Below are 280461 nucleotides of genomic sequence, written 5' to 3' on the forward strand. Positions count from 1 at the left end.
TTTAGCATCAAATCTATGTCAGTAGGGGTGCTAAGGATGCTTTACTTCCCTCTAATGAACTATGTAAAATTGGCTGCCTGCTTTGTGTATGACTCCAAAAGTAGCAGAATGTGACCATAATGTTATCTCAAATCGGAGCCTGGATTTTCTGCTAGAGCTGGGGCTATATTCAGTTCCTTTAGGCACAGTGATTCTTACCATGGAGGCATGGATTCCTGGATTTGGAGATGAGAATTAGAATCTCTTGAGTTATGAGCAGTGTGTGTAGTAAGAAAAGGCATATTTAGCAAAACAATGCAATTTCATATTTTGAAAAGCAATTGTTTTTATGACTTGAAATCCCAAAACTAAAATTGAACCATCTTCCTGGATGTTGGAAATAACCAGATGTTTTAAGAGGATATATATCCAAATCAGCAGGGAATTGGATTTTTACATTTATTAAAAGGCATCTTAGGTTTGAAACATGAAGTCTTTCATGATGGAAAACTGAAAATAGATTTTCCACTGTGCAGGAAAAAAGAAAACCATGGCATGATTAGAAGATTTGAGGGCAAGAGGGTCAAAAGGTAAGAATTCAGAGCAGTTGGTAAGGGAATAGCAGGAGACTGACATTACCTCTAGGAAATTCTTAGCAATAAAAGGCGTGGAGGCACAGAGAATGCCTGAGCTGCGTGGGATGAGAGCTCACTTTATTTCATTTGGATGTTAAAAGAAGGCTGATAAAGTTGTGATCACTAGAGTGCATTTATGCTTGAGGCATAACCTGTAACCCCCTGCATGGATAAAATCACAAGTCCATCTGGGCCTTGGTTTCATCTATTAAGTTAGAGGGTAGATGGCAGCCAAAGTCTCTTCCGTTAAAAGATTCTCTCATTTTCTGAGACTATATCACCCACCCCCAACACACAGAATCAATTAGGCAACAGTCAGGAACAAACATTCATCAAGCCCATATAAAGATCTAAACATTGTTGCTCAGAGTCTAGAGATGTTGCAAAACAGGATATAGATTCTGCTGTCTATAGGGAACTTCTTATCTGTTTGAGAAGACAAGGTTTAAAAATAAATAATGCAAAAAAGTACATCATTTTCTATTAGAATTGGGTAAGCAAAATACAACTTGCAGGACAACTCTGGCCCAACAGTTATAGCTGCTCTCACATTGCATAGCGGAGAGTTGAGTTGTTGTTACAATGTATGGTCCACAAGCCTAAGATATTTACTGTCTAGCACTTTACAGAAAAAGTTTGCCAACACATATATTCAGTTCAGTTCAGTTCAGTCACTCAGTGGTATCTGACTCTTTGAGACCCCATGGACTGCAGCATGGCAGGCTTCCCTGTCCATCACCAATTCCCAGAGCTTATTCAAACACATGTCCATCGCATCAGTGATGCCATCCAACCATCCCATCCTCTGTCATCCCCTTCTCCTGCCATCAATCTTTCCCAGCATCAGGTCTTTTCCAGAGTCAGTTCTTTGCATCAGGTGCCCAAAGTATTGGAGCTTCAGCATCGGTCCTTCCCAGTGAATATTCAGGACTGATTTCCTTAAGGATTGACTGGTTTGAACTCCTTGCAGTCCAAGGGACTCTCAAGAATCTTCTCCAACACCAAAGTTCAAAAGCATCAATTCTTTGGTGCTCAGCTTTCTTTATAGTCTAACTCTCATATTCATACATGACTACTGGAAAAAGCAAGGCTTTGATGGACCTTTGTTGGCAAATATCTCTGCTTTTTAATATGCTGCCTAGGTTGGTCATAGCTTTTCTTCTAAGGAGCAAATGTCTTTTTATTTCATGGCTGCAGTCACCATCTGCAGTGATTTTGGAGCCCCCCAAAATAAAGCCTTTCACTGTTTGCATTGTTTTCCCATCTATTTGCCATGAAGTAATGGGACCAGGTGACATGATCTTCATTTTTTGAATGTTGAGTTTTCAGCCAACTTTTCACTCTCCTCTTTCACTTTCATCAAGAGGCTCTTTAATTTTTCCTTGCTCTCTTCCATAAGGGTGGTGTCATTTGCATATCTGAGGTTATTGATATTTCTCCCAGCAATCTTGATTCCAGCATGTGCTTCATTTAGTCCAGCATTTCACATGATGTACTCTGCATATAAGTTAAATAAGCAGGGTGACAATATACAGCCTTGATGTACTGCTTTCCTGATTTGGAACCAGTCTATTATCCATATCCAGTTCTAACTGTTGCTCCTTGACCTGCGTACATATTTTTCATGAGTCAGGTAAAGTGGTCTGGTATTTCCATTTCTTTAAGAATTTTCCAGTCTGTTGTGATCCACACAGTCAAAGAATTTGGCATAGTCAATAAAGCAGAAACAGATGTTTTTCTGAAACTCTCTTGCTTTTTCAATGATCCAACAGACGTGGGCAATTTTATCTCTGCCTCTCTGTTCCTCTGCCTTTTCTAAATCCAGCTTAAACATCTGGAAGTTCATGGTTCACATACTGTTGAAGCCTGGCTTGGAGAATTTTGAGCATTACTTTGCTAGCATGTGAGATGAGTGCAGTTGTGCGGTGGTTTGAGCATTCTTTGGCATTGCCTTTCTTTGGGATAGGAATGAAAACTGACCTTTTCCAGTCCTATGGCCACTGTTCAGTTTTCCAAATTTGCTGGCATATTGATTGCAGCACTTTCACAGCATCATCTTTCAGGATTTGAAATAGCTCAACTGGAATTCCATCACCTCCACTAGCTTTGTTTGTAGTGATGCTTTCTAAGTCCCATTTGACTTTGCATTCCAGGATGTCTGGCTCTAGGTGAGTGATCACACCATCATGGTTATCTGGGTGATAAAGATCTTTTTTGTATAGTTCTTCTCTGTATTCTTGCCACCTTTTGTTAATCTCTTCTGATTCTGTTAGGTCCATACCATTTCTGTCCTTTATTGTGCCCGTCTGCTGAAATTTCCACTTGGTATCACTAATTTTCTTGAAGAGGTCTCTAGTCTTTCCCATACTATTATTTTCCTCTATTTCTTTACATTGGTCACTGAGGAAGGCTTTCTTATCTTTCCTTGCTATTCTTTGAAACTCTGCATTCAAATGGGTATATCTTTCCTTTTCTCCTTTGCCTTTCACTTATCTTCTTTTCTCAGCTATTTGTAAGGCCTCCTCAGACAGCCATTTTGCCTTTTTGGATTCTTTTTCTTGGGTATGGTCTTGATCACTGCCTCCTATACAATATCACAAACCTCCATCCTTAGTTCTTCAGGCACTTTGTCTTTCATATCTAATCCCTTGAATCTATTTGTCACTTCTATTATGTAATCGTAAGGGATTTGATTTAGGTCATACCTGAATGGTCTAGTAGTTTTCCTACTTTCTTCAATTTAGGTCTGAATTTGGCAATAATGAGTTCATGATCTGAGCCACAGTCAGCTCCCAGTCTTCTTTTTGCTGACAGTATAGAGCTTCTCCATCTTTGGCTGCAAAGAATATAATCAATCTGCTTTCGGTATTGACCAACTGGTGATGTCTATACATACATTAGAATAATCAAATAGTGTCACATGGTGAGACAGAATAGATTCCAAGTGGTAACAGAGGACAGAGCTATTGGAGTTGTGATAAGGCCCAGCCTGCAGAAGATTCATTCAGTCCGAGCAATCAGAGAGGAGAGAGTAAAGAGTTTCTAGTTTCTGGAGGAAAAAACGGAGGTCATGAACAGAGACACTTATAAGTAGTATAAAAATGTTGAATGTAACTGTGTATTGTTCTTTTTTTATGCTTATGGTTTTGACTGTGCTGGCCCTCAAAATCATTAATTTAGAAAGGGAAAATCCCATGGGCAGAGGAGCCTGGTAAGCTGCAGTCCATGGGGTCATTAAGAGTCATACACAACTGAGTGACTTCACTTTCACTTTTCAGTTTCATGCACTGGAGAAGGAAATGGCAACCCACTCCAGTATTCTTGCCTGGAGAATCCCAGGGACAGGGGAGCCTGTGGGCTGCCGTCTATGGGGTCGCAGAGTCGAACACGACTGAAGCAACATAGCAGAAGCAGCAGCAAGCCTCTTAAACAGTCTTCACAATGTTGTTCCAGAATCAACATTGATTAAAAATTCACCACTCCTCTCCTGAGAAGCAGGAAATATTGCTGTGTGGATACTTCTAATAAGTGAAAATTTGTGATTCACTCTAAAGATAATTAGGGGACTACACAAATGAATTTCAAGGGATATTAAGACTGGAAAATCTGGACTTTGAAATAAAATATCAATATTTATTGTATTTTTATTGCTATCTGTCCTTAATTCATAGGTGTACTTTATTAACCAGCATACTTCTGACAAATGAAAATACCTGAAGCTAAATAGTAAATACAGTGGATTTTGGATTAGTTCTTTCCCACTGTGTCAAGCTTTGCTATCATGGTACCCAGTTTATTTTGTGCCTTTAAATATTTCTCAGTGCTTCTGAGACTTTTAGATGCTATGGGGACCCACACTAAAGCCCACTCCACTCAGCCAGAACTGCCTGACTCAGAAAATGTTCCATGTTCCAGAATTCTCCTTGCTCTTCTTTCCTCCCCAATCCAAATTTATTTTCCTGCATTTGCTTAGTATCGTGTGTGTTAGGGGCCTTGATAGCTACTTGAAAAGCATTATATTATATTGGTTAATAGAGCCTTTACTAAAAATTATTATTATGAGTGTTATGAATCAGCACTTGGACATGGAAAAATTAATTCAGCCCTAAAACTCCACCCCCCCCACCGCCCTTGGTAATGTGCTGGGCCCAGGGGACACAACGATGCATGTTAGCTTGTGAGTAGCTTCCTGTCTTCACCAGCGTGCCCCCAAAGGTGGTCCCTGAGTGATCTCCACGTGCACCTCTGATCTGCTGATTAAAATATGCAGCTGTTTAGCCTCCAGAAGAGGTTTACTCTGTGAGGATACTTGGGGAGGCCACATGATGTACACATTGTTAGCACGCTTCCATTTTTCCATACTTTAAGGTCAAAGGGAGATGATTCATGGATTCAGGGCACTCATCATTCAGGACACTGACAGCCATGGCTAGATCTGACTTGCAGATACATTTTTTTAAGATTGGGAAATTTCATATAAACATTCAATTTATTCCTTGTCTTGAAAAATTAGAAGCTCTGATATCACTAGGTTTGTGTTTCTTGACTCAATTCAAGGAATCTTTTCCGTTACAATTGGACTAGTTCAAATCCCTGTCCTTCTCTACTGGGTTGCACACCTGGGAATCCTTATTCAGATACCTCACAGAGCCCTTAGCCCTTGTAATCATTTGATTTAATGATCTGCAATCTAGAGTCAAGTGTGTAGTTCAATTTTTTTTTTTAATTTTAAGTTCTGTTAACGTTATCCCAATTTATCTGTGTCCCAGATAAGGCTGTGACCTACTTCTATGCTCAAACCTTGAAACACCTCGGGAAGTGGGAATTGTATGTGCTAGAGCAGAGAATGGTCAAGATATTTGGGGCAAGTGGTTACTTCTAGGCATCTAGCCAGCATGGGTTTGGCTTAGGATGTTGAGCCTGGGTCACAGGCAACAGAACTGAGATCACCTTATTTCTTTCTAAATCCAGCATTCCTACAGCAATTGTCACTGTGGTATCTCTATGTGTTCTGACAGGGGAAAGTTTCACTTATTAAAAAAAAGGTGGGAATGAGGGATAGGAAAACTCCTTCCATGCCTTAGCCTTGGGGGTATTTCCTCTATAAGAGCTCAGAAATATGTGTACACATAGGACAGAAGTTGCACTATGATCTGACTCAACCAAGGGCTGGTGTTATTTCTTAGTGGTGAGGCTGCAGATGCCCAGCTGAAGGAATACTTGAACCTGAGGACTGGAAGGTAACTCAAGGTCATAATACTCATTGCCTGGCTCTTTTCAGTATTTGAGGCACTTGTGCATGTTAATCTCATTTAATCCTCATAACCAACTCTGTGAAGTAAGTGTTGAAATGTTCATTCCCACTTTATAGTGTCAAAAAGAGATTCACTGAAGATTAATCACTTGCTTCAGGTCAAACATGTCTTCTAATAACAACTCTCCTGCATTTTAAATTACAACCAGTGTTTAGGAATCTTACTCAGCCTTCACAGTTTCTGTAGAGTATAGGGCTTCCATTTACATGTGTGTGTGTGTGTGTGTGTATGTGTGTATGTATGTGTATGAGTGTGTGAGCACGTGTACGCAAGCTTAGTCACTGACTCTTTGCGATCACACAGACTGTCACCTGCCAGGCTTCTCGGTCCATAGAATTTCCTAGGCAAGAATACTGGAGCCAGTTGCCATTTCCTTCTGGGGATCTTCCTGCCCAGGGATCAAACCCATGTCTCTTGAGTCTTCTGCATTGCCTTCTTTCCCAGCCAAGCCACTGGGAACACCAGATAGAGTTCCCTGGAGTTGTGTAGTGTGGGCAGTGCTGAGTCCTCGCACATCAGTGGGAAAGGTTTGTATCTGGGTTTCCCTGCAGGCATAAATAAGACAAGCTTTGTGGAATTCGTAGTGGGCTAGACAGACTTATTTAAGCATATTCAAAATCCTGTGAGTGCAATGATATAGAAATGACCTTGAATCTGATCTCATTTTCAGTACTGAAAAAAAGGAGGGGGGGAAGCAAACTTCAGTACTGTGCCTATTATTAGGGACAAGTTACTTGTGAAACACTTCAGGACTTGCAGCAAGAAGCACCGAGGCTCCCTACAGTTCCTCAAATACATCCATAAATCCTCCTTATCCTAGAGAGGTCAGCTTACCCTAGAGATGAGTGAGTTGGTTGATATAAAAGTAACTTGAGGGAAAGAAGAGGAAGAATGAGTTTATTCAGAACAGATGCTATATTAATTTGTCTAATCTGCCATAACAAAGTATTAGAGACTGGGTGGTTTAAACAGGAATTGATTTCCTTATAATATTGGAGGTTAGAAATCCAAGATCAAGGTGTGAGCAGGGTTGGTTTCTCTGAAGCCTTTCTCCTTAGTTTGTAGATGGCTCTTTCTTTGGTTTGTAGATTGTTTTCTTCAGAGGCCTGTTCTCTTATTCCCTCTTCCCTCTGTGTGTGTCTGTATCTTGCTGCTGCTGCTACTAAGTCACTTCAGTCGTGTCCGACTGTGTGTGACCCCATAGACGGCAGCCCACCAGGCTCCCTGTCCCTGGGACTCTCCAGGCAAGAACTCTGGAGTGGGTTGCCATTTCCTTCTCCAATGCATGAAAGTGAAAAGTGAAAGTGAAGTCGCTCAGTCGTATCTGACTCCCAGCAACCCCATGGACTGCAGCCTACCAGGCTCCTCCGTCCATGGGATTTTCCAGGCAAGAGTACTAGAGTGGGGTGCCATTGCCTTCTCCGGTGTCTGTATCCTAATCTCTTCTTAAAAGGGTGCCTGTTGTGTCGGATTGACTTGATTTTTCCTTAATTACTTCTATAAAGACTATTTCCAAATACAGCCACATCCTGAGGTACTGTTGTTGCTGCTGCTGCTGCTAAGTCTCTTCAGTCGTTAGGATTTGAACAATGAATTTGAGGAAGACATAATTCAGCCTGTAACAGATGCTTACATTGACGCTTCTTAGAGTTTGTAAATTGTCAGCATGTATTTTGATGGTGGATGGCAAGCTATGTCAGCAGATCTTTGTTGTTGTTGTTTGGTCGTGTCCAACTCTTTTCAACCCCATGGTCGGCAGCACGCCAGGCTTCCCTATCCTTCACCATCTACTGAAGCTTGCTCAAACTCATGTCCATCAAGTTGGTGATGCCATCCAACCATCTCATCCTCTGTTATCCCCTTCTCCTGCCTTCAATCTTTCCCAGCATCAGGGTCTTTTCTAATGGGTCAGCTCTTTGCATCAGGTAACCAAAGTATTGGAGTTTCAGCTCTAGCATCAGTCCTTCCAATGAATATTCAGGACTGATTTCATTTAGGATGGACTGGTTGGATCTCCTTGCAGTCCAAGGGAATCTTAAGAGTCTTCTCCAAGGTCACAGTTCAAAAGCATCAATTCTTCGGCCCTCAGCCTTCTTTATGGTCCAGTTCTCAGATGTTTTTAAGTCCAAGTTTCCTCCACCTTTTTACTGAAATGAATAAAATGCATAAAGTCTTGTTGGAGCCACACAAACTAAAATGTTTTGCCTTAGGGATCATGAAGTTAAAATTCTATGGAAGATAGGCATGTAAAGGAAGTAAAGTAAAATAAAACAGTGTAGGTGGAGATTCTAGAGACAGACTGGTGAGCACACTCCTAAGGCTCACTGGGACTTGCTGTGAACCCTGTGAGTTCAGACGCTCTGAATTGGAGAGGTTGGAAGGCTGAATATTGATATAAAATGGCTCAAATTTTAAATGTTGGCCATTCATTCCTTTTTCAAAAACCAAAATCCTGTATGAGTCAAACAAAATATGTCTGCATACTGAATCTAACCCACTGGAATGGGTTAGGCTGGTCTGGATCTGATGACCTGTATTAGATCAGAGTTTTCAACCCCAAGTGTATATGAGCCCTAGGGAAGTTTCTGAATCATTACCACGTAGTATTTAGTTAAAACATTTCTTCACTGGAGAAGAGACTCATGCTTTAAATATAGCAATCATTCGTTTGGCCAGAACTGACTTATAGGACCGACCCCACATTTCGGTATTATGATTTTTGCAAGCACTTACGGAGAGTTTTTACCGTTTAATATAAAACTTAGACTATTTGCTTTAAAAATTAAAAAAAATTATACTAATAGCCTTGTTAGGACTATTATATAGTTACAGGATCATTTTATTTAATTCAATAAATTCTTTCTTTCCTGAATTTCACATACATTAGGGTGACTATTCATTTTGTAATAGGTGTATGCAGAACATGAAAATAGTAATGACTTTGTAAGAGTTTTCGGGGGGATCAGACATTGTTAAAAGAGCTTTACATTAATGAATTGATTTAACTTCTTCAGCAACCCTGCGGGGGGATCTCCATTATGACTGCCACTTGAAGATGGATACCTGAGGGAAGCACTTGCTCAGGGTCATAGGAAGAGTCTCTTAATCATGTAAACTTGCACTTAATCACTATTCTAGGATATGTGACCTGAGTTACTGTTTTGTTTTCAGGGAGTCGGGGCATTTGGGGCTCCAAATTTCTCTCCTCCTCAGAATTCCCTATTTGGTCTATCATACTTAAATTTCAATCTTCCCCACCTCTCCCCATAAAAGATCTCCTTAAATGTCTCAAATTGGGCAGAAACCTCATTGTAAGAAATCTGAACTCTGCTTAATAGCTATAGAGTGAGCTTCTTAAACTATTGTGTTTGTGGATAGAATTCATAGGAAGTCTATAAAAATAAAAATTTAAATATTGTATTTTCATGTTCACTGGCTCTTACCAACAGTCAGTTCAGTTCAGTGGCTCAGTTGTGTCCGACTCTTTGTGACCCCATGAACTGCAGAACACCAAGCCTCCCTGTCCATCACCAACTGCCAGAGTCCACGCAAACCCATGTCCATTGAGTCGGTGATGCCATCCAACCATCTCATCCTCTGTCGTCCCCTTCTCCTCCTGCATCAGGGTCTTTTCAAATGAGTGAGCTCTTCGCATCAGGTGGCCAAAGTATTGAAGTTTCAGCTTCAGCATCAGTCCTTCCAATGAACACCATCCTTTAGGATGAATTGGTTGAATCTCCTTGTAGTCCAAGGGACTCTCAAGAGTCTTCTCCAATACCACAGTTCAAAAGCATCAATTCTTCTGCACTCAGCTTTCTTTATAGTCCAACTCTCACATCCATATATGACCACTGGAAAAATCATAGCCTTGACTAAATGGACCTTTGTTGACAAAATAATGTCTTTGCTTTTCAATATGCTGTTTAGGTTGGTCATAACGTTCCTTCCAAGAAGTAAGCGTCTTTTAATTTCATGACTGCAATCACCATCTGCAGTGATTTTGGAGCCCCCCAAAATAAAGTCAGCCACTGTTTCCACTGTTTCCCCATCTATTTTCCATGAAGTGATGGGACTGGATGCCATGATCTTCATTTTCTGAATGTTGAGCTTTAAGCCAACTTTTTCACCCTCCTTTTTCACTTTCATCAAGAGGCTCTTTAGTTCTTCTTCACTTTCTGCCATAAGGGTGGTGTCATCTGCATATCTGAGGTTATTAATATTTCTCCCAGCAATCTTGATTCAAGCTTGTGCTTCTTCCAGCCCAGCGTTTCTCATGATGTAAGTTAAATAAGCAGGGTGACAATATACAGCCTTGACGTACTCCTTTTCCTATTTGGAACCAGTCTGTTTTTCCATGTCCAGTTCTAACTGTTGCTTCCTGACCGGCATAGAAGTTTCTCAAGAGGCAGGTCAGGTAGTCTGGTATTCCCGTCTCTTTCAGAATTTTCTATAGTTTATTGTGATCCACACAGTCAAAGGCTTTGGCATAGTCAAGAAAGCAGAAATAGATGTTTTGCTGGAACTCTCTTGCTTTTTCCATGATCCAGCGGATGTTGGCAATTTGATCTCTGGTTCCTTTGCCTTTTCTAAAACCAGCTTGAACATCAGGGAGTTCATGGTTCACGTATTGCTGAAGCCTGGCTTGGAGAATTTTGAGCATTACTTTACTAGCGTGTGAGATGAGTGCAATTGTGCGGTAGTCTGAGCATTCTTTGGCATTGCCTTTCTTTGGGATTGGAATGAAAACTGACCTTTTCCAGTCCTGTGGCCACTGCTGAGTTTTCCAAATTTGCTGGCATACTGACTGCAGCACTTTCACAGCATCATCTTTCAGGATTTGAAATAGCTCAACTGGAATTCCATCACCTCCACTAGCTTTGTTCATAGTGATGTTTCCAAAGGCCCACTTGACTTCACATTCCAGGATGTCTGGCTCTAGGTGAATGATCACACCATCGTGATTATCTGGGTCGTGAAGATCTTTCCTGTACAGTTCTTCTGTGTATTCTTGCCACCTCTTCTTAATATCTTCTGCTGTTAGGTCCTTACCATTTCTGTCCTTTATCGAGCCCATCTTTGCATGAAATGTTCACTTGGTATCTCTAATTTTCTTGAAGAGATCTCTAATCTTTCCCATTCTAGTGTTTTCCTCTATTTCTTTGCGTTGATTGCTGAGGAAGGCTTTCTTATCTCTCCTTGCTATTCTTTGGAACTCTGCATTCAGATGAGTACATCTTTCCTTTTCTCCTTTGCTTTTCCCTTCTCTTCTTTTCATAGCTATTCATAAGGCCTCCTCAGATAGCCATTTTGCTTTTTTGCATTTCTTTTTCTTGGAGATGGTCTTGATCCCTGTCTCCTGTACAATGTCACGAACCTCTGTCCATAGTTCATCAGGCACTCTGTCTATCAGATCTAGTCCCTTAAATCTATTTCTTATTTCCACTATATAATCATAAAGGATTTGATTTAGGTAATACCTGAATGGTCTAGTGGTTTTCTGCCCTTTCTTCAATTTAAGTCTGAATTTGGTAATAAGGAGTTCATGATCTGAGCCACAGTCTGCTCCCAGTCTTGTTTTTACTGACTGTATAGAGCTTCTCCATCTTTGGCTGCAAAGAATATAATTACCAACAGTATTTACTTCAATTATGACTTTAAGCAGTACACCTGGTTGTACCTGTGATTTTGTCACAGTAGAAATCATAGATTATTTAAAATCTTAATACATAAAATTGTTGTAGAATTTTCAAAGTATTATTTATATTCATGGAAACTTCAAAATTATGTTAATTGTGGACCTGCCACTGTATCTTCTTATTTACTGTGAAAGAATGAAGCACATCTGTTTCTGCATTACAAATTTGTATATGCAGAATTGTTGAATATAACTAGTTTTCTTCGTTGTTGTTTGGCCTACATTTTGTTTTATATATTACATTTTCTTTTTTTCTGAGAAGAAATCAGTAAGTTGTACTGCAGTGCCAAAGGGACCAATCACATGAAAAAGAAAATAATATTTTATCTGTTTATTCATCTGTCTTTCCATCTATCCGGCCATTGGTTCTGTTGAATTCATTTGATTAAATATGACTGACTGTACATCATGTGTTCGACCCTGTGTTAGGCATCGCAGGCTTGGAGTAATGTTCTTACAAACCCACCAATCTTCTATTGACCCTGAAGTCTGAAGAATCTGCTAAAGGTTCCCAGAAGGTATTGGAATCTTCACATTTGAAATGCCTTTGTTCTTTGAAAGACATTCAATTTCTATCAGTCTCTTAGCTGAGGGAAACCCAAGGCCACCCCTCACTCTGTTCTTCCTCTTCCCTTTAAATCTTTTAACTTTTTTCTTATTTTCTGAAACCTATGTAGGCATGCTACTCCCTAGAAATAAGAGGAATGTTGCTACCCTTTAAAGACTAGGATTAGAACTTGTATGTCGTCGGACATGACTGAGTGACTGAACTGAAGTGATTACTTCTGCTTCTGCAATGTCATCCTTTGTTGCCAACACAGGTTTTCATGTCTGATGACAGATGCGGTGGCAGATCAGTGCCTGGATTCTGTTTGTCAATGGCAGCTGGAGAGTCTAGACTGGCTTCAGCCTAGTCTGTAGACTGAGAAAACAAGTAATATGGTCCTGGAGCAATCCACTTAGGAAAGGGAACACTAGGAAGTTCCCTTAATTATACACACTCTCTGAACCTAAGGACATGTGTTTTTCAGTTCCAGTCATGACAGAGTCCCTAATATTGGACCAGTCCTCTTACTGAAAATTAAACAAGTGAAACAACATATTGTTATATGAAACGACTATTAGAAGGCATTGACGTGTAGTGAATACAGGCAGGATTTCCAGAACAATGATTCTTGAGTGAAGTGCTCAGGATGGCATAGAGGTCAGTTGGGGAATAAAGATGAGTTTTACTGGGCTAAAGAGACAGAGGTCAAGATTTGGGGGTCGCCACAGTGTCTGAGAGATGAAGAACAAAACCCCAGAGAATAAGAAACTTAAGAAAGAGTCCAAATATTCTGTATACAATTTCTTCTTAAACATTAGGCTGATTTCTAAGCTGGGCATGTGCATGATGAGACTTTAAAAAAGCAACAGAAAACAGCATCTGAGAGGGGCAGGAATTGAACAAAGATTTAATAAACAGGACACAAAACACTAATCATAGAGGTAAAAAATTGGTAAATGGATTGTATTAAAAGAAAGGACTTATGTTTTGATTTACAAGTTCATGAAAATATTTCCCTTTCAGAAGCTTTATTGCTTTACTTCTCCCATTTGAATCTATGATTACATTCTTTTGTTTGGTTCTATGGCTCTAAAAATGATTCTGTAGAGGAAATAGAACCGTACAATGTGGTATTTGTAAATGGAGTGCCCTTACCCACTGCTCACACTCAGGGGTTTTGAGAAGATTCTGTTCAAATTTAAAATTTTAAATTCCCCATCACTATCCCCATGGGTATCTGTGGCCACATGGGGTGAGGGTGGAGAGCTGATCAAAGCAGAAAATGTCAAACAAAGGTGTCTTGTGACCCAGAGAGCATCGTGCCTTTTGGATAGTCTGTGATCAGGAATTGGAGGCTGAACACTGACAAAGTGAGGTCCTTAGCAGACAGTAGGACTTCCCTGGTGACTCAGATGGTAAAGCCTCTGCTTACAATGTGGGAGACCCGGCTTCGATCCCTGGGTTGGGAAGAGATGGAAATGGCACCCCACTCCAGTACTCTTGCCTGGAAAATCCCATGGATGGAGGAGTGTGGTAGGCTACAGTCCATGGGGTCACAAAGAATTGGACACAACTGAGCAACTTCACTTTCACTTTAGCAGATACTACTGAAGAGAAGACATATATCTCAACTGAATTGATTTTTAACAAAGATGTTAATGCTCAAAGTAATAACTCATGAAAATCAAGTGATGATGTAATAAAGGGATTTTGACTGATAGTAATGGCTGCTGCTGCTGCTAAGTCACTTCAGTCATGTCCAACTCTGTGCGACCCCATAGACTGCAGCCCGCCAGGCTCCCCAATCCCTGGGATTCTCCAGGCAAGAACACTGGAGTGGGTTGCCATTTCCTTCTCCAGTGCGTGAAAGTGAAGTCGCTCAGTTGTGTCCAACTCTTCACGACCCCATGGACTGCAGCCCACCAGGCTCTTCCATCCATGGGGTTTTCCAGGCAAGAGTACTGGAGTGGGGTGCCATTGCCTTCTCCAGATAGTAATGGCTAGTAGGTGGCTATTTCTGTTTTCCATTTAAAAAAAAAAATCTTACTGCTAACAAAACAACTTCAGTGGTTAAATGTTTCTTTAATTGTTATAGTAAAATTCCAGACTACTTAAACCTTAATGTTGATTTTTCAGAAGCTTTTTTCTTGATTATTCTACAGGTGACTTCACTTTCCCTAAAATGAAAATAGCAACACCAATGGTTTTTTCCTTTAAATTCTTGAATCATAAATAAGACCAAGCCTTCAAGTCTAGCTATGACATTGCTTTATTCATGTTTTGACTTAAATTTTATTTTGTGTTTGGTTAATTGAATAATGTCTGCTATGTATATTTATAGTATGCCTTTTCAAATAATGACATCATATTTTCAGGCACTTTTAAATACAGCCAACAGATTTGAATCAGTTAAAAAAATGTAGACCAAAAACTATTGTCAGAAAGTGAGATTTAGGGCAGTATCAGGTGGAATTTATGTCTCAAAAATTCCCAAAATATTTCAAACTCCATTAACTTGGTATATGGCTAATGATGACAATTGTCTGGGAAACATTGGTGTTTTGTTTCACAACTTTCCATTAGCGAGCTATATACTTATGGCTTTTCTCTTGCACTTTTTTGTTTTACACATCTTTCCCACCCACCATCCACTCTGCCCCCCATGCACACACACACTGCGCAGTATGTGGGATCTTATTTCCGAGAGCAGGGATTGAACCTGTGGTCTGTGCTCCTTGCAGTAGAAGCACAGAGTCTTAATCACTGAACTGCCGAAGAAGACCCTTGTTTTGCATTTTGTCTCAGAAGTAAATCATCACTAAGTCAATCATATATTCCATCTACATATTTATCAAAATTTAAGGCCATCATCTTTAGTTTCCTAATCAGTTCTTCAAGTACTACATTTACCTTTGAATTGAACAATACATACCCCATAGTGAAAAGAAAATCTCAGTTTTGATTTTAGAGCTAGCTCTGCAATTCCTCATCAGAGGAGAAAAGGGTCTGATCTCATAATCTATTTAAATAGTTTTTAAACTTTCTAAGAAAAATAAAGCTCTCTATAATTAACACCTAATGGTATAAACACCCCTGCTTTGGTGGTTGCCTAGTAACTACATAAGGCAGGCTTCTGAGGTTGCTAAAGAGGCTGAATAAACGGAAATAATCAGATTCATTTCCAATTCAGGTGGATGAGGGACAGCAATGGGCTAGATTTCTTTGTTAAAATTATTTTTCCATAATAGCTTTGCACTAAAACTAACTCTTGGAAATGACTTCTGCAGATAAGAGTCCAACCAGCAAATAATAGTTTAAGATTTTAAAAACATTAAATGGAAGTGCTTCCCTGGTGGCTCAGACAGTAAAGAATCCACCCACAATGCAGGAGACCTGGGTTTGATCCCTGGGTTGGAAAGATCCCGTGGAGGAAGGAATGGGAACCCATTCCAGTATTCTTGCCTGCAGAATCCCCATGGATGGATGAGCCTGACAGGCTACACAGCCCGTGGGGTCACAAAGAGTCGGACACAACTGAGCGACTAAGCACACAAATAGAAGTGAAGCAACACTACTGTATTGTTCTATATTAGCCTGAGTTTCTGCTCTTAGAGTGACCAAACTGGGGAATAATGTTCTTATTGAAACCTTAACTCTTCAAAAAAATCTTGTATTTGGACATTGCTTTAGCATTGAATGACCAAATGCAGTTCCCAGCTAGAGGCGGTATTAAAAGGGCCTGGGAGTGATTATAATAATATATTTATGTTTAGTTTTGGCTTGCATCTACCTGGCATGTTTAATTTCCTAATTATATTTTGCTTTTAGTTTAGGTAAAATTAGCTTGCATTCCCTTGGCACACACCAACTGCAGTTGGTGGAGGCGGCCTTCCAAAACCATAGGTTGTTGACAAGAGTGGCTAACTAGATTAGGATTAAATTTACTGAGAAATCCACAAAGAGCCTGAGCACATGTAGATAATGACAAGTTGACTAAGAGGGAATGTAGTTAGGTCATATGAAAACTCATTTCTGGCAATGTCTTGGTTTCAAAAACATGTGATAGATACAGGGCAGTCAAAGCTCATTTGTGCTCTTCTGTTAGAAATTCTTGTGTCAAGATCTGGGGCTTCCCAGGTTGGCCACCGCAGCATAGACAGGGATAAGCATGGTCTGGAATATTTAAATTTTATAACTATAGCCCTGTGGATAGAGTCAGAAATGATATGCTACTCGGTAATTCTGTCATTTGGCAACAGTAATGCATGGTAACATATGGTTTGCTCTTTGGAGTTAGCATAAATGTTGCCATTGACTGAAATTAAGAATTTTCTTATTCTAACAGGGAACCAGTTTTGATACATGTGTAAATTCTTTCATCTTTTCACATGGAAGGAAGCACAGGTTGCATCATTATATGTAACACTCTGGGGTTTTGGTTTAGTGGGTTGGAGGATGTGGCCAGTGAGGTCAAGGCCATGGTTTAATCAGAAAACCACTTGGTTCCCCAAGCAAAGTCTGCATTTCTAGCTGCAGAAACCCATTTCCTTGGTTTTAAAAGAGAATCTTAAAGAGTGTGCTATGGCTCGGCACAAATACCTTTATTCCAGAATTCAGAAAATAATTTTTCTGAATTCATTTGTCAGTGGATCATCCCTTTTGCTCAAAGGAGAAGACAATGTAACCGATAGTTTTCTCTGTTTGTAAAATATTCAATATCTCTCCTTTCATTTTAATGCTGAAAGAAATTTACTAATTAGAAATCATTATTCATTGTTACATATATTCACTGCTTTTCTTCTTGCTTATACTTTCACCCCTTCTTTTTCCCATTTTCCAGAAATGTTCATTCAAACCCTAGGATGTCTTTTTTTTTTTTTTTTTTTTTAGTTGGGGGAAAAATTGTTTTGCAATGTTGTGTTGGTTTCTGCAGTACATTTTTTAGCTGTTTAATGAAGCTTCAAAAGATTTAATTTCTAAAGCCATCAAGTCAATACCCTTTCAGATCTGTTTTGGCTTGACTCTAATTGAGCTTGTCTTTGTGCAAAGAAAGTATTTCTGAAAGAGTTAATTTGCAGTCTCAACAGAGGCTAACTCAGGAGAGAATTTAATCCATCAAGTGTCTTCCTGGTGGAGAAGCAACCCCAGCCAGGTGACTAGTGAACTCCTGGTGTGCTACTTCTGTGCAGTAGGTTGGGACATTCCTTCAACCCTCAGCAGTGGGCAGTGGCAGGTTTAAGGTAGAGACAAAAATGCTGTTTTTCTTCCCAGGTCTTGAATTTTGGCAGTTAGAAAATGCCCTGTGACTTCTTTTTCTTTCTTTCTTCCTTTCCTAACTGTTTATTTTTCATTTTTTAAAGAAATGAGAGAGGAAAGAAACCACTCAGGGATTGATTTCTTCGTAATGTGATAGTTTTAATTTTATTTAGACTAATAGAAGCTATTTATTCCCAATGATGATTTTTTTAAGTTGAGCTTCATGTATAAAATAAATGAGGTTTGCTTCCCAGAAATATTGTCATGTCATATTTTTAGTTCTTAACTCCCAAGTGAAGTTTATTCTTATTTTTTCAGAAGTGAGTTGGTTAATTTCTTCGGTAGAATTCAATTTCAGTATCAAGTATCAGTATCAAGAAAATATATTACCTTATGGTGTGAAATGGAGAAGGAAATGGCAACCACTCCAGTGTTCTTGCCTGGAGAATCCCAGGGATGGGGGAGCCTGGTGGGCTGCTGTCTATGGGGTCGCACAGAGTCGGACACGATTGAGGCAACTTAGCAGCAGCATGGTATGAAAATTCATTTTGGAAAGAACAAGGAATGCTTTTGGTTCTAGCTTAAAATTTTTACTATCAGCTCAGCGTCTAAGTTTTACCATCAAGTGTTTTTCTTTTATCTAATAAGGAGTCTAGTTATTCTAATACTGAGCAATTTCAAAGAAAATATTTGATAAAAGAAAGTGGTATAATGAACAAGGATGAAAACCATGCAGATAAGAGAGGGAGGAACTACCAGAGAGAAAAGAAAATAAATGAACACTTCTGCTTATGGGACATGCTGGAGGTGATTTCTAAACCTGTGACCCTTAACCCAGGATTCCAGGTGAAAGTTCTTTCTGGATGTAGCACTCTTCTGGAAGGGAACTTTTTACAGTTTATCGATCATCCCCTTTAAGGACCTTTGCAGAAAAGATTTTCTCTGCCCTGTTTTGCCTTATATTTAGATCCAATTTGGAAAGTGAAGCAATTAAAGTGCTTTCATTTAGGAGGCCACCATTTTAAAAAAATGAACTCTGATCTGTAACCCTCAAACTAGATATTCATCTTCCAGAATTTTGAGTCCAGGATTTGGTTGTGATTGCTTTTACTTCTTTGAAACGTAGCTTGAATGCCTCCATTTGATTTTGTGCTTTCAACACATTTTTGGGATCTGGAGATTTGGGAAAGCCTACACCATATGGTCTTGATAAGGTGATAGATTTTCACATCGGAGGAATTGGCAGGAAAGGGTAGCAATTGAAACCGATATGGGGAGGGAAAATGACGAGTTTGGGCCTAACTCACTCATGAAATACCTCCTGAGACTTCATGATTCCCATAAAATCGCTTTTAGGCGAGCTTTTGCTTTGTCTTGTTCTTGTCTGGTGTGTATGTCCTCACTCCGTTGTTGTCAGTCCCTAGGTCGTGTCTGACACTTTTGTGGTCTCATAGACTGTAACCTGCCAGGCTCCTGGGTCCATCGGATTTTCCAGGCAAGAATACTGGAGCAGGTGGCCATTTCATTCTCCAGGGGATCCTCCCAGTGCAGGGATCAAACCCGCCTCTCCTGTGGCTCCATTGACAGGCAGATTCTCTACCACTGAGCCACTTGGGAAGCCCTATGTGTTCCCACTACATGCGGATAATTCTTTAAAATTCTCTTAAGAGTAGAGAGCTGTCTTTTATTAGCAATGACACAACATTTCTTGGTTAGCCTGCTTTCACCTTTTTGGAAAGAGATTGTATAGCTAGGCACAGTTAAGGGGCCCGCTAACGCAATAAACGGTAGTAGCAGACATTCTGATCGGGAATTTGATGGTTTTGGAGAATGAGAATCAAACAAAGGCAGGCATATAAACCAAATGGGTAAAAACGTCCTGGCGGCAGTGTTGGGGGAAAAAATTTTTTTTTAAAGAAAAAATGAAAAGGGTGCCTTATGTGATTTCTAGACGTGGGCTTGGGGGAACTGAAGAGAAGGACCTTCCTTGCTCTAATAGAGAATTCGGATTTGGGAGGCCGGACATTTAATCCGTGTGTCTTTGCACCGCCACCTTCGTGGGGCGGTGTCAGGAGAATCTGCTCCTGGGCTCTTTCTTTTCCTTCACCTCGCCCTGTGGCTTTGATTCTCCTATTTGCGCTCGGGGCCTTAACCCGGCCTGGGCATGTGCCCAGTTCTCGTACCTCGACGAGCGGGCGGATGGCTGCCGGCCCGGCGCTGTGCGCACGGCGGGGCGGGGACCGGGCGGCGCGCCGGCGCGCAGCGGGTTAAGGCGGCGGGGGTGGCGGCTAGGGGCGGAGGGAGCGCGGCGGCGGCGGCTGCGGCCCGGCTGCGAGCGCCCGCGTCCCCGGACCGCCGCGGGTTAAGCGCCGCCCGCGCCGGGAGGGCTGAACCTGGAGCCGCCGCTCCGAGCTCGCCTTCGGATCCGCTAGAGCAGGAAGATGGCGACGGACGGCGCGAGCTGCGAGCCCGACTTCTCCCGCGCCCCCGAGGACGCGGCCGGGGCCCCGGCGGAGGCGGCGGTAATCGAGGTCCCAGGGTGGGCATGCGATGCCGGGCTGGGCGCCCCCCGGGGCGCTCCGCACGCCCGGGCGCTTCCCGGTGCCCTCTCCTCGGAGTGCCCCCTCCACGGGGTCGCCTCATCCCCGGAGGCCGGGGCGAGGCGGTCGCCTGGTCTGGGGATCTCGTTTGTCCTCTGCGCGCCTCGCGGGTAGCAACCCCGGTCCGCCGGGTTCTCCGGGCTCCGTGCATGCGTCCTGTGCGGCCCCTGCACGCGGCCCCTCTGCCGCGGTCGGGTTTGGCGAGGGGCGCGGGCAGGGGTGTGTTTCCTGGCGAACTTGACCCCCTATTGTTCGCCTCTGGCTGCTCGCGTGGTTGTGGACGCGTGTCTCGGGGGTGCCTGGCACCTCTCCGCGGACCCGGAAAGCTGCGTGGGGGAGGTGGGTCGGCGCCGATCCGGTGTCGGGATGCCCATTGTGTGTGTGTATGTGTGTTTTGTGTGTTGTGTGTGTTGTGTGTGATGTGTGTGTGTGTGGTGTGTATTTCCGTGCCTGAGGCCCTTGGGAGCGGCCCCATGCCCGGCTGCTGTGGGCGCTGCTGCTGCTGAGCGCGGGCGCTTGGGTCCTAGCTGCCTGCTGCCCCATCACTTGCTGATGGTTGGGGTTGAGGCGGCCGAGATGTCCTCGTTCTTCCCAAGACCCCGGCGGGTTTGAGGCGCAGCACCTGGTATCAACACATTGTTCTTCGCTCGGATCTAGAAGCCAAATGAGCTTCCATCTATTGCTGGTCCCTCCTTTCACCCCCAGAATACCCAGTGCACAGAGGCTCAACGGTTAGTTTCCAGCCCCTACCTTGGGGGAAGGCCAGTCGCACAATACCTGCGTGAAAATGTTTTGGGGGTTTGGGAAACAGCTCGGGAGGAGCTGCAAGGATCTGCAAAGAAACGCAGCTCTGGGAGCGTCTTCCAACCTTGGCGGGATCCCATGAGCCAAGCGTGGACGCCCTGGCGTTTTTCCCACCCGTGACCTGACCAGTGTCGGTGAAGGAGTAGCCCCTGGAGGGCATGGCCAGGTGTGAACATCCAGGGCTGCTTTAACTTCCTACCCCTCTGTTTGGAGGTATGGCTTTCTGGAGAGGTGAAGGGGAGATGTGGAGGAAAGCTGCTTGGCCGTGTGAAGAGCTGAGCCTGGGAAGGAAAAAAGAAACAGGGAGAGAAGGAAACACTGAGGCGGAGGGCTGCTGTTTTCCACTTGTGAAACTGGCAAGTTTTGATTTGAAACTTTTAGGGAAATTGATGGCTCATTCTTTACGTAGAAAATGTCTTAAGATTTCATATGAAACCTACCTACTTGCGATGCAGGAGATCAGTTCCCCTGTGTAAGGTACTATAAAGAAGCTAGCTAGTAAGACAACAAACCTCTCTGAGAAGTTGAAATGATTGGGTACCTTCATCCCCAAGAGATGGGGAGGGGAGTGAAGGAAAAGAAAGAGGTGTGTTTCTTGTTTCCCAGAAAGGTTGAATTTGTTTGCTTAATTGACTTAAAATGGGTTTCTTTCTATACACTCAGTATTTTAATCATCAAATAATTAAACCAAACAAAAACAGCTGAGTTATGGTCAGTAGCTTCCTACTACCAAATAATAGCTACCAAATCATTTTATTTGGTAAGATTACAAACAGAGCTTTAGACACAAGCAGATTTTTGTGTTAGGAAGGTTAGTGTTCCCTTTCTGCTGTTGAAATTTTCAGGAGTCTGATATTTTAACTGCTTAGAGGTGGAGGTTTGATCATTTCATCCTGGTGGATTAGAATAGCCACGAAAAACCTGTGAAAGTGAAACTCCTTTGTTATTTCCATAGACTCCTATAGAGTTCTGAGGAGATGCAGTAAGAATTCTTAATCTAATATTTTAAAAAATGTTTGGTATTTAGTGAAATTTCAATGATGGCTTCATATGTGGTAAACTGGACATTTATCTTTGAAGTAACGTACAATCTGCCTATAGCTGCCTCTTGATCTGTAGACTGATTTTTTAATTAAAGAAAAGTTAGATTAAAGAATATTTGTCATTATAATTGCCTCTAGTCTAATGATTAAAATTTAAAGGTATGATTATGCATTTTAGGTTTATGGCAACTGAGGACTTAATTATTTTAGTGGATAATTCTTTTTTGAATTTTTGAAAGTTATTTCAAGTCGGTTTATATATTATGCATTTTACATGTATATTTGGCAGTAATGAGCCAACAGAGACCCAAAGCGGTAGGCTATTTTTGAAAGTGAATGTTTTCATTAAGTTTTGACTATTTAGATTGTTGCTTAGAGACAAGTTTAATTTATAGTTTTCAGCTTAATATGATTTTCAGTGGAGTGTTTTAAATTTAGTTGTGGTCCTTGATCTTAGCTGTTTAAATCCAAACAGCTGAATGCATCCAAAGTATAAGGCTAAGGTAACAACTACATTTTTCAGTAGATCATATTAATAGTGTTTGCTGTGAACCATGCTGGAGACCTGGATTATTTTCAGCATCTTAGCCAAATGTGATGTCTCTTCGACTATGTTACTATTTCTACTTTGAAACTAACTCCTAATGGATAAGGCAGCATGGAAAGCAGAAATCTTCCTGCCTTTAATTGTCACCGAAGAATTTAAAAGGAAAACACAGATCTTTTTAGAGCTATGTTTGGGAACTGGACCAATATTCTTGTTCTTCTAGGCTTTTCTGGAGCAGTTAATATACCAAGTTTTGTTGTCATGGTGATAGTGACAAGAAAAAACTTGGACAATTATTTTGTTAAGAATGCACAATAGTGATGTTAAACAAATTAACAGCTAGCACCTTGAAAGTTGTGTTCCCAGGTGACAATATTGAATGCAAACCCAATAGAACTTTTTAAAGCCAATTTTGCTAAGCTTTCTTTAAAAATTATTGTTATGTGGCAGCTACAGAGTTTTGAGAATCTCAAGATAATTTAGGTAACAGATTTTCTGGATTTAACACACATTACCAAACACATACAGAGATGGAGATATTGTAACATCTTTCCTGTTCTAAAGTAAAGCATTGCAGTGGTAGAAACTTACAGGCACCAGGGAATCAAATCCAAGACCATGGGGTCATGAGAGGCACACAAAAAAAACAAAACTGCAGCAAGAACCTGGGGAGAGTCACAGGGAGGATTCCTGGTGGAAAGATCTGGAAGCATTCCACAGGATGGAGGACTTGGACAGGAAGACTGCAGGTAGCAGTGTGCGAGTATGACTGGTTTCCGGGATTCCTTGAGAGGAGGCCTGGGACAAAGATGAGCATAGAGGTTTCAGTCTCAACTATGTGCTTTAGAAAAACTGCTTAGAAGTTGGAAAAAATGTACGAAAATATTGCCCAAGTAAGAATATACGTGATTTTATCAGGATGCTGCTTTGTTTCTTCTTGAAAAGTTTGTATATTTCTATTTGCATCTGTTTTATGGACTTCATTATTGTTGTTGTCATCATTGTTATATTTCTCACAGGAGTAACTTAGTTAAGAGAAAAATATTTGTCCTCTTCTATGATTGAATCCATGCCTAGATTCCCACTTGGTCTTATCCTCCTGTGCTTCACATAACTTTATGAAGTGAGAAATGTTTCACAGGCTTAGTACTTAGCCATATACAGATATCTGCTGTTGATCATACGGACAGCAAGGCGCTCACTGGGAGAGAGCAGCCTCCTTCCTCAGGAAGAGCAGTGTGGATTTTGTTTGTGAAAGCAGAGGTTTCTTAGTACGGTTCCAGGCACATGGTAGATTGTTGCTGTTGTTCAGTCGCTCATTTTTGTCTCTGTGACCCTATGGACTGAAGCACACCAGGCTTCTCTGTCCTTCACTGCCTCCTGGAGCTTGCTCAGACGCATGTCCATTGAGTCGGTGATGCCATCCAACCATCTCATCCTGTCATCCCCTTCTCATCCTGCCTTCAATCTTTCCCAGCATCAGTGTCTTTTCCAATGAGTTGGCTCTTAGCATCAGGTGGCCAAAGTATTAGAACTTCAGCATCAGTCCTTCCGATGAATGAATATTCAGGGTTGAGAATCTCAAGGTAATTAAGGTGACAGATTTTCTGGATTTAACTTTAGGATTGACTGGTTTGATCTCCCTGCTCCCCACGGGATCCTCAAGAGTCTTCTCCAGCACCACAGTTTGAAAGCATCAGTTCTTCAGCACTCAGCATTCTTTATGGTCCAACTCTCACATCCGTACATGACTACATGGTACATGATAGATATTCCACCAATATTTGTTGAATAAAGAAAGTGAACATTCATCAAGAGCCTGGGTCATAATCCTTAATGTTGATAGGCTAACTAGAAATCTTACTTCATGTGTTACCAGATTGTAATGAAGCCGTTGGCCTGTGATTTGTGTAATTATAGATGTTATAGATCTCTTCTTTCTTCTTCCTCTGATTCTTGTGGTTGTTGGTTTTCATTTTATATTTTTCCCTTCTAAACTGCTTTTCTCAATGATATTTCAGCTGCTTTACAGATTTTTTTTAAATTAAATTTCCAACATGGTTAGTTTTCCCTTTAGATTTTCCCTCATCAGAACAATGATTGAGGCTGGGGATGTGGTGGTGGAGGGATGGAAACTGCACCCCTCCGTTGCTGAATTCTTCTAATAATAGAGTCAAGGCCAAATCACCCACTAGGGTGTGTGGAGGGGGAGGATGGTTGAGAAGGGGTCAAGAGAGATGCTGGAAAGCTTGGAAACAGGAAGAGGGAGCAGAAGGAAAGACTGAGCAGGAAGGACATTTGGAATTGTCTGCAGATGTCCACAAGTGTGGGACTAGAATTCAGATTTGAATGTGCCCAGGAAGGATGATGCCAGTTTCTCTCCCTTCTTCTCCTGCATACTTGACCACCTAAGCACATCTGAGCATTGCTTTAGAAGGCAGCTTTTCTTTGAATACACTTGGTTGTATTCTCTGTTGGAGCTCCTTTGCAGGACTTATATTATGTGGAAAAGTAAACTTGTCTTTGATGATTAGGTAAAGAAATGGAGAACAGTTACAAGAGAGATGATGATGATGGCATTGATAGCAGAGGATTTTTAAAATTTTACTTTGTTAAAATAACTTACACAAAAATAACAGCATCATAGTATTAATGCTGTGCACAGTGTGGTCCCATCCATGTATAAATCTCAATTTTAGAAAATTGGGGCTTCCTTGGTGACACTAGTGGTAAAGAACCCACCTGCCAATGCAGGAGGAAAAAAATTGTTCTCTTGAAATAAATTATTAATGAATAACCAAATATGTTGAACATGAATTTAAAATGTTATTATAGTAAGTGCAGTGGAGCCAAGTTAACATTGCTACCTGGAATGGATACTTGTTTGCAAATGATTTGATTCTGGCATTTTTATGAATCATTGAAAAGGCAACAAGGTGATGCCAAAGGCCCGAGTTTTTCTACAGAAGGGCTTTGTAACTGCAAGACAGTTCATTTAGTTGTCCGTGTCTTAGCTCTTCACTTGAAAATCAGCGTGCTGACATTTGCCACCTACAGATAATCAAAGTGATAGTCTTCCATGCATTCTAAGCTTCTTAAAGAACAGGTACTGGATCTGCATGCCAGCTCCCATGTGAAAATGATCCATGTCCCATGTGAGGTGTTGTTAATATTGAAAAGAAATGAGTTACGATGGAAATAGATGTTTGTTTTATCTGAGATGTGGCCCTTCTTTTCCAGAGTTAAAATGGAGGTTAGAGGAATTGTGAAAGGGGAAGAAGGGAAGGGAGGTAACTGTCCTTAATTATGAAATGCTGCCGCCCCTGGCTGAGCCGTATTTGTGCTTTTCATTCCCCTTTTCTCCTACTTGAAATTAATTACATCCATTACCAGGTTTCCTTCCTGACAGTCTGTTTACTTGTTCTTTTTACTTCCTTCTAATACATGGAGTTGCTTGTCTTGCGTGGCAGACCGACCCCCGGCGGCATGGTTGATTTGAGGTGCATGGCCATGGAGAGCTGAGGCCAAGTTCTCAGCATGTGGCTTTAAAGGCGCATGCCAAGTTGCCCTACTTTAGGTTACTGTAAATGATTTTTGAAAAATGATTGAAAATGACCTGTTACTTAGTTGCCCTTAGAGTGGGCCATCACGTTGTGTCTTAGCAAGATTGGTGTATCTGTTAACATGTCATTTTACATGATTTGTGTTTTTATACTGAGCAAAAGAGGCATTTTCATACCCAAAGTGGGAGGCATGTGTGTTAGGTAAAATCATTCAAAGATGTAATTGCTCTTGCTGTCCTGACACATTTAGTAGAGGTGAGAAAATGGAGAGTTAATATGGATAAGTAAGTATAAAACAGTGAAGACACACAGGAAGCAGAGCATGATTACTTGTCAATAAACTAACAGAACAGACTCTTAAGACTGAATTGAGAGTGAGAGACTTCTGAGTCTGAAAAGACCTAAGGAAGGGAGCTTTGAGCTATGTCCTGAAGAAAATGGGATTCAGGTCAATTAGAGGAGAGAGGAGAACCAGGAAGAACAAGATCAGAAGTGTGCAGCTCTGGTCAGGAATACTCTTACCTCCCTATAGAAAGAAATCAGAAGAAAAAATCTCAAAGCAAGACATGACTGCAGAGGTACAGGTTTAGACCATGAACATATGTACTTCTCATCATGAAAATCCTTATAATTGGCTACACATTTTAAAAAGAGTGTAAATATTCTTTGTACCTGGATTTAATTTTTCCATGTTAATGATAGTTTTCAAATTTTGCTTTTTCTCCTTGAAGTCTCAATATGAGTTTCATTGCTTTCCTCTTCTTTACAGCCTTTTACATTCATTCCCAAAGCATGAATCTTGCTTACACAAAAAGTTCTAAATGCATTATTAATTATTAGTGAAAGTGAAGGTCACTCAGTCGTGCCTGACTCTTTGCAAGCCCATGGACTATACAGTCCATGGAATTCTCCAGGCCAGAATACTGGAGTAGGTAGTCTTTCCCTTCTCCAGGGGATCTCCCCAACTCAGGGATCAAACCCAGGTCTCCCGCATTGCAGGCAGATTCTTTACCAGCTGAGCCACAAGGGAAGCCCACTATTAAACTGGGAGGAAAACATATTTCTGTACTTTCTAAGCAAAGAGGTAAAAATCAATTTTTCTTCAAATATTTCCCAAAGGCTTCAGGGAATGACCTAAATTTCCTCAGCCCAATAATCCAGTTACTCTGATGGTATGTGAAATGAGGACATTTGGGGGCTGGAAGAGATTTCGGAGATCACTTAGTACAGCTTTCTCATTTTACTGCTGAGAAACCTGAGATCCAAAGAGATGAGGTAACGTTCTTTCAATCCATCTGCTTTCTCTGACACCCCTCCTCCCTCCCTTGTAAATTCATTGATCAAATGTAGGCACAACCCACTAGATTTGAATTGGAGATGCTCTTGGTGTCTGAGAAGAGCCAGAGTGCATGTCTTGCTTTGTATCTGGTCACCAGATTATCACCATGAAGTGAAAATCCCTCAGTTGTGTCTGACTTTTTGTGACCCCGAGGACTTTACAGTCCATGGAATTTTCCAGGCCAGAATACTGGAGTGGGTCGCCTTTCCCTTCTCCAGGGGGTCTTCAAGCTGATGCATATGGGCAAAGATCTGAGGGGTACTTCTGCCACTGCAGCTCATAATCATAGCTTCTAAAGGTTCTTTTGGTACCTATCAGTGTGCTGACCCCATTAATTCCTAAGGAGACTTCTGGCCCCTTTGTGGCTCAGTGGGTTGAGAATCTGCCTGCAGTGCAAGAGACGCAGGAGCTGCAGATTCCACCCCCATCCCTGGGTTGGGAAGAGCCCCTGGAGAAGGGAGTGGCAACCCACTCCAGTCTCCAAAAGCCTGGAGACTCCCCATGGACAGAGGAGCCTGGCGAGTTACAGTCCAATGGGTCGTAAAGAGTAGGACACGACTGAAGGACCAAGTTTGAATTTCCTGTGTAAACAAAGTATGTAAGATTTTTTCTTTCAGGAAGAGTGTGGGAAGAGTGGTAGTGGAGGAAACTTGGTATTGGCCAGTGTTCAGTTCTGGCAGTTTAAGATGACAGCTCGGCCAGCTTCTATTTTGTCACGTTTCTCCTTTTTCCTCGGAAGCTTGTAGGAGAATATTCAGGAGAACGCTGTCCTACACCCGCCCCAGATAAAGTGCTGCAGACTTTTGTGTTGAGCAGTGACAGTCTGAGGTTGTGTCTCCTTTTCCATGTACACATGTCCCAAAGAAAGCTTTCAATCTGATGACCAGGCTCAGGTTTGGTTTAGGCCGCCTGTGCCGGATTTTCTAAACTAGGTGTTAAGAAGAGCTTTTCCTAGAGTCCTTTTTTCTGGCAAACATCAAACATGGTAGGCAGGAGAGTGCCCTGTGGAGCTGAAATTTACCAGATTTTTTTCTTCCTTTTCTGTCTGAGTGCCTTGCTGTCATGAAAAAGAAAATGAGATTTGAATTTTCCCTGTTAATTAGGAAAAGCTATTGCAGTGGTAATAAAGTTTAGTCTCTGAACATGTCTGCTCTGGTTTTTGGGTGGCAGGGGTATGGGTATCATATTTGCTTAGGGACCTTTATGTAGATCCTAATTTTTTTGTGTGAGTGTGGCATTTATATCTATCCTGTCTTGTATCTTCTTTTGAAAATTAGGTTTTCAAGTTAGTCTTTTCAAATATTACATGATTTATCACAAAAAAATAGTAAAGAGGATGAAAGGAAACTTTTGTAGGTGATAGATCTGTTTGTGGCATAGATTCTGAGGAAGGTTTCATGGGTGTTTACTTACCTTCAAACTCATCAAATTGTATATGTTAAATATGTACAGCAGTTTTTATGTCAGTCACCCCTCAAAGTAGTTTAAAGTACAATTTTAAATGATCATTTTACTCTTAAACCAAGAGACTTCAATAATTGCTTTTTCTGTATCTAAGTACTTTTGTACTATAAACGTGTCAGATCAGATAAATGACACTTCGTATGAGACAGTAATAGAGTTTTTAATGAGTTTTTTTTTTTGGTTCTGGGCTTTATTTTTCTAAAAATACCAAAATTCTTTGAATTTATTTGTGAAATACCCAGTCTAAGACCTATGACATAATTGCATATACTTTCTTTTACTCTTAGTTTGCCAGTTTAGAAGGTGAAAACATCAAGTATTGGAGAGTGACCATTTGGAAATATGCTCATATATCTTTATTGTTGAAGGCCACAAATTAGAAGTACCTTCACTCAAGGGCTTTCCTGGTGGTGCAGAGGCTAAAAGCATCTGCCTGCAATGTGGGAGACCTGGGTTCAATCCCTGGGTCGGAAAGATCCCCTGGAGAAGGAAATGGCAACCCACTCCAGTATTCTTGCCTGGAGAATCCCATGGATGGAGGAGCTTGGTGGGCTATAGTCCACAGGTCGCAAAGGGTCGGACACGACTGAGTGACTTCACTTTCAGTTTGGAAGCAAGGGTGAGAGGTAGAGGACAGAGAAGCAGGCAAATAGATGCACTATGCTTAAAATAATGCATCACTTAATAAATTAAGACAGATTATTTTTTAACATTCTCTGTAACATTTATTGTTGAGCAAGAATCCTTGTAACATTGTTTTTTAAATGATTTTTCCTTTTTATCGATGGTAATACATTAAAAAGAATAGACGTGTTGGTTGCAGGTCACATGTTGCAGTGTTGATGATGATGGAACCAGGGCAAGCTCTTCTGACTCTAATGTGAATCAAATCATGGCAAAGTCTTTCATAATTTATTAGTTTTTAAAGTAGAGTGCTTTGCTTATGAAGCTTTGGGGAAACAACGACAATAAAATATACAATTAATTAAAATCTTTAGAACCACCAGGAGCATTAATAAAACATTACCCTCTAAAGCACATAAGAATTGCAGCTTACTTTCCCATCTCAGTGGGAAAAACCGGGATAAACGAGTCTGTCTCTCATATAGTCAATAAACTGAGTTTATTGGACTTGGGCTGGTAGATTTTCAAAGAAATAGGCTCCTAGCCAATATCCCACTCCTCCCTTTTAAAACATTTGGGAGCTCTCAACTTTAGTAATAATAACAGTCACCTGCCTTTATTTAGCACTTTACTGATGCATTCTTTTTTTAAATTGAAGTTTAATTTCTACTGTATAGCGAAGTGATTCTGTTACACACCCACCCACACACACACACACCCACCCACACACACCCACACCCCCCCCACACACACCCACACACCCCCACACACCCCCACACACCCCCACCTCCTTGCAACCCCATGGACTGTAACTTGCCAGGCTCCTCTGTCCATGGGGATTCTCCAGGTTGCTATTCCCTCCTCCAGGGGATCTTCCTGCCTGACCCAGGGATTGAACCCAGGTCTTCTGCATTGCAGGCAAATTCTTTACCATCTGAGTCACCAGGGAAGCCCCTGTGTGTGTGTGTGTGTGTGTGTGTGTGTGCGCACAATATGTAGGCATATTGTATGCATATGTATACAATCTTTTTTATATTCTTTTCTATTGTACTTTTCATAGGATATTGAATAGAGTTCTCTCTGCTATACGGTAGGACCTTGTAGTTTATCTATTCTGTATGTAATAGTTTACATCTGCTAATCCCAAACTCCCACTGCATCTTTCCCCGACCCATTCTCTCTTGGCAACCTCAAAGTCTGTTTTGTAAGCCCTGGATCTCTTTCTGTCTTGTAGATAGGTTCATTTGTGTCACATTTCAGATTCCACGTATAGGTGATCTCATATGGTGTTTGTCTTTCTCTCAGTATGACTGACCTCACTTAGTATGATGATCTGGTTGCATCCATGTTGCTGCAGATGGTACTATTTCATTCTGTTCCATGGCTGAGTAGCATTCCATTGTATACGTATGCACCATGTCGTCTTTATCTGTTCAGCTGTCGATGGACATTTAGGTTGCTTCCGTGTCTCAGCTATTGTGCTGCTGTGAATGTGGGGGTGCGTGTCACTGATACATTGCTGTTTAATCCTCATAAGAACTTTGTGGGATAGATGCTGGGATTTCTGTTACACCCACAAGAAAACAGACTCAGATAAGTTACAGAATGCTTCTCCAAATGTAGCCCATGGACCAAAACACCAGCAGTAGCAGGAGCACATAGAAAGGCAAATTCACAGCCCCACCTCAGACTTTGTGAATCACACGTCAAGGATAAAGCCCAGCAGCCTGTGTTAACAAAGTCTCCAGGTGATTCTTTTGCTTGAATTTTGAGAATAACTGGGTTATAAAGCTTAAGTGACTCCACTAAGTAATGGGAGCAGAATTTGAGCTCTAATATATTGGATTTTATTTTTCTCAGTGAACATCTCTAAGTTAATCTTCCAAGCAGAGGTCACCCAGAACTACCCATCCTGTAGGCTTGCTACAGGTTTTCTCTTTTTCCCACCTTAGCCCCTACCTTTCCAAATAACTGCTTTGTTGAATGTATGTGCAAAAAGAAACAATTTTAAGAGTACGATCCTTTAAAAATCTTATTCAGAGAACCAGTTAGCTCTGGTCTCTGTTTCCCTTTATACCACCATTATCTCCTTCCAGAAGGTTCTTTTGCAACTGGGAAGTTACCAGTTCTGGTCATACCTGTTTGTAAGTCCCTGGAGTCATTTATAGGCTTTGCTGTGTTTACTTGTTTGTCATCACAATGATAGTATGGTGCCAGATACACAGTTGCTAAACTGGTTCTCATTGGCTTATTAATAGAACAGCACTGTTTCCGTCTCTAGAATGTTGGCACCATGCTGGCAAAGGGTGCAGGCAAGACGCAGTGCTTGGTTGCTGTTTTGCCGTTTTCCTGGTTGTGTGATCTGGGTGCATCATCTGACTCCTGAGTTGCGGTGTTCTAATTTGAAAAATAGAGGGGATGATAGAGATCTGACAGGTTAGATCTGTTCCTTCACGAGTTCTTTGGATGGTGACTGGGTTTGTCAAATGAGTCATGACGGGAAGGAGCAGTAGGCTGCATGTTTGGAGGGCGCTGGGGCTGTGGACTTACCCAGGCCCAGCGGTCAGCATGCTAACCCGTCCTCTTTCAGCTTCGTCTGTGAGATAGCTGTCAGGAGACCTGCTTGGAAAAGCTGTTGTGAGGAAAGAGGGCAGAATTGGCAACAAAAGAATGAGAAGCCGTGGTGTGTCAGTGGGATGCAGTCATCAAGGAAGGATGGTAGAGAAGGGCACGGGGCTGCATGGGCAGTGGGTGAGGGTCATGACCCCCCACGACCATGGTGCCATCGCTTTCTGGGATAACTAGTCTCTGGAAGAAGACTCACTCACTTCAGCCTCAGCTCCCTATAAAGCTGGCCTTACAGAATGGCAGGAAGTCAAAAGCATTGTGGAAGAAAGCATTTGATAACCATATAGCGGGGCCTTCAGAAACACCTAACCAGCAGCCCAGATGACTCCATGAGGTGGCAGGCCTGGCCTCTTAAAATCATATTGCCTGCATGCATGAGTGTGTGTGTGTGTGTGTGTGTGTGTGTGTGAGAACATGTGTGGTTGTGGAGGTAGCAAAGAGCATGTTCCTTCTAAAGGGGCAGCTGCTACTTGACTCGGTGACTTATTCCCCTGTGGGAATGTGAATCTGGGGTTACCCGGTCATCTGAGTTTGGAGAAGCCAGTGATCTGGATTTTTTGGTGACATCTTGAGATTTTCTTAGCGCTGACTGGAGAAAATAAAGTGCTTTGTGGCCCAAATAACACACATCTGTGGGCCAGATTTGGCTGTAGGCTGCTAGCTGGTGGCCTCTGCAGCAGAGTGTTCTATAAACATGACCTGTTATTATTGGATGTCCTGGAATTTATAATAACCTCCCAGGAGCCTTTATGTTGGGGCCCTTCTAGGAATACAGTCATGCTTTCTTTGTTACCCTCGTAACTTCTCCCCAACACAGACTGGGCCTGTTTTGATATAGACTCCAGGGACTTTAAATTTGTGTGGTATAATTTGAAGAGATCCTGAAGCCAGGTGGGCAGTCAGGCTGGGAACATAGATCTCATTAGTGGAGAGACGTGGAATATTGTCTGTGTGGTTTTTACCTCTCCTCATAAAAAGTGAAAGTGTTAGTCACTCAGTTATAGCCCACCAGGCTCCTCCGTCCATGGAATTCTCCAGGCAAGAGTATTGGAGTGGGTAACCATTCATTTTGCCTGGAAAATCCCATGGACAGAAGAGCCTGGTGGGCCGCAGTCCATGGGTTCGCTAAGAGTCGGACACGACTGAGCGACTTCACTTTCACTTTTCACTTTCATGCATTGGAGAAGGAAATGGCAACCCACTCCAGTGTTCTTGCCTGGAGAATCCCAGGGACAGGGGAGCTTGGTGGGCTTCCATCTATGGGGTCACACACAGTCGGACACGACTGAAGCGACTTAGCAACAGCAGCAGCAGCAGCCATTCATTTTTCCAGGGGATCTTCCTGACTCAGGGCTTAAACCCAGCTCTTCCTACATTGCAGGCAAATTCTTTACTGTCTGAGCTGCCAGGGAAACTCCTTCTTGTAGAAGGTCAGAACCTACATTGTCTGCTGCTGAATGGGTCCCCAGTGTCCCCTGGGTTTGTTGAGCCATTGGGATAAATGTGACCCATTGCATATCTTTATGAATCTTTTTCACTTTTTAAAATTTGTGTTACAGAAAAAAGAGTTTGATGTGGATACCCTCAGTAAATCAGAGCTTCGGATGCTCCTCAGTGTGATGGAAGGGGAGCTGGAGGCCAGAGACCTCGTCATCGAGGCCCTGCGGGTAAGAACCTTCTAGGGCTGAGTCCCATTTCTGTGTCACTTTCTTTTCTCAGATGGCCAATAGCAAAGCTGCTGCTTCTTAATTTTTGAGTCATGTGGCTTTAAAATGTTACATCAGGTTAAAACGTGCCCCTCCTTCCGAATACCAACCCATAACCTTGATAAGCCCTAACAAACCCTCAGGTCAGATGGACATTGAAAGAGAGAGTGATTCCAAACTGTCTGATTTGAGGAACTTGAGAATCAAAACTCTGTAGCTTCTGAAATTGTTTTATATTTCACATATTTCTTTGATTAAAAACATAAGTTCTCAGGAAATTGGTAGCTTGGTACCCTACATGTATATGAGGCCAGTGAGAAAAAATTAAGCGAATCATTTATAAAAGAAATTGCTGGTAGTAGAGGGTTTTTTCTTCCTATATAAGCTATAAATGATTTCTTATTTTCAGAAACTCTTGAGTTAAAAACTAAATCGTGGCAGATTCATGTTGATGTATGGCAAAACCAATACAGTATTGTAAAGTAAAATTAAAAAAAATCTTTATATATATATATATATATATGTATCTTTAAATAGTTTTATTACTTTTTTCATCTGATCTTATAGTAATTTTTAACTTTTCATAATTTGCAAAGAATTATCTTCCAATATGTTGGAATACCTCAACAAAGTATTGTTTTCTTAAGAAATATGTTTTTAAACTTTCTTGATGTAGAATTTTCTAATTGGTTACTCCCCAGATTAGGTTTGTAAGCCAAACTTGAGGGGTTTTTTTTTTTCTGCTTTATATTTAATACTTTGTATGTAAGCAGGTGTTTCCTGATTCTTGGTCATTTAATCAAGAGGGATATATTTATTATACAGGAAGTATGGATGTATTTTTTTTCACCAGGAGATAGTTCCTTAAACTTTGTCTTAGGGAGTTTAACATGTGAAACTTTGTGGAATATATAAGCAGTGTTCCCCCATGTGGGTGCTAATATGGTGGGAAAAGAGGTAAGAGAGGTGAATGGTTAGACGTAGTGGAGGTGGTGCATGTGCTGAGAATCCAGTTGTGTGGGGAAAGGGGCAGTAGTTCCTGAAGTAATAACTTAAGTCATTTTCACAGCCTGGGAACTGCTTTTCTGGGGATAATAATGATTCTTCAATCTGATGACAGAGAATGATGGTCTCAGAAGAAAATGGATTGTGGTTATAGCAACTTCATGCCAGTGATGAGTTGAGGGTGTTGATTTTTGAATGATAAGATTTGCTAAGTAAACCTGTGCACAGTTCGGTAGTGAGAGGTTTCCGTCTTGTTCCACATTTGGAACATTTGCATTGTTTTGTTGTTTGTTGTTCACTCACTGAGTCACATCCAACTCTTTGCAACCCTGTGGACTGCAGCACGTCAGGCTTCCCTGTCCTTCACCATCTCCCAGAGTTTGCTCAAACTCATGTTGGTTGAGTCAGTGATGCAATGCAACCATCTCGTCCTATGTCGTCCCCTTCTCCTCCTGCCTTCAGTCTTTCCCAGCATCAGGGTCTTTTCCAGTGAGTCAGCTCTTCGCATCAGGTGGCCAAAGGATTGGAGCTTCAGCATCAGTCCTTCCAGTGACTATTCAGGGTTGATTTCATTTAGGATCGACTGGGTTGATCTCCTTGCAGTCCAAGGGACTCTCAGGAGTCTTACATTGTTTGCCAGTGTGTATTTTCTTGAATGAACTTTGTGGGAGAAATGCTAAGGCAGTTCACCACTCAAGACTGTGACTTTCAACCCAAGGAGAGAAGAAGGTAGCAGTCACCTGTAAGACCAGTTGTGCAGCTTCTTGAGACCAAAGGGATGTGAAGGCTTCAGTTCTCCCTTAGATACTTCTCTCTCCCTCTCTTGTGCTCTTTCAATCATGTCTGACTCTTCTATGACCCCACGGATGGTAGCCCACTAGGCTCCTCTGCCCATGGGATTTCCCAGGCAAGAATACTGGAGTGGGTTGCTGTTTCCTCCTCCATGGGATATTCTTGACCCAGGGATTTGAATATGTGTCCCCTGCATTGCAGGCAGGTTCTTTACTACTGAGCCAACAGGGAAGCCCCCTGTCCCTCTCTGTTTACCTGTAAAAGTCATCAGCACCGAGGCATTTCCCTCTGCTTACACCCATGTTGGAGTGTTTAGTGGAGTTTGTGTTTTTATGTGTCACCTTAGCAACCACATGTTTTTTATCTCTTTAACTTAATTGCAATGCTTTCAAACTCGTGCAGAGGTAGAGGCTTGTTAATGATCAGGGTTTGCCGAACTGTAAGTTTTTCATAGAATCAGCTTGCTGGAGCTGCAAGGAGCCTTAGATGGTATTCTAGGTCAGGGTTTGCATATCTAGGAGACCCAGTTTTTCATTTTTCATGAAATACTTTGTATTCCCCTTTCACTATGTCGCAATGAAATGTATTCTAAATTGCATATATAAGTAGGCTATGTTAAAAATAGCCAATCAGTTCAGTTCAGTTCACTTGCTCAGTCGTGTCTGACTCTTCGCGACCCCATGAATCGCAGCACGCCAGGCCTGCCTGTCCGTCACCAACTCCCAGAGTTCACTCAAACTCACGTCCGTCGAGTCAGTGATGCCCTCCAGCCATCTCATCCTCTGTCATCCCCTTCTCCTCCTGCCCCCAATCCCTCCTAGGATCAGAGTCTTTTCCAATGAGTCAACTTTTCGCATGAGGTGGCCAAAGTACTGGAGTTTCAGCTTTAGCATCATTCCCTCCAAAGAAATCCCAGGGCTGATCTCCTTCAGGATGGACTGGTTGGATCTCCTTGCAGTCCAAGGGACTCTTGAGAGTCTTCTCCAACACCACTGTTCAAAAGCATCAATTCTTCAGCGCTCAGCTTTCTTCATAATCCAACTCTCACATCCATACATGACTACTGGAAAAACCATAGCCTTGACTAGATGGACCTTTGTTGGCAATGCATTGCCCTAATTGTGATATAAAGTGACAGAGAAGTAATTTATTATAAAATATAATTCATTTCCATATATAACTGCTGCATGACTATATTGGAAGACAAGATAAATTAGATGGGTGTTCCCACCTATTCTCATGACATTGCCATGAGCACAGTCATTGCAAAAGAATCCTGATCCAGGCTTGCCATGTCACTGACTGGGATACAGGGAACAGATTTGCCATGGGTAAAGTGATTTCACTGAAATAGTGAATGACTCTTAGTAAAGTTCCAAATTAAAACACACATTTACATGGGAGTTGACCATGAATAATTTAGTGTTTATTAAAGCTGAATTAAAACAGCTTGTTTATGTGTGGAAAGAAGATCCTCTGTTGGCTCAGAGAGTCATCCTGAAGGTTCTAGTGAAAGGAGTGAACAGAGGGAAAGTTGTGGGGGACTTGGGACAGCTCCTGGATATGTGGCAGGCCCCTAGCCCTGCTTCCTAAGTGCCACTCACTGTGACGCTGTTTTCACCTATTTCAAGAATGCTTCTTGGGTACTAGTCTGTAGAGCGCCACCAGTCTCTCTCATATATAGACTCACAAAAAGGAAGTCCAAGGAAATTGTGACTTACTTCAGGTTGAAAACGTGGCATGCTTAAACTTGGTGTGTTTGGAAATTCTTAAGGTTTTTTGTCACTTTTTAAAATTGAAAATCATGATTGATTTGTGTAGATGATTGCATTTCTAGGAGTAGGTAATAATGTCATTTTCACATACCTGTTGTAGACTCACTCTGGTGATTTACTGATTGGCTATTCCCTTGGGGATTTTTGTTAGAGCTGGTGAAACTAGTGAAATATTTACTTGGGTCCAGGTGTGTCCTTTAGTTACCTTTTCTTTTAATAGCAGAGTATAAGTTAGTGACTGGCTAATGCCCCAGAAAGAAACTGGGAAGGAGAAAGAAAGTGAAACTTTCATTTTGTAAGAAATTTATTCCTAAATAAAAAGTCAGAATCTACTCAGTAAGTATTCAGTTGGGAGAAATACATTTTGTTTAAAGATAAAGTCAAAAGTAATTTCTTTGAGAATAGTGAAGATCTTTGAATTTAATATATAAATTGTGATTTTTTTTTAAGGTAGAAGTTGCCTAATTTGTACTCTGAACTTTAAGATTTAGAAATGATTCTGTTGTGAGGCATTAAAATTCTTTAGAATTTAACAAATGTTAAAAAGGTATTTCAGACCAAACTGTTTTATTTTACCTTTTTAATCATGTTATCCTGATGGCTCTGGATAAGTTATGGTCAAGTTAGATATGGTCAGGATATGGTCAAGTTATAAGATATGGTCAAGTTACCATAAAAGTTGCATAAATCATTGAATTAATAGCCTTAGACTTGTTAGGGAAATCCATAAATACAATTTGGGGAAAAAGATGTTAGGAAATCGCAGTATATATTTTGATACTTTTACTGTTTTCATATGTTTAAGGTAAAAATATTTTTCAATAAGCTTATGGCTTTATAACATGTAATATTCAACACATTAATTTTTATTGGGGGAAATTATGTTTTAAAAAGCAGTATCAATGGAAAATCTGAATTGCATAAAGCTGCTTAACTGAAATGTTATAATTTCATCACATAAGAAATACTTTGTTTCTCAATGATTTCCCTCTCATTCACATAAAGTAGAAATAAATCATTGAATAAATATATTCAGTATCAAATCAAGTCTAAAGGAAAATACTTTGAATTTTAATAAAGAAGGGTGCTCAGCAAGAAGCGTTTGTATTTTCTGAAAACTAAGATAGACACAGAGCCTTTTGAATAAAGTTTAATTGAATATTCAACATTTGAATCTACAGCTTAGTCCATAAATCATTGTTTCAATGCTCAGTGTTTAGTTTTTGAAATCCTCTAGCCCTCACTTCATTTTCCCTGTTGCTGCTGGTATTTTTACCAGCGTCTTAGTCAAAGGGGAGACAAACGCAGGGAGAAGAAAATGCTGCAGTTACAAAATTTGAAGAGTGAAAATTGTCTTGTGTGTGTGTTAGCCTGCTATCATCAGCATGTGTGTGTCAGTCTCTTAGTGGTGTCCAGCTCTTTGCAGTCCCATGGACTGTATCTAGCCAGGCTCCTCTGTCCATAGAATTCTCCAGGCAAGAAGACTGGAGTGGGTTGCCATTCCCTTCTCCAGGGAATCTTCCCAACCCAGGGATCAAACCTGGGTCTCCTGCCATTGCAGGCAGATTGTTTACCATCTGAGCCACCAGGGAAGTATGTTTATGTAAATATCATATCATTGAAACAATGAATTCCTTGGGCAGGAACCTCCAGATTTGCCTTCTTTTTCCACTTAGTTTGGATACATGAGAATTAACAATATTAACAGACAGAGCAGATCTTCCTCTTAATCTATAGTCGCTATAGAGTAACCACATCATCCAGATTTTCAGGTATTACTTGCACTGAAACTTTAAAAATTAGCCAGTTTAACATTTCCTTGGATAGAAAGCATTTGTAGCCCTTAGATCATAGTGGATATTAAATTATAGAATTGACTTGTGCAGGCTGCTGCCACAAAGGGACCTAAAGTATAATCGATGAAGTAAGTGGTTCATTTCTCAACTACAATTCTGCAGATGAATGATCTCTACTGGAGAGACAGCTTTATGCCAGGGAGTCATTCAACCACCCAGGTGATTTCTAGCCTACTGCTCTCCTTAGGGAATTAGCTTCCTCTGTATAGTTGAAATTTGGGCAGTGCCATCTCCACATCCCAACCTATAGCAAGGGGTGGGGTCAAGAGAGGAGATGAACAAGCAGCTTCCTCTAAGCAGTGCACACACGTGCATTAGCGAGAACTTTTGTGGACACAGGTAGCTGCATAGGACACCGGAAAATGGCGCTGGCTGGCTACTTGCTAGTGCTAGGGAGGAAGGGAGAAGGTTAGATGGCCTCTAACTACCAAATACAGGCTTCCCATGTGGTTCAGTGGCAAAGAATCCACCTGCCAATACAGTAGGCATGGGTTCGATCCCTGGGTCTGTAAGAACCCCTGGAAGAGGGCATGGCAACCCACTCCAGTATTATTGCTGGGAAAATCCCAAGGACAGAGGAGCCTGGTGGGCTATAGTCCATAGGGTTGCAAAGAGTCAGGCACACTGACACAGTGCAACAACCCAACACAGAGCGTTATCTTGATTTAATGTTACATATTCAGTGTCCTGGGGTACAGTACAAGAAGATCCTTCTCTTTCTACTTCCCTCTGTAAATATTTGTTGAGTGCCTACTTTGTATAATTGTGAACCGAGTATCAGTGGAGCTTTATTACAATACCAAGATTGTGTTCATTCAGAGAATTCTTATATCTTGAGTTTATATAGTTCTGAGTAGTGTCATTTCGGCCGGAGTTATACTTTTCTTGGATTGTGACTCAGTATATATTTTGTCTAGAATATATCCCTTTTTGAAAAGCTGGTCTTTCCATTGAGTTAAAAACTCAGTTAAAAAGCAGTTGTAATGGTTTTGCTCTGAAGCAGATTTTTTCCACCTCAGCATAACTGACATTTGGGATCAGGTGATGGGGATGGGGGTTGCAGGAAGGAAGCTGTCTTCTGCACTCTAGGATGCTTCGTAGCCTCCCTGGCCTCTAGATGCCAGCAACACCTCCCTAGTTATGACAGACAAGAAGGTCTCCAAGTCACCCCTCCTTGGGAAACACTGCTGTAAACTAAAACTGGTTAAGGAAATGCCACTTTCAAAACTATATTTGCTAAAATAAATGTAAGAACTTTAATGATTCAAATATATTTTGTTATGATACAGGGATTTTCCTGGGAGAGATTTTTTTTTCTCAAAGCTAAATATTAATCTGAAAACGTCCATTTTAACAAATCTCATGACTCTCAAAACATACCAGATACTTTAAATTGCATTATAGTTTCTTAGGCAGAACTTCAATGTTTTATTTTTAAAATTCAAAAAACCTTAATGGCCATCTGGTTCAGTGCTGGGATCTTTACATAGAACAAAGTCAGTCTTTTTAAATAAAATGAAAGCGTTAAATGGAATAATGTTGCCACTCCTTTTGAAAGCAGCTACGCATATACTACAGAGTATTGTGAGGGTTGTCCTCAAATGACATGTCTGCGAAATAATGATAAAAGAACAACATTCTGGTTTCAGCTAAGTAAAACATACAGCCTTTTGTATTTCAGAATTCTCCTGTGATTGCAGGCAATTGATTGACCAAAACGTACTCTTTTTTGTGCTGTTTATTTTAATTAACAAGTGAATTTGCTGAGCAGAGCTGAATTCATGAGACATGAATTGTTTCCTTCCCTGTGTGTGGAGATAACGCCTTTTCTTCTATGTTTAGAAAAAGGAAGCAAGTTGACCAGATGTGCTTTTTTCTGCAAGCAAATGAATTTTCATAATATGTAATAGCTGATGATTTTTAAGTAGCATTGTATTTGGTTTAGTAGGGCAAACAAGAAATACCAATTTTGATTCTTCTGAGAGACTTTATTTTCCCTGATGAACAGTTACTATTAGTGAAAGAAAAAAAAAAATAGAAGACTATGAGGCAAAATACTGCTTTTTTTATACTAGGGGTAGGAGATGAGATACAAACTATTAGGTATAAAATAAGCTATAAGGATAGCTTGTACAACACGACAGGGAATATATCATTATTTTATAATGACTATAAATGGAGTATAACCTTAAGAAATTGTGAATCACTATATTGTATACTTGCAACTTACAGTATATTTTAAAGCAACTGTACATCAAAAAAATTATATGAGTGGAATCATATGGTAAAAAAAAGAAGGTAAAGATGCCATGAAAGCAAAGTGTTTTATCACTACCATTTATTAAGCAACTGAAGTCACTTGAGTAACATTTTCTTGCTGATTATTAATAAATTAGCAGGATATTGTGAGAACAAGCTAAAGAGGAAGTTTCCTAGGTCAATAATGTACCATCTGATCCACACTGTGTACAGGATAGACTCAAGGTTACAAATGGTATGAAACCAAGAGTGTGTTTTTGTACACTTCAAAGGTTATCATAATGTGTGGAACTGTCAGTTGAATTAACAGTTCGTTTTTAGAACTAGCTCCTTGAAATCTGAAAATAAAGGGTCTTCCCTGGAGGCAGTCTGATAACATTTCGGCCATCTCATCTTAACCCTCAGTGGCTAAACTACAAGTCGTGGATTCTTGTGGGAATTTGCTTTGCCTCCTACATGACTAATTCTGTCTTGATTGTAAGAAGGAAGAACAAGGGTCTAAAACAGTACTCAAAACTTTGCTCTCCTTCTCTTTGATTCTGGTTATTTGGGGAAGAAAAATGAAGAGGTTTCAGGTTCTGTCATTCAGTTTTCTGAGTCAAAAAATAAACTGTTGTTGAACAAATAAGGAAAGGCTGTGTCCCATATTTCTATGTACTTGGACAGGGTGCGGGAAGATGAGATCCAGCATCCGATCCTTAAATGGATGCTTATTGTCTTCAGGCTTGTCCTGGGCTTCCAGGGTGGCGGACAAGGGGATATGATTTCTTTTTCATGAGTCTCATATTTTTTTATTAATTTTTTATTGGAGTACAGCTGCTTTCTTCCTCAAGGATCTTAGGGTCTAGTGAGAGAGATTGACATTAAACCAATGAACACAGTGTCTAAGTACAAATGATGATTATGAAAGAAAGGACAGACTGTTAGGAGAGAGGTGAAGGGTTGCTTATATTGGGTCGGGAGAGGCTTCTCTGAAGAAGTGACACTCCCTGAGACTTGCAGAGGTAGTGGGAGTCCAGTTGCAAGGACAGTGTTCAGGCAAAGGGAGCAGCGCGTGTAAAGGCCTTTGGAGAGGACGGAGACTGACAGGTGATGGGACCTGCGGGAGCTCAGAGAGCAGGAGAAAATGGCACAAGGTCAGATGCAGATCCAGGCTGAGGCCCGACCACGCTGGAGGGCGAGGGTTGTAGAAAGCCTGGATGTCATCCTGGGTCAGGTAGTCAGCTGTTGGTTTGTTTAAGCTTGAGAATGCCGGTGAATTGATGTGCTGTGAAAGGCATCTTTTTGGCAAATGCAACATTATCATGCATTCTATTTTTGCATAAATTTTAATTTATTAAATGTAAATATTTAATGTAACTATTTTCAGCTTGTCACCATTTTCAAGGGAAAAAATGACAAAAAACACCCTAACTGCTAGGCAGACAAAAGTCTGCAGGAGAGCCGTAGTAAAGGCAGGCTGTCAGAGCGGTTGTCTAAGAAATGTGGACACCTCAGATGCTGACAATTATTGCCCTTTAAGAGGGCGTGGAAAATGTGCTTCCTCATTAACTTTTGTCACTTAGGAATGAACAGTGTTTTTCTTCAAACCGTTGAGATGAGCTGATTACGGTTTTTAGTTAAGGGCTTGTGCACCTAAAATAAGATTGATAAGGTAAATTCCCCACTTGAAATTTTTTGAAAGGCAAAATTCTATCTTCACTTGCATTTTTTCCAATCCAGTTCCCCTCCATTCATGAATTTTGCTAAAAGACCTCTTTCATGGCATAAGAGTCCTATAAATTTCTAAAGACCTATCTGTTATAAAATCAAATTCCTTTTCAACTTTTTCACGTAGGGTTGGGTGAAATAGCAAAAGATTGCTTCACACATACTAAAGGTGACCTGGCAAGAATGTGAAATACATTTCAACGTGGTCAGAATTTGTTCTGCTCTAGGACATCTATGTTGGCCTGTTTTAAGTGGACCATTAACAGGGCTTATGCTCACATGATTATCCCTTACAAAAATAAAATGCTAGAGCTGAAAAGCCCTCCAGCAGCCCAGAACCCTTTTCATGACATTCTTCCATGGAAAACAGACCATGAACAGTCTTCTCTCAGTGTAGGCACTGCACTAGGCACCTTACCTGTAGTAAAGTGGAGTTGCATCTCCTATGGGCATTAGGCTTGAATGGCTGAAATATTGCCAATAGTAAACCCATGGGAAGTCTTACCTTACCAGTAAAGTACATCGGACATGGCTGTGTATACACACAGCATAGGCTGCTTCTCTCCAAGTTAGAAGGAAAGGGCCACCTGTGTGCTGCTCTCTGGGTACTGCAGCTCTCCTGCTTTTATGAAAGACTTTAATTCCCGGGTAAATGGGGTTGGACGGATGATTTCATAGCACGTCTCTTTAGCCTTAATACACAGTTGTAGGTTTGTTCGAATTGTAAGGATTAAACAAGATAATATGCTGGCGAAGGATCTGGCACAGAGTAGGTGCTTGAAAAAATTATTTGCATTTGAATCTCAGTCTGTGTTGGTAGAAAGATTTTTCCCTACCCTTTCTCCTTCTCCTCACACTTTGGAAGTTATAGGACAGATCTTGGTCACCTGCTTCCTGTCTCATAAAGTAGGCATTGCTTTTTATTTCTTAGGATAGAATTCTGACTCCTGAAGTCAGACTTTGCTAGATGAAAACTAAAGCTAATCTAGGCTACTAATTTATCCTCACAGCAAGCCTAAGGCAGGCAGAAAAATAAGCAGTAGTAGGAAATCAGGTGGGTATTTTGAACGATCATACCACAGGCTGAAAGGAGCTGGAGTCAGCATCGTTTCTGGGGGCTCTGTGGGGGCCACATGGGTCCTGAGTGGAGAGGGGTGACTTGGCAAGTGTTGTCCAGACAATGTTTGCTAAAGTGGAATTACCCCCCACCGCCCCCCCACCAGCACCCCTCCACCACCACCCCCACCCCTCCACCACCACCTCCCCGCCACCACCCCCACCCCCACCTCCCCACCCCCACCCCTCCACCACTACCACCCCACCACCACCACCACTCCTCCACCACCACCACCAAAAGAGGGCTTAGGAATTTTGAAAACTTCTGAACTCTTTTGGGAATAGGATAATACATGTTGTTAATTATTTTAAAAAGTCACTTTCTAAGTGTGTAGGAATGGTGTGATAACAGTTAGATCTATGAACTGTTATAAATACTTACCCTGCAGCTTGTCAGTCTGTTCTCCACATCTCCATATTTAGGCAGCATACTCTTTATGTTAAATCTTTGATTTTCAGTGACGTTGTTTTAAACTTGGCATGAATAATTGTTTACAACCGCCTCTGTTCCCAGCCATCTAAAAGTGAAGAGGAGGGAGGTGGTTCAGTCCTTTCAAACTAAACAATTTCTTTTCTACAACCTCCTTCCTTCACCCCATGATTGTGGTCTAGGCAGTAGGCAAACCAAAATCAAGAAAAGGGTTGATTCCATTTGACTCATTCTTCCAAGGAATCCTGAGGTTTGCTGCAGTTTCCAGCAGGCAAATTTGGAGCAGGATATGGAGATGGAATGGGACTTAACGTTATCGAATTTTTATTACATACCAGCATTTCACATATATTATCTCCTGTCATCTCTGTGAAATTGCTTGACCACTTTAGGAATGGTGAAACAGCCTCCAAGGAAAATAAGCCATCTTCTGTTTGACTCCTAACGTTGGCTCTCACCATATGCCTCTGCTTCAAAGACAGCATTAATGACACTATTCATTTTGCTAGAGCTGGATGTTGTCATTCATGGAACCGTTATTTTACTTTAAATGGTGTGAATTCCCAGAACATTCCCCACACACCTGTAGTTGATTGTAAATATCAAAAGCTGCACAGAAATTGAAACTACACAGAAATTATTGTTAGAAAGCCTCCTTTTAAATCACAGGCTGTTCCCTCCCAATTGACTGCAGGTAATTATAAACAGAAATAAATCTAGCAAGACTTCTAAGATCTTATTGACTGGCATTTATGATAAGTAGAAGAGCATCATTTTTTTTTTGAAATGTTTTCTTCTTCTCACTAATTATCACACCAAATACAGAAAAGTTCTGTAGTAAGGGTATTCTCATCTTCTGCCTGAGAACATTATGAAGCGTGTGTGAATGCCACGTGACCCAAGTTTAAGAAAATGATGGAGATTTCTGAAACAGAGGAGGAGGCAGTAGCTAAGGAACTGCTGTTTCTGCCCTGATCATCTTCCCACATTTCAGTCATTGTTAAATCTGTCTCTGGTGGTTACATTTCACTTTTTGATATTTTTTTTCTGTATTTGATCAACTTGTTTTTCTTTTTTCATCTGCATTTGAGAAAATGGCAGGTGGTAATTGAGCCTTTAGATAGGAATTTAGTTTGGTTTCCATGAAAGGCTGTTATATTGATTTATTTGACTTATATAATCCTTTGATTTTTTTTCCAATTAATAGCAGTTGCAAGGAATTCATAAAGATGAAATTATATAGCCAGGTAATGATAGATTCACTCCCAGAGAGGAGTGTAATATTCTTAGTAACAAATATATTAAAATGCAGATATATCATTGGCCTTGTTAAAAAGTTCAGATTTCCTTTCACAAAGGCTAAGTCAATAGAATAGTAATTTTAGATTAGATTATTTTAAATAATCCCTAAAAATTAGAGATTGACAATGATTTTCTATTGCTTTGTCTTTCTCCATGAGTGACTGGGGCATAAACCTTTCATAGACACTCTGAAAAGTGTGTTGAGCTTCCTTCTATAGTGTCTTGACAAAATAATGAGACCTCACTGGTGAAATTCAGAAGAAACCTTCCATCATCTCTGCTTGGTTAGATCTACAGATTTTGTGCCTGTTTAGGGAATGGTAATACAATACGAATTTGGTTTAGAGGGATGGTAAGTTGGACAATCAATGGAAGAACTTCAGAAACCCTTAATAGGAATTGTTAATACATTCACTTCTTAATAAGTTTAAATGTCAAATAGTTGCCTATTGAGATTAACTGTAGGCTTTGAAATAGGAAAGGATATGATAAAAACAGTGTTTAAGGGACATTAAATGCTTTTAACCACTTTTGGAAGTAGATTGACAGAAAAAGGGAAAGAAGTTGATCTGAGGAAGCAATTACAATTGACATTTTTAAAAGTGTGGGTTCTGTAAAACTCTGATTTCTAGGTGATGGCTCTAAATGTAGGTGAAATGCCTCGTGAATTAAAGGGACTTGAATAGATGGAGAAGTGATAGTGAATATAAATAACTCTTCCAGCATAATAAAGCATCATTTTCTGACTTATGACAGCAACCAGTTATTGCTAAAGCAATTTCAGTGTCAGGGTATAAACCTTTTTTGTAAAAAGGATAGTGTGTTTGTGCCCCATGTGAATTCATACTTACGTAAGTAGGCATCAACTCTAGTTCTCCGACCAGCTTTTTTACTGCTAGTCATTCAGCCTTCACCCAGCAAATACTTACTGAGTATTTTCCATCATGCCTTGTTCTGGACAGTGGGAAGAGTGGAAACTAGCCAGTCCCTTCCTCAAGGGATTTATTGTTAGGAGAGGAAGTTAACCATAATTAACAAGTCACATTTGTGGTACATGAAGCAAAGGATAAATACTGGCCATTCAAATTAGGTACCATAACTGTTAGGTTTGAAGATCCATTTTAGAAGGTTATATGAAAATAGGGTCAAAATAAGAGTACTAACAACAGCAAAATAATAACATTTATAATATATTTAATGAAAAGGTAAATAACCATATTTCTCTCGTTTGGTCCATATTACCGTGTGTCACTAGATTTTGTGCACCTCCCTCCAAAAGTTGTTTCACTTTGTGTATCAGCTGCTAAGCTGTCTCCTGCTCTTTGCTCTCATGCAGATGGTGGCCTCATGAATTTCCTGCTGTTCACAGTGGATATCAGACTCCCTTATTTAGCACTCATTGGGTTACTTCAGATTACAAAGCAGTATTGCTATTTGTGCCACTGACTTTATAGAGTTATTATTATTTTTTAAGTTCCCTTTATAATTATTGAAGCCTCAGTTCCTTAGGGTTCTGCTGCAACTTTAGAGGGGGTTAGTGGAGATGAGGACTGAGGTGGTGTTTTTCTTCGGTTAATTTGAATTCTTTCTCAGGGAGTCCTGTGTTTACTCACAAAGAGAGATCCCCTGGGAGAATTTTCCCTCTAGAAATGTCTGAATCTTGTGATCAGCACTCTCAAAGGTCCTAACCTATGATCCTGTCAGTGGGAGAGGAGAAAGGATGCAAAGATAATACTATGTTCCTGGCTTTGTCATCTGTGGCTATGTTACAAATCACTTGGAGGCTTAATGGTTTTAAAGAACAACAGTCCTTTATTTTGCTCCCATGTCTGCAGTCGAGACTGGGCTGTGTAGGAACATTGCCATCTGCTCCTCACGTGGCAGTGGGAGGAGAACAGAGGCCGGGGCTGGAGAACCTGCTTCAGGATGGCTCCTTCGTGTGCTGGCTGCCTGCTGGGAGGGCAGCGGGACTCTCAGCTCGGGGCTTGGGTTCCTCTCCATGGGTTGCTTCGGCTTCCTTGTCACAGGGTAGCTGGGATCCATCAGTAAACATCCTAGCAGACAGGAATTAGCATCTTCTAGTGCCTTAAACTCTGGGTCACAAAGTCACTTTCCACTATATTCTGTCAGGCAGTCACAGGAATCGGATTCAAGGGGAAGAGATGTAGACCTGACCACCTGGCCAGAGTGGCAGAGAATTTGGGGATAATATTTGACCAACTCCAAAAAAGTGATCTTTGCTGAGCCCTGTCTGCCAAGAGTGCTACCTAGGGCTGTATGTAGATTATCTCATTTAATTCTCAGCATTGTCGCTGGAAGCCCTCACTCTAAGGCTCATGGTTAAGAAATACGTTCTGTGTCATGCAGCTGACAAGTGTGGAGCCCAAACTTGAACTCTGGCCTTCCTGACTCTTAAGTGCATCTTGCTAACCACTCGCCTATATAATCTGGTGGAAGACAACTCTGCCAAGGCTACTGATTATAATGCACGGCGGGTTTGTAAAGCATAGATGAAAGAGTTTTAATGAAGGTGGTTGGTTTCTGGGAAGAGGTGGCATTCTAGGAGTCTTCTGAAGAATGATTAATTTCTAGAACAAGTAATAATTAGAGCAACAAGAAGTGGATGTGAGTCAGACATCATGAGCACAGGATTTGTGTACTCTGGGCAGAGAGGGAATAAGGAGGCCTGGAGCACAGGCTAGGCACTTCAGTGGGGGCTAGGACAGGCTGCTGCTGGGAAAGACTGAGGGCAAGAGAAGGGGACGACAGAGGATGAGATGGTTCGATGGCATCACTGATTCAATGGACATGAGTTTGAGCAAACTCGGGGAGATAGTGAAGGACAAGGGAAGCTTGGAATGCTGCAACAAGAGTTGGACACAATTTAGCGACTGAAGACAAGGACAGGCTCAGTCAATGAGGATTTGAAGGCCAAGCTGAAACATCTATGTGACTAATAGAGTACATAGGACAGAGTCCCTAAAGATGTCTAAGCAGGGAGATGGACTGACGCCAAAGCACTGGTTTTCAAAGTGTGGTTTCCAGGCCAGCAGCATCTGTATCACCTAGAACTTGTTTAAAAAGTTAGTGTGTTAATTGAAAAAATCAGAGAAAGGCAAACACCAAACGATTTTACTCATATGTCAACTCTAAAACAGATGAGCAAACAAAAATAAAAATCTCATAGATTTGGAGACCAGGTGGGTGGGAACCAGAGGAGAAGAAGAAAGACGCTGAGGGGCGAGCAAGATGGGTGCAGGGAGTCAACTAGACGGTGGTGGGTAACCACACTGTTGTGTATACAGATGTTGAATTAGGATGCTGTGTTCAGTTCAGTTGCTCAGTCATGTAGACTCACTCGGCCAGGACTCTTTGCGATCCCATAGACTGCAGCATGCCAGGCTTTGCTGTCCATTACCAACTCTGGGGGCTTGCTCAGACTCATAGCCATTGAGTTGGTGATGCCATCCAACTATCTCATCCTCTCTTGTCCCCTTCTCCTGCCTTCAATCTTCCCAGCATCAGGGTCTTTTTAATAAGTCAGATTTTCTCATCAGGTGGCCAAAGTATTGGAGCTTCAACTTCAGCATCAGTCCTTCCAATGAATATTCAGGGTTGATTTTCTTTAGGATTGGTTGGTTTGATCTCCTTACTGTCCAAGAGACTCTCAAGAGTCTTCTCTAAGTTCAAAAATACCGATTCTTCAGCACTCAGCCTTCTTTAGGGTCCAACTCTCACATCCACACGTGACTACTGAAAAAACATAGCTTTGACTATACAGACCTTTGTCAGCGAAGTAATGTCTCTGCTTTTTAATATGCTGTCTAGGTTGGCCATAGATTTTCTTCCAAGGAGGAAGCATCTTTTAGTTTCACAACTGCAGTTACCATCTACAGTGATTTGCTGTATACCTGAAGTTTATATTAAAAAGGAATGCAGGTATTCCTTTGCATATACTTTGGGGGTGGAACACAGTCTGCTCTGTGGCCTCACAAGCCCTTCAGGTGATTGATCGGCACTCAAGTTTTAGAGCCGCTGATCTGACAAGTGGCCACTCACTGTAAGGCCAGATGTGCTTTATGTAACATAAAATCAGGGTGCTCTTAAATCCTTGGTACTGATTGAAATCCCTGAAGGCTGAAGAGGCTTTTTGTGCAGTAAGCAGAACGGCCAGCAAATTAGGGTCTGATGCCGTTTCTCGTTGTGGAGAGATTTTGATGAGAAAAAGACAGCCAATGACTGGTCTCAGGACAGCTTCTCCAAAAACCATCATTAAGTGACTCAACCCAGACATGGTCTCAAAGAAGTTGTGGGAATTGTGCTAAAGAAGCTTTCTAGAATTGTTGGACTGAAATAAAACATGTTATCGAGACATGAAGAACTATGTATAAAAATGGATATTCTGTCATAGTCCATGTGATCATTTTTCTTGAAAACTTTTACACCCCGGATTGTTCCACAGAGCATTTAAGGTGGCTTACAAGAATAAAAACAGCAAGATGGAAGATACAAGTATGTGAAAATCAAGATTAGGAGCTAACACAGGGGCTTACAAACCTTGTAGTCATAAGACCTTTTCTTCTCATCAAATCTTACGTGGGGACCCAGTACGTATAACAGAAGCTGAGCCACTGAGTTGAAGCAAAAGTTGGGGCTCTATGCTTCCTGATGGGGAAAATAAAATAGTAACAGGCGAGTTACATGATTTGTGTTGTTCAGAAGAAAAAGTGCCATGCTGATTACTTCCTCAGGGAAGACAGACTGCCGGTTGCTAGGGGTCGAAAATGTCTTTCTTTTCTCTTTTATTAATTAATTATGTATTTTGTTTTCTGTTCGATTGCCCTGGGTCTTCGCTGCTCCACGCGGACTTTCTCTAGTTGCGGCAAGCAGGGCCTACTCTTTGTTGCAGTGGCCTCTTTTGTTGCAGAGCATGTGCTCTGGGACACACCGGCTTCAGTAATTGCAACGCATGGGCTTAGTAGTTGTGGTGCATGGGCTTAGTTGCTCTGTGACATGTGGGACCTTCCCCGACCAGGCATTGAACCCATGACCTGCAATGGTGGGCACATTCTTACCCACTGCCCCACCAGGAAAGTCTTGAAATTTTCTGTAGTGCATCTTCAAACGGGAGGTGTGTTTATCAATGTCCATGTAAAATGTGATAGCTGAGAGCAAGTGACTGCTTATGCCTAGCATCCAAGGGCAAAAGTGAGAGGCAAGATGCTTAGGGGAGGTAGCCAGGGTGGAAGTGAAGAGGGTCAGGTGGTGGGAGGTGGGCAGGCAGCAGGGGGTTAATGCATAGCTTCCTGAGAGTTCCCTGTGAAGGAGGCAGTCAGAAGATCCTCTAAATAAACAGATGGGCTGTGTAACCTTCAAACCATTTGCTAGTATGATCTATCATTTGCTAGTGTTCCTTGTTTAATCAGTTTATGTACACATTTTTCAGACAGAACAAGTCATTTATATTCAAACATGGTTAGACAAAGCAGTAGCTATAAAAATGAATGTGGAACAGAAAAGCATGAACATGGTTTATATCAATGTTTCCAAAAGAAAATGAGAATTGATGTTAAAAACTTTGGCTTATAACATTTTCTAAGAATGTCCAACTACTGCCTGGAACAAACATTCGTATGTCACAAATTTATGAATATACTTTGTAGTTCAGGTACTGTTGGTTGACATTAAACACTGTATGTACCACATTCTAGCACTGTAATAATTTCACTAAATATTTCCTCTAATCAACTGACTTCATTTGGAAGTTCATCAGTTTGCAAGCTTATCAGTTTTCCACATGCTTGGTTTTGGACTTTCCAATTCCCTTTATTGTAACCGTTCATGCTTTGAAAACCAGTTTGTGCCACATTTTTTCCGGCACACCTCAAATGGTTTAAAATGTTACAAGCACTTGGTAACTCTGCTATCTAGAATTTCGTTACTCATGTGTTTCTTCCCTCCAGTGGATTGTGTATGGATTTTTTTCAAGACCTTGTTGCTCAGACCAGATAGCATGTTTTCAAATTGTAACTAACCAAGTGTAACTGTTGGTAAATATTCACTGTCATATCAAGTTAGGCTACCTTACCTAAATGAAACCAACTATAGTACCCTAACTAAAAATGAGAGTATTTTAAGTGAGACAAAGTAGCTAGCTTTTAAATCTTGACATTTTTAACAACAAAGTGAAGATTCCCCAATAGGAATAATAACAGAACAACTTTTAAATGGTTTTACTAGTAAAAATATTTGTTAGAATTTAAAGTTTATATCAGCTTTGTAAAATATGACCATTTATAGGCTATTCAAATGTGTCTCATCATTAATCATTGTCTTAACTGTATCAGTAATATTGTATGATGTTTTAAAGTCACAGTTTTGTTTTATTTTTGTTTTGTACATATTTGATAGGACCCATATGGAATCAGTCTTTCTCTCTGACAGTTTTCCTCACTAATAATTGTTTTAATTCTTCATGTACTAGAAGTTATACTAACTTTTCTTAATAGAAACATATATCATTTGATAAATTCTGACATTAAAATTCATTGATAATCTTACCTCCATAATGTAACTATAACCCTGTTATTCAACATTGTTTTATATTCTTCATTTTTATCAAGCATTTTCAATAATTTTAGTGCTCATCAATTATAGTCGCAACCCACTCCAGTGTTCTTGCCTGGAGAATCCCAGGGTCGGGGGGAGCCTGGTGGGCTGCCATCTGTGGGGTCGCAGAGAGTCGGACACGATTGAAGCGACTTAGCAGCAGTAGCAGCAGCAGACTATACTGTATTTTATAGGACTGAAGAAATAAAACTTAATTACTCCTCTGTATTCTCTAATCTGCTATTTTTCTTTTAGTGGTAGGCAGAAATGATTTTCAAAATGTTAATAGCATTACATAGGCCCCAGTGAATCAAGGATTCCTAACCAGCCAAGACATATGACATCCATTACACCATCTTCTGCATACTAGCTGAACAAGAGCCTTTGTGATGGGTATCTTCTAGAAATGTTTTAGCTTGGAAAGCCTTCCAAGGAGATGCGCATTTGCTGTGTCATCTTAATGCATCTTGATAACACCTGTTAATGATTTTAGAATGACCTATTCATATAAACTAAAACCTGTAATTTAAGTGGGTGCAGATTTAAATGACATAATTTACAAAGAATTTTAAGTTATGCTATTTAAAATAGCGTGCCTATTTCCTAATTATTGAAGCAATATATGTTCTTTGTAGAATGTCTTTAAAAGGCACCGAAAATGACATTCAACCTTCATTCAGAAGTAACCATTTTTATCTGCATTAATGAGAGTACATAGTATATATCTCTCAAAATGCAGTCATGCGCTACCTAATAATTTGTATAGCCTGTTTTTCTCAGTATATTATGTATATGTCACTAGACATTTATGAACATGATTATTTTTAGTCACTGCATGTCACTTATTTAATGAAACCTCAACGACTGGAAGTCTCCTTCCACATGTTAGATTACATGAGGTCTAGCTGCAGTTCTTCTTTGCAGATCCCCCCAATTCCCTTGGTCTTCTCAGTTTGCCCCATTCACTTAGCAAATCCCCATGTTTGTTGAATTCAACTCTCTGCCGACCTCATGTCCACACCCATAGGGTAGCACAGGCTGGAGCAAAACCACCCCGCCTTGCTGACTGGACTCACGTTAAATTCCTGACCATCTGTGCCTCACGTCGGCCCTCGGCGCTGGTTGGCAGTGATAGCGCGTTTCTTAGTGCTTTCCCCACCTGTTCCTCTAGATGCTTTTGCGCTGTCTTCCCCTGTGGAGACCTTCCTTCAGCACCTCCTCCCTTTGCTTCACTCTGGGCTGCGTTCCGTTTCACTGAGAGTGTGGAGGCAATCAGAAAGAACTGCCATCCTCTCTCAGCAGCGCAGGGACCAGCGCAGGCAGCTGTCCCCACACTCATTTTTCCTCCTCTCACTGTGGGCAGACTGCCCTTGTTTCTGGCTCAGGCTCTGCGGCCCATGTGCACCCACTTCTGTGCCTTCTCAAATATTCAGGGACACCTCTTCAGCAATTATTCCCAACCCTTCTGTGTCATCAGATTTTTCCTCAAATTGGCCTTGCCTCCCACGGGTGCTTCATTTCTTTCTGCCACATTGCAGCAAAACTCCCTGAGATGGTTGTCTGCTAGCTGACGCCATTCCTTTTCTTCCACTCTCCCTCCCTTGGCCCTCCTCTAATCAGACTTTTCCCAGCATTCTCTCTACCAAGAGTCAACCCCACTTTGTAGTTGCCAGGAAAAAAAAATAAAGCGAATGAAGAAACAAGCTCAGAGTAAGACTTGGATCCTCTGTTTTCTCCACACTCTGTATCCAGTCTCTCTCTAAATGTTGTTGACTCTTAACCGTAAGATACACAACCTAACTGCTTCTGCCATCTCCACTGGTAGCTCTCTGTATTAATTTCCAGTCAGAGTGCTCCTGTTAAAACAGGAGTCAGGTCATGTTATCCTACAGCTAACATCCCTTTAGTTGCCCCTTTCTGAGTAAAAGGCAGAGGCCTATCAGGGACCTCAAGACTGAATGATCCCCACCCCCACCCTATCTCGTAGTACCTTTTCCTTACTCTTCTGCGGCTCTAAACTGGCCCCGTTGCCTGTTCCAGCCTTGGGGCTTCTGCGTTTGCTGTTCTCTCTGCCCAGAAAGCTCTTATGAATAGACCTGTGGCCTCCTTCGCTTGCCCTTTGAAGGTCTTTGTTGAAATGTCATCCGTCCTGTTTACGTTGCCGTCCTCTCCACATCAGATGCGGTCCTCCTCCTCCTTTCTTGTTTCATTTAGGTCTATTACATATAGTGGCATTTGATATGGTGTATATTTTTACGTGTTTAACGTATCTACATGTTTGTTTTCATTTTCCCACTGGAACATAAGCTCCTTGAGAGTAAGGATTTTGTTTTGTTCACTGCTTCATGGCTCCTGGCTTGAATGAATGGATTTAGATGGACTCCAAATTTCCCCCGTGAAATAAATGTGTACTTTTATATCAAGGGGCTTCCCTGAGGGCTCAGTGGTAAAGAATCTGCCTGCAATGCAGAAGACACAGTAGGACGTGGGTTTGATTCCTGGGTTAGGAAGATCCTCTGGAGGAGGAAATGGCAACCCAACCCACTTACAGTATGCTTTTCAGGAAAATCCCATGGACAGAGGAGCTTCATAGGCTACAGTCCATGAGGTCACGAGGAGGCTAGATTAATACATGTTGTATAGACATAGCCATATTGTATCCTGTTTTTCCTTTTTCCATGTCATACAAAAATGCTCATTTATTTTTGATTTTAGGTTAGTGCATTTTTTGCTATCTCTCTTCCTTTTCCATAGGTGTTAGAGCCAGTGGGGAGGATAGCTTTTATGTATTACTTGGTTCTGGGGTGTTAAGTCTGCATTTCTAGGGAGCCTGGAGTTCTTTCCTACACTTTATGGTGCCTTCTTCCTGCTTCTGTCATCATTCTGTGGTAGAGATGAGTTAGTGGTTAGTGTGATTCCTTAAAGCCTATAAGAAAGAAACTGTACTCTGATCAGGTGTCCCTTTCTCCTTGTTCTCCACCAAGCCAGAGGGGCTGTTGGGTCTTGTGTTTATTCTCTGCTTATAGCATCCCTGCCATTTGCTGTCCTGGTTGTGGGGTAAACTCTGGAGTTGGTGATGGACTGGGAGGCCTGGCGTGCTGTGGTTCATGCGGCTGCGGAGAGTTGGATGCGACTGAGCGACTGAACTGGGCTGTGATTCTAATGGCAACTACTTCTAAATTGTTACCGTTCTGTTTTTCCTCTTTTATGCCTTGATATTCTATTCTTTTGTACCCCATCATTTTTCAACCATGATGGAGGGAAAAAGTGATCTTTCATCTGACCACATCAGTTAGTGTCTCTAACTTTCTGCATGTGGCATATAATCATGTATTCATCAAGCTTCCTTTTCCCCATTCTTATACATGTCATTTCTGGTGGAAAGAAGGGGTTCCATGAAAAGTCTGTCTTTTTGTATTTGAGACTTAATTTTTCCTTGGAGAGGTATGGAACAGACTATTTTAGGGTCCTGAGGCTACCACCCGGAGAGGGCAATGGCACCCCACTCCAGTACTCTTGACCTGAAAAGTCCCATGGACAGAGGAGCCTGGTAGGCTGCAGTCCATGCTAAGGGTCAGGCACGACTGAGCTACTTCACTTTCACCTTTCACTTTCATGCATTGAAGAAGGAAATGGCAACTCACTCCAGTGCTCTTGCCTGGAGAATCCCAGGGACGGGGGAGCCTGGTGGGCTGCCATCAATGGGGCCGCACAGAGTCAGACACTAAGTCAGAAGTGACTTAGCAGCAGCAGAGACTACCACCACGTTGCCATTTGATGTTTGGAAGTTGCTGCTATCTTATTAGTGTTCTAGAACAAGTGTGTCTGTAGGGGGCTCTTTATTCTCTGTAGTGAAACATACAAGTCTGAAATGTTCCAAAGACTTAATGAAAGGGTAAAGATGAAAGGGAAATAAAGACAGAGAGTAGAGAGTTTGAAGGAGCGGCTATCAAAGTGTGGTTCATTGTCCACGGAATCCACAAGACCCTTGTAAGTAGTTTAGGAGATCAACACGATTTTCTTAATAATAGAAGACATTTTCTTTTTTCAGTCTCATCCTATCATGAGTATACACTAAGAATTTTTCAGGCTTTATAATGTATGATTTTGTAACAGATCAAATGAAGAAGCAAGTATGAAAATCTGACTGTTTTCTGTTATACCAGTTGTTTAAGAGATTTGCAGAAATATAAAACAATGCCACTTTGGTTTGAAAAATACAATGATTTTTTTCCCACAAAAATTTATGTTGTCATGCAGTATGGTTTTATTATTGTTTCAAAATAATGAATAGACATTAATGTTCCTAGTCTTAATTTCTTTTAAGATAAGTAGCAATAGCTACAGCCTGCATAAGCAAAAGCTGTTTGGGTTTTTAATAATTTTCGAGGATGAAGAAGTCCTGAGATGGAAATGTAAAATCACTGGTCAGATAATTTGGGTTTTGAAATACAGCTCATTCGTGTTTAGCTGTGACCTGTTTAGATCCATTCTTCCTCCAGAGCCCATGCTGAGCAGTCTCTCTTGATTACTTAGGGTTTGCCCACACAGCTCAAATTTCCTGCTGGAAAACATAGCTTTGTCTAATGATGCTCCAAATAATTGCCCACAAGAGAACCTCTCCAAAGAGTGAGAGAACCATGCTCTTTGCAGCCGCAGCAAGCTGCAACCATAGACAATGACGGTGCAGTGTCCCTGGTGTGCTTATAAGGGCTGCCCCTGTGTGGCAGTAGGTTACAGGTGTGGGGAAGACATGGAGAGGGCAGGGGAGAAATCTTTTTTTGATCTTGTGATGTGCCTGACCTCAACTTGACACTGAATACTGACAGGAATCAAAAATACCCCCTCCCCCTTGCATCATTGACAGAGGTTGGAATTGCTAAAGGTTCTGCTTTTCACAAAAGAAAAATCTTTCCCTTCTTGCCTGTTTCTGGAGTTAGAAATGTTTTGAAAGCCTATGGTTCAAGAAAGCTATGATGCGTAGCTGTGGTCGTATACTTTTCACTCTTTGAAACCTTTAAAATGCACCCTAAATATTTGTGGAATGCATGAACAGGTGTTTCTGTGTGTGTGTATATATACTTGTCTGTATACATACATATATGTAAATATATGTGTATGTGTTTATTAATTTTTATAGCCCACATAAATTAGGAGTGACTCTTTCAGGGAAAATAATTTGAGTCATACCTTTGGGAGTTTAATCAAATTTGATTATTTTATAGTAATAAATAGTCATAAAAATTTTATAGATAGAGCCTATTTTAAGAAAACATTTTAGGGTAATTTTTTAGAAGTAAAGATGGGTTATTTTGTGGGAACCCTGAGGCAATGATGCTGTAGGTGATAAAGCTGAAGTGTAGGGAGGTGGCCATGTGACCAGGGTCCAGCAGGACTGGAACCAAATGTTAAACCAAGATCAGACTCTAGGTTCCTGCCCTTTTATCACGAGGCTCCTAAAGTCAGAGGCTTGACCTTATTTCTTTTTTAGATAGAAGTAGCCTGGAAAATCCCATGGACTGAGGAGCCTGGTGGGCTGCAGTCCATGGGGTCGCAAAGAGTCAGACACGGCTGAGCGACTTCCCTTTCACTTTTCACTTTGATGCAATGGATAAGGAAATGGCAACCCACTCCAGTGTTCTTGCCTGGAGAATCCCAGGGACGGCGGAGCCTGGTGGGCTCTCGTCTATGGGGTCACACAGTATTGGACACAACTGAAGCGACTTAGTAGCAGCACCAGCAGCAGCCTAGAAAATCCCATGGACGGAGGAGCCTGGTGGGCTGCAGTCCATGGGGTTGTGAAGAGTCAAACACAACTGAGCCACTTCATTTTCACTTTTCACTTTCACGCTTCACTTTCACGCATTGGAGAAGGAAATGGCAACCCACTCCAGTGCTCTTGCCTGGAGAATCCCAGGGACAAGGGCGCCTGGTGGGCTGCCGTCTATGGGGTCGCACAGAGTCAGACATGACTGAAGTGACTTAGCAGCAGCAGTAGCAGCATTTTTATTAAATTAAAACCATGTGGCTGAAAATGCTTATAAGAAGACATTAACAAGAGTAGAGTGCTTGATCCCATTAATGTGAATAATTTATTAGCATATTGAATATAATCATATGTTATGTGTGTTGAAGTTTTTCATTTACTGTGATCCCTTTATCTTTTCTAGAGGATTTTACTAAGCTACAAGATGCATTATTAAGCTGTTTCCGTGATGTTAATGTGGTCTTTGCCTTTATTAGCTGTGTGACTTTAGGAAATGTGTTCCCATACCTTCAATCTCAGTTTACCACTCTGACAAATGGGATGTAAAACAACTCTCTTAATATGGCTTTCAGGATTTAATGAGACTATGTGTGCAAACTCCTAATAGTCATAGCCCTTATGGTGTGCCAGATAGGGAGACGGGGTGAGGGAAACAGACTGTGGGGAAAAATTACTATTTGTGACCAGATTTTATATTAAGAGAATAGTAGGTAGGCTCCTGTTTTAGGCAGGGTAGTTAGGAAAGGCCTGAAAATGAATTTTAGTGTTTCTCTGGGAAATGAACTTGTGGAAATTGTATTTTGGAGGATTTTTTTAAGGACTCCCATTTGGAACATTCATATACATTATTAAACAAGAATGTAGGAACACTTTAAAGAAATTAAGAAATTCTAAATAATAAAATGTTACAGTGGTTCCCAGCTGCTTCATAACTGCTTATTATTAAAAAGATTTATATAAACAAGCCGAGAGAAACTATAATAAATCCTGAAATCTGTATTCTAGGGCAATTTCTTTCAGTATTTTATATGTTAGTGTTCTCATGAATGTTTTTGTAAAAGCAGATTCAAAGGTGATATATAAAAGTGGAACCTCAAAAATTAAATAGTAGATTTCAGAGAATTTCTGCTTCAAATCTTCCAAGCTAGATCACTGGTTAAATAGCTGGTCATTTGTTAGAAAGTCTGAATTTGAGTATATAAATCCTTTTAATAGCTAGGATAGTTTTCAAAGATTGGGCCTGTGATCAATGCAGAGTTAATATATGTTAATGATTTTTAAAAATTCTTCCTTCTATTCCTTTTGTAATGATTAGCTAATGTCTGAAGAGAAAATTTGCCTATAGTCTTACCCCTAAACAAGGTGGCAGATACGATGTTAAGGTCTTTAACGATATTAGCACTAGAGACCACGCTTCAGTTTTGTGCCATGTACTCTTTACAACATTCCTGTTTACTCAGTGGGAAACTGTAGTTCAGCGGGTCATGTCTCTTCTGATGTTAGTGGCAGATCTCTGATCTTTGGGCTCAGAGTTTGGTTTTTGTCCTTTTCACCATGGTGGTTGCTCACACCAGAGATGGACTCTTGATGCTTGGGAGGGTTTGTAGAAAGCAGTAACAGCTGAGTCTTTGTGGAAAGCATTAAAGAGGTAAGCATCTTGTCACACTGTGCTTGCCTCTAGGTAGAATGTCTTCCCTTAGGAGACTGTGTCCCCTAGGGCAATGTTGGGCTTCCCTGGTAGCTCAGCTGGTAAAGTATCTGCCTGCAATGCAGGAGACTGCAGTTTGATTCCTGGGTCAGGAAGATCCCCTGGAGAAGATAGGTGACCCACTTCAGTATTCGTGGGCCTCCTTGGTGACTCAGGTGATAAAAAAAATCTGCCTGCAATGCAGGAGACCTGGGTTCGATCCCTGGGATGGGAAAATCCCCTGGAGGAGGGCATGGCAACCCACTCCAGTATTCTTGCCTGGAGAATCCCGATGGACAGAGGAGCCTGGTGGGCTACAGTCTGTGGGGTTGCAAAGAGTCGGATATGACTGAGCGACACAGCACAGCACAGATCAATATTACAGTTAACTGTAGCCACATAATAAGCTATACCATTGTTGTTTTAAACAATGATTTGTTCTTCTCATGATCTGTGTAGGTTGGCTGGGTTCAGCTGGGCTAGATTAAGGGGCAGCGCAGTAAGGGATGAGACTGGAAAGGCAGGCAGAGATCAGTGGATGGGGGACCTTGTGGCTGCAGCTTTAGGTGGATGTCCCTTTCTGGGGCTTTTAGACCATCCTTTTTATAAGGATTATGCCTAGTCCTTTACTTGGCATTTTCTTGACTGGAAGACACTGGTTAGGGCCAATGAGGAAGAATTTAGAGCAAAGAAAGTAGCCAGGTATACCAAAACAAGAGAAGTAGAAATCAGAATCTGGAAGGGACTTCCCCGGTGGTCCAGTGATTAAGACTCTGAGCTTCCAATGCAAGGGGTACAGGTTTGAACTTCAAACAGTTAACTAAGATCCCACATGCTGCACTGGTGTGGCAAACAAAATCTGGAAAAGAGGCTGTCAGAGAAGGTTCATGGTGGTGAGAAAACAAAGTTTATTAGGCTAGCAGATGTTGAAAAAGAACATTTTGTTGTTTTGTTGGTGGTGGTGGTGGTGTTATGAAAGTGTGGAGCTCAGTGCCTTGTTATTGAGATTTTTTTTGTTGTTGTTACAAATGACAGAAACCAGATAATTCCCAAGAAATAGATTGGCTCATATAATTGAACAGTTACAGCAGTAAGTCTAGCTTCAAGGTCTGACTAGACACAAGGACTCAAATGATGTTGGTCAGAAGTCTCATTCCATTTCTCAATTATGATTTATTCCTTCAGGTTAAGTCTACTCAGGCAAAGACTGGCTCTGGTCTCTCTGAAAAGTACATTGGTAAATTGGAGAATTAGGTTATCTTGTACAAGAGTTACATTTATTAACTATTTCCATTGTATTCTTAAAGATCACCTTGTTCAGTTTTATAAAGAAAAATATAATGGGGGAAACCCCATGAAATGATACAAATTTAGCATCATTACACACCTATGAGAAGAGCCAAAATCCAAACACTGGCAATACCAAGTGCTGCTGAGGCTGTGGAACAACAGGAATCCTTATTTATCGGTGATAAGAATGCAAAATGGTGCAGCTTCTTTTGGTACTCCACTTTGGAGGTTTCTTACAAAGCTAAACATACTTGTACCTACTCCAGGAATTATGGTCCTTGGCATTTACCCAAAGGAGTTGAAAACTTACATTCACAGAGATGTTTATAGAAGTTTTATTCATAATTTAGAAAACCAGGAGGCAACCAAGATGCCCTTCAGTGGCTGAATTGGGATACATCCAAATAATGGAATATTATTCAGTATTGAAAAGAAATGAGCTGTCAAGCCATAAAAAGACACGAAGGAAACTTCAGTGAGGATTACTTAGTGAAGGAAGCCAGTCTGAAAAGGCTGCATTCTTCATGATTCCAAGTATACTACAAAGTTCTGGAAAAGGCAACACAGAAATGGTCAGATCAGTAGTTGTGGCAGGAGTGAGGAGGGGGAAGAGAGGTGAATAGGTGGAACACAGAGCATCAAAACCACTCTATAGGATTCTGTAATGATGGATTTATGTCATGCATTTGTCCAAACACATAAAATGTACTACACCAAGAGTAACCCCAAAGGCAGATGATGTACCTCCCGTGATGTTTTGTCGATATAGATTTATTAGTTGTACCAAATACGCCACTGTGGTGAGACTCGTTGATAATGGGGGAGGCTGTGCGTTCGTAGGTGCAGAAGGTGTATGGGAGATCTCTGCATGTTCTTCTCAATTTTTCTGTGAATATAAAACTGCCCTAAAAATAATCTGTTAGAAGAACAATCCAAGAGCATGGCTTGTGTTTAAAACTTGAAGTAGCAGGAAGAAGTAGAAGCATCACCTTGGTAAGAAGCCTTCTATAACCAACTCTTGGGCCCAGTCTTAGCCTGGGCACTTGATAAGTGGTATATAAATTCTCCTGTTGCTGAGAGCAACAGAACTGAACACTTGTCCTTGTGGCAAGCAGCATGCTGTGCACTGTACATTAATGATCTCTTTAAGACTTACAGCAGTTCTGTGGCTTGTATCATTACCTTTATTTTACACCTGAGAAACCGAGGCTTGGGAAAGGTCACAGAGCTAGGAAATTGTAGGACCAACATCCAGATCCAGGCAGTTGGAAACCAGAGTCTGTATCCTGGACTGGATTATATGGCTTTCCCTCCCTAGAAGCTTCAGTGTCTTTGCAGTCTCAGCCAGACCCAGTCGCTTTAAGGAACAAGAGCTGTGCAGGTTAGCGTGCCCATCTTTCTTGTGGACAAGTCACCCTCACAGCTCACTGTGCTGTCCCTGGGGTTCAGTGGGAGGCTGTCTCCTGCAAACACTGTTCAGATGGAGCTTCAGCCGTCCCTTGTAGGAGGCTGGGAAGTTACAGCATCCATCCATGCACAGCAGTTTCTGGCCCTCTTGTGTTCAGAATTCCACCTGAGGATGTGAGCGCTGTAAGCTCTTTTTCCTTCTATTAATGCTGGCAATTATCTGAAGAGAGTAGGAAAATTGGAACCCTGTTGTATAACTCTGAGGCATTTCGAAGAGGCACCTCTGAAAAAGTAAAACCTTAACCTTTTGCTTGTGTAGCTTTTAAAGGGCCAGAATTATTTGGTTCTGAGAAGACAGGTAGGTATGTGCTTAGTCACTCAGTCGTGTCTGACTCTTTGCCACCTCGTGGACCATGGCCTACTAGGCTCCTCTGTCCATGGGGATTCGCCAGGCAAGAATACTGGGGTGGGTTGCCATGCCCTCTTCCATGGGAGGAGGATCTTCCCAACCCAGGGATTGAACTCCAGTCTCCCGCATTGCAGGTGGATTCTTTACGACCTGAGCCACCAGGGAAGCCCACAAATACTGCAGTGGGTGGCCTATCCTTCTCTGGGGGATCTTCCTGACCCCGGAATCAAACCAGGGTCTCCCGCATTGCAGGTGGATTCTTTGCCACCTGAGCTGTGAGGGAAGATAAGTAAACCCAACTTAACACCTTCCAGGTGGACCAAAGAATTAGTGTGTTCCTGTTCCTGTGTTGAAAAGAAAATGGAACAAATTATAAAAGCTCATCATTTCTTGAAAGCAACAGAGTTGAATGCTGTAAATGAGACTGCTACAGATGTTAAGATGGAGAAATTTATGATTAGCACTTTAAAAAGTAACACTTCTTCATTTTAAATGTTAATTTTATATTTGTTTAGCATGTTGACATAGGTAAATATTCTCTCTCTCAAACTATGTACTTACCTTGCATTCTTACAACCCTGCATTGAAATTTTAAATTCTCTCTCATGAGGAAGAAAAGAGAGATCAGTTTGTTCCACTCTGTGCTTTGTATCAGTTCCTACCTGGAGTGGATTATAAGAATCCTAGGTAGGGAGGAAAAAAACAAAATTAGCCTAAGTTCTCAGCTAGCTCAGAATCAGTTTGTTCTCTCTAGTTTTTAGAGATATTATGGATTCTAAATTTATATCACATACTCTTAGTCAAATGTATGTACAAAATACATTCTGAAGTCCATATATTTGACTAAGCTATGTTAAGATCTAGTCTATCTATCTCTGTCTATGTTTCTTTGAATAGTTTATATGGCTGAGAATAAGCTGTGTACAAAGCTGTTCCTGATTAACCTTTTTTCTTCCAGCTGGAAATTCTTAATCAGAAAGCTTTATTTCAAAGGAGCAAAGCTAGTCACTAGCACTACTCAGTACTAACACTACCGATGTTTGTGCTTAGTCGCTTCAGTTGAGTCTGACTCTTTGCAACCCTGTGGACTGTAGCCTGCCAGGCTTCTCTGTCCATGTGATTCTCCAGGCAAACGTACTAGAGTGGGTTGCCATCTCCTACTCCAGGGGATCTTCTTGACCCAGGAATCAAACCCACTTCTCCTATGTCTCCTGTGTTGGCAGGAGGGCTCTTTACCACTAGCACCACCTGGGAAACCCTGATGTGCATTTAAACTAATTCATAAAGAATTCATTGTTTATTGTGCACTTAGCTCAGTACTCATGATAAACATGAGGAGGGCCCCACTCCAGGGTTCTTGCCTGGAGAATCCCAGGGACAGGGGAGCCTGGTGGGCTGCTGTCTGTGGGGTCACACAGAGTCAGACACGACTGAAGTGACTTAGCAGCAGCAGCAGGAGGAGAAAGAGGCATTTTTAAGCAAATAACAGTGTTAAGGTGGAATCACAGGTGTTCAGCTGAGAGCTCTATACAAAAGACATTGGTGGCACAGAGAGAAAGGATTGGGCATTGGGGCAGGTGTGGTCACGAAAGCTTTACAGAGAGAGACGAACTCGAAACTCAGTCTCACTGGAAAAATACAACAGCAGCTGTCTACACAGTGCTGTGAAACAGCATGGTGAACTGAAGGCCTTGTGAATAGTTTTGTGGTTGGAACTTGCTTTAAAAGGTACCCAGGATTGGTCTCATTTATTTATTTTTGTCTGTGCTTGGTCTTCAACCACTCGGGGTTTTCTCTAGTTGCAGTGAGCAGGGGCTACTCTCGCTGCTGAGCACAGGCTCGGTAGTTGCAATGCATGGGCTTCACGTTGCTCTGTGGCATGTGGGATCTTCCTGGAAGGATTGAACCTGGGTCTCCTGCACTGGCAGGTAGATTCTTTGTCACTGAGCTACCAGGGTAGCTCACTACCCTGGATTTGTTTTAAGCAGATATGATAAGATGCAGACATGGCAATGACTGCCATGATGGAAGAACTTTTTTATACTTAGATCCTGAGAAATAGAAAGCACAGCATAGCCGTGAAGGGCCATGTGGGGAAGCACCAGAGTCAGTCTGAGGCAGGGGAGCAAGAGGGGCAGAAAGTCTTTATTATGGTTTCTGTGGGAAGGAATGTATAAAGTGAGGAAAGCAGGCTTAGTGTTGAGTAGTCTGAATAATTTCAAAAAGCTCCAGGAAATAGGGACTGCCACTTGTTGTCCAAACCTGTTCCTGGAGTGATTAGAGTGGGGGATAGTAGGTTTATTAATGAGGGAGGGTTTGATACAGGAGGTGATAAAGGTGGGGAGGGGTGGGGTTTGGGCTGCAGATTGGTTGGTTTGCACAGGAAAGTCACATTTGCAAATAGTCATTTGCTCTTTGTACAAACTAGCCCTGAGAGGAACAATCTTCCCCTTATCAATGAGTTAGATGTTAGAACAGCAAGAATACTGAAAATAAGGATATATAGTTAACACAGAGCTTAGGAGATGAAGGGAAAGAAGGTGGGCAATGGAATATGAAAAATGAGAGGAGAGAGAGAGAACACGGGTCAGCTCATGGAAGACTTTGATGAGGTTTGGGCTTAACTGTTAAGTAATGAAGAGTTCTTGACAGCTCTTGAGCAATACAGTGATATCTTTGACCTGCATTTCCAGGTAATCATTTTGGTCAGCAAAGAGAAAGACTGATACTGATTGGTGAGATATCACCACTGGAGATGTGGAGACCAAGCAGGAGACCATTGCAAGTGTTGGTGAGAAAGATGACAAGCAGCTTGAGTAAGAAAGAGGTGGCTAGGATGGTGTTGCTATTTAGTCGCTACGTCATGTCTGGCTGCTATGCGACCCCATAGGCTGTACCCCACCAGGCTTCTCTGTCTGTGGGATTTTCCAGGTAAGAATACTGGAGTGGGTTGTCATTTCCTTCTCTAGGGGATCTTCCTGACCCAGGGATCAAACCCAAGTCTCCTGCATTGGCCTGTGGATTCTTTACCACTGAGCCATAAAGAACCCGCCTGTCAATGCAGGAGAAGCAGGCTCCATCCCTGGGTCAGGAAGATGCCCTGGAGAAGGAAATGGCAGCCCACTCCAGTATTGTTGTCTGAATAATCCCATGCACAGAGGACCCTGACAGGCTACAGTCCACAGGGTCTTAAAGAGGCGGACATCAGTAACTAAACAGCAACAATGTTAGGTCTTGACTGACCCCGTGGGAACGAAAGGGATGCAATTACCTGTTGATAGTCAGGTTGCAGGTGAACTGTGGTGATGCCATAACCAGAGCAGGGTGTGGTAAGAGGTGCTTGGTGGAGAAGATGAAGACTTCAGTTTGATCCTTACCAATTGTTCTGGGTTTGAAAGACCCAGGGTAAATTTTTTAGTGGCAGTGGAATTTAAGAGTCTGTGAGAAGTAGGTTTTTTAGCCACAAAAAATGCTGGGTCCTAGCTCCCCTACCAGGAATTGAACTCACGCCCCTGCAGTGGAAGTGTGGAGTTAACCACTGGGCCGCCAGGGAAGTCCTACAAGAAACTGTACTGTTCACAGAGTACTGTTTGTAGCAATTTAGAGATGAAAAGATTTGGAGAGGAAAAGCAAGGCATAGATAGACTACAGAAAAGAAGTGGGAAAAATAAATAGTTTCCTTTGAGAAAGACTGTAAGGGAGGGAACAGAACTGTGAGAGTACTAAGGGAAAAAAATGATCTCCAGCATGAAGAAGAAAGCAAGGCTCGCCAGTCTAGGTTCGATGCAGGATACAGGATGCTTGGGGCTGGTGCACTGGGATGACCCAGAGGGATGGTATGGGAAGGGAGGTGGGAGGGGGGTTCAGGATTGGGGACACATGTACACCTGTGGCGGGTTCATGTTGATGTATGGCAAAACCAATACAATGTTGTAAAGTAAAAAAATAATAAAAAATTTTTAAAAATTGATGCTTTTGAACTGTGGTGTTGGAGAAAGCTTTGAGAGTCCCTTGGACTGCAAGGAGATCCAGCCAGTCCATCCTAAAGGAGATCAGTCCTGGGTGTTCATTGGAAGGACTGATGCTGAAGCTGAAACTCCAATACTTTGGCTACCTGATGAAAAAACTGACTTATTTGAAAAGACCCTGATGCTGGGAAAGATTGAAGACAGGGGGAGAAGGGGAAGACAAAGGATGAGATGGTTGGATGGCCTCACTGACTCTATGGACGTGAGTTTGAGCAAGCTCCAAGAGTTGGTGATTGACAGGGAAGCCTGGTGTGCTTCAGTTCTTGAGGTCGCCAAGAACTGGACATGACTGAGCAACTGAACTGAAGTGTGACATTGTTCCTTTTTTCTGCAATCAGTGCCTGTGCTGTGTTGGATGGAATTTCTCTGTTGGGTGGTAGGCTTCTAAGTGACCTCATGGGCAGCTTAATAGCTTTCAACTCACCTTCAACTCTTTAAAATCTCAGTCCAACTCACTGTCATCTGCCCTGTGCTCCAACTCAGTAACACCTATAAATCCTTCATTTGGAAATGAGGAAAAAAAAAAAAAAAGAAAGAAAGAAAGCAAGGCTGAGAGCCGTGAGGGGATGAGGATGGGTTAGGAGCACAGAGAAGGTTTGGAATATCCGCCATGGAACCAGAGACTCATGGTGCATAGGCCTCCTCCGATCTGTTATCATTCACTGAACCTCTAGTAGCCTTGACTCCTTGAGCCCAGGTGAGTGTGGAGACTTCAAATGTATATTGGCTTTAAAATAGGCTGTTGACGCTTCAGCACAGCTCAGCCTCCTGAGAGACACAGATGGCAGATTCTGGGTGGAGCCATGCTGACAGTACTGAGAACTAATGGTCTGAAAAAACAGAAGCATCTGGAGAAACTTGAGCTCTGCCCTGGATGGAGAGGAAAAGGGGTGAAGGCTATTGGAGCCAAAGATGTTAGGACATTGTGAGCTCTGACCCTTCTGCTCATCCGCACAATTTAGGGCCTCCTGGATGATGGCAAAGTTCTCAGTGAAGAGGGGCACTAAAATCATTGAGAAGTCATTTTATGTTTTATCTTTCTCCAAGTGTTGGAATTTAAAATGAAAGTGCCCTGTTATTGTTCAGTCATTAAGTTGTATCTGACTTTTGGTGACCCCCTGGACTGCTATATGCCAGGCTTCCCTGTCCTTCACTATCAAAGTTTGCTCAAGTTCATGTCCATTGAGTCGGTGATGCTACCTGAAAGTGTCCTAAGTGACACATATTTCATCCACAGTTAGAATTATACCTTACCTTACCCTATAAAAAAAAAAAAGCTTACATTTTGAAACATCATTAGCCTTTCCCTAGCCCATAGGATTCTTTGACCATTTGGTAATCTAGGCTGTTCATTTACAAAAGGTAGTTTAAATATTGGAGAAGGCAATGGCATCCCACTCCAGTACTCTTGCCTGGAAAATCCCATGGACGGAGGAGCCTGATAGGCTGCAGTCCATGGGGTCGCAAGCTCCTGTTACCTTCTTGTGAAACAAAAACAATGGCTGCTTTCTCAGTTTATTTCCTGAGGGGGTCAAGCAGCCTCCAGAGTCACTGAGCCAGCAAGGAGTGGTTCTGATGCTGCTGGCGTGGCTTTGTGCTAAAGGGAGAATGAAGCAGGTGCTGTTGGAAAGCCGTCAGCAGTTTTAGTGACTCTGATGCTTCCCTGGGCCCTTTCTCCCTCCAAATAATGCATCAGCTCTGAGGACAGCATTCGTCCCAGTGGCTATATACTTCGAGTTTTAATTCTTTACTCTTATTTTCAAATCTAGTTCTTGAAGGGGAAGAAAAGAATAGGAATGCTAGATGCAAAATTTGTTTCACTGTGTCTTTGTCCTTTCCCTCAGATGTGGGTGCACAGGTTTATTAATTGTAGGGTAGGTTCTTAATGTATCGTAGTGCTGATGATTGACCTTAGAAGACATCCATCAAGCATTTGCTCTTGGCCTCCTAGCATGACCTTGACTCAGTAGAATCATAGCAAAACCCTTATAACAGATCACTGTTCTTCCATTATTATCCTCCTGGACATAAAGTGAATTTGATTGCCGGTTTTATATGCCATATGTGTTCTTTGTGTGTTTAAAAAAAATCTGTTGTTTGTAAGGGCCATTTGAACATTGAGAAATAGTAATATTAAGACTGGTACTAAGTCACCTTCAAAAAGAATTATTTTAGAAATGGGCTATGAACATCTTTTCTTGCATAAATTGATGTTCTGGTCATTTGGGTAGATTTTTCTGTTGGTACAGTTGTTTATATGTAATGGAGGGGAACTGTCGTGGATGCTAGGCTTAATCTCAAGTGCATGTTATCATTTACTTCTCAAACACAGCTATGAGTATCCATGTGCCTGGTACCAATATTTAAAAACAGACTATACAGGCAAAGCCGTCCGTGTGTCTGCTGTCAAGCATGAGGATATTTTAGAGGGATCTCCTAAATGCACGGCTGTACTGGGTCAGCTCAGACAACTGTCATGATGCCTCAGATGCTCTGAAGGCTCCTGTCTTATAAATTCTGGTGCTTAGTAAGGTTGGTCAGTTTGAAGGTAGGATGGCTATGACCAGTGCTGTGGCTGTGATTCCTACTGGGGGCATTTACTAAAGCACAGAGACAGGTAAATACCCAGATCCTTTCCTGTTGGTTAGCAGCAGTGGTTGAACGAGTGTGTGTGGAAGCCTGTTCCTAGTCCTGTTGCTTGTAGGGATGTGTGTCTTCCGGGAGGTTCATAGCATCATCTGATGTTGTAGTCATCATCAGATGAGAATGCTTGTCTTCAGCATGAATGATAGTGTTGTCTGCTCTGGCTGAGGGGCTGTGACCACAGGCTTTAGTTCTGCTTGAACAGCACTTCTGTCCAACTGATCAGACTTTAAGAACTGACATGTTTTCTGCAGAGGGGGAATGACCTTAATCCCATCCTAACTTTGTTATTGTTACTGTCCTTGTGTTCTCCAGGAACACTAATAGGAGACTAAGGATATTAAAGGACGGAAGCAGATGCCTTCAGTAGCAGCTCTGGGATAGAGGGAGCGGTAATGGCAGGGTCCTGGCCTCCTTCCTGCAGCAGATTCTAGCAAGCGCTGTCGTGTGCCACCTAGAAGGAGTGTATCTAGCCTGAGGCCCCAGACGTTTTCAGACCAAAGCTCACTTTCACTGAGAAAGTGGGTGGCAGAGCTTGGAGAAGAGAAAATGGATTCTTAGAAGAATAGGCTTTAAAAATAATAGTTCAGGTTTACTCTTCTCAGAAATTGATCATAGCCCATCATAAATCATGTTGGAGACTCAGGAAATGATTGCCATTCGTCCTGGCCTAACCTCCTTTGGAGGAGATGCCGTACTCTCACTGTTTCATAATGCCTAGCACATGTTTACAGCGTTCTGTAATTTACTCTCTGTTACAGACTATTTAAGAAACTCTACTCTCTCTCCTTTTTGCCCACAAAGCAGAATAAAGAAGACAGGAGCTGCTGATTGCTAGAGGAAAATGGCCTATGCATAGACGTTGCCTAATGAATTCTCAGTGAATAAATGATGTAAAGCAGAAAGAAAAATCTAGCAGAAACATAAGTAGTTGAACATTTTCACGATGTGAGTTACCACAAACCTGCGATAAATGACCTATTCAACTTTATATTAGTAATACCAAACAACCTGTGCACCACAGTTAGTAGTGTATAAAGTATTTTCACAGCTATTCTTGCATCAAATACAGTGCAGGAAGATGAAATTGTGTGGTCTGAAATGGATTCTTATCCTCTTCCTGCCAGTGAAACTTCTCCTGCTGAGATCTGCCTGTCCCTTGAATAAGATAAGCTCTTCCCCTCACGTTTTGCCTGCTAGATCCCTGACTCTGACTTAAGAGAAACTAGGAGTGTCTGACCCAAAGTTTGCACATCTGCCACCATCTCAGAGGCACCCCACATCATCTTTCACTGCAGGCATCTGAGGAACTTGCCCTCCAGGGACTCTGCTCTCTCCCAGGGCTGCCCAGAGATCAGTGTAGTGAGCCACGTTTTCTGGTTTGCTGCAAGAAGTAGCAGAAGGTAGTTTCTTTTAGATTGGGAAACATTTAATGGTGGTCAGATTACTGACGGAGTTTGAATGAAGACTGCTTTCAAATCGTCGACATTCCGTTTCCCTTGATGGCTGCTGATATGGAGTGAGTCATCTTCAGCTGGTAGAAGGTGAGAATGCTGAGGCCTTTCTGTTTATGTTTTCCAGATGCTCAGCAGGGCTTGCATCAGTGAATTGCTCTCAGTGACCAAGGCTGGATCCACTGGGAGGTGGGAGGGGATGCAGCCTCGGGAGCACATTGTCACCGTCATTCCCTCTTTATGTCTTGGGGAATTTTATTTTTAACTGCACCAGCTTACGTTTCCTGCAGCTATAAAAGGGACCATATTTTAAATTTTTAATTGCAATCTCTGCCCACAGAAATTATCTGTTGTATTGTCCCTAGGAGACAACACTGCCTTTCTTTCTTGGTATTTCACTTTTTAAATTTTTTTGCAAGGGTAAGCTTATGTTTACACTGTTCCCATACCCACCACTATTTGCACATTTCTTCACCTGAATCACAAATAAGTAGGCATTTCTGGAATTACCATATTGGTAAACTATGTTATTCCAAAAATAATGAAATCTTTCAAGTAAGCTACCTTCCTTTCTCTTGAGGTTGGTCTCTTTTTGTTTGTTTGGATAACTACTTGTATGTTCATTTTAGACAAGGCGTTTAATGCTGGTTTTGTTTTTCTTATTATGAGTCCAAAGTTCTAGCTAATTGAAGCCAAATCAGAAAATGCTTCAGTGCAGTCATGATAGTGTGAATAACGTGCAAACAGGAGAAAAACCTGTTTGAGAATTTTCAAAACAGGAATTTGGTCCAGCAAACATGAAGGAGAATAACTGCCAAATTCCTGCCAGTGTGCTTGGTACAGAAATACTCAGTCCCCAGAAGTGGTCACTGCTTCTCTGGATAGTCTCCGACCACTCTACAGAAGTCTTATTTGCAAATGCTTTAATATCTATGATTGAGTACAATTTTATGTTTTTTTAATCATCAGAAACATATTTTCTGACAGATGTTCCTCTAAGCAGTGTTTTCCAGCAGCTGCTGTTTTGCTAGTTCACTGTACAGTAACAAATTTTGATAGGTTTTTTGATGGGGTTATATATTTTATTGGAAAAATTCTTTCAATTTATTTAGTATCTAGAAACTTTAGAAAACTTAAAGATACGATTTACAGCTTCAGCAAATGAATGGCTAGTATACATTTGTTACTGTAAGGCTACAAATAGAATCTTTACATGTTGACATCTAAATTTACCCTGAGAGTAGAAAAATGCATCCATTAATGAGGGCAAAGCTTATCAAGTTAATGCCTAAACAGTATCTTCTCGCTGTAAATGTGGTGTTTGAGAACACATCATTGAACTTACATTAGAACCAGTTTCATGTATTAAAGAGTGGTATTGAAATAGGATTCTATTGTATTTTGTTCTGGGTCTTTGTATTTTGCACTGTAATCTTTTAAAAATATCTCAGAGGACTGTATTATCTATGCCTTCTCTATTGCTGGAATGTCACATTCGTATGCCTTTAAGTGTTGGATGGTGAGTTCATTTCCATCAACTGACATGATAAGTCGCTTTTGCTGCCTGTGTAGCATCTCATGAGCACACCCTCAGTACACACCCTCAGTGCCTAGAATAATGGACCCTTAGGAGCACAGGACTTTTGCCTTAAGGATTATGATGCAATTGAAGAGGCAGAATAGTTCTAAAGGTGTGAATGCACAGATGAACACAATCACCCAATGTACTAGAAGCTTAGTAAATGTCTTGGAGCTATAACTAACATGGTGACTTGACTTGGTACTGGCCTCTGACTTCTAACTTCTCATTTCTCTAAGGAGATAGGCTAAAGGATACAAAAATAAGCAAAAACTTGCAAGCTAGAAAGAATGTTGTTATTAGTAAAATGGCATACATCAAAGGTGTCTCAGACCATAAAGAGTCTGCCTGCAGTGTGGGAGACCCAGGTTTGATCCCTGGGTCAGGAAGATCCTTGGAGAAGGAATGGCAACCCACTCCAGTATTCTTGCTGGAAAATCCCATGGACGGAGGAGCCTGGCAGGCTACAGTCCACGGGGTCTCAGAGTTGGACACGATTGAGTCACTTCACTTCTTCACTTCACTTCATTATTTATTACACACATGCTATCTTCCATACACCGAGCCAAGTGCCTTCCCTGCGTTATTTCATTTAATCCTTCAAAAAAACAGTGACAACTTCCTGGGTTAGGTATGCTCTTATGAAACCAGAGAAGACCCAAGGGAGTAAAGTAGCCCGCCTGAGTGTGTGTACCTTGATCGCTGAGCCCATTGTCAACAGATGCACTCCCCATAACCTGGAAAATAAAGAATATCTGCTCCGTAGAATGTTGAGATGAAGGAGGACTGACTCACTTCCTGGGTCCCTGTGATGCCCTCTCAGGAAGTGGACCTGTAACTTGGAAAGAGCCAACCCACTCCTACCTCCTAGGATCTGGGGAGGTGAGGGCAGGCTAGGGGATAAGTAGGGAGTTGCCAATTGAAATCCCTTCTGTGACACAAAGGAGAAGTGTCAGAAAGCAGGATTGCTGCAACAACCAGGGAGCTATCTGGGCGTCCAGGCTACTGCCTGATATTCCTTCAGGACCGAGGATGCCAAAGACATGCCTAGGGAACAAGTTCAGCTGAAGAGACTCCTTGTCCTTAACACGCAGGGTGGGGGCCACGCAACAGGAGCCCTCTCGCGCGGGGGCTGTCACTCTTCTCAGCTGAAAGCAGCGTTGCAGTGTAAGCTTGCACCCGTCTGCTCACTGCTCCCCATATTCAAGTAGAATTTTAATAGCAGTTCAGATGGAGAGTAAAGATATTCAGGGAGCTTCTACCTACCTGCTGATGGTTAAAAACCAGATCTGGGTTGACTCCTACTGATCCAAAATGGAGTCAGCAGATACTAGGAAGAAAAAGAGAAAAATCTCTAAGGCCTATGAAGAGTTTTGCAGCACAGAACAAGGAAAATAACACTTGAAATGCAAAGTAACAACCTCCATCTGACAAAAATTAACATGAGAAGTAAATTTTAGAAAGTATTTTAGAGAGCATCTGCTTTGTGTCTTAAAATTCAAGGAAATACAGGCTCTGAAATTAGACTGAATGGTGGGTAAGCCAGATTGTGATGGAGAGACAACTGCTACAAAGCTACGGGGAAGAACTCTCAGAATGGAGCCTGTATCTTGGAGGCTGGAGAGAGTCCTGGCTGCACCTCTTCTAGCCGCACAACCCTGGACAAGCCCCTTGCCCACTCAGTGCTTCATTGTTCTTATCTATAGTGTGAAGACAGCAGTACCTACCTAATATGGTTGTCATGAGAATTTAAAATGTACTAGGGAAATGAAAATATATGTTAGAAGTGAGAGGGGGGAAAAAATTGGCACTATAAAAAAGAAAAAAAAACTGAATCCCTGACAAGTTTTGGATTTCCCAGAACCTGTAGGAAGGGATTAAAGGAGCAAAATAGAAATGAAGATACATGTGTGTGGAGCACAGAGAGTGGAGATCTGCTGGAGAAAAATTGATGCTCCTCAAAAAGGGTCAGCAGTAAAAAAAAAAAAAAAAATGTCTCCAACTGCATGCAGGAGACGCAGGTTCAGTCCCTGGGTCAGGAAGATCTCCTGAAGGAGGAAAAGGCAACCCACTCCAGTGTTCTTGCCTGGAAAATCCCATGGACAGAGGAGCCTGGCAGGCTGCAGCCCGTAGGGTTGCAGAGAGGTGGACATGGCTGAGCATGCATGCACGCAGAGAGACTAGAACAAATGAGATGGATGGCCGTAACCAAGATGTAGCCGAGTCTCTAGATGAAAAAGCCACATGCCAGGAACATGCCAGCCAACACCAGGAATAATCTTAAATGTTATTTCTTAATTTTAAGGATGGAGAAAGAATGGACTTAATCAGGCAGAAAAACAGGAGGCTTACCTGAAAGGGAGAAAGTCCACCTTGGCTTTGGACTTGCTCCTGTATACTGTTGGATACGGAAGGACTCTTAGGATGGCCCCTTGAGAATGTTTTTACCCAGACAGTGTAAATGTAGGAAGGAAGTTGAAATCTTCTAAAGACTAGTACAGATAGAAAGCATTCCCATCCAAAAGCTGCTTGAAAAGTAAGTGACCTAGAGATCTACCTAGTAGAGAATAAGCATAAAACACTAAGTTTTGAAATAATGGTAGAAAAATGTAGAGATAAGCAAGAAATTGGTTATTCTTATCCTTGACTGGGGCATCAGCATACTTAGGAGAAACTGGGTAGACTTACTGAATGTGTTGGGCCAAAACTGAGTGTTTGCAGAGTTATATAGATGATTCTGACGAGCAGCTAGGACTAAGAACTACTGCTCTAGCAATTTTAATCAGTGTATGTACTATACAGAGATAATTAGAAAAGTGGGAATAGTTCCAAAGATTTGTCCAAAGTATCTCTTTATTCTCAAAGTTAGGCTAATCAATTTGAAAATAGAAAACTGTAAGATATAAAAGCAAATTTTAATAAATGAAAAGATGCTTTCCATGGCAAGAGTTAATTTTATGAAAAAAGCCCTCTATTTTCAAGTGTGTTTCTAATTTATACATAATTTCAATCAAAGTTATCATTGTTTTACTTTGTAGAAGTTTATACGTGTCAATCTCATCTGGGAGAATAAACTGTTAGCATAACAAAGAAATTTTTAGAAACATATTGTGAAGGAGGCTTGTTCTTTTGGTGGGTTGCATTAAATAATACAAATTAAAACTTTTGTACTGGAGAATTATGGATAGAAAGATAAATGAAATAAAATAAAATATATTTTTAAAAAGTATTTTAAAATACTTTAAAAGTATTTTATATTTTAAAATATATATATAAACAAGACCCAGTATTACAAAAGTAAGGCAATTCATAATAATAAAAGGATTTGTTGTTCACTTGCTCTGTCGTGTCCAACTCTTTGTGATCCCATGGACTGTATGTAGCCTGCCAGGCTCCTCTGACCATGGAATTATCCAGGCACGCATACTGGAGTGGGTTGCCATTTTCTTCTTCAATATAACTAATAACGAACCTCAAAATACATGAAGCAAAAATTGACAGAATTCAAGAGAGAAGGAGAATTTCATAATCACAATAGGTTTTAATATCTCTCAGGGAAAATTCCAAATATATGTAAAGTGTTGGACAAAAAGAAGCTTCTGTGTGACAAAGAATCACAAAATTGGAAAATGAATGGCATTAAAATACAGCATCAAAATATTTGAAATATAGCTAAAACCATGTTTATAGGAAAATTGAGAGCTTTAAGTGCTTGTATTAATAAGGAGAAAGATATACAAATCGGTGGTCTGAGATTCTACTTTAAGAAACTACAAGGAGGAGAGCAAAATAAACATAAGTAGAAGGAAAATGTTTTGTTGCTGAACAGCAACAATTAGAAAAGTACAAGATAGGCAATAGAAAATTAATAAAGCTAAAAACTGGCTTATTGAAAAAAATCAACAAAATTGACTTATTCCTGATTAAAATGAGCAAGAACAAGAGAACACAAATAACTAATTTTTGTTCTTGTTCAGTCGCTCATCCATGTCCGACTCTTTACGATCTCATGGACTGTAGCATGCTAGGCTTCCCTGTACATCAAAAACTCCCAGAGCTTACTCAGACTCATGTCCATTGAGTCCATAATGCCATCCAACCATCTCATCCACTGTCATCCCCTTCTCCTCCTCATGCCTTCAATCTTTCCCAGCATCAGGCCCTTTTCCAAGGAGTCCGTCCTTCTCATCAGGTGGCCAAAGAATTGGAGCTTCAGCATCAGTCCTTCCAATAAAAATTCAGGACTGATTTCCTTTAGGATGGACTGGTTGGATGTCCTTGCAAGTCCAAGGGACTCTCGAGTCTTTTCCAACACCACAATTCAAAAACATCAGATTCTTCAGCACTCATCCTTCTTTATGGTCCAACTCTCACATCCACACATGACTACTAGGTAAAATATAGCTTTGTCTAGGTTGGTCGTAGCTTTCCTTCCAAGGAGCAAGAGTCTTTTAATTTCATGGCTGCAGTCACTATCTGCAGTGGTTTTGGAGTCCAAGAAAATAAAATCTGTCACTATTTCCATTGTTTATTTGCCATAAAGTGACGGGACTGGATGCCATGATCTTTGTTTTTTGAAAGTTAAGTTTTAAGCCAGCTGTTTCACTCTCCTTTCTCATCCTCATCAAGAGGCTCTTTAGTTCCTCTTCACTTTCTGCCATGAGGGTGGTGTCATGTGCATATCTGAGGTTATTGATACTTCTCACAGTAATCTTGATTCCAGCTTGTGCTTCATCCAGCCCGGCATTTCACATGATATACTTTGCATATAAGTTAAATAATCAGGGTGACAGTATACAGCCTTGACATACTCTTTTCCCAGTTTGGAACCAGTCTGTTGTTCCATGTCCAATTCTAACTGTTGCTTCTTGACCTGCATACAGATTTCTCTGGAGGCATGTAAGGTGATCTGGTGTTCGCATCTCTTTAAGAATTTTCCACAGTTTGTTGTGATCCCCACAAAGATTTTAGTATAGTCAATGAAGCAGATTTTTTTTTTTCAATTCTCTTGCTTTTTCTATGATCCAATGGATGTTGGCAATTTGATCTCTGGTTTCTCTGGCTTTTCTAAAACCAGCTTGAACATCTGGAAGTTCTTGATTCACGTACCGCTGAAGCCCTAACTTGGAGAATTTTGAGCATTACTTTGCTAGCGTGTGAGATGAGTGCAACTGTGCATTAGTTTGAATGTTCTTTGGAATTGCCCTTCTTTGGTATAGTAATGAAAACTGACCTTTTCCAGTCCTGTGGCCACTGCCGAGTTTTCCAAATTTGCTGGCATATTGAGTGCAACACTTTGACAGCATCATCTTTTAGGATTTGACATAGTTCAACTGGAATTCCATCACGTCCAGTTGCTTTGTTTGTAGTGATGCTTCCTAAGGCCAACTTCCTTCACCAATATTAGGAATGAAAAGAAGTATTATCACTACAGATCCTACAGACATTAAAGTGATAGTAAGTGAATACTGTGAAAAACTTCAATAGCCTGAGAGGAATTGGTCACATTTCTTGAAAAATAGAACTTACGAAGTTGATATAGGAAGAAATAAAATTCCAAATGGCCATATATCTGTTTTTATAATTCATTATCAAAAACCTTCCCCTAAAAACAACTCCAAGCTCAATTGGTTGCACTAATAAATGCCATCAAACATTCAACGAATAAATACTAATATATACAAAACTTTTCAGAAAATGCAGAAGGGAGCATCATGGCCCAAATCATTTTTTTTTGCAATTGTTGTTCAGTCACTAAGTCATGTCTGACTCTTTGCAACCCCATGGACTGCAGCACACCAGGCTTCCCTGTCCATCACCAACTCCCAGAGCTTGCTCAAACTTATGTCCATTGAGTCAGTGATGCCATCCAACCATCTCATCCTCTGTCCTCCCCTTCTCCTTCTGCCTTCAGTCTTTCCCAACATCAGAGTCTTTTCCAGTGAGTCAGCTCTTCTCCTCAGGTGGCCAAAGGATTGGAACTTCAGCTTCAGCATAAGTCCTTCCAGTGAATATTCAGGATTGATTTCCTTTAGGATGGACTGGTTTGATCTCCTTTGTATCCTAGGGACCCTCAAGAGTCTTCTCCAGCATCACAGTCCAAAAGCATCAATTATTCGGCACATAGCCTTCTTTATGGTCCAACTTCCAGAGATCTGTACGTGATTGCTGCACAAAACCGCAGCTTTGACTATACAGACCTTTGTCCACAGTGTGATGTCTCTGCTTTTTAATATGTTGTCTAGGTTTGTCATAGCTTGTCTTCCAAAGAGCAGGTGTTTTTAATTTCATGTCTGCCATCACCATCTGCAGTGATTCTGGAGCCCAAGAAAAGAAAATCTGCCACTGTTTCCACTTTTTCTGCATCTATTTGCCATGAAGTGACAGGACCAAATGTTATGATCTTCATTTTTTGAATGTTGAATTTTAAGCCAGCTTTTTTACTCTCCTCTTTCACCTTCATCAAGAGGCTCTTTATTTCCTCTTTGTTTTCTGCCTTTAAAGTGGTATTATCTGCATATCTGAGGTTGTTGGTATTTTGCCCAGCAATCTCGATTCCAGCTTGTAAATCATCTAGCCCAGCATTTTGCATGATATACTCTGCATATAAGTTAAATAAGATTAGAAGTATCGTAATCCTCAAACTGACAAAGTTTTAAAAAATAAAGAAGGAAAATATGGACCAATCTCTCTCATAACTGTAGACACAAAATCACTACTGCTGATGGGAATAAAATTGGCAGACTCCTCACTACAGAGGAATTTGGTAATGTATTTCAAGAAGTCTTCATTATGGTGAGCTATAGTACCTCTATGCCCACTTTCTGGAGAGATTTTTTTTTTTTTATCACAAATGGATGTTGGATTTTGTCAGAAGCTTTTTATGCATCTATTGAAATGGTCATATGGTTTTTATTTAATCTATTGATGAGGGATATCACTTTAGTCCATTTGCAGATATTGAAAAATCCTTTCATACGAAAATGGTTTTATCTTTTAACCCAGTAATTCTATCTCAGTGAATTTAATATTCCCACATTTTACCTGCAGGTATGTTAGAACAGTTGAAAGTAAAGTAAGTGATAAACTAAGTTTTTTTTTTTTTAGTATATAAGGATTCATATGTGCAATACTATTAAATATTGATACAGATCATTGAAATAGGGACTGTTTAGCAAACTAAATGAGAAAGTTTACTTGAAACATACTCCCTTAAGTCCTTGATAACTGTGTTTGGTATTAAGTATATACTTGTAAAATATAAATTGCCGAGTACCAGGAAAACTTAATAGTGACTACTTTCTGGTAACTGAATCATGGATCTTTTTGTTCATTTTTTTTCCTTTTATTATATTTTCCAAAGTTTAGCAAACTGTATTTTAAATCAAAATGTAGAGTATGTCAAGTATGCTTATGGGTTTGGATAAGCACACTTTGTTGTTGTTGTTGTCTTTTCTATTAACTTGAGTAATAATGCCTCTTTATAAAATTTAAAATTGTTTTTTGATATGGAAGTTTTACAAGTCATTGTGCATGACTAATCCCCGTAATAGAACCATTATTTCTGCGGCCTTCAATAAATAATTGGTATACATGGGTTTTAAACTGGTAGCTCATTGTTGGAGACGTAAAAGGCATGGTTTTAACTGTCTAACAGTAGTAGATAATCTGCCTGCCAGTGCAGGAGATCCAGGAGACCCTGGTTCGTTCCCTGGGTGGGGAAGATCCCCTGGAGTAGGAAATGACAACCCACTCCAGTGTTCTTGCCTGGAGAATCCCATGGACAGAGGAGTCAGGCAGGCTATATAGTCCATGGTGTCGCAAAGACTTGGACACAGCTGATCAAACACACAGAGGTAAAGATACAGCAGTTCGCAGCAATTAACTACCCAGGGCAGAGTTGGCAGGTTGGTTCATCTGTGCTCCAGTTCTGATTGATGGATGGTGACTGCCTGGAGAGATGTATTAAGATAAATAGGATTTAGCCTGGATTCGGCTTAAAGTGTGTTGAGAGTGTAATAATGTCTTCTCTAAGCAAGAGAGCAGAACAATGAGGCATGATGTGCCATTCTTGACCTAGTTAGGGAGTAAGGGTAATCTTATTTTTACAGTTGAATGTGGGCCGTATTTCTAGCTGAGATGAACACTGATGGGTGTTTGCAAGGTGGTTAAGTGGCAGGCAGGGTTAAAATAAGGACTGACAGATTACTTCCTGCTCTGGTTTCTATGAAATCAAACCATTTCACAGATACTGTTAGAATGGTCTACTTTCCTGTGAGAAAATAGGTCATTTATTGAAGTATGACTTCCAGATTTTAACTTCAGGCACCAGGTAAATCTAAGTCACTCATAATATATGGTTCACAATATTCATTATGTATATAACTGGCATGACAGTTCCTGCACATCCAGATTATTTTGTCCTTGAGCAGGTAGGATGTTGTGGCAGCTCCATGACATCCTCCTCCTGCCTTGCAGGAAGTCATGACACTCCTTGCATTCCTGTGTCCCATGTATGTCTCGCCACATATCAGCGATGTTTGAAATGTGCTCACTGGACTGAATTACTCAGACTTTTTGACATTCTTTACTCCAGGAAGTTACATTTTGTTTCTGGCTAGTGAATTTTTTAAGCCTTTGTAATCACTGAAAGGCAATGAATGTCGTTCTCCAAAAGACTGCAGCTTTCACATAGTTGTTCCACCTTCTGCAGTCCACTCAAGTACTATGTATGCGTGTGTGTGTATCCACATGCACACACACTGTGTATGAATGTGTAAACTCCTAGAATGACATTTATTTGCGAGTAGGATTTTTTTCCCTTCTTAGAAGAGCACTTAATTTTTTTTTTTTTTAAACTTGGTCTACTGGAACTCCTTACCACTAAGATAGAGATTTGGAGCTAGATAGATAAATTCTTATGTTGGCTGCTTGGAAAAAAATTCCATCCCTCTTGATATTGAATAATAGCATTTCAGGGTTTGAGGGGAGTGTAGCAGTTTAGAAGCAGATGGCCTTCCTAAGTTTTGAGACTTTGCACCCACCCCATTTCTACCATTTGAGCCATGTTTGAAACACTGCCAGACAGATTTCACTCCAATCCAGTGCAGCCTATTATTACTTTGGAACAGCTTTGGCCCTTAAACATTCCTTTTTATAATGGCAATAATTCTATTCCTTGAGAATAATGAAAATAAATACTTCTGTAAAGATGAAATGACTTCAGATATTGAAAGAATGTTATCATGCTTCTGTAAGTCTTTTAAGCATTCCTGTTTTCTTTTTCTATTCAGTTCTATCTTCAGGTCCTTTTTGTATTGATCATTCTTTAAATATTTCACCCAGAAGTGAGCTCAGTAGTCCAGAAATTGTTTAGTTATGATTCGTAGACCTTTTCTGTTAATTAGTGAAGCCTGATGTGGAGTCTGGATTTGGGGTGTGGAGGGGCAGTGTTCATTTCTTGGTTCACTCCTTGAAGGTAGTTGTTGATTGAAGGCCCAAGTGGTTTTCATACTTGTTTCAGTGTTTCTGCTCAAGAACTGACTCATATTAATTCCTGTGAAAGTCCATCTAATCAGACTGGACTCATCATTTGAATCATCCCTTGTACTTTTGTATCTTTGGCACCCTTGGAGGTGGCCTCTGCCTTGTGTAGGCTGGAGCTGAAGACCGAATTCCTCTGCAGTCTTCTTGCAGTTAGATCTGTATTAATGCTAGTGGGTTTTGGTTGTTGTTTTTTTTTTGTTTGTTTTTTTTTTTTTAGTTTTCAGATACTCAGTGCCTTTTGATAATATGCTTTTGGCGGAAAGCTATTTAGGAACCATTTTTCTTATTGGATTGTATTTTGCACTTATGTAGTACTCTCTGAAGAATGAATCTGGAGGGAAAAAAATGCTTACATTTGGTTACATTATGTTGGTGTATGGTCAGCAACTGTGAAAGTACATATAGAGCATGTGAAAAACTGTTAATTACGTAGAATATTGTCATATTTTTGTCTTTCGAACTTCATTAATATTTCTTTGTATTGATCTGAACAATGTTGTAAGCAGTAATTTTTGAAGCCCTTTCTACTATTCCAGAATACTCTAGTCATAAATTACAAAATGCTTCAGAGTAGTCTTTGAAGTAATACTACCTGGGTTGAATACTAGCTCCTATAGAAATGACCTTGGGAGAGGAAGTTAATCTTTCTCAGCCTTAGTCTGCTTGTCTATAAAATGTGAATTTAAAAAGTGGCTATCTCCTGAACTTAATTTTAGGAGAAAATGAACGGGAAACATCTTGCAATAAAAAATAAACTCTTAGTAAAATTTACCTTTTATTAATACTTTCTAATGTTACAAAATCATTCCAGCTTTTCAAAACACAAAATAATATGATGTTTGTCAATATGTTCTAAAATTAATTGGTGATATGTTGTAATTGTGACCTACAATTCAAGTTTTTAGGGTTTTTTTTTCCCTAAAAGGATTATATACTGTAGAAAAAGCTGAATAGCTAAAGTACTTTTCCTTTTATTTTTGCTAATTGAGTCCACCCTACTTCAGTTGATCTTACAGAACAATGAAAGCCAGAAGTAGGAACTCTGCACGTCAGATCCTCCATTAATAATGGCCATGTTTTTATTTCTTGCTTGCAACTTTCTCAGGATTCTATATAGCTTCAGATTCTGATAAAATTATGTTTTTATTTATCAGTGCATCAGTGGTTTAAGAGTTTGAGTCTGTTTTTATAATTATAGTTAGCATGTGGCTTCATAATGACTCATTTCCCTGAAATGCATTTCATTCTCAAGTAATTCTGATGCATAATCCAAGAAGTTATCTGCACATTCAGCTGTTCCTTTTTTTAGGGAAAGGCCTCTTCAAACTCAGTATTATACACATTTCAAGTCCTTTTTTATTACACAGTATCCTTAAATGTTCATACTTTTATATTGTTGATCTGCCCTTATTAAAAGTAATGTGGTATATTCAAGATTAAGAACTCTGTTACAAAGAAAGATGTACTAAAAAAGGTATACTTCTTACAATAATGTTAAAAGAAATACTTCCACAGTTGAAAAATGAGAACCCCTGCTTTAATGTAAGTTTCAGCAGGGGACCTATAATAATAAATATGGATGCTAAAATGAGCACCGAGATGCCAGATTTTCAGAAGAAACTTGAAGTCCACCTTTGACTTTTAAACTCCTTACCCACATTGAGGGTATAAAAAAATGTAATTGTTGGAGATTCAATGAGAGAAAGGATTTTTATCAAGGGGCGTTTCTCTGGAGAGAATGCTGTGCATCCCTTCATCTCAGGAAGAAGTCATTTTAATTGGTTGTTAAAATGTAAGTTTCTGCTGGTAAGGCCAGTTTACTGAACCATTCAGGTAGAGTGCTCCTGTTCCCCTCACTTCCATCTTCATCTTCATCCTTTATCTCTGGTCCCTTCCAATCTGGAGAGGATGAAAATGACTAGGAAAGACAGGGAGAAAACTGAATGAAAGAAGACAGGTTTTCTTAAACACTTCCTTCCCAGGTGGTGCAGATCCTAGCTGGGGAAGAGAAGCCATCATACCACTGAAGTTGGATATTCTAAAAACCAAACTGAGATTTTTATGTTTTAAAGTGACTATAGGTATTATATCAGATAAAAATGATTAGAAAAACCATGGGGATTATCCCAAGTGTTCACTCAGGGGTGGAAGATGAATCACCACATTGAATAAAAATTAAGAGAAGAGTTAGGATAAAATGAAATTGCTTTTATAATTGCATCTCTAAAATAGTACTTATTTAGTGCATTGGTTATATAATTGAATCTGAAGAATCTAGAAATACCAAATGTTTTTTGACTTACAAACCACTTTGATTTTTTAAGTTTAAAATAATCCTCTGAAAGATAGCTTAAATTTTATGGTGAATTGGACTTTTCTTAAATTATATTTTCTAATCTAATTTGGTAATAGGAAAACAAATGTTAGGTTTTCTCACTTGTCATTTGCATTTGTGTTTATCTGCTTGTTGGCTTGCTGATAGTGGTCTTAAAATGGAAAAGTTGAGTTGGTCAGTGCAGTTGGTTTAAATTAAGGAAATGTATGTAATATTTCTTTAGAAAACATCTTTGACATTTTGGAAAATTAAGCTTGATTTATTGTAAAGTAATTTAGTTTTTCCACTGGCAGTGGCATAGAGTAATTTTTTTCTAGTAGCTATTCCGAATGACCTGAGTTAGGAAAATGTTGCTCATTTTCAATATATTCCTACTACTATTTTCCTGCTATTTTCCATTTTATGCAAAGGCCATTGTAGGCTAATTATAGAAAATTGCATTTAGTGCCAAGTGGATGTGAAATTAACTTTGACGCTGATGGACTGACATTTAAAGTAAAATGAGGTTACATTCTTTCCTGGGATTCTATGAACTATATTTTAATGTCCTTCAGTTCTGAGAAGACATTTGCATCTTCCTAATTTTCTGGAGGTCTTTTTTTTGGTAGTTGGTCACATTTCACAAAATGTGAATGTTGTGATTTTTGACATTAAAAAATACATGAAATATTTTTTCAAATATTTATAAAATTCTTTCTGACTATACAAAACTTGGAGATTTATATTTTGTGACTTAACATGGTGAAGATTATGTGAAATATAAGTTCTATAAACATTATTTTGCCTGTTTTTTATTTTTTGTTAAAAATTATTTTAATTGTTGATATTATTTTACTTTAAATGAGAAAAGACTGCACCTAAAATTCAGATCCTTGAAGGGGTCCGCATCATGAGGAAAAAACTGTTTTTGCATATTTTGCAATTTAAAAGACTATATTCTTAAAGGAAGAACTTTTGAACATAGCTTGGCAGACTGGTCAAGGTTTGAGGTCACAGTCTCCTTACTTCTCACCACCTGACATCACACGTAAGCCATGATTCATGACAGTTGTGAATACCATTTGGAGCAGTATCCATAAAACTTCATATAAATATTTTCCTGTATATTTTCATTTCTTTTCCTGAATACATTCTTCTGATTTTGTTCTAGGCTCGCAGGAAGGAGGTATTTATCCAGGAACGGTATGGGAGATTTAATTTAAATGACCCATTCCTGGCACTACAGAGAGACTATGAAGCAGGTGCCAGCGATAAAGAGAAGAAGCCAGTTTGTACCAACCCCCTCTCCATCCTCGAAGCAGTCATGGCACACTGCAGAAAAATGCAAGAAAGGATGTCCACACAGCTGGCTGCTGCTGAGAGCAGACAAAAGAAGGTATTGAGACTTTCCAATCGTCTTTCTTCCCATAACACAGTGTAGAATGAGGAGACCACTTCCGAGGTTGTTGTTTTGTTCTTAAATGCTGGACAAATTATGGAGACCCTTCTCAAATGTAACACTAAATCATAAAAGAAGTATGAAAAATTATGTTTCCCTTAATAGTTACTATGATGCTTTTATTAAAATAGGGATTTTTGGAGGGAGATTCTGTTTCCTAATGCCCTAAGGCATGTTTAACTCTGAATGGGTGATCCAGTAATGCAGCCAGGACTGATCATAGGGTGGCATCCCCAACTTTCTTTATCTAGCTTCTGTCTCCTATATTTCTTTGCAATTAGAAATTATTTTTTTTAATGAAAATAGTATGAGAATAGAATGAAAGTTTGCTTAGTATATGCAATCTCATGACATGTCATTTGAAGTTCTGGTTCGTCTCAAACTCGCCTCTGGGGTCTGATGGTGTGTCTGCTGCAGACCTCCAGGCTCCTGCTCACATGTGTTTCATTAAAACCAACCTCCTCCGCCTGCCTCACCTCCCCCAGCAACACAAATACACATTTATTGCACTGAGCACATGCTTCGAAGAGTCCTAAGTGATGAAAGCTTTCTGTGATCAACCATAAGGAAATAGAAGTTTAAATTTTTTGTCCTTCTGATACACTGCTGAGACAACTGATTCCCTTTATTAGAAGAGAGTGAGGAAGACAGAGAAGGTAATGACGTCTGGTATGATTAGAATTAAAAGTAGTATGTTCTTCCAACCATTATTAAAACATAAAATAAGTCTTCTATTCGTCCTTTTCAGAGAATTTGTTATAGCTCACATTTAACACCTGATTAACAGTTAACCTAAATGCACTATACTGTATAAATATTTATGATGCTGTCATTGACTGTGTGGGCTTTCTCCCTGTAATTATTTCTTTGCAGTAATATATATTTGCTGGTGCTCTTGGATAGGTGTTGAATAAAGCAAACCTTTGCTCAGTATGCATGTGGTAGAAAACTGAAGCATGAGTAAATAATGAAAGAATAGATGGTCTTCCCTGCATGTGAGACCGAATCACACTGTTTTACTCCAGACTCTGCATACCGTCTACAAAGCCCTGTGGAAAACTACTGAGATCTCTAGAGCTTTTCGAAAATCCCCACAAACCACATAAGCTAAGAGCCAGTGTGTTTCCGTTGATGTCACTAAGGCTCACTTGTATGTCTTGGATGAGACACATTTCAATTACGTTCTTAATGTGTCAAATGAGCTATTTCATAATAAAGTATGTCTGCTGGGGTTTGTGCTGTATTATCAAAAATCAAGAAAATATTTTTTTTTGTTGTAGTTTTCATTCAGTATGTAAAATGCATGCTTTACCAAATTCTACTTCAGTTTTGCATTTTATCTATCGTTTGTCTTATAAGAGAGGAAAAAAAGTTGAATCAAAGCTTTGAGTTCAATTCTGAGTTGAATCAAAGCTCTTATTATCTAGTTGACTTTTTTTTTTTTAAATCAGCTTACATCCTGTTTGTTTCTGAATGCCTGGGTCATTTCCAACCTGGCTGGAAGTGAAAGGAAATTGTTTCTGTCCTATGGGTCCTGAGAGGCTGGTATGGAATGAGCCAGTTATCTGTTTCCCACATATTATGGAGACACAGAGGTCCTTTATGGCCACATTGACTGGCTGTGCTGTCTCAGTGAAGGGTCTTTCTGAATGGCAGTGCTACCTTTTGTCCCTAAAGGATATTCTATTCCAGTAGCTTGTAACATGTGAGGAGAGTAACTGTTTGTACTCTTATCCCGGATCTTTATTTATGAAGAAAATAAGGTAACATAGCAGCTGATAAGATCAGTCATTTCAGTAATAAAATTACCTGTCACCTCTACTCTGGAGAGTAAATATAGTAGTCAGACATCTTCAGGTCTCTTATATGTAGAATAAATGGCAGCTTTAGAAATCTAAAAGCATTAAGACACAGAAATCCTTTATTTTAAATGAACCCAGGTCATCAAATCACTGCCAGAGCAAAAGTCAAGGAAAGCAAAGGTCCCATTATCTTCAATTCAAGTATTTATTATCTGACACTGGGCAGAGCTCTGTGGTGATTCTAAGACATTTGGCCTGAACACTGCTCTGGTTGGCCTCTCTAGGCGGGGGAGGAAGCTTAGCACTCATTCATGCATTGGTTCCTGCTGAGACTACTAATAGGAGGGTTAACTGGTAATTTGCCTGCCAGGAAAATTTGGGCAAGAGTCAATTTGGCAAATGGACTGAGCCTCAAGCCACTTTGCATAAACTAATGGGTAATCATCACGGGGAAATTTGCCTCTGGTAATATACCAGTTAGAGGCAGTAACCCAGGTGGTTATTATTTGGGTTTTTACTTTTTATCTTGTGCATCATCTGTTAATACAGCTTCTGTTCTAATTTATTTTCAGTCATTTTATTCATACATAGTATAATTTCTAGCCCAGAAATAAAAAACATATTTTAATTTGAGCAGAGCTTATAAAAGAAAAAAAGCAAAAATAACAACCAGGAAATTCAGAAGGAGGCAGTTTTTTTCACCAGAGGAAAAACTCAAAGTAGTTCTGTGTATTAGATAGAGCTCCTTCTAGGTAGGGCTTCCCTGGTGGCTTTGCAGTAAGGAATCTGCCTGCAATGCAGGAGATGCCAGTTCTGTCCCTGGATTGAGAAGATCCCCTAGAAAAGGAAATGGCAAACCACTCCAGTATTCTTGCCTTGGATCTCCCTTGGACAGAGGAGCCTGGCAGGCTACAGTCCATGGGATTGTAAAAGAGTTGGATATGACCAAAGCGACTAAAAACGAAACAGAAACAACCTCTTAGGTGGCAGCTCAGTACAGTGAGGTCAGTGCATGACAGTAGATGCACCAGGCAGAATGTGTAGTCACAAGCAATTCCAGTATTCACGGAGTTCATCGGAAACAGCATTTATTTGTTGGCTTACAGCATGGTAGAGCATGGCTGGGGGAACTAGGGGACCAGCTCTTAGCAGCCAGCATCTCTGACAAATGCTCACTGTAGATCTAGTCTGCAGTGGTTGATTGTTCTACTGAGCTGGATGCTGAAGCTGGCTGACACCAGACAACACCACTGCCATCACTGCTCTGGGTCTTGGGTATGCTTCCCCTAGCCCTGCTGCTTTTCGTCGCTCATTTCCTAGTTGATGCCTGAGAGCAGGTGCATTTGATTGGCCAAGCTCAGGCCACATGCGTTCTCCGTAGCTACAAGACCAGGAGAGCAACTGCTGGCTGTATTTTAACTACCACAGGAGAGAGCCATCAGTGCAAAATTTCCCTGACATAGAAAGGAGTTTCAGCTGCTAGACAACCAAAGAAATGATGAATGGACCAGAAAAGAGCAATGAAAACATGTGTTTTATTTCATATGCCTCTTTCTTCACATTGTAAATAATTGTATTCATTTTGCTATTTGTACTCACTGTTTTCTGCTTCATGGTTATAACATACAAATATAATTTAATTTTACATTGTTTTCTAGACTTTTGTTCAAGGATAACATGGTAGAGAAACATCTAAAATAACATTTTTAGGAGGAGTATATCAGAGTCTTTGTACATGAATGATTGTTTTCAACTCCTTCCTGAGTCTATTTTTGTATAACTCATTACAGTTCAAAATGCATTTTTACTCCCCAGGGAGCATTGTAGAGCAAGCATTAAGGGGAGCTGGAGACTGAGGTCTGCAGCTTTGAGCCAGGACGTATAGGGGAGAATAGTTTCCCTTATCCATGTCTTCTCTTGAAACTCTAGATCAAGAAGAAGAGGCAGATGAGAAGTGCAGTGCCTAACAGCTGACTGACTGGTTGTTACAACCCCAGTAAGGAAGAAAATCTCCTACATCTTACTGTTGTATACTTGTTTACCAGGACTGCACAGTTTCCAGTGGGGGTGACCATGTAGAAAAGAGCAAAAGGGCGCAGTGAGTGTTAAAAGATTTGAGGGAGCATTAAGAAATATAATTAGATGTCATAGAAGTGTTTTGTGATTGTGACAGACATGCAGTCTGCTTCCTCATTTTACAAATGACCAGAACTGCTTTCCTTTCTCTTTTCCACTTCGAATTAGAACTAATTGCCTTTACATTGCTGCTCCGCTCCCTCCTACATAGTTTTCCCTTTCATTCTGGAAAAACAGTTGTTTGGTGCTTCTTCATTCATGGCTCCCAGTCTGGGTGCTATTCTTGGAGGAACCACCCACTTTCTCACTATCAGTGAAGCTGTGTTGGCTCTTCTGAGCTCTTCCATACAACCTGCTGCTTTTTGCAAAAGGTTTTGGTGATACTGCTCCATGCAAAATTCCCCCTGAGCCATGACTTGAAAGTGGTTGTGAGTAGATATAAATTGGACAATAGTAGAGCAGAATCAACTGGAACTCGGTAATCTTTATACACGAAGGACATGGTTCCTTCATAATCACAATAGAGTGCAGTTGAGTTGGGAAAGGTCCACAGAGCCTGGATCACTGCTCAAAACTCTCCCAGATTTGGCCTCTGAGAGCCCTTTTAAGCTACTCCTTTTGATATATTCCCATAATTCCTACAGCACATTCTATTTATAGAAGGATTTTTTTTCCTTACAAGCTCATCATACACTTTTCTTATCGCAAACCCTGGGATTAGCTATTACATACAGAAGCTGTTATTTTCATTCCTTTCTAATGGAAAGTAGAAATGAATCTAGAGCTAGGAAATTATGCGTACTTATCATATTCATAAGCATATTTTATATACACACATATCTGTATCTTTATTTATCTATAGTGAGTTCATACTTAATATGACACCTCTGATTTTAATTCAAAACCATAGGGTACATTCTTATCCTTTATTCAGAACTAACTTCTCCAACAGTGAGAAAGCTGTCAGCTATTATACTTCACTGTATTACTCATTTACTGCAGCCTAGAACACACAGAGCTTCCCTGGTACCTTGGCTGGTAAATAATACGACTGCAATGCAGGAGACCCTGGTTCAATTCCTGGGTCAGGAAGATCCCCTGGAGAAGGGATAGGCTACCCACTCCAGTGTTCTTGGCTTCGTTGGTGACTCAGACTGTAAAGAATCTGCCTACAATATGAGAGACCTGAGTTTGATCCCTGGGTTGGGGAGATGCCCTGGAGAAGGGCATGGTAACCCACTTCAGTATTCTTGCCTGGAGAATACCCATGGACAGAGGAGCCTTAAGGTCTGTGGTGCATGGGGTCGCAAAAGGTCAGATATGATTGAGTAACTAAGCACCGCACAACACAGAACACAGAATCCATAGCATTGTAAAAAAAAAAAGCAAAACTGCAAACCTGAAAATCACTATTGTTTATCTCTTTTAAAGAGATATTTACATTAAATCTCACATTAAAGTAACATGCACATTTGCATAAGTGCACAAATTGATGTTTTAAAAATGCATATACTTGTGTAACCTGTACCTCTTAGAAGATAGAAAATATTTCCATTACCACTGAAAGTTTCCTGGAGTATCTTCTCAATAATTATCTCTACCACTTCAGGCAGCCACTGAACACTCCTCTGATTTTTTATTTTTTAATCGTGAATTAGTCCTATCTCTGTACTGCAACTTTAGGTAAAAAAGATGACTGCAATTAAATAATGAGCCTTCTGTGTACAAACTGTAAGTCTTTCAACTGTGTTCTTATTTATGAAAATTGTCTTGTCTGTTCTAGATTGCTTGTATTTCTGTGAAAGTTTTCTTTGAAAGTTTTCAGGGATGAAATTTCATTGACCTTTAAATATGTTGAGAATTGATATCTTTAACAATATTGAGTCTTCCAATCCATGATTATAGTGTTTCTCTTGATTTATTGAGATCTTTATGGTTTCTTTCAGCAGTGTTTTATTGTTTTTAGTTTAGTAGTATTAAATGTCTTTTGTTAGGCTTATTTCTAAATATTCGGTGCTATAATAAACACATTATTTTTGCCAAACATTTGTTGCTAGTGTGCAGGTGCTCAGTTGATTTTTGTATGTTGACATTGTATCCTGTGATCTTGCTAAACTTGCTTATTAGATTTAGCAGTTGTGTATATTTGACATGATTTCCTAGGTAAACAAGCATGTTATCTGTGAATAAAACCCATTTTAATTCTTCCTTTCCAAATTGCCTGCCTGCCTTCCCTTTCCCTCTTCTCCATCATTTCACAGACCAGAGCCCAGAGCCGTCAGAACAATGTTGATTAGAAGCAGTGAGTGAAGACTTCAAAGGCCTTTCCTTTACTTAGGGAGAAAACAGGCTGTTTCATGGTTAAGTATGATGCTAGCTGTGCTTTTTTATAGATGTTTTTTTATCTCATTGAGGTTTCATTCTGTTCTTTGTTGAATAGTTTTTATCATGAATGCGTTTTGAATTTTGTAAAATGGTTTATCTGCATCTGTGGCTGTTGTTATGATTTTTCTCTTTACTTGGTTAATGCGATGAATCTTACTAATTGATTTTCAAATATTAAACCAACTTGAATTCCTATAGTTAATTTCAGTGGGTAACTTTTTATCATTCTTTTTAAATATTACTGGATTCAGTTTGCCTGTATCTTGCTGTGGAGTTTGGTGTCTGTGTTCATGAGTGGTAATTTTTTCTGTGGATTTTAAAATAATTGTTTTGATATGAAAGTAATTCTGGATTCATAAAGGAAATTGGAAATATTTCCTTCTCTGTTTTGAAAGAGTATATATAAGTTTGGTTTTGATGTTCAGTTGAAGTTACTAGTAAATCATATGAGTTGAGAGTTTTCTTTAGGGGAAAATTTTTATTTGTGAATTCAGTTTCTTTTGAAGATATAAAGCTATTTCATTCTTTTACTCCATTTTATGTCAGTTCTGAAACTTGCATGCTTCAGAGGAATTTGATTTGTTGAATGTTTTGACAGAAGGATTTTCATCGTTATCTTTTTAATATTTGTTTCATAGTGATACCTCATCCTTTATTCCTGTTATTTGTGTTTTTTTATATGTTTCTTAATCTGTTTTTTAACAATGTTAATGATGTTTTAGATTAAAACAACTTTTGGCTTTGTGAATTTCTCTATCATTTGTTGTCTCCTGTATTTTCATTGACTTCTTACCTGTGCCTATTTCTTACGTTTGTTATTTCTTTCTTTTCACTTTGTATTTTGTTCAGTTAACTTTTCCTAACTTTTTAAGGTAACACTTAGATGATTAATTTGAGACAAAACTTTTGAAAAAAATTTTACTGAAGTATAGTTGACTTACAATATTGTGTTTAATTTCTGCTCTATTAGCAAAGTAACTCAGTTATACATTTATATATTCATTTTCATTGTGATTTTACCCCAGGATATTGAATATAGTTCCTTGTGCTGTACAATAGGGATTTGTTTATTCATCCTATACATGATAATTTATATCTGCTAAGGCAACATTCCCAGAGAAAGCAGTGGCACTCCAGTACTCTTGCCTGGAAAATCCCATGGACGGAGGAGCCTGGTAGGCTGCAGTTGAGCCTGGTAGGCTGCAGTACATGGGGTCGCTAAGAGTCAGACACGACTGAGCGACTTCACTTTCACTTTTCACTTTCATGCATTGGAGAAGGAAATGGCAACCCGCTCCAGTGGGTTGCCTGGAGAATCCCTGGGAAGGTGGAGCCTGGTGGGCTGCCGTCTATGGGGTCGCACAGAGTCGGACACGACTGAAGCGACTTAGCAACAGCAATGCAACATTCCTGTCCTTCTCTCCTCCCTCCTTGGCAAGCACAAGTCTGCTCTCTGTGTCTGTGAGTCTGTTTTTGTTTTGTAGATAGGTTCATTTGTGCCATACTGTAGAGTCCACATGTGAGTGACATCATATTGTATTTGTCTTTTTCTTTCTGACTTCCTTAACTTAATATGATAATCTGCAGGTCCATCCATCCATGTTGCTGCAAATAGCGTTATTTGATCCTTTTTGATGACTGAGTCATATTCCATTGTGTATATGTACCACATCTTCTCTATGCAGTCATCTGTTGATGGACATTTAGGCTGCTTCCACATCCTGGCTATTGTAAATAATGCTGCTGTGACCTTAGAGGTGCATGTATCTTTTTAAGTAAGTTTTGTCTGGGTGTATGTCCAAGAGTGGGATTGCTGGATCATATGGCAACTTTTTTTTTTAGTTTTTTGGGGAACCTCCATACTGTTTTCCATAGTAGCTGCACCAATTTACATTCCTACCAACAGTGTAAGAAGGTTCCCTTTTCTCTACACCCTTTTTAGTGTTTATTATTTGTAGATTTTTTTACTAGTGGCCATTCTAACTGGTGTGAGGTGGTACCTCCTTGTTATTTTGATTTGCATTTCTCTAATAATTAGCAGTAACAAGCATCTTTTCATGTGCCTGTTAGACATCTGTATGTCTTCTTTGGGAGACAACTCTTCTAAAGCAATTATCAATGTAATTTTCTATGTATTCTCTGCTTTATCTGCCTTTGAGTACTTCTTTTTCACTGCATCCAACAAACTGTGATATATTATTTTTCTTTTCAATTAGCTCAAGTGTTTTCTAATTTCCCTTGTGATTTCTTCTTAAACTTCTGTACTATTTAGAAGTGTGTTTTAATTTTGAATTTTGGGGTGTTATTAATATCTTATTGTGATTGATAGTTTAATTCTTCTGTGGTCAGAGAACATATTCTGTAAGATTTTAGTCTTGTAATTTTTTGTTGGTTTTTAATAGTGCAACAAGTGTGTCATCTGTAGTCCTTGGGTATTCTGTTCCATAGCATCCGTCAGGCCAGGTGTTTTCCATAGTGTTATCCACAGCTACTGTATTCCTGCTGATATTTCAGTCTAGATCTTTAGCAAGATATGATTATTATTAGAAACTTGTTTATTTCCCCCTTGACTTCTGTCCGATCTCGCTTCATGTATTTTAGAGAATGCTTCAGCCATTGTCTATAATGTAGTTTCTCTGTGTGTAATGTGTGTTTTTCTCTGGCTGCTCCAAGGTTATTTGTTAGTTTGTTTTCATCAGTTTTACTATGATGTGCCTAGTTATGGTTTTCTTTATATTTATCCTGCTTTCGGATTTCTGAGCTTCCTGGTTAGATATATATATATTTTTTTAACCAGATTTGTGGATTTTGGCCATATTTCTTTTAATATGTTCTTCTTTCCCCATTCTTCTTCTCCTTTTGGAAATCCACTTGTGTGGAATTTAGACCCCTTTAGTGAGATGCTGTTCACTCTTTCCATTTGCTTTACTCTTTCTCAAATTGGATACTTCCTTTTGCTGTTTTCAAATCCATTGGTTTTTTTCTTTCCTTTTTAGTTTTCCTCTTTCAAATCTTCTATTAAGCTCATTAAGACATATTTTTCCATTTTAGATATTATTCTTTTATAGATTTTCCATTTGTTTCTAGTTTCCATTCCTGTGCCAAGACTCCCATTTTGTTCCATCACCACAACTGTGTTTTCTTGGAAAATGGCTGCTTTAGGGTTCTTGTCTGCTAATTCCAATAGAAGTCACCTTAAGCTCAGTTTCTATTTGAGTACATTTATCTTGTGGATCACTTAAAACTTTTTTTTGCATGTCCAATAAATTTTTATTGCATACTAGACATTATGGATGATGCGGTACAGAGACTGTGGAGTCTGTTATCTTCCAAAGAGTGTAAGTAGTTAACCTGATTAGACTCACAGTCCAAACTCTGACTTTTTGCAGTTGGCAATAGCTAAAATATTTGCTTATTTCTGTTAGTCACTCAGTAGTAACCTCTGTGGTTAAGTGGAGACTCTCCTGTGCTTGCATGCTAAGTCATGTCCATCTCTTTGCGACCCTGTGGACTGTAGCAGCCAGGCTCCACTGTTCATTGGATTCTCCAGATGAGAGTACTGGAGTAGGTTGCCATGCCCTCCTCCTGGGGATCTTCCTCGCCTAGGGATCAAGCCCATGTCTCTTGCATCTCCTGCATTAGCAGGCAGGTTCTTTACCAATAGTGCCACCTGGGAAGCCTGGACTCTCATACAAATGTGTAATTTGAGAGTCTTCCAGTGACACTGGTGAGGTTAGTTGCAGCAGCCTTCGTTTCATCCTCTGGTTCCTCAGGCCAGCATCAGGGATGCTTTGTGCTTGAGCTCTTGCTGCCAGTGCTGTCAGGACAGGGAATATTCCTCACTTGAAAGCTGTCCAAGGGCAAATCTCATCCAATGCTGTTGGTTTCTTTCTAATGGGAGGGTGTACTCCTCTCCTATTTCTGTCCATTTTATTGCTCTCCAGAGCCTTCAAACAGGTATTTTCTCAAGTTTATCATTATTATCTGTGTGAGCAGGTAGTCTAATAAAAGTTGTTTCACCATTACTTATAGTGAAACTGTCTCTGATGTACTTTGCATGGCTGTAATTACTGTCTGACTTATAAAGACATCATCTATGTGTTTAGTACAGTCCATTCTCTAGCTCTTTGTTTGCATGTAAATGTAAGGGGGAACACTGAGCAAAACTGACATTTTGAAATAGCACAAAGCTAACATTTTTTAGTGCTACACACAATGGTAAATACATGTGTTGCCTTGTTTAATCCTGTAATGTAATCACTATTTTTGTTCTATTGTGCAGTTAAGAGAACCCTCCTTTAGAGGGAAAACTTACCAAGGTTACGCAGCCAAGAAGGTGGGATTAGAACTTAGTATTGTACTTCTTGGCTTCCCAGGTAGCACAGTGGTAAAGAATCAGCCTGCCAATGCAGAAGATACAAGAGATGCTAATCCAGCCCCTGGGTCAGGAAGATCCCCTGGAGGAGGAACTTGCTGGGGTGCAGCCCCGGTAGATCCAGGGAATTCGAAGGTGGAGACGGCGTCAGCATCCTTAGAAATAACATTTAATTACAGATAGAGAGGGATTAGAAAATTAGCAGAGAAAAAGAGACTGAATAACTTGGTTCACATGGAATACCAATCACCACCTACGTAGGCCACAGGTGTCTTCCCGCTCTCCTGAAGGAGGAGAGGCCTCCCCCCCCCCCATCCGATCTTAGAAGCCCAGGCAAAATTAATAGGCTTGGTGGGTACCCATGCACCAGATGGGAATTCGGCCAGAAAATAGTAGGAGAGAAAAGGAGGCTGAATAACTTGGTTTATGTGGGATACCAATAAAATTCCAAGACAAGGAATTTGTACCATCTACGTTGGGCCACCAGTGCCACTTGAATATCGGAAGGTGCCCCTCCTTGGGCTCCTTCTCACTTGGGCTTGAAAACTGGGGCAAGTAAGTAGACGTGGCGAGCACCCACACTCCAGATGGGAATTCAGCCAGAAAAACCGGGAGCAGAAAAGAACGACATGAGGGAATCAGTCTTTCCGGAAACTGATCCAATTTCTTTATTTTGGGGTTCGCTTATATACCTTTTGTTACACATAGGAATGAATACAGAGTCACGCGGGGGTCAGCAGTCCTGACCTTTATCAAAATTAGGTGCTTCACATAAAAAGGTCTTAGGGATTTTACATCATCTTCTGGCTATGAGACCTGCTGACATTTTATGATCCTTTCTTTCTGATAACCAAAAAACTTATTTCTTCCAAGGGTGTTGTTTCTTAAACCAGGCACCACCCTCCAAATAAAGTTACATTCCTATAGGGTGAGGGTGTAGTGAGTTACAATCAAGAAAGGAATTTATTTAACCCAAGGTTAACACGATTAATCTTAAAGGTTAATGCTTATTTCTCCTATATGCTTAAATGCTAATACTTATTTCTCCTATATGCTAGTTATGTTCATTATAAGGGCAGGGAACATGGAGATTTAGCAGCAAACATCAACCCAACAAATGAAAATCCTTTCACCAATGTTCCCCTTAAGATCTATTTAGTCTTAAGATAGTGATAAAGTTACATTTTTACATAGCAAGGATACAGTGATTTATAACAAAGTACAGTGATCTATTACAAAAGAGAAAATCCATTAACTCAAAAAGTCTAGTATTGCTAACCTTAAAAACTACTCTATTTCCTTTTCTATATTCCAAATACATTGATTAATATATTCCCAGGTGCCTAAGGATATGGAGGCCTGGTGGCAATCATTGACTCAACAATGAGAAAAGCCCTATGCTAATTAAGACTTTCAAAATACTCCAGAACTCTCTGTGCTGTTTATGGTTGAGAGGTAGTAAACAATCATGTGTGTAGTGGCAGGAGTATGGATAATCCTGTCACACAAGCTAATCTGTCAGCAGAGAGGTTTGATCTGAGACACCCTTGTCACACCCAGGGCAGGGAATTAGCAGCAATTATTGACACAACAAATGAAAAACCCTTCACCAATATAATTCCTAACCAACCCGCTATACTAATAATTTCCAACTCCCCAAAAGAATTTGCCTTTAGTAAGTCTAAAACATCTCATGCCTCTCAGATTGGGAGGCTGTAAACAATCACATGTGGCCGGAGGAACCTATACAGGAGGGCTAGATAACCTTCAGAGGAGTCCATAAGCTGAAACACTCTTGTCACGCCCAGGAATTTTTATTGCCTTGGAGCTGCACGTTTACTCCTTCTCCGAGAGAAATGGTTATGGGGGAGAGCCCCCGTAAAGTCAGAGGTGTAGGTGAGAGCATAAAACAGACTCTGGTTTTGGGGTAGATGCTCAGGAACAGGGGGTTTCCCGAGGCTTGATCACGCCTTTGCGTATGCCAAGCCTCCTTCCTCATGACCTTTGCCATGGGCAGAGTTCCTCACGCTGGCCCCTGGCATGCCAATGCAGAAGATACAAGAGATGCAAATTCAGTCCCTAGGTCAGGAAGATCCCCTGGAGTAGGAAGTAGCAACCCACTCCAGTATTCTTGCCTGGAGAGTTCCATGGACAGAGGAGCCTGGTGGGCTGCAGCCCATGGGATCACAGAGAGTCAGACATGACTGAGCATGCACGCATGCTGTAACTACACGTTTTACTCTTTAAAACACAAGACTTCATCTTTGGGTCGGAATAGTCAAGGACATTTTTTAAATATAAAAATGATTTTTTGAGTGTTGAAGTACATTTATTTGCTTATTGGAAGGAGCCGATAGAGAGGGGGATGTTTATACAGAGCAGTGTGATCACTAATGGAATAAGTCAGAGGTGACAGGAATAATGAAGTTAATTGTTGAAGAAAGTCTGACCTTCAGCAGTTGGAAACATCTTTCCCTTGGAGTGAAGGCAAGGATGAATGGATTGATATGGCCATAAAAAAGCTTAAGAGAGGAGACAGGATGTGCAGGGAATGAGTTAGTCTGAATGTTCTTAATCAGAGTCTGTTAGGGGAGACCGAGAGTCACTTGAGTTGTCATTGGGTGAAGTACTGGGGAGAATGACAGAGGTTTAAATATCCCCTGAAATAGTAAATGATAGAGGAAGCTAAACAGAGTTAGGTAGAGTGATTGATGATTGGGGCTCAGAACTCAATTGAGTTGGGAGCCATGTGTAGTAGGTGCATCAATTATGTGATTTTCTCTGTGCTCTGCTATCTATAGTGAGATTAAAAGACTCATGTTTGTCTGAGATAGGATTTATAAGGCACGAATGATGGAAGAACAGAGATAAAAAAGAATAATGGCTGCTTTTCTAGAAGTATAGTTTTCTGTTTAGATACCTGAGATTAGTTGAGTTGGAAGTCTCTTTAATTTGATTCTAAAATGTAAGAGATTAAAGTTGTTTCAAAAATAGAGTGAGATGACCCAGTATAGAAATACCATGGGCTGCATGTGTGGGTGTGGTAAGGAAAACTTGAAACAGCTGGAGCCGTAAATGAGTGCCAGGATCCTGACACTGATTCACTGGACCACATCAGGGAAATCACTAGCTTGTCCTCTATTTGGCTGTTCTGTAAAGTGCAAGTAGCCCTTAAATTCTAGAAGACAATTTTTTTTTTCCTACATCGAGGTAGATTATGAAAATCATATTTTAAAAATAAAATGAAAATTGACCTGATTTGTGCTTTTTTCCTACATTGGTTGCTATAAGAATTTGGAAGGGGGGGTTAATACAAAACCTATTGAATATTTTCTCTATACTTCTGACTTTGTGTATGTCTTCCATAACAACCTACTTTGATGCATTTAGAAGAATTAAAGGTGCTTTAGCTATGAATAAGTTCAACTTTCTGTGAGGCACCCAGATGAATAAAATACAGGTATAAATCAAGTATAGGACAGCACTATTGTTCCTCAAATATTACCTAATCTACTTACAAAATCAAACCCCAAATTTCATATACAGTAGAGTGTATGTGTGTGGCCAAGTGTCTCTGATTATTCCTGGGGAATTATTTGGATTCCTGATCACCTCTTGATAGGACCTATTGCAATGCTATTCACTGACTTCTTCACAGCCAGAAGGATCCCCAAATAAATGAATAATGCCTCTGACTGTCCACTGGGCAGTGAGCCATTCTTTGCTTTTGGTCTCGTGTCTGACTAAGGGGGGATGGAGTAGTGGATTTAATGGTGAGGAACAGGAACACATTCTCAACTGATGGATCATGCAAGCATTTCCTGTCTCTGTTATTGATTACTTAAAGCCAAGTTAAATAATTACTGTCTCTCTTGAGAGTATATTTGTGTTTAACCTCTGAGGGTAGGTGAGTCCTTTTTTTCCATGTCTTTAATTGGGTAGATCTGCTTTAACCTTGATGATCTGTAAGCCCCTTTATGGACCACCATGAAGACATTGTCTCTAGTTGGGAAGACAAGGCATGTGGGCCCACTTGGCTGCTACAGCCCAGCTTGAGATGTATCCCTTACAAGCACTTCATGGCGCATTCCCTGGAGAGAAGTGAGAAACCTGGGTGAACATGTTAGAATTCTATCTGTGTATCAGAAAGGCCCTCCCTCGGTTGTTTGGAAGATTGATGTTTCTATGAACTGTGTGAATTTCCTTAATTCAGACACAGCAGCAAATAAGCCAGAGTCCCTGCCCTCATGAGTCCTGTTCTAGTTGGGGGTAGGCAGGTGCCAGGGAGAAGGCAATGGCACCCCACTCCAGTACTCTTGCCTGGAAAATCCCGTGGGTGGAGGAGCCTGGTAGGCTGCAGTCCATGAGGTCGCTAAGTCGGACATGACTGAGTGACTTCCCTTTCACTTTTCACTTCCATGCATTGGAGAAGGAAATGGCAACCCACTCCAGTGTTCTTGCCTGGAGAGTCCCAGGGACAGGGGAGCCTGGTGGGCTGCCGTCTTTGGGGTCACACAGAGTCAGACACGACTGAAGTGACTTAGCAGCAGCAGCAGCAGGTGCCAACCAAGGGGTGATTCGCTAAAGGATGGAAAGGACTGTCCTCCACAGGATGCTGAGGGCAGCCTCGCTGTGAAGCTGACAGTTGAGCAGAGGGCGGAAGGAGTGAAAGAGCCAGGCTTTTGTGCCGTTGGGTGTTTGGTGCTTATTAGAAAAGGCCAGGTGGAGGTAAAAAGGTTTTTAAAAGCTCCTCCTCTGTGCTGATCAACTAGGCAAATATTGTTTTGGGAAGCCTAAATCCTAGGGTCTATGGCTCAATGAGCAGACAGACCCTTCTCCTTAAGGAAAAAGTGCTCTTCTTTCCAGGCAGATGCAGCTCCAGGCCTGGGCAGATGCTGGTGAGAGCTGGATTTTGATTCCTCTCACCCTTGCAGTACCCTAGTCCAGCATTCTTGTGTGGAGAATCCTGTGGACGAGGAGCCTGCCGACTACAGTCCATGGGGACACAGAGTCAGACATGACTGAGCATCTGAGTACCCTTGCAGCCAACCACCCTTGTGCAGTACACAGACTCCTCAGTGCAGGAGCCCTATATGACAGGTCATGGCGGAATTTCTGTGCAGACAGACAAAACCAAAGACCCTGAGGCAGGATGACGTTCAGGAGACATCAGGGAGACCAGTGTCATGGGACCCAAGTGGGCAAAGGGGAACTGAAAGAGATGAGGTCAACTTGGGGTTCACTGATACTGATTATATTTTTTATTTATTTTTTTGGTTGCACCACATGGCATTTGAGATCTTAGTTCCCCTACTACTCTTGGAACCTGTGCCTCCTGAAGTGGAAGCACAGAGTCCTAACCATTGGACAGCCAGAGAAATCCCATGACTATATTTCTAATATTTCTTATATATGAGTTAAAATAACTTTCATATATGATTTTACATGATTTTTCCAGCAAATGCTCACTTGTAAGCTCAAAGTAGATTGACCCCCCCCAAAAAAAAGCTAAGTAATATGATTAGCAAGTATAGGAGTTTAGAATTTAACTGAAGTTCTCTATTTTCAGCACTTTTCATTTTATAGTGCCTCAAAGATTAGTAATTCTAAGGCATTAAACATTTAAAAAAAAGTTCTCTACCAGAGTTCTGTTTTTACAGAAGCAGACCTTTCTGAACTATGTGTTGTGACTTGAAGCATCAGATTACCCTACTCCTTTTCTCTAGTTAACTTACATTAAAAAAAGTTTTCTGTTGCTATGATTGAGATTTTTTTAATAAAACTATTAACATCTAATTTCTCATTTTAATGAGTCTCTAAAATATTATCCATCATCTCCCAACTCATTTCAGAAATGTGGCGCTTTAGCTAACCCAAACCATAGAGTTGTTACAAAGTTAATACAAATCTCTCCCCATCTTTGGCTGAAAAGAATCCTCTGCCTATTAATCAGGGCTGTCCTGTGCATTTCTTTCAGCTGGAGATGGAAAAGCTTCAGCTCCAAGCACTTGAGCAGGAGCACAAGAAGTTGGCTGCCCGCCTGGAGGAGGAGCGAGGCAAGAATAAGCACGTGGTCCTGATGCTGGTCAAGGAGTGCAAGCAGCTCTCTGGGAAAGTCCTAGAGGAGGCCCAGAAGCTGGAAGAGGTGATGGCCAAACTGGAAGAGGAGAAGAAAAAGACAAGCGCGTTAGAGGAGGAACTCGCCACGGAGAAACGAAGAAGCGCAGAAATGGAAGCTCAGATGGAAAAGCAACTCTCGGAGTTTGACACGGAGCGGGAACAGCTTCGTGCCAAGCTGCACCGAGAAGAAGCACACACGACTGACCTCAAAGAGGAGATAGACAAGATGAAGAAGATGATCGAGCAGCTGAAAAGGGGAAATGACAGCAAACCCAGCCTCTCCCTCCCCCGGAAGACGAAAGATAGACGTTTGGTCTCCATATCTGTGGCAACAGAAGGACCAATGACAAGATCGGTTGCGTGCCAGACCGACCTAGTGACAGAGACTGCTGAGCCCTTGAAGAAGTTGCCTTTGACCGTGCCCGTAAAGCCTGCCGCGGGGAGCCCCCTAGTCTCCGCCAGTGCCAAGGGGAATGCCTGCGCCAGTGCCGCCTCGGTCAGACCGGGTATCGAGAGGCAGGTTTCCCACGGTGACTTGATAGGCTCCTCTCTGCCCACTGTCCCACCTCCAAGTACAGACAGAATTGAGGAAAATGGACCAAGCACCGGCTCAACACCAGATTTAACCAGTAGCCCAACCCCACTACCCAGTACAGTTTCCCCGGCCTCCGGGCACACGCCCACCCCGCCTCCGCACAGTTTACATTCACCGTGTGCCAACGCGCCTCTGCATCCGGGTCTGAACCCACGCATCCAAGCGGCTCGATTTCGATTTCAGGGCAGTAATGCTAATGACCCAGACCAAAACGGAAACACCACCCAAAGCCCTCCATCCAGAGATGTCTCTCCTACAAGTCGTGACACCCTAGTGGCCAAACAGCTTGCTCGGAATACTGTGACCCAAGCACTGTCGAGATTTACAAGCCCCCCGGCGGGAGCGCCCCCGAGACCTGGAGCGCCCCCCACGGGGGACGTTGGCACCTACCCCCCGGTCGGTCGAACCAGTTTAAAGACTCCTGGTGGGGCCCGAGTTGACAGAGGAAACCCTCCTCCCATCCCTCCAAAAAAGCCAGGGCTCTCCCAAACTCCTTCTCCACCGCACCCCCAACTCAAGGTTATCATGGATAGCAGCAGGGCCTCCAGCACAGGGATCAAAGCCGATAACAAAACTGTGGCTTCGCCTCCTTCCAGTTTGCCACAAGGGAACAGGGTAATAAATGAGGAGAATCTCTCTAAATCTTCCTCCCCTCAGCTGCCACCAAAACCATCCATAGATTTAACTGTGGCACCCGCAGGCTGTGCCGTTTCAGCCCTGGCCACATCTCAGGTGGGTGCCTGGCCTGCTGAAACCCCTGGACTGAACCAACCTGCATGTTCAGAAAGCTCCCTTGTCATTCCCACCACCACTGCCTTTCGCTCTTCCATAAACCCTGTTAGTGCCTCATCCCGTAGAGCAGGTGCCTCTGACAGCCTCCTGGTAACAGCATCAGGTAAAGGGATTGAAATGTTATATCCTTCTTTAAGAATGTGGCCTGTCACTTGCTTTTGTTTCCCTCACATTGCCTTAAAACTTTTTTTTTTTAATCTGATACTTTTTTTCTATTTCTTTCCCTTCTTTTTTTTTTTTGTATGTGTGATTTTCTTTAAAGGCTCCAGGGTATGGTGATTCATCTTGCTGTATGAATTGCGGTTTTCTTATGCTGAGTGCTTTCTTCTTTTAAAAATAACCTGAAAGCAGTGGTTTGGAGCACACGGAGACCATTAATTTAGAGAAACTGAAGCATTTCCATGGGAGGAAAGACTCGTCCTTCTTATTAAATATTTATCTCACAAGATTTCCTTATTAGTGAGCTGTCTCCAGGCTTATTTGAAAGAATGCTTTCAGGTAGTTATTAACACTACAGTCTACTTTGGATTATCAAATTGATTAGAGGTGTTCTGTAATTGCTATATTCTATGTTTTAATATCAGTTTGGTGTTGACTTTTTTAACCTCAAAAATAGTGTGTGTGTTTGTAAACCTCTGCTCGAAGTTTACTTCAAAAGTTGTTTACTTTGTTTAGAGCTAACACTTAAGCACAGATGGGTAACATAGCACATGGGCTGTACTGGGGAAGGTTTCCAGTGCAGATGTGGCTTATAAAGTCACTGAATCTGGGACTCTTGAACAGCGAGTTGATAAAGAACTAGATTTTTCCCTTTTTGTTTTATAGTGCTAAAGGAAGCATTGCTTTTTATTGGCATTTGTTCTTCACTGACTAAAAGTGGCTCTAAAATAATGTTACAGTGCCATAGTTTTGATGAAACTTTGCAGGGGTCTCTCCTACCCCAGGATGTTAGTGCTTAGCAGAGGCTGCTGGATCTGAATGAGAGAGAACTTTAAGAATTAAAGGCAGATTTGAGCTCTGTTGTTTTTAAGATTTAGGGAGAAGCATAGGAATAAGAAAAGAAGGTAGCACTGTACTTGCTAATTATCAGGTAGTGAGAGCAGTGTAACAGGACTGATTTATCCAGTTATAAGCTGTCTCCTAAATGTTCAACTCCTTGAGAAGTTAGGTTCATACATTAAGGGGCAAAATTGGAAATTGGAAACAGCATGGATTTGATGTTAGGCAATGGCACCCCACTCCAGTACTCTTGCCTGGAAAATCCTATGGACAGAGGAGCCTGGTGGGCTGCAGTCCATGGGGTCGCGAAGAGTCGGGCATGACTGAGCGACTTCACTTTCACTTTTCACTGTCATGCATTGGAGAAGGAAATAGCAACCCACTCCAGTGTTCTTGCCTGGAGAATCCCAAAGACGGCGGAGCCTGGTGGGCTGCCGTCTGTGGAGTCGCACAGAGTCGGACACGACTGAAGCGACTTAGCAGCAGCAGCAGCAGCAGCAGGTCTACATTGGAGTCTAGGCTCTGGCATTTGCAGCTCTGTGTTTTGGGTGATTTTTCGTGAACTGAGCAAATTTTCTCATCCTTAATATGGAGCTTATGCTGTGCATATTGGGGAATGTGGCTGTTAGGATTTAATATCATTACACAAATAATGTGGTATTGAGCTTAGAGCAGCATGACTGATGAACAAATAGAGTAATATTACTGCTTGTATTTTGAAAATTTGCTTTAGAATTGACTTCAGTGTTGCTTTGTGATATCTTATTTTTTAATCCAAAATGATACTATTGAGCTGGATGGCCTTTCTCATGGCCCTTTTCCATCAAGTTAAATCCACCCTCAAAGGAGGAATTTTTGCTACTCTTCAGGAGCATCAGAGAATGTGCTGTATGGACTTAAGGTACTCACAGAACACAAGTTCCAAAAATGTTTGGAGCTCTGGCAGTGCTGTTGACATAAATACATGGACTGTAAAACACAAAACACTTCCTGTGATATATAAATTTTGTCACTTTTTAAAAAATACAGGGCCATCTTTGCTTTGTACCCTGATGCTTTGCCAGTGGCTGCCTGGGTCATTACTGTGTTCCAGGGTTCAGCTCCTAGAGCCCTTTGGTTTCAGTGGAAAAGCTTTAAAATCAGGATCCATGACTGAAGAATGTTTTGTCAGCAGGATGTAAGTTAACCTCTAGAGTCATAGAATTCCACTATATATTCACCAAAATGACCTGTCTAGGATTTTGGATAAAGGAATCATAGCTCCTCGGGGTGGGGGCAGGGGGCGGGCGCGGGGAATGCCCTTGCTTGTGTGTAGAAAGCAAGAGAGAATAAATTGTAGAACCAAAGGAACAGCAGTCACAGAAGATCCATGAAACTGGTTCCTCATTTTCTCTTCTCTGATTTTGCAGTTGGACCACTGCAAGGTTACCTCTGGTGGCATAACAGCCTTCCATGTCATTTGATTAGAAGATGTAGTTTATTAGGAGAAAAAAGGAGGCAGTGGAATTTGTTTAGGTATCAACAAGCATTTGCTGAACATCCAGTCTACTACGGGAGGAAGAAATGTTATTATAGTTAACATAGTTGGGGTGTTTAACTGAGCTGTGGATGTAGGTCAACTGAAACTTTGCAAATAAGGTAGAAGATTTCAACTTTCTTTCCACTTAGATGCCCCCCTTTTGGCTGCCATGCCGCTGCTACTTGGGAAGCACCAGAGTGCCCTCCATCCTGCTTCTTAATCTGCCTTGCCTCGGTGAGCATGTACCTCTCCAAAGCGTAGGCTCAGTGAAGGGTTTTCATCTTGTAATAGTTACTGGTATCACTGTGATCACTAAGTAGGAAACGGGGACACTGCACCTACCAAATACCTGGTGGATGTGTGCTCCAGGGTCAGTGGTGAAAAGAGCACTGGGCTGAGTGCAAAAAGGCAATCTTGGTCCATTTCTGCTCCTTTCTAGGTATTACCCTAAAGAGCAGATTCTCTCTGAGTCATTAGTTTTTTCATCTAAAAATGAAAGCACTGAACCAAAAAAGTAATAATAGTTCCAAACCAAAAAGATGTGTTAAACTTGCCTGTTGAATTTTTCAAGTAGTAGTTCACTACCTCTCCCTTCTTGGAAATCGAGATCCCATTGTCTTTGAAACCCTAAAAATCTACATTTCTATGTCAGCTTATATCTATGATAAATAATTATGATTAAGTTAAAGCACTGAAGAGAATTGCAATGACAAAAGATATCACTTTGATGAATTGTTTTGTACATTAACTCAGCCCTTTTAAAGCCAAATGTAAAGTTTTTAAATAACACTTTATGGCCAAATGTTAAAATTTTTATTGTTTAAGTAAAATTTAAATCAAAATTTTTAGAATTTAAAGTTCCAAACAGCTTAGAACTTCTTGCTGCTCCTGAACTTGCCGCACGAACACATTAATTGTTAGATAACAGAAGCCTAAACCAAAAATCACTCCAGGCAACTGAGTTTCCATACCCTTGGAATTTTTTTTTTCCTGTTTCTTAAAAAAGTTGTTTGATGCATTTTATTTGATTTGGTTCAGATTTTTTCCCTTAGGTAAACATGCATTTAAAAAATTCTTCTCCATGTTTGATTGGCTTAAAGACTAAGTCAGAAAATGAGATCCCTCTGAGCTATGAATGAGATTAACCTTCTCCACACTCTGAAGCTGATGCCGGAAGCTGTTCTCAACTCCTCTGCTATTGCACGTTCTGTCTGTTCCCTTCATCACTGCATGTTCTGCAAGATGCTCACTTTTACTAATGTTTGCATATGATTCTGTAGAGCTGAATGACCTTTTTCTAGCATCATTAAAGTAGCTATATAACTGCAGGTCTGTTCAGGTGTTACTTAACCATTACTTAACCTAACCAGTCAACTAAATATTATAATTTTGATCATTGTGGGGAATTTCAAATGAACAATAAAGTCTCATGGTGAAGTTTTATTTTTCCCAAATTTATAGCAGGATTTATTATAGTAATTTAAGCTTGCTGAGCCTGGAGAAAATTGGAAGTGGTAGTGGAGATAAAAAATGTGCTTAAGAATACATTTAAGAATTTTTCAACTTTAAGAATACTTGGTATTTATAAAGCGATTTTCATTTTTCAAGACTTTTTCAATATATTTAAAAGAAGAAAATAAGAGAATTGATATATATTCTTCTGGAGTCTTTATATTACAGAACTATAAGATTCTTGGGTGGTCTAAAGATTGAGAAAATTTTTGAATAAAATATTTTGTCTTTAAGATAGCTTAGCATTAGAAATCAGGTTTTCCAGGAAATTATATCCACAATTGAATATATCCATAAAAAACAGTTAAAATATATTTTAATTGTCCCCAATGGCTAGAATCATCCTAAAAAAAAGAAAACAAACCTCAAAAGAATGGCAAACTATTTAATATTTACCTGTTAATATTCCTAAAAGGATATCAAGAACTGAGGACCTCAAACTGAGGTTTGAGTTGGAGATACTGAGAGAGAGAGGGGATGGGGGTGGAGGTTGGGAGGAAGGAAGTGGGGGAGATGGACAAACAGGAGTGTGGGCCATAGTCCCTCCTATCCCGCAGAGAAGCACAGTGCCAATGCCTTCAGATTGCCTTTGTGTTTGCTTTGCAGTCAAGGTTTCATACCTTGGTATTTATAATTTCTCTGTTTGTCATCCATTTCTAATAAGTACTGATTTAATTTTTGTGGGCTTGTTTTTTTGTTTGTTTTTAAGAAAATACAAAAGGTAAAATGTACCAGAGAGGAGCCTTCTTGTAAGTATGAAGTAAAAAATGTTACTTTTGTAAGAAGAGCTAATGAATATCAATGGGAAAATATCACAAAGTTTAGATAAATATCTAATTTTATGAGCATTTGAATTTTATGTTATTATAGTCTGAGTAAAAGCAATAAGTTACCCAGAGATCCAAATAATTGAAGATGTAATATCCGGTTTCTGATAAGCAGTCAGTTTCATTTGTAGAAACTGCTTTGGTGTTTTTCTGAAGAATTTTTAAAGTTCTGAGGAATACTTTGATATTCACCTTTTTAATACTTACTGAAATAATTTAAGGTCAGTAATTTAAGATTCAATGATAAGTTTATTATGTATTAATATAACACCCATGTATTCAGAATATTATCCTGGTACCGAGGTAGTAAAGACGCAGGGCATAGTAAAGAGCTACCATTGTATCTTACTACAGAGACTGTTCCTAGACAGATGTAGAAAGTGTACCCCAGGAGTGAATATGTGCACACATACCCCCATATACACATCAACTTTACTTTCAGATTTTTGGGGCTTTACTTTCAGACTTTTAAGGAAGAAGGAAAAATGACTTATGTTGAAAGTTAACTATATTTAAGCCTAAAATACACTAAATACCTATATATTACATTAAATAAACATTTTTACTTTACTGTTTTTACAGCCTTTTGATCAAGGAAGAATTCAGAAAATTTTCCATGCTATATGCAGCCGACTTCACACACTTAACAGATTCTCTTCTAAAGCTGCTAAATACTGATGAGAAATCCTAACTATGATAACTCTTATGGCTTTTGTTAAAATTATATGGTAGAGTGTCCTGTTTTGTTAGCTGATTGAAAGTTTTTGGTACAAAATGTGAAGATGGCCAGAAGATATAGTCTTCCATTGTGTATGGAATATTTGTGCTGGTATATTCTATATATGTTGTGCTTCTATTAATACTTAATAGTAGTTGGCCGCCCACTATTTTTCTTCCCAAATAAGAGAATTCAAAGAATGTAAATATTCCTTCACGGTATTTGGTCCATCTCAATGGTTTATTAATTAAGTACCTTGGAGACATTGTAGAAAAAAGGAAATTTTCTATTTTTTAGAATTATTTCTGTCTTATGCCTAAAGATATCTTTCAGTTAATAACTGAGAAAAATCTGTACATAGTTTTAAAATTCAGTTTGTTTTTAAAACAAGACAGCCTTCTTGTTTCCTGAAACCAATCACCACTTTAACACTTATCTGTACAAGACTCACAACTAAAAATAATTTGTCACGGTGTATATTAATTTAACTAGCAGCAGATATAAGATTGAAATAACAGTACAGATTTATGCTAAAGTAAATATTAACAGATTGGTCATATTAGAAACCACATAATCCTCTAGGGGTACGTGTTCATGTGTGTGTATGTGTGTAATTTGGAAAGGAATGGTTAATATCTGTCTCTTATCCTTGCTCCTACTCTCTAACTAGGGTCACTTTAACCCACAGGCTGGTCACCCTCCCTAACCCCTTTGCTAATGAGTGGTGGTCCTGCCCCCCTGGCTGGCAGGCCCACCCTTCTTCAGCAAGCTGCTGCCCAGGGAAATGTCACTTTATTATCAATGCTGCTTAATGAAGAAGGACTGGACATTAATTACTCCTGTGAAGATGGCCATTCTGCCTTGTATTCTGCTGCTAAGAATGGACATACAGGTAATGATGGTACCTTCTTCACTGTATCACCCTCTTGCAAAAGGATGAAGAGTTAAAAGCACTGTAGCCATTGTTATGAGCAAAATTATTATTTCATATTTTCTCTTCCAGGTGAAATAAAAAACTTTTTTTTACATGATTTAAAGTTGTGTAAACATTTAAAAATCCAATTTGAACAGTTCGGTAACAATGTAAAATTTTGCAGCTAGCAAAAAGTTGTCTTTGTTTTATGCACAGTAAAATGTATTGTATGCCTAGAAATTTGGGGTCTAGTAACTGTAAAACACATTTTAAATAAAGCCCCCATCTGTGATCACTTTGGCCAGGACAAAATAGCCCTAATTTGTCTCTTAGAAATGGCTGATGTCTGTGAAAGTAAAGCCGTAGGGCTTTAGCATATGCTGCAGTGAGGGAAAGTTTTAGTAGTTAGGAAAGGCCATGGGTCTGAAATTGTTCTGTAGTTAGAACCAATTTATAGTTATTTGAATTTTTTAAGAGAACTGAGAGGTTGTGCAACTATACACGACATACTGATGAAGTTGGGGGATTAATCTTGTTCCTTAAAAAAGCAAATCTTATAGTCAGACACACTAAAACATAACAGTAGTGCAGATAAAGAGATGACCTGATGGCAAATGCAAAGTTAGATAGTAGGCAGATATAAGCCATGCGATCCTGGCGAATTCACATGATGTGGCTTTCTTGGAAGTTTTCAGAGCTTCAGTGTGTTCCAGTGGGCTGCATAGAAGATTCTAGGGAACTACAATATGAGAACTCAATTATTTTAAAAGTATTTTGGAGTACTTCTTCCAAAGTACAGTAGGAATTTCCTCTAATATAGAGAAATTCAGTCTAGCAAATAACATGTGGAACGTGAGGTCTAAGTGGTATTCATGCCTGAGTCTGGTGACTTTCTGGAGGTTCTCCTTAATATTCATTCAGGGAGTTAAGTCTAAGATAACCACAACATGAAAGCATTTTAATGATTAAATTAAACACCAGAAAGTAAGATTTAACTATTTAAATACAAAGAATGGTATATCAATTTAGTCAAAGAATTTTATTTTCCATCCAGTAACATTTTTTTCTGGGATTGTCTGATGGAAAAACCTGGTAAAACATTTTCTGACATATGACTCTCCTTTCACTCATCAGTCACTCTTCCCCCGGGTGCCCCCCCAAAATGAAAGAAACCTTGTCTTAGTTGATGAGTCTGGGGTATATGATCCTGGGGGAAAGAGGCTTCTTTTCCTTCATAATAGCCTGTGGAATCTTATATCGACCCTGAAAGAAATGTCAGATGAGCTGTGCATGAGAGAGGTCCCTTGGGGTTAGTATCTGTCTACAGCCTGTATAGAATTTGGCTCATCGTGAATCTAAGTGGGAAATTAAAATGGCTTTCTATTAAAATCCGCAGACTGTGTGAGATTGCTGCTGAATGCAGAAGCCCAAGTCAATGCTGCTGATAAAAATGGCTTCACACCCTTGTGTGCTGCAGCTGCTCAGGGACATTTCAAGTAAGTGATGCTCGTAATCCTTTTTTTTCCCCCTCATGAAAAGAGCCTCTTTATGATTTGCACATATATTTTAGTTCTGGCTGAATGTGTAAACTAGTACTTAAGATCCTTTGGCAAGTAAATTCAACTAAACGTCTTTGAGAATTTAAGTGCAAAGGAGGATCCTAAATTTGCTCTTCTTAATAATAGATAGTTGTATATTGGGAAGTGAAGAAGAGGAATATGCTGTTTCCAAACCTCGTGTGAATGAACTTACTTCCGAAGAGGAAGATTATTTTTAGCCTATCAACATAAAGTCATCCCTCCTTTCTGTAGGGGATTGGTTCCAGGACCACCCACAGATACCACAATGCAAGAATGCTCTGAGTCTGTTATATAAAATGCTGCAGTATTTGCATATAATCTACGCACATCACCCCCCACCCCCGCCCCATACACTTTAAATCATCTCTGGTTACTTATAATACCTAATACAATGTAAATACTATGTAAATCACTGCGAGCATGTGGCAAACTCAGGTTTTGCTTTTTGTAACTTCCTAGGATTTTTTTTCCAAGTATTTTCCATCTGGGGTTCGTTGAACTCGCAAATGTGAAACCTGCACATATGGACAGTCAACTGTGTATGTGATTATATAATGGATTGTTACACACTTCATTGTTCACTATTTTCCACCACCTCAACACACACACACGCACGTTATTTATTATTATCAATTGTTCAAGTATGCACCTTACTTTATCATTTTTTTAAAAAATTGAAGCAGGAACTTACATGCTTAAAGAAGTTAGAGCACAAAATCGAAAAGAGCCTGTAATTAGAATATACATGTTTACCAGTGATTTCTTCAGTTGCTTAAATAAGTCAGTTGAATAGAGAGATAACTTTTTGTAATCAAGTGATATTTTAATAATATTGATAGAATATAGCTAAATTGCCTTCTTTGCCTGTACTGAAATGGCAGTCTACGGAGAATGAAAAGCTGTTTTCAACTTTTAACTTTTACCATCCGAATAGAAATGTTTCATTAACAAACATTAAGTAGCGTTAAACAATTAACAAATCTCAGAATTCTTGACATAAGGTTTTTCAGTTTCACACTGCTGTCATTCTTTGTAAATATGAATTTTTAAAAGTTCAAAATGCATCCTTAATATATGTATTACTTTTTTTCTGCATGTTGAATATACATCTCATCACTCTGAATTTATTATTGATGATCAGAACTATTGATTTTGCTGCTGCCTTTTTGCATGTATTCTAAGTCCTCCAGGAAAGATTCTTCTTCTGGACTATACTTTTGCCTTTACTGCCAGTAGGAGTTCTGTAGGGCTACTTGCTTGGATAGTGTAGCAGTCATGGGAATGGAGGCATGGATGGAGGCATGGAAGGATTTGCCAAAAAGGGAGAACCCTGGGGAAATGCAGGGAGGCTTGGTTAATTTAAATGTATATGAGATACACATCAATAAGTAACTTATTTTTTCTAATGTATAAACAAATCAAATGTTGTCAGAGGAAGCCAAGAGAAAGCTTGCCTCTGAGCAAAAAACCAAAGATGGGCATTGCTTCTTCATTTGGTTATGATTTATTCCTCTTTTCTGAATGTATTCTCATTTGATTTTGCAAACTGTAGTTAGTTCCTAAGTGCCATGAAGTCTTGAGTTCACCTCACTGCTGTCCTTCCTGATTCTCAGGGCAGTGCATTTCTGCTGAACTGTGTCTTTTTTCCTCGTAAACTAGCCCCATTTCAGGGGAACAAAACAGCCTTTGCTGCCGTTTCTCCCCCAAACAGCCCTCTCCTCGGTCTGCGCACATGGTGCCCTGCTGTCTGCGCTATTTATAATTATTTTCTCAAGTGAAAATCTCAGAATGACTCAGCAGCCTGACTCTCTTCAAGGTTCAAACTATTTTGAACCACAAATAATATATATGTCAAGCACAGTTAATCATATTCCAAGGACTCTACTTTTATATGTTGTTTACAGAGAAGTGTCATAAACCAGGTATTCACCCTTGATCAAAGCTGTTATTTTAAATTTTCATGGGAGTAATTAAAATATCTTCCAGCCTTGTTAAAATAGTATCTATATAATAAGACCAGTAATAATAGAGATTATATATATATATAATAATTCATGTAGTAAATAAAGATGCAGAATTACTCTAGCAGTATTTACTCTTTTTAATATCTTGGTCAGGTGGTACTTCAGACATCAAACCAGGTTTGTACATAATTAATCATACTGTTGTGTTTAGGTGTGTAGAATTATTAATTGCATATGATGCTAATATTAATCATGCTGCTGATGGAGGACAGACACCTCTATACCTGGCCTGTAAAAATGGAAATAAAGAATGTATTAAACTCTTGTTGGAAGCTGGAACTGACCGAAGTGTAAAAACCAGAGTGAGTACCTGTATTTTATATTTTGTCCTCTAATTACAATATGTCTGCAAACTCTGCAGTTCAAAAAATAAAATAGGTTAAAATACAGGTTGCTATGTTTTGTTTAAAGTTTTGTTTTGCTTTGAATATGTTGGATCCTCATGGTCTGACCTCTGTTCATCTGATTATTCAAAGCTTGTTAGTTAGCCCTTCTTTTTAAAGGTAGTCGGTGTAGTACCAGGGAATTGTAAGCCATCGACAAAGGTCACCTGTCATTGAGTTGTCATCATCATCCACAGTAGTGCTCATTTGTAATGTGTATAAACAGGAAGCAGTTTTGTGGCAAGACAGTGCCCATTGCCAGAACTTAGAGGAAGGTTATTTGTGCTCACTATTCCTCACAGAGCTGACCTTTGTTTTTGCTGAGATTATGCAGCATCTCACAGAGTTCAAGATCATTGTCTAATTTGCCTCAGAACTTGAAGCACTGTGTGTGGAAGTCCAGTATGGAACCTAATAGGCTGAAGTAGCTTTGACTCTGTCCCACGCAGTCCTGCTGCCTCCTGTACAGGATTTAGAAACTGAAGAAACTGAGTCTGATTCACAAGAAGAGTCCTTTGATCCGACTTCTGGCTCAGCACACAAAAATGCACTTGAAACAAGTTCCTCCATTCGCCCTCCCTAGTTGGCCTTTATCATCCTATCATGATAGACTTGAAGACCAAGACTCAGCCCTTCACACACTGACATGCATTTCTTCAGTGGGCGCCCATCTAAGGGCTGGCAGGTTTACGGGACCCACTCTTCACTGGGCTCAGGAGTTTTTTCCCTGCAGTTTCCCAGAATGTTAAAAGTGTAGTAATTACCATCCTATAGCATATTCATGATGAATGACAAGTGTAGACATCTTAATCGCCAAAGATTATCTGAACCTTGGATTTCTTCTGTTAATAGAGAATTGACTATACTGTGCATCCATTTCACAGGAATCACCCTTAAAATTTTCTAGGATAGAAAGGTATATTATGTATTTTAAGGTCACTCTTAGATACTAGATTTTCTTAAGTTTTCAAAAATAAACCCACAAATAATAGTATAATCAGGGATGTAATATAAGCTAGGTATAGACATTTTCCATTGAGTCCTATGGCTAGAGCTTTTTTCCTTTACTTTCTATTTATTTTTTGAAAATCTGAGAAAATAGTCCAATGTTACTCTTTTTCATGTTGTTTTATATATTTAAGAAATTTGTGGTATTACACATACTTATTATAAAATTCTACCTTATATATGAAAAAGGAATGAATTTTACATCAATATCTGAATGAAAAATAAGTAGTGTGACATAAAAATTGAAGTCACATCCTATAAGTTAGAGAACACAGAAATCCATGCTCTCAAGCTAATTGTTGATGAACTGAGTGAAGTCATTAGAAGTACAGAGGCTCCAAAGTACAGAGATAAATAGCATAATTGATAAAGGTCCTTAAGGGAATAATTAATTATTTCTCACAACTTTTAATAAGAAATCAAAGGGGAATACAGGATTTTAAGTTTTTCTGAAATGATTACATGGTCTTTGTAATATAAGGAAGGTCAAGAGCACTTACACTCTAGTCCTTAATTAAGACTGATGCCTAAGGAAAGGTATCCACAGCCCAACAAAGAACAAGCTATGAAACACTTTGCCTGCCTGGGGTACTCCCAAGGACTGTATGATATTCCAGCTACTGCCAGCCATGGTCTTGCCTTAGCCAAGTTGATTCCGATGATGTGAAGTACAGAACCAGAGAAAAAGCTACAACGTCCAGGAAGAGCTTTAGCAAATGATCAGATGACTCAGTCTAAATGTAGATTATTATCATTTATTGTCTCTTTGCCTCTCTGTCTTCTACTCATTATTTTTTTTGAAGTGTACTGTCAATTCAGTTCAGTCCAGTTCAGTCACTCAGTCATGTCTGACTCTTTGAGACCCCATGGACTGCAGCTTGCCAGGCTTACCTGTCCATTACCAACTCCTGGAGCTTGCTTAGACTCATGTCCATCGCATCAGTGATGCCATCCAACCACCTCATCCTCTGTCGTCCCCTTCTCCTCCCACCTTCAGTCTTTCCCAGTATCAGGGTCTTTTCCAATGAGTCAGTTCTTTGCATCAGGTGGCCAAAGTATTGGAGTTTCAGCTTCAGCATCAGTCCTTCCAATGAATATTCAGGACAGATTTCCTTTAGGATGGACTGGTTTGATCTCCTTTAAGTCCAAGGGACTCTCAAGAGTCTTCTCCAACACCACAGTTCAAAAGCATCAATCCTATTCACTGGAGAAAAATTTAGTGTAGCAGCATGAAATACCAAATGGAAAAAAGAAAAAAAAGGCTAAAGGGAAAATAAAACCAAAATACATATCACCAAAATAATCATCAATTCTTTTATGATAGTCTTAAAAATCTAATGCAGATGGATACGTGAGTAGAAGGCAGACCTCTCTATATATAAAAATGAGAGACTACAGAAGGGATCAAGGTTTTCCTTAGAATAGAGTTTGTCAAACTTTAGTGCATCAGAGTTGCCCAGAGGGCTGCTAAAACAGAATGCAGGGCCCCACCCCTTGAGATTTCTGATTCAGTAGGTCTTGGATGAGGCTCAACAATTTACATTTCTAACAAGTTCACAGGTGGTGCTGATGGTGCTGATCAGGGAACCACACTTTGAGAACTGCTACCTGAAAAAAAAAAAAAAACTCTGAGTCTGTTCTAACAACCAGCTAAGTGGATGACTAGGGCTTCAAAGTAATATGTTCTAGAGAATGAGCCCAATATTTTAGTTGGAATATTTTCTAAGCTTGCATTTACCAGTATCCATCTGCAATCCCAGAGAGGTCCATAGAGGCCAATAGATATCTCATAAAGTTATTTGACTTTGTTTTCCCTTTATGTCTGCCTTTTCCATATGATCTAGAATCTTTCCTTCTGGAATCAGTGGCATAAAATTTTAAGATGACTAGAATTAGCACTCTTCCCTATAAATAGAACTGGCTTCTTATACTTGGATATACATTTTTAAAAATGTGTATGCTGAAGTTCATTCTTTCATAATATTAAGTTGAGATTTTGTTTTACCGTATATAATGCATATTTACCAGGCTGGGTAGTACCAACTCACTCCAAATGGTTGTGTGTTAAGAAGAAACTCTTATTACAAAATAGCAGACATGAGTCAGAGCAATGGAAAAGGCACTAATTGACAGAGGTCTGAGAGAACCTAGCTCATCGATGATATTCAGGATTGGAATGCCTGCCTTTCCTGTCTCAGTGGTCCATGGCCAAGAATATTTAGATGTGAACTTTAAATAACACTGCTCTTAACATTCATGTTGTAATCAACTCTTTTCCCCTGGTCGTTTTATTTTCAGGATGGCTGGACACCAATTCATGCAGCCGTGGACACTGGTAATGTGGACAGCCTCAAGCTTCTTATGTACCATGGGGCCCCAGCTCATGGAAACAAGTTGCAGGAGGAGCCTGGGTTGGCCATCTTTGACCTGGATCAAGAAGAGCATCATGAAGGCACATCCAAGCCTGTTGTTCCTGCAGACCTCATCAACCATGCTGACAGTGAAGGCTGGACTGCTGCCCATATTGCTGCTTCAAAGGGTTTTAAGGTGTGTCTGGTAGCAGCTGGCCTTATTATACAGTTGTAATTTGATGAGTGGCAAAGTTGGCTGTTATTGGCTGAGTGTATTTTGCTTGAATAATTGGAGACTGAGCAGCACCATTTTCAGAAATGATCCAGTAAGAACCAACTATATTTTTTGTCCAGCAGATACTTACCATCAAGCGTATATGAGATGTCATAAAAATCACTTTGGAGTTTGTTAACAAATGTGGGAGTAATTCCAGACATTTTATCTCATGTAAAATTAGGAAGAGAAGTTGAATATTGATTGAGGCCAAGGCCATCCAATGATTGTTTGAATTAGTACCAAGATTGTTTGTTAGTACCAAGGCCATCCAATGATTTTGAGGGTGAACCAGGATTCAAGTACACATGTCCTGTGCTCTTAACTCCCTCACTATGCACTACCTGTGCCGTCTCATGATTCATAAGAGAGAGTTCTAGATTTCACCCATTAGAGTGGAGAAAGATTGTGATTATTAAAGAAATAACGTAACATAGGAAGCCATCCATTCATGCTTATTTTTCCATTTAAATCACTTTAGCAATAATTGCTTTAACAATGAAAAGCTATCAGGAAGCTCCTGAGTGCAAGGCATTATGGGAGCTAACATTTGTAGGAATCGTTTATGTGATTAGGTAACTTCTAGTTCAGCGGCAGGAGTGCAAAATGCAAGACAAGCATAGGATAAGAGAAGCACCGAAAATTTAAAACAAGGATAATAGACATGTGTTTGGAACAATACAAAAATGCAAATTTTTATTTTTTTGGAAGACAGAATGCATGTATTTCAGGGAGCAGAGCTGTGGAGTATTAGGCTCAGAAATGACTCAGTCTGGAGGAGAGAGAAATGATCTTGGCCTTGCAGGCTGGGTTACATTTGTCACCCATCACTGGGAGAGAGTAGTTCAGATGCAGGGAACAGAAAGAATGGTATGGAAGTAGAGAGGCTCCAGCTGAGCTAACGAAGCATAGTGAGAAGACAAGACTAGGAGTTTCATAGTATAGCACAGGCCTTCGGTGATGCACTGAGTCTGAGTTTTATTTACCAGACAGAGTAAAACTTGAAAAGTTTGTACGAAGGAACAAAAGAATCAGCTCTATCGTTTAAATTGCTTGATTGAGCAATGACATTTAGAAGATTTGGGATTATGAAAACCTTGATGGCAGGGAGAGAGATTAGGTGAAAGATGATGAGACTGGTGGAAATCATAAGAGGTCACAGAGTAGAAATGTCCAAGAACTGCAGACAGATTAGACGCATTGAATGAATGGGATGAATAGAAGGGTCATAGTTACTTTCCAAGAAAGAGGAAAGAAGAGATATTGTTGTTATCCAGCAGATAGAATGTGGGTTTAGGCATGCTGAATTTAATGCTGGGATGTGTTCATCCAGATGGAGATATCTGGAAATAGCTAGAAATGTTCATTTGGAGCTCCTGGTTGGTAACTTCCTGTGTTATGATCTAGAGCAGAAGCTGTTCATCTTGGACTTGGGTGTTTTTGATACAAGTGAGAAACAGGAGTGAGTCAGTCCAGTGTGAAGGTATTGCTTGTTAGTAGTAGTTTACTCCCAATTATCCTTTTAAAAAAAACCTACAGTAATTATATGAACTTGATATTTATGTGTTGATTTGAATGGAATGCAATGACATTTAACATAAAAGTACTTGGAAGGCAAAGATGGGAAATATGGAAGGCTTAAATTTGAATAGGCATAGTTAATCTAGTACAGTGAATCTCATTTGATGGAGAAAGTGTGTGTTGCAGGGGTGATTTTCGACTTGCCTCCCTCTTCTAGAAAATCTCGGAGTATAATGTGAAAGGTTACTGACAGTGGTAGGTTGTTCATGCACTCACCCTGAAGGCAAGAAAAAAAGGCAAAACAGAAAATGAAACCTGAGCATCACTGGGAGGAGCTCTCCCTCCAGGGTGAGTTCCCCTTTAGGGTGGGGGCTTATGGTGCCACTCAGCTCCTCCTTTATGAACTCCTCATTAGTCCTGGTGGTTTCATAGCTGAAGATGGCATCTTCATGGATTCCCAGGCCCTTGGCAACATGGATGCTCTGTCAAGGGAAATAGAATTTCTTTCTCAAGTCTAATATGACTCTTCCAATATTCTCTTATTTTAAGAACTTAAGATACATTTTGAATAAGAAGAGAGATTTTAGAAAGTAAGCGTGGCTGACAAGATTGACACACTGCAAAGAAAAATAATAGATTAAAATAACAAGCTTTTTTTTTTTTGCCCTGGAGTAGATACTTTGTCTTCCAGGCTTACCTCTTCATTTACGATTAGGACATTTAAACTATGGAGAGATGAATAGACATTGGGAATGAAGACCAGATTGCCTGGTTTCATTACTCTTCACACAACACCACTCAGTGTGCCTTCCTAGTCATGGGTATTGGAAAATATTTTTGCATCCTTTGCCTAATACAGTGTTTATATCGTGGCTGAGATAGCTCTCCAGAGAGGTAATCTATTCACAACTAAGTTGCTAAGACTGGTTTTCAGAAAAAATACATTACAATCCTGAGTTAATCATTGTGTGGGTGAAGAGATTCTACACTGACCACAAGTGGGGCTTAAAAAATGTATGGTTTTTTTTTTTTTCTACCGTAGCTTTCATGTGTCTGCTCTACATAAGGGGGCAGCACCACTGTTACCCAAGAAGATCACTTCCGTTTCACATGTTTCTCATTTGACAAACGTGGGATTTGGGAGCTTGAAGACACATAGCTCATCTATTCCAACCCCCTTGCCTTGCAGATGAAAAAGTGTCAGTTTTGGGAAATAGGATAACTAATTCCCCAAAGTCAGTTCATAGGAGATCAGGTTCCTCAGTCGGTCCTTTTTCCACTTAGTTCTTGGTCTTTTTCCCAGTGACTAAGCAATTGATGCAAATCACCATTGGTCTTTGGTGACCAGAGGAGCTCTCTCTAAAGCTGGTCTGTGACTACTCCACGGCCGAACTCATCACTGAGGATACACTTGTTTTCATCACTCAGTGTGAGTGATAGAAGAGTTTCTTAGTGAAACTCTGTGTTCTGTCATGAGAACTTTGACACATCAAGCTCCTGCAGCAGAAATAGATTAGGGAGAGTGTCTGGATTTGAGCATCTGGTTGTCAAAGCTCTCATACAACAGATTCTTTATTTGAGGGACTGTGCATGTTGTAAGTACAGGAGTAGATTATAATTCTGGCTTACATATTGCCAATGCTGCAGGCTTCCTATCACTCCTGTTCTTACTCAGTCTTTCTGGGTTGTTAAACATGTTGATTCTAACGCAGACCTCTCCTTGGCTTCTGCAACACTGCCCCTTCTTTGCTTCCCTTCTGAATTTGATGATCAGGCTTTTTCTTTGTTTTGGGGTTTTTTTTTTTTTTTTCTGTTCTTTTTCTTTTATTTTTTAACCCTAGGCCACGCCCAAGCCATCCTAGCTGCCTAGTCCTATTTTTAAGAATCCAGTCTTTCAACTTCAGCTGTGGCTTCTACAATACCTCTTCCCCAGCCCAGGTCTCCCACCTGGCTTTTTATCTGCTTTCCAGTCATTTATTTTCCACCATCCTAGAGGTCATCCCTAAGCAGGCCCATGGGCCTCTGGTCAGGCAGTGGTCTTCTTGTTGCCATCTTTACACTGTTCTTGCATTGTTCTGGGATTGTAGACTGACTGATGCCTTTTTAGCTCTTAACCAGGTGAATCCCAGGCATTTCCTCCCACATTCTAGCATCCGCCCTAACTGGATGGTCTGCATGAGGTGTGTATCTTAAGTGCAGAGGCCCACATAGAGCCCTACAATGTAGATTTTTATCTCCCTAGGTCATGCCTACAAGGAAGAAAAAAAAAATGATAGGAGTCCCTAGAATTCTTTCTTGTCACAGTGAGTTGGGTGCCTGGCTAGAAAAGACAAACACAGAATAACTTGTGAGATTGGACCAAATCTTTGGGACTAGATGCTAATCATGGCAGATAGAAATCCATTCTTTGGAGTCTTTTATTTTTTGTGCTTTTGATTCTTCTTGACCATTTTTCCCTTAATTTTTATAAGATTATTTTTGAAAAGGCCAGTTTGACTCAACTGTGTGTAGACAAAGGAAAGGCTCTTTTTAAAACCTCATTCCAGAATGTCCAGTGCAGAGTGTTGTACACTTGCTTAATTTAACCACCAATGACTCACTGACAGGATCCTAAAGGATTCTCACATAAACTTGGCCAACCAGAGTTGTGCTCCCACCCCTCACTGAAGATCTGCACTTTCCCATGTTTTCCAGTGTTTTCCACTGACGCCTTTCATGGATCTAGTTTGACCCTTTTTCTCCTCTCACTTTATACTTTTCCCTTTGAATGATCTTACTGGTCCCCAGAATATAATCTATAGAGGTTCCAAAATCTTCTCTCTAGCCCACTTATTCATGTCCTCAGTCCTTTCAGGAAGATCCTGTGTAGGAAGCCCATGATTTACAGGGCATCTCCTTGATACCCCAGTTGGCCCAATACAGTCCTTGTGGATGTCCGTCATCCCAGTGGAACCATTAACAGCGCCCCCTTTTACTCCTAAAAGTGTCTCAGTTTAGACAGATGTATGGTAACCCTATCGATGGCCATTGCTCTCTATCTATAGTGGTGGTGCTGGTGATTAGTCACTCAGTTGTGTCCAGCTCTTTGCAACCCCATGGACTGTAGCCCGCCAGGCTCCTCTGTCCCTGGGATTTCCCAGGCAAGAATATTGGAGTGGGTTGCCAGTTCCTTCTCCAGGGGGTCTTCCTGATCAGGGATTGAACCCATATCTCCTGCAAGTCTCATGCATTGCAGGCGGATTCTTTACTGCTGAGCCATCCAGGAAGCCCTGTTGATGGCCATATTCACATTTATTTCCACCAAACAGCTCCATGAGGATGTTTCCCCAGACTTCTGTGTCTATAATGCATGTCTGTTCCTCCTCTCGTAATCCAGTGACATCATCTGACATTTGTGTCTCTTGCCCCATCTTCCTAAGTTACTGAGTTCAAATGATGGATACAATTCTAGATTTTATTCCTTTATAAATGAGTGCATGAACAAAGAGGAGGCTGTGCTTTTAAACACATTCCAGGATGTCCCTTGGGGAGCCCTCATCACAGGCTGTCTGAACTTGCATAGGCTGCTGTGGTCTCCCCATCTCCAGTCTCACCACCTCCTTTATGCTGCTTTGAGAGGGACCTTTCTCACAGGGGGAGTTGGTTATGTAGTTTACCCTTCATCTTTCCAAGGATAACTGATCTTTCTGTCACTTCGAGGATGAGTGCCAGCCCTGTACATGACAGTCAGGTCCCTTCCAGTTTCGGCCTCAGCCTCTTCACACCAGCACACTCCTGGCCCCTTCTCCCCTGTGCTCTCTGCTCGAATCCTGCAGACATCCTGTGCTGTCTCCTCTCCCTGCTTTTGCATCTGCTGTTCCCATTACCCGAGACGGCCCCTTCTGTCCTGACCCCTCCCTGCCTGGAAAACATCTCAGCTTAGGTCTTGGCTTCCAGGAGTTCATTGCTCCCAGGGTACCTCTTCACACTTCACTTAGGGAGCTTATTCTTTACTGGAATTATTTATATACCTCCTTCCCTCTCCACTGCCTCCAAAAAAATCACTTTTCATCATTGTATATATTGTACTCAGCAGTCTCTGGCCCATGAGTACTAAATGTTTGTTGAATCAGTGAGTAAATGAGTAAATTTTATGACAGTTCTTTCTTAACTGGTCTTTTTTCTGTCACTTTGTTTTTCAGTATGTCTTCCAAACTCACTAATTGGTTTTCAGAACTGAGTTGATCATGGCACTTGTCTACCCAGATGTATCCTTATGTCTCCTGCAAAGAGTCCATGCTCCCTCACCCTCAGCTCTTCATGGCTAACTCCAGCCACCTTCATCTCCCCGCTAAATGTCTGCTTCCTCAGCTGTTACCCATTGTGTTGTTTCTCCGTCTGCCCTGCTCTGCAGCCACATCCCAAGGTTGTTCCTGACGCGTGTGCTGGACCTCACCTGTGCATTTGCAGACTGAATTCCCTCCCACTCCCTCTGCCCAAGCTCAGTCTCTCTTTCCCGCCCTGCCCTGGATCTTATCTCTAGCTCTTTGGACTTGGGTGTTCTCCTTAGTCTGCCTGACACTGATACCCTTTCTTCTCAGCTCTTAAAGGCCACTGACAGAGGTGGTTCATTGACCCTAAACATCCCTTCTCCCCTCTTCTACAATAACGAACCTCTCAGAGTTCAGCACCAAATAAAGACTACATTTTCCAGCTTCCTGGAAGATGACCATGGCTGCCTACCTAAGTTCTGGCGATTGGGATGTGAGTGGGAATAGGAGCCGAACCAAAGCCCACTGTCTTTTAAAGTCTCTGCTCGCTGGAGACATGTATCTGTGTTGTGGTTAATAGCGCTTTGACTGAGACTTATTCATCGGGACTCTTGTTCTACATCCCTTGGAACAGCCTGCCCAGTTTAGGTCCCCTGAGAATCCATGTCCAGAAACAGCGGTTGGCATCACAGCATTTGTTCTCTTCACTCAGATCCCACCCATCAACGAGAGAGCTTAGATGTTTTTCTCTACCTTTCCCACTTCCTCTTCTGCTGAGGAAAGCTTTGCCCCTCACTTCCATAGGCCCCCTTTCCTGCATGTTTTCCTCATGACTCTTGACAACATGTCATGCTTCTACTGGAGAAACAGAACTGTTACCTTATTCATCGTCACAACCCTGGGGTTTTAACACAGCTCCTGGCACCCAGGTGCTTCGTATCCATTTCATAACGTTGTGAGGTTTGATGAGCACTAAATACGTGTGCAGTGTTGTAACGGTGCCTGGCACTTAGCATGTGCTTGAATCGTTTTTGTAGCCGCTGTTGTTAAGTGTCGGTTAGGTAAGGTTTTCATCTTCTTTGTGTTCCCCATGGAGCCCAGCAGAGTGCTGTGAAACTCACAGTTGTGGCTCTATTTGGATATGCCTTATCTTGCTATCTGTCTGACATTCTGCGCTTCCTTATAGAGAAAGCCACTGCTTAGATTATTGCCTACTGATCTGCCTGACTATAATAATTATACACAACCCACCTTATAGGTGGACTTGAATCTTGCAAATTTTGGTTGTATCTTTTATCATTTCTGTTTCTAATTTGAACTAACATCACCTAGAATTATGACATTTGTTGATGTACTATAATTCCTCACCACTTACCTGAATACTTGGGCTGTTTTCTAATTAGTGATGATTATGTTGATTGTGACAAATACAGCAAGCTAATAAATATTGAGAGTGTTTTATGTGCCAAGAATATAAATTACCTATCTTTTCATTGAAATCACCTAACAACCTCATGAAATATAGATATATGAGACACAGATAAGGAAACTGAAGCAGAAAAATGTTAAATGATTTACCAAAAGTCAGATAAAAATCATTTATAATGGCAGGATAAGACCCCAGGTCTGTTTTACCTCTAACCTGTACTACCTTGTGTAATAAATGTATTACTTCTGTCTCCTATCATCTGAGAATTCATGAAGTTTAGTGCTCAGATTCCATTCTGCTTGAATCTTTCATTTGAGTCAATTTCATTAACTCTCATGCATTTACTGATTTTGTACAAATTAGTAATATCAATGGGATAAAAACTATTATTTATTTATTTGGCTAAGTTTTTAGTTCATTTCTTAGCTTAGTGATTTTTTAAAACTTGAACCCCACACCTATGAAAGCCAGACTTTCATTGTTAGAGGAGATCCCTCCAGCCTCAACAGCAGCAGTGATAAATGCTGACAGTTAATCCCTTTGCAGGCAAACAGATTTTCTTGATTCAAAGGTCCTCTGACTCAGCTCCTCCATTTTGCAGGTACCAAGGCTTTGTCTCCCATCCCCTCAGCATCCAAAAAGAGCCCCTATATTAAATCAGCACTGGCTTCCTTTTCATATTTCGCTTACTTGGTGATCTCAGCTTTCTCTTTTTCTTTCTGACCCGTATGCATTCCTTGCATTTCCTCGTGGACTATGATTGCATTTAAAAATACGTTTAGGAGGCAGTAGGAAGCAACTGGAACTCAGATATACTCCTGGTGGGAGTGGAGTTTGGTATAGCCACTTTTAAAAGCTCTTTGCAGTATACACAGATACAGAACATGGGCATACCCTGTTCCCCAGCAGACCAACTCTGTATGTATACACAGTAGAAGTGTGTACCTGTGTCTGCCAGAGGACACATATCAGAATGTCCATAGTAGAACCCAAATGTCCACCAACAAGAGTAGAGATAAATTGTGGTATATCCATGTGATACACAGTAATTTTAAAACAGGATGAACTGAATTATAACTATTCCTAATACATGTATGAATTTTATAGCATTATGGTGAATGAAAAGAAGCCAGATATAAAAGTGTACCTATAATATGGTTCCATTTATATAAAACTCTTAAAACAGGCTAAGTGGACTTCTCATCTTAGAAATCATAATAGTAGCTGCCTTTGTGAGGAGAAAGGAGGGATTAGTGGTTGAGATGGAACATTAAGGAGGCTTCCAGAGTCCTCCGCCCACAAGTATGTTCACTCTGTGATAATTCTGCAAGCTTCACACTTATTTATGTACTTTTCTACAAAGATATTATATATCAGTAAGGAAAACATGTTTTATAAAACACACAAAAAATATCTTAGAGCAAGATTAGGGAAAGCTGTTCAGACTGCCTAGTTTACTGTGTTGTCGGAAGCAAAAGTCAGCCCAAAGCCTCTGTGTGTGTAGGTTGTAGGTGTGTAGGTGTGTAGGTGTAGGTGTGTGTGTACATGTAGGGAAGTGATGAAAGAACAGTACTTGCTTTGGTTGTTAGTTCCTTTTCATGGTTTCTGGTTTATTCTGTTTTGTGCTTACTTTGATGGGAAATCAGAAGACAAATTAAGAAGTAGTAGAAATTGAAATAACAGAGCTCCTTGATAAATATCCCAATGTAGTATCCTGCCTTGCACTTACTTGAAAATGTTTGTGTATATATATATATTGTCTGTCTACCACTTTGAATTGAAAAACTTTGGGAAACTAAGACCTTTCACCTCAAAGGCTAGTGATACCTTTTGAGTGGAGACTCCCTGGAGCAACACAGAAGAAACTGAAAAGGCAAGGGCATGTAATTCCCATGTCGATTAAGAGTGTTTTTCTAAAACCTCAGTCAATGTGGTGTTTACATATAATTTTCAAATAAAAATAAGACAACATAAGATCCAAAATATATTTGTGGTTACAAGGACTCTGGGACAGAATTAGAACCCTGCACTTTTATGACCAGGAAGACAATATCTGGTCTAGAAGACAACGCTGGGCATTTGGTTGTAGCAGAAGTCTTTTTGTATTTCCAGATTACCATAAAAGGATACTGTTTGCCCAAGTCTTTTTTCCTTAATGGCACTCTGCAAACTGAGTAATTAGTAAGCCAGTTTTTTCACTTGAAACCTAAGAGACTGTTCTAAGAGCAGCAGTGTTTTGATCTTGTGAATCACATGTAAATGAAACCCTCTTTGCTTTTCACTTGGAGACAGTGTTTAGATTTATATGTATATTTGGGTTGTTGGAAAAGAAATAAGCTTTCTGATTGAGAATTCCTGATTGGCTTGCTACAGGCCACTGAATCTTCCCTTGGAGTGTTCACTTGAGTTGATTCATTTGGACAGGAGGTAATGGAGTTCTTGTCTTCACAGAACTGCCTAGAAGTCTTGTGTAGGCACGGAGGGCTGGAGCCGGAAAGAAGAGATAAGTGTAACCGGACCGCACACGATGTTGCTACTGATGACTGCAAGCACCTGCTGGAGAATCTGAGTGAGTGCCCTGTGCAGCTGCGTTGCTTGTCCTGCATCTGCAATGCAGGGGCCTCTGGGACTGCGGGAAAGATACTGATGCAGCTTCAGTTTTCTCATTCTCTTCTTAACTTCCATTGAACACTAGCTGCTATAGAAACACTGATTATAAATGGGATACCTTTATTTTTCTGTGTAGAATGGCTTTTTACAGAATTACTGAAATAGTGCTAGCTCTTTCTCATCTTTGACCTAGGACAATATTTGATAATCATTGCTTTTTTTTTTTCTTCTGACTTAGATTATCTTTAGCTTTTTAGACATGAGACTAGGAAGATAGGAAAAAAAATCATGGCCAAGTAGTTTGCTTTAGCTGACAGTGTGAATGTAGGTAGGTCAGTTATCTCTCAATATCTGGTTGCCTGCCTGTGTAGGAAGATAACCATTTGGTTCCATTACAGCTCTAAGAGTATAGCTTCTCAGCACATGCTGTGAATTTCACTTGCGGGTGTGTGAATTTGGAGTGCTCAGTTCAGTTCAGTCGGTCAGTAGTGTCCGACTCTTTGCAACCCCATGAACTGCAGCACGCCAGGCCTCCCTGTCCATCACCAACTCCCGGAGCCTACTCGTTTTGTGTCCATTGAGTCAGTGATACCATCCAACCATCTCATCCTTTGTCCCCTTCTCCTCCTGCCCTCAATCTTTCCCAGCATCAGGGTCTTTTCAAATGAGTCAGCTCTTGGCATCAGGTGGCCAAAATATTGGAGCTTCAGCTTCAACATCAGTCCTTCCAATGAACACCCAGGACTGATCTCCTTTAGGATGGACTGGTTGGATCTCCTTGGAGTGCAAGGGACTCTCAAGAGTCTTCTCTAACACCACAGTTCAAAAGCATCAATTCTTCTGCACTCAGCTTTCTTTATAGTCCGACTCTCACATCCATACATGACTTCTGGAAAACCATAGCCTTGACTAGACAGACCTTTGTTGGCAAAGTAATGTCTCTGCTTTTTAATATGCTGTCTAGGTTGGTCATAACTTTCCTTCCAAGGAGCAAGTGTCTTTTAATTTGATGGCTGCAATAACCATCTGCAAAAATTTGGAGCCCAGAAAAATAGTCAGCCACTGTTTCCCCTGTCTCCCCATCTATTCGCCATGAAGTGATGGGACCGATGCCATGATCTTACTTTTCTGAATGATGAGGTTTAAGCCAACTTTTTCACTCTCTTTCACTTTCATCAAGAGGCTCTTTTGTTCTTCTTCACTTTCTGCCGTAAGGGTGGTGTCATCTGCATATCTGAGGTTATTGATATTTCTCCAGGCAATCTTGATTGCAGCTTGTGCTTCATCCAGCCCAGCGTTTCTCATGATATACCCTGCATATAAGTTAAATAAGCAGAGTGACAGTATACAGCCTTGATGTACTCCTTTTTCTGTTTGGAACCAGTCTGTTGTTCCATGTCCAGTTCTAACTGTTGCTTCCTGACCTGCATACAGGTTTCTCAAGAGGCAGGTTAGGGGGTCTGGTATTTCCATCTCTTTCAGAATATTTCACAGGTTATTGTGATCCACAGAGTCAAAGGCTTTGCATAGTCAATAAAGCAGAAATAGATGTTTTTCTGGAACTCTCTTACTTTTTCCATGATCCAGCAGATGTTGGCAATTTGATCTCTGGTTCCTCTGTCTTTTCTAAAGTCAGCTTGAACATCTTGAAGTTCACGGTTCATGTATTGTTAAAGCCTGGCTTGGAAAATTTTGAGCATTACTTTACTAGCGTGTGAGATGAGTGCAATTGTGCGGTAGTCTGAGCATTCTTTGGCATTGCCTTTCTTTGGGATTGGAATGAAAAGTGACCTTTTCCAGTCCTGTGGCCACTGCTGAGTTTTCCAAATTTGCTGGCATATTGAGTGCAGCACTTTCACAGCATCATCTTTTAGAATTTGAAATAGCTCAACTGGAATTCCATCACCTCCACTAGCTTTGTTCATAGTGATGCTTTTGAGGGCCCACTTCACTTCACATTCCAGGATGTCTGGCTCTAGGTGAGTGATCACACCATTGTGATTATCTGGTTCGTGAAGATCTTTTTTGCACAGTTCTTCTGTGTATTCTTGCCACCTCTTCTTAATATCTTCTGCTTCTGTTAGGTCCATACCATTTCTGTCATTTATCGAGCCCATCTTTGCATAAAATGTTCGCTTGGTATCTCTAATTTTCTTAAAGAGATCTCTGATCTTTTCCATTCTGTTTTTTCCCTCTGTTTCTTTGCATTGATTGCTGAGGAAGGCTTTCTTATCTCTTCTTGGTATTCTTTGGAACTCTCCATTCAGATGGGTATATCTTTCCTTTTCTCCTTTGCTTTTCTCTTCTCTTCTTTTCACAGCTATTTGTAAGGCCTCCTCAGACAGCCATTTTGCTTTTTGCATTTCTTTTTCTTGGGGATGGTCTTGATCCCTGTCTCCTGTACAGCGTCACAAACCTCATTCCATAGTTCATCAGGCACTCTGTCTATTAGATCTAGGCCCTTAAATCTATTTCTCATTTCCACTGTATAATCATAAGGGATTTGATTTAGGTCATACCTGAATGGTCCAGTGGTTTTCCCCACTTTCTTCAATTTAAGTCTGAATTTGGCAATAAGAAATTCATGATCTGAGCCACAGTCTGCTCCCAGTCTTGTTTTTGCTGACTGTATAGAGCTTTCTCATCTTTGGCTGCAAAGAATATAATCAGTTGGTGTTGGCCATCTGGTGATGTCCATGGGTAGAGTCTTCTCTCGTGTTATTGGAAGAGGGTGTTTGCTATGACCAGTGCGTTCTCTTGGCAAAACTCTATTAGCCTTTTCCCTGCTTCATTCCATACTCCAAGGCCAAATTTGCCTGTTACTCCGGGTGTTTCTTGACCTCCTACTTTTGCATTCCAGTCCCCTATAATGCAAAGGACATCTTTTTGGGTGTTAGTTCTAAAAGATCTTGTAGGTCTTCATAGAACCGTTCAACTTCAGCTTCTTCAGCATTTCTGGGCAGGATATAGACTTGGATTACCATGATATTGAATGGTTTGCCTTGGAAATGAACAGAGATCACTCTGTCGTTTTTGAGATTGCATCCAAGTACTGTATTTCCAACTCTTTTGTTGAGCATCATGGCTACTCCATTTCTTCTAAGGGATTCCTGCCCACAGTAGTAGATATAGTGGTCATCTGAGTTAAATTCACCCATTCCAGTCCATCTTAGTTTGCTGATTCCTAGAATGTCGACGTTCACTCTTGCCATCTCCTGTTTGACCACTTCCAGTTTACCCTGATTCATGGGCCTAACATTCCAGGTTCCTATGCAGTATTGCTGTTTACAGCATCAGAGTTTGCTTCTGTCACCAGTCACATCCACAACTGCGTGTTGTTTCTGCTTTGGCTCCATCCCTTCATTTTTTCTGAAGTTAATTCTCCACTGATCTCCGGTAGCATATTGGGCACCTACCAACCTTGAGTAGTGGATCAGATGAAATAGTACGACATCTTATGTCAGGATTATCACTCAACCCTTTAGTCAGCCAGCTCTCTCAGTAGTGGTCTTGAGCTTACACTCTAATATTGAGACAGAATATGAACAATAAACATAAATGATTCATTATATAGTATGTGAGATGGTAATATTTGCTACATTAAAGACTAAGAGGGATGGAGAGTGAGAGGGTGGGTTTCAGTTTTTAAAATGATAGGCAGGTAGCCTCACCACCAAGACATCTGAGCAAACACTTGGAGGTGAGGAAGGGGTAGCTCTGAGGATCTCTCAGGTCAGAACTCTGCAGGCAGAGCGTCAAGTGGACTGAAGCCCTAACAAGCAGGAGCCTATCTGTGTGTCTGAGGAAGGGCGCTCAGGGCTGAATGACTGGGTTGGAATGAGTGAGGGAAGGAAGGAAGAAGACAGGTCAGAGACCTTTCAGGATGGAGGAGGGTGGAGCCATTCTGGGGACTTAAGGTAGCTATTTCAGTGTTTGAGCATAGTAGTGACGGGACCTGGTGTACATTTTTTTTTTAAAGAATTTTTGTCATTTTAAAATTTAGGAACATTATAAGCATTCCTACCCTAAAAAGATATTTGTTAGCTATTTCATGTTAAAATTTGCTTTTATCGACTTATTAGACATAAGTGAGCTTCTAACTAATACAACATTGTAAATCAACTATATTCCCAAAAAAACTGTTTAAATGGTTACTAAGAAAAGATAAAATCAAAGGAATCTCATAATAATTGTAAAAGTGAATCCTGGCAATGTCCCTAATAAGAATGGTGTACATCATAGTGGTGTCTCTGACTGCTTTGTCAAAAATCAACTAGGAAGTCACAGGCCTAATGTAGCCAGTAATGACTTCTCAGTTCAGGATCGTAGTAGATAGGGACATATGGGTTCTGGATATAGCTAAGGATAAGCCAACAGAACTGCCTAATGACTTACTGTGAAGTACAAGAGAGGGGATTTATGGATAACTTCCAAGATTTTCAGCCTGAACAACTGGCAGTATAGCGTTGCCCTCAGCTGTCAAGGGAAAGGCTGTGGATGAAGCTGATTTTTTCAACAAAGGTCAGGAGTTACAGTTTGAATTACGAATTTGAGACATCTGTTAGGGTGTCTCTGTAGGAGGTATCAGATTAGCAAGAATTGTGAAGATGGGTATGAGCTGGGTTTACAAATCTGAGAGTCAGCAGTCTAGAGATAGTTTTTAAAGTCATGGAACTGGATTAGGTTATGAAGGCATTGAACACAGATAGAAAAAATAAGCGAAATAAATGAGGCTTGCCAGACTCTATTATTAAGAAGTCTGCAAAAAGGGAAGGGGCCAGCCAAGGAACAATATTAGAGGATGACCAGTGAGGTGTAAGGAAATCCATGAGGAGTGTATTAAAGAGCAGAGCGATCAGTTATGTTGGAAGCTGCGGAGTAAAGACCGAAAATAAAATCTAGAAGTTGGTCATTTCCTCTTCATCAATTACAGCCTTCTTGTGGTGAAAGGACTTGCATAACTCAGTGAAGCCATGAGCCTTGCCATGCAGGGCCACCCAAGACGAACGGGTCATAGTGAAGAGTTATGATAAAATGTGGTCCACTGAAGGAAGAAGTGGCAACCCACTCCAGTATTTTTTTGCCAAGAGAACCCAATCAACAGTATGAAGAGGCAAACGGATATAACACCAGAAGATGAGCCCTCTGTGTCAGAAGGTGTCCAATATGCTACCGAGGAAGAGCAGAGGGCAATTACTAATAGTTCCAGAAAGAATGAAATGTCTGGGCCAAAGCAGAAATGATGCTCAGTTGTGAATGTGTCTGGTATTGAAAGTAAAGTCTGATGCAGTAAAGAACAATATTGCATAGGAACCTGGAATGTTAGGTCCATGAATCAAGGTAAATTGGACGTGGTCAAGCAGGAGATGGCAAGATTGAACATCAGCACCTTAGGAATCAGTGAACTAAAATGGAAAAAAATGGTCAAATTTAATTCAGATGACCATTGTATCTACTACTGTGGGCAAGAATCACTTAGAAGAAATGGAATAGCCCTCATAGAGTCCAATATGCAATACTTCGGTGCAATCTCAAAAACGATAGAATGATCTTGGTTTTTTTCCAAAGCAAACCATTCAACATCACAGTAATCCAAGTCAATGTGCCAACCACTGATGCAGAAGAAGCTAAAGTTGACTACTTCTATGAAGGCTTACAAGACTTTCTAGAACTAACACCAAAAGAAGATGTCTTTCATCATAGGGAATTTGAATGCAAAAGTAGGAAGTCAAGAGAGACCCAGAATAACAGGCAAGTTTGGCCTTGGGGCACAAGATAAAGAAGCAGGGCAAAGGCTAATGAGTTTTCTTAAGAGAACACACTGGTCATAGCAAATACCATTTTCCAACAACCCAAGAGATGACCATACGTGGACATCATCAGGTGGTCAGTACCAATATCAGATTGGTTATGTTCTTCACAGACCAAGATGGAGAAGCTCTATATAGTCAGCAGAAAAAAAAAAAAAAAAAAACCAAGACCTGGAGCTGCCTGTGGCTCAGATCATGGGCTCCTTATTGCAGAACTCAGGATTAAATTGAAGAAAGTAGGGAAAACCACTAAGCCATTCAGGTATGACCTTAATCAAATCCCTTATGATTATACAGTGATGGTGACGACTAGCTTCAAAGGGGTAGATCTGATAGATTATCTGAAGAACTATGGACTGAGGTTCATAACATTGTACAGGAATTAGTGATCAAAACCATACCAAAGAAAAAGAAATGCAGGATGGCAAAGTGGTTGTCTGAGGAGGCTTTACAAATAGCTGAGAAAAGAAGAGAAGTGAAAGGCAAAGGAGAAAAGGAAAGGTATATCCAACTGAATGCAGAATTCCAGAGAATAGCAAGGAACGATAAGAAGCCCTTCATAAATGAACAGTGCAAAGAAGTAAACAATAGAATGGGAAATACCAGAGATCACTTCAAGAAACTTGGAAATATCAAGGGAACATATCATGTGAGGATGGTGCCTGATAAAAGACAGAAATGGTAAGGACCTAACAGAAGCAGAAGAGATTAAGAAGAGGGGGCAAGAATACACTGAAGAACTGTACAAGGAAGGTCTTAATGACCCGGATAACCACGATGGTGTGGTAACTCACCTAGAGCCAGACATCCTGGAGTGTGAAATCAAGTGGGCCTCAGGAAGCATCACTACGAACAAAGCTAGTAGAGGTGAAGGAGTTCCAGTTGAGCTGCTTAAAATCCTAAAAAATGATGCTGTTGAAGGGGTGCATTCAGTATGTCAGCAAATTTGGAAAACTCAGAAGTGGCCATAGGACTAGAAAGGTTAATTTTCATTCCAATCCCAGAGAAGAGCAATGCCAAAGATATTCAAACACAGTTGCCCTCATTCTGCATGTTTGCAAGGTTATTCTCAAAATTCTTCAACAGTATGTGAACCAAGAACTTCCAGATGTATAAGCTGGATTTAGAAAAGGCAGAGGAACCAGAGACCAAATTGCCAATATCCTTTGGATCATAGAAAAAGCAAGGGAACTCCTGAAAAAGCATCTATTTCTGCTTCAGTAAGTATGTTAAGTCTTTGACTGTGTGGATCCCAACAGTTTGTTAAAACTTCTTAAGAGAGGGGAGTACCAGACTCCCTTACCTGTCTGCTGAGAAACGGGTATGCAGGTCAAGAAGCATTAGTTAGAACCGGACACACAGTAGTTGACTAGTTCAAAATTGAGAAAGCAGTACGTCAAGGCTATATATTGTCACCCTGTTTATTTAACTTCTATTCAGAGGACTGGGCTTCCCAGGTGGCGCTAATGGTAAAGAACCTGCCTGCCAATGCAAAAGACATAAGAGATAGGGGTTCTATCTCTGAAAGAGGGCCTGGCAACCCATTCCAGTGTTCTTGCCTGGAGAAGCCCATGGACAGAGGTGCCCGGCAGGCTATAGTCCATGAGGTCACAAAGAGTCAGACAAAACTGAAGCACCTTAGCATGTACACATGCAGAGTATGTCATGCAAAATGCTGGGCGGGATGGATCACAAGCTGGGATCAAGACTGCCAGGAGAAATATCAATAAGCTCAGATACGCAGAGGATAGAACTCTAATTGCAATGGCAGAAAGTGAAGAGGAACTAAAGGGCCTCTTGATGAGGGAGAAAGAGGAGAGTGAAATAACTGGGTTAAAACTCAACATTCAAAAAACTAAGACCATGGCATCTGGTCCTTTTGGAAGCAATGAGAAACTTTATTTTCTTGGGCTCCAAAATCACTGTAGACGATGACTGCAGTCATGAAAAGATGCTTGCTCCTTGGAAGGAAAGCTATGACAAACCTAGACAGTGTATTAGAAAGCAGAGATATCACTTTGTCCATAGAGTCAAAGCTATGGTTTTCCCAAAAGTCATGTATGGATGTGAGAGCTGGACCATAAAAAAGGCTGAGTGCCAAAGAATTGATGTTTTCCAGCTGTGGTGCTGTGGAAGACTCTTGAGAGTCCCTTGGACTGCCCAGAGATCAAACCAGTCAATCCTAAAGGAAGTCAGCCCTGAATATTCATTGGAAGGACTGATGCTGAAGCTGAAGCTCCAGTATTTGACCACCTGATGGGAAGTGCTGACTCATTGGAAAAGACCCTGATGCTGGGAAGGTGAAAGTGAAAGTTGCTCAGCCGTGTCCAACTTTTTGCAACCCCATGGACTATAGCATCCATGAAATTCTCCAGGCCAGAATACTGGAGTGGATAGCCTTTGCCTTCTCCAGGGGATCTTCGCAACCCAGGGATCGAACCCAGGTCTCCTTCATTGCAGGCAGATTCTTTACCAGCTGAGCCACAAGAGAAGCCTGATGCTGGAAAAGATTGAAGGCAAACAGAGAAAGCGGTGGCAAAGGATAAGATGTTTAGATAGCATCACTGACTCAATGGACATGAATTTGAGCAAAGTCTGGGAAATAGTTTAGGACAGAGGAGCCCGGCATGCTACAGTCCTTGGGGTCACAGTGAGTCAGATAAGACTTAGGAACTGAACAACAAGTTGGCCAGTTAATGGAAAAAGAAGAAAAGTTTAAGAAGGGGAGTATAAAAATAACAAATTTTTAAACATTTTGTTTTAATTTAAAACACTCCAAGTAATTCTTTCATCAACTTTTAGGTGAAGCTCTTCATATTAATATAGTTCTCCTGATGGAAGTACCATGTATTCTTGAACAGATCACACCTTTAATGTTTCATCTGTGGCTTCTAGTGTTTGAGGATTTAAACATTTATGAAGCAAACTAATGACAATATCTGTCTCAAGACAATTAAATTTTTTTCTAATTTTATTTAGCCATCTCATCCATGTTGCATTAAAAACTTTTATAGCAGCTCCTTTGTTCAGTTTTAAAAGTGTTCTGATTTTCTGGAAGTAGGAACTCATTTCTTCAGTATCTGTAATATTTAAGTTACTAATTAGAGTTTGTGTTCAACAGACATGAAGACTGGGGTGAAAGACAAATGGCTCTTGCATATAATTCAGTTCATGAGAACAGAAGTACATGGGGTGCTGCCCACCTGGGGGAATACCTCAGTTGGTATCACAGAGAGATTGGAAGGATTATTTTAAAAGCTTCTACTGCACTGTTCACTGTTTATCAAATACCTACTAGTTCTTGTAAGATAGTGTGTTAACAGATAATGTGTTATACAAGTAGTGTGTTAAAGCCCCTCCAAACACAAATTCATTTACTCTTCATAGCAACTCACTTGTGCCTTCCTTCCATTTTATAGAGAAATTGGGGCATAGAGCACATAAGGCAAGGAAACATGGCTAGTAGAAGGTGATCCTGAGGCCAAGCCCAAAGTCTGTATGAGCCTGAAGCCACTGTCCGCAGCAGCTGACCTATCCAGCAATAACCCCTCTTCTTCATGATGTTTTCAAGGAAGGTGAGGAGAAAGGGCAGTTGAGAGTTCAGGGTCAAGAGAGGGCTCCAGTTTCCTCTGACACTTTTTGAAAGAATATGAGAATCTTGCCGAGCAGGGGTATCAGGAAGTAGACCAGCCAATTAGACAAAGATAAAGAGCTCAAGCAACAGGATTCCAAAGAAACTATGAAGAGATTGGGAGACCAAAATTTCCTCCAATAAACAAATATTCATTCAGTGTTTACAAAGGATGGCTGTCCTTTGCTTTGTTTAAAAAATGTTTATATCTGTTCCTTTTTTGTGTAAAATTTTTGCTGGTTTACTTCCTATCAGGATTTCTTTTCCCTAATTTTTTTTTTTTTCTTCCAACAGATGCTCTTAAAATACCCTTAAGGATTTCAGTGGGTGAAATCGAACCAGGCAACTACGGTGCCGATGACTTTGAATGTGAAAACACAATATGTGCTTTAAATATTCGCAAACAGACATCCTGGGATGATTTTTCAAAAGCAGTGAGTCAAGCTCTGACAAACCATTTCCAAGCAATCTCTTCTGATGGATGGTGGAGCCTGGAAGACATGACGTTTAATAGCACCACCGACTCCAGCATTGGCCTCAGTGCAAGCAGTGTGCGATCCATCACATTAGGTATCAGCAGTCCTGCAATGAAGGGAAAGTTAAATTTCTGGGTTTATTTATGTTTATGGGCTCCCTAACCTGATTCATAGTTCATTGAGTAATTACATTCAAAGCTCACTTTTGGCAGCTGCTGGCGCTGAAAACCTTGAGTGTTCATAATGCAGCCATTACATAATGTTGCCTGTTGGTATAAAAATGCTTTTACACCTCAAATAATACCCAGAGAATGAAGAACATGAAAGCCCTTGATGAGGCTTTGTGATTGCACTTGCTATTTTGATAAATGCAAGAAACTAACCACATTGCAGCTGCTTGCTAATGCACAAGCTCTGAACACAGCTCCAAGTTTGTACTTGGACTGCGCCAGAGATTCAGTAGAGCAGGAACACCTTACGTTCAGACGAGAGTTAGAAGAAGCACTATAATGAAGATGTAGTCAAGCCTTCCACTTGGGAGGAGTTGGGGTGATAACTGGTTGTTTCTGTTTGATGGGACCCCGAAGAATTTAAAAAGATAAGATTTGCCTTCTGGTGAGCATAATACATGTACTATAAATGTTAGCTGTCCTGGTTACCCTCTTTGCTGTTCAAGTAGGAGATCTGACGTCTATGGGGAACCTTCTGTGGTGTCAGGACTGTGCTAGGAGCTATATTTATATACAGACCTCACTGAGTCCTTACAGCAGGCTCATTTACAGATAACTAGTTACAAGATAACTTGCCTGAGGTCACACAGCTAAGGAACAAAGCAGTCAATTCTCAAATCCCAGTCTGTCTGATAAGAAGGTCTGTGTATTTTCAATAGCACCATGTTCCAAAAGAAGAGTCAAAATTGAGGAAAGGGCAAGTTTCAGCATGTGATTAATGTATCAGCTTATATTAGAAAGTGTTTCGTTCTGTTCAGGCAGATACCCTAAATCACTTTGAAAACATATATATCCTCTCATTTTTGAAGCGGATTCAGTTCAGTTCAGAATCGCAGCACACCAGGCCTCCCTGTCCATCACCATCTCCTGGAGTTCACGCAGACTCACGTCCATCGAGTCAGTGATGCCATCTAGCCATCTCATCCTCTGTCGTCCCCTTCTCCTCCTGCCCCCAATCCCTCCCAGCATCAGAGTCTTCTCCAATGAGTCAATTCTTTGCATGAGGTGGCCAAAGTACTGGAGTTTCAGCTTTAGCATCATTCCTTCCAAAGAACACCCAGGACTGATCTCCTTCAGAATGGACTGGTTGGATCTCCTTACAGTCCAAGGGACTCTCAAGAGCCTTCTCCAACACCACAGTTCAAAAGCATCAATTCTTAGGCACTCAGCTTTCTTCACAGTCCAACTCTCGCACATCCATACATGATCACTGGAAAACCATAGCCTTGACTAGATGGACCTTAGTCGGCAAAGTAATGTCTCTGCTTTTCAATATGCTATCTAGGTTGGTCATAACTTTCCTTCCAAGGAGTAAGCGTCTTTTAACTTCATGGCTGCAGTCACCATCTGCAGTGATTTTGGAGCCCCCCAAAATAAAGTCTGACACTGTTTCCACTGTTTCCCCATCTATTCCCCATGAAGTGATTGAACCAGATGCCATGATCTTCGTTTTCTGAATGTTGAGCTTTAAGCCAACTTTTTCACTCTCCTCTTTTACTTTCATCAAGAGGCTTTTTAGTTCCTCTTCACTTTCTGCCATAAGGGTGGTGTCATCTGCATATTTGAGGTGATTGATATTTCTCCCGGCAATCTTGATTCCAGCTTGTGCTTCTTCCAGCCCAGCGTTTCTCATGATGTACTCTGCATAGAAGTTAAATAAGCAGGGTGAAAATGTACAGCCTTCACGTACTCCTTTTCCTGTTTGGAACCAGTCTGTTGTTCCATGTCCAGTTCTAACTGTTGCTTCCTGACCTGCATACAGATTTCTCAAGAAGCAGGTCAGGTGGTCTGGTATTCCCATCTCTTTCCGAATTTTCCACAGTTTATTGTGATCCACACAGCAGATTATTCACAACTTAATTTTATGGATTGTTATGATCTTAAAATGATTATTACAGAATTATTATATCATTTTAGAAGTACATTTATAAAAGAATTCAAATGATTCTCAGGACCTCATTTGCCCACAGGTGCAGTGTTATTTAAAGTGTGAGTCTGCCCAGGGATCTCTGGTTCTTCTCTCTTCCAATAAACGAAGTCAGCACAGCCCTGCTTTGAAGGAAAAGGCCCTCCATCATCAACCCTCATCCAACTAATCTGGAAATGGGGAAGGCAGGTGGTTGTTCACCTCCGTCATATCCATGTACTTCTGTGAGCAGTGGGTGCGAAGGCCAGTCTGTTCTGGTGTTCATTATTGTCCTTGAGTACTTGGGCACCCAAGTAGCATTTCATATCTAAAAAATCATTGAGTTCTGTGGGCTAGGTCTTGAGTTTGCTACCTGGCTGTGGCCACTTGATGATTGGTAATTACAGGCATACCTCAGGGATGCTGCAAGTTCAGTTCCAGACCACAGCAATAAAAGTTTCCCAATATAAATCAAGTCACATGTATTTTTTGGTTTCTCAGTGCAAATAAAAATTACTTACAATGTACTGCAGTTTATGGAGGTGATGGAATTCCTATTGAGCTATTTCAAATCCTGAAAGATGATGCTGTGAAAGTGCTGCACTCAATATGCCAGCAAATTTGGAAAACTCAGCAGTGGCCACAGGACTGGAAAAGGTCAGTTTTCATTCCAATTCCAAAGAAAGACAATGCCAAAGAATGCTCAAACTACCGCACAATTGCACTCATCTCACATGCTAGTAAAGTAATGCTCAAAATTATCCAAGCCAGGCTTCAGCAATACATGAACCATGAACTTCTGCTGTTCAAGCTGGTTTTAGAAAAGCCAGAGGAACCAGAGATCAAATTGCCAACATCTGCTGGATCATGGAAAAAGCAAGAGAGTTCCAGAAAAACATGTATTTCTGCTTTATTGACTATGCCAAAGCCTTTGACTGTGTGGATCACAATAAACTGTGGGAAATTCTGAAAGAGATGGGAATACCAGACCACCTGACCTGCCTCTTGAGAAATCTGTATGCAGGTCAGGAAACAACAGTTAGAACTGGACATGGAACAACAGACTGATTTCAAATAGGAAAAGGAGTACATCAAGGCTGTATATTGTCACCCTGCTTATTTAACTTCTATGCAGAGTACATCATGAGAAACGCTGGGCTGGAAGAAGCACAAGCTGGAATCAAGATTGCCTGGAGAAATATCAGTCACCTCAGATATGCAGGTGACACCACCCTTATGGCAGAAAGTGAAGAGGAACTAAAAAGCCTCTTGATGAAAGTAAAAGAGGAGAGTGAAAAAGTTGGCTTAAAGCTCAACATTCAGAAAACGAAGATCATGGCATCTGGTTCAATCACTTCATGGGGAATAGATGGGGAAACAGTGGAAACAGTGTCAGACTTTATTTTGGGGGGCTCCAAAATCACTGCAGATGGTGACTGCAGCCATGAAGTTAAAAGACGCTTACTCCTTGGAAGGAAAGTTATGACCAACCTAGATAGCATATTGAAAAGCAGAGACATTACTTTGCCGACTAAGGTCCATCTAGTCAAGGCTATGGTTTTCCAGTGATCATGTATGGATGTGAGAGTTGGGCTGTAAAGAAGGCAGAGTGCCTAAGAATTGATGCTTTTGAACTGTGGTGTTGGAGAAGACTCTTGAGAGTCCCTTGGACTGCAAGGAGATCAGCCCTGGGATTTCTTTGGAGGGAATGATGCTGAAGCTGAAACTCCAGTACTCTGGCCACCTCATGCAAAGAGTTGACTCATTGGAAAAGACTGTGATGCTGGGAGGGATTGGGGGCAGGAGAAGGGGATGACAGAGGATGAGATGGCTGGATAGCATCACTGACTTGATGGACGTGAGTCTGAGTGAACTCCGGGAGTTGGTGATGGACAGGGAGGCCTGGCGTGCTGCAATTCATGGGGTCGCAAAGAGTTGGACACAACTGAGCGATTGAACTGAACTGAGCAATGTCTAAAAAAATACACATACTAAATTAAAAACTTTTGCTAAAAAGTGCTTGCCATCATCTGAACCTTCAGCAAATTATAATCTTTTTGCGATAGTAACATCAAAGATCACTGATCACAGATCACCATGACATATATAATGAGAGTGAAAACATCTGAAATTTTGTGAGAATTACCAAAAATGTGACACAGGCACAAAGTGAGCAAATGGGCTGTTGGACGAATGGCTTGATAGACTTGATCCATGCAAGATCAAGAGCCTCCAGTTTGTAGTTAACAATATCTGCGACACGCAAAAGAGCAAAGCACAGTAAAAGGAGGTATGCCTCCATAACACTGTTAATGTGTATGTATACGAGAAACTTTACGGTATCAAAAACCTAAGCTGGATTAAAGGGACCACGGGCAACAGAGAAGCAGTGAGTTACAGGTGAGCTATGTATGCCTTTTGGGGTCGTGCTGAGGACAGGCATTTAGGAATTGATCTATGGAAGGAAGGGATGAATGTAAGTGTTTATGACTGCTCCCTCCCCAGAATGGACACTTTCAAAGCGGGGCCCTTATTTCTGAGCAAGAATGAGAAGAGAGCCCAAACTGTGAAAGGTTTGATTTATTCTGAGCCCCTGAAGTTGCCTGTGAATCCAAAAATGTGTTGGAAAGGGTGTCAGGGACAGGATCATAAAGGATCTCTTGCCTCATTCAAAGTGCTCCAGCTTTGTGAAGCAGGCACTGGAAGAACCGTGGAAGGGTGTCATCTCCATTGTTCTTAAAAACTACACCCTGGACATATTGTTTATATTTGCACTCTCCAGATTTTGTTCAATCCCTATAGCTTGAAGGCCTCCCACTGAATGTCAGTGAAAATTATGCTGGAGTTAACCCTTTGTGTGACCCTTTTCATAGTGTGTGTCTCTGACAGTCCAAGCTCTAGAGTCCTTTAGGGTCTCACACAGGAGAGTGTACATTGACTCTTGTAAGAATTCCTTTTAAGCATCTCTTGATGTTTCCTTTTGCCTCTTTTTGAACTAGGAAGTGTGCCGTGGTCAGCGGGTCAGAGCTTCACCCAGTCCCCATGGGACTTCATGAGAACGAATAAAGCAGAGCAGGTCACTGTGCTTCTGTCAGGTAAGGCTATTCCAAACTAAGGCAACATTGAGAGAGAGTGCCTCGTGAGTGTTTCATGAGTCATGATTCTGTCCTGTGTCCCCAAGCCATGCGTGCGTGACTCCCACGCTGAGTAGTTAGATTCTTTTTGAAATATTTGATTGAGGAGAAGAAAAATCAGAAGCCATGTTTCTGACACCTGTGATGGTGTCTGTTCTGATTGTTGATTGCTGCCACTCTGACTGCATTTCTCGTTAGGAGAAAGCTGATGTGCTGATGAGAGAGTGACAGACAGCATGGCAAGAGAAACGTCTTACTGCTGTCGAGTACAGCGGATGACGACTGTGATTGTTACAGTGCAAGCTAATCTTCAGTGATCATCTACTGTGTGCTTGGTCCTCTTGTTTACATGCATGACAAGCATCAGTTCATGTAATCCTTACAGCAGCGTAATTAAGATAGGTGTATCTGTTTATCCTCATTTCATGTATAAGGAAATTGAGGCTCAGAGAGATTGATTTTCTAGTCTGAGTGTGTGCAGCTAGTAAGTAGTATAGAAATTTTCACTTTCCCAGCCCTTAATGCTAAAAGGCTACTGATTTTACCATGTATTTCCCAGGTTTGGGAATGGAGCTTATAAAAATTCAGTTTCAACTAATAAAGTTTTATTTTATTATTTGACCTAAGTTTTTAAAAAAAAAAAAAACAGAAAAACCTGAGGCCATTCCAGAAAATTCCTTCAGGCTCGACGCCATGCTGAGAGAGTGGCAGCACACAGAGGGGGGTGGAAGCGGGGGTCAGAATTTGGGAATGCACCTGTACATGGATGCTGGCAAAGCTAGAACTTCTGAGGGTTGGTATTATACATGGCTTATAAGCAGTAGAATATTGAATCCAGCAGTCAGAGAAGATACAAGCTACAGTGTTGGAACCTGGATCTGAAGGCGCTGGTCGTGATTGACGGGATAGGTGGGCTCCCCCTGGGGGAGATCAGGCCAGCTGAGGAACTCCTGGGAGCCATGGCAGGGGCTGTTTCTCAGCCAGTCCAAGGTGTCACAACATTTTCACGATGGTAAAGGCACACTGGTTCCTCTTGGCCACATGTCAGCTCTGCCTACAGATGTCAGTAACCATCCTGTATTTTACATTCAGCTCTGTTAGGTTTTGATCATTCTTACAGTTGACATGAAGAGCCCTTCTGTGTGTTTCCTTCTCTCAGGGCCTCAGGAGGGCTGCCTCAGTAGTGTGACCTACGCGTCTATGATCCCTCTTCAGATGCTGCAGAACTACCTCAGACTGGTAGGTGGACCTGCCAGGTGGAGTCTTACGCTCCTGGCCCCAGTGAGGATTAGTTGGTTGCTCAGCCGTGTGAGCCCCTCATTCCCCTGTGCTCTGACCTCGTGACCTTTCCAGGCCCATTCCCTGGAAAACTGCTGGTATCTTGCCTGGAGATTGCTGGGACCCAGAGACTGCCTGTGACCTGCCAACTGTTATAATTTGGGCAGAAGGAGGGTATCTTTTCCTGACAAGGACTTGGCATCAAGTAATTGGTCATTAATATGGAAGAGAATGACTAGCTATCAAGATGCTTGGCTGTAAACCTACTCAATTTAAAATTGAGTAAATATGCTAGCGTTAGTTATTGTATTGGTTTGCCACTTCAACAGAAGCAGTTATAACTTGGACAGAAGTTTATTTTCTCAAACACAGAAGTCCCAGCATATGTGAGGGGCCCAGGGAGGTGGAAGGTACAGGGTCTCAGGGTCTCAGTTCCATCTCTCTCCTAAGCCCCTCACCCTTAGGGGTCGTGCGTGGATTTGGTCAGTCAGTCAGTGCTCCCAGGGTCCAGCCTGAGGGAGGAGAGCCAAGAGGGCAAGTCCCTGCCTTTCAGAGAAGCTGCACACACCCTTCCTGCCCAAGGAATTAGACATGTGTTCACACCTAACTGGAAGTATGGACTTGCTGAGCAACCAGGCATTCAGCTAAAACTGAGTAGTTTTGTTATTAAAAGGAAGAAGGAGAATATGATTATCAGGAAAGAGTAGCAAATTCTAGATACAAAATGGATAGATTTAATGCTCTGCATTTGTCCAGTACTTACCATGTGCCCGGCAATATGAGATAGCCAGCACTGTCATAGATGACGAACCTGAAGAAGCAGAGAGAAGTAAGAACATGCTCCAGGCCATGAGCCACTTACCACGAGCCAGTGGACAGTAAAGCCAAGATTCTGCAAGTCCCTGACGCACACATATGTCTCTGCATGTGAAATGCATCTCAAACTAATATTGAAGGTGTAAAACAGCCATGAAATTAAAAGACGCTTGCTCCTTGGAAGAAAAGTTATGACCAATTAGATAGCATGTTGAAAAGCAGAGACATTACTTTGCCAACAAAGGTCCATCTAGTCAAGGCTATGTTTTTTCCAGTGGTCATGTATGGATGTGAGAGTTGGACTGTGAAGAAGGCTGAGCGCCAAAGAATTGACGCTTTTGAACTGTGGTGTTGGAGAAGACTCTTGAGAGTCCCTTGGACTGCAAGGAGATCCAACCAGTCCATTCTGAAGGAGATCAGCCCTGGGATTTCTTTGGAAGGAGTGATGCTAAAGCTGAAACTCCAGTACTTTGGCCACCTCATGTAAAGAGTTGACTCATTGGAAAAGACTCATGGTGGGAGGGATTGGGGGCAATCCCTGGATGAGGATGAGATGGCCAGATGGCATCACTGACTCGATGGACATGAGTCTGAGTGAACTCCAGGAGTTGGTGATGGACAGGGAGGCCTGGCGTGCTGCGATTCATGGGGTCGCAGAGTCAGATACAACTGAGCAACTGAACTGAACTGAACTGAAAACATTGAACCATCATCTTGCCTTAATTTGGAAAGCTTAAAAAAAAATAAATGAATGGCTTTGACTCTGACCCTTTACACAAGTTGTTTCCATTAACTGAATTGATATCTTTGATCCTGATGGAAAGAAGTTTTCAAAATCTTTCTATTGATCTAGCTAGGCTTACCACTGGGATTGACCTTTCTAAAAACAGCATATAAACATTCAAAGGCTTCACAATTTAGGAGACAGGGTATCTTCTAAATCTGATACTTTCTCCACCCACCCCACCCCCCACCCTTCTCTCTCTCTCTCTCTCTCTCTTTTTTTTTTTTTTCTTTTGCTATTTGCTCCTCTCTTTGTGAAGGATCAAAGAAAGCCTGAGGGTTACATAGAAACGGGAAGGAAAGCTGTCCTATTCCTTTGCTTCACTGAAGGTTAAATTTATGTGACCAACTGGATTTCAGGAACGTGAGTCTAGGCTCTCAGAGGGCTCATGCGACGAGTTGACTCATTGGAAAAGACTCTGATGCTGGGAGGGATTGGGGGCAGGAGGAGAAGGGGATGACTGAGGATGAGATGGCTGGATGGCATCACGGACTGGATGGGCTTGAGTCTGAGTGAACTCCGGAAGATGGTGATGGACAGGGAGGCCTGGTGTGCTGCGATTCATGGGGTTGCAAAGAGTCGGACACGACTGAGCAACTGAACTGAACTGAACTGAACTGAACTGAATCACCTGTTGAGATGATAAAATGACTAGAAAGGCGATGCAACCAGATTACAACTGTACATTAGTCTTGACTAACTAGCTCAGTCAAATGGAATTTCTGTTAGCCATACTGCATGCTTGCTAAGTCACTTCAGTTGTGTCCAACTCTCTGCAGCTCTTTGGACTGTAACCCACCAGGCTCCTCTGTCCATGGAATTTTCCAGGCAAGAATACTGGAGTGGTTTGCCATGCCCTCCTCTAGGGGATCTTCCTGACCAAGGGATCGAAGCAATCACTTTAAAGTTTAAAATGACCCTGGTGGCTCAGTTAATGGAGAATCTGCCTGCCAGTGCAGGAGATGTGTGGGTTCGATCCCCTAGAGAAGGAAATGGCAACTGGCTTCAGTATTCCTGCCTGGAAAATCCCATGGACAGAGGAGCCTGGCGGGCTACAGTCCATGAGGTCACAAAAGAGTCAGACATGACTTAGCAACTAAATAACAACAGGCAAGCATAACAAACACATAGTCATTGTGACTGTTTGTCCTTCTATGCGTGCATGTTAAGTCACTTCAGTGGTGTCTGACTCTATGTGACGCTATGGACTGCAGCCTGCCAGGCTCCCCTGTCCATGCGATTCTCCAGGCAAAAATACTGCAGTGGGTTGCTGTGTCCTCCATTCTCCTTCTATAAAAGATAATAAACCCTTTATGGAGATTGACCATCTGTGATGCATTCTTATATCCTGTTTAGTTATTTAATTCGGTTGTTTGACAGTTATTTGTTGAGAAGCTCCTAAATGCAGGTGGTGTTTTAGAGACTTAGGATATAGCTATGTATAAGCTGCATTCCTTGACCTCATGGAGCTTTCACTGTAAGCTGTGTAGGTATGTGTACAGTGTCTGCCCCACTGTAAGGTGGGGCAGATAAAAAGCAGATGGATAAATACATCTGTAATGTGATATCCAGTATTAATTATAAGTGTAAAGAGAAATAGAGCAGATAAGGAGGTAAAGAGGTAATGAAAGGGGTGGCAGAAAGAGCTTTTGAATGGAGTTATTAGGAGAAATCTTTCTATTATGATGCATAGACAGAAAACTAGACAAAGTGAAGCTAGAAGCCTTGAGGAGGGATCTGAAGCAGAAAGAACAGCCGGTACAGACGTGTCTCAGCTGGCACTGAGGTTTGAGAGATGAGCAGAAGCCAGATCATGCAGGACCAAGGCAGGGACTTTGAATTTTATTCCAGTTATGATAGGACTGGCTGCGCAGGCACAGGAGGGCCTAAAGGAGCTATCCTACGTTGAAGGTCAGGAATGGCTGCGGTAAGGAGATACCCCTCGTCCAAGGTAAGAGAAACCCAAGTAAGATGGTAGGTGTTGCAAGAGGGCATCAGAGGGCAGACACACTGAAACCATACTCACAGAAAACTAGTCAAAATAATCACACTAGGACCACAGCCTTGTCTAACTCAGTGAAACTAAGCCATGCCTGCGGGGCAACCCAAGACGGGCGGGTCATGGTGGAGAGGTCTCACACAATGTGGTCCACTGGAGAAGGGAATGGCAAGCCACCTCAGTATTCTTGCCTTGAGAACCCCATGAACAGTATGAAAAGGCAAAATGATAGGATTTTCCTATCATTTTCCAAAAGAGGAGCTCCCCAGGTTGCTACTGGAGATCAGTGGAGAAATAACTCCAGAAAGAATGAAGGAATGGAGCCAAAGCAAAAACAATACCCAGTTATGGATGTGACTGGTGATAGAAGTAAGATCCAATGCTATAAAGAGCAATATTGCATAGGAACCTGGAATGTCAGGTCCATGAATCAAGGCAAATTGGAAGTGGTCAAACAAGAGATGGCAAGGGTGAATGTCGACATTCTAGGAATCAGCGAACTAAAATGGACTGGAATGTATGAATTTAACTCAGATGACCATCATATCTACTACTGTGGGCAGGAATCCCTCAGAAGAAATGGAGTAGCCATCATGGTCAACGGAAGAGTCCGAAATGCAGCACTTGGATGCAATCTCAAAAACGACAGAATGATCTCTGTTCGTCTCCAAGGCAAACCATTTAATATCACAGTTATCCAAGTCTATGCCCCAACCAGTAACGCTGAAGAAACTGAAGTTAAACGGTTCTATGAAGACCTACAAGAGCTTTTAGAACTAACACCCAAAAACGATGTCCTTTTCATTATAGGGGACTGGAATGCAAAAGTAGGAAGTCAAGAAACACCTGGAGTAACAGGCAAATTTGACCTTGGAATGCGAAATGAAGCAGGGCAAAGACTAATAGAGTTTTGCCAAGAAAATTCACTGGTCATAGCAAACACCCTCTTCCAACAACACAAGAGAAGACTCTACACATGGACATCACCAGATGGTCAACACCAAAATCAGACTGATTATATTCTTTGCAGCCAAAGATGGAGAAGCTCTATACAGTCAACAAAAACAAGACCAGGAGCTGACTGTGGCTCAGATCATGAACTCCTTATTACCAAATTCAGACTTACATTGAAGAAAGTAGGGAAAACCGCTAGACCCTTCAGGTATGACCTAAATAAAATCCCTTATGATTATACAGTGGAAGTGAGAAATAGATTTAAGGGCCTAGATCTGATAGACAGAGTGCCTGATGAGCTATGGAATGAGGTTCGTGACATTGTACAGGAGACAAGGATCAAGACCATCCCCATGGAAAAGAAATGCAAAAAAGCAAAATGGCTCTCTCAGGAGGCCTTACAAATAGCTGTGAAAAGAAGAGAGGCAAAAAGCAAAGGAGAAAAGGAAAGATATACCCATCTGAATGGAGAGTTCCAAAGAATAGCAAGAAGAGATAAGAAAGCCTTCTTCAGCTATCAGTGCAAAGAAATAGAGGAAAAGAACAGAATGGGAAAGACCAGAGATCTCTTCAAGAAAATTAGAGCTACCAAGGGAACATTTCATGCAAAGATGGGCTCGATAAAGGACAGAAATGGTATGGGCCTAACAGAAGCAGAAGATATTAAGAAGAGGTGGCAAGAATACACAAAAGAACTGTACAAAAAAGATCTTCACGACCCAGATAATCATGATGATGTGATCACTCATCTAGAGCCAGACATCCTGGAATGTGAAGTCAAGTGGGCCTTAGAAAGCATCACTATGAACAAAACTAGTGGAGGTGATGGAATTCCAGTTGAGCTGTTTCAAAACCTGAAAGATGATGCTGTGAAAGTGCTGCACTCAATATGCCAGCAAATTTGGAAAACTCAGCAGTGGCCACAGGACTGGAAAAGGTCAGTTTTCATTCCAATCCCAAAGAAAGGCAATGCCAAAGAATGCTCAGACTACCGCACATTTGCACTCATCTCACATGCTAGTAAAGTAATGCTCAAAATTCTCCAAGCCAGGCTTTAGCAATACGTGAACCGTGAACTCCCTGATGTTCAAGCTGGTTTTAGAAAAGCCAGAGGAACCAGAGATCAAATTGCCAACATCTGCTGGATCATGGAAAAAGCAAGAGAGTTCCAGAAAAACATGTATTTCTGCTTTATTGACTATGCCAAAGCCTTTGACTGTGTGGATCACAATAAACTGTGGAAAATTCTGAAAGAGATAGGCATACCAGACCACCTAACCTGCCTCTTGAGAAATCTGTATGTGGGTCAGGAAGCAACAGTTAGAGTTGGACATGGAACAACAGACTGATTCCAAACAGGAAAAGGAGTATGTCAAGGCTGTATATTGTCACCCTGCTTATTTAACTCATATGCAGAGTACATCATGAGAAATGCTGGACTGGGAGAAACACAAGCTGGAATCAAGATTGCCTGGAGAAGTATCAGTCACCTCAGATATGCAGATGACTCCACCCTTATGGCAGAAAGTGAAGAGGAGCTAAAAGCCTCTTGATGAAAGTGAAAGAGGAGAGTGAAAAAGTTGGCTTAAAGCTCAACATTCAGAAAATGAAGATCACGGCATCCGGTCCCATCACTTCATGGGAAATAGATGGGGGAACAGTAGAAACAGTGTCAGACTTTATTTTTGGGGGCTCCAAAATCACTGCAGATGGTGACTGCAGCCATGAAATTAAAAGACGCTTGCTCCTGGGAAGAAAAGTTATGACCAACCTAGATAGTACATTCAAAAGCAGAGACATTACTTTGCCGACTAAGGTCCATCTAGTCAAGGCTATGGTTTTTCCTGTGGTCATGTGTGGATGTGAGAGTCGGACTGTGAAGAAGGCTGAGCGCCGAAGAATTGATGCTTTTGAACTGTGGTGTTGGAGAAGACTCTTGAGAGTCCCTTGGACTGCAAGGAGATCCAACCAGTCCATTCTGAAGGAGATCAGCCCTGGGATTTCTTTGGAAGGAATGATGCTAAAACTGAAACTCCAGTACTTTGGCCACCTCATGCGAAGAGTTGACTCATTGGAAAAGACTCTGATGCTGGGAGGGACTGGGGGCAGGAGAAGAAGGGGACGACAGAGGATGAGATGGCTAGATGGCATCATGGACTCGAAGGACGTGAGTCTGAGTGAACTCCGGGAGTTGGTGATGGATAGGGAGGCCTGGCGTGCTGCAATTCATGGGGTTGCAAAGAGTCTGACACGAGTGAGCGATTGAACTGAACTGAACTATGATAGGCCGCCACTGGGAGGATTTGAGCTAGAGTGATATACACCACAATAACTGAAGTGTTGACAATCTATACACGACATGGAAACCTAGTAATGCCTGAGTTTTGAGTATTTCTTTTAGGCATACCTTGTTTTATTGCACGTTATAGATACTGCTTTATTTTAATTTTTTTTGTTTACAATGAATTGAAGGTTTGTTGGCAGTCCTGTGTAGAGCAGGTCTGTTGGTGCCGTTCTCCACCAGCATTTGCTCATTTCCTGTTTCTTATGGAAATTCTCCCAAAATTTCAAATTTTTTTCCTTATTATGTTTGTCATGGTGATCTGTGATCAATGATCTTTGATATTACTACCACTACTGCTGGCTGAAGGCCCAGATGATTGTTAGCACTTTTTAGCAAAAAGTATTTTTTAATTGGGCTTCCCAGGTGGCACAGTGGATTACGGTATGCACAATGCTTTTTAAATATTTAATAGACTACAGTTTGGTGTAAACATAAATTTTATATTCACTGGCAACTGAAAAAGACATGTGACTTGCTTTATTGAGATAGTTTATTTCTAGTGGTCTGGAACCAGACCAGCATGCCTCTATATGCCAAGCTTTGTTTTAAGTATATATATTGTTTCCTTTAATCATTCTATGAGATAGCTACTTATACCGGTCGTGTCCGACTCTTTGCGACCCCATGGACTGTAGCCCACCAGGCTCTTCCCTCCATGGGATTCTCCAGGCAAGAGTACTGGAGTGGGTTGCCATTTCCTTCTCCATTAAAGGTGAACAGACCAAGACTATTTGCTCAAGATCCTCAGGGAGAAAGTGGTAGCCCCTAAGGAATTGAACCTAGGCTGTCTTCCATTCTTATGCATGTTATCAGAGTTCACACTAGTTATTAATCTATTGGTTTAGACATAGTTGTCGTAGACAGTTTTTACTGCATGTGTGTGTGTGGTTAAGGCTTCCCAGGTGGCGCTGGTGGTAAAGAACACGGTTGCCAGTTCAAGTAGAGGCAAGAAACACGTCTTCCATACCTGGATCAGAAAGATCCCCTGGAGAGGAAATGGCAATCCACTCCCGTATTCTTGCCTAGAGAATCCCATGGACAGAGGGGCCTGAAAGGCTACAGTCCTCAGAGTCTCTGATTGAAGCAACTACATGCTCAGTCACTCAGTTGTGTTCTGCTCTTTGAGACCCGTGGACTGAAGCCCGCCAGGCTTTTCTGTCCATGGCGTTTTTTCCTAGGCAAGAATAGTGGAGTGGGTTACCATTTCCTTCTTTAGGGGATCTTCCTTACCCAGGGATCAAACCCACGTGTCGTACATTAGCAGGTGGATTCTTTACAGCTGATCCATATGGGAAGCACAAGATGTGTAAATGGGGTAAATAGAATTCATGTGTTAAAGCCCAGATGCAGAAAACCAAATGGAGTGAAACCTTTAAATCAGATGTTTTTTTAATTTAAATGATATTAATTTTAAATACTGTTCTTCCACTGAATAGTTAAATAATACAAGTACATTTTAAGTCACCATCCTTGAGTTAATAAGGAGGCATTTAACTTGAGTTTGAATCACTAATCACTTATTATAATAGTTGAATTTTTTATTATCTCAAACTTTTCTCTAAGTCAGTTTGCAACTTTTATTAGCTTATTAGTAACTCCATAATTTAATAATTCAGTGACTGTGAATAACTATTAGAAAAATACTTGAGTAGATCACCTTTATCTGATACCTGTTTTTAAATGTAGCACTCTGAATTCTCATGAACACGATTCTTGAGAATTACATTGACTGTCCACTTCAGTATGTGCCATGCTCATCATCAAGAATCATCACTAGGAGGTTCTACTTACTCTTCATATATTCCCAAAATAAATTTGCTATATTCCCATAGAAATGATGCTATAAATGATAGTTATGTATCTTAACATTGCCCATAAAAGCTTATCAGCCCCTTTAGTAGATGAGCAAGTTCAGATTGATCTTTTTCAGGGCATGGAGGGACAATATTAGGTAAGGTCCTAGTGGAAACTCTGGGGCAGGAAGAGTTCAAGAGTGCTAGAGGCCAGGTTGGAGAAGGCAACGGCACCCCACTCCAGTACTCTTGCCTGGAAAATCCCATGGATGGAGGAGCCTGGTAGGCTGCAGTCCATGGGGTTGCTAAGTTGGCCATGACTGAGCAACTTCACTTTCACGCATTGGAGAAAGCAGTGGCAACCCACTCCAGTGTTCTTGCCTGGAGAATCCCAGGGACAGGGGAGCCTGGTGGGCTGCCGTCTATGGGGTCGCACAGAGTCGGACACGACTGAAGCGACTTAGCAGCAGCAGCAGCAGCAGCAGCAGCAGCAGAGGCCAGGTGACAAGGGGGAAATTATATCTAAGAGTTATATCTTATAGTCTTTTTAAATAGTTATGTACCCAAGTTACTACTTTTGTGCTAGTGTGTAATGGCCTGTCTTTATTCAAAGTTAGTAACCGGGTCTGATCTTGGCTTTTATGGTTTCCATAAGCTCATTTGTTCATACTGTTCATGGGGTTCTCAAGGCAAGAATACTGAAGTGGTTTGCCATTCCCTTCTCCAGTGGACCACGTTTTGTCAGAACTCTCCACCATGACCCGTCCGTCTTGGGTGGCCCTACATAACATGGCTCATAGTTTCATTGAGCTAGAAAAGGCTGTGGTCCATGTGATCAGTTTGGTTAGTTTTCTGTGATTGTGGTTTTCATTCTGTCTACCCTCTGATAGATAGGGATAAGAGGCTTATGGAAGGTTCCTGCTGGGAGAGGCTGACTGAGGGGGAAACTGAGTCTTGTTCTGATAGGCGGGGCTGTGTTCAGTAAATGTTTAATCAAATATTCTGTTGATGGGCGGGGCTGTGTTCCCTCCCTGTTGCTTGACCTAAGGCCACTCTGTGGTGGAGGAAATGAAGATGATGGCGACCTCCTTCAAAAGGTCCCATGCATGCACTGCTGCTCTCAGTGCCCCAGCCCTGCAGCAGGCCACCGCCGACCCACGCCTCCACTAGAGATGCCTGGACACTCACAGGCAAGTCTGGGTTGGTCTCTTGTGGGGTCACTGCTCCTTTCTCCTGGGTCCTGGTGTACACAAGGTTCTGTTTGTGCCCTCCAAGAGTCTGTTTCCCCAGTCCTGTGTGAGTTCTGGTGGCTCTGTGGTGGGGTCAATGGTGACCTCCTCCAGGTGCCATACCCAGGTATGCTGCACCCAGAGCCCCTGCAGCAGGCCACTGCTGACCTGTACCTCCACAGAAGACACTCAAACACAGTTCTGGCTTGGTCTCTGTGGGTTGGGTGTGTGTTTTGTGCCCTTCCCAGGTCTGAGCAACTCAGGCAACCAGGTGCTTGGCAAATCACCTCCCCAGTCCCGGCTGCTTGGTTTCCCGGGTGCACCGCCAGAGCACCGTCTCAGGTGTGCTGTGTGTCTCCTCTGGAGAGCTGATCTCAGGTTGCGACCCTCCTGGTGGATGTCAAGCATCCAGGATCTCAGGAAGACCGGTTAGCAGCTGGGAGCCTGCTGACAGTTTGGTGGAAGATGTCATCTCTGGGGCTGAGATTGTAGCAGCCCGTTACCTTCTGGCTCTGGCTGTCACAAGCCTGCCTCTCTGCCTCCTGGCGGGAAGGGGCTGGTATGCAGCCAGCTAGCATGTATGCATATGGGAGTTGGGCTATAAAGAAAGCTGAGTGCGGAGGAATTGATACTTTTGTACTGTGGTGCTGGAGAAGACTTGACAGTCCCTTAGACAGCAAGGAGATCCAACCAGTCCATACTAAAGGAAATCAGTCCTGAATACTCATTGGAAGGACTGATGCTGAAGCTGAAGCTCCAATACTTTGGCCACCTGATGCGAGAAACTGACTCATTGGAAAAGACCCTGATGCTAGGAAAGATTGAAGGTGGGAGGTAAAGGGGACGACAGAGGATGAGATGGTTGGATGGCATCACCAACGTGATGGACATGCGTTTGAGTAGGCTCTGGAATTGGTGATGAACAGGGAAGCTTGGCGCGCTGCAGTCCACGGGGTCACAAATAATCGAACACAACTGAGTGACTGAACTGAACTGAACTGAAGCTCATTTTTGAAAGCATATAGTGTGGATGTCTCTCTGTATGTGAACTGTAATTTCTCTTGAATTCTATTATTATTTATACCTATTCTATAGAGACCTCAGCAAATGCCTAAAAACACTAGCGTGAAAGACCCCCAGCTTTGGTTATGCCTAATGCTGAATGTTCCAGTATTGTTTGGGGGAATTTTACATGAGTAAGTTGACAGTAACTGTATTCTGTGTGGCTCTGAAGTCATATATAAATCAGTTGTTTAAAATTAAGTTTTCGGAGAGGTTGTAATGAAAGTCTTAGCTCTAAAGCCTGACCCTTTAACCTAGAGCCATCCCAGTTTCATTAGCTCCGGAAAGACCTCTTATTTTTCGTTCTTTTTTGAGTTCAGCATCTCAGCACAGCTTGGCCTAAAAACTGTCTCAGTAGTAGAAGCTTTTCCTCAGACAAGTGAAACTCTGACCAAGCGTTGAAGTTGATTGCTTTAAAATAATGCCACAAGTCTGAAAACACATTGCAGGTGCCACATTGGGCGTAACAGGACTACAGCTCCTCTGGTAAACTCCATTCTGCAGAAAAGCACTGTGGAGGGAAAAAAAGATAAAGGGATAGACGGGCCTTTGTGGAGGTCATTGTCTCCATTTGTCCAGAATTCATTTGCCACACAAAGCACTAATTGACATGTGATGAGAGCTTCCTGAATAGGCTCTGAAGACACAAGAATAAAAGGGATTGGTACCCATTGTGATAACAAGCCCTGTGTCCCTTTACTAATAAGCAGAAATGTCACACTGTAAGCATGCACTTAGAAGATAAATCTGGGGACTACAATTCACCTTTTAGAAGCTGGGTTTCAAAAAGCAGATCTCCTTTCAACACAGTTAAAATATTTACTACCCCCACCTCCCCCAATCTGTTTACCTTCCTGTCTACCTATCCATCTATCTTTAGAGCTGCCCTCTGCTGGAAGCATGGAGGATGTATATTTTTTAAACCTCAGGCCTTGCTATTTGGAGAAATAATATGGTAACTCTAAAACAGATAAATATGTTTTCTTGCCATAGCTTTGCATGTTTTCACCAGTTTAAATATAGCGAGAGGCTTCCATAATCAACTTTTTTGTTCAGCTCTTAAATGGTAACCAACACAACTGTATCATTTGATGAGCTAGAACAAAATATCGTTCACAAAAAAATTGATAATACCTGAAATAAGTAGAAACCTACTAATAGGATGCTTGCATTAGAATGTGTCAGTGATCTAGAAGTCTTTTACCTTGATTTACTTATTGAATTTACTTATTTATATTCTAGAAAGGATGCAAGACTATATGAACAGACATGCTTACTACTAGTGAATGGCCTTTTAGTAAAATTTTTCTGTCTTTCCTGAGAACCAACAATCTGAGACCAAATGAGGTGCTGGAATTGAAGACAGCTTATGTGTGAAGTTGGGTATCTTGCTGTTACATGACTTCAAAGTCAGTCTTAAGAAAATATAAGCAGTTTGACAGGATGGCTAAGCTTGTTTTCAAAAGTGAGACAAGATTAAATAGCAGTGCTGGTTGAAAATCTCAGTGGGCTTCCCTGGTAGTTGAGCTGGTAAAGAATTCGCCTGCAGTGCAGGAGCCCTGGTTTGATTCCTGGGCCGAGAACATCTGCTGGAGAAGAGAGAGGCTCCCCACTCCAGCATTCTTGGGCTTCCCTGGTGGCTCAGCTGGTAAAGAATCTGCCTGCAATGCGGGAGACCTGGGTTCGATCCCTGGCTTGGGAAGATCTGCTGGAGAAGGGATAGGCTCCCCACTCCAGCATTCTTGGGCTTCCCTGGTGGCTCAGCTGGTAAAGAATCTGCCTGCAATGTGGGAGACCTGGGTTCGATCTTGGGTTGGGAAAATCCCCTGGAGGAGGGCATGACAACCCATTCCAGTATTCTTGCCAGGAGAATGACTGTGGACAGAGGAGCCTGGCAGACTACAATCCACGGGGTCACAAAGAGTCAGATACAACTGAGCGACCAAGTGCAGCGCACAGCACAGACTATTCAATAAACCTTGAAAATCTGTTTCACTAGTGTGAAACTATCCATTCTTGGTGAGAAAATTTCTACCCAGCAATTCATGGCAATTTGGGATTAATTTGGAGAGCTCAGGATCTCTGCTTTAAAATTGCACCTGGCAAGCAGCACCTAACACACAATTTTCCACTAAAGTAGTTTTAAAAGGGGATAAAGCTTCATAGTAACAGAGAAAAATAGAACTGAGGTCTTCCTTGGGCAAGAATCTAGAAAAATTGTTCACTAACTTGAGGAGCAAGAGATTGTCAGGTTTATTTATTTGAGGCCTACCTGAGATGAGATAGGAAAGTATTGTTATCTTTCTCTTACCCATCTTTACTAACGGTTTTTTAAAAAGCAAGCTTTACTAGCAGTTAGGAAATTGAGCATACATCCTTTACTGCTTCTGCTTGGGGCAGCACCGTGATACTTTGCTCCATCGCCTGTCAGCGCAGGTCCTTCCGCAGCTCTGCAGAGGTTGGATCCTAGAAATCCCTGAGCAGAGATCACGGGCTTTGATGAGACTGTGCTGCATCGGGAAGTATATTGTATCTGCCCTCTCAGTGGGCTGGGAACAGGAGCATCCTGCTTCCCGAGCAGTTCAGTTCATGCACTTGTCCCCCAAGGGAAACAGCAGGACCTTAGTCCACTGCAGCCAGAGCTGGATCCTGGAGTTTAACTAGAAATTATAGACACCAGCCTGCCCTCCATCTAGTGACCTAATTCAGCTGGAAAATCAGCGGACAGTGAGTGAAATCAGTAATGGTCCACACACCCTGCTTTACTGCAGAATTCTTCCTGTCGCTTCACAGTAGATAAATGCCCATGACAAGTTAACATTATACTGTGGGAGAATACTGCGGAAAAGAACAAAACCTTCCTGAAAACTCAGAAGAACACAGCTTAAAAATAGCTTAAAAAAAAAAGAAAAAGAACTTTGGGAGATTATGTTCATTCTCTAGAGGATGCAAGGAGATAGATTGTGAAAGCAGGGCAAGAAAGCCGTGGTAGAGGGCAGGATAAGATGAAAAGGAAAAGGGCTGGAAAGCAGATGGATGAGGCAAGGAGCTCATCAAAGAACAACCCAAAATGCAATGGCCTCATTGAAATTATACTTGAGATCATAAAGAGCAGAACAGAGGTGGCAAGTGAAAGTTCCATTCAGGGTTGTGAGGGTAGACTAGAAGGACAGAGTTAGGGTAATGATGAAGGGACAGGTGTCCTCATAGAGCACAGCAAGGGAACTTAAGGCTTACAGGTGTGCCTTAGAACTAGAAGAGGAGAAATTAACAAAAGCATAAGGAAGAAAAAATTTCCAAGCTTAAAAATGTTTGCACATGTCCAAAGGATTTACCCTACTTCATTTAAAATTGGGAGAAAGAGACTGTAACTAGATAAATCTGGGAAATGGGCAACAATTTTTAATGACAAGAACAATTGATGTATCCCCAAGCTTCCCTATCACATAGGTACAAGTGAGAACAGACTATGCTATAATAATTCTTCTTTAATAAAAGCTTACCCCTGAAGTCTTGTGGTGCCGTAGCCTCACTACCTAGAAGCAGAACCTCAACTGAACTGTCTAGGATATTCTCTCTCCTGTGTCTCTGAGGGAGGCCCTGTCCCCGTCTGGGTCCTGGCTGGTACTTTTACCACTGCTTGGTTTTCAGATTCACAGTTCCATGGAAAACAGCCCAAGCCAGTCGCTGCTGAGCTCAGCCTCTCCTTTTAGGATCCTGATGTTTGTCAGGCAGCTACAGCCACTGTCGTTTTTCTTCCAGACACGCTAGTCTCTCTGTTGCTGCCCTACCCCCACTGTGAATCCAACTCTTCCCTTTTTTATTGAAGGCTTAGCAGTGGTGGAATAATATTTAAAATAAGATGAAATCACTGGTGGCTACCAGGTAGATTGTCTTTCAGAGCCTAAAACTCAGCCCCCAGTGCAACATCAAGGGGCCCGTTAGGATCACTTCCTTCCTTAGCCCATTGTCTGACACCTAGTGGTCAAGCCTGGTTTCCCTTGCCTTCCTAGGAGTTCGTCTAAACACGCCAGGGTCTCCCGGGAAGCCAAAGCTCAGGTCTTAAAGGCCCCAGGTAAGGAAGGAGTTCCTTTTCCTGTAAGGAGCCAGGGGCATAGTCACTGTCTTCACGAAAGGCCACTCTGGTCACCCTCTAGAATGTGACCTTCCCTTTTATATAAAAGGGACAAACGGATCAGAGCACAGCAGAGCAACAACAGCACAAAGATCCACATCCATGTCCTTACGTTGTCCCACTGCAGATTAAAAGGAGAGACAAGACCCTGTCATGTCTTAACACTTTTCTAAGTCTGGGTGGCTCAGTCCTCAATCTGACTTCGTCAAGGGACTGGTTAGGTTGGTGCTTCACCTGTGTGGGTCCTTTTCTGCCAAACCTTTCTAGGAAGAAACCTCCCCAGCATGGGAGCACAGCACTGGATTATGGGGGTGTGGGAGGCTGATCTCCACCCCAATTTCAATCCAAACATCATTGCCCTTGTCCTGCATAAAACATCATTCATTGACTTTCCATCTCAGCACCCATTACATCTCCACCTGTTCTTAGATGAGATATTTTTATACATGAGGATAAAGAGTTTTTAAAATCATATAGGCTTCCAGGAAGGAAGGAAAAGTGATCAGCCAAACTCTACCTAGATTTCTGGAATTCAGTGCTTGGAAGAGTGGGATCGTATAGAGAGTTGATCCAAGTATTTTATCCTCATGAAGATGTCCTTTATGTAAAAAGTCAACACAAAGGTATTCTCTGATATACAATAGATGTAAAAAGATGGCACTCCTATATGCTTAAAAACCAAATACATGCCTGTCAACTGTGCAGAGAAGAAAACTGGAAGCATGAACCATATTGTAGTGGTTGCTTTGGTGATTTCTATTCTGCTTCTTTAGTTTTCTTTGTGTTGTCCAAAATTTCCTGAAAAACATTCACTGCTATTTTAACCTCTGAAAAGTAAGATAAGCATTGGGAAAATTTGAACTAAAGAGCATCTATAAAGGAGAGTAATAAAAAAAATTACAGAATATCTATAAGGGACAAAATACACTAGGATCTGTGTTCCCAGGTAGTATACTGAACCTCAGTGTAGAAAATGGAGGAAAGAAAGGAGTATATTTTTTCAAAAGAGGCCCTCTCTTGCTATAAACATGTAAATACTGTAAAATTCGGAGAAGGCAGTGGCCCCCCACTCCAGTACTCTTGCCTGGAAAATCCCATGGACAGAGGAGCCTGGTGGGCTGCAGTCCATGGGGTCATGAAGAGTTGGACATGACTGAGTAACTTCACTTTCACTTTTCACTTTCATGCATTGGAGAAGGAAATGGCAACCCACTCCAGTGTTCTTGCCTGGAGAATCCCAGGGACAGGGGAGCCTAGTGGGCTGCCGTCTGTGGAGTCGCACAGAGTCAGACACGACTGAAGTGACTTAGCAGCAGCAGCAACTGTGTAAAATATAAAATACTATGTTTGTCAGTGTTCACATTAAAATGAAAGACCATATGTCCAGTGAATGAAGCCAATCCCTAGAAAAATACTTTTAATCTTTTGAAAGGCAGAAAACAATCAGAAAGGACATTCTACACCCTGTAAATATACCAATAATTTAATATTTATCTTCTCTCTAGTATTTTTACCAAGATCTTCTCTTGGTTTATTAATAGGTCGAGCAATATCATAATGTCATTTTCCACGGCCCAGAGGGGAGCTTGCAAGACTACATCGCCCATCAGCTTGCACTCTGCCTGAAGGTATGGGTTAACCACATACCCTCTCCTTTCCTTTGAAAATGCGAAAGAGTTCAGAACTAACCACACTCTTCTTATCATAGCACAGACAAATGGCTGCAGGATTCCCCTGTGAAATAGTGAGAGCCGAAGTGGATGCTGATTTCTCCAAGGAACAGCTAGTAGATCTGTTCATCAGTAGCGGTAAGACCATCTCAGCTAACTGAATTGTGATAACCAAAAGGCATGTTTTGTCAGTTAATCCATTGCAAGGAAAAAGTGTTGTGCTTGGGGATAAATTTCAGTAGACTGTTCAATTCTGCCGCAGCTATAGGATGAAAATTGGGAGCCCCGGTGACACTTGTAAAAGGCATTTATGTACGTGTCATCGCATCTGTTCTACATCCTGTGTCCTGTTGATAAATTATCTGTTTGAAGTGTGATATATAATTGGCACTAGAGGATACCAAAGGCGGGGGGGGCAATCCACCTTAGTGAAACTATGGTATCATTGGTGCAGTTTTGAATTAATTGCACAGTGGTAATAAGTGATTGATTTTTTAGTAAATTTTATTATTCGTGAATTCTGTACAACAAAGCACCCCTTATTGTTGCACCTGGGGTGCACTGCTTTCTCCACTTCATTCTTAGTGTGCCGTTGACCAGCACTTTGCTAAACACAAACCATGCATTCATTAACTGATTTGGACTTCCCCAGTGGCTCAGCAGGTAAAGAATCCTCCTGTAATGTGACATGGGTTTGATTCCTGGGTCTGGAAGATCCCCTGGAGTAGGAAATGACAACCTGCTCCAGTATTCTTGCCTGGAAAATTCCATGGACAGAAGAGCCTGGCGGACTACAGTCCAAAGGGTTGCAAAGAGGCAGACGTGACTAAGTGACTGAGCACACTCAGTCTCCACAACAACCCTATGCAAGTTGGGGTTTTTCCCCACTCTGAGAGAGTCTAGTTTAATTTGTCTGAAGTATGGAAGGGGCACCAGCATTTTAAACAGTTTTTTTACTGGAATTATAGTTGATTTACAATGTTGTGTTAGCTTCAGGTGGATAGCAAAGTGAATCTGTTAGACGCATACATGGATCCACCCTTTTCTTTTTTTAGTTCTTTTCCCATATGGGCCATTATAGAGTATTTACTTATTTTTGGCTGTGCTGGGTCTTCATCGCTGCGTGCAGGCTGGAAATAGTTGCAGTGTGAGGGCTTCTCCTTGTGGTGGCTTCTCTTGTTGTAGCTCACAGTCTCTAGTAGTGGCTGCAGCTCACAGGCTTCAGCAGTGGTGGTGCCCAGGCTTAGTTGCCTCATGGCATGTGGGATCTTTCCTGGCCAGAGGTCAAACCCATATCTCCTGCACGGGCAGCTGGACTCTCAAGCACTGGACCGCCAGGGAAGCCCCTTGAGTTGGTATTATTATCTCCATTTCAAAGGGGAGGAAACAGGCATAAAGAGCTTCAATAACTTGCCACAACTACACAGTGGCAGAACCGTGATTTAAACATATTAATTAATACAGCATTTTCATGAATTCCCCTTCTTAGGCTCCAGAGCTTAACACCCCCATCTTCAGCACAGGCAGAGTCAGTATGACCCTGTAGAGCATAAATGACTAGTGAACCAAAACTGGAATGGAGCAGCCTCTGGTCTCTATGGGCTTACAGCCTCAGAGAACCTGGGAGAGAGGTGGTTGTGAGCTGAGTTAGGATGCAATAAAGTGCAAATTCAGGTCTCTTCTTTAGGGCAAGGGGTGATTCTCATCTTTGGACCTGTGATCAAGGGAGATATCTTGTAGCTGGTGACCAGGCTGGGGAAGATGGAAATCACCACGAGTTCCTAAGCCAAGAAATATGATTGAGAGGCAGTTTCGAGGCAGGCTGAGGAGTCCACAGACATGGAAGCACATTTTGAGGATAGGAAAACACCAGAATCTGAATGTTGCCGTAGTACTCAGGCGACTTTGCCAGAGATAGTGAGAGTAAGTGACAGAAAACTGTCTTCTCTGACAATACTGACAAAGCTAACGATTATTACGCTTTGTCTCTGGTAAGCCCTATTTGGGGCTTCCGTGGTAGCTCAGACAGTTAAGAATCTGCCTGCAATGCAGGAGACCCAGATTCAATCCCTGGGTCAGAAAGATCCCCTGGAGAGAGGAATGGCAACCCACTCCAGTATTCTTGCCTGGAGCATTCCATGGATAGAGGAGCCTGGCAGGCTACAGTCCATGGGGTCACACAGAGTCAAACACAACTGAGTGACTAACACACTTAAGCCCTATTCTAACGTCCCTGGTTTATAAGCACTTGAGACAAGAGGTTAAGTGCTGGCTCATGGATGCCGCAGCGAGGACACAGCAGTGCAGACTTAAACCAAGCAGTCAGAATCCTGAACCTGACCTGAATCACTGCCTGCTGCTGCTGTTCCTCAAAAACTCATCTGTGCCCCCCATTTCCCTCCCTTCGTTTTATAGCAAAAACCCCCTACATTTTTCATTATTCAGTCTTTCTTCATTTCAGAGTAAGAAGTTAAAACATTGTGTGTCTTGTTCTATCAGGGTAAACAGCAGTTAGACTGAACTCTGCTCTAAGCTTAGCTAAAAAAAGAAAGCTGAAAACAGTGAGTTAGGTTAAGAAGGATGCTAAGGTGACCAGCTCAGCGTTTCTAAATCTTTGAGGAGCACCTTCCTAAAAATAACTCTTCTTCCTAATTTCCCAATTTGGTGAGTCTCTTGGCCCCCACACTTGGAACTCAGGTCGCTTTGGCAGACCTGAAAACCTAAATGCCCACAAGTGCCGTTAAGCTACATAAAGGGGTGGAGCAGGCTGGTGGGGGCAGGAGGGAGGGAAGCCTGTCTCTGTCTCCATGAGAACAGCAGCTCTCAGCTCTAAGCGGCTCAGTGGAGATGCAGTTTCACGGGTTTTGTGACTTGCAGGAAGAAGCAAGAATCCTAAGTTTTTCTGTGAAAATTTGGGAGTTTGTTCTTCAGTGTGTTTTCAACTATCTTAATTTTTTTTATTTTTTTTTAATTTTTACTTTATTTTACTTTACAATACTGTATTGGTTTTGCCATACATTGACATGAATCCACCAGGGGTGTATACGAGCTCCCAATCCTGAATTACTATCTTAATTTTTAAAGTTATGTTAAGACCATCTAGAACCCCCCAGGTCCTCTGATTCACGGAGCACTCACTCCTGGCGCACAGCCAGTCCACGGTCATGCCCTGCCAAGTGGGCCCCAGTGTGCCTTTTTCATCCATCCCTGTCGGTGCCATCTACTTCATGCTTGCTTTTACTCGGTCTTGTCTACTTGCCTGTAAGTGGCTGCTCTTCCTTCCTTTTCTCCTCCCTGAACAGCCGTCACAGATCCCCAGACCTCTGATTAGAAGCTCTTTGTGATTCCTGTCCATTTTTCCATCACCCACCGAACAAAGTCAGTGCCGCTTGGTCTTCCATTCTAGGACATTGTTCCACTTAATGTGTTTGTTTGACCTTTTTTAATTTTTTGAGATATAACAGTAAGTGCAAGGTATACAGTGTGTTGATATGATACCCAAATATTACAAAATGATTACCACTATATCATTAGCTAGAATTTCCATCTCCTCATATAATTACCATTTCTTTCTTGCACTGAGAACATTTACTGTTTACTCTCATCAATTTTCAAGTATATAATAAATACAGTATTAATCCCCCAAACTTATTCATCTTACAGCTGAAAGTTTGTATCCTTTGACTGGTATCTCACTTCCCTCACCCTCCAGACTTCGACAACCTCCATTCTACTCGGTTTCATCAGTTTGGCATTTTTAGATTCCACATACAAGTAACATCATGCAGTATTTGTTTTACTCTGTCTGACTTACCTCCCCTAACATAATGCCCTCAAGGTCCATCCGTGCTGTCGTAGACAGCAGGGTCTCTTTCTTTCTCGTGGCTGAATCATATCCTGGTGTTTATGTACGCCACCTTTTTGTTATTCATTCAGCTCTTGATGGATGGTTAGATTGTTTCCATATTTTGTCTCTTGTGAATAATGCTGTGGTGGACACAGATGTGCAGATACCGCTTCAAGATTCTGATTTCCTTCCCTTGGGAGATATGCCCAGAAGTGATATTGCTGGATCATATGCTACTTCTGTGTTTTAGTTTTTTGAGGACCCTGCATACTGTTTTCCATAGTGGCTGCACCAATTTATATTCCCACCAACAGTGCCCAAGGGTTCCCTTTTCTATACATCATTACCATTTGTTAACTCTGTTTAGTGATAGCCGTTCTAACAGTTGTTAAGTGATATCTCATTGTGCTTTTGATTGACGTGGATTGGTGCATTTCCCAGATGGTTAGTGATGCTGAGCCTGTTTTCATATACCTGTTGGCCATTTGTACATCTTCTTTGGAATATCTGACTCTTTTTAAAAATAGATATCTAAGCTCCAGCAGAATATAGCATTTCTTCCTCACATGTCCTTTGCTTTTCTACTCTCCACATCTTTGTATATTCTGCAGCTTTCACCTAGAATAAACACACAAACTTTGGTTTCGCCCGCCCCCTACACACACACATATCATGACTGCCGCATGGCAGGTTCCCGGTAAAGTACTGTGTTGTACAAGACTAGTTAAAATAAGACATGGCAGTCCCTGTTTTAAATACTCTGAGGACACCCCAAATAAAGGCTTGTCTGATCTCTCCAGATATGACAACTACCTCTGATGAAGAGCAGGAAGCTTTGTTTACCTCTGTCCCACCCAACTGTAGTCAAGGCATTGAGGCTTATTTGGGCTTTTACGTTCGTCCCACACACACAGTATGAGCTCCTTGAAGGCTAGTAATGTAGCTTTTTCTTCTATTTCACTTTGTACACTGATTGCCAGTAATTACTTGTTGAGTGAGTGGCTGAATCTCCTGTTATAAGAAATAGACAAAGAAAAATGGAATGTTAATCATACTTAGTTGTCAGCAAGTAGAAGAGCTTGCTTATAGTGGAGCTAGAAAGAAAAAAGAGAGTGTAGGAGTTGTTGAGGCAGTCCTTGATGACAGGGCATAGAAACAGAATGAATTGGATTTCCAAAAGGTTTTCAAATGATAGACTGAGTCCAAAAAATCTACTTTCTTACAGGAAATAGTATAGCATCTCCAAATATTAAAGGACTTTTATTCTGTATTTGGCTCAGTAATTTACAAGTATCAAATATCCTCTTTTTTTTTTAATAGCACAAATAAGACACAAACACAGGGCTTCTACCTGCTAAGACCGTGAATGCAGTTACCGAAGTTAGCAAGCAGAGCGTATTGTAGGCTCCTCATTCGCCTTCGTCCCCACATCTAGGCAGTCCCCGTTCCTTTTGAATCTGCTTCCCATAGCTCGTCCCCACCTCCTGCTCTCCAGTCCCCCTGCCACCTGTCATCTCTTGTTCAAGGGACTGTGGCACTAACCCCTCTTGTTCTTCTGCTCTCACCCCTTTCTGAAGCCCTCTGCAGGCTTCCAGAGGGCTCACCCTAAAACGTAAAGCTGCTCATGACAGTTTCCTACTGTTATACTCTAGCGTCACCAGAATAGACACTGGCGGTCTCTGCCTGTCAAGTCAGGAGCGTTGCAGTCTGGCTTCAGGTCTCTGCCTCGCTGCTGTCCGTCCTCAGCTCCGGGAACTCCGTCCATTGTCACGGCAGTAGGACCCACTGCTCTCGACAGGTGGCCAATGAGGAGATCATGGAGAAGGTACATTTCGAGTAGATGAGGACACCAGGAGCTCCTGAGGCAGCACCAGGGAATCGCAAGTGAGCCAGAGGGAAGGATCTATGGGCAGTGTGGTGTCACTGAGTGTGGTGCAGAAAGCCCCCAGCAGGGAATTTTCTTTTGTGGTGAAAGAAAAGGTGATGGAAAAGGACAGAGTAGAGAAGGCAGAGATCTGGGTTAGAGAAAAGGAGCTTCAAGGCTATTCTACTTAAGCTTTTAGAATACTAATGGGACAGAAAATGTCTATCCCCTAGTCTCTCTCTTTTTTAACCAAGAAAGGAAATTGATTGAACACCATGACTGCCATATGAGGAATGTACTGATTCATAAGGCGTTCTAAACCTATTCCTAGTTTTTAACCTTTTTTTCTCAAAAAAAAAAAAAAAAGGTTTAAACTACGAAGATTTAGCTGGGGGTAAGAATGTTGAGCTTTCCTCTTCCAATGGGCACAGCACATACATTTCCATATATGTTCCTCTCTGTGACTCTGTAGAAGAAAGCCAGTGAAAAGAGACAGAGGATGAATAAAAGAAGTGTATGAGCAACAAAATACGAGGAAGAATAGCAGATTTTTTAAAATTATTAGTTTTAAGGATCTGAAACTTACATGGATTCTGAAATGGTGCCGGTGAAGAAAGGAGTGTAGAAGAGAAGACAGTTCAGGAAGAATGGCATGGCACTTACACCTGCAATGGGTATTTTGTTCATTTTAAAATAACATCTTCCTTCTCGTATTGGCTTTCGTGAGAAACTGTCATGTCACATGACTCAGTTATTTGGTAAGGAGGGTGTGAACGTGTATTAGAATTGGGTCCAATTTCTCCTCAGTATAAGGTATTGAGTTAGGTTAACAAGACAGATACTTTTTTAAATTACACATGACAGGAGTAGTAAGAAAAAAAAATTAAACACTCAATTGATAATTTAAAACAATGCTTAGAATTCCTGAGAAAACTTTCTACTTCCAAAGAAATAAAGATGGAATTACTGTAATAATATCATATATAATTGAAGTCTACATAAGTGAGATTTCCTCCTTGGACCCTGCATTGCTAGAGGCTCTTTGCAGACCTTTTCCTTGCTTCTCATCTGGACTCAGAGCATCATCCCCACAGAGCCTTGTTTTAAATGGACGGTGTAAAAGATGGGCCATGTCCATCCCCAAAGAGGAGAGTGTGGACTTGGCCACACCTTAGACATGAAGTAATTTGGGTTTAACTATAACTGTGATATGTTATTTTTAAACCAATGAGTCTTGCTGTAGAACTTAGCTATCCAGAACTTTGCATACAAGGGTGTGCAGAACTGAACTATAGCCCTGAGCCTAGCCAAGGAGATATCTGATTAAGATTACTGATCTCTGAGGAGGAGCAGAGATGATACACCTACAAAGTTAGAAGAAAGAAGGACAAAAAGAGATTAGTTTCAGAAATGGGGTTTTGAATTAGTAGAGGACAAAGGAAATTTAAATGGTCAGCTTTCCCACAATAGGCCAGAAGAAATCTCCAGATATAACATGTCATGAGTAGCCATCTTGTGTCTCCATAAACTCTGATCAAAGGCTGAATAATCCTTCAAACCCAAAGGTGTGATGAGTTTTTGCTTCTGTAGTTGGTTAATATTATAGAAATGAATCCATGTTAAATAACTTGAACTAGACATGCTAGTCTAATTTCACAACTAAAGTGAAATTCACATTTGGACGAACTTGTTAGGATGTTGAACTTAAGTGGTCAGATAGAGAAGTAAGGAAAATTGAACACATGCAGCCAGGAGTGTTGATGACAAAGCTTTTCACCAAAAAACCACCCAGTCTATTTGACCTGGGATCGATACCTGAGGGGAGACTGATGTCAACAAAATTGAGATGGAAACCCAACCCAAGTGTTTCGAATAGCACCCCATGTACCTTTTGTCTAGGACACAAGCTGTGCGTTAAATATGGGATAAATTGAGTCACTCACTATAAATACAATCCTTGCTTATGGTCCCGGGAGAATGAGTTGGCGTCTTTTTCCAGGAGATCTCCTACAATCCTATAAACGCATTTATCTCCAGCTTGAATCCTTCCTTGCTGCCTCCCTCCTTCTGGTCCAACCCTGCTGGACATCTCAGGAGAGATGCCTCACTCATCAGACACTCAGGCCTGAGACATAGCCCATCGCCACTGTCTCAAGTGTGCTCCCGCTCATGTGCCCTCTGCCTTCATTCACTATGTGGCTCCTCCTCCGGTGAGAACTTCTGAGTTGCCTCTGATACTCCCTCTCTGCCCCTCTCTCAAGACAGTCAACCAGTGAGCTTTGTCATTGTTCAGTCACTGTCGTGTCCAACTCTTTGCAACCACATAACTGCAGGATGCCAGGCTTCCCTGTCCTTCACTGGCTCCCAGGGTTTGCTCAGACTCATGTCCACTGAGTTGGTGCTGCCATCCAACCATCTCAACCTGTCACCCCCTTCTCCTCCTGCCCTCAGTCTTTCCCAGCATCAGGGTCTTTTCCACTGAGCTTTGCTGACTCATCTCAGAATACCCTTTTGTTCTGAGCCTTGGCCCTGGAGCAGGCTCCCGTTAACCCCTGTCCTCACCTCAGCAGTAGGAGCCTGTGGATGTGTTCTCTTGTTTCTTTATTCTCCCATCAATTTTACTCACCAAAGCAAGATCTCAGAGGAGGAGCCAAATCGTGTTTCTCCCTGCCCTTAAAGACTTCCACTGATTCCCAGAGCTGGTAGTTCCTCCCTTTTCAGCATGACATCCCGGGCCTCCCACTTTTCGTTTGTGGCTGGGTTCTGAGACTTCATTTCAACCAGTTTCATGCAGGCTGCACATAAAACACCAGTGCCCCAGGCCCAGCCCTGACCGACTGTATCAGACCTCTGAGGATGGATCCCAGGTGACTGCAGAGTGTGGCGCAGAATGACGACACTGCCTGCCACCCTGCTGCCCACAGAGGGGGCTCCTGGATTCCACCCCACTGACGTGGCTTTGCCCCCGAGCTCCCAGCCCATCCTGACTGGAGGCCTGGGTCAGCTTTGGGCTCGCCTTCGTGCCACTCTTGGAACTACTCTAACCTTAGTTTGAGGTTCCAGTCCCTTCAAGGACTGAGCCCTGCCTGGAGTCCATTCTTCCACCTGTGCCATTTCTTAAAACTAGAAAGCCTTCTTCTGATCTGTCAAGATGCCATTCTTCATAATGGGTCCAGTTTAAAATGCCACATTCCCCCACTTAGAATCAGTCACCTCCAGCACTGTGCCGTAGTGCTTAGCACAGTACACAGGGCAAGGGGGCAGTGGAAGACATTGTTGAGATGCAATTACATGTTCCTGTAGGCACGTTCTAGCTAGACGCACAGCTTCAAAGCTACTAGAACTAGCCAAGCACTTCCCTGGTGGCTCAACGGTAAAGAATCCGCCTGCCAGTGCAGGAGATGTGGGTTTGATCCCTGTGTCGGGAAGATCCCCTGGAGGCGGGCATGGCAGCCCCACTCCGGTATTCTTGCCTGGAGAACCCCATGGACAGAGGAGCCTGACAGGCTACAGTCCACAGCGTCACAAAAGAGTTGGGCATGACTGAGCAACTAAATAACAACAAATTACATGTTCCTGTAGACGCGTTCTAGCTGGACGTAGCAGCTTCAAGGTCACTAGAACTAGCTGTACACTTAATCCAGATCAAGGAAAAACTGGAGACCTTCAGTCCTCAGTTACAGAAAAACAGATATGTAAGCCATTGAACCTGTCTTTTTTTTTTTTTTTAATCACTGGGCATAAAGGATTTGTTAGCTTATCATTATTATTTTTTAAAAAATATATAGGTTTATCGTGTACTTAGTGGCTCAGTCGTGTCCGACTCTGCGACTCCATGGACTGTAGCCTGCCAGGCTTCTCTGTTCATGGAATGCCCCTATGCAAGAATGCTGGAGTGGGTTACCATGCCTTCTCCAGGGGATCTTCCCGACCCAGGAATCGAACTGAGGTCTCCTGCATTGCAGGCGGATTCTTTACCAGCTGAGCTGGTAAAGCCATCATACTTCCATAATAAGTGTAGTTCTGAAATAACATTTGACCCTGAGAAGCACAGAATGTGTTAGCACTCTTCATTGAACAGCCGTGTGGAGGGGGATGGGGCACATGCCGAATGCTGGCGTACCCACCCCCACAGACAACTCGATGGAGAGGCAGCTGGTTTTGATTCTGGTCTTTTAGTTTTTAAAGCTTTATAGCATCCAGAAAAGTTATTTCAGTCTCAGAAGAGATTAATTTACAGTGTTCAAGGAGTTCTCTTGAAAGTGACAATGCATTTGTGTGTATAGTAACACGGAGGCGGAATGGGTATAATGTACTATCATAAGTGTTTGCAAAAAGTGGAATTACTTGACAAAATCACCGCTGAGTATTCTAAATTGATCTTTTCTCAAGGTTAATTTAGCCAAGACTTGGGCATCTTAGAATCTTCTAAAATATTAAAAGGTGATATAAATTTTTTATTCATTGCTATCTAGCAAGTATTATAGATGTATTTCAATTACCGTATTAACAACATTTGAGTGCTTAGCAGGTGCCCAGGCAATCTTTCAGTTACATTTTATCTACTGATTTGCCTAATACATATAATAATAATCCTGCATTTATGCAGTTCAGGCCCCCTGTCTTTAGTGTGAGGACCCCTAAAATAAGAATCACAAGACCCAGATTGTGGTCCTTCCTTATTGCTGTTTCTGAAGCCTTGGTCAAATCTCCTTAACATCTCTGAGCTCTATGAAATGAAAGGAGGGATCTGCTTGTCTCTGAGGTACTGTCTCCATAATTTTATGAACATTTTACACATGTGTAATTTAAAGGATTAAATTTATTAAAATAAATTTAAAGGATTCAATCCTCATTGAAGGATTTTGATCCTTTGTATTCTGAAATATCCATCTATAAAATACATACTACCTATTTTTATAGATCAGTGAATAATTTAAAATAAAATGATAATTTAACCACTGACCAGGTCACAAAATAGAACATCTCTAGCTTCCAGAATGGGCCCATGTGCCCCACCCTTGTTCACAAACCCTTCCTTCTAGAGGTAGCCACTAGTCTCGCTTTTGTAATCATTTCTTTGCTTTTTAAAAACAGTTTTACTATCTATGAATTCCTAAAGTATATGTTCATGTTTTAAAGTGTATGTTTCATGAACTCTAAATGATGGTGTCATATTGTTTGTATCCTTGTGTGATTTGTTTCTTAATATACCGATTGTGACAGTCTTCCATGTGGCTGCTAGTAGCTACAGTTTGTTCATTTTCAAATCCATTGTAGGAACATACTTTCTATTCTGTTGTTGGTGGACTTTGGATTGATTCCGTTTGGGATCTGTTATGGAACTAGTTAGTGTTGGATCGTTCTGTATGGGGGTGTCCTCAGCTGTATTCAGTAATTTCAAACTGTTTCCCAAAGTCTTTGTACTTTCCCAGCCATGTCAGAGCACGTTGCCACATCTTTGCTAACATGTAAACTTTTGCAAGTTTGTACATTTCTGTCATTTTATGTTTTAATCATTGATCATTTAATCATTGATACATTTTAATCACTGAATTTCTGTTTTGACCCTAGCATGTCTGATCCCAGTGAAACAATCTCCTGCTAACAAGAAAATCATCATCATCTTAGAGAACTTGGAAAAATCTTCATTGTCTGAGTTACTGGGGGACTTTTTGGGACCTCTGGAAAATCACAGCACTGAAAGCCCCTGTACCTTCCAAAAAGGTAAAGATAGATAGTAGAGAGACCACCCCAAGAAGCCAGCTGCTCTAAGAGCTTTCTAATCTCTCTGTCCCCTGGAGCACATTACACTTCATGGCCATCTTTCCTTCACTTGTTTGCACTTGTTCCCTGCTATGGTGTCCTGACGTTGGACTGCTGCTTTGGTTTGTTTTAGGAAACGGAATGTCTGAATGCTACTACTTTCATGAGAACTGCTTTCTGATGGGAACAATCGCCAAGGCCTGTCTGCAGGGCTCCGACTTGCTGGTGCAGCAGCATTTCCGCTGGGTGCAGCTGCGCTGGGACAGCGAGCCCATGCAGGGGCTGCTGCAGAGGTTCCTCAGGAGGAAGGTTGTGAATAAGGTAACAGACCACACGCAGCCCATTGTTGGGAGAGGGTCCTTGACATTCCCCTGGCATTGCTGTCAGGCAACCTGGGCTTGAGCTGTGCCACTTACTGTGTGGCTTCTGACAAGCAGAAATTGGGGATAGGCAAGGGTCAAGTGGGGCTTCCCTGGTGGCTAAGACAGTAAAGAATCTGCCTGCTTTGCAGGAGATATGGGGTTGCAAGAGACTCGGGTTCAATCCCTGGGTCAAGAAGATCCTCTGGAGGAGGGCTTGGCAACCCACTCCAGTATTCTTGCCTGGAAAAATCCTTTAGACAGAGGAATCTGGCAGGCTGCAGTCCATGGGGTCATAAAGAGTTGGACACAACTGAGCGACTAACACTTTAAGGATTAAATAGGATAATGTATGTAAAACTCATAGCAGTACCTATACTATATTAAGTATTTTTTTAAAAACAAACTGTTTATAATAGCCAGAACATGGAAGCAACCTAGATGTCCATCAGCAGACGAATGGATAAGAAAGCTGTGGTACATATACACAATGGAGTATTACTCAGCCAATAAAAAGAATACATTTGAATCAGTTCTAATGAGGTGGATGAAACTGGAGCCTATTATACAGAGTGAAGTAAGCCAGAAAGAAAAACACCAATACAGTACATTAACACATATATATGGAATTTATTTTTTTAAGTGGTTATTTATTTTTTAATTTTTATTTTTACGTTATTTTACTTTACAATACTGTATTGGTTTTGCCATACATTGACATGAATCCGCCACGGGTGTACATGAGTTCCCAATCCTGAATTTAGAAAGATGGTAACAATAACCCTGTATGTGAGACAGTAAAAGAGACACAGATGTATAGAACAGTCTTTTGGACTCTGTGGGAGAGGGAGAGGGTGGGATGATTTGGGAGAATGGCATTGAAACATGTATAATATCATGTAAGAAACAAATTGCCAGTCTAGGTTCGATGCAGGATACAAGATGCTTGAGGCTGGTGCACTGGGATGATCCAGACGGAGGAGGGAGGGGGTTCAGGATGGGGAACATGTGTACACCCGTGGCGGATTCATGTTGATGTGTGGCAAAACCAATACAATATTGTAAAGTGAAAAAAAAAAATTAATAAAATTTAAAAAAACAAACAAGCAAACAAATAGACATCCCTGATGGTTCAGGGTTCAGACTCTGAGCTTCCAGTGCAAGGGATGCAGGTTTGATCCTCACTGGGAAACTAATATCTCACATGCCATGTGGTGGGGGCCCCCCTCCAAAAAAAGCAGATAGGTTTTACTGTTTTAATTAACCATTCTCAAGGGGTCTCCCTGAGTTTAAATGCTGAGACTAGATTAGAAAATTAATCATTCTTCTTAAGGAAAAGCTACTGTTTCTTTGGAGCCTTCATTAGCCATCTACTCAAGCTAGTTTTAATATTTGTTACATTGTGTTATAGTAACTATTAAAAAGTCATATAAAAAATTAGAAATCTCTGTTGACACATTTTTAAGAAGAATAATCACTTTTAGTGATTTTTCATAGTAAATATTCTGCATTCTATCAAAATAACAAAATTAATTTAGTACTTACCAAATTGAGCACATTATTCTCTAAAGTCATATTCTTAAATTAAGCCAGTAGCTAAGTGTCTGGGTGGATTTGAAATAAAAGAGCTCTATTTAGCAAGATTTTATTGTTTAATCCTGCACAGTGGGCCACACTTGGAGGACAGGATCTTTATTGTATCAGCAGAGGAGTTTAAGCGGTAGGTAATACGACACCCCACTGTTAGCTGCTTCACACACAAAAAGAGGCTTTTTTCCCTTACATAACCAGATGCCTCGCAGTAGGTGTTGCTGATGTCCATTCACACCTTCGTGATGTCAGGTCCCAAGTCTGGGTGAATCTCTTGGCCTCTCTTCAGGACTGCCTGGCTTCTGCAGGGCTTCAGGCGCCACACCCTCACACAGACTTGTTCACAGGCAGGGAGCAGGATGCCGCGCTGTGCGGAGAGGGAACTTAGGCTTCTTTTGCCTCCTTCTTATCAGGGGGGACAGCATTTTTTTCTGAAACTCCCAGAATCAGAAGACTTCCCCTTAATGGTTCATTAACCAGAACTGGTTCCATGCCCACCCTTCTGCCATAGACCTTGACTAGAGCTATCTTCCCAACACCAGAGTGCTCCACCGAGTTCCTGAACAAAATCTCTGGGTCTGTTGTGTTAGAGCATGTGAATGCACATGCACTCATAGAGGAGGGCTGGGGGAGGGTGGTGGAGGGAGAAGGGTGCGGCGGGAATGCCTTTGGGACTTCAGTGAACCGTCCCTACTAGTGGTGATTTCAATTAGTACCTGAAGTTCCTAATTGAATCAGAAATCGTCTGCCCCAAGCTCTGCTAAAGTCAGTTTCCTGATCATAAATCTATGCTTTCATGATCTATTATATGACCTCAGCCAGTAGGAAGAAAGGGGTGATAAAGACAGTCATGGATTTTGTAGCTTTTCAAATCATTGATGCTTCCATTAACTTTATCACTATTAATAATTAAATCTTACTGCTAAAAAGCTCACCTAGAGAACTGCAAAAGATACCAGTATTTTTCTTAAAGACTTTATTATTTTTAGAGCAGTTTTCGGTTTACAATAAAATCGAAAGTCCTCAAATAAGCATAGCTTCCCGCATTCTCACCAGAAGGCTGCATTGTTCATCAAGGAGGAACCTGCACTGACACAGCAGAGTGCCTGGTTTATCTAAGAGAAGAGCGTGGAGTGCTTCGCGAATTTCTGTGTCTTTCTTGCGCAGGGGCCATGCTAATCTTCCTTGAAGTCTTTCCTAACCCTCTCCCTCTTCCGGCTGTCTGGTAAACATAGTTTGAAAAGGATTGATTTTACTTATTTTGAAAGGAAAGGTCTAATCTTCAAGCGCTACACTTTCCTCCATTGTGCCTGCGGATGGGCAAGTGGGGTGTGCTTAAGGAACAGAAAGTGGGGAGGAAGGGTAATGTGTTTAATTTTCCAGGAATCACTTCAAGTAGGTTAATAAAGTGGATTGCTGGGGTAGGTGTACAGTGGGAATAAAGACAACTGCAAAACAACGGAAATCGTGTAACTGCAGATGGAACCAAATCTTTGGGGCGCTTAGAAGCACACTGGCATGTGATCAAAATTTCTTCTTCCAGTTTCTCACAGGAATAAAAGTAAACAGATCTTTTTTGGAGAAGACAAAGCTTCTAGTATTTAATAAAAAATAATCGTACCTTCTTTAGTAGGAAATTGAAAGCAAAAGAAAGTGTTAGTCACTCATTTGTGTCTGACTCTTTGCAACCCCATGGACTGTAGCCCACCAGGATCCTCTGTCTGTGGAATTCTCCAGGCAAGAATACTGGAGTGGGTTGCCATTCCCTTCTCCAGGGGATCTTACCCACTCAGGGATCGAACCTGGGCCTCCTGCATTGCGGGCAGATTCTTTACTGTCTGAGCCACCAGAGAAAGCCAAGGAAATTAATATTCACCTATTAATTGTAGCCCATGATCTCATTTTCACTGGAAGACTATAAGAGAAAGTGGGAGAAATAGGATCCTCTTTTGAAAAAAATGGGATATTATAACAGATCCCAAAGCCTCGTGTGACAGTGATGTCACTTTAGTGAAGCTGCTACAATCACTGAACCACTCTTGCATTTTTCTCTATGCCAAATTCTATCCCTTGATGTAGGATATTCAAACATTCACATATTATCCTCAGTCTTAATATCATAGTTCCTTGGTAAAGTGGAGATTTACATGAATGTGTTTCTTATAAAAATAGTTAATTGCTATATCTTACTTTTAAATATTTGAGAGATTTCTCTTCATAGTATATTAATCTTTGTCCTTTTGTGAATCCTCTGTAGTACCAAAAAGGGACTCTTGTATAAGATATAATTCTAAAAAGAGTTGCTCCCATTCAACCATGTGTGTTACACAGTATTACTTAAATGTTTCACATTTTAAAATTTGAAAACATATCTTCATGTTAGCAGAGTGGTTTACATTTTAAGTTAGCATTTTAGCTGAGACTTCCCTTCTAGGGAAATTTAAAATAAGACAAAGTGAACATGCCATAGGTTCCAATATGCCATCTTACCACTTATCCATATTAAAATATTTAATGCCATTTTTATTTCATTTATTCAAAATCCTTTTTTGAAGACCTACCATTTGCAAGTCCTTGGGAGATATTCTGTACACGTGTGAAAAGTGATTTCTGCCAGCACTGATTTTAAGAATTCATCCAAGTAGGACACCGCATCCAGGGTGTCTCGCTGCATCCTTTCATTCGATGCAACAAACTGCAGATCCGTATCTCACGCTAACGCACATCACAAGGTGTGTTATTACCTAACCCCTTTCACCCACCCCAAGTGAAGGTGAGACTAGATGAGGCTACAGTTTTAAATTTTTGTAGCTTTAATTTTGAATGGTTAGAAACAAAAGGACAGTGAGCACTGTTCTAACCCAAGCCCCTGTCTTCCTCCTCTCTGTCTGCAGTTCAGAGGTCAGGTGCCCTCTCCCTGCGACCCCGTGTGCAAGACGGTCGACTGGGCCCTGGCTGTGTGGCGCCAGCTCAACTCGTGCCTGGCCCGCCTGGGCACACCGGAAGCACTCCTCGGGCCAAAGTATTTCCTGTCTTGTCCTGTAATCCCAGGGCACGCCCAAGCAACAGTGAAGTAAGTGCCATTGGTCCTTCTTTGCCTTTAAAGTATTTAAAGTAGAGCCCTGGCCAGTCGGGAATGGTGGAGAGTGAGAGAGCTATGCCACTCCTGTTGTCTGCGTGGGACGTGGAGCCCTGCCCTCTTGTCAGAGGACGACCATGACTTGTGTGTTGGGCAGTTCCTAAGGAAACAATTTTTGCTAAGACTAGATAGATCATAGGTTTCCTCTGTTTTCAAAACTCTCATCAGATCCATATGTGGCTTGCTGTGCAGTGTCTCCTGAGGAAGGCCCACATAAGAAATTCAGTCAAGTACCCTGTAACCAAAAAAAAAAAAACCACATTCTACTGATGAATTGAAAAGCTTGCTCTTTTATTAATGATACTTATACACTTACATGAGTAGTAGCTGAGATGGTAAAGAATCTGCTTGCAGTGCACGAGGCCAGGGTTCAATCCCTGGGTGAGGAAGATCCCCTGAAGAAGGGAATGACTACCCACTCAAGTATTCTTGCCTGGAGAATTCCATGGACAGAGCAGACTTACAAACTTACTATATTTTCCTTTGTAGCTGCTTATAAAAATAGACATACATATAGTAAGGTTAATGACATAGAATATCAGGAGGAAATTGAAAGGAGGAAGGAATTTGTCACCATCCGACTTCCTTAGTAAGGGTTCTGTGAGTTGCTGTTAGATTTGATTCTGTATTTTCTGGCATCCTGGGCAGAAATCTATTTTGGAAAGAGAGGGATTCAAGTAAAATGTCTTCCCTATTGTAACACAAACTATCAATTTAATAACAGTTAATTGAGGGAGGAGTACTGTATTAAAAATACATAGTAATTTCTTGTTAAAAAGCAGTATGTTTATTCATATAATTACCCGATTCTCTCAGTATCATGGTTACATCTGAGCCTTTTTTTCCCCTGACATCCAGAATCTCAAGATTCTTAGGAGCCATATTTGGCTTTTCCTGTCTGCAGCACAGTCACTGTCAAAAACTAGAGGCTCTGAGACTGGTACCCTACCTGCAAGCTGACAGGTTAGCCTGCTGGGTGCAGGATGCTGGGTCAGAGGCCCCTCCTCATCACTCAGAGCACAGCCAGAGCCCTGCACTGTCGGCAGTGGTTTCCCCAGCTCCTCAGGTCCCACAGGGAGATGCGTAGCAGCCCAGGTGGATGCTGGCTTTGGCGGCAAAGCTGTGGAACTACGAGCTTGGGAATCACCCCATCTTCTAATCGGGGATGCTGGTAAATCTGCCCACCCTTTGCCCTGGAAGGAACCATAACTTTCATCATCCTGGTCAGGAAACAATCTGCCCTCTGCTCCAGAAGGAGACATTATCTCTCCTTCCCAAGTCTGTGTACACTGCTAACATCCTTGAAAAGACAATCCAAGACAACAGCTGACATGAGGATACAGAAATGCCATGGAGACTTATCTCCCAACAGCCGTATTAAGGGGCCGCCTTTTAAAGTTTTCTCTTTTAGCCAAAGCTTGTATCTTTACCTCCTCAGCACCTTTGGGAGTAACTGTTTGCTCTTTTTTTTTTTTTTCTTCCGGAATTACATGTCACTCTACATTAACAGAGAAACTTGATACTAGGTAATAGTTTTAACAGTTCCTATTCTAGGTGATGTAGTTTTGTCTACAGCTTTTAATGCTATTAACTGTGTTTTAATGCTACAACAAAGTATAATCTTTTTTGAAGCAATTTTGATTGGCATTGAGTGCTCTAAATTTCAATTAAAGTCCTGCAGCAGCTACAGCTATTAATGCAGAGTCCACCTGAGGCAGTGGCTGGCTGACCCCATCCCCTTTCTTCAGGGCTCAGCTGCCATGTGTAGACACCAAGCCCCTGCAGAGCAGGAAGATTTTATTTGCCAGTGATCATAAAATGTATCCCAATTGCAGAAATACTAAAACATATGTATCTTAGTAAGGAAAGTGGCAATTAAGCTATTTAGACTCAGACTTTCAGGAAATCTTTTTCCCCCAGATTTTTTAGTCTGTAAAGTTTTCCATGTATGTTTCCCTTTCCATGTATTTATTTGTGCATTCGTTTATTCAGCACTCCAGTGCTCCAGGATCTTATAAAGAAAATCAGAAACAGGTAAACAGTTTCATTAGAAATACACTGTTATTTGTAAAGCACATTCAAACTGTTTTGGTGTTGGATAATTTCACTTATTCCAAAACAACCTGGGAAAGGTAGCCTAGCCATAGAAACACTTGGGCTTTGTTCAGGGTCTTCAGCTCTGTCCCGGGTAGAGTTGTGTGTGATTCCTGGGAGCCTGGGTCCTAACTGTGAACTCTCTCTTGGAAGGTGGATGTCTAAGCTATGGAATGCTGTCATTGCACCCAGAGTTCAAGAAGCAATATTGTCAAGAGCCTCTGTGAAAAGACAACCTGGCCTTGGGCAAACAACTAAAAACCCTAGCCAAGGGCAGCAGGCTGTGGTTAGAGCTGCTCTCAGCATTTTGCTTAATAAAGCTGTTCTGCATGGCTGTCCCCTCCAGAGAGCAGGTATGTGGGTTTATGCTGGGAGGAGAGGAAATCCGCTATTATGTAATGCTTGCTTGAACTGGCTTTTAGGGAACTCTATTTTCTCTCTGTAACGGGTGAGATTATCTCCATGTAATGGATGTTGTACAGCACTGCTTTAAAACTAACTCACTTGCTCTCTCTTAATTACTGGCTTATGTCTAAATACCAGACTTCAAAGTAATGTTTGCTGGTTGACAAACCCTTGCTTGGGTATACTAGGCCCCCGATTTTTGAAGAGGCTATTTCTTTAAGTGTTAGAAATGTTGGATTTTGCTTGACTCTGTGCAACTGCGCTCTTGCTTCTGTCCTTCTGGCAAAATGTGGTTAATGTTGTTTCAGAGCTGGACCAGCATACAGCTGATTTCAAAGGAGGAAGCTTCCCTCTGTCCATAGTTTCAAGTTACAGCAGTTGCAGCAAGAAGAGAGAGAGTGGCGCCTGGAGAAAGGTGAGCACCAGTCCTCGCAAGAAGTCCGGCCGGTTCTCGTCACCCACCTGGAACAAGCCAGACTTGAGTGAAGAAGGTAAGGGGGCAGGCATGAGACATGTGTACCCATGAGGTGCTTTCTGAATGCCAGTGTGCTTTATGTTTATCACTATGTATTCAACAAAGCAAAATTTTGAGGATTTCAATGTGTATTTTTCATGGAATAAAGCATGTGGTAGGTACATTCCACAAATAGTTGAGAGTCTCCTACCTGAAAAAAACAACCATTCATACTAGAATTCTGAAATTAAATTTATCTTTACCATGTTAGTGATCATCTGCTTTTTAGCAATTTGATTTTCTTGGGATCCACACAATTATATTTATGTAATAAAAGCTGATACATAAAAAGAAAGAAATATACAAATGTGCATTCAGAAGTGAACCTTAAACTTTTAGAAGTATGTGTTATTTGATCATAGACATATTTAATACCAATTTAAGGTGTTTATAAGTGAGTCAGCTTTACATATTTCTTCCTACATGAGATGTATACCATGTACCAAGTTTTCTTCTAAACGCTAGAAATAGAGCAGTGAAAACAGGAGATAAAAATCGCTCCCCCACAGAGTTTCATTCTAATAAATTATTAGACTTGTTCCTTTTGGCCTTGATACTAGGATAATCAGTTGTTTAAATATCCTCCCTCAGTTCAGTTCAGTTGCTCAGTCATGTCTGACTCTTTGCGACCCCATGGACTGCAGACGCCAGGCTTCCCTGTCCATCACCAACTCCTGGAACTTATTCAAACTCATGTCCATTGAGTTGGTGATGCCATCCAACCATCTCATCCTCTGTTGTCCCCTTCACCTCTTGCTTTCAATCATTCCCAGCATCAGGGTCTTTTTAAATGACTCAGTTCTTTGCATCAGGTGGCTAAAAAGTATTGAAGTTGCAGCTTAGCATCAGTCCTTCCAATGAATATTCAGGACTGATTTCCTTTAAGATGGACTTGTTGGATCTCCTTGCAGTGCAAGGGACTCTCAAGAGTCTTCTCCAACACCACAGTTCAAAAGCATCAATTCATTGGTGCTCAGCTTTCTTTACAGCCCAACTCTCACATCCATACATGACCGCTGGAAAAACCATAGCCTTGACTAGACGGGCCTTTGTTGGCAAAGTAATGTCTCTGCTTTTCAATATGCTATCTAGGTTGGTCGTAACTTTTCTTTCAAGGAGCAAATGTCTTTTAATTTCATGGCTGCAGTCACCATCTGCAGTGATTTTGAGGCCCAAGAAAATAAAGTCTGTCAATGTTTCCACATCTATTTGCCGTGAAGTGATGGGATCAGATGCCTTGATCTTAGTTTTCTGAATGTTGAGCTTTAAGCCAACTTTTTCACTCTCCTCTTTCACTTTCATCAAGAGCCTTTTTAGTTCTTCTTCAATTTCTGTCATAAGGGTGGTGTCATCTGCATATCTAAGGTTATTGATATTTCTCCTGGCAATCTTAATTCCAGCTTGTGCTTCATCCAGTCTGGCATTTCTCATGATGTACCCTGCATATAAGTTAAATAAGCAGGGTGACAATATACAGCCTTGACGTACTCCTTTCCTGATTTGGAACCAGTCTGTTATCCATGTCCAGTTCTAAATGTTGCTTCTTAACCTTCATACAGGTTTCTCAGGAGGCAGGTCAGGTGGTCTGGTATTCCCATATCTTGAAGAACTTTCCACAGTTTATTGTGATCCACACAGTCAAAGGCTTTGGCATAGTCAATACAGCAGAAATAGATGTTTTTCTACAACTCTCTTGCTTTTTTGATGATCCAGTGGATGTTGGCAATTGGATCTCTGGTTCCTCTGCCTTTTCTAAATCCAGCTTGAACATCTGGAAGTTCATGGTTCACATATTGTTGAAGCCTGGCTTGGAGAATTTTGAGCATTACTTTACTAGTGTGAGAGTTGAGTGCAATTGTGTAGTAGTTTGAGCATTCTTTGGCATTGCCTTTCTTTGGGATTGGAATGAAAACTGACCTTATTCAGTCCTGTGGCCACTGCTGAGTTTTCCAAATTTGCTGGCATATTGAGTGCAGCACTTTCACAGCATCATCTTTAGTGTTTGAAATAGCTCAACTGGAATTCCATCACCTCCACTAGCTTTGTTCGTATCCTCCCCTAAAAGATACCATATTTGAGTAAGAATGGAAAGATGTTCCCACCTCATATGCATTATGGATTTCTGATACATGTAAATAACTTTACCTCTTCAGGAGCCCCTTGTACCCCACACTGTTCTAAATGGCAACTCACTCTAGTATTCTTGCCTGGAGAATCCCATGGTCAGAGTTGCCTGGCGAGGTGCAGTCTATGACAAAGAGTCAGACGTGACTGAAGAAACTCAGCAGGCACACACACGGCAGCTTTACAGCAGTGCGGCTCCTAAGTAATATGATGTCTAACATCCTAGATTTCTTAAAATAGAAACAGTTGCTTTTGTTACCATATTTTTCATATGGAAGATTGTATTGATTTTTAATAAAAACTAATGTGATTTTAACTATATCAGTACATGCCAGAGTTGTGTGATTACCCCAAGTATGTGATCATAAGTTGTGACTTAACGTCATGTAAGTAATAAGTTTTAAAGTAATTGAATGGATAGTCACTGAAAAAAATCCATAAACTCTCATTGTAAAGGTAAGTGTTATTTATAATAGGATACATTCTGATCTCCAAGGCTTGCCCTTACTTCCTAAAGTTAGAGTGTTTGCTTCAGGGAATAAAATCATTAGACGGTAGCCCCCCAATAGAGCAAAGAGACTCCCTCAGCTGGCTTTCTGTAACAAGGATTATACCTGTTTATCCTTTGAAAGTATCCAAAAGAGCTCGACAATGAGGACTGTCATCTCCATTTACAGATGACAAAATTAAGACTCAGATCCCCTTGATCACCTGCTCCGAACCACTTCTCCTACAAACAGGGGGTTCTGCAATCCATGTTTTTGTTTCTAATGAGTCCAGTGCTATTTTCTTCAGTCTTTGCCACTCATAATAAGGACACCTATGCAGGCTCTCCACTGTGTTACTTCCTAGTTCATTAGAATTCCTGTAGGATTCAGGACCAGCTGCTCTCCTAAGTGAGTACCGAAACAATAAGCATTGTCAATATATATTGCAGTACTGTAGACTTGTCAGACAAAATCCATAAATATGAACTTCAAACAGTATTATGGAGACAAATCTAACTTGGAAATATATATTTGGCAAAAAGCTGAATTATAAATTATTTTAAGTTTAAATTTGTAATATTTATTAGTTGCAGAACTAGTGGATATAGCAAATGTTCTTTCAAACATGAAAACTTAATTGTATGCAACCATGGTTTGACATCAACATAGAGATTTATAAAATGCATTGGCCAGGGTTTAGGTGAATGAACCACTGGTTGGTTAACAACCAAAGGTGGACATGCTTCTAGTTTTGTTTTTATTTTTTATAATAGTCACTTTGTCCAATAATTACACTTCATACAAAATTATTACAACAATGTTTGGGTTGATATTTTTGGACATCATTGTTTTAAAAAATACCAAAGTAGAACTCTCTTGCATTCCATGCAGACCACTAGGGAAGCTCATAAAACTTGATAAAGACACAGCCCTTTTCTGTCCTGACCTAAACCAAGCTGAGATGATGGTCACTGCTTCTGGAGGGCAGAGTTCAAGCTTAGGCACTTCCATGCTAATTAGGGGAAAGCTACTAATTAATGCTTTCTGACAGTAAAGACAAAAGTGTGGATGAGGAAATGTAGAGACCTTCTGATGATCTGCTTTACCAAATTCGACAGACTTCTCAAAATCATTCTTTAGAGATAATCTATGTTAGCACCATTCATACAATTTTAGAATCTACTCAGAAACAACTGTATTAATGCATTTATAAAATGTAGAGTATTATAGAAATAGACATTTTGAATCTAAAATGGTTTAGTGTTTCTCAAACTTTGGACCATAAGCCACAGTGAGAAATGTATTTTAAAGCCTGACCAGTACACACAGACCTATGCATTTGCATGTCTCTGTAAATGGATACCAACTTGTATATTTACGACATATTAGCTGTGCAATCCGGTGTTCCCTATTCGCTCTGTTTTTTTTTTTTAATGGGTTGAAATTTGCAGTTAGAAAAACACTGGTATGATAGGCAGCATTTGTTTTAATGCTGTGACTTTTTGTTTACTTTTCCTATTTAGTTTTCTGTAAAATGCAAAGCAATCAAAAGTTAAGTTTCTATACCACTAAAGCCACCTGCACTGTAATACATCATGGGGCCCACACATCAAAAACTGTGTTGGGTCTACACAGTCAGGATCCCTTGGAAGGCAAACAAAAGGATTACCATCTTCAAAAGGCAGGTACTAACTTCTTTTAGGCACTTGGAGAACAAAGGCCTAAGGTTGTGGGGACTTGCCTGGTTGGAATAGGATCCATTGATGAAAGTGGAGCTGAGGATTCCCAAATTGAGCCTCAGGTGGTGTGAGTTGTACTGATTTTAGTCATAAATATACATGAGGTCGTTGCTTATTCCTTAGGCTTCCACAGGGCCTCAAGAGATGGATTTAATCCAAAAACAATATGAAAATACATCAGAGTCTAGAGACTATTTCTTTTAAATACAGAGTTCACGATGCACAGGGACATTCTATGGAAATGACTACATTTTTTTTTCCTTAAACAGGTATCAAAAGTAACACTATATTACAGCTGAATTGTAACAGGAATGCTTCGCTGTCAAACCAAAAGTAAGTTTCCCTTGCAGATTTAACTCATAACAAACAGTACACATTCTCATCATGTGTGTGCTAAGTCACCTCAGTCTGGTCCAACTCATTGCAACCCCATGGACTGTAGCCCGCCAGGCTCCTCTCTCCATCGGATCCTCCAGACAAGAACACTGGGGTGGGTTGCCCTGCCCTCAGGGAATCTTCCAGACCCAGCAATCCAACCCTCACCTCTTATGTCTCCTGCATTGGCGGGTGGGTTCTGTACCACTAGCACCCCCTGGGAAGCATTAGTCTGTGAAACTATTATGCTGTGAATAGAATTTTTTAAAAAGCAGTCGAGGTAATTCAAAGGCTAGTATTAAGCTGAAATCGAATGAATGAAATCTAAAAAAATACAAAGCCTATTTTGCTTTTAGATGGGTGAAAGATTAGAAATATCATTGACTTCAGTTTGTATCAAGTTTGATAATTATTATTAATACAGTTCACAAAGATATGGTAAAATCCTGTATCTGTGAACTTTTAAACAGGCTTTAGAGGACTGATGATTTTAATGATAGAGTTACAGAAACATAACATGACTTACTTTTTTTCCTCATGCTGCTGCTAGGGAATTGTCGATTATGCTTCCAAATTTGTAAACTGAAATAAAGATTTATCATAGAATAAAAATGCTTAGCTAGTTTGTAAATAGGTCCCTAGTCTAGCCACTAAAGGGGGTCAATAAATCTGTCGCACGCTTGTTTGAGCCAGGCCCACTGTTAGATCTGCTGTATTCAACAGCCTAGACAGTATTTGTTATAACCCTATGATGTAGCATAAGGCATTTGATAGAAGGGAACCCAGGAACTGAGGTGTCGAGTCAACCCATGGTCACGTTGCTAATAAAACGTGATAAATTCACCTTTACTCCATTGTCACGCTGCCCCCACACCAGCGTGTTTAGTGTCATCCTTGGGGACAGAGAAGGAAAGGGAAGAGTAAGAAGACTGGAATGTTGTAAGTCAAAGTGGATTTCTTTGTGTAATAAAATTGTATCCTATTGAGAATTCTGACTGGGAGTTACCAAAATCGGACAGGAATGGGTTGTGGTATAAAGTGACATTTATGGATGCCTTTAAAGGATGTTAGAAACTTTTTTGCTCCACAAATCCCCCAGAAAGGTGTGGGGTCTAGGTTTCCATATTGGAAGTTAGATGGTTACTCTGGGTTTGAAAAACTCTTTTCTGAACTCTGTGGTAGGTCTTTAGAGAATGATCTGTCATTGACATTGAATCTGGATCAAAGACTGTCTCTGGGTTCGGATGATGAAGCAGATCTTGTCAAGGAACTTCAGAGCATGTGCTCTAGCAAATCTGAATCTGATATAAGCAAGGTAAGCAGGACACAGCGGGGAGGGCATTGAGTGGCTCCCCCAGCAGCAGACAGACTTCTTTTGGAGCCACATCATAGCTCTTTCCCTGAGAGAAATCCCTTATCAAATAGCATGACTAATGCTCCAAATCAAAACTTCCATTACCTTGCTTAGAAAAGTCCTTCCTTCCAAAAAAAAAAAAAAAAAACCCACTTACACAAGGGAGCTCTATTTAGCACAGCTTCTCTGAAAAACCCAAAGTGAAAGTTGCATGTGTTGTGTTACCACAAATTAAACCAATACCACCTTTTCCTTTCCATAGTCCTACCTTTGGCTGTCACCAACAGTAAGAGCAGGACAGCAGACTTGCATTCTGCAGAGGGGAACAACTTTACTTATAAAATACGAAAAATAAGTGGCCTGTGTAATTTGTTTAAACTGTGAAATTTGAGATCCAAAGATGGAAATCAGTGACCCAAAATCTTGAAGCATTAACAGCATCAAGTTCAACCTGTTTTTGCACTCTGATATCTGCAGCGGTTTTTTACCAGGCTTCCTTGATAAGTGCCTTTTGCTTGAAAGGGAGCAAAAGAGGGTAGTTATAACTTGTGCAGGTTCTACCGCAAAACTCACCTGTTGTATTTGGACAGTCTACTGCTGCTGCTAAGTCGCTTCAGTCGTGTCCGACTCTGTGCGACCCCATAGACGGCAGCCCACCAGGCTCTACCGTCCCTGGGATTCTCCAGGCAAGAACACTGGAGTGGGTTGCCATTTCCTTCTCCAGTGCATTAAAGTGAAAGTGAAGTCGCTCAGTCGTGCCTGACTCTTAGTGACTCCATGGACTGCAGCCTACCAACCAGGCTCCTTCATCCATGGGATTTTCCAGGCAAGAGTACTGGAGTGGGGTGCCATTGCCTTCTCCAGGACAGTCTACTAGGGATAAAGAACTCACTAGCTTATTTAATCTTACTGGAAGTGAGTTGAAATAGTTAACACTGGAAAAATAAGGTTACAATGAAAAATCTTGCAAATGTTAAATCCTTTCATTTTGTGCCAAGTATTTTTTTTTTTTAAATAGGGCTTATCTGGTTGTCTTTTGACTTTAAAAGACCTTTTTTTTTTTCCTTAGAAACTATGTCTCATGCATTTGCTGTTAGTTTCACAGGTAAGCTTAAAGTCCTTATGTGAGCATTTCAGGACCTAAGCTTCTGACAGTAAGACAAGGACCACACGTCTCACTGTGGGTTTTCTGCAGTGACTTTACATCTTACCTTGAGTATGTCACAGTTTACCTGTGAAAACATGACTTGATAAACTGTGTATTTTCCAGATTGCTGATTCCAGGGATGACTTAAGGAGGTTTGATAGTTCAGGAAACAACCCTGTGTTTTCAGCAACTGTTAATAATCCAAGAATGCCAGTGTCACAAAAGGTAAGTGTCCCTTTTCCCTCCAAAATGGGACAAAGAAGGATTGTTGTGAAATTGACTTTACAAATCTTTCAATGTGCATTACAAAGTTACTTTTACACTATAGCAGGGATATAATCAGGATAAAGGTGTAAGTGTTCACTAGGTAATCAATGTTAGAAAAAAGTATTGTTCGGCTAACAGCTTGAAGGAATCACATAGAAAAGCATTACTTTTCCCCCCTTTCTATTTGATGCCAAAAAATTGGATTCCAAAATTTTTACTCTCTCTTCTATTTGTTTTCACTAGTTTATGCCAAACCTAGAATTAATGTAACGCCTCTCTTCTCTGCTGTATTTTAAAATGGAACACTGAATTTCTTTTGAGCACCATTTTCAAAAACGAGTTAATGCTAAGTGATAACAGAAAAACCTACACATACATAAAAATTTCCTCTGATTTACTTGAACTTCCCATACCATGCATGTTTCAGAGACAGAATGTCCTTTGCAAGCAAATCAGAATGTCCAATAGAAGAGCCAAGATGCCCATAGAGTTCCTTACCCTCTTGAAATAACTTTTATGATTGGTTAATAAATGCCAAAAGATGAGGTGGCCCAGTATGGTACTACTGAGTGAATGGAAACAATAAAAATACTTCTTACCCAGTAGTGCTTTCGTGAGGCGGTCCATTTTGTAAGACGTGTTTAATAATGTGCGGTTTGCTCACCAAGCTATGTCCATTGTGGTTCACGTCCCCTCACATGGCAGCTGACACAGACCTGTGGGGAGAGGGAGTGCAAAGAGCAGGATTAAACAGTGAGCATGGTGAGACTATCCCATTATTAATCCCCCTCTGCCAGCCCTGGGCTCCCGTCCCCTGCTTTCTCACAGCTTCAGTAGCTTTCAGTCCTGACTAGTTTCCTGTGAAGCTGTGTGAGCTGTGTATATTGGGGGAAATATTAACAAGGCTGGGGTCTTATATAAAAATATACAACATGACAGTCTACAAAGAAGAGCATGACCTGTCTGGCTTACTCTGTATAGTATTTGTTCCGCTCCGCGATTCCCCCTCCCCCTCCCCCGCCACCCCCAATTAGGAATGGCTTAGAAGCACAGCAAAATAGTTGGGAGCAGATAAGAATGACTGAGGAGGTGACACCTGGGGTCCCTGCTGATAATTCTGGTTCTGGATGGAATACATTTTTGTTCAGGGGCTGTCCCTGAGCTATGGTTCAGAACACATTCCTTGGGCCTGCCTTCTATTTCTTTGCCCACTGAGCATTCTAAGGACTATTCCCTGATGATTGTTTTCTTCGAACCTGCCACCAGAGGGCGAAGTAGTACTCATTTGGCATTTGCCAGATTCCTGAACCCTTCATAGGCTCAGGCCTTTTCTATCCTGATAAAGACAGTGAGCATTTCTTGGTTAGATGCCCAGTTTCTTCTGTTATCAGGAAGTAATTCACTTTAGGAGGAAAAGCTGTCTGTGTTAGCTGAAATCACTTTCTCCTATGTGGTCAGAGAGGGGCCTGTTAAGCAGCATGTCAGCCAGCCTTCTTAAACAGAAAAGCCCATGTTTACATAAATACATATTTAAATCATCCATAGAATATAAAATAATAAATGTTTTCTTCTTATGGAGATGAAAATTCAGTCCCCTAAAGCATAAATTCCCTTTTTGGTTGCATCATGAAAACTATCTGAGGATTTGTTTTTTAATCCCTTGTACCTGGACCACATGCCCTAGAGGTTCTGATGTAACTGGTCTAAGGTACAACCTGGACGTTGGAGTTTTTAAAAGCTTGGTGACTTTCATGTGCAATCAGGGCTTGGACCTGTTCTGTAGCACATACCTTTGATCCATCATTCATATTTTCTACCCGGTTTCTTTCCAAATTATGTCCTTGAACTTCACGTAACTTATGTTTACATATAATTTACTATTTCAGACCATCCACTACACCTCCCCATGTTCACCCTTCCTCCTTTCCCACTTCACCACTCACTTGAGTTCTGCTGATTGGTGAGCACGAAGGGGGACCTCCCCAGGTGAGCTCATGATCAGGGAAACGTGAGTAAAAGGTCTTACTGCAGCGTCATGAGCCGCACTTACCTATCCACCTCTGTTTCCTGATGGGCAGAAAGAGGCCTGGACCAGGTGATCAGAAGGGTTCAGAAGTACTAGAAGAATGCTAGCATGCAGTTTCCAAGAATTAAAGATCTTGAGCTCCCTAATTGCAGACTCATCACCAGGAGACAATTCACTACGGCAGAAGCTCCCTTAGCACAAGGATGGTGCCCTTTTACATTCTCTGCTGTCACCCAAGCACCAAGAACAGTGCTTGTCTGATAAACATTCAGAATATGTGAGTAATAGTCCCGTTAGATCTAAAGGCAGAAAAACTCAGTGACACATTCAAGGTAAAGGTGTTGCACTGTAGAACTGCTTACAAATGGTTGGAACAGTCCAGTTTGATTTCCTCAGGCCTAAGACTTCATACAACTTCTGTTGACGAGGAGACTCCAGACTCAGGCACTAGTGTCACTGACTCCTGTATCTGGCATACCACAAAGGACCTAGTGGAGATCAGACAGTGAGTCTGTAGGACATTAAGTATTCAACTTCTCTCCTCCCCTTTTTTTCCCCCCATGAGAACCTATGTTAAGGGAGAAACTCATACATACTTGTACAGGAACAGAGAGGAGGAAGTTAGTACTGATCACAGAACTTGGGAACAATATCAAATTAAGCTGTTCTGTTTTCCTTTCTTACAGGAGGTCAGTCCTCTCAGCAGCCATCAAATGACCGAACGCAGCAACAGTAAATCAAAGACTGAGTCGGGTGTTTCAAGAGTTAAATCTTTTCTTCCTGTTCCTAGAAGTAAAGTCACCCAGTGTTCCCAGAACACCAAAAGAAGCAGCAGCAGCAGTAATACAAGGCAAATAGAAATAAACAACAACTCAAGAGATTTGGAACCTACGCAAAAATGAACAAGTAGAAAAATCTAACAAATAGGCCTGCCTACAGTATTCTCATTCTTCTGTATATTTCACACAGAAACCAAGGACAACAAGATGTAAATACCTTTAAATGAATCAAATGTTTTCACTGCAATATAAAGGATGAGTGCGGGACCACTATTCAATTTTTTGTAAAGAATGTATTTATAACCAACCTTTTTTTTTTTCAATTCTGTCAAATTGAACTGCAATACCAAGAAGTTATACCCACTTTTCAAGTAGTTTTATAATAGAGAAGTCATAAGAGTTTTACTCAAGATGTTCAGGGGTATTAAAACAACCGTCTGTGTACTGTATATCTATACATATGTACATATGTACATTTAAGAAAGCTATGCATCATTGCATACTACATTAAAAATGTGTACAGCATTGGCTTAGATAACATGTATCATTTTAAAGAGATCATAATTTTATGTTCACTTGATGACAAATGACTAGAATGGGGCAATAACATATCATTTCTAAACAGTTACTTTTCTTAAAAGCCATATTAAGTATTTTGCCTGTTAAACTATAGTTTTCAGTTTCAAAACTTTTAATGGTTGCATCATGTATATTTATGCTTATGAGTTTGCATTATGACTCCTGTAAATATGAACTTATATAATGCAATAAAAGTGTTATCTTTCTTACAAAAGTTTTGTACCTACGTAGATATAAAAAAGAATAACTGTAAATGCTTCAATAAATAAGTTAACTCCCTCTTCTAGTGGCACAATTGATATTTTCTAGACTTTCTTCTCAAATTACTAATTAAATAACTAAAAGTTATATGCCTTGACACCAAATAAAATATTGAATTAGTGAAATAACTTTGCTGTAGTTTTTATCTATTGCTGTTAGTAGTTAATCCATGCAAAAGATACTTGTGTTCAATTTAGAGCCATTTCAACTGGTCCTCCATGTTTGCATTTCAGTAGCTATTCAGAGAAAGATTTTGTTACATAGTATCAGTTGGTTTAAACTAAAATAAACATTTCAGTGGAGCTCTTGGAATGAGGTGCTCATTGAAAACAAATTTTTCATATTTACCAAAAAAAAGTATAATTATATACCAACAATCATTTGCTTATCTTAGAGTCTTTAAAGTCCTTTCTTGGCCAGAATGGTTATTTAAAATATACACATGTGCATGAAAACTATATTACATTTTGCAAGTATCTTTAAAAAAATATATAGTGAAGTGGAGGAAGAATCAAGGAAGAGATCCATTCCAGGACCTGTCAGCCCAGGCTTCATCTCTGCCATCCTTGGGTGTACAGCATGGACCTTGTAACAGGAAGCAGAACTAGAGCAAGGGACTGAGGGTAAGTAGGAGAAAGGCTGGAAGAAATAGGCTTGAACACAATAACGCCTTTGAGCTGGACTTAAATTCTTGGTGCCCTGGGGGTATTTGATACTCTCAAGTGTTTCACAGAAAGACATTAATCTTGGGGACAAAACTCAATGCTCTCCATATCCTAGACCAGCATACCCAGGTTGAGGTGGCTCTGCTGCATGCTGTCCTGCTAATATACCCTTCATATTGAATTTTATTTTTTAGTGATAAGGCATTGTTTTATATGAGCAATTTTGCTGAAGATATAGATCTCATTATTATAGTCAAGGACCAGAAAAGAGAAAAAAATAAATTTGGAATACATTATTAAGATGACATCTAGTAGCCTATCCATATAGTTTTGATTGCTTAGTGATTCAACACGTATACTTACATAATTGGATAGTAGACTGCAAGATGTCTAAAGAGGGCATTTAGACTAGGAGTTTCCAAAATACATATGAAAACCTAGTAATGGGTCATTTTATCAATTTAGGGAATCACAACTACAATTTTTTGAAAATAGGATAGAATAGAAAATATCAGAGCACATCATGGTATCAAAGTCAATAAAAGAATTTTGTGTGAAGCTTTTGTTTAATTATGTGGATACATGGATGTAAGCACTGGACTGTGATGGCAAATATAACTTCCTACGGGTCATGGGCACAAGTCTTTGAAGCTCAATACCATTAGTGGTGAGGGTCAGGGTGCTTCAGGAGTAAAAAGGTCTCTGGTGTTATACAGCCTTGCGACTGAATTAAGCACTAACATTTATTAGCTGTGTGACCTAAGACAAGTCACTTAATCTCTTTGACCCAGATTCCACAATACTTATGTAGGATCATGACAACCCTACAAGTTGTCCTTGAGCATTAAAATGAGGTAACAATACAATGTTTCTAGTTACCTTCCTCATACATAAAAAGTAATAAATTATGTCCCAGAAGTCTTTGTGGCATTCCAACATCCCATCAAGTTGTAATAAACTCAAAAACACTAACAGCTGTATTATGAGCATCAGATTCTACTAGAGTTGTATAAAACACCTAAATTAAAAGAAATATCTAATTGTAAATTGATAACTATAACCCATTAGCAAATTTTATTTTCCTTTTATGTTAACTTGATGATGAGCTTCTCCTAAATAGACCTAACACATTTTGCAGTTGAAAAAAAAAAATAAACAGAAAACAAGTAAACATGTCATAAAATCTGATTATTCATGAAAAAAAGTCAATTTTGATAGACAAGGCTGAACTTTTATAATTTTTTCTTCCTGTGCAGTTAATACTTAATGCAAATTAAGTTCAGTTGACTAGACATAGCCAACACCTGATTTAGGCATTTATTCCTAACAACCATGAGCTATTACATAAAACTTTCTCTATGAAGTTATGTGATACTTTCTGAATTTTATCTGATCCCTTTTGTAATATTTTTCTCAAGAGAACATTCCATAGATGTGAAAGGAATAAATGAGTGAATAGATAATCCTGTTAGTTTGGTTTTTACTACAAATAAATAGTTGTTATAGACCAAGATGGCATTGTTAATTTGAGAAAGAGGACTATGGAAATACACAGAAAAAGGATATCAGATGCATACCTTATTTATTCTGTCCTTAATATAACATATTAGAAGATAACTGAATTATCAAGTCAAGAGCTGCAGTTCTAGACAGAAGGCTAAGACACCATGTAACATCTTTGGTGTCAATGACTTCACTGGAAAAAAAAAAAAATGAGGATTATTCTTGTCCCAGAAAGAAAAGCACAATAGGAAAATCAGAAATCCTGACAGTTGTTCCTACTCATTCTGATATTTTAATAAGGAAGAGTATCAGCTAAATATATCCCCCTGAAAATAATTAGTTGGGTTATATTTTAAGGAAATCAAGAATATCAGAGAAATTAAGAAATCAATTATTTTACAGTTGCCCTAAAAATAACAAAATACCTAGGAATAAATTTAACCAAGGAGGTAAAAGACCTGTACACTGAAAAGTAAGACACTAGTGAGAGAAACTGAAGAGGGTACAAATAAGAGATTCTGTGTGCTCACAGATTGAAAATTCAATACTGTTAAAATGTCCCTACTAACCAAAGCAGGCTAGGGATAAAGAACCCACCCCCTAATGCAGGAAGACTTAAAAGATGTGGGTTCGATCCTTGGGTCAGAGAGATCCCCTGGAGGAGGAATGACAACCCACTCCAGTATTCTTGCCTGGAGAATCCCCAAGGACAGAGGAGCCTGGCGGGCTATAGTTCTTAGGGTCACAGAGATGAACACTACTAAAGCAACTTAGCATGCATGTACCCAAAGCAACCTACAGAGTTGATGAAGTTGCTATTAAAATGCCAATTTTTTTCCCACAGAAATAGAACACATAAGTCTAAAATTTGTATGGCACCCCAAAAGACTGTGAATAGCCAAAGCAATCTTGAGAAAGAAGAAAGCTGAAGGTGTCATGCTTCCTGATTTCAAACTATATTAGCTATAACAAATTGAAATAGTATGGTACTAGCATAGTAACAGAAATGACAAATGGCACCCCACTCCAGTACTCTTGTCTGGAAAATCCCATGGACAGAGGGCCTGGTGGGCTGCAGTCCATAGGGTCTCTAAGAGTCAGACACGACTGAGCAACTTCACTTTCACTTTTCCCTTTCATGCATTGGAGAAGGAAATGGCAACGCACTCCAGTGTTCTTGCCTGAAGAACCCCAGGGATGGGGAGCCTGGTAGGCTGCCATCTACGGGGTCACACAGAGTCGGACACGACTGAAGCGACTTAGCAGCAGCAGCATAGTAACAGACACAGATCAATGATATAGAATAGATTGCCTAGAAATAAGCCCATGCATATATGGACAATTAATTTCTGATAAAGATGCCAACAATATACAGTGAGGAAAGGACAGTCTCTTCAATAAATGGTGTTGGGAATACTGGACAGCTACATGCAAAAGAATGAAACTAAACCCACTATCTTGCACCATATACAAAAATTAAAACAGATTAAAGAGTTGAGTGTAAGGCCTACAAAAATAAAACTCAGAAGAAAACAGAGGGGAAGGCTCTGTGAAATTGGTCTTGGTGATGATTTTTTGATCTGACACTAAAAGTAAATGCAACAAAAGCAAAAATCAATGAGGGGGACTACATAGAAACCAAAAGCTTCTGCACATGGGAAAAGAAACCAACACGAGGAAGATTCAACCTAGAAAATAGAATAGTTACAAACCACATATATATGATAAGGGATTATATCTAAAACATATTTTAAAAACTCATAAAACAGCACCAAAAAAAAAAAAAAAGTCAAGAAATGGGCAGAGGATCCAAATAAACATTTTTCCAAAGAAGACATCCAGATGACCAACAGGTCTATGAGAAGGTGTTCAACATCACTAATCATAAGGAAAATGCAAATCAAAACCACAGTGAGATGTCACCTTATACCTGTTAGAATTTTTTTTTTTAAAGTCGCTCAGTCATGTCCAACTCTTTGTGACCCCTTGGACTGTATAGTCCATGGAATTTTCCAGGCCAGAATAGTGGAGTGGGTAGTTGTTCCCTTCTCCAGGGGATCTTCCCAACCCAGGAATCAAACCCAGGTGTCTTTATTGCAGGCGGATTCTTTACCAGCTGAGCCACCAGGGAAGTCCACCTGTTAGAATAGATAATATTAAAAAGACAAGAGACAAGTGTTGGCAAGGATCTGGAGGAAAAAAAACCCTCATGGGCTGTTGGAAGGAATGTAGTAAATAGGTATCTACTATGGAAAACAGTATGGAGGTTTCTCAAAAACTAAAAACATCCTTGCAGACTCCAGGGGAGATCACAAGCCACCTCTGCTCCCATCATGATCTCTGAGGGTGTGCGTGAGCCACCACCACTACTGGGCACCAGAACCAGGCATCAGCCACTGCATCAGCTTACCAACTTGCACAGACCAATCACTAGAAATGAACTATGTATGTAACAAAAGGACAGGACCAGATGACTTCACAGGCAAATTCTACCAGATATACAAAGAACTTACACCAATCCTTCTCAAATTGTTCCAAAAGATTGAAGAGGAAGGAACACTACCAAAGACATTCTGTGAAGCCACTGTCACCCTGATACCAAACTCATGTAGTGACACTCCCAAAAAAGAAAATTACAGGCCAGTATCTTAGATGAATATAGCGAAAATTCTCAAGAAAATATTAGCAAACTCAAATTCAACAACACATAAAAAAGATCATACAACATGACCAAGTGGGATTTATCCTAAGTTCACAAGGATGGCTATACATATGCAAATGAATCAATGTGATACACCGCATCAACAAAAGAAAAGACAAAAACCAAGTGTCAACCAAACACTTGACAAAATTCAACATCCATTCATGATGAACACTCTTACTGAATGGGTATAGAAGGAACATATGTCAACGTAATAAAAGCTATCAATGACAAACCACAGTCAATATAATACTCAGTGGTGAAAAGTTGAAAGCCTTCCTGCTAAAATACAGAACACGCGAAGGACATCACTCTCACCTCTTCTATTCAACATACTGAGTTGGCTATAAAGTTAGTTTGGGTTTTTGCATAACCTCTTCCAATAGTATTGAAAGTCCTAGCCACAGCAATCAGACAACAAAACAAAAATAAAAGATATCCAAGTTAGAAGGGAAGAAATAAAATTGTCATTATATGCAGATGATGAGATACTATATATGGAAAAAGCCCTAAAGACTCCACACAAAAACTATTAGAACTGACCAACAATTTCAGCAAGGTAGAAGGATATAAGATTAACACATAAAAACTAGTATCATTTCTTTACACTAACAATGAAATATCATTACAGGAATGTAAAAGAACAATACTTTTTAAAATCACACCCACCAAAATAAAATATTTAGGAATGAACCTAACCAAGAAGGTGAGAGGTGAAAGAATTATAAGAACTATAAAACATTAATAAAATAAACTGAAGATAATTCAAAGAAATGGAAAGATAACCCCATGCTTGTGGATTGGAAGAATTAATATTGTTGAAATAGTTATACTACCCAAAGCAATCCACATATTTAATGAGATCCCAAATCACTGCAGTGATTTGGCCTGCAGAATCCCATGGACTATGTAGTCCATGCAGCCACAAATAGTCGGACATAACTGAGTGACTTTCTTTCTGTCAAATTACCCATAACAGTTTTCAGCCAACTAGAACAAATTTTCCTAAAATTTATATGAAACCATAAAAGACCCCCAAAATTGCCAAAGAAATCCTGAAGAAAAAGAACAAAGCAGGAGGCATAAGCCTCCCAGACTTCAGACAATACTACAAAGCACAATAATCAAAATAGCATGGTATTGGCACAAAAACAGTTGTATGGACCAACTGAACAGAATAGAAAGCACAGAAATAAATCCACTCCCCTATGGACAATTAATCTTTGACAATAGAGGTAAGACTATACAATGGGAAAAACAAAGTCTTTTCAGCAAGTGGTTTTGGGAAAGTTGAATAACTGCATGTAAATCAATAAAATTAGAACACACCTTCACACCATACACACAAATAAATTCAAAATTACTTAAAGACTTAAACCTAAGGTATGCCACCATAAAATTCCTAGAAGGGACCATAGGCAAAACATTCTCTGACATACATCATATCAATATTTTCTCAAGTCAGTCTCTGAAGGCAATAGAAATAAAAGCAAAAATAAACTTTCAAACTTTTGCACAGCAAAGGGAACCATAAACAAAATGAAAAATCAACCTATAGAATGGGATAAAATATTGTGACAAACTGTGAAAATATTGTGCAAATGATGTGACTGATAAGGGATTAATTTCCGAAATATACAAACGGCTCTTATAGCTCAACAAAGAAACAACCCAATCATAAAATGGCCAGAAGACCTAAATACATATTTGTCCAAAAAAGACATACAAATGGCCAATATGCCCATGAAAAGATGCTCAACACTGCTAATTATTAGAGAAGTGAAAATCAAAACTACAATGAGGTACCACCTCACACTGGTTGGTATGGCCATCATGAAAATGTCTTGGTCCACTGGAGAAGGGAATGGCAAGCCACTTCAGGGTTCTTGCTGTGAGAATCCCATGAACAGTATGAAAAGGCAAACAAAATATGACACCAAGAGATGAGCCCCCCACGTCAATAGGTGTCCGAAATGCTACTGGGGAAAGGCAGAGAAATAGCTCCAGAAAGAAAGAACAGGATAGGCCAAAGTGAAAATGAAGTTCAGTCGTGGATGAGTCTGGTGGTGAAAGCAAAGTCTGATGCTGTAAAGAATAATACTGAATAGGAACCTTGATTCATGTTAGGTCCATGAATCAAGGTAAATGGGATGTGGTCAAGCAGGAGATGGCAAGAGTGAACATCAGCATTTTAGGAATCAGTGAACTAAAATGGACAGGAATGGGTGAATTTAATTCGGATGATTATTGTATCTACTACTGTGGGCAAGAATCCCTTAAAGAAATGGAGTAGCCCTCAGTCAACAGAAGAGTTCAAAATGCAGTACTTGGGTGAAATCTCAAAAATGACAGAATGATCTGTTTGTTTCCAAGGGAAACCATGGAACATTCCAAGTCTAAGCCCCAATGACAAATGCCAATGAAAGTGAAGTTGAATGGTTCTATGAAGACTTACAAGACCTTCTAAAACTAACACCAAAAAGTATGTCCTCTTCATTGTAGGGGGTTGTAATGCAAAAGTAGGAAGTCAAGAGATACCCACAACAACAGGCAAATTTGGCCTGGGAGTACAAAATGAAGCATGGCAAAGGCTAATAGAGTTTGGCCAGGAGAATGCACTGGTCTTAGCAAACACCCTTTTCCAATAACACAAAAGATGACTCTACACATGGACATCAACAGATGGTCAACACCAAAATCAGATTAATTATATTCTTTGCAGCTGAAGATAGAGAAGCTCTATACAGTCAGCAAAACAAGAACTGGAGCTGACTGTGGCTCAGATCATGAACTCCTTATTGCAAAATTCAGCCTTAAATTAAAGAAAGTAGGGGAGACAACTAGACCATTAAGGTATGACCTAAATCAAAACTCTTATTATTTTACAGTGGAGGTGGCAAATAGATTCAAGAGATTAGATCTGGTAGACAGAATGCCTGAAGAACCATGGATGGAAGTTCATAACAGTGAACAGGAGGTGATGACCAAAACCATCCCCAAGAAAAACAAATGCAAGGAGGTAAAGTGGTTGTCTGAGGAGGCCTTACAAATAGCTGAGAAAAGAAGAGAAGCAAAAGGCAAAAGATAGAGGGAAAGATACACCAACAGAATGCAGAGTTCAAGAAAATAGCAAGGAGAGATAAGAAAGACTTCCTAAGTGAACAGTGAAAAGAAATATAGGAAAACAACAGAATGGGAAAGACTAGAGATCTGTTCAAGAAAATTGGAGATACAAAGGGGATACATCTTTCATGCAAAGATGGGAACAATAAAGGACAGAAAGGGTAAGGACCTAACAGAAACAGAAGATATTAAGAAGAGGTGCCAAGAATACACAGAAAAACTATACAAAAGGTCTTAATGACCTGGATAACCACAAAGGTGTGGTCACTCACCTAGAACCAAACATCCTAGAGTGTGAAGTCAAGTGGGCCTTAGGAAACATTACTATGAACAAAGCTAGTGGAAGTGATACAATTCCAGCTGAGCTATTTCAAATCCTAAAAGATGATGCTGTGAAAGTGCTACATTAAATATGTCAGCAAATTTGGAAAATTCAGCAGTGACCGCAGGACTGCAAGAGGTCAGTTTTTCATTCCAGTCCCAAAGAAGGGCAATGCCAAAAACGTTCTAACTACCATACACCTGTGCTCATTTCACATACTAGCAAGGTAATGCTCAAAATCCTTCAAGGTAGGCTTCAGCAGTACATGAACTGAGAACTTCCATATGCACAAGCTGGATTTAGAAAAGGCAGAGCAACCAGAAATCAAATTGCCAACAACTGCTGGATCATAGAAAAAGCAAAGCAATTACACACACAAAAATCTACTTCTGCTTCATTTACTACATGAAAGCCTTTGAGTGTGTGGACCACAATACTCAAACTGTAGATAATTCTTAAAGAGATGGGACTTCCAGACCACCTTACCTGCCTCCTGAGACATCTGTGTGCAGGTGAAGACACAACAGTTAGGATTGGACATGGAACAATGAACGGGTTCAAAATTGGGAAAGGAGTAAGACAAGGTTGTATATTGTCACTCTGTTTATTTAACTTACATGCAGAGTACATCATGCAAAATGCCAGGCTGGATGACTCACAAGATTGAATCAAATTGCCTAGAGACATACCGACAGCCTCGGGTATGCAGCTGATACCACTCTAACGGCAGAAAGTGAAGAGGAACTAAGGAGGCTCTTGATAAGGGTAAAACAGGAGAGTGAAACAGCTGATTTAAAATTAAACATTCATAAAACTAAGGCCAAAGAATTGATGCTTTTGAGTTGCAGTGCTGAAGATGACTCTTGAGAATCCCTTGGACAACAAGGAGATCAAATCAGTCAATCCTAAAGAAAATCAATCCCAAATATTCATTGGAAGGACCAATGCTGAAGCTGAAGCTCTAATATTCTGGCCACCTGATGCAAAGACCCAACTCACTGAAAAAGACCCTGAGGCTGGTAAAGATTGAAGGCAATAGGAGAAGGGGGGTGACAGAGGACAAGATGGTTGGAGGCTTCACCAATTCAATGGACATGAGTTAGAGAAAACTCTGGGAGATAGTGAAGTTCAGGGAAGCCTGGCGTGCTTGCAGTCCATGGGGTCGCAAAGAGTCAGACATGACTTAGTGACGGAACAACAACCAAAAGGTCTACAAATAAAAAAATGCTGGATAGCGTATGGAGATATGGGAACCTTCCTACTCTGAATATGGGAATATAAGTTGGTGCAGCCACTACAGAATATAGTATGGAAGATCCTCGGACAACTAAAAATAGAATTACTAGGTGATCCAGCAGTCCCATTCCTGTTCATATATCCAGACAAAACTATAATTTAAAAAGATGCATGCACCTCCATGTTCACTACATTCACAACAGCCAAGATATAGAAACAACCTAAATGTCCATCAATAGATGAATGGATAAAGAAGATGTGGTCCATATATACAACAAAATACTACTCAGCCATAACAAAGAATGAAATAACGCCATTTGCAGCAACATGGATGGACCTAGACGTATCATACTAATTGAAGTCAAAACCGGTCACATAGAGAAAGACAAATACCATATATCACTTATATGTGAAATTTAAAATATGACACAAATGAACCTATCTATGATTTAGAAACAGACTCACAGACACAGAGAACAGACACAGTGTCAGACTTTATTTTGGGGGGCTCCCAAATCACTGCAGATGGTGACTGCAGCCATGAAATTAAAAGACGCTTACTCCTTGGAAGAAAAGTCATGACCAACCTAGATAGCATATTGAAAAGCAGAGACACTACTTTGCCAACAAAGGTCCGTCTAGTTAAGGCTATGGTTTTTCCAATGGTCATGTATGGATGTGACAGTTGGACCGTGAAGAAAGCTGAGCGCTGAAGAATTGATGCTTTTGAACTGTGGTGTTGGAGAAGACTCTTGAGAGTCCCTTGCACTGCAAGGAGCTCCAACCAATCCATTCTAAAGGAGATCAGCCCTGGGAGTTCTTTGGAGGGAATGATGCTGAGGCTGAAATTCCAGTACTTTGGCCACCTCATGCAAAGAGCTGACTCATTGGAAAAGACTGATTCTGGGAGGGATTGGGAGCAGGAGGAAAAGGTGATGACAGAGGATGAGATGGCTGGATGGCATCACCAACCTGATGGACATGAGTTTGAGTGAACTCCGGGAGTTGGTGATGGACAGGGAGGCCTGGCATGCTGCAATTCATGGGGTCGCAAAGAGTTGGACATGACTGAGCGACTGAACTGAGTTGAGGAAGGGGAAAATTGGGGGATGGATAGAGTGGGAGTTTTGGGTTAGCAGATGTAAATATTACATACAGAATGGATAAACAAAAAGGCCCTAATGTACAGAGAAATATACTCAATATTCTATGATAAACCATAAAGTGAAAGAATAATAAAAAAGATAATATGTATGTATATGTGTATAACTGGATCACTTAGCTTACAGCAGAAATTAACATAACATTCTAAATCAACTATGTGTGTGTGTGTGTTAGTCACTCAGTCGTGTCCAACTCTTTGTGACCCCAGACTGTAGCCCACCAGGCTCCTCTGTCCATGGAATTCTCCAGGCAAGAACACTGGAGTGGGTTGCCATTTCCTTCTCTCCATAAATCAACTATACTTTTAATTAATTAAAAACAGAACTACTATATGATCCCACAGTTCCAATTCTGGGTATTTATCTGGAGGAAATGAAAATACTAACTCAAAAAAATATCTGTACGTCCGTGTTCACTGCCGCATTATTCACAATAGCCAAGCTATGGAAGTAACCTGTGTCCATCCATGGATGAATGAATCAAAGAAATGTGGTAGACATAACAATGGAATATCATTCAGCCATAAAAAGAAGAAGTGAATCTTGCCAAGGCACCATAGATGGCCCTTGAGGGCATTATGGTGAAGGAAATAAGTTGGAGAAGACAAATATTGTATACTCTAACTTACATGTGGAATCTAAAAATTCAAACTCAGAGAAACAGGCAAAACATTGGCAGTTGCCAGAGACAAGAGCTGGGACCTTGGGGAAATAAGTAAAGGGGGTGAAAAAGTACAAACTTCCAGTTATAATATAAATAAGCCCTGAGCAGGTAATGTACAGCATGGTACCGTAGGTAACAATAATGTATTATATATTTGAAAGCTGCTAAGAGAATAGATCTTAAAAGTTCTTATCTCTCTTTCACATATACACAACATAATTATGTGAGGTGATAAATATGTTAACTAAAGTTATTGTGGTAATTGTTTCAGATTGTGTACATATATCATTGTGTTGACATTAAATTTACACAGTATTTTTCATAAATTGTATTTCAAGAAAGCTGGAAAAAATCAACTCAGCATACTTACTAAATATAGAAAAAAAATCAAAAGATCATCTAAATAGATTTAGAAAACTATCTCATAAAATTAAACACCCACTCATGACAGACACTTTCAGGAGACAAGGAACAGAAGGTAACTACCTCAACCTGTGAAAAGACATTTAGGAAAAAACCAATAGCCAATATCACACCTAATGGTGAAAAACATCATATATTCCCCTAAAATCAAGAGAAGGTAAAGATACTCTTACCACTTTTACTGAAAATAGGTACATATAAAACAAAGCCCTACATATTGAGATGGAAGAAGTTAAACTGTCAGTATTTGCAGATGACATGATCATATACATGGAAAATCCTAAGGAATCTGAAAAAGAGCCTCTGAAACTGATAAGTGAATTTAGTAAGCTCCAACATATAAGGTCAGCGTACAAAAAAGTCAATTGTATTTTTATATTTTATGAATAAGCAAATGGAAAACAATATCATTTACTATAGCATCAAATATATAAAATATACATTTATATATTAATATTAATATATAATATTTATTATATATTAATAACTATTATATATTATAAAAAGAGGAATAAATGTAACAAGTATAAATCATATATGCTGAATAATATAAAATATTGCTAAATAAATGTAGAGACTCAGCATTTCAGTGGCTAGGAACACAACACTGAGTCAATTTGTCTCAAATCTATAGATAGAATGCAATCAAACAAAAATCCCAGGAAAAATAGAGAGAGAGAGAGAGAAGGTGACAAGTTGTTTGAAATATATATCTGCCCTTTTAATCTGGAAAGTTCTGGTGTATACACTTGGCCCTCTGACCTGGAAACAACACACAAATAATTGCCACTGGTTTGGGGAATTTTCTTCTCTAAATTCCTTTGATTTCTGGGCCTCTGTGCCAAGATGCCATTTACAATCAATGTTCTATTTTCTGCCAGACAAATCCTTCAAGGAGTGTTTAAGTCAAAATATATTTTAGCTAAAATATTTTTTAAAAGCAAAAGCAGCTTGAGTTGGCCTCGTCAAATCAGCTTGTTGTTTAGCTCTTTCAGACAATTTATTCACTTTCCCCTGGAACGTTCAAGACTGGCCACATAATGAAATAGGAACTAGCGTAAGGTGTAGCATAAGTTGTATGGTATCATTTGAGAGGTGAGGCAAGCTTTGCCTGCTCCCCTCTTTCTCATTTCTAAACTGTCTTAAGATATGATATATATTGTGGCATTCTGTGCTTTAGTAAAGAGAGTACATGAACTAAAATAAAAAATTTCCTGTTCTACCCCCTTGAGTGACCTGTATCATCAGCCTTGTGACACCTAACTTTTCTTAGCCTAGGCTTTTGATTTGGAATGAAAGTAACTTCTAGCTCCAGAAATCTTTGCTTCTATAATTTTTTAAAATATAAATTTATTTATTTTAATTGGAGGCTAATTACTTTACAATATTGTATTGGTTTTGCCATACATCAACATGAATCCACCACAGGTATACACGTGTTCCCCATCCTGAACCCCCCTGCTTCTATAATTTATCAAGTACCTCAAGTAACCTCAGATTAGCCATTTTTCTTTTATTCTTCTCAACTGAACAGTGAGGGCTGGCACCAGAATCCCCACATCTAGTTAGAAGGAAGCTGTCAGATAGGATAAAGGACAAGGGTCCCTCAACATCAAGTGATGCCCCAGGTGCCTGGTGCTGGGAGGGGAACAGTGAAAGACACCATGCTGGTACAGGAAGTGAGGAAGGAGCAAAAAGTCCAAGAAGAAAATACACACAAGCTAGAAAAGTAGATAGCGAAAAAGAAACACAGGCTGAAGATTGAAGTTTTGGTGAAGAGATACTTCATCCAGCTAATCCCAGCTGAGTCCAGGAACTCTGAATGAAAATGAAATGTTGTGACAAATATTTAATATCAACCAAAGAGAAGATACTCTATTTCCTATAGACAAAGATCATTCATACCTTACTCATTTCTTTTTACCTCCAATACCTAGTACTACTGTATAGTAGAAAAATAATAGGCATATAACTATTTCACAAGACCTGATAAAAATATGATGATATGATGGTGGACTAGACTAACCAGGAAGCCAAGTTCAGTTTAAAATCCTCTTAAGAAAGTATATAATGGCTTCTTATCCTCACCACCACCACCACCATAGACAACAATGTCTTTCATTCGGGGTTTTAGAGGTCCTGGAGTTCATGGTATGGATTAGACTGATAGTAGTAGGGCAAAGACCAAAGAAAAAGAACTGGCAAGTGGAAAGTGTGAACCATCAGCCTATAAACACCCCGTTCATCCATGTTCCTAAGCATCCAAATGAGGGCCCTTGCAATGGCTCTTCCCTCAAAACACTGGCTTCTCTTTCCAACCATGTTTCCTAGTGGGCCCCCAGTTTTTTGGACTCTGGAGTTCTGCCAGCCTTTCTTTGGTCTCTTCTTCCCAAATTCTTCCATCATTTCCTGCCCACCCAAGTTCTTTTTCCTTGCAGAACAGAAGTCTTTAGTATTTTGCAAAATTTTCATGGCCAATTAGTTTAAACTTCAAAAGCTAAAAAGTATCCATCTAAAATGGCAAAGGAAAAAAGAAAAGACTATTTACCTACTAAATTAGATGTTTATTGATCTAAATATATTTATGACAGGTACTGTGTTAAATCTCATATACTATCCCACCTAACAGATTGAGAAACAGTATCATATTTTATTGTATCATATAGTTTATAATATCAAGAATTTTGGCTCTGTATATAGAGTTGGGTTTGAGTAACAACTCCTTCATTTACTAAGAATGATGTTGGGAAAATCACTTACATTTCTGACTTCAAGTTCCTTATCTGAATAATGGAGACAATACTTAACTCATAGCATTTTATAAAGATCAAATGAACTGATGAAAGTAAATACAACTGAGAATCTATTATATGGTCAAAACATTAGAAAGTGTGATCTTAAAATTCTAGACAAATTCAGCTGAGCAAACAAAAGTCTGTGGGTAAACAGATGAAATTTTATCTGCCTAGATAAAATTTTTAATAATTAAACCTTACAGTTCAACGGAGAGAACAAAGGATTGATCAGAACTTGAGAGAGATTTCATAGAGGATCTTGATTAATCCTTGGAACAATTAAATCAAAGGTCTAGGGAAAGACAATAACAAATTAAAAGACTATCCTGAATGACACTGAAAGTTTCTTTCAATCATGACCTACCTGACTCTGTGACTTAGGCTGTGATTGAAGTTTTTTGATGTTTCTAAAGCTGGATATTGTGGACAGAAAAAAGTTACTTGAGTGATTTAATAGTTTTTAATTTTATTTTCTATTTTTACATCTAGTATGTTTTAATAATCATTTTTATAAAGACTGTTAACTACTTTGGAGCCTGTTATAAATCAGTCATGTACAACTCTTAGGTTTTTTGGTAAGTACCGATAGCCACCTACAATTAAAGGTGGGTAAGGGATAATCAGCGCTTCCCTGGTGGCTCAGACAGTATAGAATCCTCTTGCAATGGAGGAGACTTGGGTTCGATCCCTGGGTTGGGAAGATCCTCTGAAGAAGAAAATGGCAACCCACTCCAGTACTCTTGCCTGGAAAATTCTATGGACTGAGGAGCCTGGTAGGCTATAGTCCATGGGGTTGCAAAGAGTCAAACACAACTGAGCGACTTGGCTTTCTTTCACTTTCACTTTCAAGGGATAATTACTTTCCTCAACCTCACTATCAGGTGATTATGAAAGAGTCTTAGATCAAATTTCGCCTCATATTTAACATGTTTTTAAAAAAACCTTCATTAGAAAGTAAACACGCGTTCACATAACTCCTTTTTAGAAGTTTGGTGACATCTCAGCTTTCTATCACTTGCAAGATCTAACATGGGAGGGTACAAGGACATGGAACTCACCTCCTCCCACAAATATATCAACAATATATTTACAAATGGAACAGTTCTCACAGAACACCTACTGAAACCAGCAGAAGACCTCAAACATTTGAAAGGAAAAGAAAGATCTCCACACAATCAGGTAGGGATGAAAGGAAAAATGAAACAAGCAGAAGGATAGGACCTGCATCCCTGGGAGACAATTGAAAAAAAGGAAAGGTTCCTGTACCCTGAGAAGCCCTCTCATTGGCAGGGAGAATGGTCAATATAGACAGGAAGTTTCAGCGGAGAGAGCAACAACTGGTTTGTGGTGGGCAGAACAGAGAGAGATGTACAAATGGTCCCTGCCACCACCCTGCAAGCCCCAGCTTGAGATGGGTGTGTCCATTGGTACAGGCCAGGGCTGGGTGCTGGAACTCAGGATTTAGAGGACAGACCCAGGGAGAGAACCGCTATTGGCTGTGCAGAAACAGCCAAAAGGGGCTGGAGTGTGTAGGCCACAACTAGGGGTGTTCACGGAAGAAACCCAGAACCACCACAGAAGCAAAGCCCCATTGTTAAGTGGTGTGTGAAGGGAGGGGAGGGGCTGTCATTACAGCCTCTTTTCCCAAGCACCAGTCCCTGCCACAATGTGGACTCCCCGAGAATCTGCCTCAGCCACCACCGTGGGGGGCACTCCTGCCTCTGTGGGCTCTCACACCCCAGCTGCCACCTCAGCCAGCTCTGGGAACAGATGCCAGTGGGTTGCCCACTCACAGAGGTGGGGCTGAAACCACAGGTGAGCCCCAGGAGCCACATGACTTAAAAAGCAGGGCTAAAATCTCTCCCAGATGGTTGCAAATTTATACTTCCAACACCAGCTTTGTAGATTCAACATCTGTAAGACATCCAAGTGGACAATGGGGGCTGCCACAGGGCATGTGCATGGGGGCTGGGCTGGGCCAGAGTCTGAACTGCCTCATGAGCTCCCACAGTGGGTCCAGGTGCAAGACTACTACAGTCCCAGGACATGACTTCAGTGGATCCATGCTAGTAGACTTGTGTAAACAGCAACTGAGGGACACCAAGGCCAACCACTGGCATTCTAAGGTTGAGATGGGGCCAACAGTGGTGTGCTTTGTGTATCAGCGCAATGAGTGGCAGGCGACACAGCAGAGCGCACTCACTGGTGAACAGCTCCAGAAGAGAAATGCTCTGGCTCCTCTCCCAGTGGGAGCGCTCTACTCTCATCTGCCTGGCACTGCGGCTTAGAGACAGACCTGGGGGCTTCCACTCCAACAGCCAGGGAGCAGATCCAGGCCCTGACAGGGCACTGGCACCCACAGAGCAAAAAGAAGGACCCACTCAATCACCAGGGCAGGCTCTGATCACAACACCAGTCACACCTCCCACCAAGGGGATAATGTCCAGCATACACCGAGAAAAGAACTGGCAGGCAAGTACAGTAAAAGCAGTCCTCACACCAAAAAACATTAAACCCACACAGGCTAGGGCTACACAGGACACTCCCACATAAACATAGCCCTCTAGGACCACAGTAGGAAATTGTTCCTCCTAAACTCATACAGCAAGAGAAATATAAGTAAAACAAAGAAGCAGAGAAACTATGCCTAGTTAAAAGGTCAAGAGAATTCCCCTGAAAGAACAAATAAAACAGACTTCTTCAATTTGAAATTCAATGAACTCAAAAAGGAGATAATGAAAATACTATAGGGACTAAGAAAGTCTATCAACAGAAATGCAGATTACTATAAAAAGAAACTAGGGAAAAAAAAAAAACAGGAAAAATTTCAGCTGAGATGAAAGCTGAGCTAAAGGCATTGAATAGCAGAATGAAAAATGCGAAAGAATGAATAAGGCTCCTGAAAGAGAGAATAATGGAAGTCACTCAATCAGAATAGCAGACAGAAAGCCAAATGAAAAAAATGAAAGCAATATAAAAGACCTGAGGGATGATAAAAAGCACATCAACCTATGCATAACAGTGATTCCAGAAGAAAGAGAAAAGGAGACTGAAAACATATTTGATGGAATTATGGCTGACAACTTCCTAAACCTTAAGAAGGAAATATATATCCAGGTACAGGAAGCACAGAGGGTCCCAAACAGACCTACACCAACACTTATTATAATAAAAATATCAAAAGTTAAAAATAAGAGGATTCTAACCTAGAGGGTTGGGATGGGGTGGGAGGTGGAAGAAGGTTCAAGAGAGACGGGACATATGCATACCTGTGGCTGATTCATGTTGATGTGTGCCAGAGACCAACATAGTATTGTACAGCCACTGTACTCCAATAAAAATAAAAACAAGAAAAATAAGTTTTAAAAAGAGAGGATTCTAAAGGCAGCAAGAGAAAAAGAGTTTAATTACAAGGGAAACCTATAATGCCATAAGCTGATTTATCTACAGAAATGATTGCAGACCAGAAGGGAGTAGTAAGATACATTCAATGTCCTGAAAGGGGAAAATCTGCACACTAGGATATTCTAATTATTCAGAGTAGAGAAAGAAAGAATTTCTCAGAAATGCAGAAACTAAAAGAATAAAGTAATACCAAACCTATCCTAAAGGAAATACTGAAAGGTCTTCCCTAAACAGAAAAGAAGTAAGAATCTATATAGAAAAGAGAAAAATACAATTGGAAAGTAAATCACTTAAATAAGCCAGTAGACAGAAGTGAAAGCAATGATAACCACAATGGGCAACAAAAGGATGAACATGAAGATATAAAAGAGGATATCAAAATAAGAAAATTAAGGGGAGAGGAGAATAAGAAAATATAGATTTTTTTTTCTAGAATGTGTTTGAGTCTATATGACTACTAGCCTAAGGCAAGTAGATAGAGGAAGGTGTAAACATAACCTGAAAAAGAGGGTATCCACAAATCAAAACCATACAACATATTCACATAAATCAAAAAGAACATAAACACAATACAAAAGAAAATCAAACTACAAAAGGAAAAAGAAAAGGACAAAAGAAGAAATATAAACTCAACAGAGAAGGTTTAAAATGACAATAAATACATCTCTATCAATAATTACCTTAAATGTCAATGAACCGAATGCTCCAACAAAAAAAGCAAGAGCCTCCAACACACTGCCTACAAGAGACCCACTTTAGGGCAAAGGACACATGTTGATGGAAAGTGAAAGGGTGGGAAAAGATATTTCATGCAAACAAATAAGAAAGTGGGGGCTGTAATACTCATATCAAACAAAATAAACTTTAAAACAAAGGCTATAAAGAAAGATAAGGGCACTACATAATGAAAAAAGGATCAATGCAAGGAGAGGATACTACAGTTGTCAACATAATTACACCCCATACAGGAACACCCAAATATATAAAACAAATACTAAATGACATAAAGGGAGAGATTAACTGAAATAAATTAATAGTTCAGTTCAGTTCAGTCGCTCAGTCGTGTCCGACTCTTTGCGACCCCATGAAGTAAGAGACTTTAAAACCCCACTTACATCAATGGACAGATCTTTGAGACAGAAAATCAACAAAGCAATAGAGATCCTAAATTATATAATAGAACAGTTATACTTAATTGATATTTTCAAGACATTACATCCAAGAGAAGTAGAATATACATTCTTTTCAAGTGCACATACCAGGGCACAAAACAAGGCCTCAAAAATTATAAGAATATGGAAATTATTTCAAATATCTCTTCCAACCACAATAGCATAAAACTAGAAATCAACCACAGAAAAAGAAATGAGAAAAAAATTATATGGAGACTAAACAACATGTTACTAAAACATCAATGAGTCAATGACAAAATCAAAGAAGAAATTTTAACATACCTTGAGGTAAATGACAATGAAAACACAATCATAAAAGACCTATGGGGTGCAGCAAAAACAGCTCTTAGAGGGAAGTTCCTAGTGATACAGTCCCTTCTTTAAAAAAAAAAATGAAAAATCTCAAATAAACAACCTAACCCACCACCTAAAAGAATTAGAAAAGGAAGAACAAAGAAAATCTTAAGTCAGCAGAAGGAAGGAGATAATAAAGATCAGAGAGGAAACTAATAAAATAGAGATTAAAAACAATAGGAAAAAATAAAGCCAAGAGCTGGTTCTTCGAAAGGGTAAACAAAACTGACAAACCTCTGGCCAAGCTCACCAAGAAGTAAAAAGTCCCAATTAAACAAAATATTAAATGAAAGAGGAGAAATCACAAGATACAATAGAAATACAAAAATCATAATAGAATACTATGAACAGTTATTTGCCAACAGATTTTCAACCTAGAAGAAATGAACCATTTTCTAGAAACATACAGCCCACCAAAACTGAATCAAGAATAACTAACTAACTTGAACAATCACTAGAAGAAATAGAATCTGTAATTTAAAAAAAAAGAAAACTGCCTACAAACCAAAGTCCAGGGTCTGATAGCTTCACAGGTGAATTCTATCATTCATACAATGAAGAACTTATATCCTTCTCAAATTCTTTCAAAAGGCTGAAGAGGAAGGAATACTCTCAAAGACATCCTATAAAGCCACCATCACCCCAATACCAAAACCAGACAAGGATATTATTAAAAAAAATAAAAAAGTGAAGTTGCTCAGTCATGTCTGACTCTTTGCGACCCCATGGACTGTAGCCTAGCAGGCTCCTCCCTCCATGGGATTTTTCAGGCAAGAATACTGGAGTGGGTTGCCATTTCCTTCCATTGAACCCAGGTCCCCTGCATTGTTGGCATACACTTTACCATCTAAGCCACCAGGGAAGTCAAAAAAATAAAGTTAGAGACCAACATCTTTGATGAATACAGATTTAAAAATTCTCAACAAAATATTAGCATACTCAAATCCAACAACACATAAAAAAGATGTGAGACTCATCCCAAGTTCACAAGGATGGTTCAACATATGCAGATTAGTCAATGTGATACACCACATCAACAAAAGAAAAGGCAAAACCTTTTACACAATCATCTCAACAGATACAGAAAACATTCAATAAAATTCAACATCCATTCACAATAAAACTGTTATCAAAGTAGGTATAGAGGGAACATATCTCAACATAATAAAAGCTATCAATGACAAAAATAAAGTAAAAGTCACTCAGTCATGTCCAGCTGTTTGTGACCCCATGGACTATACAGTCCATGAAATTCTCCAGGCCAGAATACTGGAGTGGGTAGCCATTCCCTTCTCCAGGGGATTCCCAACCCAGGGATTGAACCCAGGTCTCCCACACTGCAGGTGGACTCTTTACCAGCTGAGCCACCAGGGAAACCAAATCTATGACAATCACACACCCATAAAATACTCAAAATGAAAAGCTGAAAATCTTCCCCCAAAAATCTGGAACAAGGGAAGGATGCCTGTTCTCACTACTTCTCATCAACATAGTATTGAAAGTCTTAGACATAGCAATCAGATGAGAAAAAGAAATAAAAGATATTCAAACAGGTATGGAAAAGGTGAAATTGTCATTATATGTAGACAATATGATATTATATATATAAAACCCTAAAGACTTCACACAAAATCTACTAGAACTGACAGATGAATTCGGTAAGATAGCAGGATCCAAGATTAACACATAGAAATTGGTTGCATCTCTTCATTAACAATGAAATACAAAAGGGGAATGTAAACAAGCAATCCTTTAAAACATCACACCCTGTCTTATACAAAATTGTTAAGCAATTATCTGCCAATTAAAATCTTTTTAAAAAAAATTTTTAACACCTTCCAAATTAAATACTTAGAAATAAACTTGAAGAAATAAACACCTTCATCAAGGAGGTGAAAGATATATATGCTAAGAACTTAAAACATTAATAAAGGAAATTGAAGATGATTCATAGAAATGGAAAGATAACCCATACTCTTGTATTGGAAGAATTAATATTGTTGAAATAATCATACTACCCAAAGCAATCTACAGATTTAATGTGATCCCTATCAAATTAGCTATGATGCTTTTCACTAGAACAAATAATCCTAAAATTCATATAGAACGGTAAAAGACTCATAACTGCCAATGCAATCCTGAGGAGAAAGAAGAAAGCAGAAGGCATAACCTGCCTAGACTGCAGGCAACACCACAAAGCAGCAGTAATCAAAACCATGGTGGCGTTGGCACAGAAGCAGGCATGCGCACCCATGGGAAAGGACAGAGGGCCCAGAAGGAAGCCCACACGCCTACAGGCAATTAATCTTTAATAAAGGAGGGGAGAATTCACAAAGGAGAAGAGACAGGTTTTAAAGCAAGTGCTGCTAGGAGAGCCAAGAGACACCTGGAGTAATAGGCAACTTTGGCCTTGGAGTACAAAATGAAGCAGGGCAAAGGCTAACAGGGTTTTGTCAAGAGAACATACTGGTCATAGCAAACTCCATTTTCTAAGAACACAAGAGACGACTCTACACATGGACATCACCAAATGGTCCATACAGAAATCAGACTGATTATATTCTTTGCAGTCGAAGATGGAGAAGTTCTATACAGTCAGCAAAAACAAGACCTGGAGCTGACTGTGGCTTAGATCATGAGCTCCTTACAGCAAAATTCAGACTTCAAGGGGAGAAAGTAAGGGAAACTACTGGGCCATTCAGGTATGCAGATCTCTTATGATTATACAGGGGAGGTGATAAACAGATTCAAGGGGTTAGATCTGGTAGATGGAGTGCCTAAAGAACTATGGACCAAAGTTCATAACACTGTACAGGAGGTGGTGACGAAAACCACCCCAAAGAAAAAGAAATGCAAGAAGGCAAGGTGATTGTCTGGGAAGAGAGAGAGAGGGAAAGACACAATATACCCAACTGAATGCAGAGTTCCAGAGAATAGCAAGGAGAGATAAGAAGGACTTCTTAAAGGAACAGTGAAAAGAGGCAGAGGAAAACAACAGAATGGGAAAGACTAGCGATATCTTCAAGAAAATTGGAGATACCAAGGGAAAATTTCATGCAAAGATGGCACAATAAAGGACATAAACAGTATGGACCTAACAGAAGCAGAAGATATTAAGACGAGGTGGCAAGAATACATAGGAGAACTATACAAAAAAAAAAAAAAAAGGTTTTAATGACCCAGATAACCACAGTACTGTGGTCACTCACATACAGCCTAACATCCCGAAGTTTGAAAACAAGTGGGTCTTAGGAAGAATTATGACCAACAAGGCTAACAGAGGTGATGGAATTCCAGCTGAGCTATTTCAAATCATAAAAGATGATGCTGTTGAAGTGCTGTACTCAATATGTCAGCAAATTTGGAAAACTCAGCAGTGGTCACAAGATTGGAAAAGGTCAGTTAATATTCCAATCCCAAAGAAGGGAAGTGCCAAAGAATGTTCAAGCTATACAACTGGGATCATTTCACATACTAGTAAGATTATGCTCAAAATCTTTCAAGCTAGCTTCAGTAGTACATGCACCAGGAACTTCCAAAGGCACAAACTGGGTTTAGAAAAGGCAGAGGAACCAGAGATTGAATTGGCAACATTTGTTGAACCATAGAGAAACCAAAGAAATTCCAGAAAAACATCTACTTCTGCTTCATTGATGACACTGAAACTTTTCACTGTGTGGATCACAACAAATTGTGAAAAATTCTTAAAGAGATGGGAATACCAAACCGCCTTACATGTCTCCTGATAAACCTGTATATGGGTCAAGAAGCAACAGTTAGAGCCTTACATGTAACAATGGACCAGTTTAAAATTGGGAAGGGAATATGACAAAGCTGTATATTGTTACCCTGCTTATTTAACTTTTATGCAGAATACATCATGAGAAATGCCAGGCTTGATGAATCACCTGTGGAATCAAGATAGCTGGGAGAAATATCAACAACCTGAAATATATGCAGATGATACCACTCTAATGGCAGAAAGTGAAGAGCCTCTTGATGAGGGTGAAAGAGGACACTAAAAGCTGGCTTAAAACTCAACACGGAAAAGACTAAGATCATGGCATCCAATCCCATCCCTTCAAGGCAAACAGATGGGGGAAAAGTGGAAGCAGTGACAGATTTTTATTTTCTTGGGCTCCAAGATCACTGTGGATGATGACTGCAGCCATGAAATTAAAAGACACTTGCTCCTTGGAAGGAAAGCTATGACAAACTGTAACAGAGCAGGCTGAACACAGCCCTTAGCAGGCAGCCATTGCTGTGCCTGATTACTCCTCACCCTGTTACAGGCAATAGATCTTGCTCAGCCATTGGTTGCTGCCTCAGTGGGCCTGCCTACAAGCAACCAACTGTCAATGAGAAACCATTAACTGTCCAGCTCAGTTATTGGTCAGTGATGTAGTGGGCCCTCCCCACAAGTAACTGTCAATGAGGGGCATTTAGAGAAGCGATTCAGCAAAGGGTTAGTGGGTGGTAATCAGGTAGATGGAAGTAAGAGGCAGATTCAGGCCTCCTCCTGAAGGCCCTTCAGCTCACCCAGGCTTGGGTCAGTGCTGGAGGCCCCGGGGAACATCCTGCAGGGCTCCAGCGCCCTCTCCGAGGCCCTCCACTAGCCTTGAGGAGTGGTGAACCTCCCCCCGATCCCTGTCTCTGCAACTGCATAGCAGTGACCATGTGCCTTGATGGCAGTCTATGAGACCTGGTCTCCCCATTTGAGCATCCTGAGGAGACTGAGGCCCAATTGGGTTGCATGCCTGGCTCCCTCAGGGATGTCAGCTGGGCAGAGTGTGGAAACTTGGTCCTGAAGGAGCTGCCAACTGAGATTTGCCTCCTCTTAGCCAGGCCTGAGATCTTGGAGGGCGAAAGTTGTGCATTGGAACCATGCCCTTTCTTGTCAAGAGAGAGAATAACATTCATTTTGTACAGATTTACAGGAACATTGTTACCTGACCATTTCCAGACCTCAAGATCAAACGGTCTGACACCATGAAGGTAGTAATAGCTAACATGCCCCTCCCTCACTTTTAAAATGGCTTGCTAAAAGCTTTCTGTAACTTTGGGGTTCTTAGAGCATGAGCTACCTTTCTCTTTGTATGAATCTGTAATAAACTTTCTCTTCCAAACTCTAACGTTTTACTATCTGTCAACTACAGACTGGCGCTTACCAAGAGCATCGACAATGACTGAACAACAAAGGCATTTGCCACCTGCCTCTAAGGAGATTAAAACCAGTGTTGTTGACTTCAACAACCCCCGAGGGAGTTCAGGGTGGGGTGAGGCACTCTGTGCTCCAGGGAATCTGGTAGGACAGGTCTTTAGATATTCTGATGTTTTTAGGAACAGATTTTATGATCTCAATCCTTGCATCTCCGCATATCTAGAGAAGCACTAAATTCCTTCATGGTGACATCAGACCCTCATGACTAACAAAGACACTTTTATAAAACAAGCGCTTCCTGGTATTGAACTCCCCCTTCACCAAAACCTTATATATTGACCTTCCCCCACTGCCACTTTGGGGCAGTCTCTCAGAGCTGAGATGCTGCCTCCCAGACAACAGTCCTCATTTTGCCCCAGATAAAACTTAACTCGCAACTCTCAAGTTATACATCTTGTTTAGTCGACATATCGATGGGCCTCGCTGTGTGTCAGGCATGTGGACTTGCAATTCAGTAACAAAACCTAGACAGCATATTAAAAAGCAAATACATCACTTTGCTGACAAAGGTCTGCCTAGTCAAAGCTACGGTTTTTCCAGTAGTCATGTACGCATGTTAGAGCTGGACCATAAAGAAGGCTGAGCACTAAAGAATTGATGCCTTCAAATTGCAGTGCTGGAGAAGATTCTTGAGAGTCCCTTGGACTGCAAAGAGATCAAACCAGTCAATCCTAAAGGAAATCAACCCTGAATATTCACTGGAAGGACTGAGGCTGAGGCTCCAATACTTTGGCCACCTGATATAAAGAGCCAACTCACTGGAAAAGACTGATTCTAGGAAAGACTGAAAGCAAAAGGAGGCGGGTGGCAGAGGGTGAGATAGTTAGATAGCATCACCAACTCAATGAACATGAATTTGAGCAAACTCTGGGAGATAGTGAAGGATAGGGAAGGCTGGCATGCACAGTCCATGGGATCACAAAGAGTCAGACACAGCACTGAATAACAACAAAACAAATGTTTTCCTAGCTCAGTCTCCCAAGGTAATAGAGATAAAAGCAAAAGAAAACAAATAGGACCTAATCTAACCTTTATGCTTTGCACAGCAAAGGAAACCATGAACAAAACAAAAACACCATCTACCTACCGGGAGAAAATATTTGCAAATGATGTGACCAACAAGAATTTAATATACAAACAACTCATAAAACTCAATATCTAAAAACCTCAAATAACCCAATTGAAAAATGAGCAGAAGATCTAAATAGACATTTCTCCAAAGACATATAGATGGCCAACAGGCACATGAAAAGATGCTCATCATCACTAATTATTAGAGAAATGCAAATCAAAACAAAAATGATGTACCATCTCATGCTGGTTAGAATGGTCATCATTAAAATGTCCAGTGATGGTGGTGGTTTTGTTGGTAAGTCATGTCCAACTCTTATGACCCTATGGACAGAAGAGCCTGGCAGGTTACAGTCCATGGGATTCTCAGGCAAGAATACTGGAGTGGGTTGCCATTTCCTTCTCTGGGGGATCTTTCAAACCCAGGAATGGAACCTGGGTCTCCTGCATCATAGGCAGATTTTTTACCAACTGAGCTACAAAGGAAGCCCTTAAAATGTATACAAATGATAAATATTGGAGAGGGTATGAAGAGAAGGAAACCTTCCTATGATGTTGGTGGGAATGTAAATTGGTATGCCATTATGGAAAACAGTATGGAGGTTCCTCAAAAAACTAAAAATAGTATCACCGTATGGTCCAGCAATCCCACATCTTGGGCATATACCTAGATAAACTCTAATTCAAAAAGACAGATGCACCTGTATATTCATAGCAGCACTATTTACAGTAGCCAAGACATGGAAACAACCTAAATGTCTATCAACAGGTGAATGGATAATTAATATGTGGGGGATGTGTGTGTGTGTTGTTGTTGTGTGGTATGTGTGAACTACAAATTGGCCCTTGCCAAGGGTATTGGTCACCCACCTCTACAGAGACTGACTCTGGTGATGCTGCAGCCATTGACCTTTGACATGCGCTGAAGGGAGTTCAGGGTAGAGAATGAGCCACATTGTGTTCCAGGAAAACTGGTGGAACAGGTCTTTAGATAGATGTTTTCAGGAACTGATTTTATGATCCCAATCCTTTCATCTCCTTGTATCTAGAAAAGCACTAAATCCCTTCATGGTGACATCAGCTCCTTGTGACTAACAGAAAACCTTTTGTAAGATAAGTGATTGTGTGAACTCTCCCTTCACCAGAGTCATTTATATTGACCTTTTCCCATGACCTCTTTGGAGCAGTTTCTCAGAGGTATCTGAGGTGCTGTCTCCCAACTGAAGTCCTCATTTTGCCCTCAATAAGACTTAACTTGCAACTCTCAGGTTGTACATTGTTTTTTAGCAGATATGTGTATGTGTATGTGTGTGTGTTTATACACACATATATAATAGAATATATCTATATAATGGAATAAATAGCATATATAACTATTTGGGCTTCCCTGGTGGCTCTGATGGTAAAAAATCTGTCTGCAATGTGGGAGACCTGGGTTCAAACCTTTATACCTTTGAAGGGAATGCCTACCAACTCCAGTATTCTTGCCTGGAAAATTGCATGGACACAGTAGTCAGTGGGTTATAGTTCACTGGGTCGCAGAGAGTTGGACAGCAGTAAGCGACTAACACTTTCACATAACTCTTTTATGTTATTCTATTATGTATGGAATAGCACTCACCATTGAAAAGAATGAAATAATGCCATCTGCAGCTACATGGATGGACCCACAGATTATCATACTAAGCAAAGTAATTCATAAAGAGAAAGACAAATACCATATGATATCATTGGGAGTCTTCCCAATCCAGGGATCAAACCCACCCCTCCCGCAGATGTTCAAGCTGGATTTAGAAAAGGCAGAGGAACCAGAGATCAAACTGCCAATATCCCTTGAATCATCAAAAAAGCAAGAGGGTTCCAGAAAAACATCCACTTCTGCTTTACTGACTATGCCAAAGCCTTTGAGTATGTGGACCACAACACACTGTGGAAAATTTTTCAAGGGATGGGAATATCAGACCACCTGACCTGCCTCCTGAGAAATCTGTGTGCAGGTCAAGAAGCAACAGTTAGAACTGGATATGGAACAACAGACTGGTTCCAAATCAGGAAAGGAATACGTCAAGGCTGTATACTGTCACCCTGATTATTTAACTTATATGCAGAGTACATCATGAGAAATGCTGGGCTGGATGAAGCAAAAGCTGGAATCAAGATTGCCAGGAGAAATATCAATAACCTCAGATATGCAGATGATACCACTATCATGGCAGAAAGCAAAGAAGAACTAAAGAGCCTCTTGATGAAAGTGAAAGAGGAGAGTGAAAAAGTTGGCCTAAAACTCAACATTCAGAAAACTAAGATCATGGCATCTGGTCTCATCACTTCATGGCAAATAGATGGGGAAACAATGGAAACAGTGACGTTTTATTGTTGGGGGCTCCAAAATCACTGCAGATGATGACTGCGCCACGAAATTAAAAGACGCTTACTCCTTGGAAGAAAAGTTATGACCAACCTAGACAGCATATTAAAAAGCAGAGACATTACTTTGCCAACAAAGGTCTGTCTAGTCAAAGCCATGGTTTTTCCAGTAGTCATGTATGGATGTGAGAGTTTGACTATTAAGAAAGCTGAGCACTGAAGAATTGATGCTTTTGAACTGTGGTGTTGGAGAAGACTCTTGCGAGTCCCTTGGACTGCAAGGAGATCCAACGAGTCCATCCTAAAGAAAATCAGTCCTGAATATTCATTGGAAGGACTGATGCTGAAGCTGAAGTTCCAATACTTTGGCCACCTGATGTGAAGAACTGAGTCATCTGAAAAACCCTGATGCTGGGAAGGATTGGGGGCAGGAGGAGAAGGTGATGACAGGATGAGATGATTGCATGGCATCACCAACTCAACGGACATGAGTCTGAGTAAACTCCAGGAGTTGGTGATGGACAAGGGAGCCTGGCATGCTGCAGTCCATGGGGTCAGGAGAGTCAGACACGACTGAGTGACTGAACTGAACTGAAAACTTTAGGCAACACAATCATTCTATGAAAAACTAAAGAACTGCCTTTGCCTCGCAAATGTGTAAACCAAGATATGAATACAGGTCGCAAGGACCTAGATTAAGCCCAGTTAAGCTGACAGGATCTGCAAGATCGAGGTGAAAAAAAGTGCCAGTATTAAATCGAAACTGCTAAGAATGTTTCCTCAGCCAAACCTAACAGATAGTAAGCCTTAATCATCTGAGCAAGCAACTTTAAGATATTCCAACTGCTAACTAATAAATTTACAACCATATTGTAATACCTGTTTAAAAAAAAGATAACTTATTATGTAAAGCTCATATCTAAGCTTTAAGTAAAGCCATTAGATCTCATTTGTTTATGTCTGTGTACACATTATACAAAAAGATGTGACAGTGAAAGACGAACTCACCAGTTTAGTAGGTGCCCAGTATGCTACTGGAGAAGACCAGAGAAATAGCTCCAGAAAGAATGAAGAGGCTTGGCCAAAGAGGAAACAACACCCAGTTATGGATGTGTCTGGTGGGGAAAGTAAAGTCTGGTGCTGTAAAGAACAATAGTGTATAGGAACCTGGAATATTAGGTTCATGAATCAAAGTAAACTGGAAGTGGTCAAACAGGAGATGGCAAGAATGAACATCAAAACTTTGGAAATCAGTGAAATAAAATAGACTGGAATGGGAAATTTTAAATCAGATGACCATTATATCTACTACTGTGGGCAAGAATCCCTTAGAAGGAATGGAGTAGCCTTCACAGTCAACAAAACAGTCTTAAATGCAGTACTTGGGTGCAATCTCAAAAATAACAGAATGATCTCTGTTCATTTCCAAGGCAAGCCATTCAATATCACAGTTATCCAAGTCCATGCTTCAACCACTAATGCTGAAGAAGCTGAAATTGAAGGTAAAGACCTACAAAAACTTCTAGAACTAACACCAAAAGAAAAGATGTTTTTTTCATCATAGAGGACTGGAATGCAGAAGTTGGAAGTCAAGAGATACCTGAAATAACAGGCAGGTTTGGCCTTGGAGTACAAAATGAAGCAGGTCAAGACTAACAGAATTTTGCAAGAGAATGCACTGATCATAGCAAACACCCTCTTTCAACAACAAAAGAGATGACTCTACACATAGACATCATCAGATGGTCAATACCAAAATCAGATTGATTATATTCTTTGCAGCCCAAGATGGAGAAGCTCTATACAGTCAGCAAAAAAAGAAGACCTGGAACTGACTGTGGCTCAGAACATGAACTCCTTATTGCAAAATTCAGACTTAAATGGGAGAACATAGGGAAAACTACTAGGCCATTTAGGTATGACCTAAATCAAATACTTTATGATTATACAGTGAAAGTGACAAACAGATTCAAGGGATGAGATGTGATAAACATAGTGCCTGAAGAACAGTGGACAGAGGTTTATAACTCTGTACAGGAGGCGGTGATGAAAACCAAGGCCAAGAAAAAGAAATGCAAAAAGGCAAAACGGTTGTCTGAGGAGGACTAACAAATAGCTGAGAAAAGAAGAGAAGTAAAAGGCAAAGGAGATAAGGAAAGATATATACATTTGAACGCAGAGTTCCAAAGAATAGTAAGGAGAGTTAAGAAAGCCTTCCTAAGTGAATAATGCAAAGAAATAGAGGAAAACAATAGAATGGGAAAGACTAGAGACCTCTTCAAGAAAATTAGAGATATCAAGGGAACATTTTATGCAAGGATGGGCACAATTAAGGACAGAAACGGTATGGACCTAAAAGAAGCAGAAAATATTAAGACAAGGTAGCAAGAATCCAGACAAAAAGCTCTTAATGACCCAGATAAACATGATGGTGTGATTCACTCACCTAGAGCCAGTCAACTTGGAGTGTGAAATCAAGCGGGCCTTAGAAAGCAACACTAGGAACAAAGCTAGTGGAAGTGATAGGATTCCACTTGAGCTATTTCAAATCCTAAAAGATGATGCTATTAAAATGCTGCATTCACTATGCCAGAAAATTTGGAAAACTCATCAGTGGCCACAGGACTGGAAGAGGTCAGTTTTCATTCCAAAAGGCAATGCCAAAGAACATTCAAACTACCCCACAATTCTGCTCATCTCACACACTAGCAAAGTAAAGTTCAAAATTCTTCAAGCTAGGTTTCAACAGTATGTGAACCGTGAACTTCCAGATGTTCAAGCTGGATATAGATAAGGCAGAGAAACTAGAGATCAAATTGCCAACATTCACTGGATCACAGAAAAAGCAAGAGAATTCCAGAAAAATATCTACTTCTACTTCATTGACTATGCTAAAGCCTTTGACTATGTGGATCACAACAAACTGCAGAAAATTTTTCAAGAGATGGGAATACCAGACTACCTCACCTGCCTCCTGTAAAACCTGTACAAAGATCAAGAAGCAACAGTTAGATCCAGACATGAAACAACAGACTGGTTCAAAGTTGGGAAAGGAGTAAGTCGAGGCTATATACTGTTACCTTGCTTATTTAACTTACATGCAGAGTACATCATGTGAAACACCAGGCTGGATGAAGCACAAGCTGGAATCAAGATTGTCAGGAGAAACATCAGTAACCTCAGATGTGCAGATGAGACCACTCTTATGGCAGAAAGGGAAGAGGAACTAAAGAGCTTCTTGATGAAGGTGAAAGAAGAGAATGAAAAAGCCGGCTTAAAACTCAACATTCAAAAAACTAAGATCATGGCATCTGGTCCCATCACTTCATGGCAAATAGATGGTGAAAAAAATGGAAACAGTATCAAACTTTATTTTCTTGGGCTCCAAAATCACTGTGGATGGTGACTGAAGCTGTGATACTAAAAGATGCTTGCTCCTTGAAAGAAGAGCTATGACAAATCTAGACAGTGTATTAAAAATCAAAGACATCACTTTGTCAACAAAGGCCTGTAGTCAAAGCTATGGTTTTTCCAGTAGTCATGTATGGATCTGAGTGTTGGGCCATAAAGAAGCCTGAGCACTGAAGAATTGATGCTTTTGAACTGTGATGCTAGAGAAGACCCCCGAGATTCCCTTGGACTGCAAGGAAATCAAAGCAGTCAATCCTAAAGGAAATCAATCCTGAATATTCATTGGAGGGACTGATGCTGAGGCTGTATTTCCAATACTTTGGTCACCTGATGCGAAGAGCTGACTCACTGGAAAAGACCCTGATGCTGGGAAAGATTGAAGGTAGGGAGGAGAAGGGTACAAGAGAGGATGAGATGGCTGGATGGTATCACCATCTCAAAGGATGTGAGTCTGACCAACTCTGGGAGATGGTGAATGAAGGTCAGGGAAGCCTGGCATGCTGCAGTCCTTGGGGTCGCAAGGAGTCAGACATGACCGAGTGACTGAACAACAAGAACACATTATACATATTAGGTATCTCTACTTCTGAAGGTATTAGCATGGGATTTATAAAGAGCTCTTTATCAATTAAGCATAATACTTTATTGTACCTAGGTTAATAAATAAGACCTTACTAATCTCATAACTCAACATGAAAAAACTTTCAAGTAAATGTAAATGAGGTAAGAACTTTTGGATTAAACCTTTCAGGTAATCATATTTTAGAAAAGTGTACTTAAAATGATCTTTCCAGATGTTTGGTAGCTTAAGATCCTAACACTGTGCCAGTTTAAGCTACGTGATGAATGTTTATTTAAAAGATACCGAGACATCAATTACTAAATTAAAAAAAATTAAAAGTATCTGAGAATATTAATGAAAATGTTTGGTATCACCTAAGATGTTCTCTGTAAGAAAACAAAAGTTTTTAGAAATTATCACTGATATTTAATCTCACCAATTTATAAAATGCCAATGCAAAGATAGTTCATAATTGTTTCTTAGTTTTACTAAAATTAAGATTTTAAGAGTTGAGGAATCTAATTTAAATATACAAATTTAAACTATTAAAAATAATACAGTAACTTTTTAGGATATAGTAGGAAATAAAATATATGTAAAGAAAATATGAGAAATATAATTATATTTTGGCAAAAAAAATAAGCTGGTTAATTTTATTTAGGTGAAAAATGAAAGACAGGCTGGATACAAAAAGTGATGAGAGATTATGAAGAGGAATCCTGAGAAAAAAGTTTTATACATAGTTAGGATTAACTAAATTTAGGTTGAAGTTAACTAAGTAAATGGACTTTGTTAAGTGAGCTAATGCAAGACTGGGATTTTTTTTCTTTCTTTCTGTTGTAAGTGCTCCTTTGGATAACAGATTGTGTGAGTTTCTGTGTCCTTAAATCATCTATATTTTCTTTGTGACCTTAGTTAAATGAATAGGTATTGTTTCAGTGATCTATGATCTTGTGTTTTAAAATCTTTTTGATATTTCTAACAAACTTCCCAAACATCAAAATCTAACTAAGCTTTTTAGCCTCTAGCTGACTCTAGGATCGATGTTTCAAAGAAACATCCTCAAAGGAACCTCAGAGACAAATGTTAGGCTAAGTTTATTTGGTATTTTTAATTCAAAAACATTGCCAAGTGATTTAAGGTGAATTTTAGGTTGTAATGTATAGGTAAATATCATTAATACAGATATTTCAAAATTTACATGGAATCTCTAACATCTGACATATTCTGATATAAAGCTGTTATAATTCTAGTGATTATACTACCTGTTATAAGTTGCAGAAATATCCAAGTTTCCTAGTTATAGTGTACTCAAATCTTCAACCATGTAGAAGGGCTACAGCATGATTGGTAGGGAAGCTGCTTTTAGAAAGACTGATTCCTATCTGGGGAATCCCCTCTGAACTACATAGAGACAGAGGGACCCATTTTACTGGACATATTGTTAAGAAAATTTATAAAATTTTATAAAATTTGGTCAATTATGCAACATTTCCATTGTGCCTATCACCCCCAGTCCTGTGGGTTAATGGAAAGGAAAAATGGAATAACTCAGTTGGTTAAAATTATGGATGCTCATTTTTCACTTTGGCCTAAGGCCCTTCTGTTGGTCTCCTCAACCTCAGATCCACTCCCTCTGACAAATATCATTTGTCTCCCTTTGAGATTACTACAGGGAGACCAATGAGACTAGATGAAAGGCTATATGATCCTATATTACTTAAGGGAGATAAATTATTGCAAGGATTTAGTCAAATTATTGACAAGTCATTCTAAAGTTGTTTCTGAAGCTTACCATAGTAATCTATCCTTAAATGAAGATCAAATGTCCCATATCTTGCAATCAAGAGATTATGCATATTAGAAAAGACATCTTTTAAAGGATTCCCTCCAATCTAGATGGAAGGCCCCATATCAGATTCTTTTGACTAGCTCATGTGCAGCAAAACTGAAAGGAATTGACTCTTGAATTCATATTTCCCAACTAAAAAGGGCCCCTGTAGCAGGCTGGTCTATGAAGAGACCTGCTGACCTCAAACTCACCTTAAAGCAATACTCTGATAATAAGAAAACACCAATGCAGGACAAGACGACGACAATACTGGAAACAGACGGTTGTCCCAAGATGCTGGACCTGACCTCTATGATTGTTCATGTTTTCTTCTTGGTTTCTTTGACTCTTACATGTAAATCAAATGTGTTTCTATCATGGGCATGGTCTTATGCAGATTTTAGAAATCAATCAAATTGTTGGGTTTGTGGTCAATCACCTGCTTCCAGAACTTTCAGTTTACCTTGATGGGTCAGCACTTCCGGTTTACCTTGATGAGTCAGTACTTCTGGTTTACCTTGGTTGGTTTCTCCCCTCCTAGGCTCTGATTAGATGGCTTTTAGGAAGTTTATTTTAGAAGAAAGGAATTATAGTTCTGTCTGTCTACCAATGGTATCACTAGAGGGGATCTACTCACTTGGCCAATCAAATATACTGATTCTGACCCTGGCCATAAATATGAATTTTCCCTTAAGGTTATTCAAGCTCAATCAGAGCAACAAACAAAATTCCAAATAAAAAAAATGCAAACTCTAGACTATCAGGAGGGATGTGTCCTCAGTTATGGGATAGATTTACCTGGTTAACACCAGGCTATGCCATCTAAGCCTAAAGGCCCCCCTATTCTGGGAACAATTAAATCATACAAATATAACCAGAAAATTAGGATGGGTTCCTTAAGAAAACTACCAATATACCATTTCTCTTAAAGACAGTGACTGGTATGGTACAGATTGGGTCAAATATCCAGAAATATACTGGCTGGCACCTAATGCGACTCAATAGCTTCATGGGTTCAGTCTTTGGCCCTGGCTTCCACCAGGATAGCTAGGAAGGTGTACTTAAGGATTTTTTTGGGCTCAAAGCCACTTACATACAAATTTAGATATGACTCCAGCAAATTTACCACCAATATGAGCCCAATGGGCCAAGAGATGTGTATTTCAGCAGTGTGATCATTTAGCAGCTACTTTTGTGCCTTCAGTAGGATTGGAAAATGTTATTTCTCACATTGAAGCCCTAATAAAATTCACTCAGAACACATTAAATGATAGCAATCAGGCTATTAGCCTACTAAATTCTAAGGTCTCTTATGATGAGAAAAGCTATCTTACAAAATTGTATGGCCCTTGATATCCTTAGAACATCTTCAGAGGGCACCTGTGCTATAATTCAAGCAGAATGCTGTGTTTATGTACCAGATGAATCCTCTAATGTAACACATTTAATGACTCACATGAAAAATCAGATTGCTGCCCTAGATGATCCACTTCCTAGTCTTGGTGATGTTTTAGAAAAGATGGTCTGGTTCTGAAAGCTCATGGCTTAAATCCCTATTTGCAACTTAGTCAGTTATTAGCTATATTACTTGTACTCTGTTTATTTTATGATTCCTGTTTTTTGTATTACATAATGTATAACCAGGCCTCCAGCCAAAATTAATGGTAGCTAAATATCTTAGATCACATTTATAACATAATTGTAATAGTGTGATTCTAGGTATGGGAAGAGGCAATAAAGGAAATATCTCCTGGATTCTGTTTGGTTAAAAGGTAGAAGATCCAGAGAATCTTTCATTATTTATCAATGGGCCTAATCCAGAAATTAACACTTGGAGTGACACACCAACGAGGACCTTTCCCTGACCTGGGATGAGTCTCCCAGTGTCAAAACAAAATGTCATGAAATGTCTCCCAAATATGGTTGACTTTATGAACATGGAGAGGGACTGTGAAATGAAAATACCTCCTGGCATATAAATAAATAAGAAATGTCACAGCCATCATTGATTTCTGGCCTCCAAATGTGAATAAGGGCTCCCAAGACTGTGATCCAGCAGATGCCACCACCCCCCACAGTGACTGCTAAGGAGCTTGGGGGGATGCAAGAAGCAGCCATCTTCACTCCTTAAGGTGAACAAGGAAACAGGATTTGGTCTCAGATAGCTGAGGTGTATATGAAAGGAATGAATTTAGTGAGCCCAGAGACTTGCATCTTCCCATACACAGAATGCCGAATTCTTTAACTTGATACCTGATCTTTGATGTTCAAAATGCCTGCTCCCTTTGTTGCAAACTTGTATATAGCCTGACCCTGCCCCTTTGAAGCAGCTTCCTCAGAGCTTCTGAGATGCTGTTTCCTGGGCTCAGAATCCTAAACATTTCCACTAAATAAAATAACTCTCTGTTCTCAGGTTGTGACTAATTTTTAGTCGACAAAGGCACTTAAAAAAATGAAAACCATGGAGGCCTTTTAAAATGGTGACACAGGAGTTTCCTAAACTATCACCCCTCTTCCCATGGATGCAGTGAATGAACAGCTACACATGGAACAATTTTTTTCCCAAAGAAATTCAGAAATTAGCTGAGTGATTCCTACACATCAGGCAAATGAGAAAAGCCACATGAAAACTCGTAAAAAAGGGAGTGCCATTAACCTTTTCCCAGCAGACTGCCATACAATTGGGAGGGAACCCTCAACTCCAAGCTTCTCCCTGAGAAGCAAAGAGTTTAGACCCCAATCTAGTACTTCAATGTTTAAGTCTCCCACATGAGGAGTGGGCCCCCAAAATACCTACCTCTGAAACCTAACAACTCAGGTCCGCAAGACCCATAAGACTCTAACAGCACAAGCATTCACAGCAGCTGTCATTCACCAGGGTTAAGCTGAGAGAGCAGCAAAAAAAATGCCCATTTCCTAGTCTTTCCTTGAGATAAAATATATTTGCAGACTTTAAAAGCTACTGCCTGAGGGTCAAAATTCTAATTTAACATACACCTAGGGCTGAATGTGGGCTTTCCTGGTGATTTAGACAGTAACGAATCTGCTTGTAATGCAGGAGATCTGGGTTCCAACCCTGGGTCAGGAAGATCCCCTGGAGAAGGGAATGGCTACCCACTTCAGTATTCTTGCCTGGAGAATTCCATGGACAGAGAGCTTGTCAGGATATAGTCCATGGGATCACAAAGAGTCGGACACAACTGATCAGCTAACACTTTTCTATTTAATGGGGAATTACTACATCAAATAATTTATGTATATATAAATTATATATCATGTTGACTGAGCGACTTTCACCACTCACTAGGGGTAAGCGCAATCCTTTCCAGAGATGAGAGAGGCCCAGCAGACACCTTACCTACCACCTCCTTCCTGCCTGCTCCATGTAGCTAGTATTAGCCTCAAGGGAACCAGTACACATACTTGTTCCCCAACTTTTGCAGCTGCCACCTAAAAGATGGGTGCCCAAATTGCCTTAGTTCTGATAGCAAGTATTATAGAAAAGGGAACACTTATTCATTATTGATGAGAATGTAAATTGGTACAGCCACTCTGGAAAACAGTATGAAGGTTCCTCAAAAAATTTAAAAACGGAATTATCATATGATCTAGCAATTCCACTTTGGGAATCTTATAAAACAAAATAAAATTTATGGGTACAGCAAACAGACTGGTGGTTGTCAGAGGTAGGGGGTAGGGTAGGGGATAGGTGGGTGAAATGAGGGAAGGTGGCCAAAAGGTACAAATTTCCAGTTACAAAATAAGTCAGTCCTGGGGGTGTCATGTATAGGATGGTAATGATGATACTATAATGATACTTTACTATATATTTGAAATTTACTAATAGAATAGTTCTTTAAAATTCTCTCAGAATGAAAATAAATCATCTCAAAAAGTTTTCTGCACCCCCATGTTTATTGAAGTATTAATAACCAAGATAGGGAGACAACTTAAGTGACCATTAATGAATAAATGGATAAAGAAAATGTGGCATATATACACACTGGCATACTATTCAGCCATTTGTGATAACATGGATGGACCTTGAGAGGATTTGCTAAATTAAATAAGTCAAATAGAGAAAGACAAATATTGTATGATATCATGTATGTATGGGATCTAAAAAAAAAAAAAAAAAAAAAACACCCTCTCATCAATATAGCAAAGAGATTAGTGGTTGCCATAAGCAGAGTCAGGCAGTGAAATGGGTTAGGGAGGTCAAAAGATGTAAAATTCCAGCTATAAAATTAAACAAGATCAGGGAATATAATGTACAACATGGGGACTATAATTAATAATACTCTATTATATATTTGAAAGTTACTAATAAAGTAATTCTTAAAAGTGCTCATCAAAAGAAAAAAAAGTAATTATGTATAGTGATGGGTGTTACCTAAATTTATTGTGGTGATCATTTCACAATATATCAACATATATACATATATTGATTCTTTATGTGTTAAACCTAAAAACTAAATAATGTTATATATCAATTATATTTCAATTTTGAAAAAAAGAAAAAAATCAATAGCAATTTTATCTAGTGGCAAATGAAAATTTTTAAAGATACCTTATTTATAACATCATCTAAATTAACAAAAGTTAGAAATACCTCCAATAAAATTTGTATGTAAGGCATGTACACTGAAAACTGTAAAGCAATGTGAAAATAAATGAGGTCTCAGAAAAATGGAGAGTTATACCATGCCAGTGGATGAAGAAAGCTAGTATTTTTTAGATATCCATTCTCCCCAAAATTACTCACAGATTCAAAGCAATCTCCATCAAAATCCCAATTGCTATTGTTGTTATTGTTGTTTTTAAGATTTTACAAGCCGAATCTAAAACTTATATGGAAACAGGCCAACCTGATTTTGAAAAGTCAATGGGGAAAAGATCCTCTTTACAACAAATGGTACTGACACAATTTCATATCAATATGTAAAACACAAAAAGGTAAAAAAAAAAAAAAACTCAATTCTTACTTTATATCATATATAAAAATCAACTCAAATGGGGTATAGACCTAAACCTAAGAAGCAAAAGCAAAGAACTTCTAAAAGAAACTCTAGGCAAAAACCTTTAACTTTAGATTAGGTACAGATTTCTCAGGACATGTAAAGCACTAACCATTGAACCTGACTGCTGGCTGCTTTCAAGCTTCCCTTTCCCCCTACCCACATCTGGGCAAGCAGATAAGAAAGCTTGGATTTTCCTACCTTTAGCACTGATGAGAAGTTCAAATCATGTAATCCTCACCCATACAAACAAATCATTAACCACAGCCCCACCACTTAGCCACAAGCCCTCCCTGACTGAAAGCAGGACTTGCTTTGGGACTTGCATGGGAGCTCCACCTACTTTGCCTAGAAGACCTCATCATATAAGTAATAAACCTTTCATACTTTCTTGGATGTGTGTGTGTGTTCATCAGTTTTGATATCTGAACTAAATTTTGGGTGGAGGGTTCCACCTGTGGAACCCTCTGAGGGGTGACCACAACACTGTCTTATCTCTCTCCCTTTGAGGTGCTAATATTAACATATAATTCACTTAATCCTATAAATACTTACACAGTACTTTTACCTTTAAATCTAATGTTTACCCAAAGTACCTGAAGCACGTTACTGTACCAACTAATTCTTCATACAATGTTCATGCTGTGACTCATGTCAGTCACAGAAATCTTGTAGTATGTTTGTATGCCCATACACATTCCAGTATAAGCCTACATCCGGTTAGATTCACATCTACCAACTGCCCCACTTACTGGAGCAATTGCAGTGGCAAGATGGATCATTATTTTGCCCCTTCTCACATCTTCCTTGATATATCAATACTTCATAATCACTTTGATTTTTCAAAAACGTGGCCAAATTCATGGAAGCATATTGTATTTTGGGGGTAGACCTGAGATTGAATGCCTGATTTTTAACTTCAAATCAAACTGTATTTCCCCTTGGGAATGGCCAACCTGGATATTGTAGAATCTGACAATATAGTGTCTTTAAAGAGACCCCAATAGACTTATGGACTTCGCTAGTGGCTCAGCTGGTAAAGAACCTGCCTGCAATGCGGGGGACCAGGGTTTGATCCCTGGAATGGGAAGATCCCCCTGGAGAAGGGGACAGCTACCCACTCCAGTATTCTGGTCTGGTGAATTCCATGGATGGTATAATCCATGGGGTCACAAATAGTAGGACTTGACTGAGTGACTTTCACTTTCAACAGACTTATGCTTCCACGTACACCATTTATATTGAATTCCATATGAGTAGTGCATTCTTTGGATTGTGAAAAATGTCTGCCTACCCAGTACCTGCCCTTTATGTCCAAGCTAAGAGCCTGTCCTAAATTAAAGATGTGCTTCTTTGAAGCCCCACACAAGTGACTCATTTATATCAAAGTAAAAGCCAAGAGGTTTGTTGCTAGTATTACAGACAGATGAAGCATGTTTTGTTGGAATTTTTTAAAGACTCAGAATTTTCTTGACTTTTAATTGATATCTGAATCTCAATGATCTAATATTTCCATTTTTATTGAAAACTTATTTTAAAAAGGACTTTAACACCCAAAGCGAGAACCTCTAGTTGAGAAAATGAATTCATACGCTACACTACACCCAAACGTGAAAACTGTTTCCCCACCCCACCAAGGTCTTTCCCAGCTCCTCTCATCACATCCTGAGCTGGCCCAGTTGTCAATGCTGACTGCTCATCATGGCTCATATCAAATATCGTAAGACCCTTCTTTTAGGTTCACTCTTCTCCAGTTCACTTCTGTAGTTGCTAGCGTATGATGATAACTCCTTTTTAAAAAAGCATATCAGAAAGTTCATTTATGCTAGGAATTTTAATCTCATTTTTCTAATTGATTTCTGCTACTTCCAAGAATTTATTGATTCTTTAACACCACAAGGGTTGACATAAACATACAGAAAGCACGGGAAGTAACTTGATATCCAGTATGACTGCTTCTAAATAATAAGGGATTAAACTTCTTTAAACTGACTGGAGAGTTCAAAACTGAGTTAGAAACCTTGCGTTCCTCTAGTTAACATTCAGTATCAAAAACAGCACACAGCCTCATGACTCCAGATAGAACTATGCTTGCTGTAGGATGCATTTCTATTCCATGAAAGTCACTGTCCTGATTTTATCCAAGAAAATCAGGGTTAGTCATTTAATACCAAAAGATCTAGCCAGCTCATCACTGAATTTGAATTTTAAACAGAGATCATTAAAGACTACATATAGAAGTCTATAATTTTACAACATTGGGAACCAATGCCTACAGAATAAGTGATGTGCTTCAGATGATAAAACTACTTAGCGGCAAATAAGGCTAAAACTCAGATTTTATGAATCATATTGCAGCGGTCTTTAATCATTATCCTTTCATTTTATCTTCCCCAAAAGCATCCCCTTGATCACTTCTGCTCACACACACAATTTCCCCTAGGAAATAATTCCTTCCCTTTTCTGTCATGTGGACCAAGGCAGAGCTGATGCTCCCTCCAGCATCAAGAGTTGGCATGTGACACAGCTCAGGCCGATTAGAGCCAAAGAACACTCGATTCTAGCACAACGTTTCTGGTTCACACAGAGGTATTATCCCCATTATTAAGGTTGTTGAGAGGACATATTGTTAAAGTCTGGAGCTACTGGCAGCCACCTTGCCACCTTAAGGAACAAGTCTGCCTTAGAATGAAGTCAGGAAAGAAAAGCAGACAGCACAAGGCTGAGCCTTGATAATAGGGTCTGAGCACCTAATAGAGCAGCACCAAAGCCTCTGATTGTGTGGATCACAATCAACTGTGGAAAATTCTGAAAGAGATGGGAATAGCAACCACCTGACCTGCCTCTTGAGAAACCTATATGCAGGTCAGGAAGCAATAGTTAGAACTGGACATGGAACAACAGACTGGTTCCAAATAGGAAAAGGAGTACGTCAAGGCTGTATATTGTCACCCTGCTTATTTAACTTCTATGCGGAGTACATCATGAGAAAGGCTGGGCTGGAAGAAGCACAAGCTGGAATCAAGATTGCTGGGAGAAATATCAATAACCTCAGATATGCAGATGATACCACCTTTATGGCAGAAAGTGATGAGGAACTAAAAAGGCTCTTGATGAAAGTGAAAGAGGAGAGTGAAAAAGTTGGCTTAAAGCTCAACATTCAGAAAACGAAGATCATGGCATCTGGTCCCATCACTTCATGGCAAATAGATGGGGAAAAAGTGGAAACAGTGTCAGACTCTGTTTTTGGGGGCTCCAAAATCACTGAAGATGGTGATTGCAGCCATGATACTAAAAGACGCTTGCTTACTCCTTGGAAGAAAACTTATGACCAACCTAAATAGCATATTCAAAAACAGAGACATTACTTTGCCAACAAAGGTCCATCTAGTCAAGGCTATGATTTTTCCAGTGGTCATGTATGGATGTGAGAATTGGACTGTGAAGAAAGCTGAGTGTCGAAGAACTGATGCTTTTGAACTGTGCTGTTGGAGAAGACTCTTGAGAGTCCCTTGGACTACAAGGAGATCCAACCAGTCCATCCTAAAGGAGATCAGTCCTGGGTGCTCATTGGAAGGACTGATGCTAAAGCTGAAACTCCAGTACTTTGGCCACCTCATGCGAAGAGTTGACTCATTGGAAAAGACCCTGATGTCAGGAAAGATTGAAGGCGAGAGGACAAGGGGATGACAGAGGATAAGACGGTTGGATGGCATCACCGACTTGATGGACATGAGTTTGAGTGAACTCTGGGAGTTGGTGATGGACAGGGAGGCCTGGTGTGCTGTGATTCATGGGGTCTCAAAGAGTCAGACACGACTGAGCGACTGAACTGAACTGAAGAACCATAAACTCACACTAGCCAATGAATTCTCATTTTCCTCAAGCCAGTGTGAGTGAGACTTCTGTCTCTTGAGACTGAAAGTTCTAAGTAATATAACTTGCAACTATACCATGCCAGACACAGTTAAGGATCAAGTTTTGTAAAAAGGAAAGAAAGTCTATCTAAAACGAATCTGACATTCTCTACTCATTGCACAGATCTCCCTTTCCTTTTCAGTGTAATGCTTGATATAATATAAAGAGTTGAAAATTATATTTGGGGGACTTCCCAGGTCCCCAGTGGTTAAGAATCCACCTGCCGATGCAGAGAATACAGGTTTGATCCAGGGCCCAGGAGGAACCCATATGCCTCACAGCATCTACGCCCATGAGCTGCAGCTACTGAAGCCCTTGTGCCCTAGAACCTGTACTCTACAACAAGAGGAGCCTCCACAATAAGAAGCCCTGCTTGCAGGAACTAGAGAAAGCCTGCCTACAGCATCGAAGGCCCAGTGCAGCCAGAAAGAACAAAATCATATTCTGTTCTGCCATAATTTTGAAAAAAATTCGTGTTTACTTATGAGTGCTGGGCCAACTGGAGTGCAAAAACCAGGAAGCAGTATCTGTTTCTCCACACCGTGTAATTGAAACAAGGAATTTCAAGCCAGAGAATATAATAAGAAATCATTTTTAATGGTTTTTCAAAAAATATTTTTAAAATCTTCTTACAAAACACTATGTACTTAAAAAAAAAACAATATGTAGAGATAGAGAGTAGATTAGCAGTTGCTTAGGCCTAGGGGAGACAGAAAATTGAGGGAAGTTATAGCTGAAGGTTGTAGGGTTTCTTTTTGAGGTGATGAAGATATCTCAAATTGATTTGGTTATGGTTGCAATGCAATTATCAATGCACTAAAAACCACTGAATTGTAATGGCTTTAAATGGAGGAATTGTATGTTATCCTACCTATAGGTGCACTGAAAGAAAGTAAAAGTGTTAGTTGCTCAGTCTAATGGACTGTAGTCTGCCAGGCTTCTCTGTCCATGGAATTTTACAGGGAAGAATCCGAGTGGGTAGCCTTCTCAACCCAGGGATCAAACCCTGGTCTCCAGCATTGCAGGGAGATTCTTTACCATTTGTGCCACCAGGGAAGCCTATAGGTGCATTATACTTCAGAAAAGTTGTTACCCAAAAAATGAAATAAAAGTTGCAGTCTAAGGATTGTACTCTTCATGGACCACATGGCATTTTTTTTTTCCTTTTAATGTGGCAATGATGCTATAAATTTTTATATAGAAAAAAATAGAGAATTCAGTCTTGACTCTACCAGTTTTTCAAACTTTATTTTGATTAAGCCTTTCCCAATGGCTAGTGGGTAAAGACTCCATCTGTAATGCAGGAGACACAGGTTCTATTCCTGCATTGGGAAGATCCCCTGGAGAAGGGCACGGCAACTCACTCCAGTATTCTTGCCTGAAGAATCCCACGGACAAGGAAGCCTGGCTGGCTACAGCCCAGATGATTGCAAAGAGTCAGACACAACTGAACAACTACACACTCACAGTACAAACAAGCTGGATTTAGAAAAGGCAGAGGAACCAGAAACCAAATTGCTAACATCCATTGTATCAAGAAAAAGCAAGAGAATTCCAGAAAAATATCTACTACTTCTTCACTGACTACACGAAAGCCTTTGACTGTGAGGATAACAAACTGTGGAAAATTCTTCAAGAGATGGGAATACCAGACCACCTCATCTGCCTCCTGTGAAACCTATATGCAGGTCAAGAAGCAACAGTTAGAACTGGACATGGAGCAATGGGCTGGGTCTAAATTGGGAAAGGAGAACATCAGGATTGTATATTGTCACCCTGCTTATTGAACTTATATATGAGAAATGCCAGGCTAGATGAAGCTCAAGCTGGAATCAAGACTGACAGGTGAAATATCAATAACCTCAGATATTCAGATAACAACACGCAGGTCAGGAAGCAATAGTTAGAACTGTACAGGGAACAACAGACTGGTTCCAAACAGGAAAGGGAGTCCGTCAAGGCTGTATATTGTCACTCTGCTTACTTAACTTATATGCAGAGTACATCATGAGAAACCCTGGGCTGGAAGAAGCACAAGCTGGAATCAAGATTGCCGGGAGAAAGATCAATAACCTCAGATATGCAGATGACACCACCCTTATGGCAGAAAGCAAAAAGAAAAAAGCCTCTTGATGAAAGTGAAAGAGGAGAGTGAAAAAGTTGGCTTAAAGCTCAACATTCAGAAAACGAAGATCATGGCATCTGGTCCCATCACTTCATGGCAAATAGATGAGGAAACAGTGGAAACAGTGGCAGACATTATTTTGGGGGGCTCCAAAATCACTGCAGATGGTGACTGCAGCCATCAAATTAAAAGACGCTTACTCCTTGGAAGGAAAGCTATGACCAACCTAGATAGCATATTCAAAAGCAGAGACATTACTTTGCCAACAAAGGTCTGTCTAGTCAAGGCTATGGTTTTTCCAATGGTCATGTATGGATGTGAGAGTTGGACTGTGAAGAAAGCTGAGTGCCAAAGAATTGATGCTTTTGAAATGTGGTGTTGGAGAAGACTCTTGAGAGTCCTTGGACTGCAAGGAGATCCAACCAGTCCATTCTAAAGGAGATCAGTCCTGGGTGTTCATTGGAAGGACTGATGCTAAAGCTGAAACTCCAATACTTTGGCCACCTCATGCGAAGAGCTGACTCATTGGAAAAGACTCTGATGCTGGGAGGGATTAGAGGCAGGAGGAGAAGGGGATGACAGAGGATGAGATGGCTGGATGGCATCACCGACTCAATGGACATGAGTTTGAGTAGAGTCCAGGAATTGGTGATGGACAGGGAGACCTGGCGTGCTGTGATTCATGGGGTCGCAAAGAGTTGGACATGACTGAGTGACTGAACTGAACTGAAAGAGCCTCTTGTTGAAGGTGAAAGAGGAGAGAGGAAAAAGTTGTCTTAAAACTCAACATTCAAAAAATGAAGACCATGACATCCAGTCTCATCACTTCATGGCAAATAGATGAGGAAGCAATGGAAACAGTGACAAGACTTTATTTTCTTGGGCTCCAAAATCACTGAGAATGGTGACTGAAGCCATGAAATGAAAAGATGCTTGTTCCTTGGAAGGAAAGCTATGATCAACCTAGACAGGTATTAAAAACCAGAGATATCACTTTGCCGACAATAGCCCATATAGTCAAAGCTACGGTTTTATCAAGTAGTCATGTACAGATGTGAAAGTTGGGACCATAAAGAAAGTTGAGTGCTGAAGAATTGATGGCTTTGAACTGTGGTGTTGGATAAGACTCTTGAGAGTCCTTGGACTTCAAGGAGATCAGTCCAAGACCAGTCAATACTAAAGGAAGTCAATCCTGAATATTTATTGGAAAGAATGATGCTGAAGCTATAGCTCCAATACTTTGGACACCTGATGCAAAGAGCCAACTCTTTGGAAAAAGTCCTGAAGCTGGGAAAGATTGAGGACAGGCAGAGAAGGGGGCGAGAGAGGATAAGATGGTTGATTGCTATGAGTTTGAGCAAACTCCTGCAGATAGTGGAGGACAGGGAAGCCTGGCATGCTACAGTCCATGAGGCTGAAGAGTTGGACACAACTAAGCAACTGAACAATATAGACTAAATCATTTTAGGTTCATTGATAATGCCACGTTTGCAAATTTCTTGCTAAGGTGGTGCTTCTGGCTGTAGATAGGATGGAAAAGATGGTCATATAGGTTGAGCCATGGTGGATGGGCTCAGAGAGCAAAGCAGTGACTCATTCAGATTCTTCTCCTTGGGGCAAAAGACACTGGTTAAGGTCTACTAGGGTCAAATTTTAGGGGTACAGAGGTAGAACTGGTCTGGGGTCATCAAGGCTTCTGGATAAGTGTCCCATATCTCTCATCACATGCTGTGGCTACTGTATATTCTGCAACCACTGAGGCAAATGATTGAAGGTTTGGAATGAGTCAAAATAAGATAACATCCTCAAACTTAAACTTCATGGTAAATTTCTTTGGCATATTTTTAACCCTAGGCCTGAGAACTAGCCATTTAAATAAACTGTAAAAATTTCTAAGAGTGACTCAGAAGAAGGGAAAAGGAAGAGGACCCAGCCACCAAAGTTTATGTTATGATGAAATTCAGGGATGAACTTGGATATGATCCACCGATGGGCTTCAGCGGTCTATAATTGGTCGTTTTGAGACACTGACCAAGTAATCCTTTTATTACACATTACAGGTAGGAATAATGATGTCTAAAGGTAGGATGTCAGCCCAATGTCACAAGTAACCTAGGAGTCACAAGCAAACAAGAGGTGGTCAAATATTATGTGAACTTCCTATAACCATGGCTTAATCAATTATCCATGTCTTAGATGTTTCTTTGTCAAGGCTGCATGGAAAGTGTTTGGCCATGCCTATCTACCTGGCACTTAATCTAATGAATAGGATGATTCTAAACACTCTTTGGAAAATATTTTGAGAAGGATTGTCAAATTCTGGCTCTAGAGAATTATTGAATCAAAGATGCAATCATTTGTTGAAATGGAGCTCTGAATGGCCTCTGTGTGTAGACCCAGACAGTCAGAGACTCTACAGATTGAAAGTTAAAAAGGTAAGAATCTTAAATCAAGGGAGGATGGCTCACCTCCCCAAACCTCAAAGAATAAAGTACAAAGAAAAAACTTAGAGTTAAACCTATGGAAAATGAAAAATGAATTTTTATATGGGTTGGAAAAGAATCTCTCATGGAAGGATCTACCACATTTAAGATAGAAGAGTAAACCTCCTTTCCAAGCCCTTTCCTCAGCTCCTCTCGGGTCCTATCTAACTGCATCTTCCTTTCCTTTATGACATTAAGTTTCCGGCCTTTTATCCAACACTAACAATCTCCACTTTTTGTTCTGCAGTGGCAACAACCCACCTTGCTACCTGGGAGGAAAATAGCTTTAATAATCCTTAAAGTAAATACTGCTAATACAAAAGGATTATTAAGATAAATCCACTCTGTGTTCTGCTGACCTTCACAAAGTTTCCTAAAAGAAAATATTTTTTCTCTGAATAAAAGAAACCCTGATAGACCAATAGTAGCTATGTAATGAGTGGAAATTAGAACTGTTGGAACTGAAATCTTGGTCCTCAGGGTTTTACTTCTAAATGGAGAGCAAAATATTAACCTTCAGAAATGATAAAAAGTCACCAATTATGAAACATCTAAGCACTGGTCATCTGAGTGCTTGGCTATCAGAAAAGTCTCTTCGAGGGGTTTATGTTGGCAAGGGCTCTATAACTTTAATTTCACCCACAACTATTTACTAATATTTCTGTATGACACTGTGAAGCCTAGAGTGAATTTTAATCAAGTGTGAAGAGTCTTAAACATGTTTCCTGGACTGCAGTCTACTGTGCAGCATTAACAATGAAGATAAGAAGGCCAGGTACAGCTAGTTGGACTAGCTTAAGCTTAATACAGATGGGCTGTATTGAGCTTCAACTGAAGAACTTAGCAATAGCATTAAACAATCTCCATTCTGATCAGTAATTATATTTCCCAGGAAAAACGGTGATTCATTTTTACCTTATCAGATAGAGGCCCTGGCTATACACTGTTATATTTGAATCTTGCGGTAGTTTTCATCCCAAGTTACTGAAACAATGTAAGAGATTTTTTACTGAGGGGTAAAAACTTCAAATGGTTCCACATGTCATAATACAGCTATAGTCCATACAGCCATAATCCAGTCATAACTAACCAGAGTCTCAAACGCTGGGAAACAAACACAAGGACCCAAAGTGAAGAAATGCTATAGTCTGAATATGTGTCTCCTCAGATTCTTATGTTGAAACCTAATCCCCAGTGTGATGGTTTCAGGAGGGAGCAATTTGGGAGGTGATTAGGTCTTGAAGTTAGGTTTCTCTTGAATGGGATTAGTGCCCACATAAGAGACATCAAGGAGCCTGGTGGGCTGCCATCTATGGGGTCGCACAGAGTCGGACACGACTGAAGCGACTTAGCAGCAGCAGCGAGAGACATCAAAGTGCTCCTTTGTCCCTTCTGCCATGTGAGGTCACAGGGGTGAAAAACAGCTGTCTACGAACTAGTCCCTCATGAGACATGATTCTGCCAGTGACTTCATCTGGGACTTCCTAGGCTCCAAAACTGACAGAAATACATTTCTGTTGTTACAAATCACCCACTCTATGGTATTTTTGTTTTGGCTGCCCAAAGGGACAAAGATAAGAACCTACACTCAATGTAGTGGATTTACTGGTTAAGGTGAATTAGATAATACAGCAGGGTTACCTATTTCCCTTCTTCTCCAAACACAGGCCTTGACTGTGATTTACAGACTCGCTGGCAGTAAGACAACCAAGGGGATAACTAAGGCCCTGCACCAAGCCTACAAGGTACCAAGGGTAGTTTCCTGACCATAAAGTTATCACCGCCTAAGGGAGAGAAACACGTCGATGGAAGACGGCATTGTGCAAATACGCAAAATGTGAAAATGTGCAGGATGTACAAAACGCAGTAGCATCTGTTAAGCTCAGGAAATAAAGGATGGACATCTAGTCCCATTATCTCACGGCAAATAGAAGGGGAAAAAGTAGAAGCAGTAACAGATCTTATTTTCTTGGGCTCCAAAATCACTGTAGATGGTGACTGCAGCCATTAAATTAAAAGATGCTTGCTCCTTGGAGGAAAAGCTATGGCAAACCTAGGCAGCATATTAAACAGAAAAGACATCACTTTGCTGACAAAGCCCCGTACAGTCAGAGCTATGGTTTATCCAGTAGTTATATATGGATATGAGAGTTGGACCATAAAGAAGGCTGAGAGCCAAAGAATTGATGCTTTTGAATTGTGGTACTGGAGAATCCCTGGAATGTAAGGAGATCAAACCAGTCAATCCTAAAGGAAATCAACCCTGAATATTCATTGGAAGGACTAATACTAAAGCTGAAGCTCCAACAGTTTGGCCACCTAATGCAAAGAGCTGACTCACTGGAAAAGACCCTGATGCTGGGAAAGACTGAATATAAAAAGAAAGAGGGCTGCAGAGGATGAGATGGTTAGTTGGCATTACTGACTCAGTAGACACAAATCTGAGCAAACTCCAGGAGACAGTGAAGGACAGGAACCCTGGCATGCTGCAGTCCATGAGGTCACAAAGAGTTGGATACAACTTAGTGACTGGACAACAACAGCAAATGGAAGAGATCCCCAAAAGCTTGTGGAGTGTATGAACAACAATTTGCCCAACTGTGCTTGAAATTGGCCATATGAGGCAGTAGATTTAAAGAGTGAGCAGCTGATTATCAATCTAGGAATGAGGTGGTCACCATTTGGCCCAGCTCAAGGCCCTGAATTAGAAGATTGCAAATGGGAAGAAGGGTCAGCACCCATTACTATTTTAGACACTAAAGATAACAACCCAGGACAACTCTCTGTGTTCCGTGAGTCCCAGCCCAAAGCCATCTCCACAAATACTTTCTTGATCTACCCACTTGCCCTATTATCTCCCACCCACATGGCTTGGTACCTCTTCTGTAATCCCACAGACTTGACTTACGCCTCTCCTAGGCCACCTTAATAGTCTCCCTTGTTCAATGTTACACCTTCCTTGAGGGCAGAAAACCATCTGTATGTCTTCCTCTGTGCTTTATACATAGTAAATGCTTAATAAATATGTATATATACATATATACATATAAAGTATGTGTGTGTATATATAAGTATAAATATGTGTGTGTGTTTGTGCGTGTATTCACAAGTGCTCAGTCATGTACAACTCTTTTTGACCCCTTGGACTGTAGCCAGCCAGGCTCCTCTGTCCATGGAATTTTCCAAGCAAGAATATGGGAATGGGTTGCCATTTTCTCTTCCAAGGGATCTTCCTGACTCAGGGATCAAACCCACATCTCCTACAACTACATTGGCAAGCAGATTCTTTACCACTGAGTCACCTGGGAAGATATATATTTAATTAAATGAAGGATGAAAAGTGAAAGTGAAGTCGCTCAGTTGTGTCTGACTCTTTGCAACCCCAAGGACTGTAGCCCACCAGGCTCCTCAGTCCCTGGGATTTTCCAGGCAAGAATACTGGCGTGGGTTGCCATTTCCTTCTCCAGGGGATCTTCCCGACCCAGGGATCGAACCCAGGTTTCCCGCATTGTAGGCAGACGCTTTACCATCTGAGCTACAGAGCTCTCTTTTTCTCCTTTGATAACTTACTAATAACTTAAAGAGCCTAAACATGAAGCAGCCTTGGAACCAGAGGTGGTATTAACAGAAAAAGGATCATCTTTCTTTGTTTTTACTACATCCCGCCAGAGGAAAGCACATTTATGTCTTGTTAGTTCCACTACCCAGCACAGCCCATTAAGTTTCTATTCTCAATGACACCTTACTTGGCACAAAATCATTTATCTTCTCTCAGTTTCTGCTATTCTAAACCTTCAGCACACAAGTCCCTTCCCCAATTCTGTTCTCTCCCCTTTTCTCATTTTAGCCAGTTTAAACCATAAAGCTCCACACTTCAAAGAAAAAAATGAGGCTGCCAGATGAAAATTCCCTTATCTTCCTGTTCTCTTTTCTCAACATCCCAATACAGCCACAGCTGTACCAACACTTCACCATGAAAATGCACTGCCCAGGTTCCCCACTGCAGCAAGCAGAATCCCTAAGGACTCCAGCTGCTGCCCCTGGCAGGCCATGCTGGCACTGCTTTGAGGTCACAATGCCCACATGCTGCCCCTCAGGCCGGGAGTAAACATGGAAGAGATACTAACCAGCCCATCCTATGAGACACAGAACTTCTTAAACTAGCAACTCTGGCACTCCATAGGCTTGCCCAAAACTTCCTTGGAATTGTGTTAGAGATGAGACACTTCCTACCTGATCCTCCTTCCTTTCACAGGTATCAGATCACCACCAAGGTCTGAAAGCTCTTCCCACCTCCACTCGCTCCTCCTAATCCTTCATAAATAAGTGTTTCCCCAGTGAATCTTACATACCCAACCACATCTTGCTGTCTGATTCTTGGAGAACCCGAACTAACATACTTCTTATCACAAAATAAGGTTTTCCCTCTCACCCATAAGACTGCCCAGAACCTAACTCCTTTCCATGACATGCTTGGTCTCCTTGATATTCCCTCATTGCTGTTCTTGCCCTTAATCCCACATGTAAGCAAAAAAAAAAAAAAAAAAAAAACCTCATAAAAAAAATAAGAACCACCTCTAGCAACTGACATCTCTTCCCATGTCTTTTCATCCAGCTTTTTTCTCCCCTAATTTAATCAACCAAAATGTGCTCTGTGTTCATTCTATTAATGAAATTGCTATTTCCCAAATTGCCTATGATCTTCTAACTCCCAGAACCAATGGGCAGTCTTTAAGCCTTAAATTACTCCGTTTCCATGTTGTACTTGTCACTATAGGTAATTCCTCTCCTTCTTCCTCCTCCCCCACCACTGCCACCACAAAAACACTTTCTCCTTCCAGGGTCCCCCAAACACAAAGTTCTTCCAGTCTTTCTTCTACTGTAGTGGTTGCTTCTCAGCTTCCCTTGCTGGAATCTCTGTTGATTCAACTCAAAAGTTCAAGCACAACCTCCCTTTGCACTTGCTCTTCTACTCACTAAAATTTTCCTGAAGAATCTTATCCGAATCCCGTGGTGTTAACAACCAATATGCTGTTGTTTACCAAAAATTTTAAGCGGAGAAGGCGATGGCACCCCACTCCAGTACTCTTGCCTGGAAAATCCCATGGATGGAGGAGCCTGGTGGGCTGCAGTCCACGGGGTCACGAAGAGTCGGACACAACTGAGCGACTTCCCTTTCACTTTTCACTTTCATGCACTGGAGAAGGAAATGGCAACCCACTTCAGTGTTCTTGCCTGGAGAATCCCAGGGACGGGGGAGCCTGGTGGGCTGCCGTCTATGGGGTTGCACAGAGTCGGACACGACTGAAGTGACTTAGCAGCAGCAGCAACCTCAAAGATCTTGCTCTTCCACAGTGTTCCAAGATTGGCTATAAAAGGATTATGATCTTTTGGTTGATGATCCAATCTCTGGCTTTGGTTTCATTGCAGTTGACCACCACCATGCCCTCTTCATCTCTCACCTTCTCATACATGCACAAAAAATGTAGAAGCAACATGGGAACTACTTCCTTACCTCGGTTCAGTTCAGTTCAGTTCAGTCATTCAGTTATGTCTGACTCTTTGCAATCCCACGGACTGCAGCATGCCAGGCCTCGCTGTCCATCACCAACTCCAGGAGTTTACTCAAACTCAAGTCCGTTGAGTTGGTGATGCCATCCAACCATCTCATCCTCTGTCGTCCCCTTCTCCTCCTGCCTTCTATCTTTTCAAATGAGTCATGAGTCAAATAAGTCAAATGAAGCAGGGTCTTTTCAAATGAGTCAGTTCTTCACATCAGGTGGCCAAAGTATCAGAGTTTCAGCTTCAGCATCAGTCCTTCCAATGAATATTCAGGGGTGATTTCCTTTAGGATGGACTGGTTGGATCTCCTTGCAGTCCAAGGGACTCTCAAGAGTCTTCTCCAATACCACAGTTCAAAAGCATCAGTTCTTCAGCGCTCAGCTTTCTTTATAGTCCAACTCTCACATCCATACATGACTACTGGATATTTACGTAGGTCAGCTCTGTTGACAAATCTGCATCTTCACATTAAGATATTTTGGCTTCATAGTGGCTTCAGGCTAAGGCTTCAACAGGATTATAGGTTAGGCATCATCCTCTCCAAATTCATCCCTATGTAAACACTGTAACTTTATTTTCTTCCTTTGTTTATACGAACCTAGTCATTTTAGGATTTTTTAGGGGTGGAATTTTTTTAATGTTGTTGAGAAATAATTTATGTAAAATGAACTGCATTCATTTAAAGTAAAATTTCACGAGTTTTAACAGTTGTATATACTCATGAAACCAGCACTATAATTAAGATACAAACATTTCCATCACCATACAATGGATTTTTAAAAAATCATTTTAGATTGTTACAAAGCATTATGCTTTCTATTTACATATTATTTCTATAGGCCAGTCTACTACTTTAAAAAATATACTGTGAACATTTTCTAAGTCAGTAAATACAGATCCAACACAATCTTTTTAATAGCTTCACAGAAGTCCATCTTATATATATGCACCATATGTACCATAATTTATTCACCCATTTCCCTATTGATGGGCTTTATTCAGATTGTTACAGGGTTTCCCCTCCTCCCCTCCTGTATTTTATCCTGTATTTTATCTCTTACTGTATGTGCCAAAATCATTACTAATATGTGATTTCTTTTTCCTGAAAAGAAATTTGGGGTTTGAGTCATGGGTATACTTTCCCCCACATTTACTTTCTTGGGTTGCATACAAGGAAAGAATTATCATTCAATTGTTCATTTAATCCACAATATTACCGGCAATCAGAAGAGCTCTGTAATTCATGAGCAAAGAAGAAACCTCTTGATTCACTAAGAAAACAAATAATTTTGTGAAGCTGGCCATTTATCTGTCAAAGTGAACCACAGTGAGAAACCACTATGTACCTTCAATTATTTTCATGTATACTTTAAAAAAGTTTTATTTTTCTGTATTGGGTATAAGGTTGATCCATATTTTACTATATTTCAATTAGCTTTTGACAAAACTAAGTATATGAAAATATAATCAAGAGAATTAGAAGAATGAGATTAGAATGCATAGTCAACCCAGATTTTTTTTTTAATGAGAAAAAGTCAGGGATTGAGAAGATTTTTAAGAAAAAAGTCTCCTTCATTGAAGGAGTAAAATGACACAGTAAAATCTTTATACTCTGTATTTGAGTATTACCAATCATGTTTCTGCAGGAGAGATTCCTGGAAATGGTTTGATTGTGTGAAAGGCATAGATATTTTAGAATTATGAGTTATAACGCTTTAAAGGGGGACGTCCTCTAAATGAATGTATCTCAGAAACTGCTCACTCCTTACATTGAGGAATGCTGCTGCGCCTTGCAATGCAGTGGCTCCAGGGGCTCAGGGACAGGAGCCTGGTCCTGGAGGCAGTCGCAGAGCCTCAAGCCCCCTCTAGTGCTCTGAGGAAGCTCAGGGAACTAAGACAGGACCCGCAGGGCCCTCCTGCCGCTGCCCTGCCTCCCCCACCTTGAGCCCTAGGGTGTATCTGCTGGCTTTCTAAGCTCGATCTTCCAGCTTCCAGCTGTCCTGTCTATCCTTCAACGCACCAGACTCAGGGCCTTCCAATGTCTGTTCCCTCAAGATTTTTAGAGGGCTGGCCATCTCGGCTTATTCACACAAGAGCTTAAGACATAAACTCCTCGGGGAGGCCTTCCCAGGCTACTAGCGGCCCAACAGAATTACCTTCCTTCACACCCCTCCTCTCCTGCAGGTCAAGATTATCTCACAGAATTTTCACTGCCTGGATCCCACTGGCTCTGTAGTCAAAATCCACCTGCCTTTTCCACCCACTACTGACACTAGCCAAGGAGTTTCCCTATCAAATCCAAATCACTCTCCTGCTCAAAACCCTCAGACTGCTTTCTGGAGCTTTTAGTTGTGTGCTGTGTGTGCTTAGTCATGTCCCACTGTTTGAGACCCCATGAACTGCAGCCCACCAGGCTCCTCTGTCCATGGAGTTTCCTGGCAAGAATACTGGAGTGGGCTCACATTTCCTCCTCCAGGGCACCTTCCTGACCCAGGGTTGGAACCCATATCGCCTGTGTCTCCTGCACTGCCGGTAGAATCTGTTATGTGCTGAGCAATAGCATTATTTTCTTTTCTTTTCTTTTTTTTAAATTTTGGCTGTAGAGCACAGCCCGCCGGATTTTAGTTCCCCAACCAGGGATCAAACCCATGGCCCAGTCTTAAACACTGGACCACCGGGGAAGTCCCTAGAGTTCTAGTATCTTATGGTCACTTACTGGGCTCTATCTCAGCTCCAGGCTACGGCTCCATTCTTTCCTGAATGACTTCCAGAGGCCACAGTGCCTCCTGCTGTTCCTAAAGGTACCAGGAACTTCCTTTACCTCCAGTTCCTCCCACTAGAACACTGAACTCAGACATTCATGAGACTCAGACCCTGGCTTCCTTCAGGTTCAGATCAAAAGGACACCCTGCACCGCTTTGCTCTGCCTTTTATTTCTTCATGGAATTTTTTATCACTAGCTAAAATTATTTTGCTTACTTATTATGCATTATCTCTGTACCAGTAGAAGGTAAGCTCTAGGAGGGCATGGACTTTTATTCTCGTTTCCCTTTTGTCATCCTCAGAGGCCAGCACATAGTCACTTCTCAATATATATTGCCTGTGAGCACAGTGAAATTATAGTTGTATCTCTCTCCCTCAACTATAATGTAAGCTTCTTGGAAAGAGGGATACCATGTCTCTGGTTTATCACTGTCTCCCTAGCGTCCATTTCTGTCCGTGGCATCTGACAGATTCTAAGCATTTACTAAAGGGATATAACTGTGACACTTACAGAGCTTGGGATGTAACAGTGATCATTTCTGTCTAGGTATTTATTTGAACAACATTTAGTTTACAGGGATTTAGAATATTTAGAAGAGTATCTCCAAGATTACCTGTACAAAGTTGTGTCCACCCGAAGTTTACTTCCATGTGAGTAAACAAACATGTGAGTATGACCTTATTTGGAAAGAGTATCTTGGCAGGAGAGGTCACCTCAAGTTGAGGATGAAGGTGGTGGTACTTAATCCAGTGGCTGGTGCCCTTATAAGAGGGAAATACCCATACACAGAGATACAGAAGGAGAACAAAGATACAGAGGGAGACCCATGCACAGAGATACAGGAGAACGTCATGTGATAACAGTGGCAGAGACTAGAGATGCATTTGCAAGCCAAGGAACACCAAGCATTGCTGGCGCCTACCAGAAGCCAGGAAGAGGCCAGGAATGACCACCCAGAGCCTGCAGAGAGAGCACGGCCCCGCCAGCAACTTGATTTTGGACTTTTAGCATTCTAGAACCGTGGCAAAATAAGGTTCGGTTGTTTGTTCTACTCGGTCTGTTACTTCGTTTTAGCATTCCTAGGCAATGGCGCCCACTCCAGCGCTCTTGCTGGAATACCCCATGGATGGACGAGCCTGGTGGGCTGCAGTCCATGGGGTCGCTAAGAATCGGACATGACTGAGCGGCTTCACTTTCACTTTTCACTTTCATGCACTGGAGAAGGAAATGGCAACCCACTCCAGTGTTCTTGCCTGGTGAATCCCAGGGATGGGGGAGCCTGGTGGGCTGCCGTCTATGGGGTTACACAGAGTCAGACACGACTGAAGCGACAGAGCAACAGCAGGAAACTTATAATACACCATCTCTCTTTTTAAAAATCCTGTTAATCAAAAGATACAATGGTATCAATATAAAACTAGAAGTGCTTTCATTTTGAGTGTTGGAGATCCTATTAAAGACAAGATTGTTCAAGGCGGAAACTAATGGCAAATTGGCTTGGCCTGCTAAACATCTGCCTGAAGAAATGAGAAGATATTTCCCCATGCCAGGGGATAGGTGCTCAGTGTAACAGCTGGTGAGGGGATCAAGCACACATTGCTATTAGCTTTACTGACAGAAAGCCAAGAACATAGAAGTAGTTGAGGCAGATGAATATATCCTGAGACAGACTCTAGAAAAGCCAAAACTTATGTAACATGTAACACACCTAGACAGGTGCACACTCGTTAAACAGCAGCATAATGTGAGGAACGATGCTTCCTTGGCCTACACTCATTATAAAACAATCTTAACTGAAATAATCAGTTAAAGTTATAGCTGTATATCATTAACAATACTGAAGGAGAGCCATAAGCCAAGGCATGAAAAAGAGATTGAGAAAAATAAACTTATCCTATGGAAAAATAATTTTATACGTGTAGAGAAAATCATCAGCAGTGTGTGTGCCCCCACACTCCCTCTATCCCTGCTAATATACGAGGCTTGATTAGGAGAGAAAGTTGAGGCCAATTGGGATGGAGAAGGCTGGATCCTAAGAGAGAGTGGGCATATGCTGAGATCTCATAGGACACTTCAAAGTATTTTGTATACTGCAGAGGATGAGGAAGGGAAAAATAATTTCTTGTCTCTCCTGGGAAGAAAGCAAGTTTTACTCCTTGCTAGGAATTTCTGCTCAAGCATGTAAGAAAGAAAAAAGTGGAAATGGTCACAGTACCTCTTACAGAAGCTTGATTCTCTTGTGTTGAATAATACGAAATTGTTCTTTTTTGAGGGAGCAAAAGTGGTTAATATCAGCAATATCATAAGGTTCACTAAATGCATTCCATCTAGATTTCTTGGGGAGGTAGCTTTCTTCTCTGATCCTTTTGGTGTGAGGAGTAAGTTTCATATTGAGTTTCAAAGTGAAGACTTTCCCAGGGTGCATCACACTATTAAACAAGTCCCCTGATGCACAGCCTGGGCATTTAACTCTTCCATCTTTCCATGCCACATAAACAAAACTCAATAATTTCCTTAATTTCAGGAAAAAGGCTGCTTCAGTCAAACCTAGAAGATGGCATTTCTTTATATTTTTTCATTTTTAAAATGATTTATATATAAATACTTTCATTTTTTAAATGATTTATATATCATTAAAAAAAACAAATTGTGAGTGCATGGTAGTATATAAATTAAAACAACACTTTATGTTTTAAAAGTACAAGAAAATAGACTCTTGATTCTCTCCAAGTTCTCCTCTAACTAAAAGAGGGGCTGCACTCCAAAGACAGATAACCAAGGGACAGGTGAGGGTCTCATGCGTGCCGTTGGCCATGTTAACCTAATGCAGTGATGCGCAGTCACACTGACAAGCACTGTTCACTAGGGGAAATAAAACTAGTCACTGAAATAAGGCTTTTGAAAATGATTTTTGTTTTCAGAGCAAAGAAGCTTGAAAGCAATGACCCATTTATCCTAAGAGAAATAGCAGACAATTTCCTACGCTCTGAGAGGATGTACTAAACAGCATGGAAATCGTAAGGTAAATACCATCTGAGATGTACCTGCAGGAGAGTTACTTATAACACATTAAGAACATTCTGCCAACCCCTCAGCTTGGTGTCAGTTTGACCCTGAGGCGGCACTTGACAGGGCTGCTTTAAAGAAAAACCCATCCACTATGCAAGACAATGCAGACGCCAACCTACCTTCTCCCTGCCGCTTCCTGGAGGCAAAGACCTCACTGGACCCAGGAAACACTGTTGCAGGAAGATGGCACACATTCCTTCAGGGCCTCTCAGGTTTGCCATGGGTGCTTATAACCTAGACAACAAGACCCGTGAAAAGAAAGCTTGGTGGGAGCTGACAACATAATTTAGGAGAAGTTCTTCCAACAAATGGGATGTGTGTTCAAATAAAAAGAGCCAGGCCCTTTAAAAACTAAACAAGCAACAATCTGAAAGGTAGGGTCAGCAGCAGAGCTACAAAAAAAGGTTTTAAAAGAATGCTGAGATGATAAATATAAAGCCAGCTGGCTGTGTTGACCTGTCTTGCCTCATAAGGGTTTTCTGTCTTCTTGATTTACTGTAAGAATGTTCTAACCCTTTCCAGCTTCAGGAAGAAAAATAAAATGTATGTCTTCTCTGGAGCTGTATTCAAGATTTATGTAGAGCATGTTATGGAAATATTGGCTTTTTTCTTTACCTTAATAGAATATTGTAATAAAAGATTTGATATTGATAAACATTAAAAAATAATCCATCCTCCAAAACATATGCAGAAAATATAAATGAAAGTCCTAAATGCCATTTAAACTGAAATTAATTTTCATTATTTTTTTAAAAAAGACTTCAGGTTTCTCGAAGGATGAAAAGTTAAGAGTATTTATTACAGTTCCATTAATCTTTGCACAAGAAAGTAAAAAGTAAAAGTGTTAGTCGCTCAGTCATGTTCTACTCTCTGTGACCCCATAGACTGTAGCCTGCCAGGCCCTTCTGTGCATTGAATTCTCCAGGCAAGAATATTGGAGTGGGTAGCCATGCCCCTCTCCAGGGGATCGTCCTAACCCAGGGATCAAACCCAGGTCTCCCGCCTTGCAGGCAGATTCTTTACCATCTGAGCCAGCAGAGAAGCCCTTTCAAGAGTAAGATCCTGCAGAAAATAGCAATGATCCTTGATGCCAAAGGAATTGAGCACTGACCATACCTGTTATCAACAGATTTGTCTTAAAATTTTGTAAAGACCCTCATAATATTTTCATTTTATCAAGTCCTAAACCTTTTCAGCATCAATGAACTGAAAACTCTGATGAATATATTTTTATTTCCTGGCTTCGGTTAGCTTTGTGAGGTGCTGCTGGCTAAATCACTTACAGAGTTAATGACATCAGACTGAATTTGAACCAGTATTGCAATCACTCCAAAGGAAAACAACACCCAATCTCTTTTCCATTTACTCTAGCAGAGCCCTGGTTGTGAAAGTGATTGTTTACATCTATAGGTAAGTGGACTTAGAATAACTGACTAAAAAAGCCACATGAGTTCATGTCATCCATGTCATCTTGGTAACTGAAGAAAAGCATTTGGACTTTCTTCTTAGACTTGCTATTCACTTGTTTCGATAACACTGATGATTGGGTCTGAGTCAACATCACCCAAGCCACGTGTGCATGTTCAGTCATGTCCAACTCTATGTGACCCTACAGACTGTGGCCTGCCAGGCTCTTCTGTCCATGGGACTTCCCAGACGCGCATACTGGAGAGGGTTGCCTACTCCAGGGGATCTTTCTGACCCAGGGATTGAATCCATGTGTCTTGCATCTTCTGCATTGCAGGTGCCTTCTTTACCAATGAGCCACTGAGGAAACCCAAGCCAACACCAGATAAACTGAAAACCCTGTTGGAAGTAAAAACTTACCTCTGCACAGAGACATGGGCCAGAGAAACCTTTAGGATTGCCTGGAATTCTCTGTATATACAGCCGTAAAATCTTCACTACAAAGTGTGAGAGGTTGGTATCTAAACTGTCTGTTCTCTATAAAGTGAAAATCCTGGATGGCTTTCACTTATTCAACCTTGATCCTTAGGAGGAAATTAGAACCGAGTGCAGCAGCTAGGAAATCCATTGTTAAGGTCATCACACAGCACCTGTTTGAACACTGTGAAACTTACTTGCCATAGAACCACAGCTGCCACAGAGCGGCAGCTGCCTGGCGCTGGAGTGGCAACTGTGGTGCTGGAGCGACTGTGAGGAGATACCCCACATCCCAGGGCAAAGGAGAAGCCCCAGCAAGATGGTAGGAGGGGTGAAATCATGTTTAGAATCAAAGCCCATACCCGTCAGAGACACTCAGAGGGCTCAAGCAAACCTTGGGTGCATCAGGACCCAGAGACCCCACAGAGACTGAGACAGAACCGTGTTTGAGTGTCTCCTGTGGCGGTGCAGGTCAGCAGTGGAGTGCTGCAGGGGCAGGGGCTCTGGGGCAGCAGACCTGGGTATGGCACAAGCACTCTTGGAGGAGGTCGCCATTAACCCCACCATAGAGCTGGCAGAACTAACACAGGACTGGGAAACAGACACTTTAAGGGCACAAACAGAACCAGGACCCACGAGAAAGGAGCAGTGACCCCACAAGAGACTGACCCAGACTTCCCATGAGTGTCCAGAATCTCCGGCACAGGCGTGGGTCGGCAGTGTCCTGCAGCAGGTTTGGGGCACTGAGCGTAGCAGTGCATGCATGGGACCTTTTGAAGGAACACCCAATTATCTTCATTACCTCCACCATAGTTTGGCCCCAGGTAAATAACAGGGAGGGAACATAGGCCCACCCATCAACAGAAAACTGGATTAAAGATTTACTGAACACGGCCCCACCCATTAGAACTGCCCCCTCAGTCAGTCTCTCCCATCAGGAAGCTTCCATAAGCTTCTTATCTTTCTCCATCAGAGGGTAGACTGAAAACCACAATCACAGAAAACTAACCAATCTGATCATATGGACCACAGCCTTGTCTAACTCAATGAAACTAAGGGCCATGCCTTGTAGGGCCACCCAAGATAGATGGGTCATGGTGGAGGGTTGACAAAACGTGGTCCACTGGAGAAGGGAATGGCAAACCACTTCAGTATTCTTGCCTTGAGAATCAAATAAACAGTATGAAAAGACAAATAGATAGGACACTGAAAGATGAACTTCCCAAGTCGGTAGGTACCCAATATGCTACTGGAGATCAGAGGAAAAATAACTCCAGAAAGACTGAAGAGACAGAGCCAAAGCAAAAACAACACCCAACTGTGGAGGTGATAGGTGATGGAAGTAAAGCCTGATGCTGTGAAGAGCAATATTGCATAGGAACCTGGAATGTTAGGTCTATGAACCAAGGCAAATTGGAAGTGGTTAAACAGGAGATGGCAAGAGTGAACATCAACATTTTAGCAATCAACGAACTAAAATGGACTATAATAGATGAATTTAACTCAGATGACCATTATATCTACTACTATGGGCAGGAATACCTTAGAAGAAATGGAGTGGCCATCATAAATAACAAAAGAGTCTGAAATGCAGTACTTGGATGCAATCTCAAAAATGACACAATGATCTCTGTTTCTTTCCAAGGCAAACCATTCAATATCACAGTAATCCAAATCTATGCCCCAACCACTAATGCGGAAGAAGCTGAGGGTGAACAGTTCTATGAAGACAAGTCAAGAGATACCTGGAGTACTAGGCAAATTTGGCCTAAAAGTACAGAATGAAGCAGTGCAAAGGCTAATAGAGCTTTGCCAAGAGAATGCACTGGTCATAGCAAACACCCTTTTCTAACAACAAAAGAAAAGACTCTACACATAGATATCACCAGATGGCCAACAAAAAATCACACTGATCATATGCTTTGAGGCCAAAGATGGAGAAGCTCTATACAGTCAGCAAAAACAAGACCGGGAGCTGACTGTCAATTCAGTTCAGTTCAGTTGTTCAGTCGTGTCCGACTCTTTGCAACCCCAAAATCACAGCATGCCAGGCCTCCCTGTCCATCACCAACTCCTGGAATTTACTCAGACTCACGTCCATCGAGTCAGTGATGCCATCCAGCCATCTCATCCTCTGTCGTCCCCTTCTCCTCCTGCCCCCAAGCCCTCCCAGCATCAGAGTCTTTTCCAATGAGTCAACTCTTTGCATCAGGTGGCCAAAGAACTGGAGTTTTAGCTTTAGCATCATTCCCTCCAAAGAAATCCCAGGGCTGATCTCCTTCAGAATGGACTGGTTGGATCTCCTTGCAGTCCAAGGGACTCTCAAGAGTCTTCTCCAACACCACAGTTCAAAAGCATCAATTATTCGGTGCTCAGCTTTCTTCACAGTCCAACTCTCACATCCATACATGACCACTGGAAAAACCATAGCCTTGACAAATGGACCTTTGTTGGCAATGTCTCTGCTTTTCAATATGCTATTTAGGTTGGTCATAACTTTTCTTCCAAGGAGTAAGCGTCTTTTAATTTCATGGCTGCAGTCACCATCTGCACTGATTTTGGAGCCCCCCAAAATAAAGTCTGACACTGTTTCCACTGTTTCCCATCTATTTCCCATGAAGTGATGGGACCAGATGCCATGATCTTCATTTTCTGAATGTTGAGCTTTAAGCCAACTTTTTCACCCTCCTCTTTCATCAAGAGGCTTTTTAGTTCCTCTTCACTTTCTGCCATAAGGGTGGTGTCATCTGCAGTTCTGAGGTTATTGATATTTCTCCCGGCAATCTTGATTCCAGCTTGTGCTTCGTGCAGCCCAGCATTTGTCATGATGTACTCTGCATAGAAGTTAAATGAGCAGGGTGACAATATACAATCTTGACATACTCCTTTTCCTATTTGGAACCAGTCCGTTGTTCCATGTCCAGTTCTAACTGTTGCTTCCTGACTTGCATATAGATTTCTCAAGAGGCAGGTCAGGGGGTCTAGTATTCCCATCTCTTTCAGAATGTTCCACAGTTTATTGTGATCCACACAGTCAAAGGCTTTGGCATAGTCAATAAAGCAGAAACACATGTTTTTCTGGAACTCTCTTGCTTTTTTCCATGATCCAGTGGATGTTGGCAATTTGAAATCTGGTTCCTCTGCCTTTTCTAAAACCAGCTTGAACATCTGGAAGTTCATGGTTCATGTACTGCTGAAGCCTGGCTTGGAGAATTTTGAGTATTATTTTACCAGCATGTGAGATGAGTGCAATTGTGCAGTAGTTTGAGCATTCTTTGGCATTGCCTTTCTTTGAGATTGGAATGAAAACTGACCTTTTCCAGTCCTGTGGCCACTGCTGAGTTTTCCAAATTTGCTGGCATATTGAGTGCAGCACTTTCAAGCATCATCTTTCAGGATTTGAAATAGCTCAACTGGAATTCCATCACCTCCACTAGCTTTGTTTGTAGTAATGCTTTCTAAGGCCCACTTGACTTCACATTCCAGGATGTCTGGCTTTAGATGAGTGATCACACCATCGTGATTATCTGGGTCATGAAGATCTTTTCTGTACGATTCTTCTATGTGTTCTTGCCACCTCTTCTTAATATCTTTTGCTTCTTTTAGGTCAATACTATTTTTGTCCTTTATCAAGCCCATCTTTGCATGAAATATTCCCTTGTTATCTCTAATTTTGTTGACGAGATCTCTAGTCTTTCCCATTCTGTTGTTTTCCTCTATTTCTTTGCATTGATTGCTGAGGAAGGCTTTCTTATCTCTCCTTGCTATTCTTTGGAACTCTGCATTCAGATGCTTGCGTCTTTCCTTTTCTCCTTTGCTTTTCTCTTCTCTTCACAGCTGTTTGTAAGGCCTCCCCAGACAGCCATTTTGCTTTGTTGCATTTCTTTTCCATGGGGATGGTCTTGATCCCTGTTTCCTGTACAATGTCACGAACCTCTATCCATAGTTCAGCAGGCACTCTGTCTATCAGATCTAGTCCCTTTAATCTATTTCTCACTTCCACTGTATAATCATAAGGGATTTGAAATGGAGTAGCCATCATGGTCAACAAAAGAGTCTGAAATGCAGTACTTGGATGCAATCTCAAAATGACAGAATGATCTCTATTCGTTTCCAAGGCAAACCATTCAATATCACAGTAATCCAAGTATATGCCCCAACCAGTAACCCTGAAGAAGCTGAAGTTGAACGGTTCTATGGAGACCTATAAGACCTTTTAGAACTAACACCCAAAAAAGATGTTCTTTTCATTATAGGTGACTAGAATGCAAAAGTAGAAGTCAAGAAATACCTGGGGTAGCAGGCAAATTTGGCCTTGGAATCCGGAATGAAGCAGGGCAAAGGCTAATAGAGTTTTGCCAAGAGGACACACTGGTCATAGCAAACACCCTCTTCCAACAACACAAGAGAAGACTCTACACATGGACATCACTAGATGGTCAACACCGAAATCAGACTGATTATATTCTTTGCAGTCAAAGATGGAGCAGCTCTATAGAGTCAGCAAAAGAAGACCGGGAGCTGACTGTGGCTCAGATCATGAACTCCTTATTGCCAAATTCAGACTTAAATTGAAGAAAGTAGGGAAAACCACTAGACCATTCAGGTACACCTAAATCAAATCCCTTATGATTATACAGTCCTATTACTTCATGGCAAATAGATGGGGAAACAGTGAAAACAGTGAGAGACTTTATTTCTTAGGCTACAAAATCACTGCAGATGGTGACTGCAACCATCAAATTAAAAGATGCCTGCTCCTTAGAAGAAAAGTTATGACCAACCTAGACAGCATATTAAAAAGCAGGGACATTACTTTGCCAACAAAGGTCCATCTAGTCAAAGCTATGGTTTTCCAATAGTCATGTATGGATGTGAGAGTTGGACTCTAAAGAAAGCTGAGCACCGAAGAATTGATGCTTTTGAACTGTGGTGTTGGAGAAGATTCTTGAGAGTCCTGTGGACTGCAGGGAGATCAAACCAGTCCATCCTAAAGGAGATCAGTCCTGCATATTCATTGGAAGGACTGATGCTGATGCTGAAACTGAAATTCCAATACTTCAGCCACCTGATGGAAAGAACTGAGTGGTTTGAAAAGACCCTGATGCTGGAAAAGATTGAAGATGGGAGGAGAAGGGGACAGAGGATGAAATTGTTGGATGACACCAACTCAATGGAGATGAGTTTGAGTAAACTCTGGCTGTTGGTGATGGACAGGGAGACCTGGCATGCTGCAGTCCATGGGGTCGCTAAGAGTTGGACACAACTGAGTGACTGAACTGAACTGTTAGAACCATAGAAGAAAAGTTTTCTACGTTTGTTTATTGAGTCAGGGGTGGTGTATCAGAAGGGGGATTCCTTTGACTAACAGACCAGAGGAGATATCAGAATCCAGATTGGATTGGTGAGAGAATTACCTCACAAAGCATATGGTTCTGTGACCAGCTACAGGAGGGGTCTGAAGCCTCTGGTTGCTGCCATGTCATGGGCCCCTATTGAGGGTAAGGATTCCAATGAACTCATTCCTGCCTACATTGTCATGTGCCATGCATAAAGTCCAAATTTGTTCCACTAGCCACAGTTAACTGAAGCAAGGATTAAGGACCCTTTGGAAATGGATTATCATTTCCCAAGAAAATGCACATAGGGACGGACTTTCATTTTGGCATATAATTCCAGAGGGTTTGTGGATCCCCAAAGCCTCAGGTCAAAAATCCCTGCTACTGAAGAAACTGACCAAAGAAGTGAAAGGTGGGGAACCAGTTCTAGTTGGGGAACCTCCCAGTGAGAAGCTGAAAGCTGACTTATTGTATTGTGCAAAAGTGAAGACAAGACACATTACCTCTCTGCCCTTTGATTATAGGAAAGAAGTCTATTGTGCTTCCTCATTCCAGCCCTGAGGCCCTGGGACCAGGAGGAACTGTGCAAGCTGATGAGGAAATTTCCCATCTTACCCTAAGTTCTCACATATTCTGACAATAAAATCTCATTACTGAAGGTGATATGCTACGTGTAGCATTCCTTCTTCTGACCTTGAAATGCCCAACTAATACACCTACTCAGAGGGGGCTGGGATGCCCAGTAGGATTCCTCAATTGCCTGCTAGAAGGCTGGCTTCTCTCCTCCCATTGCTTTCCCATAGCATCACAGCTAAGATGGGACCACCCCACATGCTAGCCCTTTTCCTTGATACTGATTGTATTGTTTGATTCTCATTGTGGGATTAGAAGAAAGTTTCTGGGTAGTTGAACTGCAAAACGAGTAATCTGGGAACTCGAAAAACAAGTGCTAACAAAAGTTGCTCAATGAAAGCCTCTGAGGGTGGGGAATTGTTCCTCAATTAAAACTTGGACAGACTCCTAGAGTTTTTGAACTGTCCTTCAGCGCAGTGTTTTTGAAAAGAGTATTAGTCAAGATGAGTCACAACCAAAGTCACCAGGTCACAGGAATCAGAAATACCATGAAAGTCCGTAGAGATATGATCTAAGGCATTTATGACACCACCTCTCCCACCCTGGCAACACACACTGTCACATACACTGGCATAGACCCACCCTCACCTACAGAGCAGAGACTCCTGTCCTCATGTGTAACACTAAGATGCAATAAGGGCTGCTAAGTGTTCAAATCAGAAGGGAGACTCAGTAAAGAGGCCTTAAGTAGAGTCTTAAAGAAAATGGATTATCACTTTTCTAGAATGAGTTAAGGCAGGGAATTAGATAAGATTCATTTCTCATTTCTGGAATTGATAATTTTGAGGAAATTTTCAAGAAAGGGTTAAGGGAAGGCCAAGCAGTTTTCTCAGCTAGAGTACAAGAAAATATTTTGTCTATGGAAAAAAATACATTATCTGATAAGTGACATGACATAACCTGCAATTGCTTGGGTAGAAAATTCTGTAGCTGCAGCTACAGGTTATCTAATGTCACTTGGTTGACAAGCTCAGTCTCCCTAGTCACTGCTGTGGTGTTCCACTGGTCTCCTGAGAATCCTAGCTCTTCTGCTTCCTTGACCTCCCAGGCTACAAGGTCAAAGATTTTCAGTTGGCTGCACATTAGAATCACTTGAGGAGCCTTTGCGCTATCAACAACCTAACTCCATTCTCCCAAGATTCTTTAACTGGTTTGAAACAGGGCTTTGTCTCAGTGTTCCCTCAAATTCTCCAGATTTTTTTTTTTTTATGTTCATCCAGTTTTCACAACCACCATTCTGATAATTATCATTCTCTTAGTTCAGGCTATACAAAAAGTACCACAACAGAAATTTATTTCTTACATTTTGAGAGGCTGGGAAGTCTAAGATCAAGGTGCCAGCAGATCTAGTGTCTGGTAAGAGCTGCCTTCTGGTCCATACAGAGTCTTCTTCTCACTGCATCCTCATCAGAAAAGGACCAGAGAGCATTCTGGGATCTCGTTTATACGGAAACTAAGTCTCTTCATTAAGGCTCCACCCTCATGACCTCATCACCTCCCAAAGGCTCCACCTCCTAATAGCATCACATTGAGATTAGAGTTGCAACATATGAATTTATGGGGACACAAACATTCAGATCATAGCAATCATTTTGACCTTAAAGGATAGTGTTTTTTAAACTTTAATGTGAATAAGAGTCACCTGAAGGATTTGTTAAAATAGTTTCCTGGGCCAGTGATTCTAATTCAGTAGGTTGGGGAAGTGGAACATGAATTTCTAACAAGCTTATAGTTAATGCGTGATGCTATGGGCCTCCGGACCACATTCTGAAAAACAGTGGTCTAGCCCTTTCAGGTTACCATCTCGTGAAGGAATGGGGGCTTCCCTGATGATTCAGTCTGTGAAGAATCTGCCTGCAATAAAGGAGGCTCTCTGTAGCACAGGAGACCAGGGTTTGACCCCTGGGTCTGGAAGATCCCCCGGAGAAGGAAATGGCAGCCCACTTCACTATTCTTGCCTGGGAAATCCCACAGACAGAGGAGCCTGGTGGGCTATAGTCCATGGGGTCACAAACAGTTACAACTTAGCGACTAAACCACAACATCTCTGTGGAGAAAGTTCCAGTAGCCTTGCAGGGACTGGGTTTTGGAGCTCTCAGAAGGACAGAACTTTCTGCAATCCTGATCAGATCCACTGGGCACTCACATGTGGGGACCAAACAGCAACGGCTCTTTCATTCTCTCTCCTCAGAACTGATTTCCCTGTTTGGGAAGGGAAGCTAGACTCTGAACTGTGCATTAACTTGGTATTTAAAGTATTTATTAAACTTCTATTATGAATAATGCACCCATGCTTGGCACTGGAACATAGAACAGGGTGTTCTTGCCATAGAAAAGTTAACTACCAGCCCCAAAGTGATTTTCTGTATTTCTTCCAAAGATCAACAGGAAGTCTGGAGGTTATTTCAGAGTTCTCCACACAGAAATGCAGATTAGGCTTCAACAGGAAGGTGGATATACCCTCACAGACCCCTGCTTACAGCAACTCAAAATTTGCACATATGTTCTCCCTTTGAGACAAAAAGTAGGTACTATCATCCAAAGCAGACTCTAAGGATGGCAGATGGAAATACTGTTGATAAGCAAGTATCTTCCAGCCATTGGTAAGGATTTCTCATTGCCTTTTCTTACTGAATAAATGTTTTAGGCCAATCTTCCCTCTCCTTCCCATGGAGAAGGAAATGGCAAGCCACTCCAGTACTCTTGCCTGCAGAATCCCATGGAGGAAGGAGCCTGGTAGGCTACAGTCCATGCGGTCGCAAAGAGTTGGACACGACTGAGTGACTTCACTTTCTAATCTTCCCTCAAAGTGTCAATGGCACAAGGAAATGGGGCTGCACAACCAAATAAAGTGGGAAATATAGCACATGATATTCTACTCTTAATTGAAAATGCACCTTCGCATGTTAAAAGCTTTGTTAAGTCCTTAAATAACTAGTGTTAAATAACCTACCTGCCAATGCAGGAGACATAAAAGACATGGGTTCGATCCCTGGGTCAGGAAGATCCCCAGGAGGAGGGCATGGCAACCCATTCCAATATTTCTGCCTGGAGAATCCCATGGACAGAGGAGCCTTGTGGGCCAATTCCATACGGTCACAAAGAGTCAGATATTACTGAAGCGAATTTGCACATATAACATCCCCTTAAACAGACTGAGAAACTACGGATACCAGTCCATCCAAGCACCTTGTTAGTACCTTTGAAGACTCTGGGTTACAGTAGGTCAGTTCAGTTCAGTTGCTCAGTCATGTCCAACTCTTTGCGACCCCATGAATCGCAGCACGCCAGGCCTCCCTGTCCATCACCAACTCCCAGAGTTCACTCAAATTCACATCCATCGAGCCGGTGATGCCATCCAGCCATCTCATCCTCGGTCGTCCCCTTTTCCTCCTGCCCCCAATCCCTCCCAGCATCAGAGTCTTTTCCAATGAGTCAACTCTTCGCATCAGGTGGCCAAAGTACTGGAGTTTCAGCTTTAGCATCATTACTTCCAAAGCAATCCCAGGGCTGATCTCCTTCAGAATGGACTGGTTGGATCTCTTTGCAGTCCAAGGGACTCTCAAGAGTCTTCTCCAACACCACAGTTCAAAAGCATCAATTCTTCGAAACTCAGCTTTCTTCACAGTCCAACTCTCACATCCATACATGACCACTGGAAAAACCATAGCCTTGACTAGATGGACCTTTGTTGGCAAAGTAATGTCTCTGCTTTTCAATATGCTATCTAGGTTGGTCATAACTTTTCTTCCAAGGAGTGTCTTTTAATTTCATGGCTGCAGTGACCATTTGCAGTGATTTTGAAGTGAAGTCGCTCAGTCATGTCCGACTCTTTGCGACCCCACGGACTGTAGCCTACCCAGGCTCCTCTGCCCATGGGATTGTCCAGGCAATAGTACTGGAGTGGATTGCCATTTCCTTCTCCAGGGGATGTTCCCGACCCAGGGATTGAACCTGGGTCTCCCACATTGTAGACAGACGCTTAACCATCTGAGCCACCAGGGAAGTCCATGATTCTGGAGTCAGTGATTTTGGAGCCCCCCAAAATAAAGTCTGACACTGTTTCCCCATCAATTTCCCATGAATTGATGGGACCACATTCCATGATCTTCGTTTTCTGAATGTTGAGCTTTAAGCCAACTTTGTCACTCTCCTCTTTCACTTTCATCAAGAGCCTTTTTAGTTCCTCTTCACTTTCTGCCATAAGGATGGTATCATCTGCATATCTGAGGTTATTGATATTTCTCCCGGCAATCTTGATTCCAGCTTGTGCTTCTTCCAGCCAAGCATTTCTCATGATGTACTCTGCATATAAGTTAAATAAGCAGGGTGACAATATACAGCCTTGACGTACCCTTTTTCCCATTTGGAACCAGTCCGTTGTTCCATGTCCAGTTCTAACTGTTGCTTCCTGACCTGCATATAGGTTTCTCAAGAGGCAGACCAGGTGGTCTGGTATTCCCATCTCTTGAAGAATGTTCCACAGTTTATTGTGATCCACACAGTCAAAGGCTTTGGCATAGTCAAGAAAGCAGAAATACATGTTTTTCTGGAACTCTCTTGCTTTTTTCCACGATCCAGTGGATGTTGGCAATTTGATCTCTGGTTCCTCTGCCTTTTCTAAAACCAGCTTGAACATCTGGAAGTTCACGGTTCACATATTGCTGAAACCTGGCTTGGAGAATTTTGAGTATTGATTTACTAGCACGTGAGATGAGTGCAATTTTGTGGTAGTTAGAGCATTCTTTGGCATTGCCTTTCTTTGGGATTGGAATGAAAACTGACCTTTTCCAGTCTTGTGGCCACTGCTGAGTTTTCCAAATTTGCTGGCATATTGAGTGCAGCACTTTCAAGCATCATCTTTCAGGATTTGAAATAGCTCAACTGGAATTCCATCACCTCCACTAGCTTTGTTCATAGTGATGCTTTTTAAGGCCAACTTGACTTCACATTCCAGGATGTCTGGCTCTAGGTGAATGATCACACCATCATGATTATCTTGGTTGTGAAGATCTTTTTTGTACAGTTTTTCTGTGTATTTTTGCCACCTCTTCTTAATATCTTCTGCTTCTGCTAGGTCCATACCATTTCTGTCCTTTATTGTGCCCTTTGCATGAAATGTTAAAGCCCCAATGTTTCCTTGGTATCTCTAATTTTCTTGAAGAGATCTCTAGTCTTTCCCATTCCATTGTTTTCCTCTATTTCTTTTCATTGATCCATGAGGAAGGCTTTCTTATCTCTCCTTGCTATTCTTTGGAACTCTGCATTCAGATGCTTATATCTTTTCTTTTTTCCTTTGCTTTTCGCTTCTCTTCTTTTCACAGCTATTTGTAAGGCCTCCCCAGACAGCCATTTTGCTTTTTTGCATTTCTTTTCCATGGGGATGGTCTTGATCCCTGTCTCCTGTACAATGTCATGAACCTCTGTCCATAGTTCATCAGGCACTCTATCAGATCTAGTCCCTTAAATCTATTTCTCACTTCCACTGTATAGTCATAAGGGATTTGATTTAGGTCATACCTGAATGCTTTAGTGGTTTTCCCTACTTTCTTCAATATAAGTCTGAATTTGGCAATAAGGAGTTCATGATCTGAGCCACAGTCAGCTCCTGGTCTTCTTTTTGCTAACTGTATAGAGCTTCTCCATCTTTGGCTGCAAAGAATACAATCAATCTGATTTCGGTGTTGACATCTGGTGATGTTCATGTGTAGTCTTCTTTTGTGCTGTTGGAAAGAAGGTGTTTGCTATGACCAGTGTGTTCTCTTGGCAAAACTCTATTAGCCTTTGCCCTGCTTCATTCCGTATTCCAAGGCCAAATTTGCCTGCTACCCCAGGTGTTTCTTGACTTCCTACTTTTGCATTCCAGTCCCCTATAATGAAAAGGACATCTTTTTTGGGTGTTAGTTCTAAAAGTCTTGTAGGTCTCCATAGAACCATTCAACTTCAGCTTCTTCAGGGTTACTGGTTGGGGCATAGACTTGGATTACTGTGATACTGAATGGTTTGCCTTGGAAACAGAGATCATTCTGTCGTTTTTGAGATTGCATCCAAGTACTGCATTTCAGACTCTTTTGTCGACCATGATGGCTACTCCATTTCTTCTAAGGGATTCCTGCCCACAGTAGTAGACAGAATGGTCATCTGAGTTAAATTCACCCATTCCAGTCCATTTTAGTTTGCTGATTCCTAGAATGTTGATGTTCACTCTTGTCATCTCCTATTTGACTACTTCCAATTTGCCTTGATTCATGGACCTGACATTCCAGGTTCCTATGCAATATTGCTCTTTACAGCATCGGACCTTGTTTCTATCACCAGTCACATCCACAAGTGGGTACTGTCTTTGCTTTGGCTCCATCCCTTCATTCTTTCTGGAGCTGTTTCTCCACTGACCTCCAGTAGCATATTGGGCACCAACCGACCCAGGGATTTCCTCTTTCAGTATTCTATCATTTTGCCTTTTCATACTCTTCATGGGGTTCTCAAGGCAAGAATACCAAAGTGGTTTGCCATTCCCTTCTCCAGTAGACCACATTCTGTCAGACCTCTCCACCATGACCCGCCCATCTTGAGTGGCCCCACAGAGCATGGCTTAGTTTCATTGAATTAGACAAGGCTGTGGTCCATGTCATTAGATTGACTAGTTTTCTGTGATTATGGTTTGTGTGTCTGCCCTCTGATGCCTCTAGCAACACCTACCATCTTACTTGGGTTTCTCTTACCTTGGACATGGGGTATCTCTTCACAGCTGCTCCTGCAAAGCGCAGCCACTGCTCCTTACCTTGGATGAGGGGTATCTCCTCACAGCCACAGAGCAAGAACCAATTTTTCCTACAGCCAGTCTCTCCCATCAAGAAGCAAGATCCATAATCCCACAGCCTCCAAAAGGAAAACCACAACCACAGAAAGCTAACCAAACTGATCACATGGATCACAGCCTTGTGTAACTTAAGGAAGCTATGAGCCATGCCGTGCAGGGGACCCAAGATCAGTGGGTTGTGTTGGAGAATCTGACAAAATGTTGTCCACTGGACAAGGGAATGGCAAACCACTTCAGTATTGTTGCCTCAAAAACCTCATGAACAGCATAAAATACAAAAAGTTATGGCACCAAAAGATGAGCCTCCCAGGTAGGAAGATGTCCAATATGCTACTGGGGAAGAGAGGCAAAATAGCTTCAGAAAGAATGAAGAGGCTGGGCCAAAGTGGAAATGTCTCTCAGCTGTGGATGTGTCTCGTGATGAAAGTAAAGTCTAGTGCTATTAAAAACAATATTTCATAGGAACCTGGAATGTTAGGTTCATGAATCAAAGTAAATTGCATGTGGTCAAGCAGGAGATGGCAAGAGTGAACATCAACATTTTAGGAATCAGTGAACTAAAGTGGATAGGAATGGGTGAATTTCATTCTGATGACCATTATATCTACTATTGTGGACAAGAATCCCTTCGAAAAAATGGAGTTGCCCTCACAGTCAACAAGAGTCCAAAACACAGTGCTTGGGTGCAATCTCAAAATGACAGAATGATCTCTGTTTGTTTCCAAGGCAAACCATTCAACATCACAGTAATCCAAGTCTATGCCCAGACCACTAATGCCAAAGAAGCTGAAGTTGAAAGGTTCTAATGAAGGCCTACAAGACCTAGAACTAATACCAAAAAGATATCCTCTTCATCATAGGGAACTGGAATGCAAAAGTAGGAAGTCAAGAGATACCAGGGGTAACAGGCTAGTTTGGCCTTGGAGTACAAAACGAGGCAGGCAAAGCATAACAAAGTTTTGCCAAGAGAAACCACTGGTCATAGCAAATACCCTCTTACAACACAAGAGATGACTCTACACATGGACATTATCAGATGGTCAATACCAAAATCAGATTGATTATATTCTTTGCAGCCAAAGGTGGAGAAGCTATGTACAGTCAGCAAAAACGAGACCTGGAGCTGACTGTGGCTCAGATCATGAGCTCCTTATTGTAAAATTCAGACTTAAATTGAAGAAAGTAGGAAAACCACTAGGCCATTCAGGTATGACTTAAATCAAATCTACTATAGTTTTTCAAAAGGGCTTAGGAGCCAGCCTAATGCCTTTGTTGATCTAACTGCTAGTTTACATGAAATGAGGAGGAGTACAGAAACTTGTTAAACAACTCTATAGAGAAGAATACAGCAAAATCCAGACTCTGGAAAACTGCAAAGGATAAACAACCTGGTTTCTCCAACCAGCAAATTGCATGAAAAAAAAGAAAAGAAAATGGAGAGAGACTCTAAAAAGGAACTTATAAGATACACCAACCAATTACAATAAGTAAACCTTAATTAGATCTTCACTCAAACAAACTATCGGCAGTCCTTTTTATATCATTCAGACACAAATAAATTTCCTTCACAAGAGTTTAGTTCAATAATAACAGTCCCTCAGCAGCATGGTTCAAATATCAGTTGACAAAGTATATTGATGGTGAATAACTGCATAAAATGCAAACATCACTACTAGCTCTTCTATCTCAACTCTTGAGTCATCCCTCAGTATCTATAGGAATCCATTCCAAGAGCCCCTGTGGGTACCAAAATCTATGGCTGCTCATGTCCCTTAAGACAAAATGGCAAAATGGCACAGTACAGTGAATTCAGTCAGCCCTCCACAGCTGCAGATTTGCATCATGCTCAGTGACCAATCACTCCCCTTCTTTTAAAGTCTGTTGGTGACAGGCCTCTATGCAACTCTTACTCAGTACACTTGAAAAAGTAAGGTGTGGAGTGTGTGGTGGTGTGCCTCCTGGTTTCTCAGTGGTAAAGCCACATACTACTTAACAAAAATGGAAGAGGGAATTGGCCAAAAAAGAGAAAAATGGAGCAGCAACAAAAAGTGATAATGTGGAAGTGAAATTTAAATACCTTGTAAATAGGGTTATGGAAGAAACAGCTGACCATGGGAATGTCGAGCAGCCACTTAAGAGATTCTAGATGCAGCCAGAGGGATTTGCTGAGCGCAAACTTGGGTGATACAGAGGAGGAAAGTGTTTGTGACAAAAAGACAAAGACGTGCCAGAGGAAGCGATATCAGCAGAATCCTTTACATTAAGCACTCTCTTGCAGGTATTTCACAACATTGGAGGCACTGAGGATAAAATGTCCAGAACTGATCCAAAGAGAATGAAGCGTGACAGCTTGCTCAGACATGCGCTCCTCACATCCTAAGTTACATCCGGAAGACAAGTATTGCTCAAACTATTCTTGATAAGCACTTATAAAGAAATCAAATACTTTAATTCTCAATGTTCCTAACATTTTAAATTACACTGTACCACATGAATATTAGTTTTACTATATATTTCATTTCCTTATTTATAATCAGCAGTTTGAGTTTTTAATGTTTGATTGTTTAATATTTATAAAGATCATGGAACAATCATATCTTTCACAGTAATTATTTAAAATATTTTTGTATGGTCACTTTAACTTTCCCACAGTATTGTGCAAAGTGAGGAATACCTATGTGGACAAAAATGAGAATGATGTACATTGACAGGATATTTGAGGATACTAAGGACTTTATTCTTTTTAGCTGTTGCAATGGTATTGAGATATGCTTATTAAGAAAAAAAGAATGAGAAAGGAAATTCTTGCCTTTTAGAAATAGATACAGTTCAGGTTGTATGATGTCTAAGCTCTGCCTAAAATTATGTAGGAGGGAAATTCAAGGGAGAATAGATAAAATAAGATTGGCAATGAGTTGATATATATTGAAGCTCAGTGACAGGGATGTGAAGTTTATTGTATTATATACCAAACTACAGGGAGGGAACACAGCCCCACAGCAGAAAATTGGATTAAAGATTTACTGAGCATGGCATTGCCCACCAGAGCAAGACCCACTTTTCCCGAGAGCCAGTCCCTCCCATCAGGAAGTTTCTACAAGCCTCTTATCCTTATTTATCAGAGAGCAGAAAGAATGAAAACCATAATCACAGGAAACTAACCAAACTGACCACACTGATCACAGTCTTGTCTAACTCAGATGAAACTATGAGCCATGCCGTGTAGGGACACCCAAGACGGATGGGTCATGGTGGAGAGTTCTGACAAAATGTGGTCCACTGGAGAATGGAATGGCAAACCACTTCAGTATTCTTGTCTTGAGAACCCCATGAACAGTATGAAAAGGCAAAAATAAATGACACTGAAAGATGAACTCCTCAGGTTAGTAGGTGCCCAGAAGGGTGGAGAAACAGCTGCAGAAGGAATGAAGAAGCTGAGCCAAAGTGGAAACAATGCCCAGTTGTGGATATGTCTGCTGCTGAAAGTAAAGTCTGATGCTATTAAGAACAATACTGCATAGGAACCCGGAATGTTGGGTACATGAATCAAGGTAAGTTGCAAGTGGTCAAATAGGAGATGCCAAGAGTAAACAATGACATTTTAGGAATCAGTGAACTAAAATAGAAAGGAATGGGCGAATTTAATTCAGATGACCATTATATCTACTATTGTGGGCAAGAATCCCTTAGAAGACATGGAGTAGCCCTCATAGTCAACAAAAGTCCGAAATGCAGTGTTTGGGTGCAATCTCAAAAAAAAACCCCAAATGATTTCTGTTCATTTCCAAGGCAAACCATTCAATGTCACAGTAATCCAAGTCTATGTCTCAACCACTAATGCCGAAGAAGCTGAAGTTGAACGGTTCTATAAAGACCTACAAAACCTTGTAGAATTGACAACAAAAAAAAAGATGTCTTTTTCATTATAGGGGTTGGAATGCAAAAGTAAGAAGTTAAGAAACACCTGGAGTAACAGGCTAGTTTGTCCTTGGAGTACAGAATGAAGCCAGACAAAGGCTAACAGAGCTTTGCCAAGAGAATGCACTGGTCATAGCAAACACCCTCTTCCAACAACACAAGAGAAAACTCTGCACACGGACATCACCAGATGGTCAACAATGAAATCAGATGGATTATATTCTTTGTGGCCAAAGATGGAGAAGCTCTATACAGTCAGCAAAAATAAGACCTGGAGCTGACTGTCTCAGATCACGAACTCCTTATTGCAAAATTCAGACTTAAACTGAAGAATGTAGGGAAAACCTCTAGGCCATTCAGATATGACCTAAATCAAATCCCTTATGATTATACGGTGGAAATAACATAGACTCAAGGGAGTAGATCTGATAAACTGAGTGCCTTAAGAATTATGAATGGAGGTTTATAACACTGTATAGGAGGTGGTAATCAAAACCATCTCCAAGGAAAAGAAATGCAAAAAGGCAAAATGGTTCTCTGAGAAGGCCTTACAAATAGCTGAGAAAATAAGAGAAGAAAAAGCAAAGGAGAAAAGGAAATATATATACCTGTCTGAATGCAGAGTTCCAAAAAATAGCAAGGAGAGATAAGAAAGTCTTCCTAAGTGAACAATGCAAAGAAATAGAGGAAAACAATAGAATGGGAAAGACTGGAGATCTCTTTAAGAAAATTAGAGATACCAAGGGAACATTTCATGCAAAGATGGCACAATGAAGGAAAGAAATGGTATGAACCTCACAGAAACAGAAGATATTAAGAAGTGGTGGCAAGAATACACAGAAGAACTATACAAAAAAGATCTTCATGACCCAGATAATACGATGGTGTGATCACTCACTTAGAGCCAGACATCTTAGAGTGTGAAGTCAAGTGGGCCTTAGGAAGCATCACTACAATCAAAGTTAGCGGAAGTGATGGAATTCCAGCTGAGCTACTTCAAATCTGAAAAGATGATGCTGTTAAAGTGCTACATTCAATATGTCAGCAAATCTGGAAAACTCAGCAGTGGCCACAGGACTGGAAAAGGTCAGTTTTCATTCCAGTTCACAGAAGGACAATGCTGAAATGTTCAAACTACTGCATAACTGCACTCATTTCACACGCTAACAAAGTAATGTTCAAAATTCTTCAAGCTAGGCTTAAACAGTACAGAACTGAGAAGTCCCAGATGTTCAAGCTGGATTTAGAAAAGGCAGAGGAATCAGAGACCAAACTGCCAACATCTGCTGGATCATAGAAAAAGCAAAAGAAAATCACGTACTTCTGCTTCACTGACTATGCTAAAGCTTTTGACTGTGTGGATCACAACAAACTGTGGAAAATTCTTAAAGAGATGGGAATACCACATCACCTGATCCTGCAAAACCTGCATGCAGGTCAAGAAGCAACAGTTAGAAGCGGATATGGAACAATGGACTGGTTCCAAATTGGGAAAAGAATACTTCAAGGTTGTATTTTGTCACTCTGCTTATTGAACTTATATGCAGAGAACATCATGAGAAATGCCCAGCTGGATGAAGCACAAGCTGGAATTAAGATTGCTGGGAGAAATATTGATAACCTCAGATATGCAGATGACACCACCCTTATGGCAGAAAGGGAAGAGGAATTAAAGAACCTCTTGATGAAAGTGAAAGAGGAAAGTGAAAAAGCTGGCCTCAACATTCAAACAATGAAAATCATGGCATCTGGTCCCATCACTTCATGGCAAATGGATGGAGAATCAATGGAAACAGTGACAGACTTTATTTTCTTGGGCTCTAACATCACTGAGAAGGTGACTGCAGCCATGAAATTAAAAGACGCTTGCTCCTTGGAAGGACAGCTATAACAAACCTAGACAGCATATTAAAAAGCAGAGACATTACTTTCCCGACAAAGGTCTGTATAGTCAAAGCAATGGTTTTTCCAGTAGTCATGTGAGAGCTGGACCATAAAGAAGGCTGAACGCTGAAGAATTGATGGTCTTGAACTGTAGTATTTGAGAAGACTCTTAAGAGTCCTGTGGACTGCAAGGAGATCAAACCAGTCAATCCTAAAGGAAATTAAACCTGAATATTCATTGGAAGGACTGATGCTGAAACTGAAGTTCCAATATTTCAGCCACTTGATGCAAAGAGCATCACCCTAAATGAGACAAGAAGAAAAAAAAATTTCTTCTCCACAAGAGGATTACTTTTGAACACAAGTTGATTTATACAACTTTTCCTGTAGAATATTAATAAGCCCCTAGTATCTGCTGTCATCGAAGAAGGGAAAAGAGATGGTTGTTTTGAAAATCGTCTTGTTTTTGTTAGCTTACAAAACTCCGACAAACATGATAGTCAGGCAATCTACTGTGGCCAACTTTTTTTTTTACCACTTAATCTAATTTCCAGCTTTATTGAGATATAATTGCCATAAAGCACTGTGTAAATTTAAGGTGTTGATTTGATATACTTATGTATTACAAAACAATGACCATCATAGTGTTAGTAATAGTTTTATCACATCACAAAATTACTACCTCTTTTATGTGGTGAGAATATATAAGATATATTCTCCTAGCAACTTTCAAATATATAACACAGTTGCTGCTGCTGCTAAATCACTTCAGTCATGTCCGACTCTGTGCGACCCCATAGACGGCAGCCCACCAGGCTCCCCCGTCCCTGGGATTCTCCAGGCAAGAACACTGGAGTAGGTTGCCACTTCCTTCTCCAATGCATGAAAGTGAAAAGTGAAAGTGAAGTTGCTCAGTCATGTCTGACTCTTAGTGACCCCATGGACTATGGCCCACCAGGCTCCTCCATCCGTGGGATTTTCCAGGCAAGAGTGCTGGAGTGGGGTGCCATTGCCTTCTCCGATATAACACAGTATTGTTAACTGAATTCAACATGCTGTACATCACACCTCCAGATTTATTCATATTATTATTGGAAGTTTGCATCCTTTGACTGACATGTCCGTATTTATCTTGGCCCCTGGTACCCACCATTCTACACCATATTTTTTTTTTTAATAAAACAGATAAAGCCTACTCTTTATAACTTTTTGTAAATTACAACTTTAATTTCATAGGGGTTAATTGCAAGATAGATTTCTGGGTTTTTTTTTTTAGCACTTGTGCCAATATTTGCCAATCAAAATACAATTCAGCTCTAGTTCTGTTTATCAGCACAGCTGTCATTGCTGTTGAAGATCATTCATTCTATTATTCCATCAGTGTCAAAGGTGAATGGGGAAGAACTTAGGTGAAGGATTGTTTATACACCAAAATTGTTTAGGTTTAAATTCCAATATTCATGATGTCTTTAGGGGAAAATGTCTTGGGGATTCATTTAAATTAGTGTGTGACCACTACATTTAAAATGGATAGCCAACAGGGACGTAATGTAGTACAGAGAACCTGCTCAATATTCTGGAACAACCAAATTGGGAATATAATTTGAAAAAGAATACATATTTATGTAAATAAATAAGCGTGTGAGTCTGTGTTCGTTTCAATAATTGGAATTTGTGGTTTTTTGAGGAAAAGCAGTTATCCTAACAATAGAACCAAATCTCTACAAGGGAATACTAGTGGAAGGTTAATCTGTACTTTCTGTATTGATTCTGTACTTTGATGAAAGGAAGATGTAAACTGTGTCTTAACTTTCGATTCAAGTAATTATTTAGCATTATTGCTATATTAATTCATTTTGCTACATGAAATTAAAGGCCAGTATTAGCATATTTACTTAAAAGATTTTAGCTACATTTCTTAATGTACTACATTATTTTACAATTAATGGAAGTGATATCTCAAAAAGCAAATGAGTGTTCCAACTATAATGGATTAAGGATAAACCCTAAACTTCTGCCAAGAAGTCTCCCTTCCCTGGGAAGGTACATAGATACTGATTCCCCAGTATCCTGACAACTGACAGAAAGTGACTGGGGTCTGTTTGGCTCTGAACACTAGAAGCAGCTAACAATTCACCATCTATTGATTTGGAGTTCTCGTGGCCAATGCATTTGTCTTGAACTTATCGGGTTTTTTCATTGTATCTTTTAATAGAGAATTGTGATTGTCCGCACCTGTTTTAACAGGTCAAACAGGTTTTTATATGGAGCTTTTTAAACCTCATTCTAAACTGTCTTCTACATAATACTTGAGGGTTCTTTCTTTAGCAAACTACTAAAATATTTACATTGGGGGTTTTATTAGCCTTTCACTCTAATACATTGCAATTACCCAGTCCTGGAAGGTCTTCAGTTGTTGGAAGGAAATGCACTTGTTTCAAGCCTTAATTTTTTTTCTCATAAGGAGGAATAACAAAGTGAAAGGTCTGAGAAATAAATTTTAAAAGTATAAGTCAGATGGGAGTGGGTGTAGGTTTGGACAACCAAAAGCCTAAACTCCAGACTTACATATAGAAAACAAATAGATAAAAGTAGGTCATCTGTGGCCAAAATAATTTTTTAAATAATTTGAGATTGAAACAGAAGAGAAAAAGCCAAGTGTTATGACAGAGCGTGGGTGAACAACACTCACTTTCCTTCTTGTTTCAGTGTTTTTCTCTTAAAGGGGGCCTTCCGAATTAGGGCTTCTTTTGTCACATTTGTTTGTATTTGACTGCTTCTACCTTTGCAAAGTTTTGTTTGTTTTTCACTCAGAATGAACTAGAAAGACTTCTGGTTTCAGATCTGGTATGTAAGGAACTTAGAAGTTGCTACTCCAATGAAGAACTGATGTTTTCAAACTGTGGTGTTAGAGAAGACTCTTAAGAGTTCCTTGGACAGCAAGGAGATCAAACCAGTCAAACCTAAAGGAAATCAACCCTGAATATTCATTGGAAGGACTGATGCTGAAGCTCTAATACTTTGGCCACCTGACATAAAGAGCTAACTCACTGGAAAAGACCCCAGTGCTGGGAAAGACTGAGGGCAGGAGGAGAAGGGGACAACAGAGGATAAGACGGTTGGATGGCATCACCAACTCAATGAACATGAGTTTGAGCAAACTCTGGGAGACAGTGAAGAGCTGGGAAGCCTGGTGTGCTGCAGTCCATGGGGTTGCAAGGAGTTGGACATGACTGAAAGACTGAACAACAATAACTCCAACCTAACAATAAAGAAAGATTTGAGCAAACTGAAAGATCAGCAGCTCCTCTTAGATCTGTCAGAGAAGTAAGGTCACAGGACAATCTGCTGCTGAAGCAGGGGCTGAGTCTAGGGTGAATGAGGGTGATCCTAGTTGCCCAGCCTTCTGCCAAGAAACTGTCCTGGGATTAGAGCTTCTGTTCCCAGGGAAAGGTGCTGTCTCTCTGAGCCTCTTGTGGGCCCCATGGCATGATGCTGTGTCTGTATAGTCCTTACAAAGGTACTGTCCTTTACCTTTGTAAACTACATTTGATTAAACTTGTATAAAGGCTTCCCTGGTAACCCAGTGATTCTTCCCAGTGGTAAAGAATCTGCCTGCCAATGTAGGAGATGTGGGTTTGATCCCTGGGTCGAGAAGATCCCTGGAGAAGGAAATGGCAACCCACTCCAGTGCTTTTGTCTGGGAAATCTCATGGGCAGACAAGCCTGGAGGGCTACAGTCAATGGGGTTGCAAAAAAAGCTGTACATGACTTAGCAACTTAACAATAACAACAACAACAAACTTGTATAAACAGCTTAAAAAAATTGGAGACACACAGGTATATACAGAGGATCACAATTTACCTAAGTAGAAACTACCAAGCAGAAATTTCCTTAGGAGTCAGTGCTCAGATAGGAAAACCTGACCTGTAACTGATGAGTTTCTAGAGGCTTATTGTAGGAAAGCCTGAGAGAGAAAATCTTCAAGGAGACTCAGTCATCAGAGGAGAGAGACCCACATTTTCATGAGTTTTACCTTCCAAAACTCATTAACAGGGTCTCACAATAAAGACAGATGAAAATTCCCTTTTGCTTCCAGCAGGGGGAAGAGGAAGGTAATCATTTTGAAAAATACTAGAGAATTCTGTTTTTCTTATCAAGACGTGCCCTCAGAAGAACCTACTGTACCAGAGCCTTAACCTATCTGGGGGAACGTGCATGCTCAGTCATTGGAGAAGGAAATGGCAACCCATTCCAAGTGTTCTTGCCTGGAGAATCCCAGGGATGGAGGAGCCTGGTGGGCTGCCGTCTATGGGGTCACACAGAGTTGGACACGACTGAAGTGACTTAGCAGCAGCAGCAGCAGCAGCAGCAGCATGTTCAGTCACTCCTTCGTGTCCAACTCTTTGTGACCCCAAGGACTGCAGCCTGCCAGGCCCCTGCATGCATGGGATTATACCAGCAGGAAAATTGGAGGGGGTTGCTATTTCCTACTCAAAGGGATCTTCCTCACCCAGGGTTTGAACCTGTAGCTCCTGCATTGGCAGGCAGATTCTTTACCACTGAGTTGGAAACCCCTATCTGGAGAAGAAAAATACCCAATGCCAACCCACTCTAGCAATCCTGCTCCACTAGAGATGGGACAAAAAGCTGAGAAGCACTGGTGAAGTTCACTGGCCAGGGGTACAGGATCATCAAAAGGCTGAAACCAAACCATAGGACTACAGAACTCCTGTTTTCCCCTATATATTACTGTTGTATATCTAACAGCCCATTTACCACAGCTCCTTTTCCCCAGGACATCATGTTCAGCATTTCCCCAGTATATCCCAAAAAACCACAAAGCATACAAAAAGGTGAAAAAAAAAAAAAACCAGTTAAAGAGACTGAACAAGTATTAGAAATAGAGTCAGATATGCTAGGAATTATCAGACCAGGAATGAATAAAAACATTAGATAATGTAACCAAAAAGGTAGAGATTCTAAGAAACAATTAAAAGGAAATGCAGAAATAAAAAACAATATATAGAAATGAACAATGCCATTGATGGACTGAACGTGGCTGAGATAAGATCTCTCAGCTTGAAAATACAATACAAAACAAACCTCCCAAACTGAAAAACATAGAGGAGAAGACACCTTGAATATTCAAGAACTTTGAGACAACTACATAAGGTATAATATATCTGTAGTAGGAATACCAGGAGAAAAAAGAGAAATAAACAAAAGAAACATATGAAGCAATAACAACAGAAAAATTCCCCCAAATTAACGTCAGACACCAAACGGCAGATCCAGGAAGCTCAGTGAACACCAAGCAGTATTGATGCTCCTGCAAAACCCTACACCTATGCATCATATTCAAACTGCAGAAAATCGAACACGGAGTAAACAACTTGAAAAAAGAGGAAAATACACTATACCTACAAGGAGAAAAGATAAGAATTACATGTGCTCAGAATAAGAATTACTGCTCAGAAACCATGCAGGCAAGAAGAGCCGGGTGAAATATTATAATATAAAGTATTGACAAAAAAAACCAAACCTAGCATTCAGTACCCTGCAAAATTAACACACAAAAATAAAGGAGAAATGAAAACAGTGTGATACAAATAAAAACTGAGGGATTCGTTGCCAGTAGACCTACCTTGAAAGAAACTTTAAAAGAAGTTCTTCAGAAACTCACGCCAGAAACTCAGATCTACATGAAAAAAGGCAGACCATCAGAGAATGAATAAATAAAGGTAAACATTTGCAAAGACACATCTGATAAAGGACTGTTATCCATAGTATACAAAAAACTCTTAAAACTCACCAATGAGCCCATGAACAACCCAATTTAAAAATGTGCAAAAGAGCTGAACAGATGACATACCAAAGAGGATATACAGATGGCAAATAAGCATATGAAAAACTTTCATATGTCATCAGGAAAATACAAATTAAAACAACAAGACAGAAGTATACATATATTAGAATGGCCAAATTTCCAAACATTGACAGTGTCAAATGCTAGTGAGGATTCAGATACACAAGAATTCCTATTCATTTCTGGTGGGAATGTGAAATGGTACAGCCATTTTGGAAAATAGTTTAAAGGTTTCTCACAGAATAAAATATACTCTTACCGCAAGATCCTTGGTATTTACCCAAAAGACTTGAAAAGTTCTTTCCACACAAAAAGCTGCGCACGAATGCTTATTCATAATTGCCAGAAGCTGGACTCAACCAAGACATCCTTCACTAGGTGAATGGATAAGTAAACGGTGGTAGATCTAGACAATAGAATATTATTCTCTACCAAATGAAATATCAAGCCATGAGAAGATATGGCTTTTATATCTGAAGGAGAAAACAAATACAATTACTAAGTAAGAGAAGTCAATCTGAAAAGGCTACATACTGTATGATCCCAGTTATGTGCCATTCAAGAAAAGGCAAAACTATGGAAACAATAAAAAGATCAGTGGTAACCAGAGCTTAGTAAGGAGGAAGGAAGAAATAAGGGTTCACCAAGAATGAAACTTAATGTAAACACTGGATTTTGGGTGATAATGATGTACTGATTGTAACAAATGTACCACTCTGGTATAGTATGTTGAAAATGGGGGAGGCTAGGGAAGGTGGAGGCTGTTACAGGAACTCTCCATACTTTCTTCTCAATTTTGCTGTGAACTTAAAACTGTACTAAAAAATAAAGTTTATTAACTTAAATACCTGAACTTGAAAAACTAGAATAGAGCATGCTCTGACACTGCCTTCTTGGGGTCACATGTGAAAATAATTTTTTTTCCCCAGTAAGAAAACAGAGTTGGAGGCTGCAGCACTCAGTAGGGATCTACAGCCCATCTACCCCATAACGGCACCTACATCTTTCATAATGAAACTCTGCAAAGAAAAGGGGCCCCAAGAAGTCTCATCAATGAACAACAGGGATTTGGACAAAGAAAGCCACCTAGGTTCTAGTGTAGAAATGCTATTTCTTTGATGAGATTTGCTCATGTGTTAAGAGAGTAGTAAAAATAACTACTGCTTATTGAATAAGCTTTCAAAGAAACAAATGAACTCTTATGGAATATATACATATTATATATAATTTTTATTCTATAAGCCTACATTTTAAAACAGAAATAAGCTAAGAAGTGTCCTCATTCATGAAAGTGGGGACGTTAAGTAGATATTTGTACAACCATGTTCATAAAAGCATCATCCAACATAGTCAAAAGATGGAAACAACCTAAGCATCCATTGACAAATGTATGGAGAAGCAAAATGTCATATATGTGCATTGGGTTGATCAAAAATTTGTTTGGGTTTTTCTATAAATTGGCTCTCTAGTAATGCTTAGTTGTCCTTAACTTCATTTGAAAAAATGTTAAGATTGTATTGCTTCAGCTGTCCTATCAGTGTGCATTAAAAAAAAAAAAAAACTTACTATAATTGGTGAATTTTTGAGTAACCATTTTGATATTGAAGATGGAAGAAAAAAGCAATATTTTTTAGCATATTATGCTTTATTTCAAGAAAGGTAAAAAACACAGCTGAGACACAAAGAAAGATTAGTGCAGTCTATGGAGACAGTGCCATGACTGGTCGAACGCGACTGAAGTGGTTTGTGAAGTTTCGTGCTGGAGATTTCTTGTTGGATGACGCTCCACAGTTGAGTAGACCAGTTGAAGCTGACAGTGATCAAATTGAGGCAGTGAGACCAACGCTATGCCACACAGGAGATAGCCAACACACTCAAAATACCCAAATCAAGCAATGAAACCCTGGTGCACCAGCTTGGTTATGTTCATCATTTTGATGTTTGGGTCCCACATAAGTTAAGCGAAAAAACCTTCTCGCCCATATTTCCATATGCTACTCTCCACTTAAATGTAACAAAAGATTCCTTTTAAAAACAATCTGTGACGGGGGATGAAAAATGGATACTGTACAATAATGTGGAACAGTAGAGATCACGGGGCAAAATGAACCACCACCAAACACAACAAAGGCCAGTCTTCATCCAAAGAAGGTGATCCCAACGAAGGGATTGGAAGGGACTCTTCTATAATGAGTTCCTTTGGAAAACAAAATTATTAACTCCAGCAGGCGCTGCTCCCAATTAGACAAACTGAAAGCAGCATTCAACGTAAAGCATCTGGAATTAGTCAACAGAAAACACATACTCTTCTACTAGGATAATGCTAGACTGCATGTTTCTTTGACAACCAGACAAAAACTGTTACAGCTTAACGGGGAATCTGTATTCATCCACTGTATTCATCAGACATTGTATCTTCAGATTTCCATTTATTTTGGTCTTCATACAATTCTCTTAATGGAAAAAAATTTTAATTCCCTGGAAGACTGTAAAAGGCACCTGGAATAGTTCTTTGCTCAAAAAGATAAAATGTTTTGGGAAGACAGAATAATGAAGTTGCCTGAAAAATGGCAGAAGGTAATGGAACAGTGAATACACTGTTCAATAAAGTTCTTGATGAAAATGAAAAAATGTGTCTTATTTTTACTTAAAACTGAAGAAAGTTTTTTTCTTTTTGGCCAACCCAGTAGCCTATTAATCAGCCTTTAAAATTCTGACATATGCTACAACATGACAAACCCTCCTGAAGACACTTACGTGAAATAAGCCAGTCATAAAATGACAAATACTAATGGTTCCACTCATATGAAGTACTCAGAGTAAAATTCAGAGAGACCAAAGACAGAATGGTAGCTGCCAGGAGCTGAGGGAAAGGATAAATAGAGAGTTAGGTTTGACGGTTACAGAGCTTCAGTTTTGCAAAATGAAAACATTTCTGTGAATAGCTCATGATGATGATTTCCAACAATGTG

At 40.7% G+C, this 280461-nt stretch overlaps 1 protein-coding gene, 1 long non-coding RNA gene and 1 pseudogene across 6 annotated transcripts; 1 reads left to right on the plus strand and 2 right to left on the minus strand.

Annotated features, from left to right (window-relative positions):
• The first annotated feature begins 19776 nt into the window (after window positions 1-19776).
• On the plus strand, window positions 19777-192338 carry CTTNBP2 (cortactin binding protein 2). Of its 3 annotated transcripts, NM_001195311.1 has the most exon segments (23): window positions 19777-19949; window positions 33599-33706; window positions 85895-86119; window positions 102798-104430; window positions 110591-110794; window positions 112212-112311; window positions 114571-114721; window positions 118109-118357; window positions 128087-128204; window positions 137981-138256; window positions 143298-143393; window positions 144592-144671; window positions 161368-161454; window positions 161535-161634; window positions 172782-172934; window positions 173107-173294; window positions 177817-177995; window positions 180309-180508; window positions 180869-181051; window positions 185695-185758; window positions 186983-187115; window positions 188425-188526; window positions 191281-192335. In NM_001195311.1, coding segments are annotated over 23 exon segments (4926 nt in total). In that variant the 5' UTR covers window positions 19777-19868; the 3' UTR covers window positions 191497-192335.
• On the minus strand, window positions 176045-176124 carry LOC114114639 (U6 spliceosomal RNA; annotated as a pseudogene).
• Window positions 178332-210992, minus strand: LOC121819401 (uncharacterized). Of its 3 annotated transcripts, XR_009600407.1 has the most exons (8): window positions 210894-210992; window positions 210078-210132; window positions 194456-194574; window positions 190957-191082; window positions 189168-189284; window positions 186327-186382; window positions 182992-183132; window positions 178332-182877 (listed from the first exon to the last, which is right to left on the minus strand). It is a non-coding gene; the product is annotated as an uncharacterized LOC121819401 (long non-coding RNA). The 3 variants fall into 3 exon arrangements; XR_006059627.2 differs by having other exon boundaries at window positions 178332-183132; XR_006059629.2 differs by lacking the exon at window positions 210078-210132 and having other exon boundaries at window positions 178332-183132.
• Between the last annotated feature and the right edge of the window lie 69469 nt (window positions 210993-280461).

This window comes from Ovis aries, chromosome 4 (genome assembly GCF_016772045.2).
Source record: "Ovis aries strain OAR_USU_Benz2616 breed Rambouillet chromosome 4, ARS-UI_Ramb_v3.0, whole genome shotgun sequence".
Taxonomy (NCBI): Eukaryota; Metazoa; Chordata; class Mammalia; order Artiodactyla; family Bovidae; genus Ovis; species Ovis aries.

Excerpts from the sequence above, each read along its gene's own strand:
- CTTNBP2 (XM_060414347.1), top strand. The coding sequence starts at position 106,995 with ATGCCCCCCTTTTGGCTGCCATGCCGCTGCTACTTGGGAAGCACCAGA. Across the intron at positions 107,080-110,590 it reads TCTTAATCTGCCTTGCCTCG|GCTGGTCACCCTCCCTAACC; the intron begins GTGAGCATGTAC and ends TTTAACCCACAG. Across the intron at positions 118,358-128,086 it reads CTGCTTCAAAGGGTTTTAAG|AACTGCCTAGAAGTCTTGTG; the intron begins GTGTGTCTGGTA and ends TTGTCTTCACAG.